The sequence below is a fragment of the Pseudonaja textilis genome, chromosome 1 (assembly GCF_049901715.1).
Source record: "Pseudonaja textilis isolate UNSWEBS1 chromosome 1, rPseTex1.2, whole genome shotgun sequence".
NCBI lineage: Eukaryota > Metazoa > Chordata > Lepidosauria > Squamata > Elapidae > Pseudonaja > Pseudonaja textilis.
The window spans coordinates 100,952,030-101,159,310 of record NC_141990.1 but is presented as its reverse complement, the minus strand read 5'-3'; the positions used below and the strand labels follow the sequence as shown (position 1 = coordinate 101,159,310).

Sequence of the window (207,281 nt, the reverse complement as noted above, 5' to 3'; positions counted from 1 at the left end):
AAATTAAGGTGACTACTGTACTGTGTAACCCATAAATTAGCCATCCATTATTTTACATAGCATGTTATGTGAAACCATTCTGTATAGTTAATTTATGGTTGTGCATATCATATGACCCTAAACATTTGTTAGTTAAGTCCATCAGAAATAAATACATTGTGCAAACACAGCTGGATATGTTTGTTAAGCAAATGAGAGTGGCACACTACCATGATTGAGTTCTACCAAGGTAGTTTGCTAATATAATGGAAAATATAGAACAATCCCAGGAATAAAATTGTACAAAGAAAAGCGTGTAACTCATAGCATATATACTTTAGTTGTATAGAAGATTTTACTAGTCATTCCAATTCTTTAATTTTGTGTGTATTGTATTAAATAATAATTGTATTATGTTGAAAAATAAAACAGAAAAGTTATTGAGACAAATATTGTACATTTGGAGTCTTGTTCTGGGCAGTGACCTTGACATGGGAAGTCATTGCCATCACTTCTAACAAATCTTCCAAATTGTTTTATTTAATGGAATAGAAACAATTTATATTTCTTCCTCTACTATGAAATATCTGTATATTAAACATAGAAACATACAGTATACATGGCTGCCTTTATTATTGATCTGCAGATTGTTAAAGGAAATTATTTGATCCTGTTATTAAGTCAAAACCCTAAAATAACAGAATAGCAATGCTGAAACAAGACCATCTAATGTAATTTGGTGTCATATTTGTTTAGCTACAGTTTTCTTCACTAACAACTTCCTTGTTGGATGGATTTTGCTTCAAAAATGAGTTGAAAGAAATATTTTTAGACTTTCAAAATATTCCAACACTGCTATAAATCCAGTGTGCCCTTTTTTGGCTATAGATGCAAATCTGAGGATTTGTGACTGCTTTAGGAATTGAATTGAAGACATCCAGCCTTAATGACTTCATTTTATAGCTGTGCATGTTTCAAAAACGATTGAGAAGTAAGCATAACACATTTCTGTGTTGGAAGTTAAAACCCACCCCTTGCCCAGAGAAATGAAATATTTTAGAATATATTAAAAAGGCAGAATATTTCCCCTAAAAGAGAAGTAGAAACTCAGAGAGGCAGAAACTCAGCCCCCCTACCTTTGCTAATGGGCCATTAAGGCCTGGGCCAGTCTATTCTACATAACAAAGATCTACCTCCTTCAGACAGACCCATAATAGGAATCCCAAAGCCCTTTCATTACATCATCACCCAGCAAGAGTCAACCAAGCCTAGGACTCAAAAGAAAACTTACCAAATGCCCCCATAGAATGGCCCCACGGGAGTCTTGACAAGCAATCAAAACACAAGCTCAAATTCAAAGCCCAACAGATTATAAAACCAAGGGACTCTCAGCATCTCCTCTCTTTTTTGCTCAGGAGCTCTAAGGCAAGTGATCCTGTCCACCATTAAACCATATTTCCAAACAGCTTCCATGTTTCCAGTGTCTTTTTCTCCATTTGGAGCTGAACCCAGAAGGCTATTTTCTTCCAACATCTGCTATTCTTTGAAGTGGCTGGTGTTCCCCCACCCCTGACTTCTGCATGCAGGAGGGGGAAATATTCAAGTACTTAAAAGTTGCATTGGTTTTAATGACTCAACTCTTCCAAGAGTCTGCATTTTTTCAAGATAGTGTAAAAGCCTGAAAGTGGGTTTACTTTAATGAGTAGCAGAAAGGCACTATGTTTGTTTATATAAGGTCCAAATGACTTCTTCCCACATTTTTGAAATGGCAATAAGAACCGTATTAAATATATTAAATTCATTGCGGCATTAAGCCATGATATAATTTGTTTGTTTTATTGTACAATGGCGCATAAGTTACCTCTTCAACAAACCCAAATTAACAAAATATAGTTTTGCTTGATATGTAAATCCTTTTCTGATAGTAAGCTAAGCTTCATACTAATTCTGTATTTTACAATTGAACATGGTTGACTTTAAAAGATGTGCATTGGTTGACTCTGAAAATATGCTGTCAGTATACTGCTAGACACACTAGAGAATTATGATCCCCATCAACAGGGTTTGTAAATTTCCATGTCATTATATATCATCACATTGCTAAAGCATATTGAGCAGTGCTATGCAGAAGTACACATCCCAATAAACTTTTGAACTGATGTTCATGACAGATGGTGAACACAGCTTTTTTTTTAAGCACAGACATGTGGATTGAAAATAAGTAAGCTCTCTTATTTATTTAATGCATTTTTATGCTGCTCAATAAGTGTCATCAGTATCAGGTGCTCCAGTATGTTTATTCACCTTACGTGTATTGGTTTTGTTTCCTTTAAGCAAACTGAAATAATACAAAGTTAAATGAAGCATATATTTCACATCTGAAACATCAGTATAATTATATAGAGAACGTATACTCAACACAATTCATGGTTAAAGCATACATTGATGATACCTTACAGTAATATTTTCTAATTAGTCCACTATGTGACTGAAATAGTCTTTTGAAGTATACTGGGGAGATACAGCCCTCAAGAGTAATGCAGCTACTTTTAAGAGCAAAACAATTCATTCTCTAAAACATTTGAACAGATCTTGTATGGTTTCATATGAATCTTTTAAATTCTGGTAATTATGCTAGGGATTTGCAGCAGATACTTCCGGCTGTAACTCTTATATATCCCTATCAGCCCATACTAACTGAGAATTGTGGGAATATCAGTTGAACCCATTGGGGGAGTTCTTGGACAGAGAAACCAGGTTAATGACTAGGGTGGCAAAAATAATATATCCCATATCTAAGCACCTAAACAGCCTCCAGACTACTAGAATTTCCCAAGAGCATGTTGTAAACCCAACTAACATAAATTATACAAGTTATACAAAAAGTATTTAGTTATTTTATAGGATACAAATTGTAAATTAGCACTGCAAATTGCAATGACACTTGCTCATATTTCTGTTGATTAATGGTTTAAGTCAGAGGTCACCAACCTTTTGGACCTCAGGGACCACCAAACTCATAATTTTAGATCCCAGAGACCACTAACCAGTTCTGTGGGCATGGCTTGTATGTAAATATTATAAATATTTATATAAATATTGAATTTTTTATAAAATAGAGCAACTTTTACCCCAATCAGGGAAAGCAGGTAGGCAGATTGAGTTGTTCACAGAATCACAGATTCATTCAGAGATCTATCTATCTGCCATTGGCTAGCTCAGTCTGTCACAAAAAAATTGTTTGCAAGCAAACTCACAAAATTAACTCACAACACACTATGTATATAAATATTGTATTTTTTATTTTTTTAAAAAGAGTAATTTTTACCCAAAATCAGGCAAAGCAGGCAGGCAGATTGAGTTGCTCATAGATTCATTCAGAGATCTATCTATCTGCCATTGGTTAGCTCAGTCTGTCACATAAAATTTGTCTGCACTGAATAATAGAATCTTCAGTCCTAAGGGAGGTTCAGCAAAAACCTAAAGACTAGCTAGAAAGCAAGAAATCCAACCATTTCCTGATTCCTAGCTAATCTAAATTTCCCGGCACAGCAGAACAGCTGGTGGTCGGAAAAAGGAAAAATAGCAATTTAGCAGGCAGGTTTGCCAGGTAAAGAGGGAGTGGGTGGGGAGGGTTCCCACGGGCCATGTGGGCCTTGTCTTTCTGCGCAGTCTGGATTAATTGCTTAATTAATTGCTTAATTAATTGCTCTGGGGGTGAGATTTCTCTGTGGCCCACCAACATTTTCTTGCGGCGCACCAGTGGGCTGCAGTCCACCGGTTGGCAACCACTGGTTTAAGTTATTAAGTTATATTTTATTTTTAGAGATTATAAAAGTACAACAAAAAGATACATTTATGCAGATACAGGGAAGATCAAGAAAAAATATACTGATGAAATGTGGAGATTTCTAATAAAATGAGGTAACATAGTTATCACAGCTGTAATTCATTTTGAATTTAAAATCTGCAAACTGTAGCAAGACACTGAAATATGTTTACAAAATAACACAGTAAAAAAAATCTTACAATGTATTTGTTTTCTAACTCATGTAACTATACACAGTACAAAGACTAATATTTAATCTGTGTTGGTTCCTTATTTCCTATTATAATTACCTGTTCCAGAAAATACAGAACACAGAAATAATTTGCTTCTTGATTGCTGACAAGAGGGATGGAAAGGCTTATTGCATTAAAACTACTCTCTGAAAACTTAATGCTTATAACTAAATCTTTTACAAACTAGAATGTTTTGATTAAATAGATATACAAGTGATCAACAATTATTACAGTCAGCTATAGAACTTAGGTAGCAGTGTTAAACTGACCCATATTTAATCATTAAAACCATTGTCTCAAAGTTAATTGCAGTGCTTGTTATTGCATTGAACAGTCTTTATTACATACTTTCCATTGTGCTAATGAAGAAGCTTGTGAATTCATCTGTATCAAGAATGGAATCAGGTCAGAACCAATGAATAGTTTTTCAAAGAGATAAACAGTCTTAGAAGTCTATGTATGTCAATAAAATACTGCAGGAATGTAATTGGCATGGTACTAGAATACAGGGATTGAAATGAACAATCAATTTGTTAAATCACATTTTTATCAAATACAATTTAGAGATCAGACTTTTAAAAAGTGCTAATGCTCAAAGGATTACAGACAGTGGACTCATTTGCACATTCCCCTAACTGGAACAGCTTGTCCCAATAACTTATTTTTGCTTCCATGTTCTCATACTATACCAGATCTCCAGATTTATGCTGAATCCACTACAAATTGTAAATTGATACGTTTAATGACAACTTCTAACCTAGATAAATTCACCTGATTATTAACTCACAAGAGACTCAGTGGAAATTAGAATTAGCTCACTGAGTACACCTACATTCCTATATATACAAAAAACTAAGTATTGATATTCACACAGATAATGTGTTTATTTTACATGGAGTTTCTTTCAACCTGTCCACAGTTAAAGTCATAGTTCCAATTTTAAAGTACTGTACTTCTGACCCCTTTATTGGTTGTAATTAATCACTGTTACAAAAATGTAGCTCTTAGTGGCTGTTTTAAAGGGACTGCAAGTCGTCATCTCTCTACTCATAAGGAACTGCTCTCTTGTAATTGTTTTGTTATGGGCTCTAGGAAATAGTGGGTACCTAGTTTAAAGCAGAGCTCTCAGCTTATGTAGTGTCTGACCAGTGCTTTCCAAAGCACTTAGCAGAACTCATGCCACTGCTTATAAATCGGAATTAAGCATCTTTGAAAGAGCATGATATTTGTTTTTTTAACACGAGTTAATGAGAGTTAACCTGGGCTTAAAATTCAGGACTAGCATTCAGTTGAGTGCTCTGTGGATTGCTCATACCGTGTTGCACAGAAAGCAACTTTAAATCTGGAGTGAGCCAAGTTTTACCAGTTCTTTATTGCTGGTTTTGTCCCCACTGATTGCAGTTACAGATTTTATGCTGCTTCTGCCAACAAGGAGTTTTTATTTTTTTAATTTACAAGTAGTCCTTGTTTAGTGACTGCCTTCTGTAGCAGCTATTCAGTTAGGATGGTGATGAAAAAGCAACTTGACAACCATTCCGTGCATTTATAATTTTCAGAGGTCCATAAAGTGGAGGAAACTTAAATAAGATCATAAGCACAGTCGCAGTTTTGCTTAAGCTTTGCTTAATGACTGGATTGCCCAGTTCCAATTGTAGTTGTTAAATGAGGACTACTACTTGTATGGGAGGGGGGAGCCATTTTGCCTTCTTCATTCCAGTTTTTTTGCTATAACAGATAAGTTCTGGGTATTGCCAGACAGTAGACTTCCTGCTGGCCCCAACATTTCTTTGAGGCACTAATAATTCCCTATCCATTGTTCCTGTTCACTTCAGACTTATCTCCATGCCTTTACGCTGTCTGACTATTTTAAGATATGGGTTTAACTCTCAGTCAAAACAGCACTAGATTCATATTTAGAAATAGCTCAACTGATAGATCACAGACATGGAATACTTTTGCATCTATTATAAGTTAGAGACAATATGACAGGTAACATCCATTTCAAGCTGCACAGTAGTGATGATATTTCTTCCACTAATAGGCCCTGCTTGGTAAGAGAGGAAACAAAACTGCAGGGAATCCAATAATTGCTTTCCTTAACTTGTCCCTGTCAAGAAAGCAAGGATGGCACCAGTCTCTGGCCTAATTACTTGTACTGAGGCAAAATAAGGCTCAGGAATTGGAGTAGCACATTTTATGCTGGCCTACTGTTCCTGCTTAAGGACTAGTGCCCAGCTCTAAAGGAACTGTCTAGGTCAGCGGTCTGGTGGGCCATGAGAAAATTTTGGTGGGTCGCAGAGAAATCTCACCCACAAAGCACCCCCACAAAGCAATTAATCCAGGCTGCGCAGAAACACAAGGCTGCGCCGCCCACATGGCCCGCGGGAACCGTCCCCGCCCACTCACTCTTTACCTGGCAAACCTGCCTGCTAAATTGCTATTTTTCCTTTTTCCGACCATCATCTGTTTTGCTCTGCCCGGAGATTTAGATTAGCTAGGAAGCAGGAAATGGTTGGATTTCTTGCTTTCTAGCTAGTCTTTAGATCTTCGGCTCAGCACAGCCAAACCTCCTTTAGGACTGAAGGTTTGCAGACTCACAGCAAGCAAATTTGAGAGTGAGCTAGCCGATGGCAGATAGATAGATCACTGAATGAATCTGTGATTCTGTGAGCAACTCAATCTGCCTGCCTGCTTTGCCTGATTTTGGGTAAAAGTTGCTCTTTTTTTAAATAAAAAAATCAATATTTGTATAAATATTTATAATAGTTACATACAAGCCATGCCCAGACAGTCATATGATCACCAAACCATGCCCACAGAACCGGTTAGCGGTCCCTGGGATCTAAAATTATGAGTTTGGTAGTGCCTGAGGTCCAAAAGGTTGGCGAACCCTGGTCTAGGTTAATTCAAAGGTGTTCTAGAGATGTCATAACAAAGGGAAGTATAGATACTTCAACTTTTACATAAGAACTCTAGACAGAATATTTATAAATCTTCCTTCTAAAGGACAAAAGGCTAAGCGTTAAAGAGGGTTATTGATAAGATTTTTTGTGATTCTAAAACTGCCTCTGGCTTTTATATTGCCTTGAATGTTGGTGATCTAACCTAATACTTCATCATTAGATTGCTTACCCTTCGGGTTCTGGATTGCTCCATTAATAGTTCTGCCTTTGCACTCTTAGGTTAATGTTTCTTAATTAAATGTGCAATGTATGAATCTACTGTCCCTAATCAAGTGGAGGAAGAAAGCTTCTCTCCTTTATTCAGTCACTCAGTGGAAGCTCATGGGCAACGAGAGATCAAATTCTGCTCTTTTTAAGCAGAACAAGGTGGCGGGAAAAGTGGGTAGATTCATATAAAGTCTTTGCCCTGCCCATGTGAATGACACAGCCTATCACTCATGGGAAAATAGTCTGATGGGAAAATTTGGAGTATAAATGTTATAAACAGGGCTGCCACACCCAATATGCAAATTGTGCTCTGCATGAAGGCACTCCAGGTGCTGGAGGGGGTACCAATTGTAAGTTAAAAAAAAAAGACAAAGTTCATCCACTAAAACCAGTGACTGAACCTGTAATCATAACCCAGCAGGTCAGCACATTTTTTTTTGTTCTATAATTATATTTTAAATTCAAAATCATATTTTGAACATTAAAAAGTGGGGAGTGCTACGTGAAATTCTAGCAAGAGCACTTTGCATGCCAGAATAGCCTCTGTTTATAAAGTATCCTTATGTCCTATGTAAGAAAGGATATAACATCCCCATTTAAATAAGGTATCTATAAATGATTGGTCTCCTTGCTGGAAACGTACATATCCTGTGGGGCAGGGATGTCAAACTCAAGGTCCGGGGGCTGGATCCCATCTGCGGGGTGCTTATATCCGGCCCACAGGACCTCCCCGGAAACAGTGAAGTATTATAAAAATATGTTTTATCTAAAAAGTGATTTGGATGCTTTAGGTGAGCCAGGTTTTAGTTAAATCCAACTTGAGTAGAGACTCTAAATATTGTATCTCCCATATAGCATTTAGATAGGTTGAGAATTAGCTTTGTTGTTTGAATGGCTGTTAAAGACTATTTGCACAAAACATCCAAATGGGCTTCTTTAATGTTGCTGCATATTATCGTACATTATCACAAATAGTGACAATGTACTGAAAGGGAATTTTAAGTGCAAGAACCTGGTAGCTATTTCATTGAGCATTGTTCTGAACTTCTCTAAGTGATGGTAAAGGTGTTATTTCCTTGAAGGTAATCCTCGACTTGCAACTATAATGCAACCTGCTTATTAAGGTCATAAGATTGTAAAGTGGATCATCTCCCATGACCAGTCAGATTCTGTGACCTTATTTTGCAGCAGTGATTAAGTGAATGCCATGGCTGTTAAGCAGCATTTTTGCCACTTAACTATGGGAAGCTTTTGCCAAAAACCAAAAATAAATGCAGAATTTTGGCAAAAATGCTCTAAATTGCACACATGACCATGGGATGTTGCAGAGAGCTGTAGATGGTTGCTGAGTGCCCAAAGTGCTGTCATGTGACCATGAGAGGGTGGGGATAGCCATCAAACTTCAGAACTGGGTCATAAATACTTTTTCAGGGGTCCCTCATAACTTTTAATGGTCACTTAAATGACTGGTCATAAATACCAGTATTATTTGCTTTCTTGCTAAAATCTGATTTCATTGACAACCTCTTGATTAAGAAAAGCCACCAGTTCTTGTATATTATATGAGGCTTTATTTTATGTCAGCAATTCCGACAAAGATTGAAATTTAAGTTCAGTCTTTGAATACAGCACTGATTCTTGGTTAGACCTTTCCTAATATGGAGATTTTATCCACTCAGCTCTGAAAAAAATAAATGATCCCTTTTCTTCCTAAAGGTAAAGGTTCCCCATGTCGTTTCCAACTCGGGGGGAGGGGGGCGGTGCTCATCTCCATTACAAAGCTGAAGAGCCAGTGCTGTCTGAAGATGTCTCTGTGGTCATATGGCTGGCATGACTAAATGCCGAAGGCGCACGGAACACTGTTACCTTCCCACAAAAATGGTCCCTATTTTTCTACTTGCATTTTTACATGCTTTTGAACTGCTTGGTTGGCAGAAGCTGGGAGAAGTAATGGGAGCTCACTCCGTTACACGGTGCTAGGGATTCGAACTACCAAACCGCTGACCTTTCTGATCGACAAGCTCAGCTTGCCCATTGTGATCATCATTTTTCCTTGCTGTATAGCATCTTGTTTCTTCCTTAAAACTGCAATGATAATACAGGTGCTGTAATGCGCAAAGCAAAACATCTATTAATTCTTTTTCCACCATGTACATAGCATGATTTGATGAAACATATTGTACTCCTGATTAGAAACAACATTTCCCAAATGAGGAATTTCTGCATGTGTTTTGTCAAATGCGTTTTGTCAGTCTGGAGGGGAGAAGTGAGATGCTGCCTATTTTGGCAAAAATGCTATTCAGACACAAGGCTGGCCGAGAGGGGTGGGGTGGGGTGCGAAGTGGGGAGAGCTTTCACGGAAGCAGATGCTCCATACCATTCACGGCCCTTCCAATTAACCTGAAGATGGAATAAGATAACAAAAGCTTGAATAGGTCCCACTTTTACATGAAAGAATTCCCGCCCCCTAAAGAGTCAATAATTAGGCCTATTCTTTTCATTTAAAAACAAAAGAGGAGGAGATTTCTCAACTTGTTCCAGTTTTCCACACCAATGTTTTGAAAGAGTGACTCATTCCGGAAAGGGAGATATCAAGTCACTAAAACAGTAAAAATATACCTACTCTACTTCTGTTGGTCTTGAGGCAGCCATGATTATTGGGAGTCTCTCTGTGGTCAAATTTCTTGCTCTATTTTCCTGTAATGCTCCAATAAACAACTATTGCAGAGTGTGGGCACAATCTCTGCCAAGGCTGCCTAAGTGCTGAAGGAGGTCAAGCACAGCAGCCTCCTGTTTTCAGAGCAAAGAAACTATCCAGCAAAAAGAATGTTTGTTTACTGAATGTACAGCTGGATAATTTTATAGAAGTAGCTAAGAAATGCAGAGACTAGGGCACAAGGGGAAAGAGGAGAAACATGTGAGAAACATGAGAAGTCCCTGGAACTTTAACATAAAGATAATGAAGCCTGAATGAATCTGTATGATTTCAACTAATGAAAAGCGCACAGAGATCACAGAATATTTTTAAGATGTTCCAAGTGTTAAGATGCCAAATCTGTACTTGTTTACAAAGTCTATCAATTAAAGGATGGGAAAGGCAATCTGGCATGCAAAGCAGCAATAGGGAAAGAAAGCTTAACAAGCAGAAACAAACACCAGTTGCTAGAAATCTAGAACACACTAAGCACTAATCTGACTGCCTTCAACTGTGCTTGCCTGCTCTATGGGTGAATTCCAGGATCACATGGTCATTCTCTGACAAGGTTCCTATAGCTTCCACTACCTCAACTATTTCTTTCCTACTAGTATTATGTTCAGTGTAGCTGATCCCCCTAGTATTAAGTTCAGTGTAGTTGATCCCCCTAGCCTAGTTCCTACCTCCTTCCTTGAAGTTGCCAGATGGGCCTGCCAATGGATGTTAGCCCAAATGAAAGAGGTAAAAGAGAATACTATTTGGAAAAAGAATGAGTAAAGAGCCAAATTTTTAAAGAAGCTCACTTCTGTTGAAACTCTGGGAGATAAAAGATCATTGTTAGCAGCCAGCAGGCCAAAATGCTGGAATCATGAAAGGTTAATTAAGTTCAATTCCTGCATTCACCAAATATGCTCTACTTCCATAAGCAAGATCATGATGGCATGGTTCACACAACATATTGAGACATGATTGGTCTTCACAAAGCACTGAACCACAGGCTATCAAACTAAATTTGGATTTTTGACCTTGTCTAGCATTATGCAAACACAGGATACAATACCTATGAGTATAAAGGCTACATTTAGAAAATTTCATGTTTCTATATTAGATTTTAAGACAAATAAGAATTTATATTAATTCTACTCTGTATTAAATGATTGTGAAACTATTCATCAACAACAGAAGACAATTATTTTCCTAAATAATTCTTGAAGAAGCTTTTCCCATATCCTAAGCTTTAAGCTAACAACCTTTCCCAGTTTGGGACCATGTGCCTGAGTGTATGAATGTTTGTACAGCTGCAAACATTCTTGAAAGACAGAATACCAGTGATTTTGACACTTTCCAGTTTGGGTTTAAGCCAGTGAACATATTCTCCCTTTGTCATCTTGTCAAATAAATTTATTTCAAGAGACAGAGGAAGTATATCTCTATTGATTCTGCTTGACTTTTTAGCAGTTTTTAATACCATTGACCACAATATTCTCCTGGCTTGATTGTGGTGATTGGGCTACTATGTTACAGCGGCTCTAAGAGTCAAGTTTATTTTCCCCCAACATCTGAATCAAGTGAATATCCCCTTAATGTCAATGATAATATTAGAAGTCCAAGTGATCTCTTTGTAGGGATGTTTATTAGAAACTACTCTGGGTAGCCAGAGGGAGAGAAGGGGGCAAATGAGACACATTCTTGTGGCACTTGTATGGCTATGTCATTATATAAGAATCATTTAGAGCCATGGTGGTGTAGTGGTTAGAATGCAGGACTGCAGGGTACTTCTGCAGGCTAATTCTGGTGACTCTGTAAACTACTTAGAAAGAGATGTAAAGCACTGTGAAGCAGTAAATAAATCTCAGTGCTATTGCTATTGCTATTCAGTACAATTTGCTGTTGATCTCTTTATCAATTATACCCTTTTTAAAGACAGATATATTAGCCATGGTAGTTCATGGCATCCTTCTTCCCAAAGAATCAAACTTCCAAATTTTCATTTTAAGAAAGGGAGATAGACTTTAGCATAAAACAAATGTCAATTTTTGCCGCTTCTGTAATGCATTTTGATGGGTTTTAAGACAATTAATAAAGTGTTTCCAGCCAAGCACAAAAAATCCTGACAACAACAACAATAATAAAACATTTAGTTAAATATTTTCTGAAGAAGAGATATCTCAGGAGGATTTTTTTTTTAAACTCCTTGATGGTAAGTTAGAAATCCAGACTTTTGATGTGGCTTTCAGTTTCTAATACCTTAACAGTTTTTTATATGGACAATTTTTCTATGTTTCTTAATGTTTTAGAATGTTATCTTGCCAATATCTGTAAATAAAATCCATTGCTACTGCATAAAAGAAGACTGGGGCTAAGAATCTTTATATGCAGAAATTATGTGATCTAAGCTGATAAATCATGAAAAGTTATCAAATATGTGAAAAATGTGCTATACAAAACAATATCCAGTAGCATATATAAAAAATGCCAAATGTGTTATTGCACACAGTGTGGCCTCATTTTAGATTTCTGTATGTACAAATTCACTGGTTTCTGGTTTTGGCCATGTTTGTCAGCTCTGATGAGAGCAGATTCATTGCTGCCTTGAAAATCTGCTACATTTTAGAAATATAAACCTCCTCATAGAAACTTTAAAAGGAATATTCAAATTCATGTTTCAAGTGGACAAGCAACATTATCTCTGTATTTTTTCCCTATGTTGTGATATACCAGGAAATTACATTTCATTAACCAATTGATGGATTAAAAATGTAACTGAGAGAATCAGTTAAAATTATTTTCCCAGTGAATCAACAATCTCGGATTGGCCATGAGATTTAATCATCGGCACAACACAAATACTAACAGAAGTGAACATGGAAAGGACCTCTTTAATATAATTACTTATATTTCAAATATTATGTCATTAATTACCCAAATATTATTTAGGCTTAGGGATGTTAAAATGAGTAAGTCCAAACCACAACAAGAGTTCCAAATAATGCAACCCAACAATATTATATTAAACCACTATTTGAAGTGATATTCTGTTCAAATGATAAAAGTAAGAAGCAAACTGGCTCCAAATCACAAACTGTTTGTGGCCATCATCTTATACTGTGGACCAGTTGCTTTCATGGGATTTCTGCAAAAATATCCTGCTGGTTTTTATTTGTATAAAAAATGAAATCATAGGATGGCACATTCCCAGTCAAAGACCATTAACCTTTAACTGCTCAACATGTCTAGCAGTTGCCAAGGAATGCCATTTGAAGAAGTCTTGAATGGTTGCTTCAAGAGATGGATTTCATTGAAATAGAGATTCCTGCAGATTCTGCAAGACCAGTTAATGTTTAACATTCAATTCACACCTCATTAAACCCAACTGCAAAATATCCACTGATTTTAATAAGTACAACTATAAGTTCAAAACAAATAGATCCTTAAAAATATAAGGCTGTGAGTTTCCTTGGCAATAGTAAAATCCTACCAACTCAAATCTCAACACACTGTGGGAAAGAAATCATGAATTGATACAATGTCACATTTATATCACTGTTAATTCATTCATTGCTTGTAGATCGCTTTCTTGGACAATTTACAACAGCTAACATTTCAAATGTTTTGAAAAGCCAACTTCCACTGGTGGCTTAGTGACAGTTTACACATTGACCTGCTCATAGCAAGGAGGCTTTTTCTTCTTGATTTAGATTCCATGATTAGGAATCATTCATGGATGAAGCTTTAGTCTAGATTACCAGATTGATGAGACAAATGTAATAGTTTCACAATCTGTTACTGGCTGCTGGCAGCAATCACAATGGTATCTTAAGTACAAGTGAAATGCTTGCTTTACACAATAGGAATTTTCTAGCTTCTTATTAAATAAAGAACATAGATACTGTAAATTGTACAGACATACATTTTACTATTAAAGGAGAATATTTGTAGCTCAGGGAATTCCAACTCATCCCTCTACAGCAAGGTTTCCCAATTGTGATGTGTATCATTTCCTTGGGAAGTGCAGAGAGACTCCACAGGAGGTGTAAAAAGCCTTTTGTTGAACTGCACATTGTTACAGTAAATCCTTCTTCCACAAAGTTTCATTGTATTGTTTTCATTGTTCATTTGTGTTTATTTTTGGGGTTTTCAGGGAGGAATGTACATTACAGTTATAGTAAAAGGAGGTGTGATGGCAAAGGGTTTAGGAACCTCTGTTCTGTAATATATATACAATAAATGACGGTAAGATGTTTTTAAAATGAATATTGAATCAATATGGCAGAACAGATGAATGCATTACAATTTTGTATTCCTGAAATTATTGAAAGACTGTAAAGCTCTATTGTATCGTTATGTATGTATCTCTCTATATATCCCAAGCAAGAAATATCCTTCAAATCTGGAAATAAATCGCATTAAAAATTGTCTGGGAATTTTTTTTTTTTTTCCTAAAAGAGCTTTACTTAATTTTGACAGACTGCACTCTTCTTCTTTTTTTGAAGAGGAGCTTTTTTGCACATTTCCGGTAATTTTCTCTTTGGGTATTGTGCATGTATATATATAATTTTAAGGTCAATTCCAGACCCAATGACAAATTATTTTGTAATTATGATTTGCACTAATGGAAAATGGACACCTCCATATTGTATGGTATCAGATAATTATGAGCTACTAAAGAGTAGGTGTGAATATAATCAGTGCATTCTCCTTCCGTGTGTATCGTTAATCCAGCAGTTAGTTCCAAGGATCTTCTATCATACTATTCATTCTCCATTTTCTTCACCTTCAGAGGTGAAGTAAAACATGTCTCTCCGAAACAAAGAGAGAACTTGGTTCGAATCAGTTCTCGAATAGAGCAAACGGAAAGAATGAAAGGATCAGTGCTAAGACGACTCCGGGGCGATGGCGTTTCGGACTCCCAGATCTATAAGGGCAATCAGTCTGGAAGAACTGAATGAAAGGTTTGGGAAAGATAGGTCGTGTTTAGTTTACAGATTTTAATGTTTAAAAATAACATTCGGTTATGGGATACCTTTGGAGTCCTTTCCACTAATTCAGAATATGGCTGTGGAGATGAACTTTACCACCTACCCCCCCCCCCACTAATTTAGCTGATTATTGGCATAGATGGAACCTAATATGCTGATATAAGAGACTGATGCCACGCATCAAGCGATGCTTTTCTCGAGGATTAGTTTTGCGGGACTGGAGACGATTCTCCCGCCAAAATCAAAACAAAGCAAAACCCTCCGTCGGTGTAATAATGCCTTTGCTCGTCGAATACTAGCGCCGCTCGTTTCAGCGGCCCAGCTCCCTCCAAACTGCCGCCCACCCACGAAAACGTCAAGCTCCGCCTCAGCTGGAGAGGTTTCAACGCGACTCTAACGTTCCCAGCGCCGTGGGCAGACAGGCGTGGAGAGCAGCCTGGATTTGCGCCTTTTTCCTTCCCCCCTCTTTCTCCTAAAGGTGGAATTGCGTAGCTGGGCTGGCTAGCGGGCTGCCAGCCAGCGAGTCTCGAGCACTCAGCATCCTCAGGCTGCGGGTTTCAGGGCTCTCGCTCTCTCTCTTTCTCTGTGGCGGACGCAAAATTCCTCGTCACAATTTCTTAGGTTCCTTCAGCCCCGCTGCCACAACCGTGGGCCACTTCGGCAACCTAAGGCGACCATCCTTTCAATTCTCTCTCTCTACTCCGCTCTTTCTTTCTTTCTTTCGTTCTCTCTCTCTCCCCCTCACCCGCACACCACACGCTTGGAAGCCAGCCGCGCGCGCGCTACCCAAGTGCGCCTTTGTAACACAAGGCGCTTTAAGCAAGGATCCTGGCCGTTGCGTCCCGTCGTTGCGCGTTTCGAAGGGGTGGCAGGCAAGAGCGTGTCGCCGAGGATCGTATGCGGTGACCGCCAGTGACCACCACCAACAACAAAAAAGAGCTCGTGGGGGGAGGGGGGAAGCAAGGAGCTGAGGAGTTCCTTGTTGTGTTTTCCACAAGGGACGGCAGTCCCTCCGAAAGCGGGGGGTGGGAGAGAGAGAGAGAGAGAGGGAGAGAGAGATGATGATGACAATTAAGTATAAAAAGCCCCCTCCCCGCTTCTGAGCCTAACTAGCAGTAGGAGAAGAAGAGGCGGAGGGTTTGATGATATTGGAAGCCCCGCCCAATGCCTGGGCAGGGGGAGGTCCTGCTTCTCTCTTCCCCCCCCCCCTCCCACGCACGCCCGCTCTTTGGAAGGAACTGGACTGGCTTCTTTCTTTCTCTCCCTGCCTCCCTACTCCCCTCCTTCTCCCTCGCCGCCCCCTCCCCATGCACGCACAGAGACCCGTCTCTTGCGCTCGGTCCTGGAGACAGACAGGGAGACAGAAGATGGCTGACTCGCCAGGGCAACCCACGGTCCGGCCCGCCCGCATCCCCAACCCTCCCAGAGCCGCTTTCTCCTTTGACACCCGTTGACGCTTTCGCCCAGCTCTAAAAGCCGCCCCCGTCCTTCCTCCCCTTCTTCTCCATAACCTTCCCCCCACCCCCGACAGCTTTTCCCAAATAATACCAGCAGCCATTTCATCTCCACCAAAGTAGATACATACATACACACGCGCGGGCGCGCGGACACACACACACACACACACACACACACGCAAACCAAACAAAAAAAAATATAATTAAAAAATGGCAGAAATGGAGAAAGAAGGGAGACCTCCAGAAAATAAAAGAAGCAGGAAGCCGGCTCATCCCGTGAAAAGGGAAATCAATGAAGAGATGAAGGTACGTCTCTGCGCTCCCCCTTTATTGTCACCCCGTCGGATGCGAAAAGGGAAGAAAGGGGGAAGAGGGGTAGAGGCGGAGAGGAAGGAAGCTTGTTGCAGACAATCCCCCCCCATACTACGGTCTCCCCTCCCCCCATGGGAGAAAATGTTATAAATAAAAGACCTCTTGTTTTGTTGTAAGGGGCGGGGGTGGCTTAAAAAACCTCAGATGGGATTGGCGAAAGGTGCCTGAACTCCTCCTGCTAACTGCACAGTTCACAGGCGAGAAAGCCAGATTCCCTAAGCGGATCTGATACGTTGATGGCTATAACCACTATTATTTATAATATTTTCTCCAAAGGAGTTCAGTTCCCTTCTAAATGCCCATCCTAGCCAGATGATCTAGAAGCTGTTAAAAGTTAGAAGAGAAAGGGAAGTCATTTAAGCACCCTCTCCCTCTGGCCCCCTTTCCAGTAGCCAGCTGCAACTGTGTAATTAAATTGTCAAAGTGAAATGTTATGGTCTGAACGGCACATCATTCTTGGGCTTAGACACAGGATCTCTTGTCTTTTCCTTCTGCCTTTTAGTTCTGTATCTGTTTTGTGTGCTCCACTTCACAGTTAATCAAAGAAGCGGAGTGTGGAATTGAAAGCTGTCCTAGAAGGGTGCATGAATATGTATGTCTCTGTGGGTACATACATTCTTTATATCATCTATATCTGTTTGGAGTGATTGTGTATGGAGGAGGTAAAGCCAGCATCCTCGCAGGAAATAGTGTAAATACAGCTGTGTTCCAGAGGTAATTCTGTGGGCTGGCACTCTAGAGGCTAATATCTGAGAAGTTGCTTAATAAATAAATAAACAAACAATATTCACCTGGGTGAAAATGAAATCTCTGTCTGATAGCACTGTTATTATTCTTAGCATTATTATTTTTTATGTTACTCACCTATCTTTCCTCTAAACCTCCCCTATGAGGCTGAAGTGAAGTTGCTTTGCTTCAAATAATAAAACAGTATAGTTTTGAGGTAGGATAAAATCCATTCCCTCAAGTTGCATTTAGTGAAATGGAGCATTCATAATCATTCTGTTATGGAAATATTAAATATACATTGTTGGTATATAATGATTACAAAAGCTGTGTGTGTGAAATTGAATATGCATCATCATGGAATCTTTGCCTATGTGGTCCAAGGCTAACAACCTAAAGGGATCAACAAGACCGTTTTACTTATTGAGCTTAGCAAATCAATTTGGAAGAGGATGCTCAGTTTCTTGTTTAATTTTTAAACTCAATTAAAAGTGTTCTCTGTTATTTGTATTGTTTCTTTCTGTGGCATATTGCAGGTTTGTCCAACAGCAGATGGACATTTGAACAAAAGGTTGTGATGGTACACGTAAGAACAAAGTGCCTTGCATATCTATAACATTTATCCAGTTTCTAGGCATACATCCTGATGCCTCTTTGTATGTAGACTTTCTATCTTAGGGGAAGCTTTGTGTACACTTGAATTTAACAGTAATTGCTCAGTCAGACCTTGTTTGGATTTTTATTTTGGTAAGGGTAGAGAGGAAGGGGGACAGTGGACATGGAACGCTGTCCCATTATGCACTGTCAGTTTAAGACAGTGCTTCATTCGATCTGCAGTTTTTAGGTTTCATAGGTTCTAGCATTACAAATTAGCTAATTTTAATCAAAACATATGAAATGCTATCCTGGCTGGATATATAAAGGCTGACTATGCTGGATCCTCTGGGTTTGTTTTGTTTACTTTGGCTGCAGGCACACTTGGTGGTTTGGGAGATAGTTGTTCTTCTGCAGTAGAACAGATGTTTGTCTGAAATGGTGAGGAAGAAACAAAAACAACACTGTGTGTGAAAGGAGGAAAATTACACAAGATTTTCTTCTTTTTATGAAAGTCTATTAGGCATTAGTGCGAATCTTAATGCAGGTAAACCTCTCTTTCCACTAAGCCTCTGATAATGGAAGAAAAGAAATAAGAGAAATAAATATATCAGAGATTCATTTATATGAGAAATTTAACCCAAGGCTGTGGATCTGATATATAGTTTTGGGATCAGCTTTTATAGATTGCACGGTTGAAATGTAAACAACAGCAGAAGCTTTCAGGCAGCCTTGGCCACATCCTAGAGTTAGTTATCTTATTAACTCTTATTCTGTGTTTTTATAACTAAAGTTCTGAGCAGGTTTGCATCTTGTTTTCTTTTAGGTACATTGGGCATTTGCTTGTCTTTCTTTCAATATTTCTTCACTTACTGAAAGAAAGATATACCAGAAAGATTTCCTCCTCTTCACTAAATTAAAAAGTACAGTAACTTAACAAATTAGTCATATTGTATGAAATGTGTGTGATGTCTTCTGGTGAATACAATGTGTCCTTGTGTAGGTGCACATCTGAACTGTTCAAGCAGCTTGACTGCTTCCCTTCATCTGAACTGCTTTCATGTGGACTTATGTAAAATAAGCTCTGCTAAATAACCACGACAGAGCAGAAAGAAAGGAATGTATATAGCAATAGACAGCCTAAGCTGTAAAAACTGAAACCTGAATCCTAGCAGCAGATCAGATATCAAGGCTGTAAGGTAGAGGGAGATGAAGAGATGAAGGGGAGGGAGAGAGGAGAGGAGAGGGCTGAAGGAATGGAAAAGTCAGCTTGGAAAGTGAAGGACTAGTAGGAGGGCCCCCTCGGGAAATTTGGCTCAGGGATTAGGGAATTCTATCACGGTATACAGTGACCTACTCAAGTTTCAACCCATGTTGGATTGAATTGCTTCCATTTGCTAGGAGTAAGAAAAAAAGACCAGCGTGTATATGATTCCCTCTCTCCACCCTCCTTCCAGTAATAAAAAGCCACTGAGTACAAGTGTCTATTTTAAGTACAGCAAATACAAGGCACTATGAATGAGTAATAAAATTACCTCATCTCGCAGATTTTCTTGAAGATTTGCTCTTTGACAGAGCCACATATTTGCTTAATAATGATGGAAAGAAATTCAACCACTCTCTGTCACATCAGTAATACCAATTGCTGCTCTGTTTTAATAAGGTTGAAAACTGATGTTGTTTGCTGTATCATAATGGTAGATATTAGGTTACATGTTTGTTATCTCTGGCCTGATGTACATGACAGTTGTGAGAAACTTCAGTTTGATATAAAACTACATTATTACTTGGTTTCTCTTTCTTCACTGTAAATTTCACTAAAGAATTCTGACAGAATATTTTGTTTCACTCTGACCATCAGTATAATTCTAATTCTTTCCTTTTATTTGCCTTCCATAGTCTTAGAATTTATTAATATTATTGTGTTGTATGGTAAATTATAAATGGGGGAAAATTATAAATCCACCCTCTACCAAATTTACATCCACCAAAATTTCATTCAGCAACTCTTGGAATTTGCAGCCAAAGACTGGGCATTTTAGGGATAGGGAGTGCAAAACACCAGTTTATAGGATTACTAAGAATGTAACAAACTAAATATCAAATAAAACAATTCACTTAACAGTGTGAATAGGCAGATTTTTAAAAACCACAGAGAAATATAGTATATTCCATTCATAAATCCTCATCTACTTCAGAGTAGTACTATGAACATTTAAAATGGTTGTTTTATACTAAATGAATTATGGTGACATGGAAACTTATTAAATAATGTTATAAATGACAAAAAGATAAGAATCATGATTCAAAAACCTTACAATTTAAAGTTCACTTGAATTGAATGATCTGATTATATGTAAATGCTAGCACTGAAAATTTTGCATTCATCTGCACCTTTGGTTTTTTTTAAAAAAAAATAGTCTTGAGATGAATGACAAATCTGTTGTATGATATTCAGAACTTATTTTATGCACCTAAGTTGATTATTTTTTTCAGATTCTAAGTAAGTAATTTAAGTAAAATAGATGTCATTCTAGATTATTTCATCTGTTGTCATTAAGTGGCAAATTATTGAAATATTCTTCTAACAACTGAAAAACTTAAAACTGGCTATTCATTTGAAAAAGACAAAAGAAATAGGTAGAATCCAAATTTAATCATGCTTCAAGTAGATTCTGTTAAACTGATGGATTGCTTAGTCATATCTTTCACTACACAAGACATTTGGAGATTTAAAAGTTACTTTGGAGAATAATTAAATAGAAAAGAAACATGTGTAAGTGTTTTCAGGTCCCCTGATAAACTGCTATGAGACATCATATAAGAAACTATAAATCTTGACAAGGAATATTCACAATAGTTTGAGAATCCTTATCTAGAATATGTAAGAATCCACAAGATAATTACAATAACGTTGGAAATTGATCTATACAGGCTAGTGTGCATTTATTTGTCATACTGGCACCCATTTGTAATATCAAAAAAGATTTAATAGAAGTATATCACATGACAGGCATATATTTTTCATTTATTATATGGCTCCAGATTCATCTTACATGTTTCAATCAATATGGCAAGGAAGGAAACAGAAAAAAAGGAAAAGGTTGCTTCTACTTAAAAAATTAAAAATAATCAGTAGCATTCTGTTTTAAAAAAATAAGAGATTCAATTTCCTTTGCATTTCTATCCACATTTGTATGGTATCATTCCCTCATTTTCTGACAGAGAAAAAGCTGTATATAAAAATGTGGTGAAAAATTACATTTCAGAAATAGAACCAATTATCTTTTATGCAACATAAAGAGTTATGTTATCTGTATAATGATGCTACAATGAAATGAATTTTAAATGAGCATGTATGAAAATGAAAATAATTTTCATTACTTTTTAGAGGCTTAGTCTCATCAGACTACTTTCCACTTTCAGATATGAGAAAAATGTACATGAATAGTCTTTAACTTCCCAAAACAGTATTTTTATGTACTAAAATTCAATAAAATATACAATTAAATCATGCAAATTAAAATTATTGTAAAATGTGGTTTGGGCTGTATATGTGGAAATGAGCACTATGTACTTTTATTTATTTGCTAATACAAATTGAATAAAATGTGTTTCGTGTCAGTTTCTTTGGTAAAAAAAATCATTTAACTGTGCACAGTTGATAACATCCAAGCAATCATTTGCTTTGTCAATCCAGGTGTTCCAGAGAATCTGGTTTTTAATTATTTCTTGGCTATAACTATTTGATTGTATATGAATCTTGGCATCAGAGTTTTGAAAGCAAACATGTAGTGTCATAGCATTAACAAGTGTATCTTTTTTCTTGCAGTTTTAATTTTTATTTTCAATTGAAGTCAGTTATAATCTTCACTTAAGCTCCGTCCCTCGGCAGTCTAGGCACAATAACTCCACAATCAAGAGTTGATTATGTACTGTTCTGAAATGCAGTGTTGACCTCCATCTTTTTTCTCATTCCTTGGTCTTCTTTCTATGCTTCCCATTGTTTGCTTTCCCCTGCTTCTCCTCAGTTTCTTTTGGGTCAATTAAATGCATTTTCCAGCTGTTTTATTCCACTGGAATGGTTGTGTTCAAGCGGTGACTTTTTGTGTCTGTCCTCATTGTTCATCTGAAACCAACCCTGTTATTCAAAAATCAGTTTCATTTTGTATTAATCCCAAGTAGACATTTATATTTTCTGTCTTTTCCATGTTAGAGGAAAAACCTGTCCGGGTTCTCTCTACCTGCTTCTTTTCTATCTTTTCTCTTCCCCTTTCTCTTAATCTTGTTTTTTGTAAGACTTCTGTGCCATTAGGGATATTATTGGGCTGTAACACAGTAGCTCTGCTTCCTTTCAACGTCTCTTTTTCCAGAAACTGTAACACAAATAGCAGAAGAAATATAGCAAGGTCCAGATCTCTGTATTTGAATTGCTGGTTTCGTGTTTGATACTATTGCAAAAAAGGAAGTTCAGTGCAGTGGCTCTCATGCACTCATAATAATTTCGGAATGGGAAGGGCCTTTCCCCCCTCTTTCATTCCATTTTACCCTTGCATGTATTCATAAGACGGCCTATAGCCAGTTCCTTTGTCTCTTTCCATATCTTCCTTCTGCAGAATTATTTTCTATGAGTCCAAGGGTTCTTTCTCTTCTCTAGGATTGGCTTTTTACCATTAGCCAGGAGACATTTCCAAACTAGTCATTTATAGAATTTTACAGATTCATCCAGTCATTACTGCGATACTGTAAAACCAGACTTTATTGTTCATGTAATATCATAGCAACTGTTGAATGGTGCAATAGGATGCGATAAAATCACTTGTGTGGATATGGCAAATGAGGCATCTCCTTTCAGCAGGATTCTGTTAGCTGCATCCTGTTAGATGTGTGGACATTCTCCAGTGTTGTAGGACAGAATTTCCTGCTATGATAGTTAATTAGTACTCTCTAGGCTACCTTATCATAATGGTGAAGAATTTTAGCACTTTATTGAGATGAAAAAAATGGCCATTATCTTTCCTTAATTTTAGGCATAAAAGTGTTTTGCCCCAACTGAACAACGCTATTTGTCAAGTTCCTCTCCCCTTTAATTCTGAATTAGTTATTCCATGAAAGTTACTAGTTTTATTATTCTATTATTACCTCATCATTATGAAGTGAAGGGGAGTTTTATCATACATACATACATACATACATACATTCTGCACAATATTAGGACAAAAATAAATACTGAATGCTAGTTGTAGCCACAACAGTAAATAAAAATTTTCTTCAAATTGAGCTCATCTCCTGGTGACCTCAAATACAGATCCATATAGTTTCTTTGGCACGAATACAGAAATAGTTTCACTGGCTTTTCCTGATGATTTCTCATCCAAGAAATACTACAGTAATCAGGTCCAATATACTTAATGTTTTAGGATCAGCCAAAGTTAGGTGGTTAAGTGCTACCATATAACTTTCTGACAGTGAGAACAATCAACCGATGGAACAGCTTGCACTCAGAAGTTGTGGGAGCGCTATCACTTGAGACTTTCAAGAAGAGATTGGACTGCCATTTGTCAGAAATGGTGTAGGGTCTCCCGCTTGGGTGGGGGGTTGGACTAGATGACTTACAAGGTCCCTTCCAACTCTGATTATCTGTTAAACTTGGTAAACAGCAACAATAGTTAATATTAATATTAGCTTGATCCCATGAAGATTCACAAGATCCCATAAAGATTCACAAGAGTTTAGAAATCTAAGCAATGTTAAAAATGGTAGTGTTTGTATAACACATTAACCTAATTATAGTTATACGACACACACATGCTGAACACATAGGATGGGTTCAAACAACATGTTGGAGGAAGGTTGATTAGTTTGTAGTTCAGTACTTGGTTTACAGGTATCCAGTAGATGCCATAATGATATCTCATATGTCTTGACATTATTGCATCACAAATTATGTAGCTTTTGAAAAAATAAAGACATCATGTGATCAGGGGTAATATATACAGTTATAAACAGACATATGTTTTTGGAAAGACATTTAATATGTCACTTGTCAACCTTAATTGGTTATAAAGTGAAATGTCATGTGATCACACTGGCTCACAATGTCAGTTCTGGTTGCACTTGTTAAGTGAATAACGGCTAGGTGTTGAACATGATGTTACATGATGGAGACTTGCAATCTCCTGCAGGCTTCCCCATTGACTTTGCATGTTGGAAGCTGGCTGGGAAGGTCACACACTATGATCATGTAACTGTGGCATGCTGTGACTATGGTACATGGGGAAAATAGGAAGAAAAGGGCATGTTCATCACCTTGAGTTATTTATAAAAATAATAAAAGCGGGATATAAATAAATAAATGTGCACAAGTTGCCAAGTGCCTTAATTGCAATCATGTGGTGGCAGGGACATTGTGATGGCTGCTATCAAGGAGCGGTCATAAATTTCCTTTATCAGCAACATCATACCTTTGAATAGTCACTGAATGAGCAGTTGGTAAGCAAAGACTACTTGTATAAAGAATATCACGTTAACACTATAATTATTTTATTATAATTTATTAATATATTATAAAGTATTAATAATGCTAACTTTCAAATTAAAATATTTTTCAGGAATTCTCATTAAAAGCCGGTTATATTATTGTACATTGAGAAAAAAAAGACTGAATATATGATAATAACAGCGATAATTAATAATAAATTTGATGGTGGTAACAGACCCTAAAACGCACAAATAGAATCATTTTCCTCCTTAGGAGTGTTTTCTTTTTTTAAAAAAAAATTGAACATTGCTGAAGTTATCATATTGGAACTTTGAATGTCCAACTAAATGATAAATTAGGAAAGTAGTCCATCTTTTTGAAGCTTCTTGAGTGCTTCTGAAAAAAATAGATGATATTGCTTTAAGAGTTGCATGAATATTAATGGATTTCTTAAAGCATTGGCATCTTTTTTTGGCCTCCTGCAGAAGATGAAAAAAAAAGATTTGTTTTAATGAAGAGTAGAGATGTCCCACATGCGTATTGATAATGAGGTCCAAATTATTTTTACAAACAGCAGGGCTTTAATAAAGAAGTAGAAAAAGAACATATAGTAAAGGGTATTTAATGAATGGTAACAGATTTGTAATAGGGAACCTGTCTAAAAGAAAAACAAAAATGAAATGTGAATACAGACATTCCACTGAGTGGTTAAGAGACATTTTTAGCCATAAAGCTAAATTAGGATGATGTTGCAGATGCTGTCCATGGTGGCTGAGAAATGAGAGTGAAATATATAGAGCAACATATCAAACATTATTTCTCATAAGAATACTTTTGATCTGATCTCAGTCTTTAGAACCAAATACCTAATTCTTCATGTCCAGTGTGAATTTAAGTTCACATACTCTTCCCAAATTCTCTTGGTGGGCTCTGGGAAGAACATCAATTTTTTTCTTATCTTTTATTTTAAGCACAGTTAAAATATAAATTATCCTATCGTAGTTTCAAAAACAATGGAGTCAAGAAGAGTTAATAAAGGATTGTCACTGGTCACTGGCACAGAATGTCTCATTAGTATAGTCTCTTGTTCAGCTAGCCATAATTGTGACATTAGTTCTACTTATTTCTATAAGCATTGCAACATTTATCATGGCAAATGGTTCTTTAGGGAAATAAATGGCAAATTTGTTTTAATGTCTAATACTTAAATCCTCTTTTGATTGCCAAGTACATAGTTATTTTGTTTTTCAATCCATAGACTCATGATTAAGGAATGCATGAGTTGGGGAGGACTTTATAGATAATCTAGCAAAATTTCATGGTTAGTGCAGGAATCTGTTAAGACCATTTCTGACAAATAGTCATCATAATCTGTTGGAACACTATTCATTTAATCAATTTTTACGGTTGCTCAACTCACAATTGAGTATCTAAGACCAAATTAAAACAGCACAGAATTAACCAAAATCAAATAATTTTTTTTTTTTAAAAATTGAGACCAACCCACAGTAATTTAAAACCACCATTAAAGACAGAATCATCCATCACCCTGGGCCAATCCTGCAGAAAAGCCAGATTTTCAAGACCTTAAAAAGTAAAGGTAAAGGTCTCCTTTGCACATACGTGCTAGTTGTTTCTGGCTCTAGGGGGCGGTGCTCATCTCTGTTACAAAGCTGAAGAGCCAGCACTGTCCGAAGACATCTCCGTGGTCATGTGGCCAGCATGACTAAACGCCAAAGGTGCATGGAACACCCTTACCTTCCCACCAAAGTGGTCCCTATTTTTCAACTTGTATTTTTACATGCTTTTGAACTGCTAGGTTGGCAGAAGCTGGGACAAGTAACAGGAGCTCACTCCATTATGTGGTGCAAGGGATTTGAACCACTGAACTGCCAACTTTTATGATCGATAAGCTTAGCGTCTTAGTCACTGAGCCACCGCATCCCCCGGTGACCTTATACAGGGCCAAAGGTATTTCAATCCCATCCTCTTTATACATGATAGTTAGAACTTTGAATTGCATCCAGAAGACCATCTCAGAAAGTAATAGTGTTATATATGTGTATTGTAGCAAAACTATACATGCCACTCTATTCTGGTTATAGCTCCCAGTGGTCTTTAAGGGTAGCCTCAGGAAGAATGTGTTGCTCATGTTCAATTGGGATATGATCAAGGCATGAGTGAACATGAGAAAGACCTCTTGATCCTGAAACAGGTACAAATGATGGATTTATGTGAAAGTCTTTCTGGCCATGGTTGGTATTGGTTTTTAAAACAGGAACTCCAAATTGAACATCGGGGAAACGCATATCCAGAACAAAACAATGGAAAATCCATGGATCCAAGTGATGCAACACTTTCAACAACTCAGTCTTGGTATAATGGAGCTGAAACTTGTTCTCCCTTGGACCTTCACAGCCTTGAGGTACTGAGAAAAAGCCTTGACAGCATTGCTTGGTCTATGTTAGGCCCAGCCCAAGAACAACATAGAACAGTCCAGCCAAACTTCAGTTCTTAATTTGCTTATGCACAATAGGCACATACAATCTTGTGCTCCCTAAACCTTTACTGTTTTCACCTTAATGGAGATACCCTGGGAGATTCTAGGGAGTGCCTATCCTAACTCTTTCTCTGTTTCCTCTTCAACCTGGCTGTGTTGCCCTTTATCTCATCCCCACCCTAAAATGTACTCTGTCCTTCCTGAGGAACTGCCACTTCATTGCCGTCTATCACACCACTTTCCCCACCATCTCTTCACAATCTGCCAGAGATGACATCAGGCCCACTAGGTAGAGCAGACCAGGAAATCAATTCCATAGGAAGATTAAAACTACTTTTATTGAGATTAGCTAACATAATTTTGCAAGACTAATTGTGCTGGGCCTCCTCCTTATAATTCAATGAATTAGGGTGGGGGTCTGTTTACGCTCCTTCTGCATGGTATCTGTTTGTGAACTTAAAAATGTTTTACCTCCTTTGGGAGGTAAATGAAGATATTAATCAACACCCCCCTTCAATATTGTTCAGCTGCAAATTTGATGAGAATCCCTTCCATTTCATGTTCTGGATCAGGGCTGTCAAACTCATGGGCCACAGGCCAGATACATCACACGCTGGCCATGCCTCATTTAGCGAAGGGGGAAAAAGTCATGATACATCACGTGGTGATGCCGTGAGTTTGACACCCCTGTTCTAGATCAGTTATGAAGATATTGACTAATAGAGAGCCAAAGATGGAGACTTGAAGGACTACTACACCTAATCTTTCCCTCCAGAACAATTTATGAACATCCTTTGAGGATGACTGCTCAGTTGCAAATCAACCAGGCCACATTACTATCTTGCCCACATTATTTATCAGGTCCATGAAGACTTTGCCATACATTTTACTGTGATTAAGATACTATAGCATTTCTTTGCTCCATCAATATAGGGAACTCTGTCATAAAAAGACATAAAGTTAGTTTGACATTATTTGTTCTTGATAAACTCTTGGTCGGTTCTTGTAAAGGAAGCATTTTTTTTTCTAACTGCTGGCAGACATGGTGCTTGTTTCCACCCGCCCCCAGTATCTCAAACAGTATGGATATTAAAATGACTATTGTATAATTTTTCAAGTCTTCCCTCCCCCTCTCTTTTAATGTTTCTTCTAGTATCTTAGCAGTTCTCTAGGAGTTTTCAAAGTGTAGTCAATAGTTATAGTTACTGAATATCATCAGTGGTATATTATTTTCATTATTTTTTTCAGTATCCTATCTGCAATTTGGAATTAATTTCATATAGGCACAAGGCTTTTTATACCTTTTTCAACACTCAGCCACATTAGTCCTTCTTTTTGCAAAACATTTCTTCCTCTTCTGAGAGAAGGCAGCTGTAAAGCTATTTTGCTTTCTGCTTTCTTCTTTTTCTTTGTTATTGTTTCTCCACTTTATCTGTTGAACAGACCAATAACTTCCTTGGCTCTTCAGTTTTGGAAATATATTTTCTCAAATTCTTCTTATTATATTTTGCATTCCTCACCAGCCTCATCTCATTTTCAGCTTTCACCTCCATCTCTATAAGCTTGACTTATCAATTTGTATACCATGTTGGTTATCAGTCCTTACTTCCATTTTTTATACATCTTTTTGCGTTTCAGTTTGTCAGTAAGATCACTATTCATTCATACAATCTAATTAATTTTTTTTTCATTTTTTCCTTCTGATGGGAATCATTCATGCCTTTGTGTTCAGTAAGCCATTTTGGGAGGGTCTCAATATTATACTTCAATTTGTTTATACATTAGAATTTCAAATCATGATATGTGCCCAATTTCTGCCTAAGTTCATTGAAATTTTGCAATCCAAGATATGTAACTGACTTTCCCCAACTATTCCCCATGTTATCTTGATTCCATGAGCATAGTGCTTTTCTCCAACCTGATGATATTTTAGTGTATCAACCAATTTTACTTTGTTGGGATTAACTGAAATCCACTATTGCTGCTAAGGCCTGCTGCCTTGAACACTTGATTTAGAAAGTCATTATTCTCATCCTATCTTCCACATTCATAAACAATGTCTTCCTTGGTATATAGATTTGTCATATAAAAAGCCATTCCACTTCCTCTTTTGTACTGGGCAATTCTTAACATAAATTATTAAAGTGAAAAATATTAATTTGCAACTTAACATTAGTATGTTTGCACACATTGCTTAGACCCTTTCCTTATCTCTACAGAGACTACTAACTGCAATAATGTAAATGAAGTTTCTTTTTAAACAACCTCCTTCCCTGCAAAAGCATTCTGAATAACTGAAGAAAAAAACAACTCAAAAAACTACCACAGCCATGACACTTTGCATTTGTGGCACAGAACTATGATATTTACCAGTTATGGAAAGCATAAACACAATCTTTAGGATGTCAGGCTAAACACAGATGATACTTGACAATCGATACAGTGCAATACAAGCTTCTTGAAATTCGTCCTAAGTTATTTCACTTGAAGACCAATTATTTCAGTCTCTAATAATGTGAATCCATGGACTCATCCATATACAGTAGTTTGCTTGTTGTAGCACAAAGAGACACTATTTGCTTTTCCTTAATAGTATATCTTGACACCATAATCTCCATCACATTTCCAGGCTTCTACTGAGGTAGACTGAAATTTGTTCAGGAGGTTCTGGAAGGAAATCGGTGGTTTCCTTGCTGTTATGGCAGAAGACTTCCCATCTGGTGAAAAGGAGAAGGGCCCCTGGAAGTGAGCCATTTTCTGGACTCCAAATTGCCTGGGAGGTCTGCTGTGGTACTGCCCTCTCCTCCAGCTTATGGACTTCCATATCCATGTATACTAAGACTTCCAGAGAGACTGAAATACTTTCCAGCACAAATATTTTATTCTTCCTTTTCTGGGGTTCAGAGATGGGAATGTTGACCTCATGTGAGACCAAATGCAGGTCTACCAGGACATTAACTTCCCACTGACCACAGCAAAAAAAGGGGGGAAATTAACATAATATCTAAGCCCACATCAATTTGGCTTGACTTCCATCAGTGTAAATCAGATGGTGCTTTGAACTTGCATATAAAAAACTCAAGTCAGATGTTTTAAAATATAAAAATATTTAGAGGAGGATTTTAAAATGATTGTATTGTACCATCCCCAACCAAAATAACTCCTTAATTAGATCATCTGTTTAAAGAAATACGATGTAATGTCAAGCCCCTGGAAGAAGAGTTTTTATTTAAGCGAGATAACCTCCTGGACTCTGCATACATGGAGTTGCTTTTTTCCAGTGCCAGCTTAGAAAAGGGGAAGCAACAGCTGCACTGAAAATGACCCAAATTACATTCTGTGAAGGCAGCAATATTATTGGGCTTACTTTCCTCCCATCTTGACAATGGGAGAAACATGGCTGTGTGGAGGAACCTTATCAGTGCCAGTTAATGAAATCCATAAGCAAGAAAGCCCTTCCCCTGGGGTCTAAATAGCAAGGCAGGTTACGCTGGAGGCTTGTGGAAGTTCTTTGTGGAAAAGGGTGGGGGGAGGAATTGTTGCACTCTCTGCCAGGTTATGGGATGAGACATTCCAGGATGCAAGAAGAGGTTTAACACATAGAGATTTATTTCTAGCTGCAGTGAATAACCAGAGTGCTGCTAGAGTTTGATTTGAATGTGCTTATATAATATAATGGTATGAGAGAATGACGTTGCGAGATAAATGGAAGAGATGCTGCCTAGTGACCAATAAGATAAGAGAGGGAGGAGCCCACAAGAGTTTAATAGAGAAAGAACTTTAGGAAAGGCTCACCCTAATTGATCAGGCGGTTCAAAGTGACAATAGGAAATTTATATTTTCAGACTTAATAAGGTTTTGTTTATTTATAGGGCTACCCATCTCTCAAAAACAGGACTGGTAGTGTATAACAGTGCTAAAGTACTGTTTCTGTAGCCTTGCAATAAATTAGAATTAGCTCATCTGGTCCGTTTTTCTGTCTGGTTTACCTGAGAGGATTGACATACAGTTTCCTTCAAAACTATTTTGTCTGAGGTCCAATTTCCATTTTGGATGGGATGTACTAATTATTTCTTTATTCACTCTCCTTCTGAGACAGTTGTATTTTCTTTCTTTCAATTTTATTCCTACAAACTCTCACTGAAGGGAAGAAAAGAAGGTGAAGGCAACAAATATTAGTTGAAAACTGCTACATCAGCCATGACTTCCCGACTGAATGGGACAGAGCCTTAGAACTGTAGGAGAAATTTAGAATTGAATCTAGTAAGAATGTTAGATAAGATTTTCCACTGGACAAGTCACACATTAAAGATATATCATGCCACCTGCTGAAGAAGTACCTATAAATCATTGTTGCTTTGATGAGAGATCTATCTATGTCTGTCTCAAAAAGTGATAATGAAAGATTACAAAGAAGTTGTATTTATTTTACACATCTGTTTTTATAGCTCTATGTAAATTTAATCCTTCAGTAACTATAGCCTTGGTCATGCCGCATTCCTAAACACATGTTTTACATTAAGAAACTAAATACTGCCAGTAAATTCAGTGAGATTACTCATGAGCTAATATTTGGCAAATGTTTTAAGATCTTTGCAGCAGCAAAACTGAAGTTAGCAGTAGAACAATATTTTCAACACGTATAGTAGAAATAACATGAACTATAATGTTAAATAGTCAGACAGGTTTTAAGACTAATTTTATTTAATATAGTCCATTCTATATAGCTTTAGGACTTAGAGTGTTTTCCAAATACTACAATTAATTTTAGGCTGTAATTAATAGTTACCTTTACTTCATTTTATAATAATAAAATTTCTCATTATTAAACAAGGAGGCAGTTAAAGACAATAATTGTGGATTATCTAAAGAAATTTATAACACACAATTTTTGGACATGGGTGGGCTTTCTTTGATACTGACATCGACATTTTCAATTATTATTTTTATAACAAACTTAGTTGCTAGAAGGGTCAAAGCCTTCTATATACAGGGCACTAAGTAAAAAGGATATAAACATGCCTGATTTTTTTCAGATGCTGTTGCAATTTCCATCTAAGTAACATTTTAGGAGTGCTTAGCAGGTGCTTCCAATTTGCCCACAGTCTGGAACAGGAGATACAAGACAGCATTCACAGGTACCATAGCATTTAGCCAACAAGTGAAATGCACCCTGCTGACTTAAAAGATATAATGCTTTAAAATATTATCCAAATCTCTTGTGTGGTTACTGAAATCTCATAACTTCTGATGATTTTGAGCGGTTTTGTGCATATAATGATGCTGGAAAAAATCCTGATCATTTTGCACTAGTTGGCTTTGTTAAACTTTCTTCCACTAAATTGACTATGATGTGGAAAATAAGGATATAGAAAACGATGGTACAATGGAGTTACAAATAAAACAGCTGATATTTTAATAATTAAAGGAGGCACACAAATAATGAACCAGAAGAATGACTTGGAAAGCTGCCTTATCTTGGATTTACAAAAGGAATGTCATAATTAAGTTGTTTCTGAGAGGCGACAAAGAGAAATTGATAAGAAACCATCTTGTGGGACATTATTTGATGGGATTAAATATCAAGAAAAGTAAACAGAAGGAATTCAAAATGGATTTATTTGATTATGATTAATATATATATTGTGGTTCCTGATAGCTATTAATTGAATTTATTTTTGACCAGGGCTGAACAATGAGGCTTCAGATATGTTTATAAATGGAGACAGATTTTTTTTGTTTGATTTCTTAGAAAAAAAAAGATAAGTTGGAATACAAAATGGATTTATTAGATCAATGTAAAAATATAATGTGTTCTGCTAGCTCCTAATAAACATTTGCAGATTAGAAGTAAATTAAAGTTTTTATAATTTAATTTTTTTTATAAAGGATGATGTATGGGAAGAATGTATCCTTTTTTATTGAAATATTGGAGAAGGTGTTAAGTTATTGAATTTATTGTTGCCTGAAGGGAGGGGGGAGTCATCCTTGATATATCTTTTTTCCTTATTTTTTTCCTATCACTTTGTATGTATCTTTTTCTTTCCTTTGTTTTTTATATTTTTCTTAGTTCATATCAATCTTTTACCTTTGCATTAATAAAAATAAATAATAAAAATATTTTTAAAAATGATGTTTTTTTATCTATAGAATCAAAGATTGTTTTGTAAATAAAAGTCCAAATTGCCCCCAGATATTCAGCAAAGACATTTCCCTTTCAAGACTTTAGAACAGGTGGGAGGCCTTGGGCTACCAGAAAGCCAGGAGTTAAGATGCAAAGAAGCAACAGCCTGTTTTATCCATCCTATTATTCTGTGCTTTCAGGTTGGGTCTATTATATAACTTTCTGCATTATAGGTAGTCCTTTTGGGGGATTTTTTTACACTGAATTTCCTCTCTGAAAAGATCTTGGGACTGTTTCTTTCAGTGCTATTACTGGGCATTGAGAGTCTGATTGATAATTTGATAGTGGTAGATTGTTTACAAAAATGATTCACTTTGTTTCAGGTAAGGTTCTTCAGTCTGCACCAGAAACCACCAAGTTGTTGATCAATAATGCATTTCAGCAGAAAAGTATGGCTAATCATCTGAATTTCAGATAGAGAAGTGCAATTACAGGATGTATTTGGAAAGCCTTGTTCCAATTACTGAATGTTAAGATCCATTTATTCTCTGCTCTTTATAATCTTTCTACTTTAGATCAATGCTTCATGTCAACTATCACCAGAACAAATTAGCCTAACTCTGGTTATATTTGTTTTTAACAAGTTAGTTCATTCTTCTACTGATATATCATCATTTCAGGTTTCTTTTGGCTTTTAACCCCACTGCTTAACCAAGGCTACCCCTTCTGTCCTAAATGGTTTAAATATTTATAAGAGATGCAGGTAACACAACTACTTTTCAAAGTGTAGCTAGAATTTGCCAAGACTTCTTACAAGTGTGCTACTGATCATCATTAATAGGCAAATCCTATTGTTCCTTGGGATTATCAAAGTTTCCATTAGGGTTTTTTTGTCCTCCTTGTTGCCCTCCAAGAAATTGGATTTGAAGTTTATTGGTCCCTTCTCTGTAGAGAGTTGGATTAGCCCAGTGGCATTTTGCTTGCAATTGCCAGCCGTGATCAAAATATGCCCATTGTTCCACTACTTCCTGCTAGTTTTAGAGTGCTTTTCAAGGCCCTTGCACTCATTAACCTTAACCCTTCCATCTGTCCTTTTTTTTGAGGGAGGAAGAATACAAATGAAATGTATTTTGGAGTCCCAAAACTTATGGGTAGATTAGAATATTTGATTCATTGATATCAAAAGACTATTCTAAAACGGCCCAAATCCTAGAAATCAGTTCATTACGTGCATGCATATATGTGTGTGTTTATGATGTAATTTTATATCATTTGGTGTTGCAGCCAATCAAATATTTATTTTATCAGGGTATATCATCCCATCCTCCTCCTCACTTACTTTCTCAATTATAATAATAATCTTATAGGGAGGGTTTTTTGGCAACTGGGCAAAATCTTAGACATACAACATTTTTATATTTGATTGAAGCTTTTTTGGTTATATATGAGTGGAAACGTGGGTACAAATGAGAAAAAAAAATCAGCCTTGGGCTTTAATTACATAGACACATCCTCCCACCCCCAATAGTGTGTTTGTGTGTGTGTGTGTGTATGTGTGAATTTCAGACATAGATGCAAAACTCTAGATTATATAGAGAATGTTATATATTATAGTGAAGTGATTTTCTGTCTTCTTCTATTTGGGCCAATTAAAATCCTGTTTCAGGATGAAGTAAAACATAACATGGCATTAATTGTGCTGGGGATAATCTCGGGTGGGCATGGAGTATCCATCCTGGCCCTACTTGATGTCTCAAAGGCTTTCAGTACCATGCTCATGATATCCTTCTGAGCCAGCTGAGGAGGTTGGGAAAGGGAAGCACTGTGGTTCAGTCAGTGTTGGTGTAAAGTGTTGGTAGAAGGGGAAGAGGTCCAGCCCAAGGCTCCTGCTTTCTGAGGTGCCACAAAACTCAACTTTCTAATTAGTAATTAGGCCATGATTTCATGATCCTACCATTTCAATGTTGAAAGATCTGTGTTAACTGTCAGTTGCAGGTGGGAAGAAAGTGGGGAAGCGCCTTTGTGCAAGTGGAAAGAAAACAGTATATTAGTTTATACCTGAATAAAGAAACTATTTATAGTTAGTTGAAAAGTGGGAAAGTCCACCCGAAAAATAATAAAATTTGGGAAAAATGCAAGACGAGCTAGTAATGCAGAGCCCCACAATGTTTACCAGATAGAAAAGAAATGGCTGAGACTACTCAGGAAAAACAATATATGAGAGTGGGAATTAGTGGTTTCAACAAAATCTGAAATATATCTGCATTATTTTCTATAATTATCTGCATTTCTATTTTATCAGATTTGGTTTAAATGAATCTTTGCTTGAAGTGGTGGCTTGTGTACTAATTTGAATTGCTGTAATCTAGATTGATAGACTAGTGCCTTTGAAACAATTCCAGTTCTTCTATTGCTTTCCTGGTGTGCTTTAAATACTTTATAGAAGCTCAGGATATAAAGTTTTATGAAAAATATGTGTTAAATATATTGCTGACTATCAATTCATGTGCAAGGAATGATAAATAGCTCTTTTCCCTCTCATATTTTTCTTTAAATTACAAATTCATGCAGACCTGTCATAATTACATATGTCATTCAAAGATTTAAATGCTTTACATTCTATGTATGTGACTTGATAAATGAACGTTAGTCTAGAGTAGGTGGGACAAAGCCGCTATTTCACGTGTACAGTGCAAATAGATTTTGATTTATGTATTCATCCTTTGGCTCTAAATGATTATTGATTGCATAAATAAGTAGGTAATTCTTTCTTTCAGAATTTTGCAGAAAACACCATGAATGAGCTCCTTGGCTGGTATGGTTATGATAAGGTTGAATTAAAAGATGGAGAAGATATTGAATTCAGGAATTACTCTACAGATGGAGAGAGCCGACAGCACATTTCTGTTCTCAAAGGTAATGGCATTTAAGGTTCATTTGTTCATGCTAAAAGAAATAGCCACAACAGCTTTCCAAATTCACCTAGGTGGAATTCTACTTTAGAGTCTTAAAAATGGCCTCACATATGATCATGATGGTGTCTTCTATAAAAGGAAGAGCAAAGCATAGTAATAGGGCTCTGCAACCCAACAGCAATTTTTCCCCTCATATAACCAACTCCAAGAAACTATAATGCCAGTGGGTATTGACAAAATCAGGAGAAAAACCCAACACATCTCTCTTTTCTTCCTCAGAAGAAAAAAAAAATCATTTGTGCCTAAACTTTTACTAGAAACCTACAACCTCATGTTCCACCCAAAAACCCTTAACTTAAATCAATGTAATGAAATTGTCCATGGCACAACACAGCAGTAAGAGGTAATTATCAATAGAACACAGACTTTAGATGTAACAGTCACATTCAGGTTTTCATCTGTAGATCAGAATCCTTTGCCTTCAGAGCTTTTTGATCAGCTCTGTGTCTCATTTTGTTACAGCTTTCTATTCACGCTTGGACTTGTTCATACTAAGGATGAAACACTACAGAGTAATTCTTACTAACTTCTTGCAACTTCTCCCATGTTATATTATATATTATTTTTATGAATAACTCATATGTGTTTTCCTCACAACAATAACGTCGTGAAGTGGATTGGGTCATAGGCAGAGTTACTGGCCCAAAGTCATGCACTGCATTAAAACACAGTGTGGTTTGTGTAGTTTTGATTTAATGTAATGCATGAACCCACTTTTTGTAATCTAGGATAGTATCATGTGTTCAATCAGTCATATTTAAACAAACCATGCCCTAATGCCATATGATAATCTAATGTGCATGGATATGAAACATGTTAGTGGAGAAAATATAATTAAATTGTTTACTAATATTATCCTTTTCAAGATTAACATGCTTTGTTCTGAGTTGAGTGGCATTATTGTGCTGTTTTAATCATTCTGACGAAGTTCCAACATTGAAATGACTCTCATTCTTGCTCAATACTCAATGTGAAACACTTTGGAAAGAATGGAAAGGTTTCTAGTAACACCTCAAGTAAGGTCAGAGTAAAACTCCATCTTGCTAATAGTGTGAAGGGTCAAGGAGGGCAGAGAAAAGAGGAAAAAATAATACTTGAAATTGACATACATAGGATATTAATTAGATTCAAGCATTGCACTAAGCTACAATATAATTTGTTTAGTTTTTGGCTGAGCACTATTAGTGCATCTCCTTTGAATCCCACATTGTCCTAACGGGAGAAGTAGAATTGAATTGAATTCTTTTGAATGTTAGTTTGGATGTCTGAAATTTTGAGGGTGGTTATAGCGAAGAGTTTTAAGAGGAAAACTATTTTGTTCTTCTTAATTCTTGATTTTTTTATTTGAAATGCAAATGTTTACTTATGGATGAGATGGAATGATACATTCCCAACAACAGAATTCATAGTTTAGAGTTGCATTTAATTATTGAATAATTTTCAGCATGAGAGAAATGCATATTCCAATACTGGACCTAACAAGACAAAAGTACATTTTGTTTTGTTTTGTTTTCTTCCATTTAATCATGCCTGAATTATTGGAGATTGTCTGGACAAATCTCTGCAGGTTTCTTGGCAAGATTTTGAGAAGCGGTTCGCCATGGACTGCTTCCTAGAGTTGAGAGAGAGTGACCAGCTCAAGGTCTTCTAGCTGGCTTTGTGCTTAAAGTGGGGCTAGAACTCATAGTCTGCTAGTTTCTAGCCTGATGTCTTAAATAATTTTAGAATATTGTCTAGAAATTAATCTCCTCTTTCTGACCCATTAAAAACGAAGTGTTAATGGTAACTATTTCTGAAAACTTTGAGGCTGCAATTCGAGGCTTTTGTGGGCTGTATGTGAACCTGGGTCTTTAAACTTATGTATATATTACACTAGCTTGATACCCGTGCAGTCGCTATGAAACTATATGGTTGGGTTTTAGTTTTTAGGGAGGAAAATAAGGCAAAAAAAAATTCTGCCTCTGCCTACCAGCATCCATCAGTATTCATCTGGCTAGTGTCCTGTCAGTGTTTGAGGCTATTTGGAAACTGAAACAGTATTTGCTGTGTGAGCAAGAAGGAGACAGCAAGGAGCCTGGGCGTGGCTTAGCTCAACTGTTCTGTACTAAAGCTGGTTGCTGCTGTGAAAGTAAAACTGAAACTCCTCTGCTTGTGTTTTGCATTTGGAACAGATTTCTTTTTCAGTTGGGAGGGGGGAGTACAACTCATTAGCATCAGAGTGTGTTAATAATAACTTTGATATGAAATACTAATGTTAACTGATGGTCATTTAGGTAATATTTCTAGTCTGCACCAGGTTCACCAAGTTGTTGATCAATTAGAGTAGCTTAATTACAGGATGTATTTCAAAGCCTTTCCACCTGAATGGTGATCCATTTATTCTCTGCAATTGTCAACTATCACCAGAACAAATTAGCCTAACTCATACAGTTAGATTTGTTTTTTAACAAGTTAGTTCATTCTTCTACTGATATATCATCATTTCAGGTTTTCTTTTGGCTTTTAACCCCACTGCTTAACCAAGGCTACCCTTCTGTCCTAAATGGTTTAAATATTTATAAGAGATGCAGGTAACACAACTACTTTTCAAAGTGTAGCTAGAATTTGCCAAGACTTTACTTTACAAGTGTGCTACTGATCATCATTAATAGGCAAATCCTATTGTTCCTTGGGATTATCAAAGTTTCCATTAGGGTTTTTTTGTCCTCCTTGTTGCCCTCCAAGAAATTGGATTTGAAGTTTATTGGTCCCTTCTCTGTAGAGAGTTGGATTAGCCCAGTGGCATTTTGCTTGCAATTGCCAGCCGTGATCAAAATATGCCCATTGTTCCACTACTTCCTGCTAGTTTTAGAGTGCTTTTCAAGGCCCTTGCACTCATTAACCTTAACCCTTCCATCTGTCCTTTTTTTTGAGGGAGGAAGAATACAAATGAAATGTATTTTGGAGTCCCAAAACTTATGGGTAGATTAGAATATTTGATTCATTGATATCAAAAGACTATTCTAAAACAGCCCAAATCCTAGAAATCAGTTCATCATGTGCGTGCATATATGTGTGTGTTTATGATGTAATTTTATATCATTTGGTGTTGCAGCCAATCAAATATTTATTTTATCAGGGTATATCATCCCATCCTCCTCCTCACTTACTTTCTCAATTATAATAATAATCTTATAGGGAGGGTTTTTTGGCAACTGGGCAAAATCTTAGACATACAACATTTTTATATTTGATTGAAGCTTTTTTGGTTATATATGAGTGGAAACGTGGGTACAAATGAGAAATTCAATAAGTAGTATTTGTGTGGTGCTACATTTTCCTTTACATTGCTACATTATTATGTCCAAAAAAAAAAAATCAGTCTTGGGCCTTAATTACATAGACACATCCTCCCACCCCCAATAGTGTGTTTGTGTGTGTGTGTATGTGTGAATTTCAGACATAGATGCAAAACTCTAGATTATATAGAGAATGTTATATATTATAGTGAAGTGATTTTCTGTCTTCTTCTATTTGGGCCAATTAAAATCCTGTTTCAGGATGAAGTAAAACATAACATGGCATTAATTGTGCTGGGGATAATCTCGGGTGGGCATGGAGTATCCATCCTGGCCCTACTTGATGTCTCAAAGGCTTTCAGTACCATGCTCATGATATCCTTCTGAGCCAGCTGAGGAGGTTGGGAAAGGGAAGCACTGTGGTTCAGCCAGTGTTGGTGTAAAGTGTTGGTAGAAGGGGAAGAGGTCCAGCCCAAGGCTCCTGCTTTCTGAGGTGCCACAAAACTCAACTTTCTAATTAGTAATTAGGCCATGATTTCATGATCCTACCATTTCAATGTTGAAAGATCTGTGTTAACTGTCAGTTGCAGGTGGGAAGAAAGTGGGGAAGCGCCTTTGTGCAAGTGGAAAGAAAACAGTATATTAGTTTATACCTGAATAAAGAAACTATTTATAGTTAGTTGAAAAGTGGGAAAGTCCACCCGAAAAATAATAAAATTTGGGAAAAATGCAAGACGAGCTAGTAATGCAGAGCCCCACAATGTTTACCAGATAGAAAAGAAATGGCTGAGACTACTCAGGAAAAACAATATATGAGAGTGGGAATTAGTGGTTTCGAACAAAATCTGAAATATATCTGCATTATTTTCTATAATTATCTGCATTTCTATTTTATCAGATTTGGTTTAAATGAATCTTTGCTTGAAGTGGTGGCTTGTGTACTAATTTGAATTGCTGTAATCTAGATTGATAGACTAGTGCCTTTGAAACAATTCCAGTTCTTCTATTGCTTTCCTGGTGTGCTTTAAATACTTTATAGAAGCTCAGGATATAAAGTTTTATGAAAAATATGTGTTAAATATATTGCTGACTATCAATTCATGTGCAAGGAATGATAAATAGCTCTTTTCCCTCTCATATTTTTCTTTAAATTACAAATTCATGCAGACCTGTCATAATTACATATGTCATTCAAAGATTTAAATGCTTTACATTCTATGTATGTGACTTGATAAATGAACGTTAGTCTAGAGTAGGTGGGACAAAGCCGCTATTTCACGGTACAGTGCAAATAGATTTTGATTTATGTATTCATCCTTTGGCTCTAAATGATTATTGATTGCATAAATAAGTAGGTAATTCTTCTCTTTCAGAATTTTGCAGAAAACACCATGAATGAGCTCCTTGGCTGGTATGGTTATGATAAGGTTGAATTAAAAGATGGAGAAGATATTGAATTCAGGAATTACTCTACAGATGGAGAGAGCCGACAGCACATTTCTGTTCTCAAAGGTAATGGCATTTAAGGTTCATTTGTTCATGCTAAAAAGAAATAGCCACAACAGCTTTCCAAATTCACCTAGGTGGAATTCTACTTTAGAGTCTTAAAAATGGCCTCACATATGATCATGATGGTGTCTTCTATAAAAGGAAGAGCAAAGCATAGTAATAGGGCTCTGCAACCCAACAGCAATTTTTCCCCTCATATAACCAACTCCAAGAAACTATAATGCCAGTGGGTATTGACAAAATCAGGAGAAAACCCAACACATCTCTCTTTTCTTCCTCAGAAGAAAAAAAAAATCATTTGTGCCTAAACTTTTACTAGAAACCTACAACCTCATGTTCCACCCAAAAAACCCTTAACTTAAATCAATGTAATGAAATTGTCCATGGCACAACACAGCAGTAAGAGGTAATTATCAATAGAACACAGACTTTAGATGTAACAGTCACATTCAGGTTTTCATCTGTAGATCAGAATCCTTTGCCTTCAGAGCTTTTTGATCAGCTCTGTGTCTCATTTTGTTACAGCTTTCTATTCACGTTTGGACTTGTTCATACTAAGGATGAAACACTACAGAGTAATTCTTACTAACTTCTTGCAACTTCTCCCATGTTATATTATATATTATTTTTATGAATAACTCAAGGCGGTTTTCCCTCACAACAATAACGTCGTGAAGTGGATTGGGTCGAGGCAGAGTTACTGGCCCAAAGTCATGCACTGCATTAAAACACAGTGTGGTTTGTGTAGTTTTGATTTAATGTAATGCATGAACCCACTTTTTGTAATCTAGGATAGTATCATGTGTTCAATCAGTCATATTTAAAACAAACCATGCCCTAATGCCATATGATAATCTAATGTGCATGGATATGAAACATGTTAGTGGAGAAAATATAATTAAATTGTTTACTAATATTATCCTTTTCAAGATTAACATGCTTTGTTCTGAGTTGAGTGGCATTATTGTGCTGTTTTAATCATTCTGACGAAGTTCCAACATTGAAATGACCTCATTCTTGCTCAATACTCAATGTGAAACACTTTGGAAAGAATGGAAAGGTTTCTAGTAACACCTCAAGTAAGGTCAGAGTAAAACTCCATCTTGCTAATAGTGTGAAGGGTCAAGGAGGGCAGAGAAAAGAGGAAAAAATAATACTTGAAATTGACATACATAGGATATTAATTAGATTCAAGCATTGCACTAAGCTACAATATAATTTGTTTAGTTTTGGCTGAGCACTATTAGTGCATCTCCTTTGAATCCCACATTGTCCTAACGGGAGAAGTAGAATTGAATTGAATTCTTTTGAATGTTAGTTTGGATGTCTGAAATTTTGAGGGTGGTTATAGCGAAGAGTTTTAAGAGGAAAACTATTTTGTTCTTCTTAATTCTTGATTTTTTTATTTGAAATGCAAATGTTTACTTATGGATGAGATGGAATGATACATTCCCAACAACAGAATTCACAGTTTAGAGTTGCATTTAATTATTGAATAATTTTCAGCATGAGAGAAATGCATATCCCAATACTGGACCGAACAAGACAAAAGTACATTTTGTTTTGTTTTGTTTTCTTCCATTTAATCATGCCTGAATTATTGGAGATTGTCTGGACAAATCTCTGCAGGTTTCTTGGCAAGATTTTGAGAAGCGGTTTGCCATTGACTGCTTCCTAGAGTTGAGAGAGAGTGACCAGCTCAAGGTCTTCTAGCTGGCTTTGTGCTTAAAGTGGGGCTAGAACTCATAGTCTGCTAGTTTCTAGCCTGATGTCTTAAATAATTTTAGAATATTGTCTAGAAATTAATCTCCTCTTTCTGACCCATTAAAAACGAAGTGTTAATGGTAACTATTTCTGAAAAACTTTGAGGCTGCAATTCGAGGCTTTTGTGGGCTGTATGTGAACCTGGGTCTTTAAACTTATGTATATATTACACTAGCTTGATACCCGTGCTTCGCTATGAAACTATATGGTTGGGTTTAGTTTTTAGGAGGAAAATAAGGCAAAAAAAAAATTCTGCCTCTGCCTACCAGCATCCATCAGTATTCATCTGGCTAGTGTCCTGTCAGTGTTTGAGGCTATTTGGAAACTGAAACAGTATTTGCTGTGTGAGCAAGAAGGAGACAGCAAGGAGCCTGGGCGTGGCTTAGCTCAACTGTTCTGTACTAAAGCTGGTTGCTGCTGTGAAAGTAAAACTGAAACTCCTCTGCTTGTGTTTTGCATTTGGAACAGATTTCTTTTCAGTTGGGGAGGGGGAGTACAACTCATTAGCATCAGAGTGTGTTAATAATAACATATGAAATACTAATGTTCTGATGGTCATTTAGAAAAATTCTTTCTTAGTGAGCACCTACAAGCCAAGAGGAACATACATGCCAAATTTCAAGTTTGTAGGCTTTACGGTTCTGGAGATATTGTGATGATGTGTGAGTGGTATTTTGCTTTTATGCGTGTGTATGTGTATGTATGTGTGTGTGTGTGTGTGTGTGTGTGTGTGTGTGTGTGTTATTCAGCTTTGTTCGGGTATTTTCCCACGTCATTGTAGTTGTTCTTTTAAAGTTGTAGCAACGTTTCGGCAAAATCTCATCTGCCATCATCAGGCTTCTGTATAGTCTTCATCTGTGAGTCAGACTTTCACAACCATTTCTGTTTTAAATTTGGGGCTAGCCTACGCTGTGCCGGAATGGTTTTTTCTTCATCCTGATTGGTTGGGAGTCTTGGTTTGTGTTTACCAGTCTTGGAGTTTGCCATGTTCTGCTTGATTGGTGTTTCTAATATCTTCTGTCTGTTTTGTGGCTTTTTTTGTCTTGATTGGCTGGCAACATTGTGTTTCCTGTATTGGAGGCTTTTAGTGCGGCTTGGCTCCGAGTAAACTGATGGCTATCAATTGTTAGGAAGCTAGGTTTCATCTGGGTGCCTGGTTGGGGTGTGTTTGAGCTGGAGGTATCGGGGGGAGTCTGTTTGTGCCCAGGTGTTTGGCTGAAGCAGCAGCTTCACATATACAAAACTCATACCACCTCTTGGAAATGATCAAAGATCTACATATGGAACAAAAAGATCTGCTTGTAAGTTTCGACGTGGTTTCACTATTCACTCAAGTCCTGATAAAAGAAACTCTTGAAATCATCAAAAATAAATACCAACCACCCAAACACCTCATAGAACTAACAGAACACTGCTTAACCAACACATATTTCATATACAAAGGACAAAGATACAAGCAAATTGAAGGAGCCCCTATGGGATCACCACTGTCACCCATCATTGCAAACCTGTTTATGGAAGAATTCGAATCCAGAGCCCTAGCCAATGTCACCCACAAACCCAAACTATGGCTAAGATACATCGATGACACATTTGTGATTTGGCCCCATGGAAAAGAAAACCTAAACAATTTCCTAACACACCTAAACAACACACACCCCAAAATCAAATTCACCATGGAAACAGAAACAAACAAACAACTACCATTCCTAGATGTACTAATCTACAAAAAAACAGATGGCACACTAGGACACACCATATACCAGAAGAAAACACACACCAACTGCTACCTCAACTCCCAATCCCACCACTACCCAGCACAGATAAACTCCGTGGCCAAACACTAAGTGCCAGAACCAAATGCCTGGCAGACAAGGCACACATAAATACTGAACTATGCACCTTGACTAAAGTATTGACAGCCAAGGGCTTCCACAAAAGCAAAACCACTGGCTTGATCCACAAAATCACACTGAGACATAATGGAGACCTAGAAGATGAACAGACCTATGGAACAGCTGTCTTGCCCTACATAAGAGATACTAAGACAAAATCAGTAAGATACTACACAGGCATCACATCAAGACTGCCTTCAAAATAGACAGAAAAATAGCAGCCATCCTAAGAAACCCTAAAGATAAAATTGACCTGGAAAACCAAGGCATATATGAAGTCCCCTGGGCATCATACCCTGCCACATACATTGGACAGACCAATAGAAGAATAAGTACCCACCTGGATGAACACAAAATGCAGTAAAAAAGCTGGAACACACTTCCTCACTAGTCCAACACATGAAAGCCACAGGTCATAGCATCAACTTCAATGGCACCAAAACCCTAGCCACTATAGAAAACCCCAGCTACGGAATTATCAGAGAAGCCATAGAGATTGAAGAAAGACCTGAAAGCATGAATAGAAGAGATGACTCCACCAGACTGTCAATTATCTGGAAGCCTGCACTTTCAAACAAAACAATCTCTATACCACAAGCCAGCCAAACACCTTGGCACAAACAGATCTCCCCGATACCTCCAGCTCAAACATACCCCAACCAGGCACCCAGATGAAACCTAGCTTCCTAACAATTGATAGCCATCAGTTTACTCGGAGCCAAGCTGCACTAAAAGCCTCCAATACAGGAAACACAATGTTACCAGCCAATCAAGACAAAAAAAGCCACAAAACAGACAGAAGATATTAGAAAAACCAATCAAGCAGAACACAGCAAACTCCAAGACCAATAAACACAGACCAAGACTCCCAACCAATCAGGATGAAGAAAAAACCATTCTGGCATAGCAGTAGGCTGCCCCAAATTTAAAACTGAAATGGCTGTGATAGTCTGACTCACAGATGAACACAATACCGAAGCCTGATGATGGCAGATGAGATTCTGCCGAAACGTTGCTACAACTTTAAAAGAGCAACTACAATGATGTGGGAAAATACCTGAACAAAGCTGAATACCATACATGTAAGTACCAGTGAAAACTTAAGAAAACAAATACTGTATGTGTATATATGTGTGTGTGTGTGTTTATCTTTGGTTATTCGGGTTTTCTCCTGTGTAAAATTGGAAGCATCTAGGTGATGTTTCAACAAAATCTCATTCGTCATCTTCAGGCTTGTGTCTTCGGCTTTGTGCTTCTTGCAGTAATGTGAGCTTGCCACTGCTTCTTCCTTTTAACTGCTAGTGGGGGTGTGACTTGATTGCATGCGGCCTTGGCTGTGTTCTGATTGGGTGGGGGTGTGTTCTCATTGGTTGGGGGTTTGGCTGTGTTCTGATTGGTTGGGGGGGTTGGCTGTGTTCTGATTGGCTGGGGATGTGTTCTGTTCAGGTGGGGGCTTGGTTGTGCTCAGGTTAGTCTTAGTACATTAGTGGGAATGTGTAGTTCAGTTTTTAGGTGTTGTTTGTCGGCTAAGCATTTTGTTCTGGAGATGAGTGTCTCGGCTACGGAATTGATCTGTGCTGGGTGGTGGTGTGAGAGTGCGTGAGAGTGCATGTAGATAGTGGTTTGTATGTGTTTTCTTCTGGTAGATGGTGTGTCCTAGGGAGCCATTGGATTTTTTGTATACTAAGACATCTAGGAAGGGAAGTTGATTGTTAGCTTCTGTTTCCATGGTGAATTGTATTTTGTGGTGTAGGCTGTTGAGGTGTGTGAGGAAGTTGTTCACTCTCACTAATGTACTAACAACCAATGGATTCCAAAGAAAGATTACCCACCTAATCCAAAAAGAAACCCCAACCAAAATCCAAGACAGAGAACAAGAAAACGGCAAAGCCCTCCTCCCATATATAAAAGGCACTACAGACAAAATTAGCAAGATCCTCCAAAAACACAACATCAAAACAGCATTCTGCACAAACAGAAAAATATCCACCATCCTAAGAAACCCCAAAGACAAAATCGAATTAGAAAACCAAGGAGTATATGAAATCCCCTGCACTGCCTGCCCTACCACATACATTGGACAAACTAACAGAAGAATAAGTGCACGCATTGAAGAACATAAGAACTCAATCAAAAAAGAAGAAACAACCTCTTCCCTGGTCCAACACCTCAAAGCCACAGGACATGAAATTGATTTTAAAAATACCAGAACTATCGCCAAAACCGAACACTTCAACAGCAGAATAACCAGAGAAGCCATAGAGATAGAAAAACGCCCACACAGCATGAACAAACGAGATGATACCTCCCGCCTACCAGCCATTTGGAAATCTGCCCTCACTAACAAACGAGTACCTAACATGAAGAATGACACCAGACCCACACCCACAAGGGCCACACAAGATGCTACCACCACACCTCCATGTAGAAAGCAGACTCACACCCACACAGATGATGAGACCACGGACCAGAAGCCATACCACAGCTGCATCACTACCCACTTCAAACCCCTCCAACCCATACATGAAGTGAACGGACACCCACCAAGAAGATGTGGCACGACCACGAACACGAAGCCAAACAACAGAATCACAGCTCATCAGCTCAAATCCCCCGACAATTAAGACTAACCTGAGCACAACCAAGCTCCCACCTGAACAGAACACTCCCCCAGCCAATCAGAACACAGCCAATCCCCCACCCAATCAGAACACAGCCAAACCCCAACCAATGAGAACACACCCCCACCCAATCAGAACACAGCCAAGCCCACACCCAATCGTCACACCCCCACTAGCAGTTAAAAGGAAGAAGCAGCTGTAAGCTCACATTACTCTGAGAAGCACAAAGCCAAAGACAGAAGCCTGAAGATGACGAATGAGATTTCATTGAAATGTCGCCAAGATACTTCCAATTTTACACACACACACACATATATATATATTTATATATATATAATATATATATATATATATATATATATATATATATATATATATATATATATATATACGTATATACGATATATATATATATATATATATATATATATATATATATATATATATATATATATATATATATATATATATATGGCATTCAGCTTTGTTCGGGTATTTTCCCACGTCATTGTAGTCGTGCTTTTAAAGTTGGAGCAACGTTTCAGCAGAATCTCATCTGCCATCATCAGGCTTCTGTATAGTGTTCATCTGTATAGTGTTCATCTGGTGCACCAGCCTGAGGATGGCGAGTGGGACCTCATTGAAATGTCGCCAAGATACTCTCAATCTTATACGGGAAAAGACCCGAACATGCCAAGACCTGCATATATATAAATGTATAGGTATAGGTATATATGTAGGTATATATGTAGGTATGTAATATTAATGTCTAGTTTTTCCCCTTTAAAACAATAGCCACAAATGGAAGAAAGAGATCAGGATCATGATAGGTAGAGAAGAAAGCTTATATTGCTGCCATTTTTATTTTTTATTTGAACTACAGAAAGGGGGAGTTATTTACTGTCTGTACATGTATAATTTCAATTATATTTCTGCTATAATTATCATTGGCATCATTTCCATCATTACTGAAAATCTAGCCTGGAAATTCTTCCTTAATCTTGGTTTATAGATTATTTATTGATGCAGTTTCATTGTAATTCACTACAGATATATGTTTGTTTTTTAAAATTGTGGCTATATAATAGAATAAGGAAAGAAAATATTTTAGTCTCCAGTGAATTCTTTGGAAGAGTTAATATAGATCACAATCTGTGACACTATAACAACATGCCACCATTGTATTAGGTGATTTGTTCCTATCCTTTAAGTTGTGTTCCCAAACTGGTTCAATGTTTGTGCAACTGTAATACTATAGGTAAGCTAAGAAGCATTGATTACAGGTAACAGTTTCCTTCTAAAGCAAATCTGATGTCCTTATGTACGAGGAATCTTACTGACATATCGAGTTGGGGGAAAATGGCAGTTTGAAAAGAAATGGGGTGAGGGATCCTCATTTCATGACTTCCTGTATATACAGTATAACAATTTAGTATGCAGTAATTGAAATATAAATAATAAAAGGACTTAAATATAACTTACTCATCTTTTTGCATTTTGCATTTTTTTAATTTTTAATTTTTAAAAATTACAAAACATAAAAACATAAAACCATCTTCCATTTTATATACATACAGTGTGTCAGTTGGTTACATATCTTTTGTGCTATCCTTTTGTAGTCTTTTACTCACAACTTATATCAGCCTTCACATTGTCAAAATAACATATGCTTATATATTTATCAGTTATTAATCATCCATGACTAAACTATTTATTCCATCATTTTATACAAGATGTTCCAAGTTTTATCTTAAAATTTGTATTATACTTCCAACCAGTGGTTATATATATATCTATATTATGTTTTATATCAGTCTATTAAATTTCTATCACAAAATTATCTAGTCTATTACATTACCATGCCTTTTTATCCAACCATTGATAAAACAAATCCCATATCATATAAAATTGCTTGTCTTCTTGTTCTCTAATTTCAAATGTCAGTTTACTCATTTCAGCACAGTCCATAATTTTTTTGATAACTTCCTCCTGCATAGGTACTTTGTCATTTTTTCCAGTTCTTCGCAAATACAATTCTAGCCGCTGTTAAAACATTTACAATCAAATATTTCAGTTATTTATTATATATGTCCGGTATGACTCCCAGTAAAAAGACCTCTGGTTTAAAGTCTATTATGTTGTTTTATCATTTTTTCCAACCATGTGTGGATTTTAGTCCAATATTTCTTTTGAGTCCGAACATGTCCACCACATATGATAATATGAACCAGGTATCTGATGACATTTCTAGCATTTATCCGATTTATTCTTAAATATTCTCACAAGTCTCGTCAGGAGTAAGTGCCACCTGTAAAACATCTTATACAAATTTTCTTTATATGCAGTTGACATTGTCATTTTATAATTCTGAGACTACAATTTTTGCCATTTTTCTAAATCAATCCCATATCCAAAATTTTCCCCAAGCAATCATCGTTTCTTTGACTTATTCCTCCTCCAATTTAAATTCTAATAGATGTCCATAAAATTTTTAATTACCTTTTCATCAGTACCCATCAAAATTTTGCCTAAATCAGTCAACTTGTCGTAAATACCTTCTGCCTTAGAGTCTTTATCAAACCTAGATTGTATTTGCAAATATGAAAACCAATTCATTTTTACACCTTGTTCTTCCAACGCTTGCAAAGATTTAAGTTCACCCTTTTCATTCAATATCTCCCCATATCTAACTGTTTGTTCCTTTTTATATATTATTGGATAAGAAAAAGTTTCAATAGTTGATATCCATGTTGGAATTTTAAGTCATATTGTCTTTTTATCTTCTCCCAGTTCAAAAACAATGCCTCATGAATATAATGTCTTCTGAAATACCCCTGTATTTTAGTTTCCTTATACCAGAGAAAGGCATGCCATCCCAGCAGCAAGTCATGGCCCTCTAAAGTCAATAATCTACTGTTCCTTAGTGTTATCCATTCCTTTACCCACATCAAACTTGTCGCCTGGTAATATAGCTCCCAATTGGGCAAGGCAAACCCTCTTCTTATTCTTCCATCTTGTAACAGTTTTAATTTTATTCTTGCTTTTTTACCCTGCCAAATATATTTCAACACAATTCTATTTAAATCTTCAAAAAACTTTCCCTAATTGAATAGGAATTGTCTGGAATAAATATAAAACTCTAGGCAATATATTCATCTTAATTGTGGATATTCTCCCAATGTGATAGTTGCAATTTTTCCCATTTCATCAAATCTGTCACAATCTGCTGTTTGGTGTAATATGAATCCCTAAATATTGCTTTTTTCCCAACTTCTTCCAAATTTCTTCCAACTCTTTCTTTCGTCTTGCTAACATATTCTTTGTTAATATCTTTGTTTTGTCTTTGTTTATTCTCAAACTTGCTACTTTTCTGTATTCTTCTATTTTTTCTGTTAATTTGGGTGCTGTTTCCAATGGGTCTTCTAATCTAAATACCAGGTCATCTGCAAAAGCTTGCATTTTATACTCCTCCTTTTTAATTTTCATTCCTTTTATTTCTTTTTCTTCCCTGATATTCCTATTCAAGACTTCCAATGTTAAGACAAACAGCAGAGGCGACAATGGACAGCCTTGCCTTGACCCTTTTCTTATATCTGTGGATTCTGTTAATTCTCCATTCACCATCACCTTTGCAGTTTGTTCATAGAATATTGTTTCAATGGCTTGGATAAATTTCTTACCAAAGCCCATTTGTATCAATTGCAGTAAAATAAATTGCCAACTCACATTGTCAAAGGCTTTTTGAGCATCTAGAAACATCAAGGCCATTTGCTTCTCAGGGTGAGCTTCGTAATATTCCAGAGTATCCAGAATGATTCTCACATTGTCTTTGATTTGTCTCTTTGGCAGAAATCCATTTTGATCAGTATGAATAAAATTATTTAAGTATCTTTTTAGTCTTTCTGCCAAAATTGAAGCAAAGATTTTATAATCTGAGTTCAATAAAGATATAGGTCTGTACTTTTTAACTTGCTGTAGGTCTGTACCTTCCTTCGGTATAAGTGTAATGTATGCTTCTGACCATGTTTTTGTTATTATTTTCTTTAACATAACTTCATTCATAACTTCTAAAAGATGAAAATTAAATATTTCCTGAAAAGTCTTGTAAAATTCCACTGGCAAACCATCTGGACCTGGTGCTTTCCCAGCATTCTGTTTTTTTAAGGCTTCTGTTAATTCCATCATTGTTATACTTTCTTCTAACATTGTTTCAGTGTTTTTGGGTATCTGAGGTAGGTTCGCTTTCTGAAGATACTGTTTAACTTTTTTGTCTTGAATATTCTCTTGAAAGTACAGTTTTCTGTACTAGTCTCGTATAATTTTTTTCTTCTCCTCATTTCCATAGCAAATGTGTCCTTCTTTATTTATCAATTGACTAATTCTTCTTTCTTCTGTTTCCTTTCTCAGTTTATAAGCTAGCCATCTGCCTGGTTTATTTGCATCTTCAAAGTAATTCTGTTTAGCATTTTAAATTTTTTGTGCTAATTCCTCTTTTCCATTAGTCCCATTTATGTTTAATTATATCCATTTTATTTTTAATGTCTTTTTTGTGGGAACATCTGTAAAAAAAATTTCCAGTCTTTTATAGTCATCCTCTAATGTCTTAAATGTCTTTTTCTGTTTTCTGTTTCTTCTCCTAGTATAATCTATTATCAAACCTCTTGTGTAGGCCTTCATTGTGTCCCAGAGATTCTGTAAAGATGTATCCTCTTTTCTATTTTCTTTGAAGAAGAAAACAAGTTCTTCTCTATTTTCTGTTTAGTCTTTTTCTTTCAGTATCATATTATTTAAAGTCCATCTAGATCTTCTCTTGTGTCCGCTCCAAATCACTGACACTGGATTATGATCTGCCCAAGTGCTTGTTTCTATTTCAATCTGCTGTACATTAGACAATAATTCTGCTGACATCCATATCATATCTATTCTAGACCAGGAAGTGTATGTGTTTGACTAAAAAGTATATTGATTACTTTTCGCATTTCTCTCTCCATGCATCTTTTAAATTAAATTCTTCTGTTATTCAAAGGAAGGATTTTGGTAGTATCTTTCTAACTTTCTTTGTTGTTTTCTGTGTCTTATAGTCCATTAACATCTCTCATCATACAAATATTAACATAGTCCAATTCAATTATTTTTGTATGTAATTTTCTATGGAATTCTTCTTGTTTATCATTTGGGGCATAAATTTCAATTTAAAATGTTTTAACACTGTTATCTGTTATTTCCACCATCAAAATCCTTCCATCATCATCTGTGTAAAGTAGTTCTGCCAAAATTGTTTCTTTAATATATAATACCACACCTATTTTTAAAGATTGTGCCAGCAATGTAAATAATTTCCCTAGTTTTCCTTGTTTTAATATATATTCATGTTGTTTTTTAACATGTATCTCTTTGTAACCACATTATATCAAATTTTAATTTTTCTAATTTATGAAATACTTTCCTTCTTTTAGTAGCCAAATTAAGTCCATTATGTTAATCGCAATCAATTTTCTTTCATCCATGTTAAGCTTCATAAGAGGGTTTTATTGCTCTTGTAGATCTCAGTTCTCTGGGTTCACTGTCTACTGCACCTTCTTCTTTTTTCAATTACTGCTATACACTCCTCTTGGAACTCAATTAGTGACTCTTCCTTTCTTTCTTCTTCCTTCTTTTCTCTAAAGTATTCTAAGTAGAATAGCTCAGCTTTTCCAACTGTGTCAATTCTGTGTCTTTGTTCCTGCCAAGGGAACAAGAGGCCTTCTGGCATCAGCCATCTGTAGTTTACTCCTCTTTTAGTAACTCTTTAGTCAAGAATAAATATTCTCTTTTCATCTCTCTTACTCTTCTTGATATCTGTTTCAGCACCACAATTTCTTTATCTTTATATTTTAGTGGTTTCTCTCTTGCCACCTGGAGTATCTGTGTCTTAATAATCTTCTTAGTAAATCCAATGTGAACTTCTCTTGGTAATCTATTCCTCATTGCATATCATGTGTAGACACGAAACACTTTATTCATCCCATCCATCATCTTTTCTTTGGTTATTTCCAGTGCTTCTGCCAATATTTCTGCCATTATTTCAGCAAGATTTTCACCTTTTCTTTCTTCTATATTTTGAAATCTTAGATAAAATTCTGATTTGTCTGTTTCCCATCCTAATGGTTCAAATCTGCCCTTCTCGACATCGCTCAAACGAATATCAATATCTCCAATTTTCTTATCTCTTTGAATGTCTTCTTCTTCAATTTTTTTGAATCTGTCTTCATATTTCATCATCATCTGTTGAATATTTTTCAATCTTCCATCTGTCTTTTCATTTTTTTGCTCAATTTTCTGATAAATTGAATTCCCTTGCATAATCATCTGTAATGTCACTTCCTTCTCTTTCTCTTTTTCCTGTTGTAATATTGTCTGTATAGATCATTATCCTCCAGATGGTGAGGGAGTTGGTATCGAAGAAGCTGGGGCTGTTGTCTCTTCTACTCATCTTGTAATGCTTATGTAAAGAAAGAGAGAGAGAAAAGAGAAAAAAAAGAGGAAAAAGAAAAAAAAAGAAAGAAAATGAAGGCAAACAATTGCCACTCCAAAGGAAAAAGGAAAAAAAAAATCTTCAGGCACTTGTATACCTTAATCCAATTAGTTGCAATGGTAGATGTAAAAGTAAAAAGAAAATATTCTATATGTTCCTCTTAATAAACAAAAAGAAACCAAAATAAAAGCTTTACATTTTAGTTCCTGGTTTAAAAAGTTAAAATCCAATTAAAGAGGAAAAAGACCCCCACTAGTGGGGGGTGGAGTATAGAAAGGGAGGCAAAAGGTAAAAGCAATTCTACACAAAACAAGCTCTGCCACCAAATATCCAAGGCTCTTTGATAAGTCAGCTCAGAATTTTTCAAGGTTACTTTTAATCTTCTTTCTTTCAACTTCAACTCCAGACTCCAAATCTTATCTATTCGGAAATGAGCACCTGAATAAACAAACTACCCTGCTCACCTCTATCTTTTCCAATACACAGCTCAGAGTCCTGGATTGTAACACAAACTAATGAAAGAAAAAAAGAAACAATGTATCCAAGCCTCTGGGCGGGCAGTGCTACTTACTTTCTCTTCACTTTCACTTCCCCTCCTCAATCTACAACCAGGAACTAAAAAAGTAAAGTCTTCCCCCTTTTTTAAAAGGAGTAAAATAAATCTTGAGTCAAAGAAGAATCTTACTCAAAAAGGGATTTTCAAAGGTGTTGTTAAAAAAGGGAGAAAGAAATAGAAAGATAAAAAGATTAAAAAGTACTCAGTCCAGCTTTAAAGTTGAATAGCTTGCCAACTTCAAAGTTGCAATAGAAAGGAAAAAAGAAAAAAAAAAACTTCACTTTGACAATTAAATCACGCCGCTTTAAATTCTTTTCTTCTTCACTTTTAGTCCACCTTAATTTTTCAGGATGTTCTCTCCAAGAAATACAAGTAAAGTTCATCTCACCGAACTGACAGCTTGAAAGGCTGCCTCTCTGCCACTGGCAAAAAGTGACTTTTCCTGGATCAGCCAGGGACTTTGCAGGATTGACAGGTTGTGCCCTCCTCGCCCTCCTCCATGCTGCATCAAGAGTCCAGAATGGGTTGATTCCTTCCTATGATGTCATAGCTGAGTCTGTATAAGATATAAAAGCCAGCCCCATGGAGACTCCGCATGACCAGCCTCCTTCAGCGTCAGTCGCTGTGTCTCCTGAAAGCGCTTCTGCTGGATAGAGCAATCACCAGGTAACAGTTTCCTTCTAAAGCAAATCTGATGTCCTTATGTACGAGGAATCTTACTGACATATCGAGTTGGGGGAAAATGGCAGTTTGAAAAGAAATGGGGTGAGGGATCCTCATTTCATGACTTCCTGTATATACAGTATAACAATTTAGTATGCAGTAATTGAAATATAAATAATAAAAGGACTTAAATATAACTTACTCATCTTTTTGCATTTTGCATTTTTTTTTAATTTTTAATTTTTAAAAATTACAAAACATAAAAACATAAAACCATCTTCCATTTTATATACATACAGTGTGTCAGTTGGTTACATATCTTTTGTGCTATCCTTTTGTAGTCTTTTACTCACAACTTATATCAGCCTTCACATTGTCAAAATAACATATGCTTATATATTTATCAGTTATTAATCATCCATGACTAAACTATTTATTCCATCATTTTATACAAGATGTTCCAAGTTTTATCTTAAAATTTGTATTATACTTCCAACCAGTGGTTATATATATATCTATATTATGTTTTATATCAGTCTATTAAATTTCTATCACAAAATTATCTAGTCTATTACATTACCATGCCTTTTTATCCAACCATTGATAAAACAAATCCCATATCATATAAAATTGCTTGTCTTCTTGTTCTCTAATTTCAAATGTCAGTTTACTCATTTCAGCACAGTCCATAATTTTTTTTGATAACTTCCTCCTGCATAGGTACTTTGTCATTTTTTCCAGTTCTTCGCAAATACAATTCTAGCCGCTGTTAAAACATTTACAATCAAATATTTCAGTTATTTATTATATATGTCCGGTATGACTCCCAGTAAAAAGACCTCTGGTTTAAAGTCTATTATGTTGTTTTATCATTTTTTCCAACCATGTGTGGATTTTAGTCCAATATTTCTTTTGAGTCCGAACATGTCCACCACATATGATAATATGAACCAGGTATCTGATGACATTTCCAGCATTTATCCGATTTATTCTTAAATATTCTCACAAGTCTCGTCAGGAGTAAGTGCCACCTGTAAAACATCTTATACAAATTTTCTTTATATGCAGTTGACATTGTCATTTTATAATTCTGAGACTACAATTTTTGCCATTTTTCTAAATCAATCCCATATCCAAAATTTTCCCCCAAGCAATCATCGTTTCTTTGACTTATTCCTCCTCCAATTTAAATTCTAATAGATGTCCATAAAATTTTTAATTACCTTTTCATCAGTACCCATCAAAATTTTGCCTAAATCAGTCAACTTGTCGTAAATACCTTCTGCCTTAGAGTCTTTATCAAACCTAGATTGTATTTGCAAATATGAAAACCAATTCATTTTTACACCTTGTTCTTCCAACGCTTGCAAAGATTTAAGTTCACCCTTTTCATTCAATATCTCCCCATATCTAACTGTTTGTTCCTTTTTATATATTATTGGATAAGAAAAAGTTTCAATAGTTGATATCCATGTTGGAATTTTTAAGTCATATTGTCTTTTTATCTTCTCCCAGTTCAAAAACAATGCCTCATGAATATAATGTCTTCTGAAATACCCCTGTATTTTAGTTTCCTTATACCAGAGAAAGGCATGCCATCCCAGCAGCAAGTCATGGCCCTCTAAAGTCAATAATCTACTGTTCCTTAGTGTTATCCATTCCTTTACCCACATCAAACTTGTCGCCTGGTAATATAGCTCCCAATTGGGCAAGGCAAACCCTCTTCTTATTCTTCCATCTTGTAACAGTTTTAATTTTATTCTTGCTTTTTACCCTGCCAAATATATTTCAACACAATTCTATTTAAATCTTCAAAAAACTTTCCCTAATTGAATAGGAATTGTCTGGAATAAATATAAAACTCTAGGCAATATATTCATCTTAATTGTGGATATTCTCCCAATGTGATAGTTGCAATTTTTCCCATTTCATCAAATCTGTCACAATCTGCTGTTTGGTGTAATATGAATCCCTAAATATTGCTTTTTCCCAACTTCTTCCAAATTTCTTCCAACTCTTTCTTTCGTCTTGCTAACATATTCTTTGTTAATATCTTTGTTTTGTCTTTGTTTATTCTCAAACTTGCTACTTTTCTGTATTCTTCTATTTTTTCTGTTAATTTGGGTGCTGTTTCCAATGGGTCTTCTAATCTAAATACCAGGTCATCTGCAAAAGCTTGCATTTTATACTCCTCCTTTTTAATTTTCATTCCTTTTATTTCTTTTTCTTCCCTGATATTCCTATTCAAGACTTCCAATGTTAAGACAAACAGCAGAGCGACAATGGACAGCCTTGCCTTGACCCTTTTCTTATATCTGTGGATTCTGTTAATTCTCCATTCACCATCACCTTTGCAGTTTGTTCATAGAATATTGTTTCAATGGCTTGGATAAATTTCTTACCAAAGCCCATTTGTATCAATTGCAGTAAAATAAATTGCCAACTCACATTGTCAAAGGCTTTTTGAGCATCTAGAAACATCAAGGCCATTTGCTTCTCAGGGTGAGCTTCGTAATATTCCAGAGTATCCAGAATGATTCTCACATTGTCTTTGATTTGTCTCTTTGGCAGAAATCCATTTTGATCAGTATGAATAAAATTATTTAAGTATCTTTTTAGTCTTTCTGCCAAAATTGAAGCAAAGATTTTATAATCTGAGTTCAATAAAGATATAGGTCTGTACTTTTTAACTTGCTGTAGGTCTGTACCTTCCTTCGGTATAAGTGTAATGTATGCTTCTGACCATGTTTTTGTTATTATTTTCTTTAACATAACTTCATTCATAACTTCTAAAAGATGAAAATTAAATATTTCCTGAAAAGTCTTGTAAAATTCCACTGGCAAACCATCTGGACCTGGTGCTTTCCCAGCATTCTGTTTTTAAGGCTTCTGTTAATTCCATCATTGTTATACTTTCTTCTAACATTGTTTCAGTGTTTTTGGGTATCTGAGGTAGGTTCGCTTTCTGAAGATACTGTTTAACTTTTTTGTCTTGAATATTCTCTTGAAAGTACAGTTTTCTGTACTAGTCTCGTATAATTTTTTCTTCTCCTCATTTCCATAGCAAATGTGTCCTTCTTTATTTATCAATTGACTAATTCTTCTTTCTTCTGTTTCCTTTCTCAGTTTATAAGCTAGCCATCTGCCTGGTTTATTTGCATCTTCAAAGTAATTCTGTTTAGCATTTTAAATTTTTTGTGCTAATTCCTCTTTTTCCATTAGTCCCATTTATGTTTAATTATATCCATTTTATTTTTAATGTCTTTTTTGTGGGAACATCTGTAAAAAAATTTCCAGTCTTTTATAGTCATCCTCTAATGTCTTAAATGTCTTTTTCTGTTTTCTGTTTCTTCTCCTAGTATAATCTATTATCAAACCTCTTGTGTAGGCCTTCATTGTGTCCCAGAGATTCTGTAAAGATGTATCCTCTTTTCTATTTTCTTTGAAGAAGAAAACAAGTTCTTTCTCTATTTTCTGTTTAGTCTTTTTCTTTCAGTATCATATTATTTAAAGTCCATCTAGATCTTCTCTTGTGTCCGTTCCAAATCACTGACACTGGATTATGATCTGCCCAAGTGCTTGTTTCTATTTCAATCTGCTGTACATTAGACAATAATTCTGCTGACATCCATATCATATCTATTCTAGACCAGGAAGTGTATGTGTTTGACTAAAAAGTATATTGATTACTTTTCGCATTTCTCTCTCTCCATGCATCTTTTAAATTAAATTCTTCTGTTATTCAAAGGAAGGATTTTGGTAGTATCTTTCTAACTTTCTTTGTTGTTTTCTGTGTCTTATAGTCCATTAACATCTCTCATCATACAAATATTAACATAGTCCAATTCAATTATTTTTGTATGTAATTTTCTATGGAATTCTTCTTGTTTATCATTTGGGGCATAAATTTCAATTTAAAATGTTTTAACACTGTTATCTGTTATTTCCACCATCAAAATCCTTCCATCATCATCTGTGTAAAGTAGTTCTGCCAAAATTGTTTCTTTAATATATAATACCACACCTATTTTTAAAGATTGTGCCAGCAACGTAAATAATTTCCCTAGTTTTCCTTGTTTTAATATATATTCATGTTGTTTTTTAACATGTATCTCTTGTAACCACATTATATCAAATTTTAATTTTTCTAATTTATGAAATACTTTCCTTCTTTTAGTAGCCAAATTAAGTCCATTATGTTAATCGTAATCAATTTTCTTTCATCCATGTTAAGCTTCATAAGAGGGTTTTATTGCTCTTGTAGATCTCAGTTCTCTGGGTTCACTGTCTACTGCACCTTCTTCTTTTTCAATTACTGCTATACACTCCTCTTGGAACTCAATTAGTGACTCTTCCTTTCTTTCTTCTTCCTTCTTTTCTCTAAAGTATTCTAAGTAGAATAGCTCAGCTTTTCCAACTGTGTCAATTCTGTGTCTTTGTTCCTGCCAAGGGAACAAGAGGCCTTCTGGCATCAGCCATCTGTAGTTTACTCCTCTTTTTAGTAACTCTTTAGTCAAGAATAAATATTCTCTTTTCATCTCTCTTACTCTTCTTGATATCTGTTTCAGCACCACAATTTCTTTATCTTTATATTTTAGTGGTTTCTCTCTTGCCACCTGGAGTATCTGTGTCTTAATAATCTTCTTAGTAAATCCAATGTGAACTTCTCTTGGTAATCTATTCCTCATTGCATATCATGTGTAGACACGAAACACTTTATTCATCCCATCCATCATCTTTTCTTTGGTTATTTCCAGTGCTTCTGCCAATATTTCTGCCATTATTTCAGCAAGATTTTCACCTTTTCTTTCTTCTATATTTTGAAATCTTAGATAAAATTCTGATTTGTCTATTTCCCATCCTAATGGTTCAAATCTGCCCTTCTCGACATCGCTCAAACGAATATCAATATCTCCAATTTTCTTATCTCTTTGAACGTCTTCTTCTTCAATTTTTTTGAATCTGTCTTCATATTTCATCATCATCTGTTGAATATTTTTCAATCTTCCATCTGTCTTTTCATTTTTTTGCTCAGTTTTCTGATAAATTGAATTCCTTGCATAATCATCTGTAATGTCACTTCCTTCTCTTTCTCTTTTTCCTGTTGTAATATTGTCTGTATAGATCATTATCCTCCAGATGGTGAGGGAGTTGGTATCGAAGAAGCTGGGGCTGTTGTCTTTCTACTCATCTTGTAATGCTTATGTGTAAAGAAAGAGAGAGAGAAAAGAGAAAAAAAGAGGAAAAAAGAAAAAAAAAGAAAGAAAATGAAGGCAAACAATTGCCACTCCAAAGGAAAAAAGGAAAAAAAAAAATCTTCAGGCACTTGTATACCTTAATCCAATTAGTTGCAATGGTAGATGTAAAAAGTAAAAAAGAAAAATATTCTATATGTTCCTCTTAATAAACAAAAAGAAAACCAAAATAAAAGCTTTACATTTTAGTTCCTGGTTTAAAAAGTTAAAATCCAATTAAAGAGGAAAAAAAGACCCCCACTAGTGGGGGGGGGGGTGGAGTATAGAAAGGGAGGCAAAAGGTAAAAAGCAATTCTAATACAAAACAAGCCTCTGCCACCAAATATCCAAGGCTCTTTGATAAGTCAGCTCAGAATTTTTCAAGGTTACTTTAATCTTCTTTCTTTCAACTTCAACTCCAGACTCCAACTATCTATTCGGAAATGAGCACCTGAATAAACAAACTACCCTGCTCACCTCTATCTTTTCCAATACACAGCTCAGAGTCCTTGATTGTAACACAAACTAATGAAAGAAAAAAAGAAACAATGTATCCAAGCCTCTGGGCGGCAGTGCTACTTACTTTCCTTCACTTTCACTTCCCCCTCCTCAATCTACAACCAGGAACTAAAAAAAAGTAAAGTCTTCCCCCCCCCTTTTTTTTAAAAAGGAGGAAAATAAATCTTGAGTCAAGCAGAAGAATCTTAGTCAAAAAGGGATTTTCAAAAGGGTTGTTAAAAAAAGGGAGAAAGAAATAGAAAGATAAAAAGATTAAAAAGTACCAGTCCAGCTTAAAGTTGAACAGCTTTGCCAACTTCAAAGTTGCAATAGAAAGGGAAAAAAGAAAAAAAAACTTCACTTTGACAATTAATCACGCCGCTTAAATTCTTTTCTCTTCACTTTTAGTCCACCTTAATTTTTTCAGGATGTTCTCTCCAAGAAATAATAAGTAAAAGTTCATCTCACCGAACTGACAGCTTGAAAGGCTGCCTCTCTGCCACTGGCAAAAAGGACTTTTCCTGGATCAGCCAGGGACTTTGTGATTGACAGGTTGTGCCCTCCTCATTCTCCTCCATGCTGCATCAAGAGTCCAGAATGGGTTGATTCCTTCCTATGATGTCATAGCTGAGTCTGTATAAGATATAAAAGCCAGCCCCCTGGAGAGACCGCAGCTTTTGACTCAGCTCCTTTCAGTCAGTCGCTGTGTCTCTGAAAGCGTTCTGTTGGATAGCAATCACCAGCGATCTTCAGCACTTTTTTCCTCTCTCTCTCTTTTTTTTAAAACAAACTTTATTAATTTTTTAAAGACAAACAAAACGTAGGACATAAAAGCATAAAACCTCCTTTTTAAAAATTACTTATAAATTTTAACAAGGCAAATAAAACATTATTTTTAAGGCATAGTTCCACATCATCACGTTTCCATTTAAGCACATATATATCTTTTCCAAATTTCTCATTATTTCTCCCTTCACTTTTATTCAATTATATTTCTTTCTATCAAGGTTTTATTAATTCTCAATCAAACATAAACACACAAAATACAAAACATAAAACAAGACATAAAAAGATAAAACCTCCTTAATTATCATTTGTACATGTCTTTTCCAAATTTCTCTCCCTTTAATTTTATTCCTCCAAGGTTTTATTAATTCTCAATCAAACATAGCTAACGAAAACACAAAACATAAAGCTTCTTTTGAAAAGTGGCTTAGCCCCCAGGTTACATCTTTTTTTACAGACCTAAATCAAATTCATGCTTGCCTTATATACCATTCATATCTTATTAACCATTCTATATTTTCTATATAACTTCTCCCTTCTTTTCACTCTCTTTATTATATTTTGTTTATTTCATCTTATTTTAAAATCATTATACTTGTATCTTTTGTCCATTCTTTTCCAATTGTCTATTTATCTCTTCACTTTAACCAAAAATTTCCCCTGTAATCACTTTTAAAGTGTGACACCTTTCTATCTTTCGCCTAAATTAACACATAAAATAATTCACAATTTCCATCCTGATTCTGCTTAGTACATTCTATATGTTGCATTTTAAAATGAAAGAATAATAAATTTATAATATAGTTAAATATATAATTTCCATTCTAATTCTAATTCTAATTAATACATTATTTTAGAATAAGAAAATGAATTTATAATAAGATTAAGACAATAATGAATTAAACTATAACTAAACTTTAATCATTTTACACATTCTCTTTAGTATTTTATTAAATATTAAGATCTATCATTATTAAACATTTTAATATTTTAATATTCCAATAGACTATTTCAAATGCAAATACTACAATACTATCTTATGTACTTTTGCAGAATCTTTCTTTAATTATACTCTGTCCTTTATCCTTTATCTCTAAAAAAAATCTGCTTTTTGGCATCTTGTTTCAGACTGTGGCTTTTCCCCCCCTTTTCCCTCCCTTTCTTCTCCAGTCTGGTCTTTTTGCCCCTGCCTCTCCTAACCTCCACTTTTTAAACCTCCCCTCTCTGTTGTCCCCTCTCTCTTCTTCTCCTTCTTCTTCCTCAAATATTTGCCGGTATGTAGAAACCACCATTTCTAAAAAGTGGAAGACAGCTCCCAAAGAATCCTTGCCTTTTTGTTCTTTTTCTTTTAATTTTTCATATTCCACTTTTAAAACATCCACAGATAGTGCCATTGTAAATTTTTAAGAACAACCCAGATGTTTCCAAATGTCAAAGTTATCCAACTATCCAAACAGACAGAAATTATTTCCTCTTCTTCTCTTTGCAGTTTTTCCTCCTGGGGCAAAATCCCAAATATATTTTAAAGCCGTATTACAGTTAGTTGCTGGTCTTATAATCTTCAAGGCGTCTCCTCCAACATATTTTTAAAGATTTTTTTTAGTCCTCTCCTTCCCACTTATAGCAAAGAGCTTATTTTTACCTTAAAGAAGCAGGTTTTTCTGTGCTCATTTGCTTTCTCCATGCTAATCTTCTCTGTATCGTTCCAATTTTAGTATATGTGCTGCCGAAGTGAGCACGAGCACTTTTTTTCCTCTCTTCAAGCAGCTTCCAGGGATCTAGGCAGCTGCTCTTCCAGGAGAGCAGGGCTCTCTCTCCTGCAATGTTGGGAGCAGCGTTACAGAACTCTGTGCAGGCAAGCTGGGCAGCATCTGCAGACCTCCCCCACGCCTGCAGTTTGGAGCGATCGTAAACATGATTGGCAAACTGATAAGAACTCAAGCCCGCTGATCATGTAGCTGGTTGCTGTGTTTTTCCCTTGCTGACTTCGCTTGGGGCTCTGTATAGCCTAAGGAGCGATCTTCAATCTTGGAGCCTGTTTTCCTGTAGTCAGCGGCCATCTTGGATTCAAGCCTTCCACCACGAGGTGAGTGGCCATTTTGTAAGCCCGGGGGCCATTTATACCCTAAGGGGCTTAATAGAAAAATTTCTAAACAGCTTCTTTCCAACGCAAGAGCCTTTATTTTACAAATGGAGCAAGATAAAGCTTAGGCAGAGCTTTCCCCTCCAGTGGAACAGTCTCTTAATCCCAATAGGAGAAAAAGACATAGGCAACGCACCCAATCAGTCCAGAGGAAGGTGGCTGCGAAAATCAAAGCTAAGGCTCTAGCCACTAAGAAGGCAACTCAGGCTGAACTGAGGGCAGAGAAGCGCAGACATGCAGCTCTAGAGAGGCAGTTCAACAGAACTATTCAACAAAAGGGAGTGCAACTACAGCATGTTTCAGGTGATACTCGTGGGCCCCAACCAAGCCCTCCCAGGGGAGGAGAAGTTATCTATGAGCCTTTCCATCCTCCACCCTGGTCTCCTGAGGCTCTTGCTATACAGTCAGATCCTCAGGATTTAAGCAGATCTGGACCTTATTTCCAACAGGCATCTGTGCCCTATGCTCCTCCCCCTCCCTCCAGGCCTCAAACCTCTCCTCAATCTAGGCCTGAAGCCACCTTCACTCCCACAGCAGTGGGCCTTTGGCCTTCTGCCTCTACCTTTGAGCATAGACCAAGGGATATCCAAGATGTTGTCTCATCAGCCATTAGGCAGGAATTGGCTGAAGGCTTCAAGCAAATTCTTCCACCTCTAGAAAGGGTTCAAGCCCTTCTCCTCAGTCTGTAAGTTCCTTGCCTCATCATCCTGATTTACACAGGCCTCAGGCCCTCAGGGTCCATTCTTCTCTACCAGAATGGGAGGAAGTTGATGAGGAAGGAAGGCCTTCACCATCTGAACACAGTTACTCTTCTCATTCAGAGTATGAGGAGGGTGAGATTTTTGACCAAAATCTTTCAGAGGAAGAGGATTCTCACCCAGAGCAGACATCCCCTGCATTGGTCTTCAAACCTACTCTCTTCAGACCATTACTCAGCAAGGCCTTGGTCACTGCCATGCTGTTGCCAGAGGAAGTTGCTCCCGAGCCACTAGGAAATCCCTCTAGCCAAGGGGATTCTCTCTTCTCCAAGCCTGTAGTGCATGCAGAGGTTTTGCCTTCTCCCATTTTGTTCCTGGACATGGTCAAGGAACGGTGCTCTTCTCCTTCGGCAGGTCCTCACCCATCTTCTCTAGATAAGCGTTTCTACAATGCCCTGGCAGTGCCTTCTGTTGACATTCCAGTTCTGGCCTCATTCTCATCCTCTGGCACTCCCACAGAGCCAGAATATATCCTGAAACCGGATGATAAACGTTCTGAACAGACCCTCAAGTGCAATCACCAGGCTGCTGCTTGGGCTGTTCGGGCTTCAACAGCAGCATCCTTTTTCACCAGGGCATCCATACGGTGGCTGTGCCAACTCCAGAATAGATTGCCTGCTTTTGACCTTCGGTCTCACCAAGACCTTAATAAGATTATTGCAGCGGCGGAATTCACTGCGGATGCCACTTTCAATTTTGCCTAATTTGCATCCAAGGCCATGGCATCTTCTGTAGCAGCAAGAAGACTTTTTTGGCTCTGAAATTGGCAGGCGGAGTCACGCCGAAAATGGAAGCTGGCTTCAGTTCCATTTGCAGGTGATAAGCTTTTTGGTGATGCTCTGGAACCGTATCTCATCGAAACCAGAGATAAAGGTAAAATTCTCTCTTCCTCTGGGAAGAAAGCCGACTATCGGCCTGCTCCTTATCGCCCTCCTGCCTTCCGAGTGGAGACCTCATCTCGCTTCCCCCACTCTCACAGGCCATACTCCCAACGCCAAGACCAATGGGCGGAAACATCTGGCAGGCAACAACCTTCTACTGGTAAACGGCCGTTTCAGGGGGGCGGAGGTCGTTCCTTCCGTCGCTCTAAGTAATCCCTCATTCTACCCACCCATCGGAGGTCACCTAGCCTTCTTTGCCTCCAAATGGGAGGAGTCAAAGATGGATGCCTGGGTGCTCAGCACTATTAGGTCAGGGTTACAATTGGACTTCCTAACCCGACACCACCCCAATTTTTTTTATCTGTCCTGTGTCTCGGGACATTTCCAGGCAAGCCCCCATGAATCAGGCCATTCAGCACCTTCTTGAAATCAGGGCTATTCAACCTGTTCCCCCATCTCAATGGGGATGTGGGCTTTACTCTTGCCTTTTCATCGTTCCCAAAGCCTCAGGGGGTTGGCGAGTCATTCTTGATCTAAAATTTCTCAACCAATTTGTAAAATACAGGTGATTTAAAATGCAGACTCTGCATTCTATTTTAGAGAACGTTCGTGAGGGCGACCTCTCTTCCACTGATCTCATTGAGGCTTACCTCCACCTCCCTATTTGGCCTCATCATCGCCAGTTTCTCCGTTTCTGTTATCAGAATACACATTACCAGTATCGAGCACTTTCCTTCGGCCTCTCATTGGCTCCAAGAGTCTTCACAAAGGTTCTGGCAACATGGTGGCATCTCTGCGTTCTATTCCAGTGAGGATCCAATGCTACTTGGACAACATTTTGATTCTTTCCTCTTCCATCCTTGCAGCCCATTGGGATCTGCGAATTACCCTGTCATGTCTCCAGAGCCACGGATTTTCCTTCAACACCAAAAAGATCCACCTCTCTCCTACAACCAAATTGCAACACTTGGGAGCAGTAATCGATACCATGTCGTGCCAGGTTTTCCTGTCCCCAGCTCGTGGAAAGAGCCTTGCAGAGATCATCAGCCAGATCCAGCAACATCAAATTGTCCCCCTGTTGCTGCTGTCCAAACTTCTGGGGAAGATTGTTTCCTGTATTGGCATCATCTCGTGGGCTCAGCTCCACTCCCGAGCACTCCAATGGTTCCTGCTACCCTACCAATGAGCAGGAACCAGCCACTCATCCATCAAGGTCTCACTCCTGCCACAAATCTGGAGATCTCTCAATTGGTGGCATTCCCCATCTATCTGGAGGGGACTCCTGTTCAGGGACCCAGATAGGCTAGTGATAACCACTGATGCCAGACTCCTGGGTTGGGGTTCCCATATACAGGGCCAGATAGCTCAGGGCGTTTGGTCCAGATCCGAACAGACCCTTCCCATAAGTTGTCTAGAGCTCAGAGCCATTTTTCTGGCTCTCAAGCATTTTAGGCAATCAGTGACCAACTCTCATGTTCTAGTCCTTATGGACAACATGGCCGCAAAGGCTCATGTCAACCGGCAAGGGGGGATGAGGTCCAAAGCCCTCATGAGAGAGGCTCTACGGTTGGGGTTATGGGCAGAGAAACACCTGTTATCGATCTTGGCGGACCACATCTCTGGGGTCGACAACTCCCAGGCCAACTGGCTCAGCAGGAGCCTAGTTGACCAGGCAGAATGGTCCATTCCTCTGTCTCTATTCAGGGATCTTTCCCTCAGATTCAGAATACCGGAGGTGGATCTTTTCTCCACTCCTCAAAACGCCCAAGTCACCAGATTCTTCACTAGGTTTCCTTTTCAGGGAGCGGAGGGGACCAATGCACTTTGGTGCAGAAGGCCCAAGGATCTCCTCTACGCCTTTCCCCCGCTTCCCATCATTCCGGCAGTAATTCGGAAGATGTTGGAGGAACGTGCGGAGCTTCTCCTCCTGGCACCTTATTGGCCAAGGAGGCCCTGGTTTGCAGACCTGGTCAACCTATCATTGGCTTCTCCTTGGAGGATCCCTGCCCATCTAATCTCCCTTCACCAGGGGGCCCTGCTCCACCCAGAGCCCCAGTGGTTCAAGCTGACCATGTGGCGTTTGAGTGGCAGTGGCTAGAGGAGGCTGATCTTCCAGAAAGGGTCATCCTCACTATCCTGGCTTCTCGCAAACCTTCCACAAGGCTATGATGCCACCTGGAATGCTTTTTCCCGATGGTGCCTCAGGGAGGGTCTTTCTCTTGCTTCAGCCCAGTTGGCAGAAGTTCTTAGCTTTCTTCAGCATGGTCTGGAGAAAGGTTTGGCCCCCAACACCTTACGCAGGCAGGTTGCGGCCCTCTCCTCAGTCCTTTCATGGTGTTCGCTTCCTTCCTTATCCCATCACCCTTCAGTCAGGAGGTTTTTGAAAGGGGCTTCCAACCTGCACCCTCCAGGAGACCTTCATGTGGTCCTTAATGCCCTTACAAAGCTCCCCTTTGAACCACTTAGAACAGCGTCTCTCCATTTCCTGACTCTGAAGGTAGTGTTCCTTGTTGCCATCACTTCTGCCAGGAGGGTTTCCGAGCTTGCTGCTCTTTCCATCAGACAGGACCTTTGTTCCTTTCACGATGATAGGGTTGTTCTTCGTCTGGACCCCTCATTTATTCCGAAGGTTAACACCTGGTTTCACAGGTCCCAGGACATTGTTTTGCCTGACTTCTGCCCCCTCCTGCACCATGACTTAGAGCGGCAGTGGCACACGCTAGACGTAAGAAGGGCTCTTAGATTATATATTAAGTGCACTTCCTCCTTCAGGAAATCGGAAGCCATGTTTGTTTCCTTTTTCCCTTCTCACTTGGGGCACAAGGCCTCTTCTCCTACTATTAGCAGGTGGGGCAGGTCTTGCATTGAGCAGGCCTACAAAGCTGCGGCCCTTCTGGTTCCACGAGGTCTGACAGCGCACTCTATCAGAAGCGTGGCCACTTCTGCTGCCTGAGTGACCCAAGCATCCTTGGAGGAGATTTGTCATGCGGCCACGTGGACATCCCCGTCTCCTTTCATCAGACACTACCGTCTGGATGCTTTTGCCTCAGCGACTGCAGCCTTCGGCAGATGGGTGCTTCAACGAGTGGTTCCACAGTCAGTCTGATGAGCCAGATGAGGATCCGCCTGTGGACACGCAAGCTTTGGTATGTCCCATCCTGGGCTCTCGATGCAGCATGGAGGAGAATGGGCGTTTCTATCTATGCTGCCCAGCCTCTCCCTTGATTCGTCTGGAGAGGGTAAGACATATTTCTGTATTTATTTTGGGCTTTCAGAGACACCTTTCAGTCTGTCAAGTATCTTCGCCAAAGCTGGGGTCTCTCCTGGGGGCTGGCTTTTATATCTTAGTACAGACTCAGCGATGATGTCATAGGAAGTCAACCCATCCTGGGTTCTCTCACAGCATAGATAGAAAGGGCGTTCATGGTAACTTCTACCAACACCCAATCACCGTCTCTACGGGACGGTTTATGTCCGGTGGGACCCTCCTGCAACAGACATATCAGCAGCAATCTTGGAGCTTCAAGATCGCATGCTGTACCGCTGAGACACCAGCTCTACCCCCCCGCCACTGCATTTCGCATTGTTGAGAAGTCTTAATGAAACAGTGACAGATGTGGAAAGGATACATCCATAGGTCAACATTCATAGTCTTCTGTGCTTCTTGCTAATGTCCTAGCAACATTACTTTCCTTAGTTAGAGCAATAGTCTTATACTTTGAAGCAACTTAACAACTTTTCCTCTTTGTTAATTTTAAGTTTGGAAAATCTTATCAGGACCACTTAATTAAGTTTGGAAAATCTTGTCAGGACTACCTAATTGTTGGCAATTCCCTTTTTCAAGCCAGAAACAATGCCATTAACCCAACCAAGTGACCTAGTCCAACATTTTCCCTGACCCAGAAGGCAATGGAACAGGCATATCCAAAGCAATATATTTATTTCCCACTAGCAAATGAAACAATTTCTGTGAAAAAGATGTCCTCCTTTTAGTGTATCTAAACATTGACACTTGTCAAATTCTCTTTCTCTTTTTTGTGTGGCAGGAAACCTCCAAAGTTCTGTCTGCCTTTGTTATGACAAGATATCGGTGAAATATAGAATGAACAACTTCTTGAAATTTTTGTTACTTTCTGAATTCCTGTTTTATCTTTCCCTCATTTGAATTCAATGTATTTTTCCTTGAATTGCCTATTTCCCTTTGAATTGAATAATGTACTAAATTCATATACTGTATGTTATTGTTTCATATTTAATTCTCAACTTATTATTTACTTGCCCTTATATTTTTGTGTAAAATATATTGATTGGTTATTAACTATCTATACAGTATTTTAAGTGTTGAAACTATTAGACTATTATCTCCTGGAGAATTGAGGCTGTAGGATAACTTAGTTCATAAAATTTGAAAGGAGGATTACTTTGCTTTTGTTGCTTTCCATTTTTGGTTCCTGTATTGATAGCAACACAACATTAAATAGGATTCTGCATTCCTGTGATAAAATTATCATGCATAATAGTGATCATGATCCTCCAAAACATCCTAAATGTAACTTTATATGAGAGAATGCTCCAGTCTATAGATCACATTGCCAATCTTTTCAATCATGTTTTCCCAACATACATGGAGATACACCTGAGGACCTTTAGAATAGAATAGAATAGAATAGAATAGAATAGAATAGAATAGAATAGAATAGAATAGAATAGAATTCTCTATTGGTCAAGTGTTAATGGACACACAAGGAATTTGTCTTGGTGCATATGCTCTCAGTATACGTAAAAGAAAAGATACATTCGTCAAGAGCCAAGAATCATAAGATACAACACTTAATGATAGTCATAGGGTACAATAAGCAATCAAATCATACTAGGAAACAATCAATATAAATCATAAGGATACAAGTGACAAAGTTACAGTCATACATTCACAAGTGGGAGGGGATGGGTGATAAGAAGTGATGAGAAGATTAACAGTAATAGTAGTGCAGACTTTGTAAATAGTTGGACAGTGTTGAGGGAATTATTTGTTTAGCAGAGTGATGCCGTTTGGGAAAAAACTGTCCTCATGTTCTGGTGTGCAGTGCAGCAGCTGCATGAGACTTGCAAAAGATGTGGTTGTTTTAATCAATTGAAGACTGGTGCTTTAGCTTGCATTAACACTCCTGAATTATGTACCAGACAATTAACCCCAACCTCAGATCAGTATGTATGAAAACCACATTTACCCTTCACTGAAAACTGAATATATATGCTCTTTGCTTTGTTTTTTAACTGGTATTGCTGTCTTCTAAGGTTGCAACCTATGAACTTAGAACAATTATTTTGCCACTAGACATTTGCCTATATGAACAATATAGTTGTTCATAGGTATCTCAGTCCTTAAGAATATTACCAACTGCTTTGGCAGGTACTCTGAGCAAATTCTGTGATTGATCATAGAGCGCTATTAATGCATCTTCCAGTTCAACTGCTAAAACTACCAGTTCTGAGAAGGGTCTGTGCTGGAATTCTGTATAGTCCTATTTTAGCACTTGAAAAATATTATAATTAGCAATGAGATGATGTACGGGTGGGGAAATAGAGAAAAGATTGTTTATTGTGTGTTTCTGCTAATAGTGGAGAGACAGTATTGTGAGTGACAAGTAAAGCTTCCTTCCAGAAATTTTTATGTGGAGTTTGAATCGAATGTGTGTGTTTGTGTGTGTGTATGTGTAATCTTGTTGCTGAGTTTTCCTTCATACAGAATGGGATAATCTTTCATCTGTTTAGAATAGTGGGGCAGATTTGGGATTTCAAGTACAAATATGAGTAGATGAATGGATGTTGGTTTGTGCATGCTTTTTTCAACATTTCCACAATATATTCAGAACACATACTAGCTGGGTTTAGAATTACCAGGAACACTTCTTTAAAATTGGTAATAGAGATTCCAAATCAGGACTATAAAAATCTACATAAATACTGCTTACAATTTTTTATGGTGTCATCCATAATTTTATACTCTAGTTCTGATAGCCTTATTATATTAGGAGTATAAATATTTATTTATTTATTGCAGGCCAGCAATGTGCAACAAAATGCAACCAAAATATTACATTGCTGGTCTACCAATGTAATATGGTACATCAAAAATGTATGCATTGGATATGATACTCAGATGTATAGCATCAACATCTGCTAATTTGTTTCTTTTCACATTGTCATTAAGATCTAAAACTCATCTTATCATTCACATGTCATTAAGAACATTGAGGTCTAAAATTCATCTTGTCCTTATTTCCAACAGTTCATCTGACTCAACTTTGAAAACATCAGTTCAGGTCAGGCATTAGATAATTCTGTGTCTTCCTTAGTGAAGGAACCATTTTCTGTTCATCTGGCTTTAATTCTGCTTTACATATCTTTATCTCGGTCGTCTTTTTTCACCCAGCTTTTTTTTCTTCTGATATATTTCTAAATTAGTGATCTTAATGCTGAACAGTATGCTGCTCAGAATCTTTTCCAAGGATTCGTTTTTATGAATTTGGATGGCTTTGGTTCTCCCCATTAGCGCAAGTCTTCTCTAATGGCTTTCTTGACACAACTCATTATACATGGATGTGATTTCTTGCATTAGGTTGCACTTTTCCTGCCCTACAGTAGGCATTCTATCTGAGCTATTATCGTAGTTTTGCATAAACTCCAATCATCCTGGGTTTTTTTGATTTTCCATTTTAATTTCCTTTTTACATTCCTCTACTGTTAAATAAGTTCTCCATTTTAGCAAAATATGACTGTCCTGGTCTTCTTACAGAAATTTCTTGCTTCTCTAAATATTAGGATATGCTCTCCTTAAATTTAGAGAATGAAATACATGTCATTTCCAAGATGTTTAATTTTATACAAAGTGACAAAATCAGAGCAGTATCAACAGCAGTATTTTTCATCCTGACCATATGATAAATAGACTTCAACTCCCAGAATTCCCTAGCCACCATGGCCATTGCTAAGAATGTTAGGAACTGAAGACCACACATCACAAGGTCATCCAAGTTGGGAAATGCTGATTCCTGATTTAATCACTGCTAACTGGAGGATTCAAGTTAGGAGGCTTGAAAAATGCCCTAGAACACTTGCTAAGTCATGAAAACAGATTTCTTAGTATTTGGTTGACTGTTCTATGTGAACACAAAGGCTGAATAATGTTTTTTCCTTATTGATGCTTGTCAACTGTCTTGGTAAACTTTTATTATTAGGCATATTTCGTATTAGTAAGATACTTTTTGCAATTATGCAAGTTAAATACTGAAGTTAAATACTTCAGTTACATGTCTTGATAATATGTGGATACTGAATGTGGATACAGAATTAAATTGTTGTAAATAGAGCACTTACATTTTAATACAGTATTTAAATGAGAAATAATATTTACATAATATTATTATAAAATGTTGATCTTGTCCCATTTAGCTTTGGGACTTCACTCTGAAAGTGTAGAATTGGGCAAGATTAATGAAGTTTATGGTTGTGTTTAGATGCTATGAGTTTTTAAAACTCTGATTATAATCTGTGTGAGATCTGAGTTTTGTTTCCTATTGTATTTGAGCACTATTGCTTAGTGCAATTTTGGAAAGATTACTGATATATTAAACTACAAATTAGGTTCATCCTGGAAACCTGACATAGTTTTGGCTAAATAAGAGTATATTAACTGCTCATTGTTAATCAAGTTGGAAAACAATACATATGCAGTATTTGATCAAAAGCTGTAATATATTTTAAAATTAATTATTTTTCCTTCACAGAAAATTCTTTGCCAAAAACAAAATTACCTGAAGACAGTATTATGTCACCGTACAATATAAATACAAACTATCCAGGGCTTACCACAGGAAATGGAATCTCAGACTCACCAGCAGGATCAAAGGAACATGGCAATGTACCCATTATTGTACCATTAATTCCACCACCTTTTATAAAGCCACCAGCAGGTAAATAATTTATTCTGTAATGTTTTGTTTTTCTTAGATAATGTTCTTAAATGTTTAACAGTTCAGGAATACAGGTAGTCTGCTACTTATGACAACAGAACCCAAAATTGTATTGCTAAGTGAGGCAGTTGTTAAATGAGAAGGCAGTTGTCCATTTTATGACCTTTTTGCCATGGTTGTTAAGTGAGTCACTGCAGTATAGTGAATCATGCAGTTTTTAAGCGAATCTGGCTTCCCCCTTGTCAGAAGTTCCCTAAGAAGGTCACAAATTACAATCCCAGGACCCCGGGAGGCTGCAACCATTGTAAATACATGCCGTTTGCCAAGCACTTAAATTTTTATGATGTGTCTATGGGGATGCTGCAATGGTGTGAGAACTGTACATAAGTCACTATTTTCAGTGCAACTGTAAATTTGAATGTCACAAAACGAATGGCTGTAAGTTGAGGACTGCTTGTAGAATATTTCAAACTTATATTTCACAGAATTTGCTTTTGGAAAGTACTAAACTGCCCCCAGAAAGGCATGGTCTGGGTGAACATCATTGGGAGGAGAATCAGAATGTTCTGGAATGGTTCCACTCTTTCATCAGTGAGTTTCGCATATGCCTAACAGCAAGAGATTTCAGTACAGACTGAGTGCTCCAAGTGTGAATTTTAAATCAGTGTCATATGTAGCCCTGGCAAGTCCATTGTAACTTTGAACAGTCAAGAGTCTGGTCATAAGTTGAGAACTGCCTCAATTTACAGTCAGAAGAATCCTTTTCTTTAAAACAGGGGTGGACAATGTGACCTTAAATGTTTTTCGATTACAACTGCCACGATCTAATGTCATCTACCATGCTGGCTTGCTCTAAAGAGATCTGGATTTGTTTCCACTGCTATATTAACAATGTCTGGTTAAATCTGCAGATTTAGACTTATTATAATATCAATATTAAATATCAATATTTAACAAAAAGGTTTTTAAAGTTTTGTGAAATAATTTAGGAACTATATACAGCTGCAATCTTTTAGGCCAACGGTCCCCAACCTTTCCAGCTCTGTGGACTGGCAGCGGCAAAGGCGGCAGTGGGGGGTGGGGAGGGGATGGTTTCACACATGTGTGCACCACTTGGGCAAATGCCGCTTTGCAAGCTCACCCGTGGCTTGCGCAGCCCAATTACAAACAGGCCACAGCCCAGGACCAGGTTGCATCCCGGGGGTTAGGACCTTTGTTTTAGGCTATAATAACATTCAATGTGTTCTTAAGATTCAGACTTCTAACTAGAACATGGTTCCTAAAGTATTTGCTATCACACGTGCCTTTGGTGTAATCTTAATGGACATAAAGGTAAAGTAAAGGTTCCCCTCACACATATGTGCCGGTCGTTTCCAGCTCTACAGGGCAGTGCTCATATCCGTAACAAAGTCGAAGTCTCTGTGGTCATTTAACCAACATGATTAAATACCGAAGGCGCACGGAACGCTGTTGCCTTCCCACCAAAGTGGTCCCTATTTTTCGACTTGCATTTTTACATACTTTTGAACTTCTAGATTGGCAGAAGCTGGGACAAGTAACAGGAGCTCAGCCATTACATGGTGCTAGGGATTCGAACCACCAAATTGCTGACCTTTCTGATCGACAATCTCAGCATCTTAGCCACTGAGCTACCACGTCCCCTTTTAATGTGCATATTATCCTTAAAAATCCAGAATGAATAAAATGAACAGTGGGAACAATACAGGTAGCCTCTTCACATAAGAACCATAATAGGGACCATCAACTCTTGCTAAGTGATGTTGTTATGCAAAACACGACGTAACCCTGCCAGACTTACAACTTCATTTGTCCTGCAGTTGTTAAACAAATCACCCATGGTTGTTAAGTAAGACATCATGTAACTGCAACTTTGCAATTTTATTGCCATCTTCTCCATTGACTTTGCTTGTCGGAATCTAGCTGTGAAATATGCAAACGGTTATCACATAATCACGGAACACTACAAGAGTCGTAAATGCTTACTGGTTGTGAAGAGCTTGAACCTCAATCACACGACAGTGGGTGTGCTGTGACAGTTATAGGTATGAGAACAAGTTATAAACTTGCTTTTTCATTGCTATCAATAACTATGAATGGTTGCTAAACAAGGCAGTTGTTAAAGACTACCTGTACAGTGAAACTGGGGGAAAGATGGATTATTGCAGCAATAAACAATGTAACAAATATCCCCTGGACTCTGTCTGCCCTCTCCAAGGGAGATATACCTCACAATTTGAGAATGTTTGGTCTAGAAGGGCTGGATTTAAAATTAGTGGTTCAAAGGATATATGAATGTGAGCAGCCCAGGTTTGTTTTGTTGTACAGGTATACCTTGACTTACAACTATGAGTTCAATGACTGTTCGAAATTATGCTGAACAACAACTTATGATCAGTCCCTGAAGCTAGGGCTGTTACAGCACCCCTCTGATCATATGATCTTAATCTTACAGTATACAGAATAATAGAGTTGGAAGAGACCTTGGACTGTAGGTCTTTTAGTTCAAACCCCTGCTCAAGCTTTACCAATTCAGACAAGTGGCTGTCCAGTCTCTTAAAAGTGTCCAGTGATGAAGCACCCACAACTTCTGAAGGCAAGCCGTTCTCACTGTTATGAAATTTCTCCTTAGTTCTAGGTTGCGTCTTTGCCTGATTAGTTTCCATCCCTTGTTTCTTGTCCTGCCTTCAGGTGCTTTGGAAAATAGGTTGATCCTTCCCCTCTGCTTTTGTGGCAGCCCTTCAAATATTGGAACACTCCCATCATGTTACCCATGGTCCTTCTTTTCACTACACTAGACATACCCAATTCCCGCAACTGTTCTTCATGCATTTTAGTCCAGGGTTCTCCAACCTTTCCAGCTTTGCAGACTGGCAGGGGGTGGGTGGGTGAGGGGATGGTTTTTCACAAGGTAATGGGCAATCACACACTCGCTTGCTGCTCATGCAAATGGGGATGTGCCCACGCGCTCTCATCTGCCACTTCTGCGGCCCGGTTCCAAAAGGCTCATTAGCCTGAGGGTTGGGACCCCTGTTTTAGTCTCTAAGCCCCTAATCATCACCCTAATCATTGCTCTTTTCTGCATTCTTCCCAAAGTCTCAATATCCTTTTTATAATGTGGTGACTGAAATTCAATGCAGTATTCCAGATACGCCCTTATTAAGATTTTATAAAGTGATACTAATACTTCTTGTGAATCTTGACGCTTGGCAACCCATTTGCATTTATGACCAGTTGCCAAGCACTCTGCAATCACTTGATCACCATTTGTAACCTTCCGTGCCAGTTTGTCCAGAAAATCAATGGGGGAGCCAGCAGGGAAGATTGCAAGTCGTTGGGGAAAGTCTTTGCCCACCTTCATACTCTCCCCAGCATCTTACCTTGACCTTTTGTGCACCACCACACATGCTCCCTGAACTTCCTTTGTATCCCTGCTCTCCTTCCCCCAATCCCTCCTATCTGGCAGCAGCCACTTATCTGCCTGCCAGCCTGGGATTTGAAACTTCCTGCTGGCTTCCTACTGACTTTGCTTGTGAGAATTCAGCAGAAAGTTGCCTTGCCTGAGCACTGTGGGATTCAATTAACAATGGCAACCAATTCTGAAGGGATTGTTATATGATGTGGTAATAGTTTATTACTGCATTTTTTGGCAATGAAAAGTTGTGGTCCCAAATGTTGTAAGTTGAGAGCCACCTGTATTAAAAGGAGAATTCCAAATTCAAAGATATATGGGCAAGTATATGTAAATGATACCCCCTTATTTGAGGCTTATCTCCCTCCAGGTGTCATTTTTTTTCTCATGTTAACATTTACCTTCAGGTTTCCTTCCTTATATTATTTTGCTTAAGGTCAGTAATGTGCAAAAGTATATCTTCATCAAGGCTAGTTTAATAACAGGAGTAGTAGAGGATGCTTGAAAACAACAATTCATGTTGGAATGGTATAGAAAAACTCTTTTAAATGCTGACTATGGAGGGGCATTAGAATTTTCAGAAAACACTGGTGTTTTTTTTTTTTACATTTTTGTAAAGAATAAAACCATCATTTACTTATTTATACCAGGCTAATTTTACAGTGGCCACTACATTTTTGTAATGTCCAGTGTAAAATTAGCCTGATATAAATAATAAATGATGTTTTTAATATGCGCGACTTAAAATGATAACTAAAAGGAGCATGTTCCTATCTCCCATTTTATCAAATGAAATCCACAATCTAGATTACTTGTGAAAACCTTTATATTAGAGATGTTTAATTTCTGGAAATTTTGAAGCAATATTTTCTGAGGCCACAGTGAGGAATGTGGGAATTACTATATATATAAAAAGTACTTATATTAATACTTTTTACCATGGGCATTCTGTAGTGCCAAGTAGGAACAAAAGATGGAACAAATATACTGGTAGTGAGGTTGTGTTGCTCGTTTTGTACATTATGTGTATATAGTTAAGGGTAGAGTTTAGTTAATCGGATGAAAACTTTGGTTTCTATGAATGTGTTTGTCTTTTATAGTTGTATAACAGATTTATTATTTTATTAAATATATTATTTATTTTTACTCTAGAAAGTATTAGTGTGTACAATTATATATTGTTTATTTAGACATGTATACATTTATTTAAAACATGCTTTTAGTTTTTCTGTAAATGGGGCTTCTGCTCAACTCTTAAGGAATATAGCTTATCTATTTTTGGCTTTTTAGGAGAAGCAGAAAGGCAAAAGTTGCTGCTGGATACAGAAGTATATTGTGAAACATGCTATTCTGACCTTTGTCTTTAATTAATTTCAGGGAAAAAGAGGTAGAAAAATCCCCAAGACTCAAATACATTTTGTTACCTCAAATGTTGTCTATTTGTCACAGTTTCTGTACTTGAAATATTATCTATTAGAAGTTTCTACTTCTAGTAATTATTTTTGTAATTTTATCATTTTTATGGAGTTTTGAAAACTGAAGTTTTGCCTATATAGATACATGCTTCTCTTATCCTATTTCTTTCTTCTTTTAAAAAGAAAAAGGAAGTATTACATAATCAATTTTCATGGTTTTGGGAAAGTAAACAAAACCATCTTTTTCCATATTGTTCCTCTCTGCTTGGTCCTTCATGAACATTTTCAAAGTACAGTATATTATACCTTTGTTTTGCTAAGTGTTGCATATGCCAAACGTGATAGCTGTTCTACTTATATTTATGCAACGTCTAGCAAATTGCATAATGTTACTCATGTAATACTTTTTTCACTAATATTACTTTGGATCCATTTAGTAAGAGTTTCGCTCTAAATTATCTATGATTTTAAGGGATAAAATCACAACCTTGAATTGAGCCCAGGTAGCAACTGGCAACTCAGGTTAAAATTTAGAATATGATATGATAATAATATGATATACAGGTTAGCAGTGTAATAACATCATTTTACACTATTTAAAGCTGTTCAAGGTTAGTCCCAAATAACGTATAGTAATAGTCTAGCCATCATGTAACCAAAGCATGGTTATCTTTATGCTTTTACAACCAGCTTAGGAACTGTTTTAACTGATGCAGTAAACAACACTATTCAATTATCTGGATTTAATTTCAGCTTCTTCAAGGGTACTCAGTATTACCTCAACAGCTCAACTGTGCTTAGTATAGTGAGCATATTGACGTCTCTTTACCGTACTGTAAAATGTTGTGTCCTCTCTCATCAGGTTCATATATCTATTAAGGGGGCATTATCGATTGGGAGAATGCCATCATTGTTCCTGTATACAAACTGAAAGGTACCAAGAGTGAATGCAAAAAATTTAGGGGGATTAATGTCTAAAGTATGCCTGAGAAGATGTTTGGCAAAATTCTGTTTAAAAGCATATGAGACATCACAATGAATAAAACTTGGAGAATCATCTTCATTGAACAACTCCATAATCCCTTCCAGGGTGGAGTTGGGGCAACTGAATGGAGTTAAGTGTTTAATGGCCGGATGCCCTTCCTGTTGCAAATGTGGAGTTTTGTTCAGCAGATATATTCTCATTGTGCCAGAGAGAGAAATATCTGCCTCTGCCTAGGATCAAACTCACAGCCTCCTGATTGTGAGGCAAGAGCTCCCACTCTAGGCCACTGCACCACTCAATGAATGAAACCTGGGGAATGTAGTGTGGAGTTATCTGGGCAAAAGCTGTGAAGACCACATTTTCACTCTTCAGCAGATCATTCACAAATGCATAACTGAAAGAAAAAAATATATATATTAATGTTGTTTGATATTGTGTTACTGCATTTAAGAAAGAGAATAGGCTTGGATTATGGCATGTTTTGTACAAATATGGAGTTCCTAAAGTAGTTTAAAAACAGTGGATGAGGGAAGTAAAGCACGCACTGGATAAATGGAATGCTCAGTAGATGATTAAACAGGGAGTAGGGCCAGAATGTGTGATGTTTCTCTGAATGCCTAATACACACATATTGTGGCAAGAAAAGTTGTAAAATGGGGCAAACTCACTAAACAAATGTTTCACTTAGCAACATAAATGTTGCGCTCAATTGTAGTAGTAACTCAAGGACTACCTGTATTTATGAATAAATATGTAATAAATATGTAAAGTATGTTGATTTGAGATATGAATATGCATGTAAATTTACGTATAGACAGGACCAAGTTGTAGATTGGAAACACAAATGATTTGTAGTTAGTGCTAACTGGACTGTGTGATGGAGGAACATGAACATAACATGAATATATCAAAACCTATAGTAAATAAATTTTGTCAGGGATTTATGTACTTGATAGAATATTTACTAATATTTACCTGGTAAACCGAATGGAGAAGTAATAGGATGTAGATAGTTTATGGTTTGTAATCTGTTTCAGGATTCTGCCATTTTGTTATACATAAGTTAAGAGTTTGTTATGTCCAGACAAACAGAAAAGCATGTTAACTTCAGGAAGGAATAATTAAGAAGCATCTGTGATAAAAAAAGGAAGAGATAGAGTCAAGAATAAAAACTTTGTAAAGGTTGCTGAATGAACATAAACGAATGACCAGTACAAAAAGCTACATAAACATGGCTTGGTCATATAGAGAAAATGAATAAATAAATAAATTGTAAAAACCAGTTTGTGAAGGAAGTATGAATGGGTTAAGAGGAGGAAATAACACAAAGATAGTTGTGGTTAAATGGAGATGATGAGATCCTCAAAAGGAGAGATTTGAAAAAAATTAAAGAATAAGAAGAACTGTCTGAAGCACTGTGTAGACAGAAGGAAAGAAGGATCTTTACAAAGATAGGTCAGATGTGAGGGATCTGAAACTGAAAACGCAGGTGCTACTTTTTGTGCCTTCTTAAAGAAGTTATAGCTTTTCCTGGGTTGTGCAATAGTTTCATACTTCCAGGAAAATAAGCTTTTGAATTAAAAACAGAAAACCTCCTCTATTCCAAAGCTGTGCTGGAATGTACAGCTGAAGGAGAAGTCGGGGAGGGGAATCTTAGCAATTGCACCATGGTTTCTGAGGGGGGAAACAACATGTTCCAGAGAAGAACCCAAGATAGGAGACTGTGCAATCTTGAATTGGATGGGAGAGAGAGGAAATGTTTTAGGGTAGCCACACCCTAGAACGTTCCAGGGTATGTCTGTTAGGTTAGAAGGTTATAGCTTTAGTTTGACAAGAATCTGTCTATTAGGTGTAAGCAAATAAAAACTAGACACATTTGGATTTTACTGTGACGTCTTTGGGCTCGGGTCTCACAAAAATTGCTTGTTGCATCCTTTCAGAATCTCAAAGCAAACATTAATTTATTTGGCTTTATAATTCTTGTGTGTGTGTGTGTATGTGTGTGACAGAGAGAGAGAGAGAGAGAGAGACGGGGTGGTGGTGGAAGAATTGTATAACATTGCTTACTCCTAAAGGGTACAGATAGATAGATAGGCAGGTAAATGTAGAACCGCAAACCATTTCCCCAGATTACTTTCCAATCCAGATCCAACAGAAGAAAATGGAATCATTGCCTGGTGATCTGTACAATATTTGACTAGCATCATATATCATAACCTGTCAGTTACTGCCAGAATGTTATAGCATAAAAATGGTTCATGCTTTTCTGAAAATAACCCTCTGGCTCAAGAGGCTTTTGCGGGTGCCCAGGGACTAGAGGGGGGAAAGAGAATTCTTCATTGACTAAAATTATTTTTTCCTTCTACAATACTGGATATTTACATATATTTCAAATATGCGGAAACATCATAGGAATAATATTAGAATAATTTAGAATCTGATTTAAGTTGGACTGAATTTGATGCGTTGGAACAATTGCTAATCTTACTTAATGATAAAACACGTCTATACTTTTCATCTTGAAGTTTCTCTTGCAAACTCTTCTGCAAAAATTGCAGTAAGTTTATTGAAATAATTTAAAATGGTATTATAATGAAAAAAAAAACCCTAACCATGCACTATTTTTTTAAGGAAAAAGATGAGACCTAGTATATGTCATTTTTTAAAAAACAAATTAGCATTTGCTAGAATTTATTTGTTTAAATTCTAAAATTCTTTCATAGTGGTGATGGTATTCTTACTGAGTAAAGTGGGGGAGGAGGGAATGTAATTTGTGGACAAGTTAGCCAAAATGACTTTTATTAACTTTTTGGTTGGTAGACTCTCCGGCAAATCATTCATTTTAAATAGAGAAGCAGCTAGTGATGGTGTAGACCGGAAAGTCACTGAACGTTCTTCTTAATTAAGACTTAAAATGGCACTGCAAACTTTTGATGATTAATTGAAGCATGCGTTTGCCTGCTGCATATTTAGTTATTATAATGTGATAATTTTATCTTGTTATACAGACAGATCCCACGGGGAGCATGATTTAACACTGTGAACACTGTGTTTATTGCATTGTTCATTAAGAAACGTACAAAGGCTGGTAAACAATAAGGAGACAGTAATACAACAAAACTCTCTACAACAGTTTAGTTTTGACCCATTTCCACCTAAAATGTTATAACCTTGGAGTAGGAAATATAACTCAGAACGCCCTGAAAAACTCTGAATAATAGAGGCAATCATTTTAGTCCTCCAACAGCAAGGAATTTGCGTTGATATTACTGTTCTGTTTACAACAGCACAGATGTTTATTGAGATAAACAGTGCAGATATTTTATTGTTTGTGTTTCCAAAACTGCGTTTACATTTTTCAACACATGCTGTTCTAAATATGTTTTGACAGCATCATAGAAAAAGTGGTAGGTAACTAAAAAGATTTTACTCTGGTGTAGTTCATTTTGAGGATATTAATATGAAGATTTTATTTTTTTTGGCTAGAGATAAACAAACTTGTTCTAGATTTCAGGCACACAGAAATGATATTAATGGTATCAGTAATTCTGAAAACCTTCCAGAGTAATAATTTTAGATGAACTTTATTTTATATACATCTATGATACAGGTAATCCTCAATCTACAACAGTCCATTTAGTGATTGTTTAAAGTTACGATGACATTGAAAAAAGTGACTTACGATTTTCTTCATACTTACAACTGTTCCAGCAATCCCCATGGTCATGTGATCAAAATTCAGACACCGGGCAACTGACTCATATATATGATGGTTGCATTGTCCTTTTGCAACCTTCTGACAAGCAAAATCAATGGGGAAGCCAGATTCACTTAACAACCATGTTACTCACTTAAGAACCTCAATGATTCAGTTAACAATGTTGGCAAGAAAGGTCATAATATGCAGCAAAACTCACTTAACAACTATCTCACTTAACCACAACAATTTTGGGCTCAATTTTGATTGTAAATCGAGGACTACTGTAGTTAGAACCAGGATTACTGAATATCTCCTGTTCATTTCAACACATAAACGTGATATTTTATGATGAAGAACTTTTTAGTTTGGAATAGTTTTTTTCTTGAAGATAAGTTGGTAGGGACATATTATTTTATAAAGAAAGTCAGGCTGCTCTGAAATATTGGCTAGATTTTTACTTCACTGAAAATCTGTCTTATTTGTAAAAGAGAAATAATTCCAGTTGAGGTATAGATTTAGAGCTTGTTCCTACCATTCATAATATTTGTGTTCATTTGTTAATCATGCTTGGATGCTTAGAAAAAGACAAAAGGGAAACAAGTGAGGCCAACCAGTTGCAAAATGTTGCTGGTTGATCTTTGTTTGAGAATGCGAACTAGGTAAAAAAAAAATTCCAAGAAAGTCAACGTTTTGTGGACACTGCTTACCAAGATTTGTAATTATTATTTCTGCAAACTTCAGGCTTTTATTAAGCCTGCTAATATATTCTAATCCTTGTCTACCTACAAGTGATAATCCTTGGCAGGATTAATTATTGTAAGGAAATACCTTTTAAATAGTGCACTTTCTCCTTTTTTATCTATAATAAATACAGTAATTTACCATTAACACTTTTATGCTCTTTATGTGTCACTGATACCATTTGATTCCAAATTTTTATCTATTTTATCTTTCTATTGTGTCTGTGATCCTATGTTTCAGTATAAGTATATGAGTGTGTTTTTGCTAATGAAACATTGAGTAACAAATTACTGTAAGATGCATCTAAGGGCACCTCATTCCAGGCAATTGGCAATTGTGACCACTTGAATAGCTACAGGCAATAAAAACACCAAGATTGAAGAAAACACAAGGCAGATAATTATAAGCAGTGATGATGTTACTTAGTTGGGTAATGAAACACCTGCAAGCAAACAGCCAAGTTCAGAAAGCACCAATAACTCCAGAGTTAACAATTACTAGCTGTTGTGATCCAACTGTATGATATATGGAAGTAGAGCTCATATTAGTAGGCCAGGTTGATTGGAATGGTTTGAAAGAAGCATAATTTAGCAATTTGAAAAATTACTTGGTAAGTACTTTGCAAGTTTTTCCTTGCATAAAAAAATCAATTATAATTTTAATTATCTCAAAGAATTATTTGTGTCATAAGACCATGTCCCATTCTTTCATTTCACTATTTTTTATTTTATTTCACTATTTTTCCACATAATTAAATGTATATATTGAGTAATTTTGATTTCCTTTTACTCCATATATACTTCATCATCATGCCTACTCAATTGTTATTCTATTTTGGAATAAGCAGGGTTATGCAAAGCAGAGTATAAAAATAAGGAATGGTAAGAATCAGAAATTAACAGCCGGGGATAAAAGAAAAAGAATGTCAGAATCTAGTTTATGTCAATATAGCCAGATTTTTCTTTTTCCTTTATTTGTTTTAATTTCTTTATTTGAGATTATTCTTTAGTTACTAGAACTAGAATCTTCATGGAGCATCCAGCGCACGTGGGACATTTAAAAAAACGTAATAAAAGAATCATAAATCTGAGATGGAAAGATGGAAGACCACCACAAATGGTGGTCACATGACTCTGGGACAGTGTAACTGTGTCAGTTGCCAAGCACCTGAATTTTGATCCCGTGACCATAGGGAAGCTGCAATAGTCATAAATGTGAAAAACAGTCATAAGCCACTTTTTCAGTGCCATTATATTTCAAAGAGTTACTAAATGAACAGGGAGGGGTCCTTGGTGGTCTCTGAGCTTGCTTGTTTTCTTGCTGAGATTTCATTACCCTAACTAGGTAACATCATCAGTGCTGTAAATGAACAGTTCTAAGTCAAGGACTACCTATATTGCCATCTGGTTCATCCCTAAGAGTTTGCTAATCAGAATATCTCATCATGCTTTTCAAATGCTTGATTGAAATCAAGGTATGTATTATGATTACAAGATCCAGATTATGAACTACTAAGAAAATGCACATATCAATAAGTTAACATTAGTCTGGGACACTTATACCTCACAAATCCATCTATTATTATTACTATTATCTAGTGATAACCAAATTATTTTCAAATGCTTACTAATGAACCTCTTCATTATCTAGTCTATAATCTTCTATGGATTTGATATTGCAATGGTTAGCTTGTTGTGTATTGGATCTTCTACGTCCCTCTTTTGAATAAAAGGACATTTACCCTCTTCTACACATTGAAGCACCCAGTCTCAAAGGTAATAAATATAGTTTAGTCAGGCTATTAATTACTTCAATGCTATAGGATGCTGGCCCACAAAGTTCAAATGTATTTGAAGGTAAACAAACCTTCCATTGTCTTATTTCTATCCACCTCAGTCTCAAGATCCTGAGCTTCATTTTGCTTTTCAGGCCTGATGGAATGTAATTGAACAATGATTTTTCTTAGTGACTTCTGCCATGAAACTGGATTTAGCTACTGCTTGGTAAAGATGCAAAAGTGGTGTGTGCTCCTCTTTAAGGTCCACAGTAAGGTGATGGCTGAGATTATCTGAAATCATGGAGTGAGATATTACAGTGTGTTGATGATACCCAGCATCACATTTCTATCCCTAGCCACCCAAGTGATGCTGTAGAGATTCTATCTTGGACTATGGACGCTGTGCGGTTTTAGAGGGGACAACAAGCTTCAATTTAACTTTAGCAAGAGCAAATGGCTTTTGGTATCATGGTCCCTGGCTTCTGGGGACTACTTACATATATTTAATTTTGCAAAAAGGTAGCAGAGAAGGAATTCGACAGTACTCTACAAATATTTCAAATACAAAAGCCTCTCAAGATTGATAGGTCAAACAATTAGCCACGTACAGTATTCCTCCACATTTTTTTCTCTTTGTCGCTCATATTCTTCCTTTTTGTTATCCCTGACAAAAATGTGTTATTGCAAAAACATGAAGCTAGAGTCAGATTTTAGAAGAAAGATTGTTTTCTTATGTTGTGCTAATTCTTCAGAAACAGACATCAAATCAAATCTAGGCTTACTATGTCCCTTAAGTAAAAAGAGCTGTCCAAAAATTAAACTGTTAGATAAGAAGCTGTCAATAATATTGCTGCTGAATTGATTTACTGCTGGGAAATGCTTTCTTTGAAAATCTAGTAGGGGCTATAAAATCAGCCTTAATGCAATTTGATCTCTTTCTTATAGAACTGTGGTAGACAGCAATGATAATACCACCAATTCTCCAAGTTTTCTTTCTTTCTTTCCAACGTATTATTATTTATTTATTTGTATCCTCTCTTTATTATTTTTACAAATAACTCAACGGGGAAAACATATGCAATATCATTTCTCCTTTCCTATTTTTCCCACACAACAACCCTGTGAGGTGGGTTAGGCTGAGAGAGAGTGACTGACTGAGAGTGACTGAGTGGTCATCCTGTTGGGTTTCATGGCTAAGGCAGGACTAGAACTGACGGTCTCCTGCTTCTAGCTTGGTGCTTAAGCACTAGACCAAACTGACTCTTTGATGTTTAAAACATAGTTTCATTTTTAATGGTGGCTCATGTCTCAGACTTATGACTGTTTTTAACAGTTGCGACCCTTGCGGCATCGCCATGATCATATGATCAAAATCCAGATGCCTGGCAACTGGTTCATCTTTATGACCATTGCTGCATCCCTGGGTCATGGGATCACCTTTTGTGACTTTGTGGCAAGCAAAGTCAGTGGGGAAGCCAGATTCACTTAAAACCTGGATTACTAACTTATCAACTGCAGTGATTCACTTAGCTGTGAATCAAGAAATGATTAGCTGTGGGGCAAGAAATGTCGTAAAATGGGACAAAACTCACTTAACAAATGTCTCACTTAACAACAGAAATTTTCGACTCAATTGTGGTCGCAAGTTGAGGACTACCTGTAACTATCAAGAGCAATACCATGTTTATCTTAACTACAAGGCTTCTTTATAAATATCATAATATTAACACATATTTGGAAAAATTCTCTAACTGGTAAAAAATTAAGGAATGAAGAAATAAAATACCACTGTATTATTATAAACATGCACTTATTAAATGATTTTTCTAAATGAAAAACACACTTCTTAGCTATTTTACATTGGCCACTTCTCTGGCTGCTTCTGTGGTTAATATTTCTTTACTTGCTTTGCTTGTTGTTGAATAACGGCATGAAACTCTTGAAACCTAATTATATGAAACTGGGCAGGATTTATCCGCTCAGAAGAGTGTTGCAAGAACTATGCTTGGAAAATATTTCCAATTCTGCCAAGAAATAAAAATGATATTGGTGAATCTCAGGACAGAAAGTGGGGGAGGAAGCAACTTTGTCTTCAGTTTGGCACATGGGGCTCTCTCACAAGACCTAATTCCTGCAGATTTAACTCAGTTTCAGATGACTTTTAAATCAAAAGCAGGGTAAAAATTGATTAAATAAATGCATTAGGAAAAAGAATCAATTGCCATTTGGTATTTTTCAATGTAACTATTTTAGAATTCAGATGTTATCTACAGAGCGGGTCTGTTGCATACCAGGTCTTAACTTACTGTCCAGAGGGGGCTGGGCCGTTACCAGCCTGTGCTAGAATAAAGAAGACTGTTAAAGGGAGAGCTGTGTAGAAACCACAGAGCTTCTTCAGGTCAGTGACAAGTGGCAGTGCGTGTGGGACCTCTTGTTCTTCCTTCTGCTACTTTTTTTCTCCCAACACCAGAAGCTAGAAGCAGCAGCAGCATCTTTCAGCACACCATGCTAAACTTGAATTAGGAGAATAGGCAACCCAGCACAAGGACAGAATGGTGATCCTGCCAAGCGACAGGGACAAGGAAGCACTCCTGACATGGTCTCTGCTAGTGGAAACCTGATTGGCCCTGGCTTGAGCTGTGAAAAGACCTTGATGCCCCAAATATGCTTTTTCAAGAGGCAACTGGACTTCCTTGTTTTTCTTTGAAGATGTTTAGCTTCTGTAAGCCTGAAGAAGCTTCTTGGATGAGAAATGAAATGTCTTCAAAGAAAAACAAGAAAGTCCAGTTGCCTCTTGAAAAAGCACCTTTGGGACAACCATGACCTGGATGACTTGAGAATCTCCATACACAAAATACCTCGATGCAGAGTTAGAAGTTGAGCAAGCTATTGCCCTACTTGCCTGCTCTATTTGTCACTAAAGAGCAAACCATCCAAAAGTGGCTTGTGAGTTGTGAGTGAGACCCTTGTTATAAAAGAATGGGTATTCATTTCTTCAGTGAGTCTACTTAGCCTAAAATTCCTAAGTATTTTATCTATTTATTTATTTGATTTGTCAATCACTTACAAAATAATAGGTATAAGTATAAACATGAGTAAGAATACAGAAAATAGGTACGATTAAATGGGGAAAATCGGACAGGGATGGGAGTCACGATGGTGCATTTATGCATGCCCCTTACGGACCTCTTAGGAATGGGGTGAGGTCAATAGTGGATGCTTTGAGATTAAAGGAGTGGGAGTTTGAGGATGTAACTACAGAGTCAAGTAGTGCATTCCAGGCATTGACCACTCTGTTGCTGAAGTCGTACTTTCTGCAATCAAGTTTGGAGCGGTTAACATTGAGTTTGTATCTATTGTGTGCTCTTGTATTGTTGCGGTTGGAGCTGAAGTAGTCATTGACTGGTAGGACATTGTAGCAGATAATTTTGTATACTACACTTAAGTCCAACTGTAGGTGGCGTAGTTCAAGATTGTCCAAGCCCAAAATTTCAAGTCTGGTGATCTCGGGTATTCTGTTGTGAGCAGAGGAATGTAGTACTCTTCTCGTGAAATACTTCTGGACTCGCTCAATTGTATTAATGTCTGATATACAGTGCAGATTCCAGACAGATGAGCTGTATTCGAGTATTGGTCTAACAAAGGTTTTGTATGCCCTATTTAACAATTCAATATTTCCAGAGGAGAAGCTTCGTAAGATAAGATTTACAATTATTAATGCCTTTTTGGCAATGCTGTTACAGTGAGCTCTGGCACTTAGCTCATTAGATATGAGTATTTATTTATTTATAGGTATTTATTTAGCTTCTCTTCAATGCATGTAGATAGTATGGCGTTTACTAATGCAGTTTCCCTGCTTTTCTCTATAAATATTCACACTAACAAAACTGATAAAATAGAAATGAGTTTATAATCTTTATAAGCAGGTGATAAAATAGAAAAACTGATAAAATAGAAATGAGTTTATAATCTTTATAAGCAGGTGATGCTGTTGTTACTGTCTGGAACTATAATTAATTGGGGTGGGCATGGGAATAAATATAGAAAGTCCAGGGCTTTTCCAAAATACTAAAAGATCTTAAAGTTGCAACATGTCCAAGCTGTTTATTTACAAAATAGCTGTACTTTCCATTTAATTAAACAATAAGGGATTCCTTGCCACCTGGTTTAGAAATTAGCAGAAAATCCAAAAGGTGCAAACATCTATGTTTGTAAAAAGGTAGAAATGAAAATTAATCTTTTATGGATGTTTGACACAATGCTTCTTTTGATACTCTCCTTGTCTTTTTTTGCAGAAGATGATATATCAAATGTACAAATCATGTGTGCCTGGTGCCAGAAAGTGGGAATCAAACGCTATTCTCTGAGTATGGGGAGTGAAGTGAAATGCTTCTGCAGTGAAAAATGCTTTGCAGCTTGCCGGAGAGCATACTTCAAAAGAAACAAGGTAAGAGAATAGGATTGTAATGCACGCTCAGTCTGATTCTAAACAATATTTTAAATAGTATTTTAATGCATATGTTTCTCCTCTTCTCTTCTCACCCTTTTCAATCCTGTTTCTCATGTGTATTTCCTTCTGAGCTACCAATACATTTAATAAAGCACCCTGTTATCAGTTGCTTATCAGTTAGGCATTCTATATAGATAGACCCCGACTTACAATCATTTGCTTAGTGATTGTTCACAGTTACAATAGCACTGAAAAAGGTGACCTATGACTGGTTTTCACACATGACAGTTGCAGCATCCCCATGATCATGTGACCAAAATTCAGACGCATGGCAACTGACATGTACTTATGACTGTTGCATTGTTCTGGGGTCATGTGATGTGATTGCCTTTTGTGACCTTTTGGCAAGCAAAATCAATGGGAGAAACCAGATTTACTTAACAACTGTGGCAAGAAAGATCATGAAATAGGACAAAGCGCACTTAGAAATAGTGTTGCTTAGCAGTAAAAATGTTTGGCTCAATTGTGATTGCAAGTCAAAGACTACCTATATTCTGTAAGGGCAAATGTATTGCCAGATAAAGCTATTCATGCTGGATTATATAAGGACCACAAATATTACATTTACAGTCTTGTAAATCTTGTTGCCAACACTGGTAGAATCTTAAAAATCCAGTGTTTTCAAAGCAGTAGGAATACAAATCTTATTCAGAAATATGCTAGATTACATTAATATAAAAAGGTGTTGCTTCAGCTGACAACAGGATAGAACATTGATTCTGAGGGCTTTTGTAATGACTTGAGTTGTCTGAAATTTATGTTTTTCTCTCATTAATTAATTTAGCACATTTTTAAACATTTCAGACATTTTGGTTTATTATTCATAACCATTCTAGGGACCATTCTGAAGTATTTAATATTTTATTTTATCTTGAACTGAAATGCAAGTTTAATATTCACCAAGAAAATCATGTTTTAAGGTTTATTTAAAGCAATGGGAATAGCTTTCATTTATGTATAGTTGGAAGCTAGGGGTTTGAAATAAAATTTATTCCACATGCTATACCCAATATTAATAAATGATGAGGCATCATTTAATAGTATAAAGCATATATAAATGATACTAATATACCATTCATTGAATCAAATTGCATACCTTTATTAATAGAAATATGATTTGTTATTGCTGTAATCAAATTTTTATAAATGCTGTAATACAAATTATACTTCTATAGAAATTTTAATTGTATCACAATGTTTGTTAAGTCTATAATAGTGAGACCACTCTGAATTTTAATTGCTTAATTGTGACATTGAAGGAGCATAAAGCAAATATATTATGTTTTGATACTGCTCTTCATTAGATTTCCAGAACAAGTCACATCACAGAATGACCAAAGTGAAAATATAAGTAAAACATATTTTTTAGAATTTATAACATGGATAAAATTAAACTGTTATAACGTAATCAAAAAAGGGAAAGGGAAAAGAGAAAGGTATTAGGTTATAAATGGTTAAATAAGTAAATAACTTTTTACTATTTGCTTTAAAAGTCTGAATAAGGTAATACTTCTGAAGTAGTCATCAGACAATGTTTCAGAGCCATAGTTTATAGGAAAAATGCTGTAAAACTAAAGAGAACATTTGTGTAATGAAAAGTAATGGGAAAAAAATACTTAAACACAACTATTAAATAAAAGGTTTTCTGTGGAAGGGCGAACTGATCTGGGCTGCAAAAATCTCTTTGACCATTCGATGTCAGCAAAGAGAAACAAAAAAAATTATCTGACTGCTCTTCAGTGTTTGTCAAGGTTTTACCATCATTGAAGAACCTTTTAAAAATTCCAAAAACTGGGGATATTTATATATTTGAAATTAATATGGTAGATAAAATGAGAGAAATAATATTGAAATTATATTTAAACACATGCTTCTAAATAGCATTCAAACTGACTTTGAATAAAGGTAGGTACACCACAAAATTACTGTAGTCCAATCCAAAAGGAATAGGATTAAATTTTAAGTATATTTTTTGGAGGAAGGAATGAAATATGTTTTGAAATATGAAGCTGAAAACATAAAAATAGAAATATTAAAAGATAATTGTAATTTACTGTAAAACTGCTGATTTAAAAGCATTAAGTAGATAGAACGCAGTGAAATAAATGACAAGAAGCCCTCTTTTTAATTTTTTTCAATCTGTAATTCTGATCTGCGACCATAATAAAAAATTCTTTTTCTATTCCAATGCACTCTTAATAAAATCAAGCCCTAATGTTTGAAAACATTTGACATAAGAATGGCTGTTAAATGATTTGAGTTCATTTTAGTCTTGTTCTTCAAGCAGTCGTGTTGTTTTTAAGCACTAGTCCCCTTCACTAAATTATCCGGCAGTATGTCACTTTCTCAAACACTAAAACAAATCAATAAATAGCTTAAAAAAAAAAACCAATTGGCGAGCAAGCCATTTTTTAATTCTGCCTTTTGCTCCCAGAACATTCAAATACCATGCTTTTCTTAAATTTAATACTTGCAAATGGTAGTTTAAAAATATCTCAGGATTCAGATGAAAGAATTAGTATCATGAGGAATTTAACTTTCTTGTACTTGCATTATACTATTTTACCAGAAGTAATTACACCAATATAATGTGGGATGCAGAAGTCCATAGAGTGGGCTGCTTTTTAAATGCACCTCTCCTATTGGATGATGGTTCATGTTCAATGTATGCAGTATTTGCTATAGGATCCATGTAGGTAGATGCACACACAAATTTTCAATCTATTCCTGGATTGCAAATATTCCCACTGTGTTGTATCAGACAGGTGTATAATTAAATTTTGAGATAATGAGAATTAGATTATAAAATAGAAAGGACATGATGTAAGATGCACTGATTAAAATTACTTTTCATTAGGAGATTAAAAAAAACAATTTTAAGATATGAGTGGAAACAATCTCACTAGAGATATTCTACGGAATGGAACATTTAATAATGAAATGTTTCCTGAAGCAACTCTCCCTTGACCTGAGATATCTGTGTTTGTTTATTTATAACATTTATATGCTGCCTGAATCTAGTTATTGGCTGTCTCAAATATTGCTTTTCTGGGAAAGGTCGTCAAGAAAGTAGTAGTAAGATCGTAACTTCAAAAACATTTTCATGATGCTAGTTTTCTGGATCCACTTGAACAGGGGCTTTGGCCAAAATATTAGCACTGACATGTACTGCCTTATTGGAGGGTGTGAATGAAGCACTTCTGCTTAGTAGAATTAATTGCCATTACCCATGGTGTCTTCTTGGATTACTGGACTTGACTGGACTTGGCCTTGTGGACCCTATGTTGTAGATTAAGTATGTAAGTCAGTTCAGTTTATTATTATGATAACACATTGCACAATGCAGAGAGAGAAAGACAAATAAACTTTTAGCAAACTTAACATTTTGTCCAAAATTCCACTTCAGGTAGCCCTTGACTTACTATAGTTCATTTAGTGACTGTTCAAAGTTACAATGGCACTGAAAAAGAGATTTATGACTGTTTTTCACAGTTATGACCTCCAGCATTCCCATGACCATGTGATCAAAATTCAGATGCTTGGCAACTGGTTCATATTTTTTGACAGTTGCAGTGTCCCAAGGTCATGGGATCCCCGTTGTGATCTTCTGACAAGCAAAGTCAATGGGGAAGCCAGATTTATTTAGCAACCATGTGACTAACTTATCAGCTACAGTGACTCACTTAACAACTGAGGCAAGAAAGGTCATAAAATAGAGCAAAACTCACTTAACAAATGTCTCACTTAACAACATATTTTTTGTCTCAATTATGGTCATATGTTGTGGAGTACCTTAATGTGACTAAAAATGTGTAAAACTAGCCCCCAAACTATAACCCAACTAAAGGTCTTGAAGGTTTGATCGGTACATATTTTGAATTTTTCCGATATTAAAAGACATCAAAATAGAAATGCCCACTTGATCACTATGTAATATGAGAGAACACATCTTCTAGTAAAAATTCTATCCATTTCACTTTGCAGTCCATCTCAGTAATTTGGCTGTGTGTTTTTATCTTAATCATATCATAAAAAGAGCAGCATAGGACATCATGTGTGATGTTCTCCATCTGTCTCTGGCCATTAGGACAAAAATGCTACTCTTTAGATATTCTGTTGAATTTGCTTTCAAGGAAAGAATGATAATATCATTTAGACATGTATTTTGGTAAATGAGGCTACTTATCAGAGTGAATAGGTATTCTATAGGATCTGTTTTTCCTAAAATGAGGATACCAAAGGGAGAAACTAGAGCTATAAATGAAGACTACACTTCTGCTTCCAGAGCCAATCATGCATCTTTCACGATCTCAGGATTTAATTCGTCCTGAGTGGCATTTGCAGTATATAAGACTGGACATGTCCCGCCCACTGATTTCCTCCACAATAAGGGCAGTAAGAAAATCTAACCAGATAGTAAGTAGTCATCTGGGAGGCTAACAGGTTTCTTAAAAGGCTTAGTGATTTTAGGTGTGTTTTAATAAGTTTCAGAGCAGTATCATCTCCATTCTTAAGTATGCAGCAGACATTAATTTTGACTGTCTATAACTGGGCGATATTATTCTGATTTCAAATTTCTGTCTTGCAATTTGTGGAAATATTTGCCCTGGAACATTTTGAATGTAGGGATAATTAACTGTCTCTTTTCTGGAGTAGAATAATAATCTGAACTATGCAATTAGGCAGTTGTTAACACTGTGTTTAGGTATACCTTCAGGTGATAGAAAGAAATGCCCAAATATTTAAAGGAGGAGCATTGTTTTATTGTAAGGCATTTGTTCTTGGTACTGCCGTGACCATATCTTACTACTTTGGTTTTACTGTAGGTTATCCTCAACGCTTTTGTCTTGCAGTGGTCAATCTAACACTCTTTATTTTGAAACATAATATCGCTACTGTATCATTAACATACATGCATCATGATCAGTGTACCTTGAATCCATCAAGTAAAACGGGGAAATGATTATGAATTCAGGCTGGAACAATATCATTAATGTAAAAATTGAGCAAGAAGAAAGCCCTGACTTGTCTTTTTATTAAAATAGGGTGAGATAAAATACTGTTGGGACATTTTATATGCATATATATTGGTTCTCTCGTGCATTAAATAAATCATTGGAATCAGAGCGGGGATGAAATCAATAAATGCAATGAATGCAAATGAAATCAATAATATATTTTGAATCAAGGCCTTCAAAGAAATAGTGCAATTGATTAATGCTATGACTCTTTCAAAAGCCTGCTTACTCTAAAGTAGAAGACATTAAGATATTATGCCCAGTCCTCTAGGTGGTGCACTGAACTATTGCTGATTCTTGACTTGTGGTATCGCATAGAAATCCAGTTTTTCTCCTGTGCTATTCATCATCTATATGAAACCACTGGAATCTTCTGCATTACTCTTCACCATCCACTATTAAGAAAGCAACTGGTCTTGCTGAAATTTCTCTAGGTCTGATAATTGGGGGGAAAGTGAGCTGAAATAAAATCTGATAAAGATGAAAGTGATATTAGCAAGTAGGGTACAGTATTGCATTTGGGATTGAGGTTTATCCTATTTTAGATTATGGAACAAGTCTACAGTTGGGATGCTTCCCTGGATTTACAGCAATAGGTCTGGTAAGGAGCACCTTTATAGAAATACATTTACTGCACAATAAGTCAGAGATGGGTAAGGGTATCCACCCCTTGATTACTTCAAAGTGCTCTGTGTATCCTTGAACAGTCTTTGAAGAGAAATGGAAAGAGTTGGGATATTTTAGCCTTGAGAAACAACAATTGAAGGAAGGCATGATAGCACCCTTCAGATATCTAAAAGGTATTCCATAAAAGAATTGGCTCTCTTTCATTGCAGAATGCAGGACAACTACAGTATAATGGAGGTATTCAAAGGTTAGTTCCAACTAGATATTAGAAAAAAGCTTCCCTACAGGAAAAGTTCTTTGATACTGGAATCAATTACACATAATATCTATGGTATCTTTTCTGGATATGTTTAAGCTATCTGCTTGGGATGTTTTAATTTGGACTCCTGTTCTGAGCAGGGAGTTAATATTTAAGTGTGTGATTTGGAAGTTATTCTTGGAATAGAAAGGTATTACTGATGATAAACCTTATACAGCTTTTTTTTTTGGGGGGGGGGGGCTGTCTTGTTATTTATATTCTGGTTTTATTAATTTATGAATAGCTCGAGATAGCGAACATACCCAGTGTTCCTCCCTCTTCCTATTATAGCGTCATCTTAGGTATAATCTTAGATATAATATTAAAGTTGGGGAACAGAAAAAGTTTAAGGCTTAATCATTGACTTTTAAACTGCTACTGCTAAATTGTTATATACCCGTCTCCTCCATTAGTTTAGTGTTTGTTTATGTATTTGAGGTTATGCCATTCTACAGCTTCTCATTTTTCAAATAGAGAATTATAGTCACATTTCACCTGTCTTATGCATGTTTTATACAGCACATCTCTGCAACAATATCGTGTTAGGTTACAATAAATATGTACAGCTGCTATTTTCTGCTAACTGATAGGCTTTTGTGGTCATTTCATTTATGGCTTCAATTCCGAATGGGTTGTGTTAGGCAGACTCCTTATCTGACCTGAAAAAGAAATGTAGCAATAAGCATTTAGACTAGCATGGGAAAAAACAGTAGCAAAGGAATAATCATGAATGCTTCAGAAATAAAAAAAGATACAACAGTGAATCTCTCATTATTAAATGTTATATTTTAAAGCACTCTGTGGGATTTTGTATATAGCACATTTTCCATTCATTTACAAATATTAATCTGAGTCATTATAAGAACCACCTGGATATTGTTTCTAAAATATATCCAGCTACCACGAGAACATATGCTACAAAATGTTGGGGCAAAATCAAGCTTTCTAATAATGGAAATCGGATCATTTATCAGGAATTTCTCCTGTTTTTCTGTATACTGCAGCTTTTCTGTTTTCCTAAAATCTGCTATATAGGGTCTCCCAATCTTCCAAAGCAGATTTTCAGGGCTTGAAGATTCTATAAATAGGAAACACAGTTGATGTCTTCCAGTTCCTTCAGTGGGAAAAGGTTGTGAGCCATAAACTTAAGAATAAATCAGAATGTAGGAGCATGAAGGGCTCATTCACTTTTATGAGCAATTCTGGCATTGTTGTATTCAAATGATTTATATAGCTAACCACAAACATTATTTGGAAAAGAATATAACTGTTTAAAATATGTGTACTTTTCTCAGAACATTGGGACAATTTATTCTGTTTAATCCTATTTTTTGAAATCTGTATTGAAGTAGAGGTTCAATACTACTGACTGTGTAGATAAAATATTATGCAAAGTTTAAAAACAGGATTATGGCAGATCCCTAAGAATAGTACTTGTGTCTTGATTATCTTTGGAATAAGTATTTAGCAAATATAATAATGCAAAACTGTTTATCAATTCAGATAGTTATGAGTATTCCATTCTGAATTTACCTGCTCAGATTACTATCCTAACACACTTACCTGAAAGAAATACCATTGAACTCAATCAGGTAGTATTTATTTTGTGATTTTATAGCTGAGGAATTGGCAAGGATGGCTGTATTTGGATTATTCCACCATCTTTGTATTGTCAAATTTCAGAGCAAGGCTAGCAGGTTAACCAAAGTTCAACAGTTTGCTATAGCAATAGGAGGGACATATTTGTTGAAGCCTCTTGAAGAAATTTGTGGCTTTAGGGGATTGATTAAACTGTTCTGAATTTCTAAGTAACATAGGTTGCTACCTTTTATTGGTATTGGTTAATATTTCAACTTCATCACAAAGCGCATAGCTAAATGTCTATGGAGATTCTCAATCATCCAGGTCATGATTGTCGCAAAGATGCTTTTTCAAGAGGCAACTTGACTTTCTTGTTTTTCTCTGAGGACATTTTGCTTCTCATCCAAAAAGCTTCTTCAGTTCTGACTGGATGGTGGGGAAGGAAAGAATTTATATTCCTTGCAGACTGCTTGTCATTTGTATTCTTTTTAGTGAGTTATTGAGACCACTTGGAGCTTTGTCTATGTCCTCAGAGTCACTTGAGTAGTGCAAATGGGTGTGGAGCCTTCTTGGAACTGCTGAAAGGACTTGGTTGTAGATAGGAAATAGATGATGTATCCCTTCCCTTTTGTTGTGTTCAATTTTGACATACTGTATGTGGCCACTTTGGCCCCTCTTTCAAACCAGTGGTCCTCTCTGTCCAAAATGTGGATGATGCTGCCTTCAAAAGAGTGGCCTTTGCCTTTCAAATGCAGGTGGATGGACTACTGAATTTTGTCCTCATGGGTTTGTTCTTCTATGTTGTGCCATGTATCTGTGAAGTGGTTGTTTTGTTTCTCCAATGTACAGATCTGCAGACCTCACTGCACTGTATTGCATATATCTCATTGCTCAGTTTGTATCTGGGTGTTTTATCCTTGGGATGAACAAGCTTCTGTATTCTTGGGTTTAAAGTGTGCATGTATGAATCCAGTCAGCGCTGAAGAAGCTATATTATCACTGTAATATGTGACATCAAAGATATATGCTTTTGTAAATGTTACAGAAATGATAAACAGCAGATTGTCTCTTCTGAGCTAGCTGGTACAAAATACTATGATCCACTTATTTCCAGATGGCATATCTAGGTGTCTTAAACTTTATATGGCCTGGCTTCCAGGTCGTTTTTAGACCTAATTAATTTAGACTCATTTTTAGACCCAACTAATACTAATCTTTATAGCTTATGTCCTGACTTTTTGGTGTTTGATGTTGAAAGAAAAATGGCAAGTAGAATTTCAGTTGTAAGATAAGCTAGTCAACTTTCATAATCACAAATGATTTTATCAACATTTTCTGAAGTTAGGGCTGTATGACAATTCAGGGTTAAATTTTTAAATGCAAAGCTGTTCTAATTTTAATTTTAATTCAAGCAAGTTTAGGTGGAAAATTATGTGTTTTCCTGGTAGGATTGTGATGAATAGAATACAATGTAAATGCAAGCAGATAGTATGTACAGACTGAATACAAATAAATATATGTAAAATGTAAGTGGAATGGCATTTTGAAAGGAATAGATATTGATGTATAAATGCACTCTGATTTCCTAAAGATAAAAAAAATAACAAGCTGCCTATTAAATAGATACTGATGTAATGTTGCAGAGCATTCTCTTTTGAGAAAACTTTTTCCTAATTGTTTTCACTACTACATGATTATTATGTTTATGAGTATACTATATTAGAAGTAAATGAATACCATTTTTCAACAGAATTCATATAGCTATCTATGGAGAAGACTTCCGGGGCTTAAATATGCAACCTGAAAAATAACTTGATATAATCACTAGAGCTTTGAAGGCAAAATGCACTATCTTCTTTAAAGCATTCTTAAGTATCTGCTGTTTGCAATTCCAGAAGGAAACTGCCTTTCTCCTGGGACTGCACAGCTGTCCTTCACAGATGCAGTGTCACTCCAGGGAAAGGCAAAATATGGATTAAGGTGCTGCAGACAGATGTTGTATGAATGTCCCTGTGCACTCTGAAACACCTTTTTGCTTTGGAATCTGAAGTGCTGCTCAGCCCTAATAATTATGTCCTTTCTAAGTAATGTCAGAATGTTGACATAGGAAAACATGGAAGCATTAAATGAGAAATCAGAATTTTTTGATTGGGAAAGTAACTTATACATTGAAATTTGAATAGAAGTTTTTTTAAAAATAGTTCTTTTTAAAATAATTTAATAAATACTTTTTATTTTTTATTATTTATTTTAATAATTTATTTTTAAAAATTACCTTTAAAGAAAAAAGGTGCTTTACATAGTGTGACTTTAAATTTTCCACTCTGCTATCTAAAGTAATAAGTGACAGAAGGTAAGTTTCAAAGGCTTGCTTTGAAATAAGCAATAGACTAGTTCAGTGTTTCTCAATCTCAACAATTTCAAGAGATGTAGCCTTCAGCTGCTAGAATTTATGTTAGCCAACATAAAGTTACTGAGATTGAGAAACACTGAACTAGAGCATAACCTTTAACATATTTCTCACGTACAAGGTCTGCAATATATCCTTACTCAATAAATCATCATATTTTACATTTTTCATTTTAACATTTCATGTCTAGATAAAATTTTCTATTGGTTGCATGAGTATTCCCCAACTTGATGACTTTCAGATATGGTAGACTCCAGTTTCTGAAGTTTAGTGTCCATGGAAGACACTTGGATGAAAAATATAGTTTTGTATTCAGTTACTTTTCTAATCCATGGAATTAGAAAAAAAATCATTTATATCTTATTATACTTTTTCTCTGTTTCCTGTTGCTTAAATCTATCTTGAGAGTCTGGTATTTGCAAGGTTTACAACATAAACTGTATGCAAACCAGCAATTTTCTGAAATAGTAAGAACATTTTCGTGGTAGGTATGAAATATATTTAACCACAGGTACAATTTTATAAACACGTAGCAATGGAAAACAAGGTTAACTGAGAACTATTTTTGACTTAAGATATAATCCTTCATATTCTAAGAGGCAGAAATATCAGAAAACTAACATATATAACTAACACCTGGAAAGCTTAAGTGACCATAGCATTGTCATCATCATAAAAGTTTTAAATAAGCCTACTCAATTCATGTGAGGATTCAAGTTTAATTTCAGTCTGGAATTAATTCTTTTCAGTAGTATCTGCACTGAACTTCAGTATGAAAGAGGGGATTCTTTTCGTGGTCTGTTCCTTCCGTTAAGTATATGTTTGTTTGCTTATTATTTAATTTACTTTTTTAAAGCTAACCAGAAAATGCCTTAGAAGTAAGGAATTCTTTGGATTCTATAAGTCTTTTAGAGAAGAACAATAATTATTTAATTAATTCTCAAATTGTACAAGGGACTACTACTAACAGCCCATTCTTTATGATGAGATAGTCCATCCATGACAGTAAGTTGGTGTTTTATTTTCTTGAGACACGTATAAAGGAGAAATTTAATGGGATTTCATTTTCCTTATGTCCTCCAATTCCCATTCAAAATGATCACCCATGACATTTCTTCAATATTCTGGCAAAAGCCAAAACAATAAATTATTAATTATTAATTTTTGTTATATTCCATAACTCTTCATTATTTCAGAACTTTAACGACATTTAAAACATTTTCATAAATGTGAAATTAAGAAATGAAAACATATACTTTTTGGAGGACTATATATAATCACATCCAGCACTTTTATTTTATTTTATTTTTTACAAATATCACCCAGACTCATATACTAGTAGCCTTTACATAGGTTAAAGAACACTAGGTATTTTGGTATTGGCTGCAAAACATACAGTTGTGCTCTAGGACAACTCAGATCAGTTTTTGATTCTCCCTGATTCAGCTTATGGAAATCTGTCTTGAAGAACTCAGCACTTACAATTTCTCTGCCACTACTCATAGAACTATGAGGCCATACTGCATTTGTTCAGAAAAGTTTATAGAGCTAAGAGTATTAAAATAAGGGTACATTCAATCTTTTTTTTTATGGCACTGAAATCTCCTTAATAACAATTACTTCAACACAAAAGTGCAATATTGCAAGGACTGACTGCTGCCACCAATTTAACCTTAATGGAGCTACCTAGCAGTACAAAGTTATTGAAGTGTTATGTTCAGTGAGCAGCTCATTGTCCATCTGTTGCAATCCAATGCCCTAAATATGAATCAAATGCTCATGTCCACATAATTAGCAGGTATCCAAACCAATTAAAATGCTTGTAAAGTTAAAATCCTCAGTGTTACACCATATTACATCAGTTATTTTGTGACATTACTGATTAAATAGATCTGAATGTATTACTTACATCTTATTTTGCTCCTAGAATCAATGAGCTATGCAGTACACACCAATTGAATTGAAAAATGCATCGCATAATGTCCACATCGTGCTCATTGGTCTTCTATAATAAAATCTAAAATTTTAGATGTAATTATAAGAATGGGATACTTTATAATTATAAGGCTAGATACCCACTATCTTTATCCTTATGATCCATTCTCTGCAGTCTTTTTTTTTCTTTTAGAAAACTGTGGGGAAAGAATCTGGGAAGTGTAAATGCAAGGGAAATTCCAGAATGTTACCTGACTAAGAAAATAACTGGATCCAGTGATAATTCTTTCAAAAGCCATAAGCCTTTCAAAATTAGTAATATTAATTAGTAATTAATTCCAACCATGGCATGACCCATTTGTGTTACCTCAAATCCAGTTGTAATAATTTCTCTAATGGATCATGATGAATTTCTTCTTGTGCTTCCAATTTCCTTTCCATTTGTGCTGCTGTACTTACACTCTAGCCACCTCTCATTCTTCCATTGCAACTCCCAGTTCAACTTCAAATAATCAGCCTCACATTGCACAGGTTTCTTCGTGCAATGTGTGACTTGTCTTCCTTGCCTAGTGAGGGACTGGATTAATTTCATTCTTGTCTTGCAGCACATGTGTAAGGATGAGGACTGTGACTGTGGAAAGAGGTCAGGGAACATGCAGGAAGTCTCTGGAAGTGACCCTTCTGGGCTTCTCTTTTTTCCACAGAAAAAGGAAAAAGGATGTAACAGCTAGTTTACTTGATCCAAACTGGCTAGTTTTAGACATGATAATGGGGAGATCAACACTCTGTCCATTACTTCACTGTAAATTGGTATCACATCATATTCTTTGCTAAGAGCCAGTTTGATGTAGTGGTCAAGGTATCAGGCTAGAATCTGTGAGGCCATGAATTCTAGTCCTGCCTTAGACACAAAGCCATCTGTGTGTCCTTGGCCCAGGTGCTTTCTCCCAGCATTCAGAAAGAGGGAATGTCAAACCACTTCTGAAAAACCATGTCAAGAAAATTGCATGCACTTGTCCAGGCAGTCTCTGAGTCTCTGCGAATCAGATATGATTGAATAGAAGAACTGAAAGTGATTTCCTAAAAGGTTATTTATTTGTTTGTTTCTCACCTGTATTATTTTTTACAAATAAGTCAAGGTGGTGAACATATCCAATACACCATCCTCTCCTATTTTCCTTCACAGCAAGAACCCTGGGAGGTGAGTTGAGCTGAGAGAGAGGAACTGGCAGTCACCCAATGGCCTTTCATGGTTGAGGCGGGATAGTCACAGTCTCCCGGTTTTTAGCTTAGTAGTACTGATAAAAGTATCCCAGCAGGAGAATTATTTTAAATTTGAGAATCCATATTCTTAGAATGGAGTACTTTTCACAAATCCTATCAGTATACTGGAGGTGTGTTTCCTCTCCAACACAAGGAAAATCTGCTGTTGTGAATTGCTCGTGGAATAGCTGTCCAAAGCCTTACTAGTTTGAGAACCAATTCCATAGCATTATTTTAAATGATCTTCAATTTCATTATTATAACAGAGTTATTTAGCTCTTTACTAGTGTTGTCTGTATCCCATTTGATTTATGCATCTCATGAATGATACAAACTTTTGATTTTAATGGCTGCAATTTATTATTCTAAAATAGAGGTGCACATTGACTTCACACAACACACTAAACCACACAAACCTAATTCAAAATGACAGTTGCAAGGTTAAAATAACATATTATGCCTACGCAAATCAGTCATAGTATGGCTTAACAGGATGCCTGTATTCACATAGCAAGTGTCTGGGTTTTTAAAGCAAACTGAACCATAAAGTACCCAGTTCCGTTTAATCTAATTTATCATGTTTTGCAATTCCAGGGACTTACTTGCTGTCAAGGATTTCAGAAAGCATCTTTCTTGGCAATATTTAGAAATGTCTAAATTGCAGTTGGATTTTTTTATTTTATTTCCAAGCAAGTTCTTGTGAACTCTGTCCCTAAACCACCACCTTTAATGGTGGTTGCAGATGAAAGAGTTAACAAAAATGGAAGGTTTGAAAAAGTAACAAAAAGGGACATTTGAAACATATTGGAGGCTCTTTAAGAACAACATATTAGAGGCACAGATGGTCTGCATATCTCTGAACAAAGAAAAAGTAAAAAAGAAAAGAGTAAATATGCCATAGTGAAACTCAGAAATTCATAAGGGATATTGTCAATTTAAATCACACCTCTTGAGAAAAATTTGTTACCTGCTACTGTGACAAATAACACCCATAAATGCAGAAGCTAAAATAAATTGTAGTTTAAAATGCTCTTTTTATTTCTTTCTGGCTTTGGCCAAGTTCCAGATCACTTTGCAGTCAGTGTGATTCTGCTATCGGATCATCTTCATTGCATCTCTGTATAGCTCTTTTTTAAAATCCCGTTTCATTTAAGGGTATGAGGTTACTTCCTCCTCAGTCACCTTTATCAGTAATTAAAAGTTGAGTCTTGTCAATTTTTACATAGATTTCCTAAATCAAGAGAGTGGATTCTTCAGCAGAGCTTTTAAACAGTACCTTATTAAGACTATGAGAAAGATATCTCACTTACATTGCGGTTTTCTGTCAAAAGATCATTAAGATTGTATTAGATGGTAATAATAGCTACACACATACACAAGCATGCACACACTTACTGGCTGATGGATGGGATTAGATGCTTTCTTTGAGTATTCTGGTCTTTTGGCAACTCAGAAGTGAACCAAAGATGCTACTCAAATATGATTTTAAAATATATTTAATTATAAAGTATTTATGACATCATTATAAAATCATCTTGAATCTTGTTCACTCATCTATTACAATTATTATATTATTACTATTAGGCTTTTGATCATTTTACTATTATTATTGCTATTAAGAGAGGTTATTTTGAGTGATGTTACTAATAATTTTAAAATTAATCTTTCCAATTACTTAAAAAAATCACTTGCAACCTGAAATGTAAGCCAAAGGCACTTTAAAAAAAATCCATGCCAACATAAGGATTTCTGAATTGCTTTTGTGTCTAAAGGAAACAGTCTTTTGCAATATTCCAGAGTCTTTAAAAAAACTTTTATACCATAAGAGCAATAGTTTCTTCTCTTTCCCTGCAGGCTTGGACATACACTAAAGCAGGAAACATTTAAGAGTAGTTTTGTTTAATCTGTTAACAATAGTTATGTCTCACGTTAAAGTAACGGGGACATCCAACATATAATAGTTTTTGATCTCCAGGGAGAAATCTAGGGTGCCATACATTTTATTTCATTAGGATAACAAGAGCATGCGCAAAAGAAGGTATTGTTTTTCAGTTCCCATCAGGCGATATATAGTAGCTACCTTGCTAATTCAGTTCTTTGATAACAATTTGAGGGGAATGTGCCAGTGTTGTGCACTCTGACATATTAGTTTCATAAATATTAGTTGAACAACCAGTGCAAGTAGTGCAGACAATACTTAGCCTAAAAGTTGCAAAGAGTGAAATAGCTTATGTAAAAAAAATGCAAAGTATTTAACACTCTGGAAGGATGTTAATAGGATGACATATTGAATACCGTACTATATATGAAACTTATCCTTTTTTACATATTTCATGCAGACCATTCTGAAAAATGGATGAGTAAACGGAGTGCAGGGGTGTGCTGTGTGCCCCCCCATGATCTTTTTTTCCCCTTGCCCACCCAGTCACATGGCCATGCCCACCTAGCCACGCCCTCAGAATCAGTTGTTACAAAAATTTGAATCCCACCCCTGGTTGAAACGAATATGAAAAATAAAATAATATCGATCACAACCCTTATAAATCTAATGCAAATTCCATTTTATTGGAAGGCAAAAAAAAAAAAAAGTAGTAAACATTTTGTTGATTGAAGCCTTAGCAAGAATGCTTTCCATTCCCCACTGTATGGATTCCCTCTGCTGTCTCTAGAAGATACTTTACATGATATGCTGTTTACAAGCTGCATTTAATACAATAGCCATTAGCCCTTAGGAAGCAGTTGCTACAGAAACCCAGCACAAAACAGTAATGTGACTAAAATATTTTTTAAAAAATTAAATAACCTAAGTTATGTGCTGCCTTGTTCAACATGCTTTTCCCCACTTCCCTTCTGCACAGCATTGCAAGAGGTAACAAAGCTATGTGCTTTCAAATGCCAATAAATGTCCAAATGTATTAGATTCATAATTTATTCTCTCTGCTATGCTCTAGACAGGTAACAAAATCTTTTACACTGAACAGTTTAACAGCTTGCGTTTTCATCTTGTTGACAGAGAACAAATGATGTTTCATTGTGATGTTCAGGTCAGGATCACGTTCCAAATAATCTCAAAATAACTTGCATTGATTGTGGTTGCTCATCCTAATGACATGACTGTGCTGTCCAAATGTAGAAGCGTTTGTTGAGATGGAAACCTAGAACATTTACACAAACCCATGGATTCTTTGTGAAACGGCAGCAGGAAAGCTTAGCCTCCATTCATCACTTCACAGGAGCTCCAGTGTTTTTTAAATCACTCTATCTTGCAGCATTATGCTGTCCAAAAAAGGCTGCTTTAATGCCATTGGGACAGCCATCTGCTTATTGGATCATTTGCTGCTGGATCAGCAGTAAGTTAGTACCCATAATTCAGCTAGAATAAGGCTGCTCCGTCATACAAATATAGTCTGACCATAGTAACAACTTTAGAAAATGTTAGACTTCCTTTACAATGGGATGATTATTTTGAGGATAAATAAATCTGTCTTTCTGTCTGTCTATCTGCTTGCCTATCTATCTATCTATCTATCTATCTATCTATCTATCTATCTATCTATCTATCTATCGTATTCAGCTTTGTTCGGGTATTTTCCTACGTCATTATAGTTCTGCTTTTAAAGTTGTAGCAACGTTTTGGCAGGCTTCTGCCATCATCAGGCTTCTGTATTGTGTTCGTCTGTGAGTCAGACTTTTACAGTTATTTTCTATCGATCTGTCTGTCTGTCTGTCTGTCTGTCTTCAACTTATGACCACAATTGAACCCCACATTTCCATTGCTAAGCAAGGTGGTTGTTAAGTAAGTTGTGCCTCATTTTACAAACTTTTTTTTGGCCACAGATGTTAAGTAAATCACTGAGGTTAAGTGAGTTTGATCTCCCCCATTGATTTGCTTGTCATAAGCCAGCTGGGAAGGTTACAAATGGTGATCACATGACCTTGAGACAGTGCAGTTGTCATAAGTACTTGCCAGTTGCCAAGCGCCTGAATTTTGATCATGTGACCTTGGGAATGTTGTAAGTGTGAAAACTAGTCATAGGTCACTTTTTTGGGTGCTGTTGTAACTTTGAACACTGCAGTGGTTAGAATGCAATAGTGCAGGCTACTTTTGTTGGAAATAGTTTTCACCAGCATTTCAACAAGTACTGCATGTGAACTGTATTTGCAAAGATACAGTTTTTTCCCTTCCATTTCTTTTAACCAGTAAAACAGTATTTTTGTTAAGTGGGAGAAAAGGAACATCTTCATATATGTAGTCTTTATAGTCTAGAAATGCTGCACGGTCTTCCAATGGCAGCTGTGGATAAGAGTAAAACATTTTTTCTTTCTAGTTCTGTATCTGTTGATCAGAAACAGGAGAAAAGGGTTTTTTTTTTCTTGCAGTGTTTCGTCATTTTAGGGCTTGTGGACAGTTTGGTATCCCGTTGGTGAGAACTTGGCTTCAGTTGCATGTTATTATTTCACACATTTTTAAAGGGAAGATGTGTTGGTGGTTTTGCAATGCAGCAATTACTCAGATTTCTTTTCTGCATAAGATTAAACAGATGCGTATAGCATAAATTAAAAATGGGCAAGGTGGGAGTACTAGCAATTTATTATTTTCCTCTTTTGTTTGCAGGGAGGGTGAAAGGATTTTCCTCTTAAGAGCAGTACGGTAGTAGCTCTGGATGCGGCCATAAAAGAATATTTTGTTTTGTTCTACATTTTCTCAGTCTTTTGTAGCAGAAGGAAGTGAAAACAATTTGAAAATTAGCTTCAAAAAGCTTTTGAGCAGTTAGGCAATGTGGAAATGTCCAAGAATGTGGTATAAGTGGGTGAAATTGCCAGTTTGTTTATTGATAAAAAGGAAAGGAAAATGGATTACCCAAAAAAGAACAAAAGAATATAATACATATAAAAATATGTGTGCTCATGTAGATGGAAATGTAGCTACAACAGTAATGTACGATACATGCTTATGAGATGGAAAAAGTAATTGTCTGAAAGTTAAATACTTCTTGTTTTAAAAAACATTACAGACTTTTGAGATATTGCTCAACAGGAGAGCTCTGAAGAATATAGTGTTAAAAGATTTGAACTATTAAGGTAACTGGCTTTAAAAACATTTGGTAATGTTGGCTAGATTGCAATACTATTGGAAAAGATGCAAAACATCTGAAAGTTCTCAGGTCTTGATGTCTCACTGTATGACTGAATCTGGTTATGTTATGGAGGCCCGAAATATGTAGAGTTTTCAGAGTGTGTTGAAATCCAACAGTAATAAGAACAGGGCTTAAACTCTGACTTTGCTATAGTTTAAATGATTTATTCTTCTTTCACTGAAATTAACAACGAGAGAGGGCAAATTCTAAAAAATCATTGCAGAAATAATGTGAGAACAATGGCTATTCAATTAAAATATAAGGGATTATTGTTTCAATACAGATGAATGTTTGACTAAAGAGCTTTAATAATCACTACCAGAATGTTTGAGGAAACACAAAAAACAGCTTTATTAATAAGTATTAATGGGTCTCCTTTCTTTGAAAAAACAACAGTGTTCATTCATCAATAATTTATTTAGAAAGCAATTGTGGTCCATAATTTTGTAAAAGTGAGGTGATTTAAGAATTTGGCCTTAGCAGATTTTAACAAAAAAAGAAGTTAGCAGTGATGTTTTCAGTTTCACATTTCTATGTGTGGTCCTATTTATTAGGAAAACCTGAGGAAAAGGTTAGGAACCCCAGTAGAACTGGAAAAATGTAGATGAAAAACTGTGTGATATGAGACACCTCTGTCAACAGAAGCAGCTCCAAGCAAAGAATCATTGTTCTTCAGATAGATGGTTGGTTACTGCAGTAGTTGAGATAACTGTCTAATTATAATATCAGCTTGATGGGGTGAACCAGGGATGCCTGGATTCAAGGCTTTGAAGTCCAATGGGAAAATATTTAAAATTTTTACTTTACAAAATTTTACAAAACAACCTAAGATGCCTTTCTAAGCCCCCTATAATAGCTGTAATTTACACTCTGTGTGAACCAAGTATTTTAAAACAAAGCTGCACAAACTATGTAGATATAAATGCAGCCAAAATCGATGTTTTGCCAGCTGAGCAAAGAACAAATAAAAGGACTGTAAACTAAGATATGATAGTTTTATTATATTTGACTCTTAAGCAGTATATATTATAGCAGATCCCATGTCAATATAGTCAGTTTAAAAGGTACAGTAACATATTTCTTTGCTTCAATACAGCAAATCACATTTTACCTACTTTCCTAATGCATGTCTGAAAATACACTTCATTTTTCCATGCTCAGAAGAAACAGTTGTCATGATAATTTACCAGGAAGTTATTGTCTGTCACTTTTCATCATTAAGTTATTCAGAATAATACAAGCGCAAAGAATTTAAGCCCAAGTAGTCAAGTTCTTATTGTTCTTTGATATTTTTAATGCTCTTTTTTTAGCAATCTACACAGATTCCAATGTATTTATTTAACACATAAAGAATTTCTGTAAAAGTAGAATTGCTGGGTCAGGCCACCTACCTATCAGTTTAAAAAGCTCTTTGTTTTAATTTAGTTTTCTGAAACACGACAAATTACATTTTCTATTAATATCTTAACGTAATGAATTTAATTACAATAAAAGCTTCCAGGAGGCTGCATTTTGATAGCTATCCAAAATCTGTTTGATCTGAAACACCCGGAAAGAATAATTATTAGGGCTTTCTGAGCTATTTTATACTATATAAGGAAATCTAGATTGTGCTTTCAAATGAAACTATTTCATACAGGAGCAATATGAATTTCCTAGCCCTATCAGATAAGGACGTTTTCTCCCTCTGTTTCTCAAAATAATACAACATCGATGTTCTACCTGTTTTGCTTTTGTTGAGATTGTTTTGTCTTACTCAAAGGAATTACTTTTCTACATACAATAGTCCTTTCTGAAGGACAAATCCAGTTGGTCTTATTCTAAGCAAATGTCTTCATCATCAGCTACCTAAATTACAATATTGCTTGGCCCTGGAGAAGATAATGATGTGGATTTCACAGTCAGCCAAGGCCAAACATTATGGAATAGGTATAATTTTTATCTTTTTCAATACACTACTGTTCTTTCCTTTTGTTCCCTGCAAGCTGAAGTAGGTGAAGAATCTAATTTTATTAGACCATTTTTCAAGGGAAGTGCAGCATATTTTGGATCTCTTGCTGAAGCCATGAAGTATCTGAAGTATCGCAAGTCTGCCTTGAGGTCCTCCAGAAGTCACCTTGGCATGCATGTACTGCATGCTCAGAAGATACTCCTGCTGGAATAGCCAGGATAAGGCTTTATTTCTAGGGTCACCTTATCTTCTAACAAATCACTATGACACGTTCAGTACAATTTACTTATAATTAGTATAGCTGATTTAATGTGTATTTTAGGATAAGGATTCCATCTGATAAAAAGAAAATATCTGCAGCAATTATTAAAGAATATCCTTTCCTGGACCAACAGTTCCTAGTCACAGTCACTCATGCCCTAGTCACTTCCTGTCTTGATTATTGCAATGCACTCTACATGGGACTGCCCTTGAAGAACATCCAGAAACTCCCATTGGTGCAAAATGCAGCTGCCCACATGGCTTTGTGCAGACCCTGGTGTGCACATGTTTCACCTCTCCTGTGGGAGCTGCATTGGTGGCTGATTTGCTTCTGGGTGCAATTCAAGGTGTGCGGGTTGTCACCTTTAGAGCCCTTCATGACTTGGGACCAGGTTATCTGAGGGACCGTCTCTTGCCGGTCACATCTACCCAACCCATCAGAGTGGGGAGGCAGGGAATGCTGCAGGTCCCATCCCTGAGGGAGATACACCTGATGAAACCCAGAAGAAGGGTCTTTTCCATGGTGGCTCCCTCTCTCTGGAACATCATTCCCCCAGAGATTAGAATGCCCCCCTCTCTAATACTCTTTCAGAAGGCACTGAAGACCTGGTTCTGCCAGCGGGCTTGGGGAACCCAGAGTGGAATGGAGCCCATCAAATGGCTCGTATGATCTGCTGTCGTTGGGGAGTGATTTTTAAAAAAAAAAAAATTTCCAGATTTTGTTTGAGTCGCCATGGGTGAATAAGTGGCATTATTATTATTATTATTATTATTATTATTATTATTATTATTATTATTAACAATAATAACAACAATAATAATATCATATAAATGAGCAGTCTGCAGAAACACAGGGGACTGTGGACTGATTTTTATTTTTCTATATTGGCATACTATTTACATGGCAGCCCTGAATTCAGTGGAAAGTTGAATATCTGTGGGTGGATTTAAGCAAAATATGTGAGCCAATAATTGCCCAGAGAATGCATCAATTCACTGTGTGTAGACTTGATTGGCAAGATTTCTTTTTATTGTCTTGACATTTCCCCGCCTGCTAGGGCAATCATAAACAGTACAGCTGTATCCATGTAGGCCTAGTTGTGTTCATACTTCACTAACTTATACAGTTAAATAAGCCAAATAATAAATTATTGTTTGTAACTCACACATCAGTTATTTTATGTTTTCAGGGCTAATTATAATAAAATATGAGATAAGCAGATGAGCTCATTTGTGAATGGCCTTCAAAAAGAAGTAGTTGATTTTAATGTTTGTTGTTTTCTGCATGGTTTCACTTGTATGCACCAAAAACAAAATTGCTTACACTACTTTTATAGTTGCCTTAGTATTTACTTTTTGTGCAGCTACTGTTTAATTTTACTATCAGTTTTCTGTACAATATACACAATTTTGAATATTTTCAATTGAAAAATATTGGTAGAAATATTTTGGGAGTCTTCAGAAGATAGTTCTCTTCCCAAGGTAGCAGAAGAATATGTTGTTTTAACAAACATTTATAATTTTAAATTTCTGGAGAAGAGTTATTTCTCTCCTAAGAAAGTGGGTACATTTCTACAGTAAATCACAGGCCCTACTGTGTACAACAACAATTGACTATTGATTCAGTTGTTTAACATTCAATTGTCATCACATCATTTTCATGACTGTGCCATTTCATAGGGTTTTTTAAAAATTAGTTTTACCTGAAACATAGGGTTGTGCAAATTGTTCAAGAAAAGTGAACCAATGATCATGATTTTAGTTCTTGAAGAACATCCAAGTTGAGCTAATTGACAATATTTGTTCCTAAAGATCAGTTCTTATTATAGAATAGAGTTTGTTTTAGCAGACAATTTTTTTTTTTGCAAAACAGATAAGATAATGCATCAAATGGTTGAATTCCAGTATATCTCCAAACTTCTCCATAGTCAACTCTCAAAACATTATGTCAGTAGCATCAAAGGGCATTTCCTCCTCAGTGATGGTCGAGGTCATGGATGAGCAACTTTTGCTGTCCTGAGGCTCATCCTTAATGGCATGCATTCCCAGCAGGCTCAGAAAAAATAGTATTAAATGTAATGCATACTTAATAGATATTAATATATTAAAATAATATTTAAATCAATTTAAGATTAAGTATGACTGACAGGATTGTTCTTGATTTATGTATTTGATATTTTTATTGTTATATTAAAGTTACAATATGGTGGCAACTTGCTTTTGAGCTTGAACTTGAAGGTCTGACTGTAATATATACCTTAATTTTAGGCTTCAGTTATATGTAACTAATTGATTCAGTGAGCATATTTAGACAACATAGTGAGCTATCCTAAATTTTCTTTAACAGTTGTTTAAGTATCAAATGATTATCTACCAATGAATAAATCAAGGTAAGCTTGGATAAGCCATAGATAACCCTTAGATAAGCAAAGGCCAAATTAACACAGACAAAAAGAAAGGGAACTGCTTTAGGCAACATACAGTTTAGCAATAAAATACCTTGCCAGAAGCATAAATAGGAATGAAATTCCCTAGGAACTAATATTGCACAATTTTAATCAATATATTTTGTACAGTTTATCTAGCTGCCCATCTCACAATAGAGTGATGCTAGGTGCTGAACAAAGATTAAAACAGAAACACGCTATAAAAACATCAAAAATAAACACAAACATACACATAAGGTGAAAAACTTTATACTTCTAGTTTAAGTTTAGAACCGTATCAGCCAAAGGGGCTCACTCAAACTCCCATACCCTAAAGTTTTCCCCTTGTGGATAAGTATATTCAATTTTTATTTTCCAAACTATGTCATTTAAACCATTGTGAGTAGTAACGCTTTTATATCTTTTTTATTATTATGGATAGGTGTGTGTCTGTGTGTTGTTTTATTTTAATTTTGTGCCTTTGAGTCAGTCTTGACTGCTGGCAGCTGCTCAAATGAGTCTCTGCAGTTTTCTTGGCAAGATTTCAGAAGTGGTTTTGCTACTGCTGTCTTCCTAGAGCTGAAAATGACTGGGCCAAGGTCATTCAGCTGGCTTTGGGCTTAAGATGGGTTTAATCACCTGGTTTCTTGCCTGGGCCCTTAACCACTACACCAGAGTAGCTCCCTGTGGACATACATATGATTAAGTTGTATGGTAAAATTATACTGCCTATGCAAAGTCACTAGTGTCTTTTCTGAACTAGTTGGCCCGCCTTACAGTTCTGACAATGATTTTTTAAAAAGGCTTTTTGATATTTGAATGTATCCACTGAGACTTACTTAAGATTAAATATTTATAGGGTTGCTCTGGCAGCCAAATATTTCATATCTATAAATGCACACTATTTAAATGACTATCAACTAAGGGAACATTATATAAAATAATAGTAAATATTCAAACATACAGAATAAAATTCTAATCTTATTTTGTTCTTTATGTTTGATTGCTGAGAAAATCTAGATAGATACGATGTTTAAGGTAGCAAAATAATATATAAAATAATATATAAAATACATTTATGAAAAAAAATATTATATTATAGTCCAGTTTTTAAAACAATATTAATAATGAAGTCTATTTATTTATTAATGATATTTCTATGGCTGCTTAGTTTCAGAGTGACTCTATGTGAAGTTTTTGCACATCCCATAAGAATAATCTGGTGAATTAGGCATGTTAATTTTTTCCCAGTGAACCCAGAGGCACTTAAGCAGGCTTATCTTTGGTAACTGTAATGATACTTCAGCCAGAGTCATTTTATTGAAAAAGGAAACTCCATAAAGTCATTATTGCTCATTATACAATATAAATTGAAGCAATTAAGTTAAATGAAGAAAGATAGATTCTGTAAAAATAAAAGGCAAGGCCATTTTTATTAGAAACATTAAATATTTACAATATTACAATACAAATAACATTTTCAATGTAAGTTGCCTTTTCACTTTATAGCGCTGAATAATTTATTTTTATAAAGAAAACGATGCCCAAATTGAAAAAAATGCATGGAGAGGAGAAGTACTGAATAACTGTATTACAAAGCAACTGAACAAGTCAGTTAACTATTAGTAGAGATAGCAATCAGACACAAGAAAAAAAATGTTTTTATTGTATTTTAGCACATTGGTATACATTTAAGAAATTGGGGTGGGGAGCTGTAGTAAGCCTGGCTTCCCTTCTGTAACCACTCCCAAGAATCAATGAAGATTATTTTAAATCTGCTGAAGGTCTTAATAATAACATTTGAAAAAACAACAAAAAGTGTAAATAGCCAGTTTAGTGTATAACAAAATATTCCATATGGCAGCCTTCACCAATAGCTGTGTTGACTGGGAGATTATGGAGCTGAAGACCAAGCTGGGGACGATTACCATATAGTATTGGATTGTAAAATGAAACTTTTATTAGGGCCACTGAAAGACAAATAACTGTGTAATCTAACCTGAAAGAAACACAGTGGTCACTAAGTAGTACCTTTATTGATGGAATAGTTTTCATCAGGACACCAGGGATGTTTCCTCTTTCTCTTGTAGTCTTTCACTCTCCCAAAATATCTGCGCTGAAGGGATGGAGACTCTTTAAAGGAGATTTGGAGAAAGCATCAAGAAACTGCAGGGAGGAAGATGAGGAAATGTTACTATGTGAATAGATAAATGCATGTGCAACGTAAAAGGAAAATATTTGTAGGCTTACATATTTATATCCTTATAAAATAAGAATATTTTATATTCTTATGTGGAAGAGTTTGAATTCACCTGAGCTGCTCTTACGCTGTGCCTTCCACACTACTTTCCAAATTTAAAGAAAAAGAAAAAGAAGATTATTGGGAGGTCATTAATTACAATATTAATCTAAACTGTAGGCTGGGATTTTCATCCTATTCAGGGATACTCGTTTTTTTTATTCCTTATAATGTTTTTAGATATCTGAATAGCCTTAAGATTCTACACTCTACATAGAACCTAACCTACTATCAAATTAAAGGGCTTTCTACCTATCCCAAAGTAGTCAGCATAAAATTGCTCTGTTCTTCCTTTAAAATATTGAGTCTGTTTGGCAGTATCCTGAGTTACAATGTGCAGATTAGGTTAAGCAAAGATGTTCCTATCTCCCTTCTTAACATCATCATCCAAACCATCCACCATTGCTGTGAATGGAAGGTGGTTTTACAGATGTTTGAACCCTCACGTTAACCCTTTGTCAAAACCTAGTCCTAGGACAACTGAAATATAATCTTTTCTTTATTGGGTAACCCTTCAGTATCTTGTACTTGAGGTATTATAGTGGACCTTTTTCCTTCATGACCTGATGAGTGGAATGGCTTCTGTTTTGCAAGAGCAGAAAATCAAAGTTAAAACAAGGCAGTACTGTAGACGGACTGGCAAAGTGATTTTTCACTGGGCATTTTAGTATACCCTAAAAAGATATTATTGTCCATGAATGAAAATTTACTAGAAGGTAGATGTCACTAAAATTAATACATTTAAGTTTACAAGGTAATGTGGTTGGAACTGAGATGATCCACTTGTTCATTTCTCCTGAAAATTTGAACTGAAGCCAACGTCTGAATACATATCTTAGAATTTTAAGAACGTAATTTTTGTCACTGCCATTGATCATCCAGCTGCTTAATTATACACATACTACTTTTTATATCCATTTGATGAACTGTATAAAAATATATTGCATGTTTTCCATTTGCTGTACAAAAATTAATGACAATAGTATTGCCACTCTATGCTAATTAGGCTGTGGAACAGGATGTGGTCTGCTCAACTGCTTGTGACAAAATTTTATTATGTGCTTATTGGAAGGGAAGTTCATAAAATATTCCCCCAGAAACAACTAGAGTTCCAAACTTTTGAAAAACATTGGCATTTACGGGGCTATTTCACAATTTGATAAAAAGGGAATATTTCTCTAGAAAACAATACACTTCAAGAGAGATTCAAAATGACATCTAAATCTATATTTGTCTTAATTATCTGAATAGAGCAATTGATACTTGGCATAATCATTAAATATAAAGTAAACTCTGGGACTGAAAACAGCTGAATTAGAATTGCCAAACTCTCCCTCTCTACTCCAGAACAGAAGGTTTCCCCCAAAACCTATCATTTTTCAGCAGTGTTCCCTAGATTGGTGGTGAAAGATGATGTCATTAGTTTCATTTTTTTTTGTTCATGCAACCCAGAGTGAGATTTAGTGAGATTCTTCTACAATCAAACTCTCATTGGCAGATGGATATTAGGAGAGGTGCTTTACTTTGTTTTGTTTTAAAGGCTGTGTGGGTATGGACTATAGGACAGGCATAATTTCTGAAAGCAGTTTTTTAAACTGATGCCAAGTTCAGTAATGGTTATTCTAAGATTGGATTTATTTTGCTATATGCTTCATATTAGATCAAACATATACAGTACATGTACATTACATATATTATCTCATCTGTGATCCCTCATCTGTGATCTTAAGATGTATATTTACCAATCCAATTCATCATGAAAAGCACAGTTGCTCATAAACTGGTCTTCCTCCTGTTAAGTTCATTCATGCACTTGATTATTTAGCTCCTTATACTCACTAACATAGATATTACTATTATTTTCCCAATTGTATCAGGGAAATTAGGAGTTAATGAATGTTCCATTATGTAAACTTTTGTGCCTTTAGGTTACAAAACTAGGATAAAGGCCACACATGATTATGAATGGTTGAAGACATGCATAAATTGAAAAAAATATTAGCATAGTAAATTAAAAACCTGGTCAGTTAAGCCCTCATTAACCTCATTAGCTCATAATTGCCCACACTGCTGCATTTTGAACCAATTGATTTTCCAAGTGGCTTTCAAGGGCAATCCCATATAGAACATGTTGTAATATTTGTTCTGTGAGGTAATTAAGAATATGAGTGAGTGTCACAGTTATCTATGCTTCATTCCTGCTATTGCCTATATTTCATGCATGTCATTCATGATTAAAAATATTGTCTAACTTTCATGCTTATTATCTATGTACTAAAACTCTCACATCTGCTTGTTTGTAGCCTTCAGTTGGGCAAAATTGGAAAGTATAGGACAACAATTATTAAATCAAGGTAACTGTAGTGGGCTAATGTTGGGATCTATGACTCTGAGGGGAATGAAATTCGGGGAAGTTGTGGCCACTTCAATGCCACCACGCTTTCTGATTATATTTCCTAGAAACCTGTAGGTTGTGTGGCACAAAGGAAAATGGGGAACCTTGGGGAAACACCAGGGGTGTAGTTTTCTTTGCAACCCATAGTTCCCTATATCTTTCTTTCTCTTGGTAAAATGGCAGACAATCCTGTGGATCAGCCAAGGACAAAGAAGTGTGATTTCTGAACTCCCTGCCAGTTTCCCACAAGCATGTCACTGGGGAAGCCAGCAAGAAGCTGGAAATTGCTTTTGTTCCCATGGCTTTTTTCTTTCCGCCTGTGCTCATTCTATTTGTCTGTTTAAGTAAGGAAATATTTTTGAAAGGATGATGCAAAAAGTCAAGGGTTGTCCAGTTTGTCAGTAAAAATTATCTAGGCTGATAAAGAAGACAGCATAGGAATTGTGGAAATTTCTGCATTTTGTTGAATTGGCCAAATTGCTGTAGTTGAAATTATTATGGGATTTTAAGGGAATAGAAGTAAAGAAACTGAGACACAATTTGAATCTTTTATTTACATGCTTATAGCTGAAAGCCATGCATTATTTTATGTGAATTACCACTTTTTGTTGTCCTTCTAAAGGAGGTTAATAAATGCTATACAGAAAAAACTTCCATATGGTAAGAACATGGTTAGCTGATTCTAGATCTTTGTTTTCTGTTAGAGATAAGAATATTGGTTTATGTCATAAATAAATTTAGAGTTACCATTTTTGAGTATGTTGCTCTTCACAGAAGGTATTACATTTTGTATGCCTTTGTAATATAGCTGCATTTCAAAATAAAGCAGAATGTATAAATATAAAATGTGCATTAAATATTACACTATATTCTTCCCACCAAATTAAAAAGATTAGTATTCATTTTTCTGTAATATTCCACAACCAAAACTGCCAGAAGAAACAAAAGAAACAACACAAAAATGGTATTTCATGTGCCAAAAACTATTATGGTTTCTACAAGGCTAAATTAATCCAAATTATAATGACATCTACAAAGATGATCTTATGCCATTTCCCAGTTTAACAAAATTCTCCCTGATATTTTTTTTTCCTTATGATTGGAAATGTCCATTTAACAAACAGTAAGAATAATAAAATCAGTGAAGCCATTGTTACGAAAAGCAGCCCAACACTTAACATATAGACCAACTGAATACATAAATAAAGTTCATTCCCAAAAATTCACTAATGTTTGAAAGAACAGTCATCATCTCTAAATCTTGAGCACGCAAGAGCAGATTGAGCTTTACTCCCTGCCCTATGCGTTTTCGGCAAATGTGACACTACAGTTGTAGCCTCATTTAAAGTAGCAACTGCAATTTAAGTTGATCAACTATGTAAGTCTATGACAATCTGTGACACTAAACATTTTATCTGCAATAAGTTTTACTGGAACCAATGGGCTGCCTCATCCACACAAAAATAATGTGTTTATAACTTAGAAATTAATTACATCTGGTCCAAAGCTGAAGTGCAGAGCTTTTTAAAAATTATTTTTCTCTTCCTTTAAAACATATACCAGGTGAATCATTTTTGCTATCGCTACTTATTTTGTTTTAAAGCCCACCTTAGATATCTTAGTATTCGTATTATTGATGATTGCCTCAGAAAAGAGATTGCAAGGGATTTTATGTACAAACCTATCATTTAGTAGTAATGTTATGATAAACCTCATTACTTTCTCAGCCCTTAACCACAGAAAGAAGGAGAACACTGCTGGAAGTAATAAAGGAGAATATCTGTAGCTCGGGATTGAAATGAAGGGCCTTTGGTGTTCTCTGAGCTTTATTGTTTTCTTGAAGACAATGATGGTGCACTGATGATGTTGCCTAGTTTGGGTAATGAAATATCTGCAAGAAAACAACCAAGCTCGCCAAGGACCTCTCAGTGCTGAAAATCAGTGAAAAAAACAGACATCTGGACCTTTAAAATCAGATGAAGGTTTTTTTAAAAAATGTTGCTCTCTACTGCAGTGAGAAGCAGCACTTAGTAGTTTCATTGTTATGATGAAATTTTGCTTGATTGCTGAATACTGCAACAGATGACAATATTACAAATGATAATTCATATCATATTTCCTTAGACTTTCAATAGAATAGAATAGAATTCTTTATTGGCCAAGTGTGATTGGACACACAAAGAATTTGTCTTGGTGCAAATGCTCTCAGTATACATAAAAGAAAAGATACATTCATCAAGAATCAAGAATCATAAGGTACAACACTTAATGATAATCATAGGTACAATAAGCAATCAAATCATACTAGGAAACAGTCAATATAGATCGTAAGGATACAAGTGACAAAGTTACAGTCATACAGTTACAAGTGGGAGAGGATGGGTGATAAGGAGTGACGAGAAGGTTAATATAGTAGTGCAGACTTTGTAGTTGGACAGTGTTGAGGGAATTATTTGTTTAGCAGAGTGATGGCGTTTGGGGAAAAACTGTTCTTGTGTCTAGTAGTTCTGGTGTGCAGTGCTCTACAGCATTGTTTTGAGAGAAGGAGTTGAAACAGTTTATGTCCAGGATATGAGGGGTCTGTAAATATTTTCACAGCCCTCTTTTTGACTCATGCAGTATATAGGTCCTTGATGGAAGGGAGGTTGGTAGTAATTGTTTTTTCTGCAGTCCTAATTATCCTCTGAAGTCTGTGTCTGTCCTGTTGGGTTGCAGTTCAACTACTTTTACTCACCATAGAATCATAACTGATCAACAATAATCCTGGGGTAGGATACAGTCTTTTGCAGTCATTTTTATATCAATCATATTTTTATATAAATTATATCTAATAACTTACTTTGGGCTGTGACGATGAAACCTCTTTGTCAAGAGAGAGTGTGTGCATTATGAGAGGAGAAAGAAATTATTTGTCAAATAATTTGTCAAGGAAGACCAGTGCTAAGGTTTGCAGTGAGTGACTATAAAAACCATTTCCTAGAATCATATTTTGCTTGCATACTCCTGGAGGAACGGGCAAGAATGCATAAATTGAAATGGCAAATATAGTCTGTCCTAAACAGGTAATATCTCTGCATATAAACTAAACAGTGGAAGCAAATAGTGGCTGAATTCACCTTTCACAATAAGTCATTGTTTCTCTTTACTGATGCATACATAATGCTAAGCCAAACCATGACTAGTGGTCACAATGATTGGCCACATATATTATGCTAAGTAGGAAGCAAAACCAGAGTATTATGGCTAGAATACAGTGTGTGACTTTACCAGTTGTCTGTCTTCACCAGTGCTGCTCTGTTCAGATAGAGGATAAAGTAGTTGTTATTGTCATGGAAGCTAAAACATCATTAGGGCAGCTTCCAAACAATTCACAGGAATACAGTTCTGTTGCCATCTCTGAAAAGTAACAGAAAGCTGACAATCTTCTGAGTGGACAACAAAGTGTATGTATCTTTGCACATTCGCACCCCCAAGGAACTGTACTTGTAGTTTTCATTGCTACGTGGGAGCTGCAATCTAGAACTATAACAAAAGGAGTGGATTTTAACTGGCAAATTGGCCTTTGCCTTATTTTTTCTCATCTCCAGTTTATTTACTCGTTGAAAATATTAATGGTACTTTAAAATAAAGGCAAAAGATGATGTAAATTCCTTAATTGTGATCCATACTACAATCTGCACTTGTGTGCATTAATACACATGAGGAAAAATTAGTTGCCAAACCCAGAAAAGATAGAAGCCTCCATGAAAGCATACTTAAGTCCTAATAAATTAATTTTGAACACGATAATATGGTCAAGTTCATGGAAAGAGGTAAGCCCAACTGAAGGTAAATTCAGTTTGATCAGTGATAGTGATACATTCAATTGCTGAGCTCCTATTCACTGTATTCCCTCCTACCCTGTTATGCACCTGATGTTAAGAAAAAGCCATATACTTTTCTTGTTCCACTGACTGTCATAATCAATAATCAATCAAGGACCTGTATACTGCATGAGTCAAAAAGAGGGCTGTGAAAATATTTACAGACTCCTCACATCCTGGACATAAACTGTTTCAACTCCTTCCTTCAAAACAACACTATAGAGCACTGCACACCAGAACAACTAGACACAAGAACAGTTTTTCCTGAAAGCCATCACTCTGCTAAACAAATAATTCCCTCAACACTGTTCAACTATTTACAAAATGTACACTACTGTTACTGTTAATCTTCTCATCACTCCTTATCACCCATCCCCTCCCACTTGTGATTGTAGGACTGTAACTTTGTTGCTTGTATCCTTACGATTTATATTGACTGTTTCCTAGTATGATTTGATTCCTTATTGTACCCTATGACTATCATTAAGTGTTGTACCTTATGATTCGTGACTCTTGACGAATGTATCTTTTCTTTTATGTATACTGAGAGTATTTGCACGAAGACAAGTTCCTTGTGTGTCCAATCACACTTGGCCAATAAAGAATTCTATCTATTCTAATTGGTTATTTTCCCCCTTCTCACTATGCAAGATTTCAATTTGTTTTATTCAGTCCTATTAATGTTAGGTGATGGATTGTTAAAAGCAATATGACTTGACAGTGAACAAGAGAGAATGATAGGAGCCTTGGCGGCGCAGTGGTTAGAGTGCTGTTGTGCAGGCCACTTCTGCTGACTATCAGCTGTCTGCAATTTGGCAATTCAAATCCCACCAGGCTTAAGGTTGACTCAGGCTTCCATCCTTCCAAGTTCAATAAAATGAGGATCCAAATTGTTGTGGGCAATAGGATGGCTCTTTAAAACTGCTTAGAGAGGGCTCTCTAAAGCACTATGAAGCGATATGTAAGTCTAAGTGCTGGTGCTAGTGCTATTTCATTGACCCTCAAAAATGCATATGACTTTTAAAATAAACAATAAAATAAGGAATAAAAACATGAGAAATTATTGACAAAATGACTGATTATATTACTATTTTCTGCCTAATGCATCAGTTCAGCCTGATAGAACCTATTCATTCATTTCTTTATTTATTCATTCATTCATTTAATCAAGACACATGGTTGTCCAGCTCAATAAATGGTCTGGGTATCTACAAATATTAAAATATATAAATACCTCCCACCACGTACTAAAATAAACACAGCAGCTAAGAAGAACCACAAGGGGATGGACTCCTTCATACATTCCTTCAAATACATTTTGCATTATATTCTGTTAGATTATTATTTCCTATATTTTTGTTTTATTTTCATACGTTTCAGCACTCTGTAATAATATGCAAAAATTGACATTCAGAAAGAAGAATGGTAATCTAAAAATTGGCAGTTTTAAAATTTAGACATTTTTAGTATAAAGTTTGTTCAATAATTGATCAGAAATAAAGTAAACAAGGTCCTAAAATATAGAAGACAGTAACAATACTGTGTTTGTTTTTCATCAGAGGAATGATTTGAATTATTTTATCTCTTTATTTTTAGTATTTTATAGTAAGCTGTGCTCCTGACAAGCCTTGGATGTCTGCCAATGTTTGACTCTGGTGATTTCTTAGTCTTATCAGAGATTATGTGTAAAAAATTTAAATAAAAACTATATCATTCCAACAAAATAGGAACTCCACATACAGCAGACACACATCTCTCTGTTTCTCTCCCTCTCTCCCCCTTTCCTTCCCTCCCCCTTCCCCTCAAATATACGGAGGATAAAAAGCCTAGAAGACAGTAATCCAGAAAATAATTTATCTTATCCATTACCATAATGTTGGTGTTTGAAAGCATTACTGATAGAATGAAAGACAGGGGCACTATTTATTAGTTTTCAATTATGTTAATTCTTATAGCTCATTTTTATAATGAGATCTGAAGGTTAATCCATAAAATCAGGCTAAGGACCCTGTCATCCCTGGAGGCTTGCCAGAAAAATGCAATAACTTTATGAGGCAGAAGGATTATTGGTAGATAATTAGGCACATCACAATTTATACTGAGTTTCCCAGTTGTCTGTTTCACACATATATCTGCACATACACATGCACAAACATAGAATAATCATACAAAGTCAGCACAACCAAGATTCCATGAATATAGCAACTGGATAATTAACAATTAGGTAATTTCAAGAAGACTCTGAAGGATTCTAGCCATATTTCCATATATGTTTTATTTGGATATTTAATACTTTATCATTAATTATAGTTAGCTACCTTTAGTATCATTATAGATTAATGATACTAGGTTTGTTAGGTGCCACCCAAATCAAGACTGATTCTGGATGGCTTACAATGCAAGGCAATATATAAATATCAATCTACATAAAACAATAAAAAAATTGGCCTGATCAACATATATAATAAATATCATGTACTCAGCAATTCCATCAGTCATCCTAGCCCAGGAACTGGGATTAAAGCCAGGTCTTTAAGGCCTTCAAAATGCCATCAGAATGGAAGCCACCCAAATTTCAGGGAAAGGCAGGCAACATGATGGGCAGGTAACATGACATGATGTTTCCTAGCTCCCGAAAATGACGCTGTTTAATTTAAGGGGTATTGAATGTGTTCACAATGGAGGAGAGGACGCTGTCTCCCACGTTGTGAAGTGTGCTAAATTTAAGTGTGCTGCATAAGGCGTTGCAAGAGCAGCGAGCTGGCCATGGTGGTGGCGAGAGGAATATGGGGAGACACGCATCTTTCTCTCCCCTCTGAGACAATAATGCTGCTGCTCTTGCTATCCCCTCCTCCTCCTGAAGCCCATTAGGATGAGGACATTGACTGCAGCCACCTGCCCAGTGTCTCGGAAAAGAGAAAATTTGTGCCTGTTCCTGGTGCATGCAGCATCAAGAAGGGCTGGAAGAAGAGGCAAGTAGAGGGGCACTTTGCTCCCGCTCTGGAATATGGAGCGAGTCTCCATCCGCCACTGTTACCCTTCCCTTCTCAGGGCAGGTGAGTGACTGTGAGGGGAGGGTGAGAGGCGGGGCCAGCCAGTGGTGGGATCATCTGACAGGGAGCCACAGGAGAGGGCCCAAAGAACCACATGCGGTTCTCGAGCTACATGTTGCCAACCCCCGCCTTATACCATTCCATTCCACCCCATTCCAAGATGAAGATCCATTCAAATACTGATTAAAATCTAGATTAAAAGGGGCCACAAGTAAAGATGTGCTATGTAACCATATTTATAAATTACAATTCAGACATTTATTTATGGTAGTTAAAACTTTATTGTATCTTTTGTTCAATCTGTATTCATATTTTCAAACATGTTTGGGTCTGAAAATAATCAAATTACAGTTGCTAAACAATATGTGCTTGGCCCTTCTGTTGTTGTTTTTAATAAGCATAAATATTGGTTTATTATTTTTTAAGCTATTCTCTGCCAGACAAGCACAACTTTCCTCTGTAGCAAGGTTAAAAAGAAGTATTCAAAAGGGGTGCTTTTTAAAATGTGTTGCCTCAATCTATGCATCTTTCTTTAAAGAAGCAACTACATACTTTAGAAAATTTAGTGTAGATGCTTTTGAACTCTTTCCCCATGTATACATAGACCGCACTTCAGCTGTGTCTGCCTGTGAATCAAAATGGTTGAGCTTGTGCAAGCATCTGCAACTATGCAGAACATTTTGGAAGATACAGCTGCATTAACACACCAGAGCATTATGATTAGCTCATATGAGCATGCTTTATAAAGTTCCTCTTCCAAATGTTTTTAACAGCTCTAATGTGCATAGGGTTTTGTGGGGGTGGGGGTGGGAGGAGCTTGGATGGGATCGGGATAGGAGAATGTATGGGAAAGAATCTCAAATAATGCAATTTTAGATGCTTCTCAAGATTTATCAAGTAGTTTAACTATAAAAAATATCCAGCATAAATATCAGAAGCCCCCCCAAAGTTTGATTTTAAAAAATCAAGAACCAGTTAAAAATAAACCAAATCCAAAGCTTTCCAGGATAGTCCTTCTATCTCCTGAAAATTAAGTCCTCCAAAGTTCAGTGATGCTTACTTCTAGATAAGAGGATTTGAACTGCAGTCTTAAAGCATAATATGAAATAAAAAACAGATACCGTAAACAAGATAATTTCATTGTTGGTTGTTATCTTACAGATCTTAACAACAGTTCCTTCTGTGATCATTTTAACAATGCCCAGATACAGAAAAGTATAGATGATTCTTAATATAACGTGGACCCAAATAATTTTAAGTCTTTTAATTACAAAAAAATAAAATTTTGAATTGAGCTTTGATATACGCCACAGTTACAGAATTGGTGCAATATAGTCTGCCCATCTATTATGGGATTTTTTTAATATCAGACGTTATGTTTCCTACAGTTTGTGTTTTAAGGCATGCTCATGGGGAGTGCATAATAATTTGCTTCTTAAGCAAACTAGATCAATGTTTTTCTTCTTGAAATTTGGATTCCCAAAATTATATTCTCAGGCTACTTTCCTAATCAGTGCACAACAATAATTTTGAATAGGCATGTGAGTGCATGGAAAAGTATTAAACTATTATGACAAGATTAAATTGGAGATTTGAGTATTATTTAAGGAGAAGATATTAAGGAATTGTGGAAAGAAATAAGCATATGATTGTCTAGTACCTTAGTTTACAACGAATCCAGTGTTAAAAATATTTCTGATTTTTAAAAAATCATTGTGCCCTTAAGAAAGTAGCCAAACCTGATATAAATATTTATTTAGCATTTGTTTCTAGAATGTGCTTGTGTAAGTGACCTATAACCCGTAAGTTATCCTACTAGCTATCAATTCCTTTTCTTAATTTTTACTTTGCAGTCCACTTACATAGTGTGCCTATTAGCTAAAACTACCCTTGCTATTTACTCTTATCAAGAGACTTAGACCAAGACCAACCTAGAGATTCTAGCTGCTTAGGTTTGAAAGACCATTTCCTATGAGCTCCTTATTCCAAATTTCAGTGTTCCAGTCTGCTTTCTCAGGAAGAATTATGGAACTGCCTGTCATAAGTAATTTGGCCCAAAGAGGTTATATGAAAAAAACAGTAAATCACATTTATAAATTGAAATAGTTGTACTTGTCTTCTGGCAATGCTCTAGGCCATGAAAGCATATGCTGCAATAAACATCGTTAGCTTTTAAGGTGCCACGGGACCCTGCTGTTTTTATTTTTAACATTCTTCTTGTTTAAATCTTGTAACCCTACTGCTACCAGGATTTAGAAGATAGGAGTGTTGGCGAAGAATTTTAGAGATACTAATTTGTAAGGATTTAATAGAATTCCGTTATTACTGCAGAGAATTTCAGCTTGACTTTCCTAATGTTTAGATTGGAATTAAATAATATAATATAATTACATTAGTAAACCTTTAATTTTTGCTACTAACTCCAGAAGAAGAGTGTCTGGAAAACCAAAATATGTTTAAGTGACTCAGAAGCTGAATAATTTGCTAAACATTGGTACCCTTGATATCCAATTCAGAATAACCCTTTTTGCCTCTGTAGCCGGGGAATTACATTTTGGAAAGTTATGTAAAAAAGGGGGAAACAAAAAGGGACAGATATTTTATAATGCCCATGCCAACAGAAAATAAATACTCAAATATAAAACATGAAAATAGTTCACACAATAGTAAGAAAACTGAAGAATATCTTAAGAACTATCAGAGATAACTAGTGAGTTATTAAATATTATTGTTACAGATCTTCTTGATTAATATAGCATGTAGTCTCTTTCTTTCTTTCTTTCTTTCTTTCTTTCTTTCTTTCTTTCTTTCTTTCTTTCTTTCTTTCTTTCTTTCTTTCTTTCTTTCTTTCCTAAAGAGACAGAACTACCTGCTCCTTGCCATATGGCTTACCTACCTATCTCTTCTCCCTTCCTTCCTTCCTTCCTTCCTTCCTTCCTTCCTTCCTTCCTTCCTTCCTTCCTTCCTTCCTTTTCCAAGTTCACTGGGTCTTATTTAAATAAGCTGGCCTGAAGCCAGAAGCTCATCATTTTAATGCAGTGTAAAATGTGAATATGCATAATTATATGCAAGCCATATGTGAGGGAGACAGCTCAGCTGTGAATTTCAGGAGACCAGGAGAAAGGGAGAGTGAACAGTCAGAGATTAGATGAGATGAGAGTGGAACAGAGTGCAAGTGTCATCCAAATGAACGGTGTAATGAGCATGCAGCTGACACTCCTCCTTTCTCCTACCTCTCTCTTTTTACTTTAACTCTAAACCAGAATATGCTGCAGATTAGAAGAAATTGCTGCAAGCAAGCAGCAGAGTTGCTAATGGAATTGCATTAATTTATCCATTTACACTTCAGCTTCGTTAATGAGCTGTTTAGATCAAAACAACCCATAACTTTCAGTTTATATTCTTAAATATTTTAACATATTTGATTGCCCTCACTTAATGACAACTTGATTCCAATTCTTTTACATAAAAAGAGAGGAAATCCATGCAATACAATGACTATCAGAAAAAAGCAGAAAATAAGACCTTGTTTCTTAAAATGTTTAATCTGGAAATATGTTATTGGTTGAACATTTCCAAAGGGTGAAATACCTATAGATTATATGTAATATAATCCTTGAAATACCAAAAAGAAAGGGAATAAACTGAAAATTTTAAGTTTTCTAATCCTACATATATTGGGAAGTAAGTCCCATTCATCTCATCGTGACTTACATCTGAATAGACATGAGTAATACTGTGCACTCAGAACAGAGCTGAAATACTTGATTTTGGGGCTTGTTTCTTTGCTAATCTTTAACTCTTACACCAAAATCTATTTGCATGTTTTTAATGGTGTAATGAGCACTCAAAAGTTCTAATACTGCATATATAAGAATTTTTTTTACTACTGTTGTATTTTAAATTCCCGTTTGTTTAATGATCTGAGCTGTTATGCATTTAGCTTATTCTTTTTCTTCCATTATTTCTAAGTCCCTAAATAGGCCATTATATTTCCCTTCAGGCTAGAGATGAAGATGGACATGCTGAAAATTTTCCCCAGCAGCACTATGCTAAGGAAACTCCAAGACTTGCCTTCAAGAATAACTGCGAACTACTTGTAAGAATAATATACTTACAACAAGTCTAGATTGTTACTTTAGCACAGTGAAAACAGTTTTGAAAAAGCTTTTGTTCATGATTATATACATTATGAAGTATTATAGCTTTAAAAAAATACCATGTACCAGTTGGAAATGCTAAGTCTGCTATAGTCAAACAGGTCTGAATTCTCAGTTTACTTGCAAATCTTTTCTTATAGAATAAAATGTCCTTGTAATTGAATTGTAGTGCCATCTGAAGAATGTTTACTCAGAAGAAAGTTCCACTGAGTTCAATGGAGCTTACTTCCTAGTAAGTCTGCTTGGTATTGTAACATAGTCTTGTATCCCTTGAAAATCATTCAATGAATTGATAGTAAAACACCTTTAAAAAGAGGGAGGAAGGGAGAGAAATTATACCTAAATGACAGTCATTTTCTGTTCTTCATCTCTCCCTTTTTAACTTTTAACACTGCCATTGTGTTTAGGTAACATTAAAATTCCATTTAGCTGCACTGATACATGGTCCTCCTTTTATACTTAAATTATTTCCCCAATATATTGAAAAAAAACAACATTAAATCACTCTTGTTTTCTTTGGGGAGACTGAGCAAATCCAGCAAAGCACTCAGGAGAAGCATAGAATGTTTACATGGCATAAAATAGATTATAGCAGCTCAGCTGTGAAGAGAGATCCATTCGAAGGCAGGGTTAATTTGCTGTTCATTTTTGCATTTGCCGCATGCAAAATAAACAGTAAATATAAATGGATGTTATATTTCTGTACAACAAAATGATTAGTTTTTAATAGTTTTGATTAAAATGTAATGATCAGTGCTTTAGGCTTTAATATTTCTCATTTAGTTAAAGCCAATAGAAAATGAATGATCATTTATTTAAAGGAAGATCCTGATGACTGTACAATTACTATTCTGTTGATGTTTTTGTTTCTCCTCCATTGTATTTAACTCTTTAAAGGATCAATATATCAATGGTGAAATCTGAACAGTTTGACAAAACCACTATTTTTTTTAGTTTAGTCTTGTTTTATAATGGGAAAAAGAAGGAAGATAGTGAAATATAGCATTTTATTGAGAACTGGTAGATGTTGTTCAGTATGGATTTTAGATTTGTCCCTTTCTCTGATACATAAAATTTTATTATAATGTTAATGTTTTAAAAATTGAAGGATAGACAGTTGTAGTCAAGTCGAACTATGCTTGACCAAACAAAAAATAAAATATAGTACTGAGCTCAGCATTTTATCTAGCTTAGTGCTAACCCCTTTGATCTATATTATTGGAATAGTATCACAATATTATATGACCTATAATCTTATTGTTGGAGCAGGCAGGAATGGGAAGACTTACCCAAGATCACCTTTTCATATCTGAGTTTTAGTTCAGGAAGATCCAAGATCTATTTTGTACTTTCCAAACTGCAGCATTCATATTAGAAGTAACGTTCAGTTGACAAAGTGGGACTTAATTCTGAGTAAACATATATGGTATTGCACTGCTAACCTCTTAAAAATTATATCTATTAATGTATCTCTCCAAATTGGAATTACTCAATCCTGGTCCTATTTTTATTCCAGAATCTTCAAAGTATCCTTTCCTGGTCCTGCTGTTTTTTTTATCTGCCTTCTCAAATTATTAGTTTTGCAAATCTGTACTTTCAACACATTTGTTCACAGAATGCTTCTTAAATTGCTTTTGTTAGTAATTAATCTTAAAAATTATTCATACACAGAAGCATATTACTTAATAATTAAAATATAATTATTGACTTGCCTTCACTAAAATTCTTCACAACACTGGTCATTTGAAAAAAAATTTAATTAATGTTTTTAATACAGTGGATCATTTGATATATTAATATAAGCTTCTTAGTATTTTTTCTCTCAGAATATTATTTGAATGATCCATGCTTGGAAAATGCCTTCCTCTATACAGGAGAATTGTTTCAAATGAGGAAGTGAGAAATGACAAATATATATATATATATATTTGTTTTCTGAGGTTCTTCATGGTATTTATATGTGGATCTTTGGTTGTTGGGTTTTCTCCGCGTAGATTGAAGTATCTAGGCAACGTTTCGATGAAGTCTCATTCATCATCTTCAGGCTTTTGTCTCCGGCTCTGTGCTTCTCAGGTAATGTGAGATTGCAGCTGCTTCCTCCTTTTAACTGCCAGTAGGGTGGGACTTGATTGGGTGGGGCTTGGCTGTGTTTCTCATTGGTAGGGGGTTTGGCTGTGTTCTGATTGGTTGGGGGTTGCTTGCCGTGTTCTGATTGGTTGGAGCGTGTTCTGTTCAGGTGGGGGCTTGGTTGTGCTCAGGTTAGTTTTAGTTGCTGGGGATTTGAGCTGGTGAGTTGTGATCTTGCTGTTTGGCTTCTGCACGTGGTCCTGCTGCATCTTCATAGTGGGTGTCGGTTTGCTTCATGTATGGCTCAGAGGGGTTTGAAGTGGGTGAGTGATGCAGCTGCAGTGCAGCTTCTGGTCCATGGTAGGTGTCTCATTTTCTGAATGGGTGGGAGTCTGTTTTCTATACCTGCCCTCATGAACAGACGAGTACCTAACATGAAGAAGGACACCAGACCCACACCCATGAGAGCCACACAAGATACCACCACCACACTTCCATATAGAAAACAGACTCCCACCCATTCAGAAAATGAGACACGACCATGGACCAGAAGCTGCACTGCAGCTGCATCACTACCCACTTCAAACCCCTCTGAGCCATACATGAAGCAAACCGACACCCACTATGAAGATGCAGCAGGACCACGTACTAGAAGCCAAACAGCAAGATCACAACTCACCAGCTCAAATCCCCCAGCAACTAAAACTAACCTGAGCACAACCAAGCCCCCACCTGAACAGAACACGCTCCAACCAATCAGAACACGGCTAACCCCCAACCAATCAGAACACAGCCAAACCCCTACCAATGAGAACACAGCCAAGCCCCCACCCAATCAAGTCCCACCCCCACTGGCAGTTAAAAGGAGGAAGCAGCTGCAATCTCACATTACTCTGAGAAGCACAGAGCCGGAGACAAAGCCTGAAGATGATGAATGAGACTTCATCGAAACGTTGCCTAGATACTTCAATCTTACGCGGAGAAAACCCAACAACCAAAGATCCACATACAAATACCCGCGAGAACCTCAGAAAATATATATATATATATATATATATATATATATATATATATATATATATATATATATATATAAATAAATATGTGCTGTTGATGTTTTTCCTGTCACTGGTTATAAATCATACATTTTAGTTGCCTTTTCCAGTTTTACTTATACCAAATTAGTCTGTATATTTTTGTAATTAAAGTATTCTTAAGAAGATGGATTTGGGTCTCTGTCCTCCTCCTCCTTTTTAAATCAATAGAAAACACTTGTCAATTTCAGGTTGTAAGCCCTACTATCTACAAAATGATGACAAAAATATATAAATTGGGTGATTCTAAGAATTTACTTTAAGAATACTAAAGCCTCGTATTTTCCTGAAACTCTGAAATATTTCATATTCTCATTGAAAGGAGACATGCACTGGAAAAGACTTCATGCATAACAGAATGCAAGAAAGAATCCAATATGCAAGCACTGCATAAAAGCATCAGATAAATAATTTATTTGATTCTTGAAGCACTGCATGAAAAATATAAATCTAAAAATAGTTGTTATCTAAAGAAATAATTTTATTTATTTATTCATTCATTTGTTAGCTCATTCAATTTCTGTAGTCACCTAATTCAACCAAGTGACTCTGGGTGGCTTACAGTTCTAAAATTGTAAAGGAATTAAAACAATTTTTAAATATATGAAAACAATAAAAGTGTCCACAAAACCCAATAGCAGCTATGATGATTAATCAACTAATAATAAAGTAACGATGCCCCTAACACATTCTAACGATGCCCTTAACACAGACTTGGGTACTTAGTCATGTTTTTAAAGCTTTGCAAAAGGCCAATAGGCTTGTGGTCCTTCTAATCACCAAGGCGAGAATATTCCACAAGGCAGAGGCTATAGCAGAAAAAGTCCATCTTCTATTTCCTGCCATTCAGTACTCTTTGGCTAACAGAATGCTTGCAGCATGCCCAACCTGTTGGATCTTGATAAAAGATAGTACCTCAGGTATCCTGGTTCCGAGCCAAGTAAGGCTTTAAAGGTGGTAACCAGAACCTTAAATTGCACCCAGAAACATACCAGCAGCCAGTGCAGCTCACAGAGTAGTGGTGTTACATGTGCTATGCAGCCTGTACCATTTATTAACTGTGCAGCTACATTTTGAATCAGTTGAAGTTTCTGGGTGCTATTCAAGGGGGACCCCATGGAAAGCATATTCTAGTAATTTAGGTAGGAAGTTACAAAGGCATAGGAAATGGTGAGCAGGCTTCCCAGTGTGTTAACTGGGCACAACTGGTGCTCTACCCAAAGGCGTGGAAGGATTCCCTTAGCCACAGCTACTCTTCAAGCAGGAGTCGTGAGTCTAGGAGGACCCCCCAACTGCACACCAAACCTGCCTGGGATCACCCCATCCATAAATTTTGGTTTATGAAGAAAATAGTGGTTTGGTGGAATTGCCTTTTCTAATTAGCATGCTTATATGTGTATGTATGCATATATACTTACTGTAGACATTCAGAGAAAATAACTATGTTTTCACTATTGTACTTCCTAGAAATGTTTGATGTATGAATGCCCTCTTTGGCCTAGTTCTAGTTATGTCTTTTTTTAAAAAAAAATTATGACTAATTATAGGTTTGAATGCAGATCCATTCAAGCACAGGTGCAGATCCAATGTGGAATGTGTCCAATCTATTTTGGAAATATACTTTAGTTACTTCCCATAGTCTGCTAATTTGCAGTGTCTAATAACTGCACAAGCATAGACAATGGTGAAAGACACAGAGTTACAATTTCTTTCATCTTTGTTAGCAATGTCATTTTGGATGATTGGAAACATAAGAATAATGGCGAGGGACAGTTTAAGACTTTAAATGAAGGAGAGATTTAAAAAAAGTTTTTTTTTTTCAAGTACCAGGAAATCCTTGTTGTTCTTTTAATGCACTACAGAGTAAGTTTTATAGTAGTCTGTCATAGAAAATGGACATTCAGGCTCAAAAGTGCTTTCTTAGCTTCAGGCTTCTAAGGCCATTTTCCAGCATGGATCTCTACAGCAAGTGGAGCCTCTTTAGTCTGGAAAATGTTTCTGCTCTAAGGATGCTGCCAGGATAGATAGAAGGGATTAAGCACTGATGGAAGTTGTTTGTTAACAAGGTCCCAGAAGAACATGAATACATGGCTAGAATATTAAGATTCTGGACCACAAACATGCAATAAAAGCCTGTAATTCCCAAGTATTCATACAGATTTCTAAACTTGTAACTTACCAGTAGAAAACATATATTTGTAAAGTTTATATCTGAACAGAATATATTGTATTGTGTTACATAGAACTTTACAACTTAAAAAAAAGCTTGATAGAATTACGGGAGAGAATAAGCTACTGTTGAACAAATTCCTACCATGAACATGGCTGGCCTATTTATTAGGAAATCCATAGAAATTACCATGGTTGGTGAAAATAACCACAAAGAAATTCCATGATGCAGTTATTATGCTACTTTACAATATTGATTTCCGACTATAAATCCAAAATTAGTTATGTGTTATAATATTTAATACAGAACATAAGAAACCAGATATTATAGCTGACAGTTAAGATGCTTGAATCACAGAAGATTCAGAAATATCTTTATGAATTACCAGTGAAGTCGGTCATTTGGAAAATTGGGTTTCCTGATGGTTAGTGTCACATGATAAAAATAGCAAATGAGTATGTAACAAAAATACTTCATAGCAGAGATTAAGACAATGCTTGGGGCTTGATTCATTGCTAAATGTATTTTATGGACCCTGTATTAAGAACATTGTTTTCTGTTATTTATCAGCTGATCAAAATCTTTAATAGTGGGGTAAAATATATATTAAAAGGGGGGGCATTATTTGCAGGTGAAGAGAGTACCAAGTCTGGTGAATATGATTATAACTAAACAGTGATGTCAACCCAGTTGTTTTAGGAGAAGAAAGAGGGGAAAAGCAAAGGACCAAAACAGTGAACAATAATGTGGACAAAATAAAAAAAACAATAAAAAAGATTTCTGAGCAGTTGTGGAAAATTGCAACCATTTTGGTGCATATTAAATAAGATAATGCATGCAAACTGCTTCTTGATATCCAAATGAAATATAATTACAATAGACTGAAGGTTGAACCTTCGGATACCTCCAAATTAATTTGGATGGTCAGTTCTTCATTTTTCATTAAAAATGTGTCCTTTCAGCCCAGAATCGTGAAGGATGAAGAAAGATGTACATGACTGTTCATTTCTAACACCAGCAGGGCAGAACCGGTGACGATCATGAAACAGAAGTGGTAGCTGAGCAACCGGGCAACTTCACACAATAAAAAGGCTTCCCCGTTTTGAGCTAAGAGCAGCAAATATCTAGATATAAAAAGGATTTTACTGAAAAAGATAAAACAGCAGAAAGCAACCATCACAGACACAATATTCCAAATAAAATAAGTTCAGCTAGCCTATCTAATTACCAGATTACCTATGAATAAGAGTTTTAGTTTGAAAAGCTGTTCAGAGTTTATTGCAGAGAGAATGATTGGAAAGAAGATTGTGTGTATTGCTTTGTGGTTTTTAAACAAGGCACCTGCTTGCTCATTTACTTCCTACTTTTTGAATATTAGACTATTTTATGAAATTCATAAAGTATGCAAAAAGTAGTCTCATTGAGGCAGGAAAAAATGTATCCTACATCCATGCAAAATGCCCCTTATCTGATGATATGGCTTTAGTTTTAAGAAATTTTCAGAAAAAAATCTGGCAGTTGGGTCTAAGCAAAATCAAATATGGACTTCAAAAAAAGAGGATTGTAGTAAACTCAAAAACTAGGGTCTCATGGCAGGAGAAGCTAATGGGAACGGGAGCTGAAAATGTGTATTCTTTCACAAGGAAGATAGTAAAAACAGTTGCAATAAAAGTATACTACTGCAAAAGCACAGCCGCCAAATGCCAATGAGGAAGAAAAGGATAACAGAAGAAGCCAATGCTATACAAAAGGCTTAATTAAAGAAAAATAAAGGCAGGAGGCATATAGGACTGGGTTACAAAGCAGAGTGTGGAGAGATAACCTGGAATTTTAGAGGTGGTGCCAGAAATTCTGACCCCTCTGCCTAATTCCTGTCCAACTATCTATTGGATTGAAAAGAGTGCAAATCAGTGGTGGGATTTGAATAGCTTAAGAACTGGTTCTGTGGCTGGGTAGGCGTGGCCAGTTGGTCATGTGACTGGGTTCGTGACATCACTCATGACACCCAGCCCCGCCTCCTGGCCCCTTGCCTTAAAGGCAGAGGTAGGATTCAGCCAGTTGGGGCTAATCCCGCAACTGGCTGGCCCCGCCTCTGTCCATTTTTTGGCTGTTTTCAGGCCATTTTCCAAGCCTGACAAACATCTGGAAAACAGCAAAAAAAATGGCCCAAACCAGCCTGAAAAATGCCCCCCAAAACAGGTCATTTTGGTGAATTTTGGGGGCATTTTCAGGCCATTTTTCAGGCTGTTTTTGCCCCCCAAATGGCCCAAAACAGCCCAAAATATGGCCTGGAAAATGGCCTGGAAAACAGGCTGAAAAACAAGCAGGGACAGGGCCAGCCAGTGGTGGCATTTGCCAGTTTGCCAAACTGTGCAGAATTTTAACTACCAGTTCGCCCAAACTGGTGCAAACCGGCAGCAGCCTATCTTTTTTATGTTAAAAATTAAAGAGAAAAGAAAAGAATATTAACAGGTAATTCAAGAAAAGCAGAGCTACTCAACTTCTATTTTGGCTCAGGCTTCTCCAACGAAAAGTACACATTCAATCAGACCAGTATGAAGAGCAGAAATAAAAATCATAACTGAATCTCAAAGCATCGAAACATGCTTATCATTAAATTAGAAAGAGGTATCAAGTGGATGAGCCCCAGAAACATTGTCAGCATACCTATTTATTTTGGATTAATTCAAATCTTAAGAGTCAGAAGAATGATTTCAAGGGTTAGTAAATGGGAAAAAAAGAAACTTTACTGGTTGGAAAATTCTAGAGAACATCATAAAGATAAAATACATAATTTTTAAATGATAAAATAAAGATAGGATATTAAAAAACTAATTATTTTTGAAACCATGGCAGTATTTATCAGAAGTTAGCCTAATGATTTTCTTAATTGACTGTGGGAATGTTGTAAAGATATTATATCTTGACTTCAGCAAAATATACCATGACCGATCCATTTGCAGGCTCATTAATGTTCACTGGATGGCATGACAGTTAAGTGGCTGCAAAACTGACTTGAAGATAAAATTCAAAACATGCTTATCATTAAATTGGAAAGAGGTATCAGGTGGATTAGCCCTAGATCCCTAGTCTTCCATGTGTCTATGGAAAATCAAGTTAGATCAAGAAGGATCAATTATATTTATGTATTCCATTTTTAAAGTCTGCATGAAGCAAAGTCTTTGGGTAGGTTACAACAAGTTTGCTGATGACAAAAATGATTTTACAATTCAGAAAAAATATATTCAAATTATAATTCAAATTGGTTTGGAAATATGACAAACTATTTCCAATATTTCAATGATTCAAATCCTGCCTAGTTTGTAATATGCCTAGTTTGTAATTTTACATGATTATGTAATTTATGTTCCTTTATTTCTGTTCTACACTTTTTAACTTTGATGATAATGATGATGATGATAAGAATACTATCCCCATATCTGATACTTTTGAGCCTGAATTTATTTTTAAAGTGCTCATCCAAACTCCATCCTGTGGACTTACAACTTTCTTAGTCAGGGGTGTCAAACTCAAGGCCTGCAGGCCGGATCTGGCCTGTGGAGTGCTTAGATCTAGCCCATGGTGCTCCCCTAGAAACAGTGAAGGAATGGCCCGTGGTGCCTCTGTAACTGAAAACGGAGCTTCGTTTTCACTGACAGAAGGCTGCAGGAGGCAGCCAAAAATCTGGGCCACCACAGGCACCCCTGATATGAGTGATGTTGAGCTGGCCATGCCCATCCCAGCCACGCCTACCCTGGCCACACAACACCCCCCCGAGGTCAAACACAACCCTGATGCGGTCCTCGATGAAATCGAGTTTGACACCCCTGTTCTTAGTCTTCCCTTCTTCATTACACATCCAGTCTTCCATGTATTTGTACTTCAGTTCAACCCCTTTGAATTTCTCTGTACTGTATGAGCAAACCATCTCAACATACATCTTCTCTAATCACTATTTTATTCAATTCATGCTTATTTATTAGTCATTCATTCTTGGTCCTATATTTTCTTGTTTTACTTCTCATGGACCTCATTCCCACTATATTCAACTTTTTATTTCTCCAGATGTACTCATTCTTTCTTCCATATCACAAAATGGGCAGGAGTAAGCTCTTATAAGCAATATTTTGACATTAATTCCTTGCAATAGATAACATGTTCTGCTTCATGTTAGCAGCTTTCAATCATACATGCAACATTTGTCTATCCCTTTTTTCATAATCAACAAATATTCTGTTAAGATATACAAATTTTTATACTTTAGTTTTCAAGTTAGATCATAATCATAATTTGCAGCTTGAGACCTCAAGCTCTGTTCTTTTATTTACTCAAAGTCTTAGTTGCTTCAGCCTTCCTGTCTCCAGCCTATCTTCATTTTTCACAATCTGGTACCTTGCATTGGACTTCTTAACTTGGTAGTGATTGACACTGGCTGTCTTAGAGTAGCCTTCCTATTCAGATCAACCATATCGGCAGTGCAGTGCTGAGCCCCCTTTTACTTGACATATATCAAAGCTTTGTGCAAGTCTTTGCTACTCTTCTGGATTGTTGTCCCACTAACCTCTGTTTGATACTTTCCAGTTTGCAGCCTTTATCACTTCTTGCTTCTAGAGGTGAAAAATTCCAACATGTTTGTACTATAGGCCATGGAGAAAGACTAAGAAATATAAATAAGTAGTAGTTTTTAACTCAAATCTTTTTTTCCTCCCTTTCTGGCAAAAACAGCTATTCTATCACATTTGTACAAATACATTTAGATATATCCAGTCATTTGGTAAGGTAAATACATCAATACCAAAATGCCTTATTGTACCAGTTTTCTATCAGGCTAAGCCCAAGAAAGACACAGAACAATTCAGCCAGAATGCAATTCTTACATGCAATAGACAGAATGTTGCCCTGTGAGATTGTAGACAGGGGTGTGAAACTCAAGCCCTATGGGCTGGATCTGGCCCACAAGGTGCTTAGATCTGGCTGTGTGGTCACCCTGGAAACAGTGAAGGACCAGCCCAAGATGCCCCCTGCCAGAAAAAATGGAACGAGCTCCGTTTTTGCTGGCAGAGGGTTTCAGGAGGCTGTCACAGCTGAAAACGGAGCTTGGGAGACCGTTTTCTCTGGTAGAGTGCTTGGGCCACCACAGGCACCCCCAATATGAGTGACGTTGACCTGCCACACCACCCAGCCCCCCCCCCCCCAAGGTCAAACACAACCCTGATGCGGCCCTCAATGAAATCCAGTTTGACACCCCTGTTCTAGAGAGTGGCTATCCTAAAACTCTTCCTCTGTTTCCTATCCAAGTCCAGCATGTGCTTTCACTTGTCTTGCCTGCCCTTCCCCCCCCTCCCCGCCTCCCAAAATGTGCTCCATCCTTCCTGGGAAACTTCTGCTTCACTATAGTCCATCACACCACCTCTTTTTTCATAGGCACCATCTCTCACATTTTCAGTTAGCAATATTAAGGCAATATCTCTTGATTACTGTTGCATACCAATACCATGGTGCAGTAACAATGAAAAATAAACCAAGCATAAATACAATTTGGCCAAAACAATTTCAAATATAGGTCTAATAAACCGTGGCCATAGTATTTTCAATTTAAGAACCTTCCCATGTATTTTGCAGCATCAGTGAGAATTGTCTGCTCTCCAGCACAGACTATATAACTTAAACCAGCTGAAAACTCTTTAGCTTTCCATCAATTAGGGATCAGTTATTTTGTCACAATTTAGATTTTTTTTCTTTGTTTGATCAAATGGTAATATCCTGGATTATTATATTGCTATATGACAGGAAAGATGGCCATTTTACTTTATGTTCTACTTAACTGCTTAAAATTTAATGAATATCTCTTCCAAATTAATTACTTTCTAATAGATCATCTCTTTTATTAAAAAAAATAGCAAGGATACACAATAAACAATAGAAGTTTTGATCCAATATCTGTCTAGATTCACCTTTCAATTAATCAATTATAATCCAATAGTATATAATTATACCTTAGTTAAGTTATTGGATGCCAAGATTATTAATGTCCCAAGTGGCTCACGAACACAATAAAAGAACACTCCTATAATTACTTTTTAAAATCAGTAAATTGTTTATGTTGTTTCCATTTTCTTACTCCTTTTACTAAATGAAGACAAGAGCAGTAATCTTTAAGTTTAATCAATTCTAGCAAGTAATGAAAGAAAGGGAAAGGATCTTCTTAAACATCCACTGTGTATCTATTGTTTAATATTAAAATGCATCCAAATCTGTATTTCTAAAAAAAAAAGTAAATAAAGGAAGTATAAAAAGTATATAGGCAATCTGAATGGAGTATACATGCTCTTTTGACTCTTCATCGTTTTTTTCGCAGGTGAAAGAAACAGATAGATGTAAAAACCTGGTCAAATCACATCCATTTTAAATCAAATCAAATTGGAATTGATCAGTGACATCTCAGGTTGAATTTGTTGATGCGTTAGAAAGAACACTGTCCTAAGTAATAAATAATACTTCTGATAAATGTGTAATAGGCAAAATGAAAGGAAAACTGAAGAAAACTAGAGAGCTTTTCCACCCTATCACAACCATACAGTAACTTTACCAGCTGCACATCTCAATTTTTCTCTATTCCCTATTTTGCACAATGAAAAATATTGAAACAATGTTCTCCAGGTTATTCTGGCCAAGAAACAAATATATTATCATAGGACCAGCCAGCTCCATTACTTTATACTACTGTTTTTTTTAATTTCTTGCCAGAAAAAGGAACTATGTTATATAATGTGTGTCTAATTGGTTATTATCCTGCCTGCCTTGCACTATCAGAGCTTTTTCTTTAAATTTAAGATGAGTTGCAGCAGCCAAGACCAAGGGTTTATCCATCATATTGTTTCCAGAACAGCTTTTCTTTTAAGCATGTAAGAGTGCGAGAATAGGAAATATGAAGACCCGAAACAGGGATAGTCTTTGTGCTGTAGAATGGTGAGGTCTAGGATGGTTGGAAGAGGGGATGAAAATTAAGATGCCAAAAGGCGTAAATGTAAGGCAAACTGTAGCCAGCGAACCTGACTTGGACTAAATCTGCTTTTATAAATTCATATTTGATACACAGAATAACAAAAGAGTCATAGCTAGTCTTGCCACATAGAAGAATGCTTGTATGTTTAACAGTATTAGCTGAATAGTTTAGGCAAAAATGAGAGCTAGTTTATCACAAGAATAAATAAATTCCTGATTAGAAACACAATGATTCTTTTATTTCCTTATGTGACTACAGTAACCCATTAATCTGTCAACTACAATTAGCCCTCCCTGCATGTATTTTACACCTATGTACCCAAATGTATCTTATTTGGCTTGGCAACATATTATCTTAGTATTTATTCATTTTAAACCGTCTGTTGATTATTTATATCAGGGGTGTCAAACTCGCGGCCGGCGGGCCAGATGTGTCATATGCAGGCCATGCCCACCCTTGCTCCATGAAGGGGGAAAACATCGTGATGCGTCACACGACGGCAATGTGACGCCGCGAGTTTGTCACTCGTGATTTATATATTTCATTCCATTCTGGGGGAATTCAAGACATCTAACGTAACCGTTAAAAATCCAATTAAAAATCCACTTGAGATCAATGAATTAAAAAGGGCTGGTGAAAAGAAAGATCTTGTCTATCTTCTTAAAATATGAGACAATGGGTATGAAGTACAATTGCTTAGGCTTATTCTCTATCTGGACAGCAGTACAGATTTCTGAAATTCTAGTAACTAGGATCTTCTTTAACATGGCCTGGCTACTCATAGAAGCCAAATAGGTTCCTAGCAAGAGAGAAGGCTACTTAGCCCATGCGACTCTAAGCCATTTAGAGTGCTGAAATTAAAACTAACACTTTGAATTGCATCTTGTATGCAATGCAATGTATGCAATGTATGACATTGCCTTAAAATTATGGAATATTCCATTAAGCCAGTGGTTCCCAACCTTTTTTTCGCCCCGCACCCCTAAAGAAATTTCACTCGAACCTCGCACCCCCTGAAATTTAGACTTTAGGAACTACTGAACGCGTTAAATATATGGTAGGATTGAATCTTTTCAGCTATGTATATGACGGCCACTAAATAACGATACTTAACTCTAAAATGAAAACAAAATTAATCCATTGCATAATAAATAAAAATGCCAACATATAGCCAATATCCTGTTATTTACCTGGACTTTTCTCGCACCCCCTGGAATATCGTCTCCCACCCCACGTTGGGAACCTCTTCATTAAGCCCTTAAACAATTATTTCAGTGTTTAGGCATTTAGTTGGGGCCTTTCTCAAGGTTCAGAGTTACAGGATCCACCAAAACAATACACTACTCTTTCCCCCATTTCCTGGTACTGCATTTCTTCTATCTAAAACAAAAAAACAAAAACAAAACAGCCCGGAATAATGACGCTAAGATAATACAGCATATAAACTTGAAGAAAATTGAATCATTGATTTATAAGAAGTTGTAATCAAAAAGAAATTTCTACTCTTGTGTAGTTGGTTTGGCCAAAAATACACTGAAAACAAACCATCGAAAGCATCTATTACATTTTGTTAATGACAGTGCAGGTAGTCCTCGACTTACAATCACAAAATTGTGCCCAAAATTTTTGTTGCTAAGTGAGACATTTGTTAAGTGAGTTTTGTCTCATGTTCTGACCTTTCCTGCCACGGTTGTTAAGTGAATCACTGCAGTTGTTAGTAAAAACTGAATTGTTGTTAACTAAATCTGGCTTCCACATTGACTTCCCCATCACCCCAGGACATCATAAATGAGAGCCAATTGCCAAGCGCCCAAATTTTGATCTCATGACTGCAACAGTCATAAGTGTGAAAGAAAGGTCATAAGTCACTTAGTTCAGTGCTATTGCAATGGTCACTAAAGGAACCGTTGTAAGTCAAGGACTTCCTGTATATATGGTTGACACACTGTATAACAGGTTGACACACTGTATAACAGGTTGACACACTGTATAACATTCGTTATAAATTATAAATTTATGAATTTATAAATGTATAATTAATAAGAGCCTCAGTGGTGCAGTGGTTAGAGTGCAGTACTGCAAGCTACTTCTACCACAGCCAGCTGCCTACAATTTGGCAGATTGAATCTCACCAGGCTCAAGGTTGACTCAGCTTTCCATCCTTCCGAGGTGGGTAAAATGAGGACCCAGATTGTTGGAGGATATATGCTGACTCTGTAAACTGCTTAGGGAGGGCTGTAAAGCACTATAAAGCGGTATATAAGTCTTAAGTGCTTTTGCTCTTGCTATTCCCTGGAACTTTTGAAAATGGGTGGGGGCTTTTCTTCCAAAAGCCTGAAAAAAAATCAGTGAAAACATAAAAGAAATGTGACTTAGTAGATGGTTAAAGATCAAGAAGGCAGAGGATACACGTAAACTATGTAGAGAAATGGAAGAAGATACGGGTAATTCCAATTTAGCTATTGCCATTGGATCTGGCAAGTTGATTGTTAAGCAGAATGGTCACTAAGCGAAAACCACATGACATTTCAAGTTTCCTTTGCTACTTCCTTTAGCTGATTTCCCTTTCTCTGAAAATATCTTGATATGGGGTAAATAATCAAGTGAAAATAAGAACAGAGAGATGCTTGAAAGGTCATAAATGAGAGGACTGATTTCTAAGTGTTTTTCTTTTAGCACCATCATAACTTTGAATGGTCACTAAATGGGACAGTCACTAAAGAAGGGCCCACCTGTGTATAATTGTTCACATTAAACTGTTGAAAGTGTTTGTTTGCCTAGCAGGCCAGAGGGCAGTTCCATACTGTTGAACATTGTCCTTCCATCCTTCACTCATACAGTGTGTCATCATGAAATCTGCTCTTCTCTGTGCTGATCTCAATGCTGCCTCTGTTGCCCCTCCTCTCAGTCTCTGCCCATCTCCTGACTTCCTCCCATGGTAATTAATGACTAACCAAACTACAGATCATTGTCATTGAACAGGGTGAGGCCTTTCTCATTTGGGGGCTGGAGTTGAAAAGAAGGCAATGTAAAAGGGCAGAGAAAAGAGAGACTACAGTGGGCATGTTTATCCTATGATGAGGGAAAGGCCAGTGGAGTTAGGGTGAAAATTCACGTGTGTGTATTCAGGTCTGACATAGTGGTGTTTTTGAAAGAAATATCGGCATCGGCAGGTAGTCTTCACTTAACACCTGGTCAGTTAGCAAGTATTCAAAGTAATGATAGAAACCCTCCATGTCGTCACATAATCACATTTTGGGGACTTGGCAACTAGTTCATCTTTAAGTCCATTTGCAGTATCACATTACATGACCATGATTTTCTATATTTTTTGGTTGGTTTCTGTGTTTTCTTCCAGTTTATGGCCAAAAAAAAAAAAAGCCAATTGAATGACCACCACAAAAAAGTCATAAAATTGGGTATGGGCTCTTGGTGACCCGCTTAATGACCGCAATGACCTATGACCATAATTCTAGGCTCCACTGTGGTCATAAATGAGCCTCAGTGGTGCAGTGGTTAGAGTACAGTACTGCAAGCTACTCCAACTGCAATTTGGTAGTTCGAATCTCACCAGGCTCAAGGTTGACTCACCCTTCCATCCTTCCGAGGTGGGTAAAATGAGGACCCAGGTTGTTGGAGGATATATGCTGACTCTGTAAACTGCTTAGAGAGGGCTGTAAAGCACTATATAAGTCTAAGTGCTGTTGCTATTACCTGTATGCATTTATGCTGAGGCATAAGGAGGCAGTGAAAGAGCAATATTATGTCATTGCATCCTTCTTAATTCAAACATGTTTTCCCCACTTTGATACCATGCAAACTCAAGAAAAGGTGTGGCTTTTTAAAGAAGGTGGTAACAAATGCAGCAGGCTCTTTTTTTTTCAATTCAAATTTGAATAACTGCACATCCCTAGAAATACCTATTTACAGCTGTTCAAAGATTTAGCTTTCCAGACTTAGTAAATTCTCCAAACTCTTAGAACATATGTTCTATCCTTTTGGTACTGGTGTACTAGACCTTATCTTCAGATAGCCAGCTTGATTTTTTAAAAAAAGATAAAATGTTTTGATTTTATGAGATCATTATATCAAGCTATAATGACAAATATAGGTAGAAAAATGTAAATCTGCACTTTCCCTGTGGTCTTTTCGGCCTTTACTGCCTGTCCCTTGCTAAAGATCAGACTTTTACATTTTTAAAGATCTCCTTCATCAGTAAAAATTCTTTTCTAGTAAAAGCCATTGCAACAGGTTGAGAGTTTTAATGTGTCATCATTTCTAATAGAGAATCAAACTGTTTATTATATAAAAGGTTTTATTCTAGGGAACATACCTAAAAACATCTGCTACCGATCAAGAAAATTAATATTTGTTACTTAATCAATGTATGGTCTTTTCTAGAAGAAAAGAATATTTTGGTATGAATGTATTTTTTAATTTTTCTGTGATCATCGTGTGCATGCACGACATCGCTGACTGCATTCTCCAGTCACTCCTTAAGGTATTTCCTTTTTCCCCTCCCGACTATCAGCTGTTCCGATGATCAGCTGTGCCGGGAGCCCTCTCACTGTCTTACTGCTTTACCCAGGACGCTTCCCTGAGGCCCAGGAGGCAAAAAGAGATGTGGGGAGGAAATGAGGGATGCGGGGAGGACTATGCCACTCCACTCCATTTTTTTGCCTTCCTGGGCCCCAGGGAAGCTTCCTGGGAGCAAAAATGCATCCCCAGGAGGCCCAAAAATGGAGCGTGGGGGGACTGCCCACACCCCCAGGATCCGTTTTGTGCCTTCCTGGGCCCCAAGGAAGCTTCCTGGGAGCAAAAATGCCCCTTAGGAGGCTTCCCTGAGGCCCAAGAGACAAAACCCCGGGGGGGGGGTGTTTGCTGAAAAAAAAGAATAAGCCATGCCCACCTAGCCACGGACAAAGAACCGGTTGTTAAAAAATTTGAATCCGACTCCTTTTGTTAACTAATGTGGTCACATGAGATTATACTTTATGACCACTTTGCTTAGAGATGGAAACTGCAGTCTCAGTAACTGTCATTAAGCAAGGACTACCTGTAATCTGGTGAACAGATATTTAATTTTGCAAATTTTAAGGTGTACAAAATTTAGTTAGAAATAGAAGGAAAGGAAAATCACACACAACCATTGTCACCTTATATGACTAAAAATGTGAACACCTACACTGACATAAATGCAGAATGTATATATTTGTTTAATTTGTTGATTGCCACATGTTTGTAAAGGCACTATTGAATGTTTTCTTAAGACTGTGTGCCTTTACACCGTGAAGTTTGTTCTCTTTCATACATTAACAAATTCATCATAGTTAATATGCAAACACTAAGATGTCACTATGTAGCAATGAATTCTAGCATTTGATTTGATTTGAAACTGTGTGGATGAGAGACAGTTTGATATAGTGGTTAAAGCTAGAAAGTAGGAACCCATAAGTTGTAGTCTTATTTTAGGCATGAAGCCAGCTGTGTGATCTTGAGGCAGTCTTTCTTTCTCAGCCCTAAAAAGGAGGCAATGGCAAACCATTTCCAAAATACATTTGTGTTAGGGATACACCCTAGCAGAATCTGCACGGCAGTCAGGCAGGCAGGCAAAATATGTGAGATAAATGTTTTTGTAGCTTACACTCAGTAAAACAGATACACCGTGCTAGTTAAATAGTTTATTCCAGCAAGAGTTTTAGCATAGTCAAACAGTCCATATATCATTCACTTATTCAGTCCATCCGGGGGGTTATTCAGTTGCAAATTCCAGTGTCGAAAAAGAGAGGTCAGTAAACTTACAAATATCAGTCCAGTAATATATCTCCTCGCAGTAGAGATATGAAGAAGTCACACCTCCTTTCTTCCTTCAGCAACTCAGCAGTAGGGAAAACACGCAGTTAACAAACCATCAATCCATCAAACCAGTAATCGTCAGGAATCATCAGCAATCAAACAGGTTCTCTTGCTCCCTCTTATGGCGGTTCAACACTGCACCCAAAATTACATGCTTTGCAGTTTAAAGTGACACACACTTACTATCATAGTTTATATATATTATTTTACCCAAACTACATTAGGGTTATTCCTAACAATTTGCATGAAAACTGCAAGAGTTGGTCCAGGTAGTCACCAAAAGTCAAAAACTGACTCAAAGGCATTAATAATACAGTAGTAATGGACTGCTAGTGATGCGATTGTAGAACATCTGAGAAACACTGGCGTATGAGTTAACAGAAGGTAGCAGTGCATGATTAACCTTGTTCATGAAGTCACCAGGAGTCCATTCAACTTGAGGATTTCGTTCTTCATAGGTTTCAGAACAACACTAGAACTCATATTCCTAATTTTACATATAAGGAATCTGAGATATTCTGATATATTTACACAACAAATCCTGTCTTAGAAATCATATTTTACAGGAAAAATATATTAATCTGATGAAGCCTATTTGACTGGTGTTTCTTCTTATATTACTATTAATAATGTGGAAAATTTCTTACAACCATGTTGTAAAAGTGTGTCTATGATGTTATGGTAATCTAAGAACCCAAATAATATGATGTTCTCCAATTCCAGTTTTACTTCTTAGAGCACAGTTGACATGAAAGGGCAATAGTATGAGAGCTTTTCTCATTTGACTTAATCCTTCTGATATGTCCAAAGTAGCATGAAAAGTACATATTATAGCAACTCAGACCGCCCTGAAAAAATGACAAACATGATGTGTATTGGACATACACAAGTTCTCTGAAAAGGACAAAAATGCCACTTTTGTAAAATATGCAAGAAAAGGAAACTACAATTGGATGTAATAACATGCAGAAAGTGGAGAATTAGTATTTTTCTTATTGCAAACGCAGACTTGAAAACTGGCTAAAGGCATTGTGCCTCTGTTTTAGCACATTCCAGGATCAAATTGCAAGAACAAATCGTAGAATTACTGTTGTGGTTATGAATTAAAGAATGTTAATATATATTGATGGAAAAGCAGTAGAAAGTACATTTCTTCATACCAAAAATTGAGGCTTTGTAAGGGGAATACTGTTTATAGATCACATAATAAGAGTCTTCAGGCTTACAGCTATATAGTCTAAAATTTTTGTGCAAATAAATTTAAATAGAGTTGTTGAGTGATCAAAACTCTCTTAAACCATCTTTTAAAAGTTTTAAGGAACTTTTATCTTGATAAAACATTTATTAATTTTTTTCACACTATGCTGTTCTATATGGGTAAGAATAAAAGAGATTATAGTGTATTATAAAAAAGTAATATTGATGTTTGTGAGACTTGTCAAATAACGGTAATAATTCTTTGTCTTATTGTGATACAAATTTCAGAGTTATCATGTAGGATAATCACAATCATTCAGCAAACTTAGGTGCCCTGAAACACTCAATTTATTTAGATTCAATTATTATAGTCATAATTTAGGCTTAAGACATATTAATATGATTTTACTGCTATATTTATGGAATTGTGCCACATGCACTTCCTTTGGTTGTTATGCTTCAGCTACTTCATTGCTAAACAGTAACATTTTGTAATAAAATATATTTTGAATTCAGGCAGTGAAGCCAAAGTTGTCATGAGGGAAATAAACTCAATTTATAGAATGGCTACACAATTTTACAATGCATATTTTCTTTTTAAAACCAATTTTCTATGCTTGTACAAAATACTCTCCAGACATGTAGCTGTTTTAATCTGTTACCAGAAAAGCAAATTTATTAAAGCTTGTTAAAGTTTAAACTATAATTCCAAATATTTCAAACTTTATTATAGCCAATTCCAGTGTATTATGTTATAGTAAGTTTGTTATTTTTAAAAATATCCCAAGAGTCTTTGTTGCTTTATTTTAATATATTTGATGTGGCACCTATATGTTAACAACAGTGAAATTCCTATCGTACTGTTTCAGTTAAGACCATCTGTTCAACCTTTTTAAACACTGGTCAGGAATCCCTGTGAAACGCTGTTAAATATGACTGAATATTACCTAGTGTAATGCACCAAATGTTACTTTTGCAAAATCCAGAGAAGTTTTAAAACAACACAGGACTTTTACAAAAGAAGCATGTTGCTTTTGGGCAACAGTCATAGAACAACTATTATGTTTATGCTTTTATACTAGTTTTCAGTTATTCAGAAACCCATAATTTGTACCTATCTTTTTTTATATATTTTCACTATTTATGTAAATCCTTAAGGAATGGATTAAAACTGGGGTTCTTTATGGTAATGTGTTACAAGATTAATTAATTAATTAATTTAGAGGTGGGACTGGAATTACTTTCTTCAGTAATTTAATGGGTGAAAATGTAGGTAATAATTGTAGTTATTAAGAGATAACAAGTATGACATGTACTATAAATATCAGGTTAAACTGTTTACCTATATCCGTTAAAAGAACAACGGTTCTGAAAACACATTTTTCCCCAAATTTGAGTTAACAAAATTAGCCCATGTATATAAATACTTTGTATGAGAACGTATCAGAATTGTGGATATTCTGACAAATGATTGCTCTTAGATTTGGATTATAATCCTAAACAAATAGTTTGTCATGGGCATAAATGTGCAAATAAATGATTAGATTTATAATGCAATATGAATTAGTTATTCAGTAAATGTGTTATTAACACACATGCTCACCACTAAAATTTGAAGACTATTCTGCCTTTTGAGCATTTTTGCAGGTAGTTTTCTACCGTGTCATTTTTTTTTACTAAAATGGCATCATTTTTTTAATTCATATTTTGAAGGGAAATGGTTGGTTTAGCTAGCAGAGGAAAATCTTAATGAATGCTGAAGTATTATGCCAAGTTTTCTTTTTCTATACTTTCCTATTTGGTTGGTTGGTTCGTTTGTTCATTCTATTTCTATAGTTATCCAATCAACGTGCAATTCAAAGTGGTGTATATGAATAAAAACAACATACAATAAACAAACAAAAAAGCCTGCTAAAAGCAGTAAATATAAGTTACTTCTCTATTTACAAGAGTTTGTTTAGTGACTGTTCAAAGTCAATCAACCTTTATTGTCAAAGAACAACATGTGTACAATGAGATTGGCTTGAAGATGGCACTGAAGATAGTGATTATAATTATTTTTCACACTTATGACTGTTGCAGCACTCCTATGGTCATGTGATTAAAATTCAGGTGCTTGGCATCTGATTCATATTTATTACAGTTGCAGTAACCCTAAGTCATGTGATCACCTTTTAGGACCTTCTGACAAACAAAGTCAATGGGGGAGCCAGATTCATTTAACAACCATACTACTAACTTAACATCTGCAGTGATTCACTAAACAACTGTGGCAAGAAAGCTCATAAAATGGGGCAAAGCTCACTTAACAACTATTTTGCTGAGCAACACAAATTTTGAGTTCAATTCTGGTCATAAGTTGAGGACTACTTATATGTACAGGAAAACTTCCTGATCTGGCTTGTGAGGAAAATCAGAAGCCAACTTCAACCAGTATAGCTCTTCAAGTACAGTAGTAGTGTTTAACCAGTTGAAGCAAGAAGTTGCCATAATAAGTTACTTGAGCCTTGCATCTTGGAACATCTGCAGCTTTTGGGTGGTCTTCAAGGGCAACCATATGGAGCATGTTGTAATGATGGAGGCAAGAGGAGAGAAGAGGATCTATGACCTTTAAGAAGGGCTATGAGAAACTCCTGTTTGAAATGTTGCAGAGCCTCTACCAATTAGGATGACCAAGGGCTTCACTGATGTAACAGCACCAAATGGTTTTGAGTTCCACTAAAACTCCTGGAAGGAATTAGAAATGAAAAGATACAAAGAGAGAACTTTATTTTTACACTTGCTTTACAATTCATTTTTGCACAAATTTAAAATAGAGAATTTGCTGTGTTATTTTCCACCCAGTAAATATCTAATGGAGCGTGTTAATGTTAGGAGAATAAATGAACAATACAATAGAGCAATGGTAATTAAAAGTGTAGAGAAGGAATAACCACAGTAATATTCCTAGTATAGGACTGAGGCAAGATGGTGGCTTGTGGAGCTTTTCTGTGTGTGGCAAAAATACAAGTTAATAAGCCCAGATGTGAAGATTTAAATGGAATCCAGGGGAAATTCTGAGCTGGCTTTATAACTTGCTTCTTCAGTATTGTCGTTCGATGATTTCAGTAATTTATTTTAAATAAATATACTATTGGGTTTGTTTTATGTTTTTAGAAAATTGTCAGTAGTGAGGAATATTCAGTTCAGTTCAGTTGTTGGAAGACGTCACTGAAGCAGAAAGTGTTCTATAGTAATTCTTATCCCTTTATAAATACGCAGGTCAAGCATAATGAAGGAATACACTTTGACAGACTCAGCAAAGTCTGTTGTTCACAGCTTGTACCTTCATATGCTTCCAAGTTCAGATTTTACTGCCACTTCTCATTGTGGCTCTAAACTTCCTTTTATACATGCCTAGCCTACAGCAACCCCAGCTGGTAAGGGGAGAAAAATACATATTTTTTCAGAGTATTTCTAGCCCCTGATAAAGAAAGACACTGAGAAATTTCAGATTAGAAAGAAATCTGCTTGAGTAAAATTGTAAAAAAATCACTTACTGTTTTTGCCAGTTTCTTTCTTCCATCTGTGATTTTTTTATTCAATCACAGAAAAGCAGGTTGAGTAGTGAGAAGTCTTCTGTCTTATAAATTTATATATCCTGCTTTCAGCTTTCATAATGGAAGAAAATGGAGAAGAAAATGATGAGGAATTGTCCACAAAATTAGTAATGACCAAGAATGAAATGCAGAATAGGATCAAAGATAGGGGATTAAGGTATTCACGGTCCATTTTTATATAAAGTTTAGTGCTAATTTAACAAAAAAAACATTATATGCTTCTGTTGTCAATAATACCAAATTCATTTTAAATAATGTACGCAAATAGAAATATTTGTAAATATTATCATAAAATGAACAAAATTTCTGTCCCTAAACCTGATTTGGTTTTATGTATTCAGTTCCATGAAGTTCAATAGTTGTAAATACAGATTAATTATTTAAAAAGTAATAGGATGGAATGAGATTCCAGATATGTAGTGTTTAATTATTAAAGCCCTTTAATGGAATTTCAGCCTTAACATATCCTGCAGATTTTCCATTGTAGTTGGATAACTGCCTGAAGTTAACCAGTGTGTCTATTGCTGCCAAACTATGCACATTTACGCTGCAAAAAAAATAGTTTTCCTTGCTAAAATGTGTATTACACTTAGTAGACAACTTCATCTGCAGTTCATTTAGGGATTTTTATTAAATAAATAATTCTTGAATATTCACTGTCTCATTCTTGCTCTGCTAATATGAACGCAGATTCTTCTAAATTGATTATTAACAAAGGTTGAGTTCAAAGATCTAATAAAATACTCAGTTTGTGAGATACAGTTACTTTTGTTATGGAAACACATGCTCAATTGTGCGGTAATGGCTATATTACATAGTTTACGCAAGTAGACCTCTACTCAAAGGGAGTTTTATTTCTTTCATCCTCTGCCATTCCCTGTCTCAACATTTTCACCTTAGCTTTTAGGAACAGATATGGGGTATGTAGGTGGGGGCTGCAGAATGGGGAATTTAATCCAGCAGCAATATGTCTTACTAGCTAAAGGATAAAATATTGGATAAGATATAAATGCTCATTTGGATCTTCAAATAACATCATATATTAACTTTTGTAACTTCTTACAGTAGCTAATGTGTGCTGATGTTCACTTTTCCATACCTTCTTGCTAACAATATTGATCTGGGATAAAAAATATCCAATCTTGTAATATCAGGTTATGAATACATGATGCTAATAGACATTATGAAGGAGGCATAAAAATAATTATTCCACTGATCTTTATGGGGAAGTAGCTTTTGGGAACAAATAATCAGTTGATTTTTTTCTTTGGGCATAGTCAGACAAACTTATTAAAAGACAAGTTACCACTCCTTGAGCCAGCAGAAAAGTATGCCAGAATAAATTGTACTAACCTTATTGCTCATCACAATTAAGTTTCAGGCAAGCATGCTTCTCTTTATTATTTTAATGTGTAACAGCAGTCAGCGGTATCCTTTGGTGTCAGTTCTCACACTGGGTACCATGTACGAGCAGAACAAAATCACCAATTATTCTTCTTAATATGTGATTAGGCTAGTGTAGTAGATGCTTGGAACCACGGATTTAGGTACCTTTCAGATTGTTCAGCTGACAGGATGGAGATGCAGTGAGGCTATTTCTGAACATGGATCTAACTTTCTTCAACAAAAACACTAAACTCATATCTAAAAATAGCAATAGCACTTAGACTTATATACTGCTTCACTATGCCCTCTCTAAGCAGTTTACTGTGTCAGCATATGGCCTCAACAACCATCTGGATCCTCATTTTACCAACCTCAGAAGGAAGGAAGGCTGAGTCAACTTTGAGCCTGGTGAGGATCAAACTGCTGACAGTTGGCAGTCAGCAGAATTAGCCTGCAATACTGCATTTTAACCACTGCACCATCATGTTGACAACCCATAGAAGTGTTGTAATATAGTAATGGGTGAAATGTTTGTTTGTTAAAACATTTATATCTATATTTATATTTATATAGTCCCCCTTTCTTATATCAGACTATATTGGGCAGTTCCCAACTAACAATTGAAACAACATCAATAATAAAACAACACAATACATACATATATTTATTAAAACCACAAACATTAAAACCCTGGCACCAAGGGCAAGCTTCCACATACAGTCCATCATTAAATTGTCTCAGGTATCTCACCCTATACCATTACTTGGGGTGGGGGGGAGGAATCCAGGTCTTAAATATTTTTTGGAAGGCTAGGAGTTTAGAGGCATGCCACATTTCAGGGGGAAGGACATTCCATAGGGCAAAGCTGCCACAAAAAGGCACACTTCCTAGATCCTGCAAGACAGCAGTATTTAAGGGAAGGAACTGGGAGCATGCTCAGCCTATCTAATCTGGTAGAAAGGGTGAATGTCCTTGGGGAGAAGTAATCGCACAAATAACCAGACCCTGTGCCATATAGGTCTTTAAAAATAATAACCAGCACCTTGAATTGCACCTGGAAAAAAATTAGGCAACTGGGAGCCAGTGCAGGTTGCACAACACAGTTTAGAAGAGTAAACTAGGGGGCCCCATTACTACATGCACTGCCTCATGCTGGACCAGTTGTAGCTTTCAGATCTTCAAGGGCATCCCTAATGCATGTTACAGTAATATTTTGCCCTAGTGCCATGGCTGTTTCTCCCGCAGTCTCTTCCTGCTGAACAAAGGATTATAAGAGCAGCTTGAGCATTTTGGAAGGAAAGTTGAAAAAAAAAAAAAGTCTGGTCTAGAATGGCTGGAGTTTGACATGAAAATGGATTTCAAGCCATGGAGCATTTGATGCTAGGTTCTCCAGCTATTACAGGCATGGCTCAGAGAAAATCAGTCAGAGTTTCAATTGCTTCTTAGTGACGTACCAATTGTTCTTTATGGTCCTGCACTGCTTCTCCTCTCCTTATAGCAATTTATCTCCCTTCCTTTCTAACGGAGAGATGGTGAGAGAAAAGAGATCCTTCATTCCAAGGGAGATACTGTACGTGGATTAGAGAGCAGAAGAAAAAGTCTACGCTGGTACTCCTCCAAAGTTGCAGAGCTTGAAGCATGAATGTTCCCTTCTCTGAATCCTCTGCTTACTGCAACTCATAAGATGTCAGTCTGAAATGAGTTTCTTCCACCCTAGCCTATACTGAAAAATAAAATAATGAAATTCATGCATGCCACCAATGCAGCCAGAGTGCATACTAAGTGGCAATCCATAATTCTGCTGCAGTATTGCCATGTTTACAGGGGATGTTTGTGCTATGGTTAGGGAGACATGAGGCTGAAGCCATTGTAAGTAGTGCAGCCATGCTCTAATAAATGTGAATGGTAGCATAAATTATGGAAAAAGATGAAGTAAATGCAAAATAAAAAAATCAGTATGATCATATTTTAAAATTACCCTTAAATAAAATTTATCAAGATATTAGCTTAATTTGCAGACATAACTAGATGCCTACAGGACATTATACTGTATTTGTATTAAAATATTATTCACTGGTCTCAGGAAATTTGTCTTGTTTAATAAGATTGCATTGGAGGTTTTTGCCCAGTGGAAATAGCACTAGCCTAGAGCAAAGCCTAAGGCTGAAAATGTAGGTGTCTAAGCAAGTGCCATTAGTGTATCCATCAACACATCTCATTAACATGTTTATATTCAAGCCAGAAGATTTGTGAACTAGAGAAAGATGGTGTAGAAGATGCTGCTTTTTAAGGCTTATTTGGTTTATTATAAACATATAAAGAGATAATTGGATAAAGAATGAATGATTTTTGATGTTAAAATTTCTAGATCTACACTGACTATTTCTATATATAAAATGTTAGCAAATATAAACTAAACAAAACAGACAGACAAAAACATTATCTGAGGAACTGGCAGCAAATTCAGTCATTTTGAATAAATGTTATATTTACACACATTCTCTCTCTCTCCCTCTCTCTCTCTTCCTCCCTCCCTCCCTCTAGATACTATGCTACCAAGAGTTACACAGTTTAATGTTTTCTTATTTATTAAGTAGTTATTTTGTCAGGAAGTAATTTGTAGTACACCTATTAATTTAATCAGCTGGAACAGATACATTTAAAATATTTTTTAATACAGAAGCTTTTAACATGTAATTGTTAAACTACAGGTTGTTAATATTATTTAATAATTAATGGCTATGTATTTGCCTATTACATCCTGTCTTTCCTTCATGGACATGCCTTTTATATGGATTTTATTCTTTATACATACCTTTTTGGTAAATCAAGATGAAAAAAACTATAACTAGTATCTGATGATGCATATGGAGTAGGTAATGAAAGCATCCAGAAGCTATAGCAATAACACTTAGACTTATATACTGCTTCATACTACTTTACAGCCCCCTCTAAGCAGTTTACAGAGTCAGCATATATCCTCCAACAATCTGGGTCCTCATTTTACTGACCTCAGAAGGATAGAAGGCTATGTCAATCTTGAGCTGCTTAGAATCGAACTCCTGGAATAAGCAGTGAGTTAATCTGCAGTACTGCATTTTAACCACTGCACGACCACCTTTATCTAATTCAGTAATGCTAACAATAATTACAGTCTGGAACCACTGTAACTGAAGGGAGTTGAGAGGTGGTGGCATTGACCTCACTCTCCTAATCTTTGGAAAGAGTTTGATGACCAGGGCCTGCCGATTCATAGTGCTTTCACAGGAAGATGCAATCTTGTGATTGGTTAGCATGCTGAAGGGCCTCCTCCCGCTTTTTTAACTTTTAATTGATTCTACCCTTGTTTATCTTTCACTGAGATACAGTATTTTCATATAGTTTTTATGTTTTTAATTGTAGTCTGCACAGAATTGCTCTGAGAGTAAGATGGGTGGTTTCTAAATTTGATTGATAAATAAGTAAGTAAACTTAACTGTGGTTTTGAATAACTAGGTCACAGAACTAAGCTTGTTAATTTATGGTTAGCACTTTTTCGTGGTGCACTGCATTGCAGACAAAAAAACTCCCAGGAGAAGATAGCTTATTCTAGACAATCTCTCTGCTCTGTAAGGGGGGAAAGGGTCAGCACAGGATGTGAAGTAGCTGACTATAATGATAAACCCTTGACTGAGAGAGAGATTTTGTAATCATAAATGTGGGCATTACCAATAGTCACAAAGTTACTTTCTCATCACTGACTCATAACAAACAATTGCTGTGTGAGACAGTCTCTCTTAACTGTACTTCTACTATGTAGTTCTTCCATAATGGTACATTTCCTTTTAAGTAAAGTATTAACATACTATCACTACTGGTTGAATTTAGTCTGAAAATATCTAATCTCCCAGGTCCTTTCCTCAGCTGTAAGAATAACGAAAGCAAAGGAGCTGTAGACTGAAAGTCTGTAGAGATTCTTAGTCATCCAGGTCATGGTTGTCCCATTTCAGGAGGCAACTGGACTTTCTTGTTTTTTCTTTGAAGACGTTTCACTTCTCATCCAACAAGCTTCTTCAGCTCTGACAGGATAGTGGGGAATGGAAGGATTTATATTCCTTGCAGACAGCTGGTCATTTGCATCCTTTTAGAAGGTCATTGAAGCACTTGGAGGTTTATCTGTGTCCTCGGGGTCACCTGAATAGTGCTCCTGGTTCCTGGTAGTCTGCATTTTTTTCTCTGGAAATCCATTCCTACTCCTGCACCATTCAAAGGGTGTTCATCCCAAATTGTATAGCTAAAAGTCTGTAGAGCTGTGTAGACTGACTTCTCTAGAGCTCGAAGAACCACAGAATTATCTTGTGAAAATATTAACATGTATGTAATTTATCACATATGGAAGATTTTCACCATGATATTACCGAGAAATACTCTTTTTTGAATCAGATAAGCTAATTTTTTTCCCTTCAGTATTTGACAAAAAGGACTTTAGCAGAAGAAAAAAGACAATAAATTCTACAGAAGAATTCAAATAAAGGTAATATGTTCAGTCTAACTTATATAAACATTAACAGGTTGAGTAGGATTTTTGATATTTAGAATATGGGCAGACCTCACACAGAGGGAGTAATAATTTGGCAGAACAATCTTTTACGTAGCTCAGAGGAGTACAAGGGACTGCAATAATACAATTTTTTACAGAATTGTAGCTTAATAAAAGCTGGATTGCTATCTGAGCTGCAGTATAATTTGCATGAATGATTAAATAAACTCAATTTCTGAGGATAGGTTTTTAAAGCAGCCAATTAAAATAATACTCACAGTATGGTTCTTCATGGTTTTGTTCCTAGCTAGCCAGTTCAGTTGGCTGGCATAAACAGAGGAATTACTCTAGGAGTTAGATAAAAAGAATATTAGTCTATGCATGAGCTCTCCAAAAAGTTCCAGGTATCTTTTACTCAGAGATAAGCAACTTCAGACATCCTCCAGATGTTGCCGAACTATATTTTCAGCATCTCATCTAGCATAGTCAGTTAAGTTCACTTATTGCTATCATACTTACTTCCAGTAAATACAAATATAGTTGGTTTGTGTAGCATCTCTTGATCAAAAATATATGTCTGCCCTGCTAGTTTGATGATTTCTAAGATGTTAGCAGTAAACTCATAAGTGACTGTTTACCTCTCCTCTTAGAACTTGCAATTCTGCCACTGATTTTCCTTTGGAGGCATGTCTTCTGGTAGGTTAGCTTTGCTTTCTTTTTAAATCTGGACTGGCTGCTAGGAACTTTTTGTGAGGGATTTTTTTTTTTTTTTGGTTTGCTTTAAAAAAGAATCTTAGCAAAGATTTCAGCCTTGCCTGTTGGAGCACCTTTCTTTCTATTAAACAGTGAAATGCAATAACCACATGGAATCAGTTTTGATTGCTTTTGATCCTTGAGTTCTTGAGTCAGGTGAATTATTTTTTTCAGTTGCTCTTATTTATATTAACTTAGCTGTCTATAGAACTGCAGAACTTGGTTTAGATGAAACAAATAAAAGGTACTGCAAGAAAATGAAATTCCCAAGCACAGTAGCGACATTTTCAGTGTCAAACTGTTTCCTCTGTGTAACTGATCTGTCACTTTTCAGCAGCTAAGGATTGGCATATTCCTTTATTTCCTGAATAATTTAATGAAATATTTTGAGGACATTCTGATTTATTCTGAAATCTTAGATTTATATATATATCATATATGACTTGTCTTACAAAAGCTGTGAGAGCTTCAATATATTAAAAATTAGAAAACTACAATTGACTTGTCTCAAACTGAGTTTGGGGTAGATGGTAACATCCTATGAGATTCTGGTGGCTCCTTATAAAGTACTGACTATACTAACTAATCTCTGACCAAAACATGTATTTTTTTTTACATTTGTTATTGTTGTTTGCTTCATTCTTCATTTTATTCTGTAGTGGCCATTGTCAATTGTGAACTCATGATTCATGATATCAAGGAAGATGTGATGTTTGCCTCATCTCCTCCATTTCTGCTATCTGAAGCCAACTTGAGATCTGTATGTAAACATCAATTTTCTAGAATATGTGGAACATTCTTACAAGAATTGATTTAGTGTTGAAAGAAAATGTTTTGAGATGTGCAGAAATTATAAATCACACAGGAGAACTTTTACCGGACCATATTTTATACTGGTGTCAAAAACAACAGGATAATTTTGAATCAACATTATTTAAGGCAAGATCAAACCGCAAATGTCTGACTTTGATTAACTGCTCCTCAGTTTATCTCCTATGACAGAGCAGATCTTGTCAGTCTCCCCATATTTCCAGCCCTTTTGTAGCTGCAAATGACTAACCGGAGAAGATGTCCTTTATTGTAAGGGAGAAAATGTAGTGAGAAAGAGACAATTTCCCTACCTCCCTACCTAGGGATATGGAAGGCAGAAAATTGATGTTCTTATTTTTCCCCCCTTCTCTTTTCTCTGTATTTCCATTTATTGGGTGTACTAGACACATTACAATTATATTTTTCCAGAAAGTATATTCCTTCATCACCCTCCCCCACCATATTCTGCTTCTTTTCCTTCTGAAAAAGATAATTCCAAAACAATGGCTTTATGGAGACTAGTTTATTGCGTTCAAATAATACAGCGATTCATTAAAAAAAATTCCTATACTTTGAGGCTGATTTGCAGAGATGGCATTGGGGAAGGCTCTGTCTACACAATCTGTCAGCTTATCAGGCTGAGCCTATTTTATGAGTTTCTAATATATTCCTGCCTTGTATTAGTTCTTGCATACATCAGGTGCTTCCAGGTGGAGGATTTCTGACTCTTCTGTTGAAAAAGCACTGTGCAGCTATTTTTTTTCCCCTCCTGGAAAGAAAAATGACCCCAAACAGAATCATAAATCAAGAAAATGGTGAAAAAGAGCAAAGTTCTTATAAATTCTATAAATGAGTCTGGGTGACTGTACAATAAACCGTTTTTGAGAAGAACCCAAAAACAGCCTCCCAACAATCCTTCGGCAAGATGAAGAAACAGAAGTAGCAAAAGTTTCAGGAATATCTTTTATTTTTGTAGAGTAAATTATGGAATCTTAAAAGGTTGCCAGACTTTTCTCTACTCTGTCTTATAGCAAACAAAATTGAGGTGATGTCTGAATCTTTCTGGCTTCCTTTTTTCTCAGCCTGGCTAACCATGTTGCTCCCCGAGGCCAGGTCTGCATTCTTTCACACTTTCCTTCTACACAGCCATCCCTCTTTCATACAGATCTCATGGTCACAGAGCTATTATTTACTTTACTGATTAAGACAAGCATGGATTTACAATGCTATTTACAACAGACATCCCTACCCACTCACTCCTTTATTGGCAAGGAATTTTAATTTCTCAATGTAGCAGAGGTTCAGACAGGAGGGAGAGCTACATTCTGGTTTCCTTGCTTAAAAGTGGTGCTTTCCCTCTTTCCAGAATTCAGCAGCAGCCAAACTGGACCAGGTTGCTCCATTTTGGGAAATATGTAATGGGGATACATAGCTCTCTCTGTGTGCAGCCTCTAACCTTGCACCCGAACTTCTTCTCCAAATTAAAACTGAGCCTGCCCCAATAAATGTAATCATTCTAAGAGATGTGCCACAATAAGGTGAAATCATTTCTGCGCTCACTGCTGATCATATGACTAATTCAGGTTTTAACAACTATGAATTATAGTGGCTACTTCCGAGCAAAGAAAGGGAGTTGAGAAAAATGAAAAGTTTTTCCTTCCTTATAATACATGCAGTTTGAGATCATCTATCATATTAAAGCATGCTTTGCTCAGTTTATTGGAGAAATTACAGTATCTGCTGTCCACAAGATGGAGGCTGATGTCACTGGAAAGGCCATGGCCTACAGTGTCTAAAGTAGGAAGACTTTGAGAGATCTCTTGCTTTAATTTCAATCTCTGTTCTTATATCCTTAAGTGGGCTATTATAACTAGGCTGCAATACCTTAAGTGCTGTGGAATACCTGTGATTTATTGAAAAAGGCACAATACTGCACAGTAGGTGATCTATAAGTCATCATTTCAAAATCACAGTGGTTGACATAGTACAATATGCTAAGCCAAAACCAAGCAACTTAAATGATGGGTTAGCACAGGTTTGTTGGTTAATTCCTACAACTTAAATGCCACTCCATTTTCAGATACTGGGCAACTTCCAGTATTAATATTAATATTATATAGGAACTATGTGATAACCCAGGGTGGGATACAAAACAAACACAGTTACAGAAAACAGGTGAAGCCCCTTTTACTCCTTCACTTTGCTTCCAAGCTCCGAATATTCTTGACAGAAGACAAAAAACTCCCACACAGTTACACAAAGAAGGAAAAAAGCAACACAAACCAGGCAAGATAAGGGCTGGAGGAAGTCCATGGATAACATACACTGGGAAGGACGCCAAACTCAGAGAGGAACCATAAACTAGAGATATTTCCATGCTTTGTTTCCAGCTTGCCCAAACACATGTCCATCCTCTTATTCAGTTGTCACAGCTGCAGCCCATGAAGAGGATCAAAGCCCTCTCCTCCTGAGTAGACCACGTCTCTCCCTTATCCTCTCCTCCCTGCATGCCCTAGGATAGATAGAGGATGGGCCTGGATTCTCCTCTGACTGCTCAGCCAGCCTCTGCCCTTCCCCAGCCTCCTCCACAACCTCTGGAGCCACACTTCCACTCCCTGTCGACTATTCCTCCTCTCCCTCAGAATCAGTCTCCACCAGGGACATGAACTAGATTCTATATAAACATACCAATCTATTGAAAAACCATCTTTGAAGAAAGAACACAAGTCACCAAACTCCCATCATTATATTAGATGCTGGCTAAATTTGCAGTATAGGCTATTTGTTTGTAATAACATGGAGAAATGCTTAATTCAATAAATAATATGTACAGAATATAAATAGTCTGAAAAAGAGCAAAATTATCAGGAAGAGGTAGCTACAAAACAATGACATTCTGGCAGAATGTGCTGATGGATACAGTTAGATTTCTTTTTTTAGTATTTGTTGCTGTTTCTTGGCATACATTCCTCATTTCTTCTTCCCCTCTGGTTTTCCACTCCACATGGCAAACCTGAGCAGAACAGATGTCCTTTTTGACATTTCCATGTATTACATTCCCATGTGTATGTGATGTTTATATGTTCAAATGTGAGAGAATTAAAATAGCAAAGGAATATGAGAGAAACTAAATGTACTTTATACTTTAAAAATGCTGAAAGATTGGTATTTATTTCTCAAAACATATCAAATCAAAATTCTATCAAATTATCATCAGGGGCTGAAGCCAAAAGCACAAGTGAAAAAGGGAGGAGTGTAAGATCAGGAGAAAGGCTCAGATATTGGCAGGAAAATACAGCAGAGAAGCTATTCCCACTTTACTCTGCCTTAGTCAGGCCTACTTTAGATCAGCATGGTCTAAAGACATTAACAAATTTGAGCAACTTTAGAAGAGACTATTAAGATGCTGGGGGAAAAAACATGAGAATCAATAAATATTTAGCATGCAAAAAGAGAAGACTGGGGGAAGTTATGACAACAGTTTTCCAATATCTAAGGAGTTATCCTATAGAGCAGGGCTGTCAAATTTGCGGCCCACAGGCCAGATGCATCACACGTTGGCCACACCCATGCCCTGTTTAGTGAAGTGGGGGGAGTCAGGATTCATCATGTGATGACACCATGATGATGCAAGTTTGACACCCCTACTATAGAGGAAGAAATAGAATTATTCTCTGTTACCCTGGAAGGCAGGACAAGAACCAATAGGTTTCAAACTATAGGGAAATAAATTCAGGATAGATAATTGTAAGAGCTTTCAATCAGTGAAATAGCTACCTTGTGGAGCTGACAACTGAATTAAATATTCAACATGCAAGTTGACTTAAGGTCTGACTTTATATATAAGTCAGATAAATAGATACTGAACTTTTCATAGGTAGGTCAAATACATTTTTTTATTCTGTTTATTTACATAAACAGAATACATAAAAATGATTTAAATAAAAATAAGTAAAATATGTCATTTAATTCTTTTTGCTATATCTACTAAGGAAAAGCAAGATTAACTCTAATTTTGTTGATTTTGCCAATTCAAGAGAAATAAATTCTGCTGAGGATTTACTTTTCTGAGTAGCTTAGATATGTTATAAACAAAATAGAATGTTAAATGTCTGTTTAACAGACACCCAAATGCTTTTATGCATAAAAACATCCAATTCTATACATATATATCTGGAGTCTTATTATATCTTTATACAAGAATCTGTGTTAGTCAGTGTAGCAATATGCCACATTTAATAAAGGAAAATATTAGTATATAATTTGAATTTGGACAAGCCTCAATAAGATAAACATCTTCTTGAGAAGTGCTAAGTTCTTTCTCCTTCTCATCATTGGTCTCTCTCATTCAAATTACATGAATGTATAGTTAGTATATGACGTTTCTACAAACAGATTTAAAAGAGAATTGAAGATGCTCAGTTGTCTCAAGAAGTATTCAAACACTAATATATAAGACCCCCTCACCTTAATTCACATACTATTAGGTGTTAAAGAAGCTAAATCCTTCATCATCTTCTGTTAAATGTGCAAACAAAATATAACAGGATGAATACTTTAGTAGATCTATTAGTAAATACTTTGTAATGATTTGCCATAGTGACTTTAAGGAAACTGCTTTACAGGTCATGAGTATAAATGAGTGTAACTCAGTGAATACATGGTATAGTACATAAGCTGAATGATAATCAGGTGCAATTACAGCATCTATATTGATGCCTATAAAGACACAAATGTGCATTTTCCATATTTACACACTATAAACCTGTCAGATGATTACTTAAGATTGAATCCAGCTGTTGCCATAAAGAATCACTGAAGAGTTACTAAAAACAATAAATTTAAAATATGATGCAATCATTTGTGCATGCACAAAAACAATAATGGTACAAGGAGTTACAAAGATAATAAACAATAACTAACCAAGGGATTTAATCCACAGGGATTCATTTAGACTGGAAATGTTGTGGCAGAAATATCTCAAACCTCTCTTTAATAAATTGCAATATATATATATTTGTTTTCTTAAGTTTTCGTGGGTATTTATATGTATGTTCGGTATGAGCTTTGTTCGGGTGTTTTCCCACGTCATTATACCTGTGCTTTTAAACTTGCAGCAACGTTTCGGCAGAATCTCATCTGCCATCATCAGGCTTCTGTATTGTGTTTGTCAGACACAATTAAGAAACCCTAAAGACAGAATCGAGTTAGAAAACCAAAGAGTATATGAAATCCCATGCACCGCCTGCCCCAACACATACATCGGACAAACCAACAGAAGAATTAGTGCATGCATTGAAGAACACAAGAACTCAATCAAAAAAGAAGAACCGACCTCTTCCCTAAACCAGCACCTCAAAGCCATAGGACATGAGATTGACTTTAAAAATACCAGAACTATTGCCAAAACTCAACACTTCAACAACAGAATAATCAGAGAAGCCATAGAGATAGAAAAATGCCCACATAGCATGAATAAACAAGATGATACCTCCTGCCTACCAGCCCTTTGGAAACCCGCCCTCATTAACAAATGAGTATCTAACATGAAGAATGACACCAGACCCACACGAAGGCCACACAAGATGCTACCACCACACTTCCACGTAGAAAGCAGATTCACACCCACACAGATGATGAGACATGACCACGGGCCAGAAGCCATACCGCAGCTGCATCACCACTCGCTTCAAACCCCTCCGACCCATACATGAAGCGAACTGACGCCCAACATGAAGATGTGGCACGACCACAAATGCAAAGCCAAACAACAGGATCACAGCTCACCAGCTCAAATCCCTCAAATCCCCAACTAAGACTAACCTGAACACAGCCAAGCCCCCACCTGAACAGAACACACCCCCAGCCAATCAGAACACAGCCAAGCCCCCAACCAATCAGATCACAGCCAGGCCCCCAACCAATGAGAACACACCCCCACCCAATCAGAACACCCCCCCACTAGCAGTTAAAAGAAAAAACAGCTGCAAGCTCATATTACTCCAAGAAGCACAAAGCTGAAGACACAAGCCTGAAGATGACGAATGAGATTTCATCGAAACGTTATCAAAATACTTCCAATTTTATATGGGAGAAAACCTGAATAACCAAAGATCCACATGCAAATACCCATGAAAACCTCACACTATATATATATATATATATATATATATATATATATATATATATATATATATATATATATATATATACACACACACACACACATACATACATATACATATACATATACACACACATACATACATATACACACACATACATACATATACATATATATATATACACACACACACACACACACACACACACATATTAAGTTGATGATATGAGACTGTTTTGCCTGATGTTACCCAGATTGTGGGGAAAGTGAGATTTCAGCTGATAGATGCTCTTCAAAGTATAGACCACAGTTAATAAATCAGAGTTGGAAGAGGCCACTGAAGCTAACTTTCTACTCAGTAGGAATACAGGCTAAAATTTTACAGGTAGATGTTGCTCAGTCTCTGCTTGAGCATATTACATGAGGGAGCACTCATCTAAAAGCTTTCTTGTTGATTAATTTACTACCAAATGTATATATTATTTTATTCTCCCTCTTGCTTGATTTTTAGGTATGTATATGGGCAACTTGTTATAATCTTTCCACAGGTGAAATCCATTATTCTGTGCCCTATCCTCTAAAGAATAGCTTTCATTTATTTTTCTATTAGATATTCTTTCCGTTTCTCAAAGAGTACCATCATATTCCCCTTCAGTCTTCTTTACAGCTAAACCTCCCAGGATCTTTTAATCTTTCATTAAAGGATTTACAGTATCTTCTAATCTCTTAGTTGTTTTTGTTGGCTTTTTCAATTTGTTCCAGTTTATCTGAATCCTCCTTGATGAACAGAGGTGGGATTTCATCAATGCAAAATAAAATGGAATTATTCCTGTGGTACAACCTTAAATTGTAGCTGTTTTTCTTAGTTTGTAAATACCACTGTTGATCATTTTTACACTTTTATTACCAAGCCCATTCCTTACCTCTCACTGGTTTGCGTTTCTCTTGGTTAAATTTCATTTTGTTTATTGATATTCTGATTTTATTTCTATGTTTTAAAGCACTTTGTGTCATTTGTACATTTCTCATCTCATCCAACACATTAATAAAAGCATTGAAGTGTAGGGGATCCAAGACAGAATCAGCTAACAGCCCACTCAATATTTCACTCTACTTCGATGAGGAAACTATGGGAAACACTGCCCGTGCATGGCCCTTCCTTTCCAAGGAAGACATTTATTCATTTAATTGTTATTCCACCCAGCCTGACTTAAATATTAGTTGTCTAATGTTCTCCTAATAAGAAAGGTCTCTCCCAAGATTAACATACCAAGTGTTGTTCTTACAAATCCATGCTGGACTGTGGTCAGTGGTATGTTATTTTTAAAGTGATTATTGAGTGAAAATATTAAGCTCTAGAATTTTTGAGATGTTGTTAGACTGTCAGACTGATTAATCTTTAATTATCTGGATCCTTTCTTTACTAATTTCTGAATTTAGAGATATACAATGCACAAAGATTCAGGCAGACCATTATCAAGTTCGGTCAGTTCCTTAAGATGCCGTTTATCTGGTTGGGTGTATAATCTTATTCAGAGTAAAGAGGCATTCCCTGACTATGTTTCTCAAATTTCTATTGTCTGCCTTCATTCTGCTCTTCATAGTTATGTGAAATATGCATAATATTGTTGGAGAAGACATTCAAAGGAGAGTCCAATAGCTTTGACTTTTATTTTGTTATCTGATTACATTTTGTGCTCTTCACTGATCATCTGCTATATCAATCCTTTTCATTACTGGCATTTTCACACCTCAAGAAAGCTCTTTTGGTAGGGATTTGCAGCTTTTGGGATATAAAGTAGAAAACATGCTCCATAAGAAATTATGGTGCCTCCTTAAACAAGCCATGACTTTTCCTGAATTACCATAACAGTGATATTTTCTTCTATTTTGTGGTATCCCTTTTTATCTGAATAATACAATTTCATTCACATCTACTAAAAGAAATATTTTTGTAGGAATAATTATCCCCAATATTTAATATTAATAATCTAGAGAATACATTTATTATTTTATTTTACTTGACACATTCTAAATTCTTAAGTACCCAGTATAGTCACCTTATTACTGTATTGTTTGTACACATCTCCTTAAAGGCGATCGGTAGTAATTAAAAAGAGTCAAAATTTTGGCATATTTCAGATAACAAGAACTTTCCACCGTATGCACACCTTTAGTAAACATAAAGTGCAGGAGTGCTTCAAGTCCATTGCTGTCCGTTTATCCATTGAGCTTGCTCCTTTGTTTACATGGAATTTTTCCCCCTCTGTCAGCTCCTATTGTTGCTCCTCCATTGTTTGACTCAATAAAGCTGCATCCTTTCTTGCCAAGATTTGTTTACTCTCTGCTCCCACACTGATCTTTTTTTCAAGCACTACCTCAGGACTGTATTAATTGCATCAGTCAGGCCATTTTTAGGTAGAAATAAAAACATGACACAGAAATTGCTGGCCAGTTATTGTAAGGTCCATACATCTTCACTTAAGTTTCTTAAGCTAATAACAATAGAAAGGCATTTTTTCCCCACTTGTTCCTTCATCAAGATTCCAGGAACACATTAACAATATGGAGGGGGGGATAGTTGGAGACTTTTCTCAGGAAGTCTCCTGCTAAACTCAACCATCAAACTTCTTTGAGCTGTTTTTGAGAACTTATTCAGTTTTAGAAATCTCAATTCTCCAATGTGGATTTAGTGTTAGGCTATGTTCACTAGAAATATGAGAGTTGTAATCCAATATATCTGGACATGGCCTGATGGGAGAATGCTGCTGTCTATACAAATATCTGATGTACTGAGATGAAAGAAATGTAATATTAATCTTCTTCATTCACATATTAATCACAAACTACTAAAATACATTCGTCGATTAGATAAAAATGAGAATATGGAGGGTAATGACAATAAATCAGTTTCTGACAACATCCCTGATGAACGAAATATCTAGTAATTATCCAATTGATTTTACTTAACACTATGAAGTCACACACAGCTAGTTTTCTTTCTCTGTCTTGATTTCTCTTTTTCATACTATACCAGAGATACAGCACTTTTATTCACATAGAATAAAAATTACTAGAGTAGAAATAATGTCACTTAAGAATTAATGGTTCGGATCTGTCTTACAGATTTATCATTTCAGATGAGGTCAATGAATTTATGGTACAAATGGCTATATCCCCAAGGTAATAAAATGGAGCAAAATTATTCATTTTACTTCTGACTAATATTATGCTCAGAGTAATTACAGATTTCTCCTATGAGCTCATTCTGATTCCTTAAGTTGTGACAGATTGAACATATATCTTTCAGTTCAATAAGACAACATTTTTCTATCTGTAAAATATACAGCATGTGATCTATTTTAAGAAGTAATTTGCATGCTGAGTAAATTCTGCTGGTTAAAATTCTACTACATTCCATCCCAAATTAAGATTCAAATCTTAAGACTTGTTTTTCCTTTTACTATTTTTTAAAAAAATATTTTCCTTTGATTGCATGTGTGGCTATTTCTTATATTATTTCATTATAATTTTAACAGGGCATGATTTTAAACCCATTTTCCTATTCATTTGGAATAAATTTACTGAGATTTACTGCGACGTAAACATATATCAGTGCTGTGCATTCTAAAGGGAACACTCAATTTAATTCTAGTAAATGATTAGTTGAATAATTCAACTAATTCAAATCAGTTTGAATTCTAGCAAATTATTCTACAATTTTTGTTAACAGGATATCCTTGAGATTAGTTGTAGTAAGATCAGATTAATATTATTAAATAATGTTTTATCAAAAGTGAAACACTCATTCAGAGGAATGGGGTGATAATATAGGTTGTAGCTATGTGGCTTGACATGTGCCAGTCCTCATCCTCCTTGGCAATTCCAAGCAGGAGGGGTTTTGTTTGTTTGTTTGGAGTTTTTTTTTGTAAAATTAAATTATTTATGAGGTCTTGATAAATTCAGAATTTCCAGATATCAAGGAACTCCATTTGATATCACTCTAAGGCAGGCTTGTCCAACCCACAGCCCACAGGCCACATGCAGCCCAGGTCGTCTCGTAATGAGGCCCAGTGCCCACCCCAACCTTCGTGCCAGAGCCAGCGAGGAGGAGGAGGAGAGGCAGGCGCGAGGCGGGCGAGGCGAGTGCCACGCCAAGCAGCAACAGAAAAGGCGGATGCCATCAGAGTGCCACCTCCTGCTGTTGCCGCTGCCCCCACCGCCGCTGCTGCTTCTGCCCCGCCGCCGCTTCTGCCCCCGCCGCCGCTGCCGCTTCTGCCCCCACCGCCGCTGCTGCTTCTGCCCCACCGCCGCTTCTCTGCCCCCGCCGCCGCTGCCGCTTCTGCCCCCACTGCCGCTGCTGCTTCTGCCCCCGCCGCCGCTGCCGCCGCCGCCGCTTCTGCCTTCCAGTCCTGCCTCATCCAGCCAGGCCATTTGCAGGAGGAGAGGTAGGCGCGAGGCGGCGCGAGCTTCCTCCCCCGCCACCCCGCAAAATTTGGCGGAAAATAAACCATGATAAACCGTGATTAAAAACCATGATAAAAAATAAATAATTTTTAATAAATAATTAATAATAAATAATAAAAACATCTCACTAACTTCATTTCCAAATAAATTTAATATGTTAACTATGTTTTCTATGGTTTTTTGGGATGATCAGGTATCATTACTGTTATTTTATTTTATGTGCGGCCCAAACCAAATTTTCATCTTCTAATGTGGCCCAGGGAAGGTGAAAGGTTGGACACCCCTGCTCTAAGGGTTCCAATCATGATTGATATAACAACAGGTTTCTTTTTTCATAAGCATTCAACAAGTCCTCATATTCTGTAATTTTTCCAATTGTTTTTCCTTATTGCTGTTAGTCACACAGTCAGCCAGATGTTCAGACTAGATCTGACATTTTTGTCTGCTTATCAAGTCCTTCCTGGGATAGTTAGATGTTGATGTTGATGTGTTAGAGCAGGGGTCTCAAACACGCGTCACGATGGCAGCATCACATGACATATCGTGACTTCCCCCCCCCCTTCGCTAAACTGGACATGGTCGTGGCCAGCATGTGATGCATCTGCCCCGCCAGTGTTCTGACTTAGGCTTCACAAAATCACAAAGCAGACTCCTTGTCCCAACAAAACCCCTTTTTATTAGGCTAATGTGAATTACTATCATTCACAGCAAAGTCCCAGTAAACAGTCTTTTGAGGGTGAATTACCACCCCAGACCTTATCAGGCTCAGAGAGCTGCCAGGCCGATAGCTTCCAAGCGCAATGCTATATAAGAAAATACTTGGCAAGGAGTCTCTGAGAGTCACGAATAAATTTTCACACTAATGAAACAAACTAATTGTCTCCTGAAAACATCACTCCCCTTTCGCTCCTCTTTATTCTCTATGAGAGGGGCCATTCACTTGTGCCTTTACTCCCAAGTCGACCCTTGTTCCTTAACTGTTCCCTTCGCCTGGCAGTTCTGCAAATACGCACATCGGGAACAGGCTCCAACTGTTCTTCTGCCCCACTGATCTTTGACTCTGAAGGCAGCTGACAACTGTCAGACAGCCCTGGTGTCATCTCTGCCTCTGACACAGAGCACTCATTAGAGCCTTCCCCAGACACCAGAACTGGGTCATGTTCTTCCCAACCTCCTCACTGTCTGATTCTGCTGGTTGCTCTGCTGGCGGGCCACAATAGCTGGCACGAGTTTGACAGCCCTGTGTTAGAGCTATCGTTGCAGGATGTAAGCTGTTCTAAGCAAAGCTGCCTTTCGCAATTGACTGATGGTGAATTCGTCATTATTATTGCATACATAATAATGTGACATCATAGCTGCCAGTTTATTAGCTGGTATTTCCCTTCATATGCATTAAGTTCTCCTCAGAATCTAGGATGTCATAATGTGTCAGGATAGTAGATCCAAGCAGTGTGGCCTTTTTAAACTGACATATGGAAATTATGTCAAAATACAGATTTGGCATCTAAGAGTTTTGGGTGTGATACCCAGTGTGCTGATAACCACTGGGACCACCATGTCCAGTTTATGTTATAATCTTTCAGCTTTAATTTTCAGATCTTGATGCTTTGTGATCTTCTCCAAGTCTTTGTTTTCTACCATCCCCCTAGTATTGCCTCAATAATTATCCACACTTTGTTTTATTCACCCACAGTTAAATCTGATGTATTATGTGCTAAATTTTATCAGTTTGTATCCCATAGTATTTTAGCCTGTTCATTTTTGATTACTTTTTCAAATCTATGTTCCCACCAATATTTCATTACTGGCACATGATAATTTTTACAGATGTTCCAGTGAATTATTTTGGCAACTGTGTAATGTCATTGTTTATCATCAGTTTGTGCGATCTTGTTACATGAGCTGAATGTATGAACTACTGTTTCTTCTGTTTCTTTCCACAATCTGCACTTTGGATCATTTGATGTTTTTCACTTCTAGCCTTATTACTATGGTTGATCACACAATCAGCGAGATGTTTATATTTGATTTGACATTTTCTTCCATGTATCAGTCTTTCCCAATAACCTCAGATAGGTAGATGTTTGATGTTGTTAAAAGTATCCTTGCAAGATGTAACCTGTTCCAAGTAAACCTGCCTTTTGCATTTGTCTGAAAATAATTTTATTAATGCTGATAGTGTTCAAGTGGTGCTCCAGATGGTTTTGGATCGCACCCAAGGTGCCTACAATAGTTGGTGATGCAGTGGTTAGAATGCAGTATTTCTGGCTACTTCTTCTAACTGTTGGCTGCCAGCAGTTGGAGTCTCACCAGCTCAGGGTTGACTCACCCTTCCATCCTTCCAAAGTCGGTAAAATGAGGACCCAGATTGTTGGGGGCAATATGCTGATTCTGTAAACCACTTAGAGAGGGCTGTAAAGCACTGTGAAGTGGTATATAAGTCTTAAGTGCTGTTGCTATTGCTTTGCTTTTTTTTTTCACCATAATCATTTTACTTCTATTGTTAGGTCTTTGTATTTTTCTCTCTTTAGTTTTATCTCTTCTGTTCTGCTGTCTCCAAGTACTGCAACATCCACTATCCAGACTTTTGTTTTTCTTATCAAAAATTGTTCAGTCTGGGGTGTTATGTGGCAGATGCTTACCTGTTTGAATTCTAAAACCCCAGATCACTTTAGCTTCTTCATTTCTGTTACTTTGTCTATTTTGTGGTCCCACCAGTTCTTGCTTGCAGGCAAATGGTATTTCTTGCAGATATCCCAATACACCGTTGTTGTTATTTTGTCATGGTGTTGCTTGTAATCAGCCTGTGTGATCTTGCAGCTGCTAACTATGTAATCCACTGTTTCTTTAGCTTCTTTGCAGAAGTAATATTGCTATCTGTTGCTGTCATCTCAATTCTGGCTTTGTATGTATTTGTTCTGAAGGTTTGGTCTTATGCAGCCAGAATTAGTTCCTCTGTTTCTTTCTTAATTTTCACTGCTCTTAGCCATGCTAGGTTTTGTGTGTTTGCTTGTGTGTTTTGTGTGTGTGTGTGTGCACTGGCCATGTAATATTCTGCCTTGCCATGTCTCTTTTCTATTCTTCTGGTTTTTCTTGTCGACCAGTTTAGTTTCTCCAGCATTCAGTAAGCCTTCATGGTGTACTAGCTTCAGTGCATCTTCTTCATTGTCCTTCCAATGCTTTCTTCTTCTTCAATGATATGGTGTTATTGCAACTTTCCATGCTCACCTGTGCTTCTCGGTAAGCAGAGTTTGTCAACATTGCTTTGTGGATAAAGTATATAATTCATTATCATTATTTTTCTATCCAGAGTTAGTCTTGGCTGCACTTGCTATTTCTACCTTTTGGATCATTGCTTTATAAAAAGTGTTACATATAAACTAATGTCTTAATATGTCCTAAACTTTCCTTTTCTCCTGGAAGCAATACGTTTTCTGACTACCTCCATATTCATTAAATAAATGTGTTATTTAACTGTAGGATTTTGCTGTCTCACCACCTTCCCTCCCTCTGATCTATATAGTTAAAAATATTGGGCAAAATTTCCCACACAAAAGTTTGCTCTAAAATTGAGCAAGGAGCATTTAGATTTTATGTTAAAGAATGAGTTTCAGCTAACAAAGGGATAAATTGACTAGATTCACCTTCAGTATAGAAAAATAGTGAGATGAAAACATCAAAAATAGCACTGGATATTCAAAAGTAGCTGACCAACTGTAAAATTTATTTAATTGGCAACAGAAAAAGAATAGGCTGGGAACACAATTCTTCAAGCAAGAAAACATGGAAAAATAATGGTCAATGTTGTATTAAAACTAGTTCATATGAGGTTGAGGTCTGAGCCTGTTTGTCTCCTGTAACACCAAAATAATTTAAGCTAAGAACTTACTTGTTCTAAGTGCCACCAATTGCTCAGATATGTTTTCAAGCACACTACAACAAGCTAATTCCCAAGAGACATATGCTAGAATATTGTGACTTGTTACAAGGAGTAAACATCAGTGACCACACTGGATGAGGTTGTATAGGATAAATGCTCATTGAATTAAATTAAGTCAAAAAGGCTTGATTCATATGGGTTCTTTTCAGGCTTTTATTGAAATGCCAGTGAGATGTACAACAAATGTACTAGTTTTAAACAATTCAAGTGTTATCACTGAAAAAAAATCAAGAATTGAATACGACTAGTCAAATGCCCAGCATATGTTGTTTTCAATTTGTTTTATGGCAAATGGTTATTAAATCTACATTAATTACTTTAATGCTATCATTTTGTTATGGCATCATTTTGTATATGTTTAAGTTAAAAAAATTTCCCATTCTGAATACTGTACAAATGTGTACAAAGGACAGGGCATTTGTATACTTTTATCTCAATATACATATCATACATAGCATGAGAAAAACATTTGTAGTATTATTAGAATGGAATGAATGACAAAAATTGAGTCTGTGACTGTGTATAAAATCTGTTTAAAAAGGCACAGAAAATTCTGACATCTGTTGATCTGTTTATAGCTGTGGAAGGATTATTCATTTTAATTCTCGTTTAAAATGCCATATGAAGGAAAAGGCATTTGTGCAAACAAGAGTAATATTTGCATTGTAGATCATGTCTCTGCCATCTGTGAGAGCTGTTGCTGTTGCAGTATTAATGTGTTAATGAAATCATAATAATTTCTCTAAAGTAATGGATTCCGAAACCTAGAATGTCTATTTTTTGAACTTTGGTTTCTAGTGGTTTACAACTGGGAAAACCTTTCACAGCTTAATTAGTTCTGGAACCATATTTTTTTTTAATTGGCAGTATCTTTATCCCACCACATAGTAGGACAGAAAATAACTTATATTTGATACAGAAAGACTATCATCATAATAAGAGGTTTTGTCTTATTTTTTGAAAATTGGTTATATCAATTTTTGTCTGCCAAAAGTATATTAAAAACGACTAGTTTAAAAAGCATGGGCAAACAGCTTGGATAATCTTTCCAGCTTGTTAAAATATCACAGTTTCTGAATACTTGAAATTCACCCAGGTTTTATTAGTATTTTCTACTTCATAATTAGAACTCAAATGTGATGCTGTAGGATGGTTTTTCTTTTTGGATACAAGGTAATACCATCCCACCATTGCTATTAAAGGCATTTCAGTAATTTAGAATGTCAGGTCGCATTCTTGTACCATAGGTGAGTTGCTTTCAGTTTTCAAAAGTCATGGGGTCTTTTTCCAAGTGTTCCTTGATCTTATTTTTGTAACTAGAGTTCCATTTTTCAGTCAAAATCCACATGACCAATTCAACTGTGCTTTTGCATAAATACCATAAATTGAACCACGGCCTATTATAGTCCCTGATCTTAAGCTTCTTAATGTTATATTGGACTCTGATCATGCTTTATAATAAAATCTCCAACATTTATATGAAGTTTCAAAGTACAATTCTATACATGTTTACTCAAAAGTCTCAATATGCTCAATGAAATTTACTTCCAACTCATTTTATTTAATACTTTTAATATTTTTGAAGAAAGAGGACAAGTCCAAACAAAAATCACATGGGTTATTACATCTATGTTGTAGGATGTGGGAAGAAACCCTGAACTTGCAATCCTGCTTGTAGTTAATAGGCAATAAATTCTCTTGAATGGAGTAGTTTCCTTTGTGTAAACTAATATGGGGTAGTTTTTAGTTCATGGCAGAGATAAGACCTGATGTGAGGATTTTCTGATAGATAGGACCGTCACTTTATATTTATCAGTACTTCAATCCCACTAAATATATTACCTTATGTTTTAATTTAATAATTAAAAAAATATTTTTATAATCCTATTGTAAAACATTATTTAGATGTGAATGTAGACATAAACACACATACATGCATAATACTATTGTTTTCATTTGCTAAAGGTTCTCAGGGCTGTAGATGACAACTAGATTAAATATTATAAAAATAAGTTGCATGAAGGCATGTGTGTCTGTATATATCTATATTTTTACCTATATACATATATGTTAGATCAACTATATTTTGGGGTCATGGCATGCAAGTTTCATGAAATATATTTTTTTCTGGATAATTCAGATGTTTAAAAATCAGTTTTCAAAAGTAAAAACAATACTTTTATTGCAAATGACATTATAAAAAAGAAATCACTTTTTTCTTACCTGTTTTGATTTTGTTACTGTGTTGTAGGTGTGTGACTGGTGTAAGCACATAAGACACACAAAAGAGTATCTGGATTTTGGGGACGGGGAAAGAAGGCTTCAATTCTGCAGTGCAAAATGTCTCAATCAGTACAAAATGGACATTTTCTACAAAGAGACACAGGCCAATCTTCCAGCTGGACTCTGCAGCACATTACATCCTCCAGTAGAAAATAAAGCAGAAGGCACTGGGGTGCAGCTGCTGACTCCAGATTCTTGGAATATATCGCTAGCAGATGCTCGGAGAAAGGCCCCATCCCCTGTGTCTGCAGCTGGCCAAATTCAAGGTCCTGGACAATCCACGTCTACCACTGCCTCTCCGTCTGATACTGCCAACTGCTCTGTCACTAAAATCCCAACACCAGTTCCCAAACCTATTCCCATCAATGAGAATCCAAATATTCCACCGGTTTCTGTTCCACCACCTGCTAGTATTGTGCCTCCAATTGGTGTCCCACCTCGAAGTCCTCCCATGGTGATGACAAACCGTGGACCAGTTCCCTTGCCCATATTCATGGAGCAGCAAATTCTGCAGCAGATTCGTCCACCGTTTATTCGAGGGCCACCTCATCATGCGTCAAATCCAAATAGCCCTCTGTCCAATCCAATGATTCCTGGAATTGGCCCACCACCGGGTGGTCCTAGAAATATGGGACCCACTTCCAGTCCAATGCATAGGCCAATGCTTTCCCCTCATATCCATCCTCCAACGACTCCAACCATGCCTGGAAATCCTCCAGGCTTACTTCCCCCTCCACCGCCAGGAGTTCCTTTGCCCAGTCTGCCATTCCCTCATGTAAGCATGATGCCAAATGGTCCTATGCCCATGCCACAGATGATGAACTTTGGTTTGCCATCTCTTGCCCCATTAGTGCCACCACCAACCCTTTTAGTGCCATATCCTGTTATTGTTCCACTTCCTGTCCCAATACCAATTCCAATCCCCATTCCTCACATTAATGATTCCAAGCCCCCAAATGGCTTCTCAAGCAATGGGGAAAGCTTCATTCCAAATACACCCAATGACACAACAGGGGCTAAGCCAACAAGTAACTCTGTGTCCCCGAGGAATTCTAAACAAGGCCCTTCCAAACCTTCTGATTCATCACCAAGCTGCTCAGGCCAGTCCTTAAATCAAACCCAAGTGCATCAGCAGCACAGTAAAAATGAAGTTGTTGATTTGACTGTGAGATCGACTAGTCCTGTGAACAACAAGTTTGGTTTTCCTACAGTACTACAGGGACCACAGGATGGTGTGATAGACTTAACTGTAGGTCACAGGTCTAGACTACACAATGTTATCCACAGGGCTTTGTATGCTGAAGTCAAAGTTGAACATGAATCTAGCAGTGTTGTGAATCTGACTTTGGGGAGCTCAGAGAAAAGGAACTGCAGTGACTGCAGAAAAAATTGCAGCCCCACCGAAACAAAGACATTACCGGGTGGTGATCCACCTCACTGCGGCTCCCTCCCAGTTGCCTCTGGCACTCCAGAAAACGCTGCTGCTGCAGCCTGCAATGTCATTGTGAATGGCACAAAAGGCCCCGAGGTTTCTAAGAACTCAGAAACCCCCCAAGAGCAGAAAAAGACTCCGCTTCAACCCTGTTTGCTGGAGGAGCTGCCAGTGAGTGAGCTGGAATCTGTTAAGGAGAATAACTGTACATCAAACTGTCGCCGAGAAGGAGAGTCTGGTAAGAAGACGGGGGAAGAGTCTTTGTTTGGGGGAGACAAACAAGATCCCAACCTTAACAATCCAGCCGATGAGGATCATGCGTATGCTTTGCGGATGCTACCCAAAGCAGGCTGCGTCATCCAGCCTGTACCCAGACCAGCGGACAAGACTGCTATTGGACCCTGCATTATTTCAACACCAATTCTCAGCACAGGGCCAGAAGATCTAGAGCCCCCACTGAAAAGGAGGTGTCTCCGAATTCGAAATCAGAATAAGTAAAGGTTCGTGTAATCCCTAAAGTCTTCTGTGTGAGTAGAATTGATACTGATATTTTCAGGTAGGATGACATAAGAAGGTTGCCGTTTGAGAAACAGGGGCAAAGGTTCGAGTTGTTCAGCTCATTCCCTTGAATTCATTACATATGTCTTGTGTTTTGTCATGCAACATTTTTGTACTTGTTTTACACACATCAGCAGTATCTTGTTTCTTTATCTCATGGAGTATTCCGTTAACAGCTTTGGCAAAGAAATGGTAGTGAGATATCTAGGCTAACTAAAAGCTCCTTTGCAATGTTAGTTTTTAAGACCAGGAAATCAGCCCCCAGTCTCTGGGGCTAAGTCATCTGTTAAAAAAAGGCAATTTGGGACTTGTGGGGTTTAATTATCACCATACATTTTAAGATGATTTTAGGAAGACCAATTCTAAAACTTGGAATTACATGAATTGAAAAATCATGCTTTTCAACCTTTATCAAGTACTTTCTGAAACGTACAATTTTTAAAGTAGGATTTAAATAAGACTTTCATGACATTTCACAAGCTTTGTTTGAGTGGAGATAAAAGTGTAATTGCTGCTGACTAGTTTGATTCTTAACTATTGAATCACACTGCTATGGGTTCACTTCTCCATAACATTTTCTATTTTTTCTGCCTTTAAAAAGCATGTTTATGCTGATATAATATGCACTTTTAATGATCTTTGGCTAGGGCAATCTAACACACAAAAAATAACATTTTTTTAAAAGAACACAAAAGAGCCTTTTTAAACAATTTGACAATTTTTAAGAATTGTCAAATTCCCATTACATCTTTGTATCAAATATGTTAATAGTGTTTATCATCTTGCTTGGGGCTCATACAGCTAGTTAGAACCTTGAATACCCTTCTTTTAACTACTTTACTTTTTTGAATTTTAATCATCTTTGCCTATTTTAAATTTTATATACACTTTTATGTTTTAATATTTCATTTGCACACCACCCAGAGGCCTTCTGTGAGGAAGCTGGGCAGTTTATAAATCCAATAAGTAAAGAAATAAAACGAACAAACAAAAATTCTGAAGTACCTGATACCTAATAGGAGAGATAGACACTGAAGTCCTGCTTCCTGTCTATGCTTACAGAGCAGATACAGGCTTCTGAGATTTCATTGCACAGTAATGCTGTACTGAAAGCTTTCCCCATTAGCACCTAGCCATAGCATGACTGATCTCTAGGAGCATTCTTTTTCTCTTCATGACATTGCCTTAATCTCACTCCATGAGTTGTTCTTACTTGTTCTAGAGTTGAAATAGCGCTTCCTCTTCAAGCAAGCAATGTGTTGCAGCAGTTGAGCAACAATGGAGGAGTGGTGGTGAAGGGACGGCTGCTTAACAAAGCAGAATAATGATTTCTGGCTGTAGGTCTAGTGTTTCAGGTACAAAATACTTTTGAGTGTAAGTTTACCACTCTTCTAAACTAGCACCAGAATAATGCTATTCCAGAACAGGGCTTAAAACATTCGCTTTAAGGCAAGGGTTCCCAACCTGTTGGCCGTAGCCCACTAGTGGGCTGTGAGGAGATTGCAACTGGGCTATAGAAACAGCCAGCGAACGCATACGCATGCGCAGCCTCACTTGCACAAGTGGCAGGCGAATGCATCCGCATGCTCCATTTGTGTGAACAGCATGTGCGTGTGCATGCTGCTTGTGCAAATGGAGCTGTGCGTATGCTTGCCGGCCACTCACATGGGACCATCCCCCCTCCTCCCCACTCTGGCCAGTCCACAAAGCCAGAAACGTTGGGGAACTCTGCTTTAAGGTAACTCCACAAAACATTTTTGTGAGACAATGAGTTTTGACTAAGACAGACCAGAACTGAACTCATCTGTCTAGCCATCTCTCACCTTATCTGCCAGATCCAACCCATAGGAATATTTTGTCTGGTGACATTCAGTGCATGGGTGGAAAACAAAGCCAGGGGAATCTACCAGTCTCTATCCCAAGTGTACCTTGTCCTGTGGCCAGAAAGGGTTTTGTGGTGGTGGGGTGGGGTGAGAGAGCACAATTTTGACACTGGAACAGTTTTCCGCCAGCTCAATCAAGCATTGGTAACTAGCACTTTAAATCAGCTGTGAGGAAGAACCCTGAATTAACTTATGTTAATGTACTAGCCAGGTTGGAATACATATATTCCAACAGGCATTCCTATAAATATACTAAGGATCTTTCCATGTAATTGTTTTTATACAGTTAAGTATTTCTTGTCAACATTCTGCAAAGTATTCTGTTACCAATATTATAAAGTTTGCAGTACTTCAGAAGTAGAACATTTTGTATTTCAGGAAATGTTGTAGTTCCTATAGATTTGTGCATTTGTTTCTGTTGTGATTGTTGAATATCATGTAATTATTAAAATTCCATGGATTATTCAAGGTTAACTTATGTAATAATGATGAATATTACTTAAGTGATATTTGCATCCTTGACAATTAAAAAAAGGAATTTAATTCAGTCACCTTTGAGAGAGAGGTGGGCAACTATATAATTTTGATAAATGAACAAAACAAATAACTCAGTCAATTTTTTAACTAACAGAATAGCGAGCTACTTTAAAGTAATTATTCCATTTTCTGCCTGGTTCTGCAGCAAAAACAAAAAAGTGGGTACCATTGTCAATCAAATGCCTCATCTTCTAACATAAATTATTACATCTATTGGCTGTTCATACTGAAGCTAAGTTGGAAGAGTGGGTTTACTATCTTTGATAAGATCATCTGTACTTTTCAAAGTATTCACCAGACAGGTGAGGTGGATAAATAATTAGACTGTTCCCATGTGCAAGTTGTCCTCACCTTACAACAGTTCATTTAGTGACCCTTTAAAGTTACAATGGTACTGAGAAAAATGAGTTATGACCCTTTTTCACACTCACAACCATTGCAGACAAGCAAAGTCAATGGGGAAGCCAGATTCACGGTGCTACTAACTGAACTACTGCAATGATTCCTTTAGCAACTATAGCAAGAAAGGTCATAAAGTAGGGCAAAATTTGCTTAACAGCTGTCACATTTAGCAATAGAAATTTTGGACTCAGTTGTGGTTATAAGTCAAGGACTAACTACACTAGTTTTCTAATCTATACTCCCTTCACACTTCATCATTTGAGCCCTATTTGCAGAAGAAATATATGTCGGATATATGAGACAACTTCTGAAGGGGATGATTATACTAAAATTAATAAATAGAATAAAATAATGACACAGATAAAAATTAAACCCCTCTCCCATCCAATCCCATTTTTAATTCTGCAACTATATTACAGGTCTCTCTCTATTAGTATGTAATTTACACTACATTTAATCAAAAGTAATACATATTAAGTATTAGGTTATTAATGCTAACATAATATTAAGTTATGCTTGTTCCTGGGTAAATGTGGATAGGATTAAGCATCTGCAGTATTTCTTCTAAAGTGGGTTTAATTCTTTACTATTCGTATAAGTACAATATGCCAGCATTCATTCATTCATTCATTCATTCAGTTAATTAGAAGTAGACTTCTCAGGAAACAACATGTTTCAAGCATTATTAAATGATAATAATAAAACATAAGTTTTTATGTTGTGCTAATTTTCTAATTTTATCTAATACCTTTTATGTAGAGGGAGAAAGACAAACATTTTGCATAAATCTCCTGACATAAATGCTAAATTTTTAGAGGAATATTTTCAAACTAATCACCCTTGAAAGACCTACCTTCCATGATAAAAGTAAATTTAAGAATGGCCTTAAAGCCACCTAAATTAGCACTATGTCAGTGAATGAGGAAGATCTTCCAGATGAAGATATACCATGGATTTGTATAAGAGAAGTATTATAATATTGGCAATTTTCAGTCCCTTTCCAGTATGAATTCTAAAATTTAAATTTTTCACAGCTCTATACACTTTTTGACACCTTCATAAAGCTATTTGTTATGGCCTCAAATCTTGTTTCTGGTTAGTTATAGACAAAACAGATTTTATCACATTTTATGTGAAATCAGTGCTTCAGTGTTAATCATTCTACACTTTCTTAAATTGAACCTCGTTTGCCATTTCATTGATCACTCACTTTGCTCAAGGAGACCTTTCTGAATCTCTTCACAATCCCTTTTGGTTTTCACCAACTTGAATATTTTATTATCATCAGCAAAATGGGCAACTCACAAGTTACTCTTAAATCAATCACGGTTATAAATGAAAGCACAAGTTGTTTTGATTTCTTAAATCAAAGTAGAGTCTAGATATGCTACACAGAGAAGTAAAGTCTAGATGTACTACATAAGAAAATTGATATAATTAAACAAATACAAAAATTGGCAGAAATGCATAACCTTAAAACCCACTCAAAGCTCTTTCAAAAATTGCTGATGAATTTTCCTTGGCATTTAACAGTTGCAAAATGGGAATAAGTGTGCAAATTGTATTTCATTTTAAACTTTGAGAAACCAAGTTTCGTTTTTAATTTAGCCTTGCCATTTTTTGGACTATGGCTTCTAGAAAGGCACTAGGATTCCAAGTGGGGTTTTTTTTTCCATAAAAAGGTTTCAAATCATGTACAAAATATCTCAGGAGTGGGTAGTTCTTTGGTTATCAGCACACCATTTCCAACTGTGAGATCCTTCAGAGGAAATTCTGTTTTGCCTGGTGGTGGAAGAGAAGACTTTCCCCCGATTGGATTTTCACATGGTAGTCATAGGGCCAGTTTTGCCCCTCAAAAATTCCCTCCAACTAAGGTAGGCCTGAAATTATTGGACTTGCCCAGTCAACTGGTGTGACACCCACAGGCCTCATATATAACTCCAGGATTTTCCTCCTGGCCGCCCTGAGGAAATCTCCCCAAAGTTCACTCCCATTTGCTTCTTATCCCTCACTATCTCTTTCCAATAGCTAAGGGTTCCCCAACCTGTGGGCCACAGCCCACTACCACAGTTGGCCATGAGGGGATTGCAACTGGACCACAGAAATGGCTGGTGAGCACATGCCCATGTATCCTCAGTTGCACAAGCAGCAGGTGAGCGCGTGCAAGCATGTTCCCTTTGCACAAGTGGCAGGCACGGGTGTATGCCGCTCACACAAATGGAACAGCATGCATGTGTGCACTTGCCAGCCGCTCACATGGAACAATCCCCTCTCTTGCCCCCCTCACCAGTCCACAAAGCCGGAAATGTTGGGGAACTCTGCAATAGTTGGATCATAATGTTGCAGTGGTAGCAAATGCCACAACTAGCAACATTCCTTGACAGAATCTAGGTTCTAATTAACCATCCTGATTCCAATTTTCAATCTTGGCTCAATATTAAGTAATTCTAGGCCCCAACTTTCAATTTTTTTTTTCAACTCTGTGCCTTCCCTACATATTTCCTGAGAATCTTGCTCTTCAGACAGTTTCCTATTATGTTCCATTCCCATTCTTCGTTTTCTCATATGAGCAATCTCCCTAACATTTTTGTCTGGGGTGTGTGGTCTAAAGTGGTATGATGTTTCTCAAGTATTTCATCTCTTAACACTTTTTCCTTCAAGCTTTGTCTTTTTGTCTCTATCACATTTTACATTTGTCCCTCTTTTTTGACTCTTATCTTTCTTGACTTTCTTCTTACTTATCCAGGTGATTTTTTTTTTCTAGTCATCTTTTCTTTCTCTCACAGAAGTTAAAATAAAAATTTACAGTTTAGAGTGATATAATGTATTGGTTTATCAAAATACAGGTAAAAGGAAATCCCTGTATTTTATATCTACAGACTATGACTATATTTTTTCACTTTTATCAGGTCAGTCAGAATCTTTTAAACTCATATTTATCTGTATGGTTTTTCTTTTTTATCTGTAAATTGCCCAGAGTCATCAAGGAGTCAAGTTGCTTTGGGATTGGATAAATGAATAGTGCTCAATATGCTTTTAAGTTTCTTTTATTAAGCATATATTGAATCATAATATTTACTCAGGCAGCATGGAAAGTGTATTAAACATTTAAATATTGTAGTTGTATAGTTGGGATGAATCTATACAGATGCTGAAAATAAAAATATTTGAGCATTCAAATATTTAGTCCCAGATGCTCCGTGGATCTGTGGTATTTGATTAACTTCATTTTGAAAAGCTACTACAACAGGGAGAAACAGCACGGGGAAAATCTACAGTATCTGTACTTGCAATGCCAATGTAAATTTTGTTGCCATTCTATTTATGTTTATTTCTCATTTATTAACATAGGAAAAAAGGCATATTTTGTCTTAACTATTGCAAATCATCAAGTGTCCCTGTGTAAACTGCTACTAATCCACAGACTATATAGATTGATATATATTTTATATTAATTTATGTACATAAAAGATTAGTTAAACAATTTATAAGAGAAATGTACTACTATCATTTTAATTTTTTTAACTTGTTTTGATATCTGTTCAGTGGTATATTAACCATTAAGCAGACTGAGCATGTGCTTAGGGCATCGGTCCCCAAAAGGGGCAACACAAAGTTGAAAATATGACTTTGTTTGTACGTATGTACAAAGGAGGGGGACACCAAGAATTGTCAACGCTTAGGGCACCAGTGAGCCTTAATCCACCACTGTATCTATACAACATGTTTGCCACTTTTTGCTCACTTTTTATGGCTAAAAACCTATCCAAATGTATTTAGTTAATTCTATTGAATTTGATGGGGTTTACTTCTGAGTAGATCTGTTTAGGATTAAAATAACTTTCCATTACAATCATTTTGCCACCTACAATGTGGATAGTGAATTCTTGTGTTGTGTGAATTCTTAATTACTTTTGAATTAAAATCCTGAGCGAGGAAAGTGTGTGAAATCATCCTACATGGCATGTTTCCAGTAACAAATCATTGCTATTGATCAGGTAGGTGGATGGATGGATGGATGGATGGAGATAGATAGATAGATAGATAGATAGATAGATAGATGATAAGAATACAATAGTGTTCCATGAGCTTTAGTGTATTATGCTGACCACATGACCACAGAAGCATCTTCAGACAATGCTGGCTCCCTTGGCTAAGAAACAGAGATGATCACCTTAGAACTAGACTTGCCTGGATAGGAAAAACCTTTATCGTTTACCTTTTATAGACCGATGGAGAGATTAGACAGAAAGACAGAGAGACAGACAGACATATGGGGCTGGAGAGCAGACGGAGCAAGCATGAATGAAAGGTGAATTTTAGCAGACATCTGAGGCTTTTTAAATCATTATATAAGTAGAACATTTTGAATTCTTAGATATGGGAGAAGTGAGTAAATTCTTAGTTATGCCACAATTTGAAACCATGATCTCCCTGAAAGTCAGACTTATGCATCATAAAAATAATTAAGGCAATAATATGCAGACCAACTCAGCTAATAGCACTGGCTTCGAAGATGCATAGTCTCAGTCTCGTGCTTTACTAAATTAATGGGAATACACCTATATATAGCAGACAAGATGGCTGTTTTTGAGAGACAATAAATGGAAAAGAGAAGCATTATAAGTGTTATATGTTAGAACTAAATTTCTATCCTTTCAAATAGTGAATTACATTTTCAATATGACTATGGGCTATATCCTTAGAGTGACACTTCCTTGGTCTAAAATCAGTCTTGCCCTCTCTGTTTTCAATCAACTTCAGTTTCACTGAAAATTTACCATACTTTTAATGTATCTTTTGCTTTTACCATTTAAAACATTAATTACTTTAATTATTTTAATTCTACTTAATTAGAATTTTGGAATAAAAAGTTGTCTTAGATACATTGAGTTCATATCCCATCACAGCTTTTGTGGGGATGGATGAAACTGTAGTCCAATCTGCAAATCACCAAATAAATTTGTGCTTTAATGTCTTCATAACTTGATCAGGTTCAATTCCTATTCAGTCAGTAGAACTCACCTGGTGACTTTAGGTTAGTTATACTTAGCTCAACCCAATACACAAGGCTTTTGTAAGCCACTGTGAGCTTGCATGAGCCACCTTGAACTCTCAAAAAGGCGGGTGTAAAAATGACTTAAATAATAGTAAAATTTTGTACTAGTTTTGAGCCTTATTGTTCGATTCCACTGTGCATTATCTATTAGGTACCATGTGAGAACTGTTGTACCCCTTGTGAAAGGTGTTTGTGGCTGGAAATATATTTGTGCACCAGAAAAGGAATGAAAAAGGTAAATATGAAAATTCTACAAGCCTGGCAAAACACCTGAATTTTATGTCCTCGCAAGAAATTTTTTATTTAACTTGGTGAAAATCGGGTGCTAACTTCCCATTGCATAAGTATTCTACAATATTAGGTCTCTTTCTTGGTATCCATGGATTTATTTCCCCAGACTTCTTGGTATTTGAAAGAATGACATTTGAGTTTAACACATGTCTCCATCTGTAAGAATATCCACCTAGCAGCTGGCTTAGTTTTTTCCAGTGTTGCTAAAATGTTTCTAAAGTTTAAGCCAATGTACAATAATAAATATCTAAGACAAAAAGATCATACTGTTTACTTTAAAAAATCCACCCCAATTAAATTTGAACTTCCAATCTTTGTTTTGAAAACTCAGTGTGTAACATAATTATTTCATTTGTAAGTGTACATATTGAAGCATTTGTGTAGTGTAAAATGAAGCAAACAATTAGGTTCAATTTCCTTTGCAATTCTGCAGTTAACCAACATTAGCCAGTATATGCTAGATTTAGTGTAATTTTAAGCCATTTCTAAGTATCTTCCTGAAGTGTAAAATTTGCTATTGATATTACCTGCTGCATGCTGATATTAATTGTACATTTTGTATGACTTAACTGATCTGCTGTTTAAAGATCTTTTCCCAAAGATGTCATTCCTTTGTTTAGGACATTTTGAAAAAGCATGGAATGTGAACAGTTATGCATAAGGATATAGCATCAATTGCATTGCATAGTAAGCTGACTGCAATTGTGTGTGTGTGTCTGTCTTTCTGTCTTCGACTCTGACTGTCTTTGAGTCAATAATGATTCCTGGCATCTATCTGGACAAGTCTCTGCATTTATATTGACAAGATTTCAGAAGTGGTTTGCCACCGCCTCCTTCCTAGGACTGAGACGCCCAAGGGCACCCAGCTGACTTCATGCCTAAAGCAGAACTACAACACACAGTGTCCCAATTTCTAGCCTGGAACCAACCATTACACCAAACTGCAGTTTCATAAATAGCTGCACTCCTCCTTGGTCCCTTTATTTACAGTATCTATTTTTAGTGCACCTTCATGACCAAGTGGAAGTCCCACTGCACAGGCTGATCACCATTTACTAATTCCTAACTTAAAACATGCATTGCTGACAAAAATTGAAGCCAGCAGCTGATTGCATCTTAATGCAGATTTCCTCAATACAGCATCCTCCAGAGATGTTAAACCTCAGCAATTATAAGGGATGATATTTAACACATGTGGAGGGCCCAGGGTTGCAGAAAACTGTACTAAACTGTACTGTACTAAAATGTAGAAACAGCACAGGTACAGAACAGTACAAGTACAATATGATTCTGCTCATGAAAGACAGGGACAATGGACTTATACACAACGTATTACAAGAAGGTAATAAGATTTTCCAAGATCCTAGTGAGAGCCAAGATCCTAGTGAGATCCTAGTAAGTTTTGTGCAGTAGTTAAAGCATCAAGCTAGAAATGGAGGGGGGGTTATGAGTTCTGGTCTCACTTTAAGCACAATTCAGCTGGGTGACCTTGAGCCCACCCCTCACCCTCCTTCTCCCTCTTTCTCCCTCCCTCTCCCTCCCTCCCTCTCCCTCCTTCAGAAGGAGGCAATGGCAACCAATTTAGGAAAACTTCCCAAGAAAACTGCAGGGACTTGTCCAGAGAACTGCTAAGAGTCAACAGTGGCTTGAAGGCACACTCACCCACACCCACACAACATCTTTATTAAGCCTAGTAGCACAAAAGACTGTAATTCTCTCAATACTATAATTTGTTTAAAAATGAGCAGGGCTTTGGTATTCAAGCAATGTTGAGTTCGAGAGCTTTAAAGTCAAAGGCAAGGAAAACAACATATAGCATCAATTGCATTGAAGTATAGTTCCTGAATTCCAATTTAGTGAGAATCGTAGCACAAGAATGTGGTTACTCAGGAATTCCCAATATTTAAGCAAGAAAATTCTCTCCTGAAGTTGAAATTAAAAAAATAAAAATAAGCCAAATCTATGCAGACTTACTCTTTAATGATGAAGAAGTAATAGTGCCAAATACATACAGCTCTTCAGTATAATATAGTGAACTCTATAAAAAAAAACCAATTTGGGAGAAAATATACCAGGGCAAGAAGAGACAAAAGAGCAGAAACTGACAAAGGAATTTGATGTAGAAAACAAAATACACTGAATGTTAATAGCAGCTAGTGCTGATTAAAAATGCTTAGTGATAAGCTACATACTCCTTTCTCCATGGCTTCCACATTCTTATTTTTCCCCAACTAATATGTTTCTCTCAATTTCAGTGATGTGATGTCATTTATTTCATTTTATAGGGGAGAGACATAAATGGTTATTCAAAAGCAGAGACTTCAGTAAAAATGTTGAATGCATTCAGCTTTTGAGAAGAACAGAATTCATACAAATATACAGCAATTCCAAAGTGTATGTGGGTTTGAACATGCCACCTGTTTGATGATTTTCTCCCTAAGAAAATCATGGCCTTGACTTTGCTCTGAGCCCATTTCTGTTCCAAAGGAGCCAAGCAAATCATCATCATCATCATCATCATCATCATCATCATCATCATCCATATACTGTGCTCAGTGGGCTAAATTACTACATTACAGTCATTTAAAAATAATAGTGCACGTTTTGTTTATACCAACAATTCCCCAATAGGCAAAACTTTCCTTTTATTATATAGTGGAACTCTGACAACATAAGCTCATAATATTAATTGTCTTGGTTGGTGGAACATTGAATCAAGGGTGACCTTGAATGGAAGCTAAATGGGATTTGACCTGGTTAATAATTGGGTGGGATTCCTTCATGTATTTCAAGGCTGTAGTGTAGATTGGAATTAAAAAAAATAAATCCAGGAACAAGACAAAACTAACCATTTCTATATTTCTGCCAAGAAACCTGTATGGCCATGATTGGTAAAGTCACCAAGAAGCAAGCTCATCAATTTGGATACTTTACATTTTTATTCATTCTATTGGAATATAAATTTAGGATATACATTAAAAATATTTTGCTTAATATACTGAAAAGGTGGCATTTTTATGTATAAACCAGTGAAATTGTAGAGTAACTCTGAAATTGAGTGCTTACAGACAAGATGTCCGTATTGTGTCTCTAAGCAATGTAAGATAAATTCTCAATATATTCCAGTTAACTGTGTAGCATATGAGATTGAAGATGCAAACAGGATTTTCCAGTTGTGCAAACTTTTTTTCTATTACACTAAAAAGCAAAACTGGAAATATGAGATTGCTTTAGGCAGATGTACAGTGTTTTTCTCCAGTGCTTCATGAATTGTGGGATTCCACCTACTATAGAATAGAGTGAATTAGCAGTCCCCAGTTATCAGGAGGCTAAATAATCACAGAAATTAAGATATTTCAAATGTATCTTTCAAGAAATATTAACAAACTAAATTACAAGGCATATTAATCAATGTATTATTTTGGAAAATGGAAAACTATTAGAGTCTGCTCAAGTTGCTGTGCAACTGAGGTGGCTGTTCATGTGAATCCTTATTGAGGGGAAGGGGAAAACACTATGCAACCCTGACTTATTCATACGCTGCGATCAACATTACTTCAAACTCACATGACCTGTTCATACAGGAGTTAAATAACTACTCTATTATAATTTGGGTTTCTGATATTTCAGATTCCAGATACAATGCCTGAATATTTCTAAAACCACTAGATATTCTTTCTCATACAAGCACTGATCCTTGATAAATTAAAATGCCACCTAATAGGATAATATAGGATCTTCTGTTCCTAGTACCTCTTCCATCAATTCCACTTTGGAATTATGGCACAGAGTTAGTTGTTAAGAAGAAACACCGTCATTTGCTTATATTGATTAGCTTGCTTAGTTTCTCTGCTCTTGAATTTTTTTCCTAAACTATAAAATTACTTAGTAAGACCATGTAAATAAACAGGCTTAATTGTTTTTCCTTCCTCCCATGTAGGAGATAAATTGGATTGGCTAATTCCTGAATTTCAGATAGGAGACTTATTAGTCAGTTTATTTCTGTGCCAAATCTCCATGTTAATATATCCTTTTTTGGAAATATATAAATCAGAGAATATCGTTATTTTAACTGACAATATTATAATAGCAATAGCCGACTTATATATTGTTTCACAGTGCTTTACAGCCCTCCCTAAGCAGATTAAAGAGTCAGCATATTGTCCCCAACAATCTGGATCCTCATTTTACTGATCGGAAGGATGGAAGGCTGAGTCAACCTTGAGCCATTCAGAATCAAACTCTTGGAGTGAGCAGTGAGTTAGCCTGCAGTACTGCATACTAACCACTGCGCCACCATGGCTCTTTTAATGATGAAATAATGATGGAACTGGCATCCAAGTCTAGGGGCTGGGTTTTTCAGTCAATTGAAAGTGATGTGATATCGTCTTCATTCCTCTATTGTCTCTAGTCCAAAAGTTTTATTTGTTTCAGTGCTTGATGAAAGATCTCAAATGAAAGACAGGCTCAGGAAATAAGCCACAGGAAAAGTTATTCAATATACCATCCAAAATTTGAGTTATCATCTCTTTTCTTGAAATTATTAAATGGAAAAGGAATTTTTGAGCTCATAGCCACTGATAGTCTAGAAGTTTGAAAGTTGTGCTGAGTATTGATTCCAAAGAAATTCTGTAACTAGTTGGATTTTTATGAAGAAGAATTTGGTAGATGGTATTGCAAAAGTTATTTGAAGAATAGGGTTCCATATACACTAATATAGATAAAGCTAAACTATATTGTTTTCTGATTGTGCTTCTTACTCTGCATGTTTTCTGTCTTTAATCTTCTATTTTCTCTACTCCTGAAAGAACCTTAATATTATGATTGAACCTTAATGTTATGACTGTCAAATACAATACTGCAATGAATCATTATAATTATATTGACATGCCTGTTTTATTGTTGCAGGAATGCTGATATTGACAGGGTACCTTGCATGGAGAAAGGGAGCAGAGCAATCAGTGCTACTTTACCAGACAACACCAGCTGGTCCACTCGCCACCATATCTGGTCAGAAATCAAGAAAACAAAGCCATTTCCCATCATTTCTTTCAGAGGGAAGGCTAAAACCCTAGGGTGCCTTTGGGTCAGGAGACTGTAAGCACATCATGGACCCCTCAAAAGTACTCTCAGCATTCCAATGACCACACCCCCTTCTCCCTAAACCTTTGGTTTTTTGCCGATGGAGGATTTTCCTCTGATTCTAAAGCCACATGGACCAATGTATGTACTTTTTTTCCCCCTCATAGACTTCAAGGTTCAAATATTTGAAGGTGGATGATGAAATTGATCCCCACCCCCCAAAAAAAACCTGCTGTGGTTTTGCTGCTACATGAAGAATTGTGATTTGCATTGTATGGTTTTGGACCTATTCGCGTTGTAATGGGAGGCGGTTGAAGGGGCTATACTGGAGTATTGACACTTCAGCGTCATCTTTATCTCCTACCCATGATGCACTTTTAAATGAAGAGTTATTAGAATATTTTATTGGCTAATATACTTTTTCTGTGTTATTTTTACAAAGGCCACCTTTATCCTTTTTAATGCCATATTTTCAGTGTTACACTTTTCTGGCTTTTAATTTTTTTTTAATTTTGATTTGACAGATGTAAGAAGCAGCATGAATAGTTTATACTGTGGTTTTTCAGAGACTGAATGCCAAGAGAACTCAGTAAATGTTTATTCCTCTCGGTTTTCTCTTTCAATTCCCCTAAAATAGCACCCCTTTTGGGAACAGAGCAAGAGTGTTGAACTAAAGACCAAAAAAAAAAAGGGATCCCCTCAAGGTGTAAAACTATCTGGGGGAAATATTTGCTGGGTGTTATGAAAGATTTGGATGAAATTTCAACCCTGATGGTTTTGCAGTGATCCAGGAAGCCAGTGAGACAATCTCTCCAGATGTAAAGCTCTTTCATGATAATTAGAAAGGTATGGCCAAGCCAATGAAAACACAGGGGTAAAGTGAGAAGCAAGTCCCCATGATTTTGTTTCACTATTTGCTTTCTTCTGTCATGGTTAAAAGAAATGTGCAATCTGATTCTCAATTGGAGGGTGGAGGATAACAGGGTAGGATTTACTTGCGTGCACTTGTATAGTTGTAGCCAAGAATCCAAAAGTACACTAGAGCACTGATTTGGTAAAACAATTGGGAAGTATATCCCATTTTGGACAAAATACTAAGGGGGCGGGAAATTGAGGTGGGGGGAACATTCAAATCACCTTGTGATCCAGTGTAACTGTTTACTAACTTGAATAAAGCAATTGTTCACACAATAGTGATCAGAATGCACCTTCACTATAAGGCTACTGTGCTTAGCAAAGGGGGAAACATTTGGGAAGATTGTGCTTCAAAGAGCTTGGGAGCAGGGTCTTAAATTAAAGCCAATTAAATCAGAACTTTGTAGCGATGGTGCACTGACGGTACTTTGTACATACTGTATTTCTATATTTTTCCTTTGTACAGATTCACTTAAGTCAAGCTACTGTTTTACAGGGGTTCCTTATTTATTAGGTCTGTGAAGGCTTGGAAAATTACACTCAACAAGCAAATTCACTTTGATTTAAAAAAAAAAAACAAATACAAGGGGGAAAAATGAGGTGTGGGGGGAGGGCCGAGGGTCAGTGGATGGGCTCATGAACCCATGGATTTTCAAAACCTAACAAAGGCAAATTTCTATGGAAAATATGAAGCATTTTTAAGATGCTTCTTGTTGTTCTTTTTTCTTCTCCCTGACTGGTGTCAGATTTATTAAAACAAAATAAATCTCCAAGTAAAAAATGTACTTAATTTTGCTGTTGTTTCCTTTTTAAAATATATATATATATATATCTCAGAGCATAGAATATCTTCATTTATTTCAAGAAGTCAATATGATAAAACCAATATGGCAAAAGTTAGTGTTAAATTTAAACTTTAAAAAAAAGTTTTGGGGGGATAAAGATGAAAAATAAGCTTTTAAATATACTACACACAGGCTTGGCTCCAAGTAAATAGAAGGATTCAACTGTCTGCCTTAATTGCCGATGTAAAATCCAATGTTCCAATTATTTCTTCATTCTCTGACAGCCATTTGATTTTTTTTCCCTGCCTTTCAGTGACCTTGTATCGAAAATGCTAATAATTCCTCATGTAACATATACACCTGTGGATGCATATGGTATATTTTTATATCACTCCTGAAAATATTTGCTTTGTAACTTGATAATTATTTTTAAGGAATCTGACAGATACCCAGACATGCTCCTTACTTTATGGACTAACCTTCTGATGAATCCTATACAGAGCCCTTACTGCTGAATGCATAATGCTTACCCTAAGGCAGAATAATCTTATGAAATATAATGGCATAGAAAAATGTTAATTAAGTATAGGAATAATATATTTACATACTATTATAGTCTGTCATACACTCAGCCATATGTTTAGACTCCATTTGGCATTTTTATCCTATCAAGTCCTTCTCAAAACCTGGGAAAAGGCAGATGTTGTTTGATGGCGTTAAAGGTATTTGTTGCAAGATGTAAGCTATTCCAAGTAAAGCTGCCTTTTGCAATTGACTGATGGTGATTTTGTCAATACCATGGAGCTCAAGTGGAGCTCCAGATGTTTTCGGATCCCTCTTAAGATGCTTACTGCTATTGGTGCTTTTTGGGGGGTTACAATTATTTTACTACTACTTGCAGATCTTTGCATTTTGTGATTTTCTCCATTTCTTTCTCTTCTTTTCTGCTTTCTCCAGGTACTATCACATCCACTATCCAGAATTTTTGGAGGCCATGTAATAGAAGAGATAAATCACAAAATAAATTATTAGTATTATTGGAAATCAAATGAATTGGTTTCAAAGAATTCTAGCTCTGAATCCACATCTTTATTCCTGGAAATTCTTCTCAAGACCATCCATTTTTTTCTTTGTTCAAAAAGCACCATAATTTTTTGTTCAAAATACATTTGATAGCAAATTGGTCTCTGTATTATAATAGAGTGCAATTTGCATCCTTAGCACAGCCATGTTTATTGTACATTGTATCCCTTACCCCAGTGTGAAACCTGACAAGAGGAAATTTAAGTTGTAAATGGCCCATGCTATACAAGGACAAACCACCTTAGCAATTTTGACTTGGATGGTCAAATCCATAGGTGTATTTTTAAAGAACTCATAGAAAGAGAAATTAACAAAGATCTTCTCCATGCAACTATGTGTTCCCTAGTTCTGAAAAGGAGAGGGGGACTGAAGAATTAAAAATCTATTTTATAAAGTGGAGTCCCCTCTGAACAAAAATCTGACTATATCTTTAAAAATATTTACATTCTCATAGGTAAAATGAGAAAACTTAAGAACATACCACCTTATTCCTTAAGCAAATTGCTAGTAAAATCTATGGTGGGAGCCACTGCTTCTTCCATGTATATTTCTGGATAGCTTGGAAACTGGAAATATCTGCTGCCTGATGTTCTTTAGGACAGTTAGACTGCCCCTAAGCTTAGTCTTTCAGTTCCTGAGCCCTGGAATGATATATTAATAGTTGTTAGCTCGTTATAACTTTCATTAAGTATGCACAGTATTTCACGCAGTTGGTTCCAGTCTTATCCCTTGGCCTGGATCTTAAAGAAGCTGGAGTACTTCCCAGCTAAAGCATCATGGCAAAGGAAACACCAGTTTGTCCATCAGCCAAAAAGGAAATTCTGGAACAGGAGAATTGAAGGTCAACTTCTGGCCTTATTCATTTCCTAAGACAATAAAAACTACCGGAATAGCAAACCAGAGAAGTTATCTCAGGCCCCAATATTTGTGTCCCTTTCACCTCCCTAGTCCCTTTACTTTCACATTTTAACTGATTTGTTTAATGCATATAAAGCAAAAATAGTAGTCAAGCTGTACAACACATATAGCAAAAATAAAAGTCAAGATAAAATATTAATATTAAAAGATGGGCATTCAACAATCAAAACCTCAACAAGTTAGAAAGGTATGCATTGTAGCAATCTTTTGTCTTACATTGTCTATCCCACCCACAAGTTTGTTACTTCAAGCATAAAGTAAGGTTTAAAAATTAAAATATTGGTGTTGGTTTTATATTTCTACCTGCATGTTTGAGAGAGAATATTTATGACCGGAATCGTTCAAGAAAATTGAAAGAAAAGTTACAGCAAAAAATTGGCAAAGCCCAAAGGCCTTTTTTGTATATCATTAATATTGAGTGGATGGCTGCATGTTTCAAGTCAAAATAGATTGTACTTTAGTTAGATCCGTCTGCAATTCTTTTGAGGAAAGTGACATTCCAAATATTCAAAGGCAGATCAAAGTCACATTTCTATAGATTAGGTAGAGTTGTAGTCACAAAGACCCTGCAAGACTGACCACCACCTGCTTCTGTGGACAGCATGGTCCTTACAGAAAATATTGTCGAATTAAAGTATGAAAAATAAAATCAAACATTTATGGAAATATTATTCATAAAATGCATAAAAATTATGTATGCAAACATGACCTTTTGGCCCAGCTACAGAAGGCTTATATGATTACCAAGTTGGGGGTTAATAAGTGGTTTACAGAGTCAGCATATTGCCCACAAAAATTTAGGTCTTCATTTTACTGATCTCAGAAGAATGGAAGGCTGAATCAACCACAAGCCGGACAGGATCGAACTGCTGGCAGTTGGCAGAATTAGCCTGCAACACTGCATTATTTTTGCTGGGCTCAGTTATCAAATTCCCAATCTTTTCACATTCTCTTTCACCAGCAGATAACAAGATTTGAAACATGGCTTGGTTTCAGAGAATTAGGAAGCCACGCATACTAAGAAGTTCTGTTTCTGTCAACTCATAGAAAATTTCATACATGCACGTGCACACAAACATAAACTTACTTAAATCTTGGTCCTCTTCTTTTTAAGTTAATGAAATGTTGCCTGCTTTTTCTTGGCCTTGAAACTCTCTACCAATAATGACAGAATAACAACAGAATAACAGAATTGAAAGGGACATTGGAGGTCTTCTAATCCAGCCCCATGCTCAAGTAGGAGACTCCATACCATTTCAACAAATGATTTTGCAATCTCTTCTTAAAAACCTCCAACGTTGAAGTACCTACAACTTCTGGAGGCAAATTGTTCCACTGATTGTTTTAACTGTCAGGAAATTCCTCCTGAGCTCTAGGTTGCTTCTGTCCTTGATTAGCTTCCACCAGTGGCTTCTTGTCCTGCCTTCAGGTGCTTTGGATAATAGTTTGGCTCTCTCTTCTTTTTGGCAGCCCCTGGGACATTGGATCACTGCTATCCTGTCATCTCTAGTCCTTCTTTTCATTTACGTAGACATACCCAATTCCTGCAACCATTCAATTCCTGGCTCCAATCTCCTAATCATCTCTTCTTTGCACACTTGCTTTGCCAGAGCTTCAACCTGTACAAGAATCATCCACAAATTAACTCATCAATATTGGCTTCCATAGTTTATTGTGGTTTGGGTCAATTAAGGTTAGTAGATAATGAGTGGACTAAGTTATCAAACCTTAGCCACTTTCATGCCATCACCATTCCCTGTTACACTGAGAACAAAATACCCATCCATTTTGGCACATGTTGGCCAGCATGCCACAAGCATAACTAAACCCACATTTTATCCCAAGCATGCCCATGCTGGTCTAGGCAAGCCAGGACCTCTAACCTAAAGACTATTTCACAAGCAACATAATATTGCCAACATGTTTTTAAATTCATTTTTGTTGTAATTTTATTTCCCTGAAGAAATGGTTATGGAATTTGTTTTGGTGTAGAATAATTTAGCCAATGTCTGGTGTTATGTATCTTGTCTTGCGCCTGACAGCATTTGGCTACTGAACAAGATTCCAGTTCTGTGGTTCCCAGGGGCATGATTTTTGTTGACATATATGGATGATGTACTGCAAAGCAAGAGAGCTTCACTACTGAAACAAGCCTTTTTTTTTTTTTTTTTTTGAGGTTGTGAGCACAGCAGATAGGTGAGCAATCAAACACATATTTCTGAGCATGTGTCCTATAAGGACACGACAAAATGGGGTGGGAATGTGCCCAGGTCTATCACAGCTCCTCACCATTTCAGTGCTTCTTCATTCAGGCTGTTATATTCTCTCAAACCTGAATCCATTATTACTTAAAGAAAAAAATCATGAACATCAGAAATATAGATCTGTAGTAGAGGAGGTCAATATGTCAATAAAGAACAGAAAGAAAAGGAAGAGAGGAGGGAGGAAATAACAGTGAATAAACTACCTGACTATCCTCTGTCAATCTCCTGACATTTACCATATTTTTTGGACTATAAGATGCACCGTAACATAAGACACAATTAGGTTTAAGAGGTGGAAAACAAGAAAAAAAATAGTTTTTTTTCTCTGTGCATTTTGTTTTTACCCTCCCCAGTGTCCAGAAGCACTCTGCAGGCCAAAAATGGGCCTGTTTTTGGCCTCCCAGACCCTCTGCGCATCCCCTGTTTGCCCTCCCTGGCATCCAGAAGCACTCTGCAGGCCAAAAACGGCCCCATGTTTGGCCTCTGTAGGCCTCCGCGGGGCCTATTTTTGCCCTCACCTGTATCGGGGAGGCTGAAAACTGAATGTGCAGAGGGTTTGGGAGGCCCAAAACAGGCCTGCAGAGTTTTTCTGGATGCGGGGGAGGGCAAAAATGGGACCTCTGGAAGCCTGCAGAGTGCTTATAGATTCTGGGGAGGGCAAAAACGGGATGCATGGAGGGTTTGGGAAGCCAAAAGCAGGCCCCAATTTTCTCTATAAGATGCACAGACATTTCCACCCACTTTTTTGGTGGGGGAGGGAGTGCGTCTTATAGTCCGAAAAATACAAACTATACAGACTGAGCAACCAGGAGACCTAGAATATATTCCAAATGGCAACGTATCACAATGGTGCCATTTGCTGCTGTACTTCAGGTAAGAAATGTTCTGGAGTGGTCCTGCCACGTTGCTTTTATCCAATCCCTCTCCTCCCGTGGCTGCCAAATTAGAATCAAAGGCAATGGTTGCACGTGCCATCGTATCATTTTACTACTTCTCTTGTGTTGTTATATCCCACTTCATTCATTACAATGACCTTGTACAAAATGGAGCTCATTGTAATATCCATCATAATTCATAAATCTTATTGGGTATGAGCCAGGTCTGATCTTGCTGGGCAGATAAGCTGCTAAATATACAAATAATCAAGTCTTTTGCATTTCTCTCCAAGTGGGCTTATGGCCAATCTCCCTTTGCTCACAACTCTATGTATGTATACACAGAAGGGACTTGTCAGAGATGTGCCATAAACACAGAATATTCACATATTATTGCATCAACAATTTGGAGAATGCCTCTTTAATTTCTAAACAGAAAATAATTGCATCAGATTTGAAACTGTCAGGTAATGTTTAGCTAATGCTTCAATTACTTCAGATTGGTACATTACACTTTAAAGATACAGGAAAATAAGCAATATTTTTGTCATCATTTGATGGTGAACAGTCATCTCACTGCAGTGTTGTTTCCTTACTGTCTGATCTTGCATTTGACATTATCCTGTTCTCTCCTGTTATATCCAGGGTCTTTCAGGATGAGATGGCTGACAAATATCACGAAACAAAAATAAAAACAGCTTTAACAAAAAAGCTTTAATACGTATTGATTTATGTATTCATTTTTTTAAATTGACTCTATTTTAAAAGACCCTTGGCAGTACACAAATTGGCTGTTTTTAATAGTCTCTTTGGATATAAATTTACATTCAATAAAACACTTAAGACAATTTCAGACATCTTCAGCATCTCAAAACATCTTTTTTTCTAATGCATCACATTCTTTGGGGAATAATGGAGATGTCCTGGCCATTATTAGAAACCCTAGTCATAATGATCTATCATAAAATGGATGTGTCTATGGAGATTCTTAGTCATCCAGGTCATGGGTGCCCCAAAGGTGCTTTTTCAAGAGGCAACTGGATTTTCTTGTTTTTCTTTGAAGATATTTCACTTCTCCTCCAAGAAGCTTTTTCAGCTCTGGCTCTGACATAAAATTGATTATAATGTGGTTAAGTGGATGTAAAACTTGTGACACCTGCATCCCACAAACTGTTAGTTCTGCTTCAAAATTATCAACAAATTAATAGGAGAAAAATAAACTGACGTGGACACTGGACAAAGACAATGCTAAGAAAATATCACATTGAAGTGGCTAGAACAGGGGTCTTCAAACTTGACAGCTTTAAGACTTATGGACTTCAACTCCCAGAATTCCTCCTCCAGTCATGTTAGCTCAGGAATTCTGGGAGTTGAAGTCCACAAGTCTTAAGCTTGCCAAGTTTGAAGACCCTTGGGTTAGAAAAACAAAAGAATGTGCCAAACTGATATATAAAGTCTTAGGTAAAGGAAACAGCAAATAAGGACTAGTCAGTGTATCAGGAAAAGGAATAGAGCTCAGAATCTCCTACCAAAGAGCAGAAAAGACAAAAGCTCAATTCACACAGAAAAATCTTGTACTTTTTTCTGTATTTTTATTCCCTTTAGAGATAGTTAATCATGTTGGAAGAAATATCCAGGTGGAGAGAAAGATACTGGAAACATGGAGGCTAATTGGAAAGATGGTTTATTGATGGACAGGACCACATGGGTTTGAGGTCCTGGGCAGCTGACTACATGGAGTTGAGAGAAAGGGTTATTTATATCCCCTCTTGGGATTTGAACTTGAGCTTCCTGTTCCTGTGCAAGCATATGTATTCTATTGGCTGCTGTCAGGCTCCCATGGGGCTATATGCAAATCCTAGGAGTTTGTCTGGGATAAGTTTGCTTGAACCTTGCTGGATGATGCAATGACCTTAGGAAATTTTGCAATGCAGTGAGCCCTGCTGCTAGATAATCCTATAATATCCTGGAGGGTCATATCTTAATCCCAACACCCTGGAGCTGGAGTCATTTGTCTCATAGATAGGCTGGCCCAGTCTTTCTTAATGTGCACCAAAATATCTGCTCGAGGCAGGAAGCTGAGGTTCTGGGTTTCTGTTTCCTTTAAGATTTTTATTTCTCTTTTAGGGGAAATATTTTATTCTGCCTTTTAAAATATTTCCTAAAACATTTCATTCTTCTAGGAGAGGGGATGGGTGGTAACTGGCTTATTATTATTGGATCCTGTACCCTACATGGACAGGGAAGGAGGCAGGCAGCACTTTCTGTCCCATTTTCAAGTATTTATCCATCCATCCATTCAATTTATATAGCAGCCCATCTCACATTTATGATTCTGGGCAGCTCATAGCAATTAAAAACAATGTAAACAAAGCAAATAAATAATATATAGCCAAGGTTACTCAATTGTTGCACATTTTGAAAGACTGTTAAGCGATGGTGGTTTTGAAAACAAAGAAAATATTTTTAGATTCCAACCTGGCCTTCGTTTTGGTAGGGCCATACCTTCTCTCTTTGCATTGTTGAGGGCGCTCAAGAAAAAAACTTGATGTATTTTCTCTTCTGAATTGAGTTGGTCGATGACCTAAGACAGTGTTGGCGAACCTTTTTGGCACCGAGTGCTGAAACGGGAGTACGTGCGCGGGAACACCGGAAACCGGAAGAGCAGCTCCCTGGCATGCACGTGCAAGCCAGTTACCTGATCGTCTGGTTTCTTGCACACATGTGCATATGAAGACCAGCTGGCTGGTATGCATGCACATGCCAGAAATCAGAAGCTCAGCAGGGGAGCTGCTCTTCCTCTTTCCGGCACTCCCACATGCATGCAGAAAAGCAACGGGCAATGGCTGGCATGCCCAGAGAGATGGCTCTACATGTCACTTCTGGCACACGTGCCATAGGTTCGCCATCACTGACCTCAGATCACATAACCTGACTCTACAGGAGAGGCAGCTGCAAAGAGTTGATTAAATTCAGCTTTACTAATAAGAGTTTTGTTCAGATTTTAATATAAGATTCTTGGTAGCCAATATGAGACGTTTGACTAGGTAGAAAGTCAGAATTTTCTCTCCAGAAAGAGATTCTTTGAATTGGTTTCTGTTTTGCTGAAAGTATTTCTTTCTGTAATGGGGGAAAAAAAACACCTATCATTGAAAAAAATATAATACATTTCCTGTGCTAGGGAAAAATCCAGGGGGGGCAGAGTGGAGAGAGAATAATGTTTTTGTTCCAACATTTGACTGAATGAATTAAATCAGCCAAAAACGGCTGCTGTAATTTTGGCTTTCTGCCCCAGACATCAGATTTCTTTTAATTTCTTTCTTTTTCTTTCTTTCTTCTTTAACAAAGTAAATTAATTGTAAAGTAGCAAATAACATTAAGGAATGAACATAATACCATTTCCCTCTTATTTTATTACTGGTTTTTAAACACAGAGAACCACACATTATATAAATAATTACACTGAGCCAACCTAAAAAACCAAGAAGGCAACAAGATAGTTTCCTCCCTATTGATCCTTTTCAGGGTTGGTTGGGGCAGGGGGAGATATTTTTTCCATAAAAATTTAATTCACTTTTTCTGTCCTTTCCTTTACCATTTTTTTTAAAAAGCTTTTAAATCAAACTGCAGCCCACTTTATCCTCCCTCTTTGTGAAATGCTAAGCCACTGGTAAGGCTTCACTTTCCTGGTGTAACTTTCCAGAAACTGTATATCTGCATAGCAACTTCACTGCGAGCAGCTTATGCCAAGGGATCAAATATCAAAAAGATGAATAGAACTCCAAATCTGAGCTTGCGCTCCAAACTTCTGCCCTTGATTTTTGAGCCGTCTATGTCTTGGTGATGTTGCTCAAACAAAGTGTCCGTCGGGTGATTTTTAAAACAGCAGAAGTCCCATCAGCCCTTCTCTGGTAGTTGGCAACAGGAAAGGCTACCCTTGCCTGTAGAGGATGACCAATGGAAAACAAAGCTTGTCTTTTTCCCATCCTCACCCTTTTCAGCCCCCTCACCCCTCTTGTTTGCCTCTGACTGAAACCCGAGCCTGGATCCCACAGGCAGTGTCCAGATTACAGATTGTTGACTCAGATTGAGCACTGAAATCTGAGTTGATGGGCCAGCCCTGTAGGAGGAGGAGAAAGCCAAAGGAGAGTTCATGTATCCACTGGGAGTCTGCCTTTTTCAAGTCATAAACTTTCCTTTCCCTTTCCTTTCCTTTCCTTTCCTTTCCTTTCCTTTCCTTTCCTTTCCTTTCCTTTCCTTTCCTTTCCTTTCCCTTCCCTTCCTTTCCTTTCCTTTCCTTTCCTTTCCTTTCCTTTCCCTTCCCTTCCCTTCCCTTCCTTTCCTTTCCTTTCCTTCCCTTCCTTTCCCTTCCCTTCCCTTCCTTTCCTTTCCTTTCCTTTCCCTTCCCTTCCCTTCCTTTCTTTCCCTTCCCTTCCTTCCTTCCTTCCCTTCCTTTCCTTTCCTTTCCTTTCCTTTCTCTTCCCTTCCCTTCCTTTCCCTTCCCTTCCCTTCCTTCCTTCCTTTCCTTTCCTTTCCTTTCCTTTCCTTTCCTTCCTTCCTTTCCCTTCCCTTCCCTTCCTTCCTTTCCTTTCCCTTCCCTTCCCTTCCCTTCCTTCCCTTCCCTTCCTTTCCTTTCCTTTCCTTTCCTTTCCTTTCCTTCCCTTCCCTTCCTTTCCTTCCTTCCCTTCCCTTCCCTTTCCTTTCCTTTTCCTTTCCTTCCTTCCTTCCCTTCCCTTCCCTTCCCTTCCTTTCCTTTCCTTTCCTTTCCTTCCTTCCTTCCTTCCCTTCCCTTCCTTCCCTTCCTTTCCTTCCTTTCCTTTCCTTTCCTTCCTTCCTTTCCTTCCTTTCCTTTCCTTTCCCTTCCTTCCTTCCCTTCCTTCCTTCCTTCTCTTCCTTCCCTTCCCTTCCTTTCCTTTCCTTTCCTTTCCTTTCCTTTCCTTTCCTTTCCCTTCCTTCCTTTCCTTTCCTTCCCTTCCCTTCCTTCCTTTCCCTTTCCTTTCCTTTCCTTCCCTTCCCTTCCCTTCCTTTCCCTTCCCTTCCTTCCCCCTTCCTTCCTTCCTTCCTTCCCTTCCTTCCTTCCTTTCCTTTCCCTTCCCTTCCTTTTCCTTCTTTCCTTTACTTCCACTCCCTTCCCAAATTTACCTGCTACCTTTCACATGGCACCATAAATCAAGACCACTAACAAACAGCAATTCTCTGCCATGGGGAGAGATAAACATTTTCTTTATCTTTAATGAGCAAAATCAATGATCATCTCTGAGCTGAGAGGATGAAAAATATGAGCAGGGAAGTCTAATCATTTGGAGGATATTTCCCATCAGCCAAGAGAGATTCTTTAGTGAGTGGATGTCATGGTTTGGACCCTGGTTCTCCATTTTATAAGGAATTTGTTAAAAGAAAGCATGACATGGCTCCTTTGCGGCTCTCCTTCTCCGCCGCCACCACCTCCTTTTTTGGCATGTTTCCTTCTTTTTCTTGGCATTTCATTCCATCCATCCTTCAGACGCTTTCATGCCTTTGGTAATTTATGTGCAAGATTTTTCCAAAGTTCCAAATGTTTTTCCATTTGGCAAACCGTCTCCTGAAACCTCCACAGACTGTAACTATAGAGCTTAAAGGTAGCGAAAAACATGAGCTTTGAATGATAAAATAAAGATGCTTCTAATGTTTACTAATCCTGAATAAAAATTACTGGTTTGTTAGACAGAAGCATTGCTGTTTCTTTTCATAATCCCACATTGTTATATTAGATTGCTGTTTTACATTTGCCACTGCACAGGTTTTGCTGCTGTTTTTATTTTTAAAACAAGCTGGGTTATGATGTTGTTGTTTTGTTTTGGAAGCTTTATTATACCATATGGTTAAAAAAAAGTTAAAGGAATCCCTGCGGCTTTTACTCCATTAGTCATTGCCGACTATAGGCAGCAGTGTTGATCTCTGTCTCAAGGCCACTGAAATCAGTGCTGTCTGAAGACATTTCCACAGTCATGTGGCCAGCCTGATGTCATGGGGCACTGTTATCTTCCCACCCAAGTTTTTGGTGGGAAGTATTTATCTATTTGCGTTTGCATGGTTTCAAATTGCTAGGCTGGCAAGAGCTGGGGCGAGGACTGGAGCTCACATGGCGGTCAGGTCTTGAACCTGGGCTGCCAGCTTTCCAGTCAACAGCCCAGCATCTTAACTGTTGAGCCACTGCGCTGTCCCAAACCATACCATACAGAGAACTGTTTTATTCCTCAGCGGGTAATTTTGCAAGTGTTGGACATAAACTACTTGTGTTTGCTTTGTTAAGTTTTGTGATTTGTGAAATAATAGATCAGATCTATTCACTTTTAAGTGACTTGATGGAAGGCTGTCCATTCCAGTATGCTGAAATCTCAGGTTTGGGGGAACTTTCACTTGCCTCTAGCGATAGATGCGAGGAAACATTTTGGTGGCCAAAGGCAGTCCTTAGATTTTAGTGTTAGGAGGTAGAAAGGATCACAATAACACAGTGGATGGGATCTGCCTCTTGGGTAAGTTGGTCAGGACTTTCTATTCAATGGTTATTTGGAGAGCCATGTTACTGCCTTGATTTAGCAGAAGGGAGAAAAGCCTAAAGTGGCATTTTCTTACCTCCAGTGGCCTGTGAGCACATAGTAGGTAGCGGACATTTTGAGTAGTTTGGAGAACCGGCAAATACCACTTCTGACTGGAGATTTTACACTATCCTTCCCCTGCCACACCCACCAAACCACGCCCACAGAACTGGTAGTATAAAAATTTGAATCCCACCACTGGTCTGAATGTTGATCACGTAACCATGGGGATGTTGCACAAGTCTCAAGTCCCCCCACTTTTTTCAATGCCGTTGTACAGTAACTTCAAATGGTCACCAAATGAACTGTTGTAAGTCAAGAACTACTTATATACTAATAATAAACTTTTCTATCACATATCCCAAAAGCACCATCCATTCACAGGAGGGGAAGTATCTTTACACAGAAATGCACACCAATTTCAAGACCGAAATGGTTGGGAAGTCATTAAAGACTATTCCAGAGAAGATGGAGACTGATAATAGATAAGATTGGAATGCTGCAACATCTTGCTATGGTGTCTACTTGGCCCTTTAAATCTGAAAAGTGTCAGTATTGCTTTTAGTAGCATTTGTGCAACTCATTGCTTCTGCCCAAACCATTGCAAAAATTGGCCAAGAACTCAGAAGAGAATCTTGTCAGTTACTCTTTATGGTTCTTTTTTTTTACATCACCTTTTATTTCATTCCACATGGATGATCTCTGGCCATCGGTGAAAACACTTCCGACTGTAACATTTGTAATATAGGAAGGAAATTTGCTCTTTCTAGTATAACATTTCATTTTCCAGGCTGTTACTCATCCTTCCCAATGACGGTGATATTTTCTCTGGAGATACACGTCATCCATGTTAATAGCAAGATTTCTTCATAATCAGGACTATTTGACTCAATTAATTAACTGCTCGTTACTTGACCAAACAATATGTATTCACAGATGGGATGAAGTCAGTGAGGAGGTGCTGTCTGTGCAGATATCAAGCATGGAGGAAGTTAAACCACCCTGCATACCTGGGGACAGAATTAGGAGCCAAAGGAGCAGCAGCAAGGAAAATTCCATCTTCAAACAGGGTGGTTCTTTGAGGGACTGCAATAGAGAGGAAGGGGTCAAGCTATTTTCTAATAGTAGATTAGAAAGGCCAGACAAGGAATAATGGATGGAAACTGAACAAGGAGAGGTATAACCTGGAGATAAGGAGAAACTTTCTGACAGTGAGAACAATCAACCAATGGAACAACTTGCCCTCGGAAGTTGTGGGAGCGCCATCACTTGAGACTTTCAAGAAGAGATTGGACTGTCATTTGTCAGATAAGGTGTAGGGCAGTTTTGGCTAACCTTTTCTGGACTGAGTGCCCAAAGCACTTGGCACACAAATCCCCAAAATCCAATGCACGCCCCATGCATGTGCATGCAATCCACCCCACATGAGCCACGCGCATGCACACACAAACCTTTGCATGTTCTCCACTCCTGCGCATGCAGGACAGAGATCCGAAGGCCAGCTGGCCGATGGGAGGTGCACGCACATGTACGTCGGAGCTGAAATGGGGCGACGGTTCACGTGCCATCAGAGAGGGTGCTGCGTGACACCTCTGGCACACATGCCATAGGTTTGCCATCCCGGGTGTAGGGTCTCCTGCTTGGTTGGTGGGGGGGTTGGACTAGATGACCTACAAGTCCCTTCCAACTCTGTTAATCTGTAAGAGTTTTTTGGAAAAAGCAGAGCCCAGCTTCTTTGCTTCCTCCCTTTACCCAGGGGTGGGATTCAAATTTTTTAACAACCGGTTCTGTAGGCACGGCTTAGGTGGTGGGCATGGCTTGGTGGTCATGTTATTGGCTGGGTGTGGCCAACTCAACATCACTCACATCGAGGCACGCATCTCCTCTCCTGGCCTCTCATGACTGTGGGGATGCTGCCACAGTTGTAAGTGTGAAAAATGATCATAAGTCACTTTTTTCAGTGCCATTGTAACTTTGAATGGTCACTCCACACAAGCGAACTACCAGAAAAGGAGGGGAAAAAGGAGGAACAGAGAAGTTCCAGAGACAGGAAGTCTAGTCCTGCCAAGAATGTAATAAGGGTTAACGGAGAGGCAGTTTCTGTAAGCAACACCAGAATGCTTCCTTCCTGCCTTCCTTACAGGATTAGGCCAGTAATTTCTTTTAACAACTGGTTCTCCGAACTGATTAGAATGTTCTAGCAAATAGGTGCGAACTAGTAGAATCCCACCCCTGCCTTTACTGGATCCCAAAATGCATTGCTTGTGAGAAACAAGGGGAGTTCAAGAAATGTTTTCAAGAGTGCAGCAGGCTTCGCTCTCACTTTGTTCTCAACAAAATCCTTCAATTGCAAGAATGGTCCAGACCGTTGCAACCTTGGCACTCTCGCCACCTCCTCGATCCAGCTGGTGGTGAGCACAAACAAGCCTCCACATGGCCCTCCTGGCACACTGGAGGAGGAGGGGGGACACAAGATGAGCTCAGGTGCCTGCCAGACCCAGAGAGTGAGGGTGGAGGGGCGGGGGAGCTTCGTCTGATGCTGTTTAGCCAAGCTGCCATTAAAGTGCTTTGCAAATAGCACAGTTAACGCAGCTGAGGCTAGCACATTGCCTCAATGGGCTAATTAGTCTCTCAGACCTTCTGCTCTCCTGGAAAGCCCGGCATTGCTAGACAGCACGGCATGCTGTGTGTGCCTGGTGTCAAGTGGCCCAGTTCCACATCTGTGGTGTCGGCTTTGGGTTGGCCTGGCGGGCTCTCATTTGGCCCATAAACAGAAGCATCTGCTGGGGTTATGGCTAAGCTTGCTGGCATCTTTCGGGAAAGGTGGGGCCCTGCTAGACTGACTAGCCAATCGGTTCTAATCAGGGAAAGCAGAAGAGGAGAAAAATAGACAATGCATGTCCATCCGTCAAAGCAAATCTTATG

At 36.7% G+C, this 207,281-nt stretch overlaps 1 protein-coding gene and 1 pseudogene across 4 annotated transcripts; one reads left to right on the top strand and one right to left on the bottom strand.

The window, feature by feature from the left end:
- The first annotated feature begins 16,098 nt into the window (after positions 1-16,098).
- SOBP (sine oculis binding protein homolog) lies at positions 16,099-192,638 on the top strand. Of its 4 annotated transcripts, none has more exons than XM_026726650.2 (7): positions 16,099-16,648; positions 35,917-36,055; positions 73,002-73,187; positions 89,531-89,682; positions 128,267-128,362; positions 175,663-177,626; positions 190,765-191,443. In XM_026726650.2, the coding sequence occupies exons 1-6, from the start codon at positions 16,553-16,555 to the stop codon at positions 177,622-177,624; spliced, it is 2,631 nt and encodes an 876-aa protein (XP_026582435.1). In that variant the 5' UTR covers positions 16,099-16,552; the 3' UTR covers positions 177,625-177,626; positions 190,765-191,443. The 4 variants fall into 4 exon arrangements, 3 of the variants coding, with proteins under 3 accessions (XP_026582435.1, XP_087769591.1, XP_087769602.1); XR_015739635.1 differs by lacking the exons at positions 16,099-16,648; positions 35,917-36,055 and adding exons at positions 40,769-40,904; positions 185,717-185,800 and having other exon boundaries at positions 190,765-192,638; XM_087913465.1 differs by lacking the exons at positions 16,099-16,648; positions 35,917-36,055 and adding an exon at positions 40,769-40,904.
- Positions 63,113-63,171, bottom strand: LOC113433018 (U6 spliceosomal RNA; annotated as a pseudogene).
- Positions 192,639-207,281: the final 14,643 nt, after the last annotated feature.

Excerpts from the sequence above, each read along its gene's own strand:
- SOBP (XM_026726650.2), top strand. The coding sequence starts at position 16,553 with ATGGCAGAAATGGAGAAAGAAGGGAGACCTCCAGAAAATAAAAGAAGC. Across the intron at positions 16,649-35,916 it reads AAATCAATGAAGAGATGAAG|AATTTTGCAGAAAACACCAT; the intron begins GTACGTCTCTGC and ends TCTTTCTTTCAG. Across the intron at positions 73,188-89,530 it reads TTTTATAAAGCCACCAGCAG|AAGATGATATATCAAATGTA; the intron begins GTAAATAATTTA and ends CTTTTTTTGCAG.